This window comes from Neoarius graeffei, chromosome 2, assembly GCF_027579695.1.
Source record: "Neoarius graeffei isolate fNeoGra1 chromosome 2, fNeoGra1.pri, whole genome shotgun sequence".
NCBI classification, from domain to species: Eukaryota; Metazoa; Chordata; class Actinopteri; order Siluriformes; family Ariidae; genus Neoarius; species Neoarius graeffei.
The window spans coordinates 31642714-31893897 of record NC_083570.1 but is presented as its reverse complement, the minus strand read 5'-3'; the positions used below and the strand labels follow the sequence as shown (position 1 = coordinate 31893897).

Here is a 251184-nt window from a genome sequence, read left to right as displayed (position 1 = left end):
ATAAGTTAAAACTTAAGTCTTTCACAAGTTTGAAGTCATCCTCTGTTAGTTGGTATTGGCGTCCCCCACTTTTTATGTTTGGGGCCTCTACCACACAAAGGACATGAAGCAAAGGCACCCAACATTCATCTTTCCTGCTTTGTGGTGGCCATGAGAATGTGTTGCCTCGTCCTTGTCTCATGAAATTGACATACACATCATTTTCTTCTTCATTTCTGGTGACAATATTTCCAATGTACCATTTTCTGTCATAAACACAGGCAATATATTTGCCCGGCTGGTACATATTTGGTGCAGATTGGGACATTTGGCTTGGGGCCTGTAACTGGGACTGTAAAACTGGTGTGGTTTCAGGTCCTATGTCCACTACCGATGATGGTACCACATCAGAAGAAACCCTTCTCATCTCCAGCTGAGTGGGTGCAATTGGGCTAAGGATATCATTGCTAATATATATATATGGATAGAAAAAGTCACCACATCTTTAATTTATGAGGAAAATAGCCCATTCCCTCCAGAACTTGAAAAATATCAAGTCAACATTTTTGTCATTTTTGGCCAAATAGCTGTTTTTAGGTCCCAATAGAAAGAAAAATATGAATTTCTTGGGCATACTACTACTAAAATATGAAAATTTGTATGTCAATGTATGTAAATCTGAAATAGCTGCTAGTAGGAATTTTCCAATGTAGAGTTACAGAGTTCTGAATGTGGAAAAAAGTGAAAAATGATGAAACTGTCCATGTACAAAACAAATTATTAAAATATGAAGCAAGGGGCGTTTGTTAAAAAAAATCAAGGAGTAGTTACATCTTATATGAGAGCATCTTCACAAAAAATTAGAAGATCCTAAACCCCTAGCCACATTACCAAATAAGATGGCAAAAATGCCCTATTTTAGCCCCCTCGGAAAGGACGTAAGATGTTAAAAAAAAATTTTAAAATTCAGGAATATAATTTTCATCGCAAAATATGTTTCTGTGAACAGATAACAACCCTACAATTACTATGTAATGAGGAAAAAAATCTAACTAGTTTCATATTTCTACTAGGCCCCTTAGAGTTTTAATGAATTTTAAGCGATTTTGGCCAAAATGCCATTTTTGGCTTCCTATTATGCAAAAAGTATGTCCTTCAGAGGCTTTCTGGCAACAGATTTGAAAAGAGTGGGTATCATTCAGTAAGAATCTGCACACACAACTTTCTAGATAGCTGCAATAAAAAGTTATGGGTCTCTGAAGTTGGGGAAAGAGCCAATTTCGACATGTGGTGTTTTGACATCAATATTTCAAAGGCCTGTAGTTCCAAAACTACAACATAATTGGGGGCTAATATTTTGCATGTGTGGTACAAACATATGATTCTTGATTAGAGAATTTTTTGAGTAAAATCTGAGACGGTGATGTGGGGGAGTTCCTGAAATTTAGGTGAGTTGGCACGGAATGACCCGATAGCGGATGCGTTGTCGCACGCTCTTACCCCCTAGTGTTTAACATAACTACTGTGCTATTCCCTGTCTTGTCTGTCCTTATTGTTCCAGGGCCCAGAATGTTGGGGTATGTTAAGCCAAGGGGCTAGCTGCTATTAATTATGAATATGTAGGGTAATGGATTGAATAACCATCATAAATTATAATACTGGTGCTAATGTTAGTATTGCTAATGTGGCTATGATAATGGTGATGGTGATAATATTGGTAATGGGAATTTTGGTGGTGTTGAAAATATTAGTACGATGATGATATTGATATGTAATATTTTGTGATGTTGAATATTATGTTATTATGAAATTTGAATTTTAGTGGACCTCATAATGTATATAATATGTGAAAATGGTCAGTAGATGAATTATGTGAATACTGCTAAAGCTGGATAATTGTTTGCCTAGTTTGAAATTCTGGGGATTTTTCTTATGGGGGTGGGGGGAGGGATGTGATGGCTGCTGGGCCTTTTTTGTCATGCTTTTGTTGTGTCTGCTCCCCAATGCAAGGTGTGATTATGGGCAGGGCCGCCCCTTTCCAGCTGATTGGCTACCCCAGCGTGCAGGTGTAGCCAAGACCGATTAGAAGCAGTTCCCATGAGCTGAGAGGGGCGCTCTCTGTCTCGCTGTCTCTCTATTTCATTTTTGACTTTGGAACATGCAAGATGCACACTGCGCACTCTACGGATGTTGAAAAGTCGAGTGTCGAGAGGTCTAGGAGTAGTGGCACACGAATCCAGCCGGAAACAGAAATCCAATTTATTCCATTTTTATTTCTGCAGCACAGCAATGTAAATCCAGTGAGCCAGTGACAAAAGAAAATAAAAAAAACTAAATCTAAATTAAATGTAAGAAAATATATACATCTGGATATTTACACTATTTATAAGAAAATAAATAGGCTATGGGAAGCCAACATAACAAACAAAAGAAATAGCCAAAGGCTCACAATGTCAATTCAAGACAACTTACTCACACAGCTGAGTATTTGGAGCACAGATACACACATCTGATCATCAAGGAGCTCTCCTCTCTACTAACAATTCTCCCCATTATCAGGGCTACCTGGCACACCCCGCAGGAAGACTATACCATTACACCAAAAGCTACAGGGGTGTTTACAACCAGGATGACATAATTAAATATAATAAGTTAAAATGGTACCATAACAAAATGAATTATATTAGGCCTTCTACATAAACATATTACACATGCATATTTATCATTACAGTCATTTCATGCTTCAAACACAAAGTTACTACCCCAAGGGTGCAACCATGTGCACTCGCGAATCTACCGCGGAAATATAATGTTCTGGAATACTCAAGCGCATCTTTTAGGACTACGCGTTAATAGTGAAACCCAGGTAAGGACTACCCATTTAAAATGCTAAGCAAAACACTTGTAGATGCACTTAGACATCTCAAAACTAAGCGGTTACAATACCACATGCTGGAACATCGTTTCTAAAGCATTCATGCATAAAATGACACAGGTAGAGTACCCGCTGTTTGTGTAATGTTGTGTAGTGTTTGTGGTGTGTGTGCGAGTAACGTGTTTGCATATGAATATCACGTTTGTGTCACTAACTAATGTGTGCACCCATACGATAGAACACAAGGCGTAAAACACAATGCAAACATGATGTACTGTTTCACGCAGTAATTATTGAAGTCCATAGATAAACTATGACAGGGGCAATGAAAGTTTACATGGGAGAATAGCGTTTCAAACGTTCAATGGCGGCCGCTTAGGACGCCGTGATGACGTGCTCAGCATCCGCGGCATCACAACGGATTCCAACATCCCCCAACACCACCAATAGCTGACCGTTTCTCTGCTGACCTACTTATATTTTTGTACTTGCAATCCGGCACGTTTTGTTAAATAAACTTTATTATTATTATTATTATTATTATTATTATTATTGCCATTTGCTCGCCTCTGCCCTCCTTATTGTTCAGGCACCCTAGGCCTTTACACTAATACACTGTACATTACAATTTTGTTCCTCTTGGGGTACCCCACACACCTATGAATTTTGACATGGACAGGTGAAACTACAGTGGTGCTTGAAAGTTTGTGAACCCTTTAGAATTTTCTATATTTCTGCATAAATATGACCTAAAACATCATCAGATTTTCACACAAGTCCTAAAAGTAGATAAAGAGAATCCAGTTAAACAAATGAGACAAAAATTTTATACTTGGTCATTTATTTATTGAGGAAAATGATCCAATATTACATACAGTGGTGCTTAAAAGTTTGTGAACCCTTTAGAATTTTCTATATTTCTGCAAAAATATGGCATAAAACATCCTCAGATTTTCACACAAGTCCTAAAAGTAGATAAAGAGAACCCAGTTAAACAAATGAGACAAAAATATTATACTTGGTCATTTATTTATTGAGGAAAATGATCCAATATTACATATCTGTGAGTGGCAAAAGTATGTGAACCTTTGCTTTCAGTATCTGGTGTGACCCCCTTGTGCAGCAATAAGTGCAACTAAATGTTTCCGGTATCTGTTGATCAGTCCTGCACACCGGCTTGGAGGAATTTTAGCCCATTCCTCCGTACAGAACAGCTTCAACTCTGGGATGTTGGTGGGTTTCCTCACATGAACTGCTCACTTCAGGTCCTTCCACAACATTTTGATTGGATTAAGGTCAGGACTTTGACTTGGCCATTCCAAAACATGAACTTTGTTGTTCTTTAACCATTCTTTGGTAGAACGACTTGTGTGCTTAGGGTCGTTGTCTCGCTGCATGACCCACCTTCTCTTGAAATTCAGTTCATGGACAGATGTCCTGACATTTTCCTTTAGAATTCCCTGGTATAATTCAGAATTCATTGCTCCATCAATGATGGCAAGCCGTCCTGGCCCAGATGCAGAAAAACAAGCCCAAAACACGATACTACCACCACCATGTTTCACAGATGGGATAAGGTTGTTATGCTGGAATGCAGTGTTTTCCTTTCTCCAAACTTAACGCTTCTCATTTAAACCAAATTGTTCTATTTTGGGCTCAGCCATCCACAAAACATTTTTCCAATAGCCTTCTGGCTTGTCCATGTGATCTTTAGCAAACTGCAGACAAGCAGCAAGTTTTTTGGAGAGCAGTGGCTTTCTCCTTGCAACCCTGTCATGCACACGATTGTTGTTCAGTGTTCTCCTGATGGTGGACTCATGAACATTAACATTATCCAATGTGAGAGAGGCCTTCAGTTGCTTAGAAGTTATCCTGGGGTCCTTTGTGACCTCGCCAACTATTACACGCTTTGCTCTTGGAGTGATCTTTGTTGGTCGACCACTCCTGGGGAGGGTAACAATGGTCTTGAATTTCCTCCATTTGTACACAATCTGTCTGACTGTGGATTGGTGGAGTCCAAAGTTTTGTAACCTTTTCCAGCCTGATGAGCATCAACAATGCTTTTTCTGAGGTCCTCAGAAATCTCCTTTGTTCATGCCATGATACACTTGCACAAACATGTGTTGTGAAGATCAGACTTTGATAGATCCCTGTTCTTTAAATAAAACAGGGTGCCCACTCACACCTGATTTGTCATCCAATTGATTGAAAACACCGGACTCTAATTTCACCTTCAAATTAACTGTTAATCCTAGAGGTTCACATACTTTTGCCACTCACAGATATGTAATATTGGATCATTTTCCTCAATAAATAAATGACCAAGTATCATATTTTTGTCTAATTTGTTTAACTGGGTTCTCTTTATCTACTTTTAGGACTTGTGTGAAAATCTGAGGATGTTTTGGGTCATATTTATGAGCAATTCCAGCGTTATGGACGTGACACTTGAACTTAAAATGGCAACAAATAACCCAGTGCATGTTTTATTGTCTCCCAGTATTTAAACAGGTGTTGCATAGTTTAAGGCTGTACCATACTGGAGAGGTGATAGAACAAGAACAATTCCCATAGTACATCTAGGGCATGCCAGAAAATGCCAATAAAAGATGCGTTATGGATGTGACAGAAAAAGTATCACTTTTCTTGGGTGACTGTACATTTTTATCAAACTCTGTGAAATCGTAAACCTAATGTCGAAATGGAGATATCCATTTGATAGAGGGGTCCAAGGTGAATATTAAAAAATCTTTGTTTAAAATATTTTGTATTTCATGCAGAGTTTCGGAAGGAAAAGTCAGCGTTATGGATGTGACGAAATTCCGTTATGGATGTGACGCGTCTGAAATAGACATGGCATATGTTTAGAAAATCAGCAATTTAACCACCATAACCCTTTGAAAAACTCTCTAAATATCAGCTAAAACTATCAAAGTTATTAAATAATATTTAGGATGGCTATTGTTTTGCTGTTTTGTGGATTTTAACATACATTTCTGTGGCTTGTGGCAATAATATAGAATTGTACATGATCAAAGTTGATTTTAGCTTGGGTTTTACATTATAAGAAAGAAAGACTGACAGTGACATATTAGGTTGGTTACAAATTGGTTCAGCTTGTTCACATCTGTAAAATACAGGCCTAGGTGATATCTCTGGGAGTGGTTTTGATGTATTTCATGTTGCTTTATTTTTGCATGGTGAGGTTGACATTTACATGGAATTGCCCTTATGCAGAAATATAGAAAATTCTAAAGGGTTCACAAACTTTCAAGCACCACTGTATCTGTGAGTGGCAAAAGTATGTGAACCTTTGCTTTAAGTATCTGATGTGACCCCCTTGTGCAGCAATAACTGCAACTAAACGTTTCCGGTTACTGTTGATCAGTCCTGCACACTGGCTTGGAGGAATTTTAGCCCATTCCTCTGTACAGAACAGCTTCAACTCTGGGATGTTGGTGGGTTTCCTCACATGAACTGCTCGCTTCAGGTCCTTCCACAACATTTTGATTGGATTAAAGTCAGGACTTTGACTTGGCCATTCCAAAACATTAACTTTATTCTTCTTTAACCATTCTTTGGTAGAACGATATGTATGCTTAGGGTCGTTGTCTTGCTGCATGACCCACCTTCTCTTGAGATTCAGTTCATGGAAAGATGTCCTGACATTTTCCTTTAGAATTCGCTGGCATAATTCAGACTTCATTGTTCCATCAGTGATGGCAAGCCGTCCTGGCTCAAATGCAGCAAAACAGGCCCAAACGATGACACTACCACCACCATGTTTCACAGATGGGATAAGGTTCTTATGCTGGAATGCAGTGTTTTCCTTTCTCCAAACATAACACTTCTCATTTAAACCAAAAAGTTCTATTTTGGTCTCATCCGTCCACAAAACATTTTTCCAATAGCCTTCTGGCTTGTCCACGTGATCTTTAGCAAACTGCAGATTAGCAGCAATGTTTTTTTTGGAGAGCAGTGGCTTTCTCCTTGCAACCCTGCCGTGCACACCATTGTTGTTCAGTGTTCTCCTGATGGTGGACTCATGAACATTAACATTGGCCAATGTGAGAGAGGCCTTCAGTGGCTTAAGGCCTTTGCATGCTCTTGCGACAAGGCTTTCGCAGATAGCTTTTCGCAGACAGTTGTAATTTATCGTTGAGCGGGGAGTAATAGGCGTGCGCGATGTTATTCACCGGCACAACGCAAGGGGGCGCAAAGTCGCTAGGAGTAGTTGGTGGGTGTGGTTAGTGGATTGTTTATCCTCCGGTTACTTATAATGACTAGAACTGGAGTTGTATAGATGTACGTACTTCCTCACTTCCTCAATCAACCGCTCTTCATGCTGCTCCATCTTCGCTCGTGTTTTTAAAAATGCCGGTTGTGAAAACAAACCAAACCGGGAAAGTAGGGAAGCGGAAGTGCATGTACAGCGGATGTAGAGTGGACCAATCAGAGCCCTCTTGTCTGCGACGCTGTCTGCGAGGCTTCTGCAGTGGTCACAATTTTTGGGAGGTGCACGCAGAGCGTCTGTGAAGGTGGGGGGGCTATGCAGACACTGTCTGCGACGCTATCTGCGAGGACTGGGTTGTCAGCATAAATTGGCCTTTAGAAGTTACCCTGGGGTCCTTTGTGACCTCGCCGACTATTACACGCCTTGCTCTTGGAGTGATCTTTGTTGGTCGACCACTCCTGGGGAGGGTAACAATGGTCTTGAATTTCCTCCATTTGTACACAATCTGTCTGACTGTGGATTGGTGGAGTCCAAACTCTTTAGAGATGGTTTTATAACCTTTTCCAGCCTGATGAGCATCAACAACGCTTTTTCTGAGGTCCTCAGGAATCTCCTTTGTTTGTGCCATGATACACTTCCACAAACATGTGTTGTGAAGATCAGACTTTGATAGATCCCTGTTCTTTAAATAAAACAGGGTGCCCACTCACACCTGATTGTCATCCCATTGATTGAAAACACCTGACTCTAATTTCACCTTCAAATTAACTGTTGATCCTAGAGGTTCACATACTTTTGCCACTCATGGATATGTAATATTGGATTATTTTCCTCAGTAAATAAATGACTAAATATAATATTTTTTGTCTCATTTGTTTAACTGGGTTCTCTTTATCTACTTTTAGGACTTGTGTGAAAATCTGATGATGTTTTAGGTCATATTTATGCAGAAATATAGAAAATTCTAAAGGGTTCACAACCTTTCAAGCACCACTGTATATACTGGGCAGGAGTCTCAATGAGTGTGGAGGAGTATGTCAAAATGCACAAAACCAAAAATAAATCACTTCCTGTTGCATAGGGCCAACGCAATGTATATTGCAATTTTGTTAGTCTTGCAGCACCCCACACACCTACTAAATTTGACACGGATAGGTGAAATTATATACCGGGCAGAAGTCTCAATGACATGTGGGAGTGCTATGGAGTCCCCCGGACACACCCGAGACCAAGCCTCTATCCCTGAGTAGTGGTGGGCCAGGACTGATGTGTATACCAAATTTCATTAGTTTGAGTTTTTCGCCAATGGAGGTCCAAAATGGTCCAGGTCCAAATGGTGGCGCTATACCAGAGGGTCACTTTGGGCATGTGATCATCAGAACCAGTATGTTGTATAACCTGTGAAGTTTGAGACATCAGGCAATGCATGGTGAATTTATGACATTTCCTGTTTGCGTGGCAGAACATATCAATTTATTGTTTCGCCATATCAACATCTTGCAAGATATCGCAAATCTCTTCACAATTCAATTGTGACAATACAATATACATTACAATTTTGTTCATCTTGGGACACCCCACACACCTACCACTTTTGACACGGGTAGGTGAAACTATATACTGGGCAGGAGTCTCAATGACATATGGGGGCCCAATGGAGTCCCCTGGCCAGACCTGTGGTCAAGCCTCTATCCCAGAATCACATTGCCCATGACTGATGTGTACCAAATTTCATGAATTTTCACCCATGGGAACCACCTCAAAAATGGCAAAGTGTTGAAGGGGAAACAAAAAAAGAATAAGAATCTGTACAGAAACAATAGAGACTTGCATCTCCAGTGCTCTGGCCCTAATAATAACAAAAAATCTGTACAGAAACAATAGGGCCTTGCACCTCCGGTGCAGCGGCCTTTGGTGGACACCAGAGGCCTTGCACCGCCCATGCTTAGGCCCTAATAATAATAAGAATCAGTACAGAAACAATAGGGCCTTGCACCTCTGGTGCTTGGGCCCTAATTACCTGATGACTGCTAAATTTCCCCAAACCCCCAAATAAATGCCTATAACCACTTGGAATACCATGACAACATTGTAGCAAGAACTGAGAACACAATGACAACTGCCTAGTAACACCCAAGCAACCAACATGGGTACCATCACAACTGCCTTGCAGCACACTAACAACCACTTGGAATCCAATTGCACAACCCTAGCAACACTCTAGCAACCACCTAAAACACCATGGCAAGCACTCGGTAACACCTTAGTAACCAGTCCAGATATCATATCAAGTGTCTAGCAGTACCTTAGCAACCATCCATCCATCCATCCATCCATCCATCCATTATCTGTAGCCATGGGCGCCGCCAGGGGGGGAAAGGTTAGAACAATTCTAGGGGCCCAGCACTGCCATGGGGCCCTTTAAGGGGCTGATAATATGCTTTTAATGATTTTAATAAGACTTTTGAAATAACAACAATGTAATATTCCATTTGGTAAAATGAGCTAATTGAACAAGGTTGTCTATTTCTTGAGTTCTTCAACATATTGTCATTTAACCCTCCCCCTTTTGCGAAATGGTACGGTCCAGTTAGGTCCGTGAGAGGGACCGGAGAGGCAGGCAACTGGTCACTCAGTTTTTCCCAAAGAAAGGTAGCTATCGCTCACATGTGTGTTCAAAATATTAGCGAATGGTAAATGAACAGTATGAACGTGGTTGGATTAGCCTATCAAGAGAACACTTTTACAGTTTGTACAGTGACATTTTTCCATTTTAATAACTGAACTGACTTGTGTGATAAACAAGATGAAATATTACGTTATGCTGGTGCTAATAACTAGTGCTAATAACCAGTTTCATAACTAATGGGGTGCCCTAAATATGCACAGATTCAGCCTCAGGGGGGCCTCCGCCCTACCAAACCACTGAACCCCCCCTTTGGAGAAGGAGGTGAGCAGCAATACAACCCATACATGCTTTAGGATTTAAGTTTTTAATGAGCGAGCGCCATATACAGTTTGCTAGATTAAAGTGTTGCTAATGTAACAGACGTTGCGTTGTGTTGTTCACCAGTCTTTTTATTCTGAAGAAATGAGACACAAATACACTGCTGAGGATGGGCTGCAAACGTCCAGTGGCATTGGCGCTTACATTTCCAAACCAAACTGAAAGAGGCCAGCGGCTCGTTCCCATAACTACCTGCGCTCTTAAAGGGCCAGCGCAGAATTTCCCCACCACTACACACAATGGCAAGTGGAAAAAAATAAACCCGTTACACTAATAACGGACACCAGTCAAGTGTTTGACATGGTTACGTGTGTGGAATGTTCACACGTTCTAAACCATTGGTTTCAACCATTGGTTAATACATAAAATGTAATAGCAAAGTCACAAACTCAAGGTCCATGGGCTATCAGAAGTCAAATAATGACAATAGTGCAATTGTGACGAGGGTGGGCAAAGTTGGGGGGCCCAAAATTCTAATCTTTCATGGGGCCCAAAATTTCTGGCGGCGCCCCTGTCTGTAGCCACTTATCCTGTTCTACAGGCAGGCAAGCTGGAGCCTATCCCAGCTGACTATGTGTGAGAGGCGGGGTACACCCTGGACAAGTCACCAGGTCATTGCAGGGCTGACACAGAGACAAACAACCATTCACTCTCTCATTCACACCTATGGTCAATTTAGAGCCACCAATTAGCCTAACCTGCATGTCTTTGGACTGTGGGGGAAACCAGAGCACCCAGAGGAAACCCACACAGACACGGACGGGGAGAACATGCAAACTCTACACAGAAAGGCCCTCGTTGGCCGCTGGGCTCAAATCCAGGACCTTCTTGCTGTAAGGCGACAGTGCTAACCATGACACCACTGTGCTGCCCCTTAGCAACCACATACTGTTTTATTTATATTATGTATAATAAAAAATGTATATGTTTATGTATAATAAAAAAAATTATATAAAATTTTATAAAAATTATATATAAAAATTATATATAAAAAATTAAATATAAAAAAATTATATATAAAAATTATATAAAATTTTAGTTGACTAGCAACACCATAGCAACCACTTGCCAAACTATTGCAACTGCAGAGCAAAGTTAGCAACTAGGGTTCACTTTGCATTTTCTTCAGTAAATGCACCTTTCCAGTTATTATTAGTGATTATGCAATATGCAACACTGATCTGATCCAAATGGTATGCAATGTATATATTTCTTATTATTATTGTTTTGAATTTCAAGATGACCGTTTTCAAGATAAAAACAGAACCAATTTCAGAATATTCAGTTTGATTGGGAATAGTATGCTTGTATACAGCTTTTTGATTGGTCATGTGAGTTCTGCATAGCAACCATTTGAATTCCATTTTTTTCACCTGAAATGAACAGAGGAATAATCATTTCAATTGATTCAATTCAATTTAATTTCTTGTCAATTCAGATATAGTAAAGATAATTAAAAGCACACTGCCTCGCACACCTACACCCTAGCAACCATATGGAATACAATAGCACTCTGATTGCAACACCATAGTAACAGCCTAGCACTCTCTGTTACAACACAACAACCACTTGGAATGCCATAACCACCACAACTTAGCCACATGCTACCAACCACCTGAAATATCATAGTAACCACCTAGCCACATGCTGGGAACCACCAGGAATAACAAAGCAACCACTTTGTAACACACCAGCAACCACCTGGAATACCATAGCAACCACTTAACCACATACTAACAATGACTTGCAATATCATATCACTACCTGGAGACATACTATCAAGCACCTGGAATAACAGTATAACCATCTAGTATTTACTTGAGACAGCATAGCAATCATTTAGCAACCACATGGAATATCATGGCAACTATCTAGAATAACAGAGCAATCACAGAAATATCCTAGCAACCACCTCTAATGCTATGGCCACCTCTTAGCCACATGCTAGCAACCACCTGCAATATAATTTATAACCACCTAGCCACAACCTAGCACCCAAATGGATTATCGTAGCAACCACCTAACCACATGCAGGGAATCAACTGGATAAGTGTTTCATGGCATTTTGATTAGTGATTGCATTTTAGTTAATGAGGTACTGATTAGATGATCACCTGAACCAAATCTTATTTAACAAGGTAAAGTATAAAAACCACTGCTGTGGTCATCACTACCCTCTTGCAATAGGACCAGTCTGGATGGCAAAGAGTGCTAGTAGTACCTTAAATTTAACTGGAATACAAAACTATCTATTCATCATGCAAAAAGAGTTAAAAAGTTTTGAATGAGAAAAAGAAGAGTTCAATTCTGGCTTTACTGGCAGAGGGATACAATTGTTTCCATCCTCAAAATGTCCAAAGATGGCAGTTCATAAGAACATGGGCAAGCAGCAGACATTGGTGACAAAGTTACAGACAAGCAGAGGGCGAAAACAACTCTCCACTGACCGGGATGATCGTCAACTCCTTTGAATGTCACTCAACATCCATAGGATGACATCAAGTGACCTACAGAAAGAATGGCAAATGACAGCTGGGGTTAAGTGCACTGCAAGGACTGTTTGAAACAGGTTCCTCTGGGTGGGGCTGAAGTCATGCAAAGCTAGGAAAAAAACCCTTCATCAATGAGAGTTGTATATAGACCTCCAAATTTTGCCATTCATGTTATTGATCATATCCACAACTCCATAAAGCATGTTTTTTTTTTTTTTTTTTTAAATATCATCAAAGCGGTGATTTTAATCTTGGTGACATTGATTGCCATGCTGATGTTCCAACACCTACTAATATGAATTCTGCCTAACAAAGTAACAAATTCCTTGATTTGATTGCAGACTTTTCACTAAACCAACATGTGAAATTTACAACTAGACCTGCTTCAGGCAAGATTCTAGATCTATTACTTTCAACATTTTCAAATTCTGTCTCCAATGTCTCTACTACATCTGGCATCAGTGATCATCTTGCAGTTATTTTTGATGTAAACCTCAAGTTAACAAGATCTCCCAAAACTCCTCACAAAGTCTATGTATACACGAAAGCAAATTTTTATGGTTTAAATGATTACATGCAAAAGGCTTCCAACAGTTTTTTCATGGCCAACCCTGAGGAGAGATCTATAGATGGAAACTGGTTGATCTTCAAACAGGCACTACAAGATGGTATAAATAAATTTATTCCTCAGAGAAATCAGAAAACCCAAAGTATAAACTACCCTGAATCACCAATTATATAAAACGTAATATGCGCAAGAAGGATTGTTTATATAAGAAAGCTGTGCAAACCAAAAGTCCTGATCATTGGAATGATGTCAAGAAACAGAGAAATAAAGTATCCAAACTTGTCAAACAAGCCCATAATAATTATCTAAATGAAGTTATTGGGCTCAGCTTGTCCGAAAACTCCAAAAAGTTCGGGTCCGACATTAGGACAAGTGAATTTGAAGATATTGGTATTCCCCCTCTAAGGATGGAAACAACATTAAAATATCAAATAAAGATGAAGCAGAAACCTTGAATAACTATTTTCACTCTGTGTTCACCAAAGAAAAGTTACCTGTTCCTAAAATGGACCAGTCACCTTATTCATCAGTAGCTGATCTTCAGATTAATCCTGATGGTGTTGCCAAGCAGTTAGCAGCATTAAATCCAAGAAAAGCTTGTGGTCCTGATGAGCCTCCTGCAAGAGTTCTTAAAGAAGTTTCTAAGTCTGTTTCTCATTGGCTTTGCTATTTATTCCAACAATCTTATAACTCAAACACCATACCTTATAATTGGTTAAGAGCCACCGTCACCGCTGTCTTTAAAAAAGATAAGAAATCAAACCCTGCCAACTATGGCCCCATCTCTATTACATGTATTTGCAGTAAAGCCATGGAGCATATATTTCTCAGTCACATGGCAAAACATCTAGCAGCAAATAATATCATATATGGCAAATAATGGATTCAGGAAAGGTTTTTCCTGTGAAACTCAACTTATTACTGCGATTCATGACTGGGCTACAAGGATAAATCAGAAAAGGCAAACTGATGTGATCTTATTAGACTTTAGCAAAGCCTTTGACTCAGTTCCCCATATATGGCCACTTACTAAGTTAGACTTTTATGGTTTTAGAGGACATGCATTGAAATGGATTGAATCTTCTTATCTAATCAATCTCAATTTGTATCTGTAAATGGAATCAAGTCTTCTCCCAAAGAAGTTACATCAGGAGTGCCACAAGGATCCATTCTTGGGCCAGTCCTATTCTTGCTGTACATTAATGATATCACTTCTAACATCAAATCAAATCTACGTCTCTTCACTGATGATTGTATTGTGTATAGAGAAATTGAGTGTCGACAACCACCATATCCTCCAGCAAGATTTAAACCACCTTTCTGCATGGTCTAATACTTGCTAGTGAAACTTCAACATGTCCAAATGCTACCATCTTGGTATGACTATGAAGATATCTCCCTGTGAACATAGTTATGTACTGCTTTCTCAAACTATTCCATGTGTAAAGTCTACAACGTATCTGGGAGTTGCCATTTCAAACGACCTACGATGGAATGAAAACACTAATAATATCTGTAAAAAAGCCGATAGCACTCTAGGTTTGCTCAAACATATTTTGAGTGGCTGCACCACTGAAGTTAAGTCCCAGGCATATTTAAGTATGGTTCAACCTAAACTGGAATATGCTACCTGCACATGGAATCCATATACTAAAAAGAACATAAATAAAATTGAAAGGATTCAATGTTGTGGAGCAAGATTTGTTTATAACGACTACTCTCAGTACAGCCATGCATCACCCATGTTGGAAAATCTTGGACAGGACACCCTAGAGCGGCACGGTGGTGTAGTGGTTAGCGCTGTCGCCTCACAGCAAGAAGGTCCTGGGTTCGAGCCCCGGGGCTGGCGAGGGCCTTTCTGTGTGGAGTTTGCATGTTCTCCCCGTGTCCGCGTGGGTTTCCTCCGGGTGCTCCGGTTTCCCCCACAGTCCAAAGACATGCAGGTTAGGTTAACTGGTGACTCTAAATTGACCGTAGGTGTGAATGTGAGTGTGAATGGTTGTCTGTGTCTATGTGTCAGCCCTGTGATGACCTGGCGACTTGTCCAGGGTGTACCCCGCCTTTCGCCCGTAGTCAGCTGGGATAGGCTCCAGCTTGCCTGCGACCCTGTAGAAGGATAAAGCGGCTAGAGATAATGAGATGAGATGAGATGAGGACACCCTAGAGCAGGGTTTCCCAAAGTGTGGTGCGCGCACCCCCAGGTGTGCGCGAGCTGCCACTAGGGGGTGCGCAAGATAAAAAAATGTAATGGCGATTTTTAACTCTTCTTCTACGCCGTAACGGTTCTGCAGTAGTTTTGATGCACTTCGCAATAACTTATCTGTGCGAAGCTGGGTTCTCCGCTTTGGCAGCAATTAAAACTAAACATCGGCAAAGACTGGGAGATGTTGAGAAAGATTTGAGGCTGAGACTGTCTTCAATTACCCCAAACATCGGAGAGCTCTGTGCCAAGATGCAGGCCCATCTGTTGCATTAATATTGGTATGTATTTGGCCAAATGGCATTGATCTTGCTAAAATATATATACTGCTACTGAAAATAGGACCTATATAGCCTACTGACCCACCCACCGTCTGTCTGTCTGCAAGGGTGGCTGGTGCATAAGGGCGATTGGGCGACGCACTGCCAAAACGAAAAAAAAAAGTTTTTTTTCTTTTTTTAAAACAAACTTTCACCAGCGCTGCTCAAGGCCATTTTAATCTGTCTCTGGGTATCATTGTACAATCAGGGTGGTCTTGCTTCTAGAGTACTGCCCCTTTTGGGGCAATTTCAATCACGCTGAAAATCGCCCAAGAGTTCACTGATAGAGTCCCATGTTAATATATTTTTTTCTCCTGACTGACACTTCAATGCAATCTCTATGGGTTCGGGGGGGCTTGCCCTAACTTGCTTACGTCACTGCGAAGCGCAGCAAAGTTGCGTTCGATCCGCTCAGTTTCTGAGGTGAGATGGATGCGGACATAGACATATAAACATAGACGCCACATTCTGCGTAGAATCATACGTCATCCTCGCCGCCATATTGGATGTGGCAAAGTGGAGATTCTTCAACCGTCTCTGGTATAGCGTCTAGACAGTAGCCGAGAATAAAGATGCCTCATTCATGTGCTGCGTTTAACTGTACCAACAGGTTTACCGTCCAAACGAGATCACATGGGATTACCTTTCACAGGTGAGACTGGAAAAATACTTTTCAATACTGTTCCTTCAGTCTTCAGTTTCCCAGCTCATCTCCACTGGGTAGGTGTATAGTTATAAGCAGTAAGAATTAGATAATACAGTGCCACACTATGATGAATGTTTTTAACCTTTCTGAATGTGAAGGAATCAGTGATGTATTTTGTTTTGGTATGACGTTAGAACCTGGCCGAACTCAGTTTGGCGGTCATTCAGCTCACTTTATTCAATGAGAGTAGGTCTGTGTGGTGACTCAATAAATAAAACAGTAAATTTTTATTTTCATTCACTATTTCCAGTTTTTCCACTATTTCCATCATTTATCATATTCAGTCTTGTAGGTTGGTTATTTTGGCCTCAGGTTTTGGTAGCTTGCTACGGTATGCTGACTGATTAGCTTATCTGAGCTATCTATCGCATATCTGTCGCTAGTTTGCAGTGTACAGGGTATAGACCAGTTCACACATATCGCCGCGCATGCGCAGGGGTCAAAGGTCGAGGCCTCATCAGAGATGAAAACATGGCGGCAAACAAGCCAAACCTTAGCAAATACACCTTATGGAAGAAGGCAGAATTGCAGAGGCATATGAGAGAACGGGGATTGCCAACTACCATGGGGGTAGAAGAGTTAAGGGTGCTTGCATATGCCACAGATATTTTGAAAATCCAGCCTGTACCGTCCAGCCTGTACCAAGGAAGACAAAGAAAAATCGAGGTATGTACCCGGTGATACTGCCATGCCCACTGCAGTTTTTGACAGGTCAACGACTCATAGTTATAGTTCTATATCTGACACGGAGAAATAATATAAGTCGTGCTACCTACCAGATTACAGTCGTCTGTTTTATTGTATCAGTACTAGTATCACTTACTATACTCATCAGTCATGTACTTCAGGTACATCTGACCCTCAGCCTGCTGCCTCAACAGCTGACCTTGCTATATCAACTTTGTCCAAACCTGACTCTCCACCGAAAGGCAGGAACAAACCAGCAGCCAAAAAGACCAGGTGAAGAAAGACCCGAAAAACTGGGAAACCAGTGTATTTGTGTGGTGTGTGCCAGAAGTTGTGTAAGGACAGTGGGGACATAACAGAAAATGATGACAATAGCGTAGGATGTGATCAGTGCTATAAGTGGTATCATGGGGGGGGGCTTTGATGTTTGCTGTCTTGATAATGACTGGTTATGTTCAAATTGCTCAGATTGTTAAATTGTAATGTTACTGGTGAACTTCTCGCATGCAGGTCTTTTGTTAATACTTATCAATAGTTCATCAGAACTTCAGTGTTTTTATACCATTTAGTATTACTTTATCATGTATTAAGCTGTACTAGTAGTGTTAGTGTTTTATGTATTTAACCGTGTATTATATGTAGTAAACTGTAGTAAAAATATTACTTGCAAAATTTTTTAATTCATTAAAACAAAAATATAATTGATCAACATCTACTCCTGTTAACCAAAAGGTAGTGGAAATACGTGAAATGCATTATTCTTTGCTTAGTATATTTAATAGTAGACAAGGATGTTTCATTTTTGTGTCCATTTACTTTTCATTTTGTGAAATCTGTGAAATTTAAAAATTAAAATTGAATATAAATTACAAGGCTTCCATCATTTTGGGACTAGTAGTAGTCATTACTGGTGCAAGAACTACAAAGTCACAGAAACTTGTCAGATTTTTATTACAACCAACATTTTACATTTTAAGGCACATAAAAATCAAGATAATACTGTTGTATATGCAGACAATGATTATCGGCGAGAGTGAAAATCAAGGCAGGTCCATGAACATGAATCTGACAGCTGACAAGGTCGGGATATAAACGAACTTTTGCGTTAAACTGTGTGCTTGGATTCACATAATTTTTTCTGTATACACTCACTTAAATGTACACTACAGTCTTCTCGCATCCACTGTTCAAGCAGTCGACGTCCATTGTGGCAATCGACAACACAACAGTGTCCCCACAGTGAGCCTGTAGCCTCCGCCATTGTTGACGTGCTCTGCTTCCGCTCGTTTATGAGGCCTTAACCTTTGACCTTTCCCACAACTCCTTGCGCGTTGCCGTGTTTGTGAACTCGTCTATTTCGCACACTATTTATAACCATCACATTAAAAGTTATATGTGTTCTTTTGATGCCTGTTTGTTTCCCAAATATATACGTGTGTGTCTTAATGGGTGAATAAAAGGCATCGAATTAAATATTATTGTAGAAAGGGGCTTTATGAAGTTCAGTCCATTTACTTGCATTGGTTTACGGGGAAGATTTGCCACATCCAATATGGTGGACACTCTGACGTATCCCAGCAACGGGGCCACCAGCTCAATGCGGCGTCTATGTTTATATGTCTATGGATGCGGAAAGCAATTCAGTGCGGTCCTTAAAAGAAGTTCCATTTAGTCAGCTATCAAATCGAGCTAAATTGGCAACAAAACAAGCTGGACCCCCCTCGACCAAATCTAAACATAAAATAAATTTCGACAAGGGGGGGGAAATCATATACTCGAGGTTTTACTTCAACATCATGGTCCCAGCGCAAATCCTGGCGAGCTGGCTGCAAGGACGCCTCAGTGGTTTTCTGCTACCCCTGCTTACTTTTCCACCCTGGAGGTGGCTCCACGGACAACACTGCTTGGACAGTCACTGGAGTTTCGGACATGCATCATTTGTTGGAGAAAAAAAAAAAACAAACCATGAGTCATCAAAGATTCACACGGGCAGCTGCCTGAAATTTTCGGCTTTTGGGGGATGGAACATCGCTACACAACTGGATGAGGGCTACAGGCTAGCAGTTCACCGCCACAACGATGTGAGCAAGAACAGGCACATATTAAACCGGCTCACCCAATGCGTGAAATTTTGTGGAGTATTCGAGTTAGCTCTACGAGGCAAAGACAAAACTGAGGGCTCCAGTCACCGTGGTGTTTTTCTGGGTTTGGTTGACTATTGACTTGCTACCTAGGTCAATTTACTTCAGTCCTGTGGACATTTATGGTCCGTGTAGACATAACAGGGGAAAATTGCCCCCCCTGAAAAAAAATTCAGGAGCCGCCACTGTCTGTCTGTCTCTCTCTGGCTGCAGACTGAGCCGCAAGCGCTGCACTTCACAATCAGATGGATCCTCTTCTTTATCTGTTCCTGATATGCTCCTTAATTGTTGTATCTCTTTAAAGTGCATATGTTCATAATTATCATTGCTATTTTTTACTGTTATTATATGTTAACTTTTTTGCAAATTAAATTCATTCTCAATTCATTTTCATAACCTTGTAATGACAGGGTTGTGTTGCTAGTGTTTTAAACACGGATGAAAATCATATATTTTCCCCCTATCTGGCTGGTAGACTACATGCCTCGATGTGACCTCCCTTTGTAATGAATTTGCGCATTTACCATGTTGCAACGTTTTAAAACTGTTACATTTCAATCAAATTCTATCTAATTCAAATACGAGAGCGCATAATATGTTAATGTGATTCGATGTTCTCATTCGAGGACGACGTGCTGCCTTTGTAAGAAAGCTTTGGTGGGTTTTTTTTTCACTTTTGTGGTTTCCTGCAGGTGTGGCAAACGATGTTTGTTATCATTTTAGCATGATTAAAGATGCTGCCTTTATAAGAAAGCGTGTGTTTTTTGAAACTGGGGAACTGGGGGTGCGTCAACCTGGTTGGAGTATAGAAGGGGGTGCGCGGCCAAAAAAGTTTGGGAACCGCTGCCCTAGAGCAATGCAGATTGATGAGCCAAGCCACTATGTTCTACAAGATCCAACAAAACCTTGTTGGCATCCAGTTTCCTGATGAAGTTACCAAGTTAAACAGAACATCTAGATTATCTAACAGTTTTCCCTAGAGGCAATTGCAGTGCAATAATAACATTTACAAATGCCATTATGTTTAGAACCATAATTACTTGGAATAATATTAATTTATCATCATTACCTACTTCTGTTGATCAGTTTAGGAACCTTGTAAAATCCTCAATTAATACTATGGTTTAAATTTATACTATAAATTATGATCATCTAGATTTTATAAATTATGATTGGCTATTTATTATTGTATAATCTTGTACATTATGTCCATATATTTTATTGCATTACTGTGTTTTGTAATGTATACTTCCCACTATTTCTAGAATAATATATTCCATATATAATCATTTGTGTGTGTGTGTGTATATATATATATATATATATATATATATATATATTGTGTGTATATATATATATATATATATATATATATATATATATATACACACAATATATATATATATATATATATATATATATATATATACACACACACACACACACACACACTAATATATATATATATATATATATATATATATATATATATATATATATATGTCAAGGGTTCAAGGGTTGCGTGGTCCCCGTGGTAGTGGGGGCACTTGGGGCAGTAACCCCCAAACTGGGAGAGTGGCTCCAGCAAATCCCAGGAACAACATCTGAAGCCTCAGTCCAGAAGAGCGCAGTCCTAGGAACATCGAAGATACTGCGCAGAACCCTCAAACTCCCAGGCCTCTGGTAGAGGACCCGAGCTTGAGGATGACATGGATCCCCCCCCCCCCCCCCCCCCGGGGGTGAGAAGGAGATTTTATATATATATATATATATATATATATATAAACTTGCTTCCTTCTGCTCTGACAATGTTCCCTAACTGAAGATTGTGTTTTCCAGCAGGACAATGCTCCATGCCACACAACAAGGTCAATCCAGGTGTGGCTGGAGGATCACAAGATCAAGACCCTATCATGGCCAGTCCAATCTCCAGAACTGGACCCCATTGAAAACATCTGGAGTATGATCAAGTGGAAGATGAATGGTCACAAGGCATCAAACAAAGCTTAGCTGATTTAACTTTTGCACCAGGAGTGGCATAAAGTCACCCAAGAGCAATGTGATAGACTGGTGGAGAGCATGCCAAGACGCATGAAAGCAATGATTAAATGTCAGGGATATTCCATTGATTTCTGAATTTATCCCGAGTTCAAAACATTAGTATTGTGTTGTTTAAAATTGAATATGGTCTTGATTTCTGTGCATTATTCAAGGTCTGAAAACACTCCATCCTTTTCTTATTTTGAACAGTTGTCATTTTCTGCAATTAAATGCTCTAAGTGACAATATTTTGATATGGAATTTGGGGGAAATCTTGTCAGTAGTTTATGGAATAAAACAAAAAAATTTCATGTTCCTCAAACACATATCTATGAATAGGAAAACCAGAGAAACTGATAACTTTGCAGTGGTCTAAATTTTTTTCCTCTCAGAGCTGTATTATATTAATACCAACCATCAAACACCATTCCAGCAACCTTTGGGAATATCAAAGCAACAATTTATATCAATCACATACTATAGTTTGAGCAAATGAACAGCAGTGCAGCCTTAGAAATAGTTCATGCAAGTTTTGCAGAAAGATCAGTCACTGATCCATTTTTTTGTTGTCATTATGTCAGCTTTGGAGGGATGTCCTATCCCTGGTAATTTCACTGTGGTTCCTGATTTTAGTTACCGACTTATCAAAGTGGACTTAACACAGGTTTATACCAATAAAACTGGCACAATTCAAATATTCGTACAGATACAGGCCTCTCCATTACATATAAAATTTGGGCTCCACTCCAGCCTCTAATAAGAAAGCTTTGATTTTGGGCATCCTGTGCACCGTCAAGCTAAATAAACCTCTTTAGTTTGAGCTTACTTAAGGTTATTTTAGCATGGAATTATTCAAAAGCGGTATTAGGACTCCCTTTACCCTTTATTTCAACAGAAAACTTCGTTTACACTTGAACAGTGTCAAGAAGAATTTTGGAACAGCCAACGGTGAAGGAATTCAAGTTTCTCATCAATTTACAAACCAAACACAGCAGGACTCTGTGTTTTTCATCATACGTTAGTTAGACCAGGAGCTGAGTCAAGTTTTCCTGGGGCTTATATTTTTTAAGGGAGATTGGCATAGATATGTTGGCAAGGTTATATCTAACTTTACAAGAAATAATCACCACACACATTCAAAGTTTATGAAATCTTTATTACTGATTTTTGCACGGTTCTTTTTAAGTTTATGTAGTTCAGTTCAGTTTCTGTATCCTTATTTTTAAGTTATTATCAACACCCATAATGTCTCAGGAAACAGACACGTGCCAATTGACTTAAATATCACTAGCAAAATTAATCATCAATTTCATAAAAATATAATTTCTCACTCCTATATCTCTCCTTTAGGACCACAAAGACAAATTCCAAGCTAAATTATTATATTACAACATTCAAAATCCCAGATGACATCCCAGTCAGTTTCAACTGAAGTTTTCTATTAACCTCTTACTTTTTTTGAGGGCGAAAATACCTGGGCTACTGTATAACCTGAGTGATGGGGCTGAACGATGATACAGCGTTCGCCATGGGAACTCAACACATCATGCCGCCTGAAATGTAGTCCTTCAGTTGCTTGCAGGCTGACAGCACTTTCACTTTGGCATTTTTTACCGACCCCTTTATTACTGACACAGTCTGATATGCTAGGAAACGGTAGGGGCTCTGAGTGTGCCTCTTCTGTGGCTGTTTCGGCCCTTAAATCATCTTCAGTGCTTGAAGCAGCCCACCCAAAAAACTTTGTCAGCTTAGACTGCACCATTGTTTGGTTCATGGAAAGATAAATTACATCACCACACCAGGCCGATCAAGACGCATTGCAATTGGTCAAAAGTTTGGCGCTCATTTGGTCATTATGTGTAGTTGATTTTTATTGGTCACAAGCATGTGCTCATTGTTTACACTCTGGCTTCCCATCGTCTCTTCACTGGGGTTGGATTTCAGCAAACTGAGGGATTTGTGGAGGGATTTCTAGAAAAGATGACATGATAAAGATGACACATACATTCATCACTGTGACAACTGCTAGTAATTTTCTCTTCATCACTGATGGATCATGTTTGTCAATAACGAGTGTGACGAACACAGTCGGGAATGCTGCCTTACATGCTTTGGAAACTCTTTGCGGACCATGGCTTCAGTAGTTGTATGAGGGACCATCTTCCCCCACAGAAACACACACAAACTCACCTGAAAGTCGCCTGACAGTAACACTGTCAACCAGATTGATGATGTTATCATCAATGGCAAGTGGCGGAGATCATTCAGAGATGTCCAAGTCTACAGAGGTGCGGAAGTCTTCAGTGACCTTCTTACCATCAGGTTGAGGCTGCGGCGGACTGTCTTGCGGACACAACCCAGGAGATGTTTAGATGTCAACAGGCTGAAGTCTCCACAGGTCAACGAGCAGTTCACCATTGAGCTGAGGAACCACTTTGCAGTTCTAGCCAGAGAGGATGCGGACCCAGGCCCTAGTGCCAGATGGGAGGCCATCAAGAGGACCTTTGTGGAGACAGGAACCAACGTCTTGGGGTACAGGAAAAGGAAGGACAAGGAGTGGATATCACCAGGAACATGGCAGAAGATAGCGGAGCGGAAGGTCCTGAAAGCCAAGATGCTGGCCACCAAGTCTCCATAGTAGAGCTCAGGAGGCATACAAGGCCAAAGACAGGGAGGTCAAAAGAGGTGCTAGGAATGACAAGCAAGCCTACCTAGAAGGGCTAGCTAGGCGAGGCTGAGCAGGCAGCACAGAGAGGTGAGATGAGTGTGGTGTATAGGATTACCAGACAGCTTACTGGTACGTCATCAAACCACTCCATGCCAGTTAAGGACAAGCAAGGCAACAGAAGAATGGGAAAGCAGCAGGTATCAACTCCATCCATGCAGAGATGCTGAAAGCTGACCTAGACACCTCCAGTAAGGTCCTCACTGACGTCTTTAAGGACATCTTGTTACACCTTGTTAAGCGACCTTGGGTATTTTGAAAGGCGCTATATAAAACCAAACTATTATTATTATTATTATTATCTGGAATGAGGAAGCTGTCCCCGACGACTGGAACAGAGGCCTTGTTGTGAAGCTACCCAAGAAAGGTGACCTCCAGGCCTGTGATAACTGGCGAGGCATAACACTCCTCTCAGTCCCGTCGAAGACCATCTGTAGGGTTCTTCTTGGCAGAATTGGCAGAGCCATTGACGGTAGACTGAGACAGGAACAGGCCAGCTTCAGGAGAGGCAGAGGGTGCATTGACCAGATCTTTACGTTGAGGCACATCATCAAGCAGTGCATCGAGTGGAACACCCCTGCACACATCAACTTCTGTGAAGGAAATTTAGTGAATGAACATTCCTATTCTCTTTGTTTCTGTGTGTTGAGCTCAAGTGGCCTAGTGTACTGAGAAAAGTTGTTTTTTCCACATGCTGTAATTGCCTTTCTGTGGCCTTGGCTGGTGATAAGCAGGGTGTCTGGGTTCTCCCTAACCACGCATCCACCTGCACATCCCAGAGCATGCCAGGTGCACGCTTTAATAAAGCTTCATAGAAAATCTTGAGCCAATCATGTACAGATGCGAGCAGTAAGCGAATATCTTCAGAGTATAATAGATAACATTTCTAAGACACAACTCAGAGTGCATACTCTTGGCATCACTGAAGTAGTGTCTTCTTCTCTTCTTCTTCTTCTTCTTCTCTTTCCTTTCCTATTTTATATATCTGTTTTATATGATCTACTATAATAAATCACTGAAAAGACAACTGCTAAGTGTTCTGGAGTGTTTATTAGAAGTTTCCATTACAATTTGGCGTCTCTGGGTGGGCCCTACGCGTTTGATCCTCGGACGACAGGACACTCCCAAGGCTATGGTGCGGAGCTGAGAACTCGGACGAGAGACTAGACTGTCAGGGCTCACTGAACCAGTAAGTGATAACTTTGCATTCTTGTGTACAGAAATTAATGGAAACAGTATTTAATCCTGATATAAGAGACGGACAGAAATTTGTCCTAGTCAAGTAGGACTGCTAAGCTGTGGTACCATCAATATGTTTGCAGAAACAGATAAAACACAATTTTGAGACAATAAACTGCGAGTAGTTTATTGGGCTGTGTAAGAGAATTATCCGCCAAAGTGACGACTGGGTAACAGCTCACCTACTTGAGAGAGTGAAGTAAGGGGGTGTTTCTCGACGGATTCACGTTCAGCAATTCGTAACTGGGAAAGAATTGAAATTTGCTCCCTTTGTTCTGTGTGAACAACTGGCCCGTCGTAGGAATGGGATAGAGAGGTTCGATCACGAAGTCGCCAAGACACACTGGTGTGCATGCAAAATATTGATGAGTTAACAGAGTACTGTCCTCCTCCAAATTCTCAAACAGAGAAATAGATTTTGTACACATGCGTGAGTTGTCTTTGAGGTTGTTGTGCTAAATGATACCTACTTTTAGCTTAAGATAAATGTCAGATAAATTGTTTACTAATAAGAACATACCTAAAGGATTATTGCGTCGCATTTTTGGACATAGTCCAACCTGTTCTTCTTGTGATCCTAGTAAAAAACTCAGCCATTGTTGTCATAACCTATTGATATAACAGTGTACAATGGGGAACAGAAATGGTACGTAAGTTAGGGAAAGAAAAGAAAAAAGCAAGTAAGCCTGAGGCTACATGTGCTATAATAAGAATTGGCTGTTCCTATGACAGCCCAAACATCCAGTTTATGAAAACCTCATATGGCGAGGACTGTTTGGCACAGTTTGACATATAGGTAAAGGACTTAGGATTCCCTGAGAAGGGCAGTTTTAATCCCAGGCAGATAGAACAGTTAGAAGAAAAGTTGAAACGGAAGGAAAAAGAAGAGTCTGCAGATAATGTTAAGTTCTTAGGGGACTGGAGGGCGTTTTCTGCATGGAAAGAAGAAACACTTACAGTAAGAGAGAGTACAAAGGAGAGAAACGACAGGCAGGGCTCTCACCCTCTTCTCAGTGTTTGAAATTTCAGATGGACCCTGACCTGGAGTCTGCCCCACCACCCCGACACACACTGCCTCCTCAGCAAGGCGGAGCATCACTCCCACAAGCGCCTCACCCACAGAAAGGGGGAGAAGTCGAGACAAAGCAAAAAAACAAACAAAAAAACTGAGCCTCTGGAATCTCTCCCAGCCTACCAGCCGCCTCCAGCGTCAGCGCTTCTCCATCACACACGAGATCCGGTCTTGCATATGGCGACGGAAGACACACCCTCCTGGACCTGACCACATGCTCACCAGTGGGTCCACAAGCCCGTAACCTAAAGTCTGAAGTCCTTCATCTTCCAATTGTGGGATTGGCTGGACCGGACAGCTGATATCAAGGAAAGCATGGCTTCTCTTCCCAACGTGAGAGAGGTAGGAGGAAAGAGATTTGGTAATGAACTGTTGATGTTTTGCAAAGAATTCTGGCCAACCACCCATGAACTTCGCCGCCTACTCATGACCAAGATGGGTCATGAGCAAGGTTTCCAGAGAGTGGCCAGAAGCCGATTAGCGGATGGCAATAGTGAGTATAGAAATACCCTCACTGCTCTCTGTGCTCGTCTGATCGAAGCTTTTCCCTTGAACATAGACATTACTAAGATCAGCATGTATAAGCAAGAAGATGGTGAAGTGGTGTCAGTGTTTCTCGCTCGTCTCACTGCCGCACACGAGAAACACAGTGGCCTGACCAGGCCCGTGACCCTGGCTGCAGTGGAGGGCACTCCTGAGCCTCACCAAGATCGAGCAGTATGCTGTGCATGCAGAAAGGCTGCTGAAAGAGAAGAAGACAAAGTCAACAAAAAGAGACCAAGACCTACATGCTGCCACCCTCACTCTTCTCCAGACTGCTCAGCCTGGACAAAGAGGAAGAGGTCGAGGTAGGGGCCAAGGCAGGATGACCTGGGGTGACCCGTCCTGGAGGAAAGGCACAACCTGCTACAACTGCAATCAGAAGGGACACATTGCTTGATATTGTCTCCACAGTAGCAAACAGAGGCCCCGTGAGGAGTATAGCAAAGCAGACTGATGGGCGGACTCCGGGAATGGGCCCCACACAGAGAACAGGAGAGGTAACACACACACACACCTGATGATATACCGTACATACACAGACAGGAACATTCACATAACGTTAAAAGACATTAGTAGCAGCACCTGCATGCAACAGCAAGACTACACAAACGCCCGATACACCAGTCCAGGTAGATACACCTGAAGTTGCATTAAGTTTGTTAAAATACACAACTACTCCCTTCTCTAAACTCCCTTGTATGCCCCTCACTGTATGTGGGCATGTGTTGACTTTTTTAATAGATTCTGGAGTGGGACACTCAGTCATACAACATCGGGTACTGCCAGTAGACCCACCGCTCAGCTCAAATTCTATTCAGATGATGGGCATCTCAGGATGACCTGTAACCGAAACTTTCTCAGTCAACCTCCCGTGTAAAAGCGAGGGAGGAATAGTTACGTCCCACTCATTCCTCATCCCACATACATGTCCAGTAAATTTGTTAGCACACGATTTAATGTGCAAATTAGGAGTAAATCTCACATCCACTCCAGATGGACTAACTATTAAAGTAAGTGAAATGTGCGGTGTGCAGTATGGTCTTGGAAGCCCCCTGTATGTGTACGTCTGGAGGCTCTGCTCAGATCGACTCACACAAACTCCCAAACACCTTGTACAGCTCGCACACTTGAACACTTCATCAGTTGACACATTATATGAAAGAGGAAGATTTGCATTGCACGGCACATGTTCACCAAGGGCAAGAAGTTTGAAAAGACTTGGTTTGCAGACCCCCATGCACGTGAAAGATTGACCCTCAAAACTACATATTGGTCTAAACATTATTGCGCTGTGCAGGTCCATCTTACTCGTTGTCCAAACAGCTGCATCAGTGTTCATCGCAGTGTTCTCAAACATGTAATGCACGGCCTCGTGTCAGAGGACTCTGAGGTTGGCTACTGCCAGCATGATTTCTTTGACATCGTTAATTCCATACCCCATGTATCATTAGCAAAGCCACAAGCCGCCCATTGGAAAGACGTGGGGAAATGGCTCAAGAAGTAAGCAGCCAATGGCGATGAATGGTCCCAAACAGAGGACCCTAGTGTGTTGTTTTGCCAAAAGCTTGGGGTCTACAAACAAAGTCATGCTATGTGTGTGCATGTTAAGCGCAGCGTAATATTAAGCCACTGATGACCAGGGTCCTGGGAACCCTGGCCATAGTGGCCTGTTTGTCTCCGTTTCCACAGGCATAACTTCAGCAGAGGTGCACCCCAAATTGGTGGGAGTTCCAAATTCCATTTGGGCAAAGGGTAAACATGATGTAAGCCTAATAAAGAATGCTGAACCAGTGGTGATCACCCCCAAAATCAGATTTCAGGCCTAAACAGACCCAGTACCCACTCAAACCAGAAGCAATTGCAGGTATAAGACTAGTCTTTGATTCGTTGCTGAAGGCAGGTGTAATTGTCCCTTGCCAGGACTCTCCAGTGCGCACTCCTATTTTTCCAGTTAAGAAGGCAAGAAAACCGTCCCAGCCCAATGAGTGGAGGTTTGCCCAAGATCTGCAAACAGCCAATGCTGCGGTTGTTCCGCGTGCACCTGACGTCCCTAAAGAGCGCTCTGCAGACCACACCCACTCTGGAATTGTCTGACCCCAATAAACCATTTTGTTCAAATTGTAGATGAAAAGGGTTTCATGACCTCTGTTTTTTTGCAGAAACATGAGGATAGATTAAGACTTGTAGCCTACTTCTCCAGCAAATTGGACCCAGTGGTGGCTGGACTTCCTGTTTGCCTGTGTGCAGTTGCTGCAGCTGAAAAGGCGGTAACTGCTTCCAGAAATATTGTGGGGTACTCTAACCTCACCCTTTTGGTCCCACATGCTTTCTCCCTGCTTCTGTTGGAAAAAAGACGTCACATTTGTCAGCACAGAGATGGTTAAAGTATAACATGGTTATACTTGATATGCCTAACATCATTGCGAAACATCGTTCTGTTCTGAATCCTGCCTCTCTTCTCCCTACAGAGGACGATGGAGAACCACATGACTGTGTCGCTCTCACTAACGATTTTTGTTTCCCCAGGGCAGACTTAAAGAGCGACCCTTTGGAAAATCCAGACATGGTCCTGTATGTGGATGGTTCAGCCTCCAGAGACGGGAAAGAACAAAGTAGGTTTTGCCGTAGTCTCAGATCACGAGGTCCTCAAGGCGTCGTGTCTGTCCTCAAACCTGTCGGTGCAGGCCGCAGAGCTCTGTGCCCTTATTGAGGCATGCAAATTGGCTGCAGGGCAATCTGTCAATATTTTTACGGATAGCAGGTACGCATTTGGCATTGTGCACGATTTTGGCACCATTTGGAAACAGAAATTCTCTCACTAGCACAGGATCTCCCATTGCACATCATAAACTGGTCTCTGAGTTGTTGGATGCTATTCTACTCCCTAGAGCCATTGCTGTGTGTAAGTGTGCTGCCTATACTAACAATACTGATCTTGTGTCTGAAGGAAATGCCAGGGTGGACGCAGCAGCTAAGTGTGCAGCCTCAGCTTCCAGTTCACCCTCTAACCTTGCTTTTCCGAAGGTTTCTACCCCCTGTTTACAGCTAGTGGACCTTCAGAGCACTGCCACCCAGGACGAGAGACGAGTTTGGAAACAGGCCGGCTGTATCTTTGCAAACTTGGTCTGGGTTTGTCCCTCGGGCCATCCCTGTCTACCAAAACACATGTTCCCTTTCTATGCAAAATTGGCCCATGGGCTCACCCATGTGTCAAAAGGGGGGATGGTAGCAGAAGTAACAAAGAGATGGTTCACAAAGAGGTTTTCAAATTATGCTGCAAAATTTTGCAAGCAATGCTTGATATGTGCACAACATAATGCAGGTCAAGGTATCAAACTAACTCAAGCAGCACACCCAATACCAGACAAACCATTTGCTCATCTCCAAATGGACTTCATTGAACTGACACTTAGTGAGGGAAAATGAGTCCCTTAAAAATAAACTAAGCAAAGCTTGTGCAGAAACAGGGCTAGGATGGACAAAGGTCCTCCCTGTAGTACTCACACAAATGAGGATGCAAACTAGGCCTAAACATAGGTTAAGCCCATTTGAAATTCTGTTTGGACAAGTACCCAACACGGGGATAGGGCCAGCCCAAGGAACACTGCCGGACACCACACTGTGTGATGATGCAATGTTGAATTACTTTGCAATGCTGTCCTCTGCTTTGAAATCAGGATGAGAGATGAATGGTGGATTCCATCCACCATTGTGATGCTATCCATAAACAGGTAAAAGAAGCACTTCCCAAGCCTGCTGAGGGACCTCTGCATGATCTATAACCAGGGGATTGGATAGTGGTGAAAGACTTCCGACAAACCAAGTGGAACAAGCCACGGTGGAATAGCCCATTCCAGGTCCTGCTCACGACCCCAACGGCAGTGAAGGTCACAGGCAGAGTGACATGGATCCACGCTAGCCACTGCAGGAGGGTTCCTGAACCGGCTGAGCAGGAGGAAAAGGAAGGCCTAAGTGACCCGGCCGCTGGTAAAGCGTGTGAGGAAGAAAGGAATCACTGCATGGAACAGTGTGAGTATCACATCAAATCACGCAGGCACCCTCAATAGGGAACAGTATTTCAGTGCCTAGCCGATAGATAAGTCTTAGGGTTTCGAGTTTTCTCCAAGTCCCAGTGAGGTGGGACGAGGGCTGATAGGGCATGCCCGCCCTCTGAGCACCAACAAACGTCAAGAAGGGCAATGGTTAACTCATTAACATCACTGAGGCACTGAACAAGATGCGCAAGGTTGCTGAACAATTACGAGCAGATGAACATGGAGGAGTCGAAGATAGTTGATGGCGTTGGTTCAGTGGATGGAAGACTCTGATTCCATCCATCATTGTGATGCTATGTTTGCTCCCTGTTTTCTGTCAATTTTGTATGTCTGTGTTTCAGAGGCAGCTGACAAATATTGGTGACCAGATGGTGAAAATAGGCCCAAACGACTGGCCTGACTGGCCTCCAAACCCACACGAAGACTATAACCCACCGTTTGACGACATCAGCACAGCTGACATGAAATTAGCCCTAGCTTAAAACACTCATTTGTGGTTGTTTTTCTGTTCTATTGTTTCCTGGTCCATGTATATAGCTTGCTAGCATTAACTTAAGATATCTATGTCTTACAAAACAGCCTTAGCATTATCCTTGTACACTCAATGATGTGTTAAGTCGAATCTCTCTGGTAACTCTTACCACTGAAATTGTGTACATTTCTTTCTTTTAGCAATTATTATCCTGTAGGATAAAAAAGGGGGAGATGTGGAGGAAATTTAGTGAATGAACATTCCTATTCTTTGTGTTTCTGTGTGTTGAGCTCAAGTGGTCTAGTGTACTGAGAAAAGTTGTTTTTTCCACATGCTGTAATCACCTTTCTGTGGCCTTGGCTGGTGATAAGCAGGGTGTCTGGGTTCTCCCTAACCACGCATCCGCCTGCACATCCCAGAGCATGCCAGGTGCATGCTTTAACAAAGCTTCATAGAAAATCTTGAGCCAATCACGTACAGACGTGAGCAGTAAGCAAATATTTTCAGAGTATAATAGATAACATTTCTAAGACACAACTCAGAGTGCATACTCTTGGCATCACTGAAGTGGTATCGTCGTCTTCTCTTTCCTTTCCTATTTTATATGATCTACTATAATAAATAACTGAAAAGACAACTGCTAAGCGTTCTGAAGTGTTTATTAGAAGTTTCCATTACACTTCATAGATTTCCAGAAGGTGTTTGACAGTGTGCACTGAGAGACTCAATGGAAGATCCTGGCCTCCTATGGTGTACCCCCGAAGATGGTCACACCAATAAGGCTCTTCTACCTGGAGTTCAAGTGCAGTGTCATTGTAGATGGACGACTGGTTTCCTGTGAGGTCTGGTTTGTGACAGGGATGCATCATCTCCCCAATCACCATCAATTGGGTGATGAAGAATGCCTGTGACAAGCCCAGAGGCATCCAGTGGACCCCATTCTCCCAGCTAGAAGACCTCAACTTTGCGGATGACTTTGCTGTACTTACCCACCTCCAGCAGAAAACAGAGAGGCTGAGTGATTTCGCCACCAAGGTGGGGCTAACCATCAGCACTTCCAGGACCAAAGTCATAAGCATAAACACCAGATGTGAAATGCAGGTTGCTGTGAACGGTGCTCCTCTAGAACAGGTCAGTGACTTCACTTATTTTGGAAGTGTTAGCACAGACAATGTGGCACAGAAGGACATACAAGCTAGACTCAGCAAAGCCAGAGGTTCCTTCGCCAGACTCAAGCCAATCTGGGGATCCAGGCAGTACAGCACCACTACAAAACTCAGGCTGTACACCAGTTTTGTCAAACCAGTTTTGCTGTATGGCGCTGAGTGCTGGAGGGTGACCAAGAACGACATGAAGCTCAGCGTTTTCTACAACGGATGCCTCAGGAAAACCTGACGCATTTTCTGGCCCATGAAAGTCTCCAATACAGAGCTCTACCAGAGAACCGGCAGCCAGGACATCACCACTGAGATCAAGCGCCGCCAGATGTGATGGCTAGGACACGTCCTCAGAATGGACCAGTCACGTACTCCAAAGATCGCACTGAGGTGGACACCACCTGGAAAAAGGATGCAAGGACGCCCGAAAACCACATGAGGTGTACCATCATGCACAAACTGAAGGAGATGGGGCTCTCATGGGGTGAGACACAACATGCAGCAAACGACAGGAACAAATGAAGACGCCTTGTTGATGCCTTATGTCCCACCCGGGACGAAGAGGACTAAGTATAAGTAAGTCAGTTGCTTGCAGGCTGACAGCACTTTCACTTTGGCATTTTTTACCGACCCCTTTATTACTGACACAGTCTGATATGCTAGGAAATGGTAGGGGCTCTCAATGTGCCTCCTCTGTGGCTGTTTCGGCCCTTAAATCATTCAGTGCTTGAAGCAGCCCACCCAAAAAACTTTGTCAGCTTAGACCGCACCATTGTTTGGTTCATGGAAAGATAAATTACATCACCACACCAGGCCGATCAAGACGCATTGCAATTGGTCAAAAGTTTGGCGCTCATTTGGTTATTATGTGTAGTTGATTTTTATTGGTCACAAGCATGTGCTCATTGTTTACACTCTGGCTTCCCATCGTCTCTTCACTGGGGTTGGATTTCAGCAAACTGAGGGATTTGTGGAGGGATTTCTAGAAAAGATGACTTATGATAAAGATGACATACATTCATCACTGTGACAACTGCTAGTAATTTTCTCTTCATCACTGATGGATCATGTTTGTCAATAACGAGCGTGATGAGTGCAGTCAGGAACCCTGCCCTACATGCTTTGGAAACTCTTTGTGGACCATGGCTTCAGCAGTTGTATGAAACCAAGATGATTCTCTACAGCTGATCTTTACTTGGGTTAGAGTGTATATGAAACTAGTCCCAGTGTTGACTTTCAGACGATGGCTGAAATGACTCAGTTGACTGTCTCGGGGAGTTGTTACATTTTCTGTTGCTCCAAGGATGATTCACCCTTACCAGGATGATTCAGATGATGATGAAGTGTGGATCACTTATTAACAGACATTTCACAGTTAATGGAGGAAAAATAAAAGGAACACTTTCTATACAGTACACATATCTACTGCATACAAACAAAACATATTTCACTACAATACCCATACTATAGCACTCCAAACTGTATACTTAAAGACTTTTTAACATTTTTGACTTAAGTACATTCAAGCCACAAAGTAGGAAAACATATGGATGCCTCCCTGTACATCTATTATTAGCAACAATAGCTCCAGTACAAATAAAAAGTTTGGACACACCTAATTCAATGTTTATTTTTATTAATTAAAAGACACTTCATGTGGGCGGCACAGTGGTTAGCGCTGTCGCCTCACAGCAAGAAGGTCCTGGGTTCGAGCCCCGTGGCCGGCGAGGGCCTTTCTGTGTGGAGTTTGCATGTTCTCCCCGTGTCCGCGTGGGTTTCCTCCGGGTGCTCTGGTTTCCCCCACAGTCCAAAGACATGCAGGTTAGGTTAACTGGTGACTCTAAATTGACCATAGGTGTGAATGAGAGTGTGAATGGTTGTCTGTGTCTACGTGTCAGCCCTGTGATGACCTGGCGACTTGTCCAGGGTGTACCCCGCCTTTCGCCCGTAGTCAGCTGGGATAGGATAGCTTGCCTGCGACCCTGTAGAAGGATAAAGCGGCTAGAGATAATGAGATGAGATGAGACACTTCATGTTTTAAAATAATAGATGGGCTGTTGTTGCTCTTTACTTAGTTGAGTGGTTCTTGACATAATATAGATTACTACAGTTGTGGAATAGGGTTATTTACTGTACTTTTATTATTTACTACTTGGTGGTCTCAAATGCATTAAGAAGGCAAGAAGTTCCACTAATCTTTTTGTGAAAGTCCAAGAAAAGTCCAATAACTTTTGACAAGGCACATTTGTTAATTGAAAAGCATTCCAGGTGACTACCTCATGAAGCTGGTTAAGATGATGCCAATAGTGTGTAAAGCGTCAAGGTAAACACTGACTACTTTGAAGAATCTAAAATATGAAATTTTAAAACACTTTTTTGTTTATCACATAATTCCATATGTTAGTTCATAGTTAAAATTAATGAGCTAAAATTAGCTCATGTTTAAAGTCAGTAAAATTCTGTAAAGCTGCTTTGTGACAATGTCTATTGTTAAAAGCACTATAAAAATAAACTTGACTTGATAGTTTTGATGTCTTCCGTATTGTTCTACAATGTAGAAAATGGTCAAAATACAGAAAAAAAAAACAACCTATGAGTAGGTGTGTCCAAACTTTTGACTGGTACTGTAGCTAACAGTGATATGGATGACAATCACATCCTTAAAACAGTATATTGTACAGTGAAATGTTACAGATGTAACAAGTTATGTCTGGAAAAAAAACACTAAGAAATACCAGTATATACAGTATGTCATTTAAAATACGTAAAGAAATGTTACTTTGTTTACTGCTGATGCTGTTAGCAGCCATATTGATGTGCCATGTTCTGAATTTTTATGAGTAGAAATTTCATGCTCCGAGTTTCGCATGTTTTCTGTGCTTTTTTCCCCCCGAGTTGGAGTCTGCAGTCAAATGAAGCATTAACCCTTCATTTGACTACAAATGCACCCTTTAATGTGTTTCATAGACACTGTTGCACATTTGAGCCTTATTTTGCTTTATGAAAATTTGAACAAAGGCAATGAGTCATGTGCAGACAGCACACACTGAGTCAATATCAGCACAACCCGTACAGATTAAGCTGTATCTCAACTGTGTTGCTAATTGGGAAGACATCAGTACAATGTCGTTTTGGATCACTGTTTTCACCAAATTAAAATTTGTATTCAGTTGTTCTAGTCTATGCTGTACATCAATCAGCTGAAGATTACCCGTTTAAACAATGGCCCAAAAAGTAGGTTTCACCCATTTTGGATGTAAATACCTTCAAATTAAAAGTGAAATATTTCAACTCTAATATACTGTGGTAAACAGCTAAAATAAAATCTGTCAGTGTCCAAATAATCATGGACCTGACTATACATTAAAATCACTAAAACGTGAAGTGAAACACTGATGATCTCATTACAAAGGCACCTGCCAAGGGGTAGGATATATTAGACAGCAATAGAACAGTCAGCTCTTGAAGTTGATGTGTTGGAAGCAGGAAAAATGGGTAAGCGTAAGGATCTGAGTGACTTTGACAAGGGCCAAATTGTGATGGCTAGATCACAATTATGGTATAGGCATCTCCAAAATGACACATCTTGTGGGGTGTTCCCGGTATGCAGTGGTTAATACCTACCAAAAGTGTTCCAAGGAAGGACAACTGGTGAACCGGTGACAGGGTCATGGGTGTCGAAGGCTAGCCCATATGGTCCAATTCCATAGAAGGGCTACTGTCACAAAAACTGCTGAAAAAGTTAATGCTGGTTAAAACAGAAAGGTGTCAGCATTAACTTTTTCAACACTTTGGACTACAGTAGCTCTTCTGTGGAATTGGATCATATACAGTGGTGCTTGAAAGTTTGTGAACCCGTTAAAATTTTCTATATTTCTGCATAAATATGACCTTAAACATGATCAGATTTTAACACAAGTCCTAAAAATAGATAAAGAGAAGCCAGTTAAACAAATGAGATAAAAATATTATACTTGGTCATTTATTTATTGAGGAAAATGATCCAATATTACATATCTGTGAGTGGCAAAAGTATGTGAATCTTTGCTTTCAGTATCTGGTGTGACCCCCTTGTGCAGCAATAACTGCAACTAAACGCTTCCGGTAACTGTTAATCAGTCCTGCACACCGGCTTGGAGGAATTTTAGCCCATTCCTCCGTACAGAACAACTTCAACTCTGGGATGTTGGTGGGTTTCCTCACATGAAATGCTCACTTCAGGTCCTTCCACAACATTTCGATTGGATTAAGGTCAGGACTTTGACTTGGCCATTCCAAAACACTAACTTTATTCTTCTTTAACCATTCTTTCATAGAACAACTTGTCTGCTTAGGGTCGTTGTCTTGCTGCATGACCCACCTTCTCTTGAGATTCAGTTCATGGACAGATGTCCTGACATTTTCCTTTAGAATTCACTGGTATAATTCAGAATTCATTGTTCTATCAATGATGGCAAGCCGTCCTGGCCCAGATGCAGCAAAACAGGCCCAAACCATGATACTACCAACACCATGTTTCACAGATAGGATAAGGTTTTTATGCTGGAATGCAGTGTTTTCCTTTCTCCAAACATAACGCTTCTCATTTAAACCAAATTGTTCTATTTTGGGCTCAGCCATCCACAAAACATTTTTCCAATAGCCTTCTGGCTTGTCCACGTGATCTTTAGCAAACTGCAGATGAGCAGCAATGTTCTTTTTGGAGAGCAGTGGCTTTCTCCTTGCAACCCTGCCATGCACACCATTGTTGTTCAGTGTTCTCCTGATGGTGGACTCATGAACATTAGCCAATGTGAGAGAGGCCTTCAGTTACTTGGAAGTTACCCTGGGGTCCTTTGTGACCTTGCCGACTATTACACGCCTTGCTCTTGGAGTGATCTTTGTTGGTCGACCACTCCTGGGGAGGGTAGCAATGGTCTTGAATTTCCTCCATTTGTACACAATCTGTCTGACTGTGGATTGGCGGAGTCCAAACTCTTTAGAGATGGTTTTGTAACCTTTTCCAGCCTGATGAGCATCAACAACGCTTTTTCTGAGGTCCTCGGAAATTTCCTTTGTTCATGCCATGATACACTTCCACAAACATGTGTTGTGAAGATCAGACTTTGATAGATCCCTGTTCTTTAAATAAAACAGGGTGCCCATTCACACCTGATTGTCATCCCACTGATTGAAAACACCTGACTCTAATTTCACCTTCAAATTAACTGCTAATCCTAGAGGTTCACATACTTTTGCCACTCACAGATATGTAATATTGGATCATTTTCCTCAATAAATAAGTGACCAAGTATAATATTTTTGTCTCATTTGTTTCACTGGGTTCTCTTTATCTACTTTTAGAACTTGTGTTAAAATCTGATGATGTTTTAGGTCATATTTATGCAGAAATAGAGAAGATTCTAAAGGTTTCACAAACTTTCAAGCACCACTGTAAGCTAGCCTTCATGCCCCATGCGAATCAATGAGTCTTCGACACCTATGACCCTGTCGCCATTGTTGTTCTTTGGAACACTTTCGGTAAGTACTAGCCACTGCATACTGGGAACACCGCACAAAATGTGCCATTTTGGAGATGTTCAGACCCAGTCATCTAGCCATCACAATTTGGCCCTTGTCAAAGACACTCAGATCCTTACACTTGCCCATTTTTCCTGCTTCCAACATATCAACTTCAAGAACTGACTGTTCTCTTGCTGCCTAATATATCCCACCCCTTAACAGATGCCACTGTAATGAGATAATCACTTCACCTGCAGGGGTTTTAACATTATGGCTGATCATATAGGTACATCCTTTCAACACACTTAGTACCCTTGTTTCGTTTCCTATTCTACAACTGTATACTGAAATGATTTCTAATCCCACTAGCTGGTGTCACCCAGAACAGTCTCAGTTCATCAATATAAAAGTTCTTTTCTGTTTAAAAAAACTACACATACATCCCAGCAAAAGCACATGGAGTTGATCTTTTTAATCACATGTTGTCATTCTTTTTTTGTCATTATTAATGAGTTATATAAATGTGATAATCCATCTGGCTTATAAACACTTTATACATTTTGACTCCAGTTAGTAACATTATCAGGAATTAAAGTATATAGGTAATGCGCATTTGAGAATATCTCCAGCAAATAGCTAGCAAAGGGTCAATGAGAACCATGTAAATATCATGATTCAAGAATAAAAATTTCTACAGGACACAGAAGGAAGCAATTGCACAATTTTACACATTTACCTGCAGAGGAATACCATGTACGGGTATGGCCCTATAGCAATGTATATTCTCTGTTGTCTTTCATATCCCCCCCATTCTCTTCATCAGCATAAACTTTCAGATAAAGAGAGGGAGTTAAAGGGAAGAACTTGAATATTTGCATCAGTTTTTGGCTTGCAGTTTACTTTCATAGTGCCATTTAAGTAACTGTCTCTTTTGGGCGAGTCTTCGTGTGTGGTTCTGTGGTACTGTTTGCATTGGATACTTCTGTCCAACATGCTGGGAGCCATCTTAAGTTTATCATTGTAATCTTGCAGCAAAACAGAAGCATTTGACACTTTGCTTTTTATATGGTTATATGCTGTGTCCCCTGACTTGTGTGTTCCATCATCAATCATGCAGTCTCTGGGTGTCTGAGGTAATGTGCAGCACTGAACTGTGGAAAGCTGAGCGTGAGCTCGAACATTTACAGCATCAGGTGGAGGTTTACATGGACTGGTTAAGTGTGATTCATCAGCTCCTGAATCACCAGGTGAATGGTCCTGTGATTGATGGCGCAATTTGTGCACATGATAGCAGCCATGCTTTTTGAGACAACTAGTTCTTGGGGTTAGAGCCTGGGAACACTTGTGGAAATGGGCAGGAACACAATGGACATTGTTCACATGATGATTGGTAGTTGTGTGCATTGCATTTAGTGCGGAGAAGATGCTCTGATCTTTGTCTACATGATTACCTGTTGAAGCAAACTGTGAAGCTGGGCACGAACACTCTTTATCTTGCATGCAGCTGTGGTGATGGGTCCACTGTGTGCTCATTTCGTGCTGGGACAAAAAATGGCCACAGGTACAGCCAGTATTGTAAGAGTAATTATGAAGATATACAGGATCTCTGCTCATCATGCCATTAGAATCTGAATTTTCTATTACACGTTCAATTTTGTTTTTCAATGGACAAGAAGGATGTTGAGGAACACTTTCACTATTTAGTTGAGTACACTCATTTTGGACCTCTGTTTTTTTCATATTTCTAACAGTAGTTGCCAATGGCTCAAGTTCATAGTCTACCACTTGTCCCCTGGTATCTGACTGGTATTTGCTTGCCTGACAGGGTTTTCCTTCGCAGTATGATGATGACAAGTTAGAGGTACCAGCTTTAAAAGCATGACACTTTGCAAACAAATTAGGCATAGGAATCTGTCCGCAAGTGCCCTGTGGACCAATGCAGTGACACATGCACTGAAAGAAGAACGTAGAAAAAGCCCAACTGATACACATGATTAGCATCAGAAATGTTCCAAGCTGAGTGTAAGCCAGTACTGTAGATGGCATCATCATTGCTCCAGCAACAAAAGTGGTGAGTGCTGCCATAGCAATTGCTGAACCCATTCTGCTCAATGAAAAAACCACCTTCCCTTCCCTGTCAGGTTCTGGAGCAAGACGGTATGCTACACCATAGTGAACTGTAAAGTCCACAGAAAGCCCTACAGCCACTGATATGGTAACAGACTCTAGTATATTTAGTTCCCATCCTAAAAGCACCAATGACCCTACAGTCACAAAAATTGTTCCAGCAATAGAGATAATGGCATAAAGACTAATAATGATATTCCAGGTGGTTAAAAGCATAACACTGAAGGCCACTGCCACTGAAAGTGCCATGGCAATAAGAGTTCCATCAGATAGACTATCCTGCAGGTCATAGAATTCCAAGTTGCTGACAAACCAACCATAGCTTAATCCATCTGGAGCATTCTTTAACTCTTCCTGGATCCAGGAATCCACGTCACGGTAAAACAGATGCATTTTTTCATATGCCAAGGTGAAGTGATGCGTACTATGAAATTCAAGCACAATGGCACGGATTGTATCATTAATGTCAAATCTTGGCCCCGGTGTCTTACTGTCCAAATGATAAACATTGCTGCGATCCAGCTCCATAATAGCTCGCTTGATGCACAACTCAAAAACATCCTGTTTGTAGGGGAATGTGGACTGACTGCAACATGGGTAGACTCTAGCCTCATCACAGTCTTGGTTCTCCATCCACTGCTTAAAAGTCTCTATGAAGCAACTAGTGAAATCTTGTTCATTAGACTGGAACACGAAGCTTTGGTTCCTGAGCTTCTGACAGAAATTGAGAATCCATACTTGGCTGGCAGGGCTGGCAATGTTAAAACTTGTGTCAAGTGTCAGTTTGCCTTTATTTTTGGGGTTCATGGGATCACCACTGTCTATTGGAATAACACCCCAGATTATGGTGATGGGCATGTGAAGATCTTCTCCATGGTGGACACGTTCAAACATGAACAGTTTTTTGTATTCTGCATCATAGCGCTCAAATGGATGTGTAGAGCGAAACACTTGAAATTCTGATAGCTCCAAGGAAGGTAATTTTATTTTAGGGCTTATACAGACAATATATGCTCCAACAGCAGTTATGAACAGGAACCAAAGGAGCCAAAGGTAGCGCAGCTTGATTACAATGCACGGCAATACCTTTTCAAAGAAAATTCGGGAACACTCAGAGAGAGCAAATAGACACTTATTGGCATTCCGATGCATGCTCTTCAAAAAACTTGTGGTGTGATGTGGTGACCTGAAGCATATGAAGATGTTAAGCAGGTATCGCTCATGGAGAACCACTACAGCAGGTAACCAGGTTACCATCAGTACATAATTGACCAGGATAGCTGTGCCAGCATAGACACCAAAGCAGCGGATGGCTGTAATGTTGCTGACATAATTAGCATAGAAAGCAGCAGCTGTAGTGAAGCTGGTGACAAACATTGAAAGAGCTGCATGCTGAAGTGTGACATTTACAGTTTCAGAGAGCTCGGAATTTGGCTTGTCAATTTTTGTGTAGTTCCAGACATCACATAAAACAAAAGCATCATCTGCGCCAATTCCAACAAGAATAATTAATGCTGTAAGATTCATAAAGGGGAAGAATTCAAAGTTGAAGACAACCCGATAAAGGACATAAGAGATAATTAAGGAGCTGATGATGGCAAACATGGTCATGATGGTGATAAAAACGGACTTAGTGTATACACACATAACTACTAGGACAATCACAATTGCTATTGCAGGATACATAGTATCTGTAAGAAGGTACTCCTGGAACAAATTGTGTTTGATGCCAAACTCTATGCCAGTGATGGTGGTGATACCATCTGTGGCGTTCCAGTTCTCAAAGTTGTCCAAATAAATGTTCATCATACTTTCACCTTTCTCTGTGGGAGAAAACAACATGCTGTACTTGAGATCAGGTGGATGGAATTCAATGCTCTTTGGGTTAAGGAAATCCTTGTCCACTAAGAAATGTAGAATATGATATACAGCATTGTATTTTGTGCACTTTCGTGGGATATTGGCACACTTGAACTGGTCTTTCCTGCGGGTATTCATATCCCAACACTCTGGACCTAATGTGCCATTATAATAATACTTGGCACAGGAGCGCAGGACCTTTAAGGTAAGAGATACATCCCGTTCTGTTATCTTTTGGCAGGATGACTTGTTGGTGAGCACAGCAATGTAGTTCCCAAGGGTCCAGCTAGGACAACAATAGGCAGATGTGGCACGCTGACACAAACTCCAGTACTGTGGATGGGAGCGAACCTGAGAAGACATTAAATAAGCACTTTAAAAATCATAATCAATGCATAACAGTGCAAATTACCACCCAAAATTAAAGCTCTTATTTTCATTTATGTTGCTTTTCATAAATATTCACCAAACATATACTTTTCCACATTTTTTCGACTTACAAACTGGAACTGAAAAAATACTTCATTGGGATTATACATCACCAAAACATTTATCTGTAAATAAGTATTCACCCTTGTTGTCAATGATGTTGATTGAATATCAAAACATACATCCAAATCTTCAGTGTGAGATTTAGCCAATTATCCACAAAGACATTTCCTAACTTTTCTAAAACAATTTTTAACAAGGGTGCAATTAATTTGTGCTATAACCATAAAAACTAGACTAAATCACCAAACTTACAAAGTCAGTTTTTTTGTAAATTACAGAAGTAAATGATTTTCAAATGTTTGAAATATGAATCCAAATGTTATTCATATTACTACTTATCAACCATAGGTTTTACATTCCTGTCCAAAAATATTTGTAGTCCACATGGATTCAAGGTGGGAAAATGAAAATGCAATTCTAATCTATAAATTATATACAAAGAAAAAATGAAAAGTGGATGTATCCTACAACAGGACAGTAATCCAAAACTAAAAATGTAACAGATAAAATCAACAGAAAACCACACCAGTTTCAATACTTAATTTGAAAAAGGCTGTGTATGACACATAAAAGAATTCTAATAGATATCAAGAAGAATGGGCAACAATTGGTCAAACAACCTAACAAACTTGGAACAATTATGTCAAAGAAATTTATTGTACTTCATTGTGTCCTACTTTTGTATTATGTTAGCCAAGTACAGTGGTGCTTGAAAGTTTGTGAACCCTTTAGAATTTTCTATATTTCTGCATAAATATGACCTAAAACATCATCAGATTTTCACACAAGTCCTAAAAGTAGACTTGTGAAACAAATGAGACAAAAAATATTATACTTGGTCATTTATTTATTGAGGAAAATGATCCAATATTACATATCTGAGTGGCAAAAGTATGTGAACCTTTGCTTTCAGTATGTGGTGTGACCCCCTTGTGCAGCAGTAACTGCAACTAAACGTTTCCGGTAACTGCTCATCAGTCCTGCACACTGGCTTGGAGGAATTTTAGCCCATTCCTCCATACAGAACAGCTTCAACTCTGGGATGTTGGTGGGTTTCCTCACATGAACTGCTCGCTTCAGGTCCTTCCACAACATTTCGATTGGATTAAGGTCAGGACTTTGACTTGGCCATTCCAAAACATTAACTTTATTCTTCTTTAACCATTCTTTAGTAGAACGACTTGTGTGCTTAGGGTCATTGTCTTGCTGCATGACCCATCTTCTCTTGCGATTCAGTTCATAGACAGATGTCCTGACATTTTCCTTTAGAATTTGCTGGTATAATTCAGAATTCATTGTTCCATCGATGATGGCAAGCTGTCCTGGCCCAGATGCAGCAAAACAGGCCCAAACCATGATACTACCACCACCATGTTTCACAGATGGGATAAGGTTCTTATGCTGGAATGCAGCGTTTTCCTTTCTCCAAACATAATGCTTCTCATTTAAACCTAAAAGTTCTATTTTGGTCTCATCCATCCACAAAACATTTTCCCAATGGACCCTTTTCAGTCACGTGACCTTCGTAAACGCGACCGCCATTTTGGACATGTAGTGGACTTCGGCTCAAATCGGTTTGAATGCGAGGAAGGCGACAAACAAAAGAAAAAGGAGCGAGATGCAGAAAACTGTATTTACTAGTTTACTGTAATTATGATCTGGCAGCTATTTACACCGGATCCAGTGTAAATAGCTGCCGGAGCCAACGTCCGGCCGGGCCGCAAGTGCGTGCGCGGGCTCTGCGGCCGCCGGCTCCGGCCGCGAGCGAGCATGCGCCGGCTCCGGCCGGGCCGCGAGCGAGCGCGCTCCGGAACCTCGGACGTTGGCTCCGGCGGCTATTTACACTGGATCCAGTGTAAATAGCTGCCAGATCATAGTTACAGTAAACTAGAATGGAATGTTAACAGCAATGTAATGCCTTTTCTGGCTAATTTTATTCGTCTTACCTCCAACAAAGTGGTCACTACACAAGTGTTGGTATGCCGCTATCCATCTTCTCCGTCGGTCAGCATCTACCGGGATCCGATAAAATGATAACCCTTGCCTTGTTTGTTGATGGTTACTACATCCAGGTGCACAACAACATAGTGGCATGATGGAAGTCTTGCTGAAAATAAACACTTTCTTTGCTGCCGTTCCTCAATGCTGGCTGTGGTAAACTACTGGTAGTACATGTCCAAAATGGCGGCCGCGTTTGTCGTGACGTCACGTGAAAAGGGTCCATAGCCTTCTGGCTTGTCCACGTGATCTTTAGCAAATTGCAGATGAGCAGCAATGTTCTTTTTGGAGAGCAGTGGCTTTCTCCTTGCAACCCTGCCATGCACACCATTGTTGTTCAGTGTTCTCCTGATGGTGGACTCATGAACATTAACATTAGCCAATATGAAAGGGGCCTTCAGTTGCTTAGAAGTTACCCTGGGGTCCTTTGTGATCTCGCGGACTATTACACGCCTTGCACTTGGAGGTCCTCAGAAATCTTCTTTGTTCGTGTTATGATGCACTTACACAAACATGAACACGTGAAGATCAGACTTTGATAGATCCCTGTTCTTTATATAAAACAGGGTGCCCACTCACACCTGATTGTCATTCCACTGATTGAAAACACCTGACTCTAATTTCATCTTCAAATTAACTGCTAATCCTAGAGGTTCACATACTTCTGCCACTCACAGATACATAATAGTGGATCATTTTCCTCAATAAATAAATTACCAAGGATAATATTTTTGTCTCATTTGTTTAACTGGGTTCTCTTTATCTACTTTTAGGACTTGTGTGAAAATCTGATGATGTTTTAGGTCATATTTATGCAGAAATATAGAAAATTCTAAAGGGCTCAAACTTTCAAGCACCACTGTATAAGGAACATAAACAGGAATAATGAAACCCAAGAATTTAAAAATAACACATACCCTGGTATTGTCGAAATTGCACATGGATTTTATAGCGTGTATATTCCACAAGTTCTTCTCTTCAGCAGAGGTAAACACAATTCTCGAGTAGCTGTCACCTGTTAAGACCCAGTTGGACAATAATTACTAAATAGAATGCTAGTTACATATATGCAACTGTAGTTCTGTAAATCCCAGATAATGGCCAGGAGCCCTCAGAAACACCTGGATATCTCCTAAAGCATGTGCACATGTATGCCAAGACCTTCTAACAAAGTCAGGTATGATGAATTATTTGCAATAAAATCCAAACAAAAACATGTTGTTTCCCCCCTCCCCCCCTCCTAGGCTTGTGCAGATTCTGAGTAACAAGGAACCCGAGCAGTTATCCCAAGTTCATAAACTCATACATACAAAAATAGCTTTATATTTTGCCCCTCCAAACTGACAGGGATGATGTGAAAAACCCAGATGGATGTATGCCAACAGTACCACAAGGAAGAGGACTCACCTTAGGATTTAAACTGAGAAGAAGCAGCCTTTATTTGTCAACCGTATGACCTTATTACTATTATGAAATTCCTCCTCTGCATTTAACCCATCTGAAGCACTGAACACACACACATGCACACAAGTGAGCAATGAGCACACACAGCTATAGACCCTTTTCAGTCACGTGACCTTCGTAAACGCGACCACCATTTTGGACATGTAGCGGACTTCGGCTCGAATTGGTTTGAATGCGAGGAAGGCGACAAACGGAGAACATACAAGAAAAAGGAACGAGATGCAGAAAACACCTTCGCTATCCAGCGACATAGGGCATTTACAGGGCGAGCAGAGGGAGAAATAACAGTAACGACACATTAGCCACGCTGTACAGAAATAACGGTTTATGGCACAGACCCTTTCGGTTCTCGCTCATCTAGCTGCTACAATGACTGCTTAGACTGCAACAATAATACCTAACACACATTTAAGTATCCGTCGTAAAGACGTGAAACTCATCGAGTGACGAGTGTGTTCATTGATAAGCTAACACAATCTAAAAGTAGACATACCATCACACTGCCCTGGCGCTGTGTACAGTTTACCTTCTGTGGTTTGTGCACTCACTAGTTGCCATTACTTTCTCCAACCGTTGTTACAGATTACAGGGAACGGCCTGGATTTAAGAGACAAATACATGCTCCTCTTATTTTGAACACTTATTTGTAGGCAGTGCTTAATTTGTAAAGTGGGAGGTCCCGGAGCGCAGAGGATGAGCGGCTCCGGTGCGGAAAAAAAAGAGGAGAGGGGAGAGGGGCGCGGCGCTGCGCTTCTGGGCATGTTTTGTAATAACACTGCAAATTAAGTTCATCTGCAGATATTTTGTGGATGTCGTTTCATGAGAGAAATCACCAACAAGACAGATATCAAAATCAGACATTAACACTAAATAAACTTGCATTTTTTAATTTAATTATTATTATTTTTTTGTTACATAGTCAAAAGAGGTGTCGGATCACCGGATCCAGTGTAAATAGCTGCCGGAGCCAACGCCCGAGGTTCCGGAGCGCGCTCCGGCTTGCTCCCCCTCAAATTAAGCGCTGTTTGTAGGACACTGCCTCTGATCTGTCCTACAGTCTACCAACAGCAAAGGAACACAACACTAGCTAATAGCTACTACAGAAGAACAAAGAGGTTACAATGGGTTATTTTAGCCTATTTGGTTACACACTCGCCGCCACAGAATGTTAACAGCAATGTAATGCCTTTTCTGGCTAATTTTATTCGTCTTACCTCCAACAAAGTGGTCACTACACAAGCGCTGGTATGCTGCTATCCATCTTCTCCGTCGGTCAGCATCTACCGGGATCCGATAAAATGATAAACCTTGCCTTGTTTGTTGATGGTTACTACATCCAGGTGCACAACAATATAGTGGCATGATGGAAGTCTTGCTGAAAATAAAAACTTTCTTTGCTGCCGTTCCTCAATGCTGGCTGTGGTAAACTACTGGTAGTACACGTCCAAAATGGCGGCCGCGTTTGTCGTGACGTCACGTGAAAAGGGTCCATACTACAGCACCTGGGGAGCAGTTGGTGGTTGGGCACTTGAAGGGAAGAGAAAGTGCTGTCCATTCACTCATCTCCCCTCACATTTTTCCTTTTGGTCCCAGGAATCGAACTGACCACCCTTTGGGACCAAGGCTGCTTCTGTAACCTTCAGGCCCATGGCTGCCCCCATAAAGGGCTCATAGGTTCAACTGAGATTTGAATTCAGATCACTGGACTCAGAGTGCTAACTATTACATCATGGAACCAAGTAATGTGATGAGAGTGAGGAGAGATGACCGCCTAACACTTGCATGACTAGAAGGAGTGACGTTAACCTTCTGGAAAGAGTGCAAGGTGATACCTAAGTACAACCCCGATTCCAAAAAAGTTGGGACAAAGTACAAATTGTAAATAAAAACGGAATGCAATAATTTACAAATCTCAAAAACTGATATTGTATTCACAATAGAACATAGACAACATATCAGATGTTGAAAGTGAGACATTTTGAAATTTCATGCCAAATATTGGCTCATTTGAAATTTCATGACAGCAACACATCTCAAAAAAGTTGGGACAGGGGCAATAAGAGGCTGGAAAAGTTAAAGGTACAAAAAAGGAACAGCTGGAGGACCAAACTGCAACTCATTAGGTCATTTGGCAATAGGTCATTAACATGACTGGGTATAAAAAGTATGACTGGCTCTCAGAAGTAAAGATGGGAAGAGGATCACCAATCCCCCCAATTCTGCACCAACAAATAGTGGAGCAATATCAGAAAGGAGTTCGACAGTGTAAAATTGTAAAGAGTTTGAACATATCATCTACAGTGCATATCATCATCAAAAGATTCAGAGAATCTGGAAGAATCTCTGTGTGTAAGGGTCAAGGCCGGAAAACCATACTGGGTGCCCGTGATCTTCGGGCCTTTAGACGGCACTGCATCACATAAAGGCATGGTTCTGTATTGGAAATCACAAAATGGCTCAGGAATATTTCCAGAGAACATTATCTGTGAACACAATTCACTGTGCCATCCGCCGTTACCAGCTAAAACTCTATAGTTCAAAGAAGAAGCCGTATCTAAACATGATCCAGAAGCGCAGACGTCTTCTCTGGGCCAAGGCTCATTTAAAATGGACTGTGGCAAAGTGGAAAACTGTTCTGTGATCAGATGAATCAAAATGTGAAGTTCTTTATGGAAATCAGGGACGCTGTGTCATTCGGACTAAAGAGGAGAAGGACAACCCAAGTTATCATCAGCGCTCAGTTCAGAAGCCTACATCTCTAATGGTATGGGGTTGCATCAGTGCGTGTGGCATGGGCAGCTTACACATCTGGAAAGACACCATCAATGCTGAAAGGTACAGTGGTGCTTGAAAGTTTGTGAAACCTTTAGAATCTTCTCTATTTCTGCATAAATATGACCTAAAACATCATCAGATTTTAACACAAGTTCTAAAAGTAGATAAAGAGAACCCAGTGAAACAAATGAGACAAAAATATTATACTTGGTCACTTATTTATTGAGGAAAATGATCCAATATTACATATCTGTGAGTGGCAAAAGTATGTGAACCTCTAGGATTAATAGTTAATTTGAAGGTGAAATTAGAGTCAGGTGATTTCAATCGATGGGATGACAATCAGGTGTGAGTGGGCACCCTGTTTTATTTAAAGAACAGGGATCTATCAAAGTCTGATCTTCACAACACATGTTTGTGGAAGTGTATAATAGTACGAACAAAGGAGATTTCTGAGGACCTCAGAAACAGCATTGTTGATGCTCATCAGGCTGGAAAAGGTTACAAAACAATCTCTAAAGAGTTTGGACTCCACCAAACCACAGTCAGACAGATTGTGTACAAATGCAGGAAATTTAAGACCATTGTTACCCTCCCCAGGAGTGGTCAACCAACAAAGATCACTCCAAGAGCAAGGCGTGTAATAGTCGGCGAGGTCACAAAGAACCCCAGGGTAACTTCTAAGCAACTGAAGGCCTCTCTCACATTGGTTAATATTAATGTTCATGAGTCCACCATCAGGAGAACACTGAACAACAATGGTGTGCATCGCAGGGTTGCAAGGAGAAAGCCACTGCTCTCCAAAAAGAACATTGCTGCTCATCTGCAGTTTGCTAAATATCACATGGACAAGCCAGACAGCTATTGGAAAAATGTTTTGTGAAGGATGAGACCAAAATAGAACATTTTGGTTGAAATGAGAAGCCTCATGTTTGGAGAAAGGAAAACACTGCATTCCAGCATAAGAACCATATCCCATCTGTGAAACATGGTGGTGGTAGTATCATGGTTTGGGCCTGTTTTGCTGCATCTGGGCCAGGACAGCTTGCCATCATTGATGGAACAATGAATTCTGAATTATACCAGCAAATTCTAAAGGAAAATGTCAGGACATCTGTCCATGAAATGAATCTCAAGAGAAGGTGGGTCATGCAGCAAGACAACGACCTTAAGCACACAAGTCGTTCTACCAAAGAATAGTTAAAGAAGAAGAAAGTTAATGTTTTGGAATGGCCAAGTCAAAGTCCTGACCTTGATCCAATCCAAATGTTGTGGAAGGACCTGAAGCGAGCAGTTCATGTGAGGAAACCCACCAACATCCCAGATTTGAAGCTGTTCTGTATTGAGGAATGGGCTAAAATTCCTCCAAGCCAGTGTGCAGGACTGATCAACAGTTACCAGAAACGTTTAGTTGTAGTTATTGCTGCACAAGGGGGTCACACCAGATACTGAAAGCAAAGGTTCACATACTTTTGCCACTCACAGATATGTAATATTGGATCATTTTCCTCAATAAATAAATGACCAAGTATAATATTTTTGTCTCATTTGTTTAACTGGGTTCTCTTTATCTACTTTTAGGACTTGTGTGAAAATCTGATGATGTTTTAGGTCATTTTTATGCAGAAATATAGAAAATTCTAAAGGGTTCACAAACTTTCAAGCACCACTGTATATCCAGGTTCTAGAGCAACATATGCTCCCATCCAGATGACATCTATTTCAGGGAAGGCCTTGCATTTTCCAACATGATGATGCCAAATCACATACTGCATCAATTACAGCATCATGGCTGTGCAGAAGAAGGGTCCGGATACTGAACTGGCCAGCCTGCAGTCCAGATCTTTCACCCATAGAAAACATTTGGCGCATCATAAAACGGAAGATACGACAAAAAAGACCTAAGACAGTTGAGCAAATAGAGTAAGTAATATCCTTTCTGATATTGCTCCACTATTTGTCGGCTGTGACGGCCCTAGCGGGCTACCTGTAATTGTTCTCAGTTTCTACTACAGGTATCGCATCTGTGGGCGTGTCTTCTTAACATCTAATTGGCAGCACCGGAGTGCAGTGTTGCCTTCCTATAAGTAGCGCCCCGCTGATGTTCCCGAAGGAGGCTCCTTTTTTTTTCTCTTTCCTTTTTGGCTCGGCTTCTAACTTCCAGGCGGCTGCTCTTTTTCTATTCTCTTTATTATTGATTGTAACAGACAACATGTACTTCCCATATTACTAGCATTCAATACTCGTTTATATTACGCTGTTGACCATTGATGATCTTTCATAAATCATTTAGTCTAGTTTTGTTGTATCTATTTTTGCTTTTAAATAAATATAATTAATTGTGCGTACGTCTCCGTCCTCCTTTATTGCCAAGGTGTCCCCTAGGCCTTGACAATACGGGGGATCGTCTAAACAGCCGTAATTTCGTTGATTCGTTTTTTTTTTTTTGCAGTATGCCTGAATTGCCATTGAGTATTCTGTTTTATTTGTGTGGCTGACTGCTCGCGCAGTCTGCTTTTTGTGGGGGCGTAGGGCGTGCGTTGCACCTAGTTTGGTTATGTTTTTTTTTTGTTTGTTTTGTTTATTAATTTTCGGACCCTCGTGTAATACCATCGGTTAATTTAGGCCCTTTTTCTGTTCATGTTTAGGCTTATGAGTATCTTCCCTGGTAGGTATAGGAGACGCCTTTGGGGGTCTCATTTATTGTTTTGACCTGTGATGGTCGAACAGGGAAGGTAGGTAGAGCGATTTGTCTCGGGAGCACGTCCGGAGATTCGAGACGCTGCAGTTTTGGAGTGTCTCGTTCTCCTGGTTTTAGGTGCGTAACAACCCCCTACCGGTACCTGTCGAAGAATAGGGTCTACGTAGGTTAGTTAAATTTTTTTTTTCCGTAGCTATAATAGATGGGGTTGTATACTCATGGGTCTAATTTTGAACAGTAGGTGTAATTTGGGTGTCTGGAGGATTCTCAGGTTTTTTTTTTATTTATTATTGGGTAGAATTTGTTTGGGGCGTTATTAGTGACCATGTCAGAAATTGACATTTTTGTCGCCACTCCCACTCGGGAGGCGTTTGATGCCTTCACTAAGGACCAGCTGATCCTTCTAGCTGAGCACTATGAAGTATCCTTGAGCAGCTATGATAAAAGGAGTAAGTTGGTGGTGAAAACACTCGTTCACGAGGAACTGGTGAAAAGAGAAATTTTGCCTCCAGTTCCCTTTGATGAATTAGTTTCCAGTGCCCTAACATTCGAACAGCAGAAAGAACTCTTGTTGCTCCAGCTTGATAACAGCAAGCAACATCTGAAGAAGCAAGAGTTTCTCGCTGAAAAAGGCAGGTTGGAACGCGATATCGAGCTGGGGAAACAAGAACTTGAGCGGGAGAGATTGGCGCTTGAACGCATGCGTCTAGGTTTAATTGAAGAGGGTAAAATCGACTCTGTCGCGAGTAATTCCGACATTACGAAAAACATTTGCCTAAATTTGATGAATCCGACGTTGATACGTTTTTCAATCTCTTCGAGCGAGTGGCTAATCTGTATAATTGGAAGGATGCGACACGCTGTTTACTGTTGCAATGTACTTTAAGCGGTCGAGCAGCGCAGGTTTATTCAGCACTTGGCGCTCCTGAGAATCGTATCTACAAGTGTGTTAAAAAAGCGGTATTGAAAACGTACGAGTTGGTGCCGCAGGCATATCGCCAAAAATTCTGGGGTATGCGTAAACAATCCAGTCAAAGTTATGTGGAATTCGCAGATGAGTTGTCCATTCAATTCAAGCGTTGGTGTACGGCCACGGAGGTCGAATGCCAGGAAGATTTGTCCAATCTGATCCTGGTTGAACAATTTAAAAATTGTCTTCCCGAAGACACTGCAACTTATGTAAGCGAACATCAGGTTGCATCTGTGTCCGAAGCCACTGTTTTGGCCGACGATTATGCGCTGATCCACAAAACTAAGTTTCTGTACGCGCCAACAATCCGTAGTGACCGCACGTACAGGGGTCACCAAGTTCCGTATACAGTTGCCACTTCGCCCGTTAACCCTCGCTCTGGGTGTCCTTCGACCACCGTGGACCCCATTAAAACCTGTAACTACTGTCTTGGAGTGGGGCATTGGAAATTTGAGTGTGAGAAGTTGAAACAGAAAAATGGAAACAGATTAATGGAAACAGATTTAGATACCGCAAACCAGCCAGGGATGCAGTCCATCCTTCTGTGCTGGTGGTATCTACATCTGGTCCACCTGGTTATAAACTTGGAAATAATTTCGAATCTAGTTTCGCTCCTTTTATTTCATTTGGCTCTGTGTCACTAAGTGCCAATGGTAAAAAGATGCCGATTAAAATATTAAGAGATACTGGTTCCGTTGAGTCTTTTATTTTGCAATCGGTATTACCGTTTTCGTCCAAATCTGATTCTGGCCAATCTGTCTATGTACGTGGTATTGATATGAATGTGGTGTCTGTACCGTTACATAAAGTGCATATATCCTCAGGTTTAATCAATGGAGAAGTGTTGGTGGGAGTGCGGCCTGTGCTTCCACTACATGGTGTTTTCAATGCTTTTGGGAAATGGTTTGGCTAAATCTTTGGTGTGGGCGGAGAGTTCGCCTCTAGAAGGTGAGTTTGCTTGGGAACCTAATCTACTGCCTTTCTGCGACGAGGAGCAGATTCCCTGTGAGTCGCCAGTGTCGGTTGTAACGCGTGCTGCTGAGCGCGCTGCGGCCCAGACAGCTAGTGACAATTCCGTGTTGTCATTATTAACTGGCTTGCCCAATTCCATCTCGCGTAAGCAGTTAATGGACACACAGGCAGCAGATACTTCGTTACAACCTTTATTTGATAAAACCAACGGTAAGAGCGGGGATATTACCCATGGCTATGTAATTAAAGGGGGAGTACTTTTGCGAAAACGTCTCTCTCATAGCGGTCTTGATTCTGTGTGGCAAGTAGTGGTACCATGCTCACTGCGTAAAATTGTTTTGACAACTGCCCACGATGATGCTGGTCATATGGGTGTCAAAAAGACGTATGATCGAATCGTTCGTCATTGTTATTGGCCTCATATAAAACATGATGTGGTATCTCATGTTAAAACCTGTCACGTATGCCAGTTAACGGGAAAACCCAACCAAATGCCCAAACCTGTGCCACTCAGACCGATTACACCTGCGCTTAAACCTTTTGAACATTTAGTGATAGACTGTGTTGGCCCGTTACCCTGTTCTAAGTCTGGTTGCATATATTTGCTTACTGTCATGTGCCAAGCAACTCGGTACCCTGCCGCCTATCCATTGCGTTCTATTACAGTCAAGCCCATAGTTAAAGCCTTATCTCAGTTTATATCAATTTTTGGACTCCCTAAAATAATACAGTCAGACTGTGGTACTAACTTCACGTCTAAAACGTTTGCTCAGGTATTGCATGTACTGAAAGTAAAGCATAATAAGTCCTCTGCTAGGCATCCGCAGAGCCAAGGTGTGCTTGAAAGATTTCATCAGACGTACAAGTCTATGCTTCGAGCATACTGCGTTGAGTTAGGCAGGGACTGGGAGGATGGTCTTCCCTGGCTGCTTTTAGCGGTCAGGGAAGTGACACAGGCTAGTACTGGGTTTAGCCCTAATGAATTGGTCTTCGGACATGCTGTGAGAGGGCAGGTGTCAACACTGTTCGATGACTGTGTAACCAGTGAGTCACCCGAGTCATTGACTGATTATGTCAATGGGTTTCGAAGGCGTTTGTATCAGGCTGGTGCACTGGCTATGAAGCAGTTGAAAAAAGCACAGTTAAAAATGAAACGGGTCTATGACCGGAAAACCGAAGTCCGTTCGTTTACAACTAGGGATAAGGTGATGGTCCTTTTGCCAGTAGTTCATTCTCCCTTCCAAGCCAGGTTTGCTGGTCCTTCTGCAATTCTGCGATGTGAGAGGAATGACAATTACATAGTATCCATGCCAGACCAGAAAAGACGCACGCAATTGTGCCATGTCAACTTACTCAAGCCTTATCATGATCGTGATTGTGTTTTAAAAGTCCCAAACACTTCCAGCTCTGCCTTCAGCCCAGTGGTGGCGGCACCGGATGGGGCCAGCGCCGCTTGTCTTACTTCTTGCGTTGCACCTGCTCCAGTGGTGGCAGCACTGGAGGAGATTGCGGTCTGCAAACCCGACGATGTGGTGCTGTTGGGTAAACTCAATAACTCCGAGTCACTGGCTAATTTACCTCTGTTGTTGAGTCATTTGTCACCAGATCAGGCTTTGGAGTTGAGTGCGTTAATTAGAGAATTTCCATCGTTGTTTGCGGATACACCGTCGCAGACAAATTGGATTAGTCATGATATTGATGTTGGGGATGCTGCCCCAGTTAGGCAACATTTCTATAGAGTGTCGGGTGAGAGGCGACAACTCTTAGAAAATGAGGTGCGGTATCTGTTGGACAATGGGTTGGCTGAAAAGTCGTTTTCTAGCTGGACCAGTCCTTGTATTTTGGTTAAGAAAGCGAATGGGGGTAACCGCTTTTGCACTGACTATCGGAAGTTAAATAATGTAACAAAGCCCGATTCATTCCCACTTCCTTGTATGGAGGATTGTGTGGATGAAGTTGGTTCAGCAAAGTTTGTTACAAAAATAGACTTGTTGAAAGGGTACTGGCAGATACCGTTAACTAAGCGCGCCGGTGAAGTGTCCTCGTTTATTACACCTAGCGGCTTGTATTCATACAAAGTGATGCCATTTGGCTTGAGAAACGCAGCTGCTACGTTTCAAAGACTAATGAATCAAGTTGTAGTGAATTTGGAGGGTTGTACAGTTTACTTGGATGACGTTGTGATATTCAGTGATACCTGGGAGTCACATCTTGACCGTCTCCGTCAGTTGTTTACCTGCCTTGCCCAGGCCAACCTCACTGTCAATCTGGCGAAGTGTGAATTCGCCAGGGCGACAGTGACTTATTTGGGCAAGGTTGTTGGTCAGGGTTTTGGCCGTCCGGTGCGCGTTAAGGTCCTCGCCATAGATGCCTTTCCTCCTCCATCCAATAGGCGTGAACTTATGAGGTTCCTTGGCATGATCGGTTATTACCGGAGTTTTTGTTCCAACTTTTCCTCCATGGTAGTGCCGTTGACGGCCTTGCTGAAAAAGGGTCGTTCATTCGTTTGGACGTCTGCCTGTCAGTCTGCGTTTGAGAAGGCAAAGTCCCTTCTCACTTCTGCACCTCTTCTTGCAGCTCCTCAAATGAATAAACCGTTTAAGCTGCAAGTATACGCGAGTAAGGTCGGTGCTGGCGCTGTCTTACTGCAAGATGACGATGATGCCGTTGAACATTTTTCGAGAAAGTTCAATTCTTACCAACTAAATTACTTGATTATCGAAAAGGAAGCCCTAGCTTTGATTTGGGCTTTGCAAACATTCGAAGTATACATTGGAGGTAGTACGACACCCATTGTTGTATTTTGCGATCATAACCCACTTGTTTTTCTTAATTCCCTCCAAAACCCGAACGCACGTTTAATGCGTTGGAGTTTATTTCTCCAGCCCTATAACCTTCAGATTATTCATATTAAGGGCAAGGCTAACGTGACAGCGGACGCGCAGTCACGAGTTCCTGCCCCCTAGTGTTTGTGTGGGTAATGCATTATTCTGTTGTGTCTATTTTTCAGGGCCCGGAATTTTGGACAGCAGTTTATGGGTTGGGTAAACTCCACATTTTTGGTTGGCAATTTGGATGGGATAAATTATTGGAAAAATTGTATTGCTAAATTGTGTTTATCAGATTTGGAATTGTTATATTGAATATGCATATGGTTGTGCCCCTTTAGAAGGGTAATATGTCTGAAATGTTGGTGGTGGCACGGGTGTTGGTTATTGGGTGTTTGTTTTGTGTAGGTCTACTTTTTTTTGTTAAAAAAATGATGGTTAATGTTTTTGAATATTTAATATGTTATATTGAGTAGTGTAATTGAATTTATTGAATACTGATTTGAGTATTTGAGTTGATGTTTTTTTAACGATTTGAGCAGCAGCTGACGTTGTTCGTTAACCCTTTTTGGTCCCCACATTGTTCGTGATCCTGGAGGATCCCTTTTATGGGGGGAGGTGTGACGGCCCTAGCGGGCTACCTGTAATTGTTCTCAGTTTCCACTACAGGTATCGCATCTGTGGGCGCATCTTCTTAACATCTAATTGGCAGCACCGGAGCGCAGTGTTGCCTTCCTATAAGTAGCGCTCTGCTGACCTCCCTGAAGGAGGCTCCTTTTTTTTTCTCTTTCCTTTTTGGCTCGTCTTCTAACTTCCAGGCGGCTGTTCTTTTTCTTTTCTCTTTATTACTGATTGTAACAGACAACATGTACTTCCCATACTACTAGCATTCAATACTCGTTTATATTACGCTGTTGACCATTGATGATCTTTCATAAATCATTTAGTCTAGTTTTGTTGTATCTATTTTCACTGTTTAAATAAATATAATTGTGCGTACGTCTCCGTCCTCCTTTATTGCCAAGGTGTCCCCTAGGCCTTGACATCGGCGCAGAATTAGGGGGATTGGTGATCCTCTTCCCATCTTTACTTCTGAGAGCAAGATGCTCTTTTTATACCCAGTCATGTTAATGACCTATTGCCAATTGACCTAATGAGTTGCAATTTGGTCCTCCAGCTGTTCCTTTTTTGTACCTTTAACTTTTCCAGCCTCTTATTGCCCCTGTCCCAACTTTTTTGGGATGTGTTGCTGTCATGAAATTTCAAATGAGCCAATATTTGGCATGAAATTTCAAAATGTCTCACTTTTGACATTTGATATGTTGTCCATGTTCTATTGTGAATACAATATCAGTTTTTGAGGTTCGTAAATTATTGCATTCCGTTTTTATTTACAATTTGTACTTTGTCCCAACTTTTTTGAAATCGGGGTTGTAAATCCCATGAGGTGAAGACACTTCTTATTGAGTGATGGGTCACCAAAGATCATAAATGTGGCAGGTCAAAAAAAACAACAACAGTTAAATCAGCCAAGGCCTCTGCTTAGACAAGGCAGATCCTTGCACCTTTCACCAAACAGCTGCTCTGAGGATAAGATGGGTGTTGTCTGGTCTAAACAATACTGTATGACCTCATTACTATTATGCTCTCATTAGTATGATGTTTCCATGAAGGGACAACGGAAAGGTCCAATACGGGGTTCCTAGTGGACCATGGAGCGTGGAGATGCCTTGCTTTGTTTTGAAATGCAGTAATTAACCCATGACACTGTACAAAAAGGTCATTCATGGTGCTGTGGTGTGTTGCAATGGCAGCCACATACACATTTAGTAAAGACAGGAATTTGCTACTGTCAATACGTTCATGAAGAAAAGTCAAAATCCTGAAAATCAGGTGATGCAGTGAGTCCTGCCAGTGAGATTGGTCCTGTCAAGTGTTGCCCAAGTTGCTCCTGTGAGAAGTGAGATGTTCATCAAGGTCGTCATCTTCTTTCAGCTGCTCCCATTAGGGATCGCCGCAATGGATCTGTTCCACGTATTTGATTTGGCATTGGTTTTACGCTGGATGGCCTTCCTGACGCAAGCCTCCCCAATCTGTCTGGGCTTGGGAGCGGCACCAAGTATGCATTGGCTTGTGTAACCCCAGTTGCTGGGTATTTTACCTAATCTGCATGTCTTTGAACTGTGGGGAAAACCAGAGCACCTGGAGGAAATCCACACAGACACAGGGAGAACATGCAAACTCCACACAGAAAGGCCCTCATTCAGCTGTGAAGTTTGAACCTTCTTGCTATGAGGTGACTGTGCTAACCACCACACCCTCCCTTACAAAGGAACCAACTTCTGCTTGTACACGCAACACTCAAGCAGTGAATATCTGGGTAATATGTTTTGTCTGGTGAACATCAATAGCAGGCACATTGCGAAATGCAACATTCTTGCTCCCCCCCCAATACTGGCAACTTGCACCACAAAGTTTTGGTGTCAATCATCTGGGGCCTAACCAAATCCCCTCTTAAAGTCATCAATAGTCCTTGCACTGTGACACAGCAACTGCTGTTGCTACAAAACCAGGTGGGGATAGGTACTATAATTCAATACCTAAAAGGCACCAAACAAAAGATTTTGGTACTACAGAATACCAAAAATGTCTTAAAAATTCAGCATCAATTTCTGATTCTAGATTCCAGATGAAAAAAAAGGGGGGGAGGCAAAGAACTTTGACGTGTGAGTGAATCTTTGTTGCATGGAAAGCAAAGAGAGTGTAAATATGTTGCAGAGGTCTAGAGTCTCGCTGTACTTTGTAAATGTAGATGAGAACAGTTTCTGTTGCAATACATGCCGTAACCTCATACTTGGAAAGTCAAGTAATATGTCAAACTCATGAAGCATTTGACTAAAGACAAGATTACTGTCCAGTTTGGAGCATCTGAACAAAACATACAACTTGAACAAAGTAATGGCGAGTGAGGAAGAGAAGTGAAGGAGAATGCAAGCAGATTGAAATGGATGGAGGAGTGTCAAGAATGATTTGTGACAGAAGGGTACCAGCAAGAGTGAAAGGGAAAGTGTACAAGACAGTAGTAAGAGCAGCTACGTTGTATGGTTTGGAGACAGTGGCACTGACAAAAAGACAGGAGGCTGAACTGGAAGTAGCAGAGTTGAAGCTGAGATTTTCATTGGGAGTGAAAGTTGGACAGGATGAGAAATGCGAATATTAGAGGGACAGCACATGTGGTGCTCCAACACAGCTTGGAGACAATAGTGAGAGAGGCGAGATTGAGATGGTTTGGACATGTACAGAGGAGAGATCTGGAGTATATTGGGAAAAAGAATGCTGACGATGGCGTTGCCAGGTAGAAGGAAAAGAGGAAGACCAAAGATGAGTTTTATGGATGTGGTGAAGGAGGACACGAAAGAAAAAGATACAGAGAACGGGAGGAGATGGAGGGACATTATCCGCTGTGGCGATCCCTAACGGAAACAGCCAGAAGAAGGGCAAAGCACACAACCAAACCTAAGTCTGCTCTGTGAACATCAGATAACCACCTGGGGCGGTGTCAACATCTGGATACATGCTGAGACCTTTTGGACACTAACTTACGTGGTGACCATACTATAAAAAGGCCATCAGCAAGGGCCACTTTGCTTCAGTTATAAGTGACTGGGGACCCTGGTGGTTATCGACTCTCAAAGAAAAGGGTTACATCCATAATCTTACATTCTATTTCACCCACCCTAACCACCAGGGATGGTGTTCAACAACTGGATAACCTTTATACCGGTGGGTCATGAGAAACTGACACCCTCAGGCTGAATGGGAGGGTGTTTTATATGCTCACTGCAAAAGGCTGTCTACAATAATATTCATTCCAGCATCTGGGACCATATGGAGAGGTTTTTAAGGGGTTCCACCATATTTGCCTGAACCTGTGGGTACAGTCAGTCTGGTCAGGGGTGCTACACTTTTTTGCTGATCTATGACAATAAATCTGTCTGGGGAGAGTGTGTCTGGATGTTTCAACCACTAGCAAAACATTAGTGGAAACTGGGGTTACATTCAGCCCTGCGATGACCTTGCGACTTGTCCAGGGTGTACCCAGCCTCTCGCCCATAGTCAGCTGAGATAGGCTCCAAGCTTGCCTGGGACCCTGATGATTCAGCGACAGATGGACAGAGTTACATTCATCCTTTTGGGCCACTGCAGTTTTGTTGCCGACTACTCTGTTGCATGGGTAGAGACAGTGAATAATGTGGGAACACCTGCAATAGGCCCCCAAATCAGTCATAAGTGACCATGCCTCTTCCCAAATGAGTGTTTGGGAATCATAATAAGTGATAGTAACAAAGGTTGTGCCTGGGTAAATCTCCAGGTCTGTGGTAGCACATGGCTGTTACAATATCTGTCTGTGGCAGCGGGGGCGTGGTCAAGCACCGGTCTGTGACAGGAGGACGGAGTCAGGGAAGGTAAGTGGCAGAATCACTACACCTGAGAGCAATTAACCTGTTTGTGTGTCTTCCCAGTGACCGCGCCCTATATAAGGAGGGAGAGCGAAGGAGAGCTCTTCCTGACCCAGACACAGTGTGTGTGTGTCTGAAAAGTCCACATTGATTGCTTGACTGAAAAGTGTAGAAATAAAAACATTCTGTCAAACCTTATCTCTGTCCTGCCATCCTCTGTGCTCCACCCATCAACTCCGAACTGCCACAGTGGTGCCGAAACCCGGGATCTGGAGCACAGCAGCCTCACAGCCCCATGGAGTCCTCCCCGTTCGCGGAACTGGTCCACGCCCTCGCCACGGCCCAGCAAAGCCAGCACCAGGTGCTCCTCACCCTCCGAAAGGAGCAAGAACAGTGGTTCGAGGCCCTGGTGTTGGCCCAACAAGAAGATCGACAGGCGTTCCGGCACCTCCTCGCGTCGGCGGGGTCCACCAGCGCTCCTACCGCGGGCCCGTCTCCCCTCACCGTGACCAAGATGGGCCCGCAGGACGACCCCGACGCGTTCATCACGCTCTTCGAGCAAGTCGCTGAAGCCTCGGGGTGGCCGATGGAGCAGTGCGTGGCGCGCCTCCTCCCCCTGCTCACGGGAGAGGCACAGCTGGCCGCGCTACAGCTCCCAGCCGACCGCCGGCTGGCCTACGCGGACCTCCGCCGGGCCGTCCTCCAGCGCATGGGGCGCACCTCAGAACAGCAGCGCCAGCGCTTCCTCGCGCTGCGCTTGGAGGAAGTTGGCCGGCCGTTCGCGTTTGGCCAGCAGCTCCGGGACGCCTGCTGGCAGTGGCTGAGGGCCAACAACCGCGACGCCGAGGGAATCAATCATCGAACAGGTGGTGCTGGAACAGTTTGTCGCTCGCTTGCCAGCAGGAACTGCGGAGTGGGTCCGGTGCCACCGCCCGGCGTCGCTGGATCAGGCAGTCGAGCTGGCGGAGGACCATTTGGCGGCTGTCCCGGCGGCAGGACAGCAGATGGCATCTCTTCTCTCCCCCCCTCCTCCTGTGTCCCGTCCTCGCCCCATTCCCCCACCGCGGAGGCGGGGGCCGGCACCACCCCAGCCGGCCCCCGCACCCGCGGTGCCCTCCCGTTTCCCCCTTCTGTGTCTGTCTCTCCCCCACCTCAGGTGAGTGAGCCCCAGATCACCGGTGCAGAGGGAAAGCCCGGGCCGGTTTGCTGGCGCTGCGGGGAGCCGGGCCACCTTCAACAGCAGTGCACGGCCATGGAAGGGGGCGCGGTGGTTCGGATCCCCGACGCACCAGAGGCCGCCCTCGATCGGGCCGGAGCGTATTGCATACCGGTGAGTATCCAAGGGGATACATATCAGGCATTGGTGGATTCCGGTTGTAATCAGACCTCAATTCACCAAAGCCTGGTTCAAAACGAGGCATTGGGGGGAGCACAGGGGGTGAAGGTGTTGTGTGTGCACAGGGATGTTCACCGCTACCCTTTGGTGTCGGTCCACATTATTTTCAGAGGGGAAAAATTTATAGTGAAGGCGGCGGTTAATCCTTGCCTTACCCACTCAATAATTTAGGGGACAGATTGGCCGGGATTTGGGGAATTAATGAGTCATCTAGTGAAGAGTGGGTCCTGACATTTGACAGGGGGAGGTCCCGATGTCGCTTTGGCGGGAGCAGCTGTCACAGAGCTGTCTACGTCATCTCCACGTCAGAGTGAGGAGCCGCCGGCTCCTCCTCACTCTATTGGGGAATCCCTCGCGGATTTCCCATTAGAACAATCGCGAGACGAGACTCTGCGACATGCGTTTGACCAAGTGAGAGTAATCGATGGTCAAACGCTCCAGCCGAACGCCACCCTGTCCTTCCCCTACTTCGCAATTATGAAGGATAGGTTATACCGAGTGACGCAGGACACTCAAACTAAAGAGCGAGTCACGCAGCTTTTAATTCTGAAGAGCCACCGGGAATTGGTATTCCAGGCGGCTCACTTTAATCCCATGGCTGGACACTTAGGGCAGGATAAAACACTAGCCCGAATAATGGCCTGATTCTATTGGCCGGGGATTCGCGGCGATGTTCGTAGGTGGTGTACGGCATGCCGCGAATGCCAGTTAGTGAATCCAGCGGCCATTCCAAAAGCGCCTTTGCGCCCTCTTCCATTAATCGAGACCCCGTTTGAGAGAATTGGGATGGATCTTGTCGGGCCATTAGATCGGTCAGCACGAGGGTACCACTTTATATTAGTTCTGGTGGACTATGCAACGCGATACCCGGAAGCAGTGCCTCTGCGCAATATCTCAGCACGCAGTATTGCAGAGGCGCTCTTCCGCGTCATCTCCCGAGTTGGAATCCCGAAAGAAATTCTGACTGATCAAGGCACAACGTTTATGTCACGGACACTGCGCGAACTGTATGGGTTATTGGGGATTAAGCCGATCTGCACCATCGTGTATCACCCACAAACGGACGGTTTAGTGGAACGGTTCAACCGCACCCTCAAAAATATTATTAAAAAATTTGTAAGTGAGGACGCACGTAATTGGGATAAGTGGCTCGAGCCCTTGTTGTTCTCAGTGCGAGAGGTTCCCCAAGCCTCCACGGGGTTCTCCCCGTTCGAATTATTATATGGGCGTAAGCCGCGCGGCATCCTAGACGTGCTGCAGGAAAATTGGGAGGAGGGACCTTCACAAAGCAAAAACGAAATTCAATACGTTATGGACCTGCGCGCAAAACTCCACACGCTCACCCACCTAACTCAGGAGAATTTGTGGCAGGCCCAGGAACGGCAAGCCCACCTGTACAACAAGGGTACGCGCATTAGAGAGTTCACTCCGGGAGATAAGGTACTCGTACTGTTGCCCACGTCGAGCTCTAAATTGATCGCCAAGTGGCAAGGACCCTTTGAGGTCACACGGCGAGTCGGGGACGTCGACTATGAGGTGAGGCGAACGGACAGGGGTGGGACGCTACAGATTTACCACCTCAATCTGCTTAAACTCTGGAACGAGGAGGTCCCCGTGGCGTTGGTGTCGGTAGTTCCGGAGAAGGCGGAGCTGGGGCCGGAGGTTCAAAAAGGGGCACTGGCATCACGTACCTCTCCGGTCCCCTGTGGAGACCACCTCTCCCCGACCCAACTCACGGAGGTCGCCCAGTTGCAGACCGAGTTTTCGGATGTGTTCTCGCCCCTGCCCGGTCGCACTAACCTCATAGAGCACCACATAGACACGCCCCCGGGGGTGGTAGTGCGTAGCCGCCCTTACAGGCTACCCGAACACAAAAAAAAGGTGGTTCGGGAAGAACTTCAGACCATGCTCGAAATGGGCATCATCGAGGAGTCCCACAGTGACTGGAGCAGCCCGGTGGTCTTGGTACCCAAGGCCAACGGGTCGGTCCGGTTCTGTGTGGACTATAGAAAAGTCAACGTGGTGTCTAAATTCAACGCGTACCCAATGCCTCGTATTGACGAGCTGCTCAATCGACTAGGCACGGCTCGCTTTTATTCGACACTGGATTTAACGAAGGGATATTAGCAGATCCCCTTGACTCCACTATCCCGAGAAAAAACGGCCTTTTCCACACCGTTTGGTTTACACCAATTCGTCACACTTCTGTTTGGGCTGTTTGGGGCGCCCGCTACATTTCAGCGGCTGATGGACTGGGTCCTTCGCCCCCACGCCACCTATGCGGCCGCCTATCTTGATGACATCATTATATATAGTAATGACTGGCCGAGGCACCTTGAACACCTAAGGGCTGTCCTTAGGTCGCTGAGGTGAGCGGGTCTCACAGCCAACCCAAAGAAGTGTGCGATTGGGCGGGTGGAAGTACAGTAACTGGGCTTCCACTTGGGCAACGGGCAGGTGCGTCCCCAAATTAACAAGACCACAGTAATTGCGGCCTGCCCGAGGCCCAAGACCAAAACGGGGGTGAGACAGTTCCTGGGGCTGGCTGGCTATTATCGTAGGTTTAGACCTAATTATTCGGACGTCACCAGCCCGCTGACTGATCTCACTAAAAAGGGGGCACCAGATCCGGTCCAGTGGACGGAGCAATGCCAGCGGGCTTTTTCTGAGGTAAAGGCTGCACTGTATGGTGGGCCACTATTACACTCCCCTGACTTTTCTCTCCCTTTTATGTTGCAGACTGATGCATCGGACAGAGAGCTGGGGGCGGTTTTGTCCCAGGAGGTGGAGGGGGAGGACCGCCCTGTCCTGTACATTAGCAGGAAGCTGTCAGTGTGTGAGGGGCGCTACAGCACTATTGAGAAAGAGTGTCTGGCGATCAAGTGGGTGGTCCTCGCCCTCCGCTACTACCTGCTGGGGTGCGCTTTCACCCTCTGTTCGGACCACGCGCCCCTCCAGTGGCTCCACCGCATGGATCACCCGTTGGTATCTGGCACTCCAACCCTTCAATTTTAAGGTGGTCCACAGGCCGGGGGCGCAGATGGTCGTGGCGGACTTCCTCTCCCGTTGGGGGGGGGGGGGGGGGGAGTCAGCTGCAGGCCGGACAGCCGCCCGGCCTGAGTCGGGCGGTGGGGGTATGTGGCAGCGGGGGCATGGTCAAGCGCCGGTCTGTGACAGGAGGGCGGAGTCAAGGAAGGTAAGTGGCAGAATCACTACACCTGAGAGCAATTAACCTGTTTGTATGTCTTCCCAGTGACCGCGCCCTATATAAGGAGGGAGAGCGAGAGCGGAGGAGAGCTCTTCCTGACCCAGACGCAGTGTGTGTGTGTCTGAAAAGTCCACATTGATTGCTTGACTGAAAAGTGTAGAAATAAAAACATTCTGTCAAACCTTATCTCTGTCCTGCCATCCTCTGTGCTCCACCCACCAACTCCGAACTGCCACACTGTCTCTCTGAGATGATTAATGCTAAGATATTGAAAGCAGATCTGACACCCGTTTCCAGCCTCCAGAGGGCTCAGACATTGCCCAAACAAGCACGGGCCCTGCATTATTAGCACACTTTCCAGAACCTAATAGTGATGTCCTGAAGGAAACATGGCAATTAGTGATAACGAACTCAGAGACTGCTATGAGGCTTTGCAAACCCAAGTTTAACCCTCTGGGGTTGAGAGCTTCACTGGCGAAACATGTGAACATGGTAACAGCATGATGATCACTTTCACTCTTTCGGTTTTGGTTTCTCTTTTGCGGTGGGAACGCCCACCGTAAACAGGATAAAATCTGTTAGCTATAGTTTAGGCCATATGGAGGTAAAACTTGTTGCGAGATGGCACACAGATTTTATGTGCTTCGGATGATTCAGGACAGCAATTCAGTTTCAGGACAGCTATTCATGATTCAGGACAGCTATTCAATTCAACCTTGATAACTGTGACACTGATAAGTGTTGCTTTTTTTTTTTACTTTGACTCAATCCAGCCAAAGATCAGCTCGAGTAAGGGTAAATATTTCTTCTATTTATTATGAGCAGATCGGTTGAAGCGTGTGTGCTGTAGTGCATACACAGGAAAAATGACTGAGCAATTTTTCCAAAGTTAAAAGTATTTTGCTCAAAAATAGTTAATCTTACTATACTTTGAGTTTAGAGAGTAAATTTTGGAGTCGGAGCAAAATTACAGAGTAATTGTGTAACAGAGTAACAAAGTTGGTTGTGGCTCTGAACTGAGTACAGTAAAATAGTACAAGAGTTAATTTCAAGACACACTGAAGAGTGTCAAATACCAAAATAAAGTCAAATACCAGATAAATGAAGCTGTTGTAAAAAGCAGTTGTCCAACTGTGTTGGAATGTGTGAAAAAGCCCTTACCCATTGTGACGAACCGTTTTGATCACTTGACCTGATGGGATTAAGAGTTGGCAATGAATGAACCCTTTGTCACTAGTCAGTGCCAGCGAAATTAACCATCAACCCGTCCTTACATATTGAGGTTTTTCATCCACGTGACCAAGTCATGTGATGCATCGTTAGGCTGCCATTTTGGACGTCACGGCTCGAATCAGTTTGAATGCGAGGAAGGCGACAAACGAAAAACATAAAAGAAAAAGGAGCGAGATACAGAAAACACCTTCACTATCCAGCGACGTAGGGCATTTACAGGGCGAGCAGAGGGAGAGGTATCTGCAAAAATTGAGGTTAGCAGGCTTAGAGAACGACGTTTACCTGCTTCCACCAGGATTGTTCACTGACGTACGGAAGTACACGAAGCCCTCGTCTTTACCTGACTTCGGCCCACATGATCTGTATACCTATGTCGTTAAAAACCCATCGCCATACACAGGTATTGATCTGAAAGCATATAAGAGTTTGGATGCCTACAAATATTTTGTGTCAGGCTGGGTAACATGCCTACATCAGTGGGTCGTCCCTGGAGCCGGTGGTCGCCATCTTATTACAGCTAAGGTTTGTTCACATTTTCATTTACTTTCGGTCCTCAGGATAAACAAAATGTTATTAAATGTCATTGAAATAACTTCTTAGTCTGTTGAGACATGGCCCGTTATAAATTTGCTGTTACCAGGCAATGACAAAGAACTGTATTATTAGGGTCGTTGTCTGTGTTGTAGCAGTGTACTAGCAGCTAGCTGTTAGCACTAGCTAATGTCAACAACATAGTAGCTAGTATGTTACTGTAGCAATGTTTACGTTCAGTCATTTGGATGACTGTTAAAACCTTTCAGTCTCAAGTTTTTCCTTTACTGTATTTACTAGTTTACTGTAATTATGATCTGGCAGCTATTTACACCGGATCCAGTGTAAATAGCTGCCGGAGCGCGCTCCGGCTTGCTCCCCCTCAAATTAAGCAGCACGCTCCGGCTTGCTCCTGGAGTGCTCCGGCCGAGGTTCCGGAGCGCGCTCCGGCTTGCTCCCAGAGTGCTCCGGGAGCAAGCTGGAGCGTGCTCCGGAACCTCGGCCGGAGCACTCCGGGAGCAAGCCGAAGCGTGCTGCTTAATTTGAGGGGGAGCAAGCCGGAGCGCGCTCCGGAACCTCGGCCAGAGCACTCCGGGAGCAAGCCGGAGCGCGCTGCTTAATTTGAGGGGGAGCAAGCCGGAGCACGCTCCGGCAGCTATTTACACTGGATCCGGTGTAAATAGCTGCCGGATCATAATTACAGTAAACTAGTAAATACAGTAAAGGAAAAACTTGAGACTGAAAGGTTTTAACAGTCATCCAAATGACTGAACGTAAACATTGCTACAGTAACATACTAGCTACTATGTTGTTGACATTAGCTAGCTTGACCTTCAAAATGGCGGACACCGGGGCATCACGTGACCCTGTGACATCAGGTGAAATACCTCAATACACATACACTGGATGCGATTTGCTGGGGGGGATCATCCCCCCTCTGGTTTTTATCTCTGCTGAAAAAAAAAAAATCCTCGGGGACAACCCCGTCAATAAAACAAACAAACCAAAAAAAAAAAAGTTGACATGACAGGCATGTTGTGACACAGTTTTCTATGGTCTACATTGCACTCACTTTCAAAATGACCCGAAGTGGCAGCTTTGATGTTCACGAACGTCCCCAGCAAATAGATACATTGTAGATAATGACAATATCTTTGCGTTCTATATGGAAATTAGCATTGCTAATGAAAACGTACGAAAATGAAACACGTCCAGAGCAGTATTTCATCGTTCTTCGTTGGGCCAGCAAATAAAAAACAATCAAACCCAACATCCACACTTACCTGCAGCACAAAGGATGAACAGGAGGAGGATGCCCAGGATAAGTCCCGTAGAGAAGATGACGTTGTTCACGAGTCTGGGAACTAGGGTTGGGCGGTATTACGGTAAGAAGGTATCCCGAGGTATCCAAAAGTACCAACGGTATCGGTCTCATTACCGTCATTTAAAAAAAATATATAATATCTAAATAAATATGGAGTACATGAGGTCATAATATAAAATAATAAATTGAAGATCATCCCGAATAACTGTGTGATCGTATTTTCACTAATTCTATCAATTTCCTAAAGAAGTTCTCATCGCGTGCAGGGTTGTTTATGTCGTTACCATGGCAACCCTGCGCGACATTTGGAGTCTGACAGAAAGCTTCGCAAGAGACTGAGACCGCGGTTGAAAGATGGCAAGTCAAGATCACGAGTTAGTGGCAAAAAAAAAAAAATACAACATCGGCAGTGTGGCAGTATTTTGATTTCAAACCAAACGAAAAGGAAGAGCCAGCAATAATGTAAATGACCGCGCAAAATCGAAAAAAATCTAATATGTCCCCTAAGGCACACCATAGCCTGGGGTACTCCACTTCCACGAGATCTCTCCAATGAGTTGTGTTTTGAGTAGGTTACATGAGTAACAACAAGGTAAAATAATATAACGTATGACATTTGGGATGTGGGTAATAAACGTTTGAAATGTCATCTACTGAAGAAACGGAAGAAAACATCGTAGCGTAAACTGTTAGGTTTCTGGTGGGAATTAGCAATGCGCTTGCTATCTTTGTTGGGTGTGTTAAACCGTATGGATTTAAGTGGAATAATTGTAAGGAGTTATGTGATCAAGACAACGTTTTAAGCAAGGTAAGGTCATTTGATTATTAATTTCCCCGCCATGGCATGACGTGGGCCCATATGATTTTGCCTTGTACAGCTATCACGCATTTGAATTAGGTTCGCCTCATTTGCGCTGAAGAATATGGTTTATCGCGCAGTCTAAACGGACTTGGGTGTTGGTTGATTCTTTTTCTTTTCTTTTTTTATTTCCCATGCTTGAAAGGGTATGATCCTGCTCATCATTTACTTTTTTTGATGGAGTAGGTGAAACAGTGCTGCAAATGGCGTTTCAACGCAGACGTGTAAACGACAGTTGAATGCTATTTTCAAGATGAAGGAAGAGTTGCGTGATGCTTTGAAATATCTCTTAATCCATTCATCAATGCACAAAATTCGCTTTGCTGCTTAATCCATACCACAATGCACATAATTCGCTATGCTGCTTTTAAATAGTACATTTGAGGCATAGGCGCAGGTCTGGACAAGGTCTGCCGGTATAGGCGCACGTTACACAGTAGGCCGAAACAGAATATTTTTTTCTCGGTAATACCGTATACCCCGGGAAAACACAGACAGTTTAAAGGTATCAAAATTTGGATACCGCCCAACCCTACTGGGAACATCTTGCAGCATGCGGTTGGTGGCTGTCTAGAGCCGGCACGATTTGCTAAATGGCAAGAGGGTCGAGAGTGGCTAACTGTGTCAACTGATGGGTCAGTGAAACGTGCAGCTTGCTCTGAAGTAAAAACTTTAGGCCCCAACACAGACGAGTGCCTTCACATTGATCCGGCATTTGTGAACGGTGTTAAAACCAGCTCAGCTAAAAAGCTGAATGATAAAATTAACAAGCATGGCAAATGCCAGTCCCACGTGAAATGCCTTGAAATTCTCCAAAAGAGATGTGATGCAGCATTTGAAACTGGCAATAATGTAAGCGCAAGTCTGTGGAGGAAGAAGAATGAGGAGAGGGTACGGGCCACAGCGTACTGTATGCGCACTGCGTACATGATCTGCCAGAACGACCTGTCATTCAAAATGCTGCCACAGGTGATTGAACTACAAGAACTGAATGGGGTTGATGTAGGGTCAATACTGCACTCCGACAAAGTCTGTCGGAGTATGCTGATGTTCATCGCCCAGAAAATGGCAAGCCAATTAGTAGGGTTCATAACAAAATCACCTGCCAAATTCAGCATCCTCATCGACGAGAGCACGACCGTCTCAAATAAAACATGTCTCATAGTTTACATTCGCATTCCCTTTGATGGAGAGGTTTGCAACTTCTATCAATTAATCGAATTGGAATCATGCACAGGTTCTGCCATAAGAGACACGTTGCTGGACACCCTGGAGAGAGATGGCATCACCAAGGAAATGCTGCGCTCCTGGTTGATTGGTTTCGCAACTGACGGGGATGCCGCTATGCTGGGCCGATACATGGGAGCTGCCACTCTCCTGCGCGATGAGATTAACCCTGACCTTACTGTAATTCACTGCATGAATCACAAATTGGAACTTGCAGTCCATGATGTGGTGAAGCACACAACAGACGCAAGTCATTTTCAGATGTTTACAGATTGCCTGTATGCATTTTTCTCCCAGAGCCCCAAGCACACCCGTGAGCTTGAAATCGCCGCCTCCAATTTGGGCATGCATGCTCGCAGAATAGGCAGGGTGTTTGATGTGCGCTGGCTGTCTTCATCATGCATGTCAGTGACAGCTCTCTGGGAGAGTTATCCAGCTTTGGTGCGTCTCTTTTCTGCGCTGGCTGTGGACACCTCAAGATCCACCACAGAAAGGGCGAAGTGTCAGGGAATTCATTCCCAGATGACTCAGTGGATCTTTCTGATGGAACTAGCGCTGGTGAAAGATGCCCTGGAAACTCTGAAAGCCCTGTCTCTGTTCCTGCAGAGGAGAGATGCCACTGCCATCCAAGCCAATGCAGAGGTGGACATCGCAGTGAGGGCCCTGCGCTCCATGAAGCTCGCGGACAGCGCCAACACCAAAAGCCTGAGACAGGAACTCAACACGCACTCATTCAAGGGGGTGAATATCTGCCAGCCGAGCGACCGAGAGCAGCAGAGGGCAAGTGCGTTCCGTGACCGCTTCTTCACCTCGCTGGCAGATAACGTGGAGTGCAGGCTGGACGACAACGGTGTGCTTGCTGCGTGTGCTGTGCCCCTTAAGCTGGCCGAAGGATGAAGGCGAGCGCATTCTGTTTGGGGAAGACAAACTTGTCAGAATTCAAAAAACCCTGGCAGCTGAGGTCTCTGACACCGCTCTGCTGCTGAAAGAATTGACAGTACAAGTTCAACGGAGTCCAAGGAGAAAATCTCCTCAACTTGCTTTCTGTCGTCTCCATGCTTCCCATGTCAACAGCAGAGTGTGAACGTGGATTTAGCACCATGAATCACATCCTTACTGATGAGTGCAACAGAATGAATGTATCCACACTGAACAGCCTTCTTTTCCTCGCTGTCAATGGGCCAGACGTGCGTTCCTTTCCTGCTGAGAAATTCGCAGAAATGTGGATTAAAGAAGGGCAAAACGCGGCAGATAGCGCACCGACGGGAAAGCAGAAAAGGCCACATTAACTGCGCCATCAGAGCAAACAGTTCATTTAGTATTCATGTATTTTAGTGATTTTCGAGTCACTGTCCATTTAATCCGGAGGGAGAGAAACATCACAGCAACGCGACAAGCAATGCAAACTTTGTTGTGTGTTAGTGTTTGTGTATTTAGTCAGAGAGATAGGAAGATGAATTTACTATCTCTGGTTTAGTGTTCGTTTTCATTTAGTGTTATTCATTTGATATCATCGGATGTTATTGAGCTATTGTTACCTTAATTTTGTGACGTTTCATGATTAGAAAAAACAAAACAAAAAAACATCCCCCCTTCTGGTTTTTTGACAAATCGCACCCTGCACATACATACAATTGACAGAGAGGGAGTAGACAGGACAAGAAGACAGGGATGAAAAGAAAAAAGATACAGAGAAAATGAGGAGAGGGGAGGGAAAAAAGCAACCCCCACACTATGCTCCTGTGGAGAGTACAGTGTGGGAACATTTAAAAAAAAAAAACCTCAGCACATAAGCACAAATAACACAGTACACTTTACAACATGAAAACTCGGGACTTGGGGGGGGGGGGGGCAAGGGGGTAGGGCCAGAGGTAGAGGTAACTCGGCGCAAGCAAGCAGCCGGTTCCTGCAGCCACAACGGCGCTGGTCGCACACCCGCTTGTCACACTGGGGGTAAAAAGCGGCGACTGTGAAGAGTGGGGGAAGGAATGCAAGAGTGTCTCACTGCAGTGATCTTCAGGGAGAGTTGTTGTCCCAGCAAAGACCTTGGCCAAGGCCAGTGCTGTCTGCTTCTCATCGAGAAAATTGTGTCAATTGCGAGAAGAGAGCAGTTTATCAATTGCACGATTTTTAGTTTGGAGAGCAGTGTGGAGAGTCTCTCAAAAGTATAGACAATAGACAGACGAGACAGAGAAGCAAAAGCAGGGAAGATAAGGGAGAGGAGAGGCAGAGAAATGCGACCGCCTTCCGTGAGAGCATGGAGAGAAAGAGTGGGAGGGGTATTCACTCTCCTAATTGAATGGAATTGTTTTACTCCTCATTGAATACCCCTCCCACTGCCAACCCTTTATCCCAAAACAATAAGACATACATTTTTTGATGGCCAGTTAATTGTCTAAATCAATGGAGCAGATTCAAGTTTTTGTACTTGATACATTCCTAAAACTGAACAGAATCACCTCAATCAAAACGGTTTGTCACAATGGGTAATGTTTTTTCACACATTCCAACAGTTCTAAAACTGCTTTTAACATCTTCATTTATTGGTTATTTTTTTAAAAAGTATAATCATGACATGTATACGACATAGATATTACTGTAGCTGAACTTGTGCGGAATACAAAAAAGTCGTATGACTCTGAAACTACGACTTAGATTTGTTGAAATTGACAAAATCAGAGCGCCAGAAAATACCCTCAGACCCCAGAGGGATAAACTCAGGAATATCCCAAAGAACATCCAAATTTCTGTAGATCCTTGATGTAGTTGGTGAACTAACTGATTCCAACCACGGCTCACAGCTCACATAGTGGTAGAGTCATCAAAGGGAAACTTCGCTCTGCCTTTTTTTTTTTGTGGGACATGCACAGTGCCAACACATTGACCAGTACATGCAAGCTCAGCACTAGCATTAGAATGACAGATGATGTACACTAGGACACAGTGGCCACTCAGGATCCAACAAAAGGTGCTATTTGTTACCTGTAAGTGTTCATATGCATGTAGTCTCTGAGGCAACTGTGCATTCGAAGTGGTCATTAATTCACTTATGATCACTGAACACTTTTGTACATCAGAACAAAATTCAAGGCAAATATCTGAGAGTCAGATGCCAGTCTGACAATGGAGTTCTGAGGCTGTGGGAAAGGGCTAGGCCAAGACACTGCAGCCCCGCCTACAACAACTACTTGGGCAAAGAAATGCCACAAGCAATGAGAGAGAAACTAAAAATGTGGCAAGCAGGCTGGCATCTATGCTAGGCTAAAGGCTAATCCCTCATCACTGGTGTCAGCCTTACTATCCACACACAGCTAATGCCAAGAACACACTACATGCACTGTATAAGGCAATTGGAGAACTACAATCTGCTCACCTAGATGACTTATTCATTGTTTCTGGGGATTTCAACCATGCAAACCTGAAAGTTATGCTATCAAAATTATTCCAACATGTGGATTCTGTGACCAGAAAAGTGAACAGATAGGTTTAAAAACAACCAAAAGGACTCCATGGCAGCAGGGGCATGGCCAAGCATTGGTTTGTGAATGGAGACTGGGGCCAATGGAATGGTTGCATGTTTCCGGTTGAGAGTACGTAGTGCGCGAGTTTGCTGCCTCTTCTCCTCAGTGTTTTTCTTCTTTTTTTTTTTCTTTAATCTGTGCTTCTGATTTTTTGGCAACGTATTATCCATTTATTTCTCTTTTGGTTAATTTTGGACTCTTCTTGCTTGGTTTTGACACCGGCTTTTTGCAATCACCTGTTGCTAACCCGCCTGCGAGCCCCCGTTTTCTTTCCACCCGCTTGACTTCAGCTGTGGTGAGTGAGTTTCCACCTTTCACCACGCTGTTGTCTGTTTTATGTGCTGGTTAGTCAAATTGCTTCCCTGCACTGTACTCTGGGTGTGGAACCGCTGGTGTTTTGGCTACGTTTATGAGCGGTGTTAGGCTAAGGTGGCTTTGCACCTTACATTGGACTGTGTCTGTCCATCTGTTTTTGGATCGTGACTGTGGGTCTGGGTGTTTGGTTTTGTGATCCGGCTTTTACCCATGTTTTACACCTACTCGCCGGAGGAATTAAAAAGCCTTAGTGCGCGGCACTGCTTGGATTCCGCGGCATTTAAACTGTGCCGCTCTATTGGAATTGCGCACCGCCCTCGGTATATTCACCGCTCTCCGAGCTCTCCGACTGCTCATTATGCTTCGGAGTCTTCCATACCCATCATATGGACTCAAAATCGGATTGCCAAGGTCAACAAGAACGCTCATGGAGTTAATCACGGCGTTCTTCACTCACTTGGGAAACTGCAATGTTCTGCTGTCTCTGGATTGTCACCTGTGTTTCCTGCGAAGATTGGCCTTTTAAACTCCTGCTCCATCACCAAAAAAGCGTCACTCATTAATGACCTGATTATCCAAAAGACCCTGGACATACTTCTGCTGGTGGAAACATGGCAACAGGCTGAGGACTATTTACATTTAAATATGTCTTCTCCATCTGGATACACACATTTTTCAAAGCCCCGTCTCACAGGGAAAGGCAGAGGTCTAGCTGCAGTTTTCCGATGTGGTTTGAAACTTAAAGAGAGAGATTGTTTTTCATGATGTTACATCTTGTGAATATCTGGCTTTGAAAACCTCCACTCCCACACCGATGTTGCTGCTCTTAATCTATCGACCTCCCAAATCATCGCCATCTCTCTCTGTCTGAACTGAATGAACTGCTAACTGTAGCCTCATCTGTCTGTCCTGCTGTTATTCTTCTGGGTGACTTTAATATTCATGTTGACATTAGTTGCTCCCTTACTGAGGAGCTCTTGACTGTCTTTGAATGTTTTGGTTTAACTCAGCATGTTGACTTTCCAACACATAATCATGGTCATATACTTGACTTGCTCTGCTCTACTGGTACAAAAATTGTATCTGTATCGGGTTGTATCTGTATGTAGGTTTTACTGACCACAGGTTGATTGAGTGTCGTCTCAGTGTGCCACCTTCTAAACTTCCTCTGCGTTCTACTGTCTCTTTCCGTAATCTTTCTTCTATTGATGTGCATTCTTTCTCTGCCTCTCTCCTTTCTTCTTTTTGTAAATTTGCTGAGGTTTCCTCTCCTGATGATACAGTTGCTATTTACAATAATACTATATCTAACACACAACACTTTCGCTCCCCTTAAAACTAGACAGGTCTCTGCAAATCACACCTCTCCTTGGTTCACCTCTGAGCTTAGGGCCATGAAGGCCAAGGGAAGGCGGCTAGAGCGCCTTTATAAGAAAACTGGCCTTACTATTCATCTTTCACTCTTCTCTGAACACATCACAAAGTATAAGGATGCTCTTAATGCTGCTTGATCCTCCTACTATGCTAACATCATTAAGAGTGGCAATCACAGACCCAAAACTTTGTTTAATACAATAAATAAACTTCTTCAGCCTCCTTCCTCAACCACTCCCAGTTCTCCTGTTCAGTGTCAGGCTTTTGTGGATTTTTTCAATGATAAAATTGCCAGTATTTACCAACACTTTCATTCTGAAATTCATTCTTCTGTCCCGCTAGTAGCTCTTTCTCATAAAGCTGACTGCTGTCTCTCTGCTTTCTCTCCTGTTGATTCTTTTAAAGTATCGGAAATTATAACTAAGTCCTCGTCCTCCTCTTGTTTGTTGGACCCTGCACCCACTGCACTTCTTAAATCTTGTGTATCTGCTATCGCCCCTTATATTGCTCATTTGATTAATCAGTGTTTTGCTTTCGGCACTGTTCCCATCTCCCTCAAAATTGCTTCAGTTACACCAATACTAAAGAAACCTGGTCTAGATTCTCTTTCACTGTCAAATTACAGACCCATTTCAAATCTCCCTTTTCTAGCTAAAGTAATGGAGAGAGTTGTAGCCTCTCAGCTTCATACTTTCCTTGCTCAAAATGATCTCTATGAACCCTTTCAGTCAGGCTTTCGTAATATGCATAGCACTGAATCTGCTCTCTTGAGAGTTGTTAATGACCTCCTGCTCTCAACTGATGCTGGTCATCTCAATGTCCTTGTTCTCTTGGACCTCACAGCCGCCTTTGACACCGTACATCATGAGACACTCATTTCCAGACTATCTTCTTTTGGTATTACTGGCTTAGCTTTATCCTGGTTTCAGTCATATCTAGCAAACAGGCAACAGTTTATTTCTATTGGTGTTCATAAATCATCCACTGCTACTGTTGCTCAAGGTGTGCCTCAGGGTTCTGTCCTTGGTCCCCTTCTTTTTATATTATATGTTTCTCCTATAGGCCAGATTATTTGTAACCATGGCCTTAACTTTCATTGTTATGCTGATGATATTCAAATCTACATCACTATCACCCCTTCCATAGCCTCTGTTCAGCTGCTAAGGTCTTGCATCACTGACCTTAAGCAATGGCTGTATAAGAACTGCCTTAAACTTAATGCTGGCAAAACGGAGGTTCTATTAGTAGGTACCAAAAGACAGGTTCAGAATTTCTCCAGTTTTACTATTGATGTAGATGGTGTGTCTATTCATCCTTCCCAAGTTATAAAAAACCTTGGAGTTATCTTTGACTCCACCCTTACGTTTGAACCCCATCTTAAACTAATTACTAAGAATGCTTTCTTTCACCTCCGCAATATTGCTCGTCTCCGCCCTTTTCTTTTGGAAACTGATGCCAATATGTTGGTCAATGCATTTATTTTTTCTCGTCTTGACTATTGCAGTTCTCTCTTTTATGGTCTCCCTGCCACATTGCTCAATCGCCTGCAGTTCATCCAAAACTCAGCAGCAAGAGTCCTCACACTCACCAAGCGCACTGCTCACATCACTCCTGTTTTACAGCAACTGCATTGGTTGCCAGTTATCTCCCGGATCAAATACAAAATATTGCTGTTAACCTATAAAGCTCTTCATGGTTTCGCTCCTTCCTATCTCTGTGAGCTAATTCATTTGTACTGTCCCTCCCGCTCCCTCAGATCTTCTGTCTGTGGACTTCTGACTGTTCCTCGTTTTAAATTGGCATCTATGGGTGGCAGATCATTTAGTGTTGCTGCTCCTAAACTTTGGAATTCGTTACCATAATCGCTTCGTGACTGTTCCACACTCTCTTCCTTCAAAGCCAACTTGAAAACTTCTCTTTACCTCACACTATTCTTCCTAATTTTTTTTTTTTTGGTGGTAACTCTTTTGTAAAGCGTCCTTGGGTTTGTGAAAGGTGCTATATAAATTGAAATTATTATTATTATTAATGGAAGGTGAATGGCAAAGTCAGTACACCTGTTGTTGATTAATGTTGTGTCTGTGTGTTTTGCAGTGAGGATGGAAGGTAGAAAGGAGGTAGAGAGCAAGGAGAGAGGATCTCTCCTAACCTGAGCACATTTGTGTGTATGAGCAAACAAACAAGATTGGTAAAGCTGAAAAGCAAGCATGAAAGCAAAAATAAGTCTGTATGAACATTACTTCCCACCTGCTGTGCTTTAGTATTCCACCCACATCAGGGATTCACTACAGTGGTGCCGAAAGCCAGGATACTGAAGGGAACCACCCCATGGAGTCCTCCCCACTGAAGGATCTAATCCATGCCCTTGCCGCCACCAAACAGAGCCAGCACCAAGTGCTGACCGCCCTCCAGAAGGAGCAGGAGTAACGCTTCGAAGCCTTGCTGCTGGCCCAGCAGGAAGATCGCCAGGCATTCCGGCACCTACTTGCGTCGGCAGGGTCAAGTGCCACGGCAGTGGACCCACATGACGACCCAGAGGCATTCATCACCCTCTTCGAGCAAGTGGCTGAATCGTGGGGGTGATGCACGTCAAGCAACGCACAGTGCATCTACTCCTGTTACTGACTGGGGAAGGGCAGCTCGCCATGCAACAGGTCCCCACCAACTTGAAGTGAGCCATCCTGCAGTGTGGCGGCCACTCTCCAGAGCAACGTCACCAATGCTTCCGCATGCTGACGTTGGATGAAGTCAGCCAGCTGTTTGCATTCGGCCAACAACCCTGGGACACCTACTGGCAGTGGTGGGGGCAGTGTTGTTTTTGGCAGCCATTTTTGATTTAGTTTTAGTCTTTTGGACGAAATGCTTATTAGTTTTAGTCACATTTTAGTCAATTCTATCCTTGATAGTTTTGGTCTAGTTTTAGTCGACGAAAACTAAAAGAGTTTTAGTCCAGTTTTAGTCATTCATTTTAGTCGAAAAAATAATTACTTTAAAACATTAAATTAGGCCAATACAGAGATAGGAAATTGTAATCGAGATTGACAGGTTGTGCATAACATGCTCTCTACATAAATGCTGTCTAGTGTGCATGCTGTCTACATAAACGCTGTCTACTGTGTATGCTCTCTACATAAACGCTGTCTAGTGTGTATGCTCCATTCTTCACAGACTCGTGTTTCTGCCTCCGTTTAACATGTCGCAATGCGCTGATAGAGCACAAACATGTCATGATGAACACACAACTAGAAGATGACCACGCTGTCCGTTAATGTAAATATGATTGTGGCAGGATAGCCACAGGAGCGGAGAAGACAGAGGAGACCAAATAGTTTTCAATAAAAAGGTTTTGTTTCTTTTTTCTTTTTTACAAATGTGCAAATATTTACAGTAACAAGCGTGCATGAAAAAATATACAAAAACAAAAACTGTACAAAACGAAAATAAACAAGCATAAATAGCCAGGCTAAGTCCTCAGACCCTGAACTACTATCAAGAGCAACTTCAATTAAAGCCGCAAGCGGCCTCGACGGGCCCTCGCGCCAGCGGCCAAGGGGGGCGGGGGCATGCGTCCCCGCGAAATACCTTCCACAGCTTCTTCGGCAAGAGACATTACTCCCACAATGGCGACAAAGCACAGAATTGGACACATGGTAACAATAGGGTTTGCCATAACCAGCACCCCCAGGGGCGAAAGTGCACAAAATTTGGCGTATATGTCAGGTGAGCTATGAAGAGTTTGCGTATGAAGTTTCATGACAATTGAGTAAATAGAAGATGAGATATAGATTTTTGAAGAATAAATTTTTTGGTTTTTCCCATGTCAGTAGGTGGCGCTATGCTGTACATGAGCGACTATGAGTTGGAAAAATAAGTGTCTACAACAGCAGCGCACTATCACAAGGTAGTGGTGTGAAGGAAAAGCATTATGGAATTATTAACCAAAAACGCGTTTTGGAGCAATTGCGTCGGCCAAAAACAGCGCCCCCCCATGGACGAAAATTCCCAAAATGTGGTATACATGGCATGGGAGGTAGTAAGAGGGTGGCCGTGAAGTTTGACCAAATTTGAGGAAAGACTGGACCTTGTGCCCAAAAATAGCGCCCCCAGTGGCGAAAGTGCACAAAATTTGGCGTATATGTCAGGTGAGCTATGAAGAGTTTGCGTATGAAGTTTGATGACAATTGAGTAAATAGAAGAAGAGATATAGATTTTTGAAGAATAAATTTCTTGGTTTTTCCCATGTCAGTAGGTGGCGCTATGCTGTACATGAGCAATTATGAGTTGGAAAAATAAGTGTCTACAACAGCAACGTACTATCACAAGGAAGTGGCGTGAAGGAAAAGCATTATGGAATTATTAACCAAAAACCCGTTTTGGAGTAATTGCGACGGCCAAAAACAGCGCCCCCCATGGACGAAAATTCCCAAAATGTGGTATACATGACATGGGAGGTAGTAAGAGGGTGGCCGTGAAGTTTGACCAAATATGAGGAAAGATTGGAATTTTCGCCCAAAAATAGCGCCCCCAGTGGCGAAATATCACAGAAATTGGGTAACATGTCAGAAGGCCAATGAGTGATTTGCGTGTGAAGTATGAGCAGTTTTGAGCAATCAGAAGATTTGTTATGAATTTTTAAGCATGTAAAATTTTTCATCGAAAATTGATTGACGTATAACTTCTGAACGGTTTATCCTACGTGAAACGTATTTAGTAACTTTTGTCAGCCATGTCTGTAGATGATGTGTATCAATTTTGGTGACATTCCTATGAACGGTCTAGGAGGAGTTGCGCCGTCTTCGTGGCCATGCATTTCGCACAAAAGTGAAATTACCTCACTTCCTGTTGGGCGTGGCTAATGCATTGGCATTACATTGTTGTCCGGCTTAGTGAGATACAGATGCGTACCAAATGGCATGCGATCACTACAAACTACATGGCACCCAGGCGCCTTAATGCGGGAGGCCAAAATCACAACGACTTAGGGGGCGCTATAGAGGCCCTGAGCCCCGGCCAAGTTTGGGCTTCTGGTTCTGAGTAGCGGTGGCAATTCTCGGAACTGGTGCCAAATTTCGTGCGTTTTCGCCCATGGCAAGCGCCCCGAAAATGGCCCAACAGCGGAGAAAAATAAAGAAGAAGAAGAAGACGGAAGAAGAAGAAGACGGAAGAAGAAGAAGAAGAAGAAGACGGAAGAAGAATAATAATAGTGAACTCTTACAAGAACAATAGGGCCTTCGCCCATAGGGCTCGGGCCCTAATTAACAAGACATGTTCACTTCACCACCAACTCTGACCTACTGAGGCTCTTGGGCCCAATATAGAGCATTGCCAACTGTAGCCCCACCCACTGGATAGCCCCACTGTCAAAAATAATCAATTAACTAAACAACAACATAATTATTACCAAATAATAAATCAAATAAGAAAACATGTAACACAAAAATACATACAATAACTGACATGCACAAAAATACCTTACTGAACCCTCAAAATGGCTTTTAAGTCATTACCCCTAAAACACCCCCATCACAATGGGCTGCCCCACAAAGAACCCGGGAAACCCCTCTATTTTCCCCCCCAGTGGAACAGTCCATCTGTTTCCCCAAATGAGACATGGAACTATGTTTTGAATGCCGGTGAGTGAATTGATACCGGAGTTGTAATAACAAAAGTTTTAACCAATAAATGAAGTTTTTAACAGCCAGTGCGAATTATTTTACTTTTTGATACTAGACACAGATTATACAGATGAAGAATGAAAATGACTGTTTTAAGCGAATATTTTGATTGAGTCAGATGCACAAACAATAGCCATCTAGAAGTGCCGGTAGGCCTTTCCCTACACTCTAAAAATCAAGTTTGGCCCTGCGGAATTAATCTATGGCAAATGGTGATTATTGACAACATGAAAGAGATCTTAAACAATACATACGGTGGTGGCAATGAGAATAGCGACAGGACAGGACAGCAGTGATTTAAAAATGCCGGCAAATGGCTGCCTGCGCGCTATGTCAGCGTCACGGCTCAGCCCGTGACACTGACTGCTAAACGTGCTGCTAACGTAGCCAGGTGTGCTGCTGCTCATTTAGACATATTAAGGCACAGCAACAGGTCTGAAAAGCTACATTTCCCCCCATATGTTTCACAGTAACTCAAATATGGGTCAATCTATGACAAAGCATTCAGTTGCTGTCCCACCAATAATCCCTGCAGGACAAGTTTTACTTACAGTATGACATGTTAATTGAATTTAAGTTAGCTTAACCAAGCCAACTTTAGCATGAAGCTAGTGGTCCCATTCATTTTCGCCAGGTCACGGTGTTTTGTAAAACTTCATAGGAAATTCATCACAGACTGATTGTTGAGTGACATTAACCAAAGCTAGCAAACGTATACATGATCTGTTAACAGGACTTCTTGTAATGTTAAGTTACCGTCGCAGAAATAGCAGCATGGTGAGCCTTTAGATGCCTCTTGAGGTCGGTCGTATTCTTGCCACATAGTTTATAGCCACAGCGTGTACCTCTGCCTCCCACTACAAGGCATTCCGTTTTATTTTCTGCTGGATTATGTGTAAAATATGTCCATAAATCACCACGTCTTTTCCACCCACCAAGCCCTTGTGCTGGCATTGCCGCCGCCATGGTCCATGAACTGTGTGTGGCTGTCCCGGTGTGCACTGTGCCTGGTGGGCGTGACCAAACAAGGACAGGATGCAGGTGCATTGCTGATATTTTCAGCATTTGGCAGACAGATTGCACGCACCATTGGAGGAAACGCCATGTATTTTGATAGTCCTATAGCCAACCCACTAACATTTTCGTCTCGTCAACGAAAACAACAGATACGTCTCGTCATATTTTCGTGATCAAAGAGTTATGTTTAGCTCGTCACTGTCTCGTTTTAGTCATGAAAAAAAGGTGCGTTAACAAAATCATTTTGTCATCGTTAACGAAAACAACACTGGGTGGAGGACTGACGCCGAGGGGATTATCGACTTGGTGACACTGGAGCAGTTCATCGTCCGGCTTCCAGAAGGAACGGTGGAGTGGGTCCAGTGCTACCGCCTGGTGTTGCTGGATCAGGCCACTGAGTTGATGGAGGACCATTCGGCAGCAGTTCTGGTGGCAGGCAGACATTCTACCTCTTTTCTCTCTCTCTCTCTCTCTCTCCCCCCCTTCTCCTTCCTCCTCCCTCTCTCCTCTTCCCACCCCTGTTCTCCCACTGCGGAGGCAGGATCCAGCCCCCCCAAGCCAGCCCACCACACCTATCGTGTCTCCCTCCCATCTTCCCCTTCTGTGCCCCCCACCGCAAATATACCACCTCAACCTGTTAAAACGTTGGAATGAGGGGCCCCCCATGGTGTTGGTATCGGTAGTCTCGGAGAAGGCGGAGCCAGGGCTGGAGGTAAAAATGAAAGTAATGACTCAAACTGCTCTGATCCCCTGTGGGGTCTGCCTCTCATTGGCCCAACTCATGGAGGTTGCCCAGTTGGAAAAGGAATTTTCTGTCGTGTTCTCGCCCCTTCCTGGCCACACTCACCTCACAGAACACCACACTGAAACGCCCCTGGGGTGGTGGTGCGTAGCTGCCCATATTGTTTATCTGAACACACAAAAAAAGTGGTTTGGGACAAACTCAAGGCCATGCTCAAAATGGGCATAATCGAGGAGTCCCACAGTGACTGGAGCAGCCTGGTGGTCCTGGTTCACAAGACCGATGGTCGGTCCGGTTCTGTGTGGACTACAGAAACGTGGGGCGGCCTTGGGCTGAAGTGCCCTTGAGCAAGGTACCTAACCCCTGACTGCTCCCCGGGCGCTCTACTGTGGCTGCCCACTGCTGTGTGTGTGTGTGTGTGTGTGTGTGTGTGTGTGTGTGTGTGTGTGTGTGTGTGTGTGTGTGTTCACGGCTTCAGATGGGTTAAATGCAGAGGATGAATTTCACTGTGCTTGAAGTGTGCATGTGACAAATAAAGGTTTCTTCTTCTTTCTTCTTCTTCAACATGGTGTCTAAATTTGACGCATACCCAAAGCCTCACATTGATGAGTTGCTTGATTGATTAGGTGCTGCTTGCTTTTATTCAACACTGGACTTGACAGAGGGATATTGGCAGATCCCCTTGACTCCTCTATCCTGAGAGAAAATAGCCTTTTCCTTTCCTTAACCCACTTCCTTTTGGGTTATTTGGGGCTCCTGCTACATTCCAGCAGCTCATGGACAAGATCCTCCACCTCCATGCTGTGACTTGCCTCGATGACATTATTATATACAGCAACGATTGGTCGCGGCACCTAGAACATCTCAGGGCCATCCTAAAGTCGCTGAGGCAGGCGGGGCTCACTGCTAACCTGAAAAAGTGTGCGAGTGGGTGGGTGGAAGTACGATATCTGGGTTTCCAATTGGGTTACGGGCAGGTGTGTCCCCAAACTGATAAGACTGCAGCCAGCGATTGCAGCCTGCCCAAGGCCGAAGACCAAAAAGGAGGCGATACGGTTCCTGGGGCTAGCTGGCTACTATCGTAGGTTCATATGTAATTATTCGGATGTCACCAGCCCGCTGACTGACCTTACTAAAAAGGGAGCACCAGATCCAGTCCAGTGGATGGAGCACTGCCAACAGGCTCACCAAGGTAAAAGCTGCACTGTGTGGAGGGCCACTTCCACACTCCCCTGAATTCTCTATCCCTTTTATTTTGCAGACAGACATGCTGGACAGAGGGCTGGGGGCCATTTTATCCCAGAAGGTGGAGGGCAAGGAACATCCAGTGCTGTACATCAGTCGCAAGCTCTCAAAACGTGAAAGTACGTACAGCACCATTGAGAAGGAGTGCCTGGTCATCAAGTGGGCGGTCCTCGCCCTCTGATAGGTAGTAACCTGCTGGGGCACCCTTTCACCCTCTGTTCGGACCACTCCAACACATGAAGGATGCCAATGTGTGGACCACCAGTTGGCATCTCATCCTCCAGCTGTTTAAATTTGAGGTAGTCCACAGGCCAGGGGTGCAGATGGTGGTTGCGGACTTCCTGTCCCGTTGGGGGGGTGGGGGTCCATTGCAGACCGGACAGCTCCCTGGCCTGAGTCAGGCAGTGGGGGTATATGGCGGCGGGGGCGTGGCCAAGCATCGGTTTGTGAATGGAGACCAGGGCCAGGGAAGGCGAGTGGCAAAGTTCATACACCAGTTACTGATTATTGTGTCTGTGTTTTGCAGTGAGGATGGAAGGTAGAAAGGAGGAAGAGAGCGAGGAGAGAGGATCTCTCCCAACCCGAGCACGTGTATGAGCAAATGAACAAGATTAGTAAAGCTGAAAAGCAAGCACAAAAACGAAAATAAAAGTCTGTGTTAACATTATTTCCTGCCAGCCGTGCTTCAGTATTCCACCCACATCAGGGATTCACTACAGACTCCTACAAAACTACATCCTGCCTGTAGCTACTGCTGGTACTAATAAACCCGGGTCCACGCTTCAAACTGATGTCATGACTGGTCTCTTTATTTTCCTTGCTCGTCATGAGCACCGTGAAAACTGGCAACCAACAAAACAGACAACACATACCACACATTAATATTTAACCAAAACATACAGAAACATAAGTAAAGAAAAATACAATATAAAAGTAAGATAAATTACCGTGTACGCCTTGTACCAGCGGCAGAAGTTCATAAAGTGTCCATAAAGCGTGGCAAGTAGCCACCGCTATGCACGCCAACTCATTGAAATCCTTTACCTGGCCTTGGGCAATTCCATGTAAATGTCAACCTCACAGGAGATCCCAAATTTCAAACTAAACAAACTAAATAAATAAACAAATAAATAAATACATACATAAATAAATATTTTGATCACCTAATATGTCACTGTCAGTCTTTCTTTCTTATAATGTAAAACCCAAGCTAAAATCAACTTTGATCATGTACAATTCTATATTATTGCCACAAGCCACAGAAATGTATGCTAAAATCCACAAAACAGCAAAACAATAGCCATCTTAAATATTATTTAAGAACTTTGATAGTTTTAGCTGATATTTAGAGAGTTTTTCAAAGGGTTATGGTGGTTAAATTGCTGATTTTCTAAACATATGCCATGTCTATTTCAGACGCGTCACATCCATAACGGAATTTCGCCACATCCATAACGCTGACTTTTCCTTCCGAAACTCTGCATGAAATACAAAATATTTTAAACAAAGATTTTTTAAAATTCACCTTGGACCCCTCTATCAAATGGATATCTCCATTTCGACATTAGGTTTACAATTTCACAGAGTTTGATAAAAATGTACAGTCACCCAAGAAAAGTGATACTTTTTCTGTCACATCCATAACGCATCTTTTATTGGCATTTTCTGGCATGCCCTAGATGTACTATGGGAATTGTTCTTGTTCTATCACTTCTCCAGTATGGTACAGCCTTAAAATATGCAACACCTGTTTAAATACTGGGAGACAATAAAACATGCACTGGGTCATTTGTTGCCATTTTGAGTTCAAGTGTCACGTCCATAACGCTGGAATTGCTCCCTTAGCGCTTCCAGGTCATAAGTTAATGTTCAACTCACGTGACATACACGATTCAACCAATACAAAAGTTAAGCAAAAAGCAACCCAAAAGAAAAATATACTTAGTCAAAAACAAAACCAATTAATAATACAGACAACAAAAACAAACCCATAATCAAACAAAAGGTCCATGTTATTCACGGTTGTCACATTGACAGGCCTACCAGCACCAGTTACACTCCCACCAAAATTACCTTGAATTATCACACACAAAATGTAAAATCACAGTCAATGGTAATTTTACCCAGCATATAACTGAAACCTTTAATTCATAATCGCACTGTTCATTTAAAATCTCCACCCCCCAATGTAGAAAATGGTTAAAACACAGCAAATATTTCAGGAAAAAATTCATAACATTTACACCAGACATAGCAAACATTTCATTTAACTGAAACTCCTACAATAGAACAGGGAACCCTGCCGTCAAAAGGTTTAGAGTCACTTGCATACACCATAAAATGGCAAACTTTAACTTAGCTTTTAATTCTAGATGTTACCAGGATGACCAACTTTTGTATTGGCCGCTCAATAATGGAGGGCTTGGCAACACGCTCACCCTTTTTTCCCAACCTCCGTGAGCCCACTTGAATTACAGCTTTACGTACTAGACCATCATCACTCTCACAGACTTCCAAAACCCTAGCCAGCTTCCATTCGTTGCGAGAAACTTCCTCATCTTTTACGATTACAATGTCCCCGACCTGTATATTCTTCCTGGGAGAATGCCACCGTTGCCTTAGAGAGATGTTGGCAAGATATTCCTTCTTCCACCTGCACCAAAACTGCTCACACAGATATTGAACCTGCCTCCACCGTTTCCTTGCATAAAGATCTTCTTTCTCAAACCTGCCGGGTGGAGGAAGCGGAATAGATGACTTCATGGTAAGCAGGTGGTTTGGAGTGAGTGGTTCTAGGCTGGTGGGATCACTTAGGCCATCCACTGTGAGAGGGCGGTTGTTAACTATTGACATTGCTTCATAAAAGAATGTTCGCAGAGAAGCATCATTTAGTCGCCCAGCACATTGTGTAAGAACTGAAGTCATCACACCCCTCACTGTCCTAATCTGGCGTTCCCAGCTGCCACCAGCATGACTTGCACTAGGTGCATTTAGACAAAAATCGCACTGCTTGGTTGCCAAATAGGCGGCCACTCTCTCCTTGCTAACTTCCTTTAATGCTTTCTCCAGTTCACTTTTTGCTCCGACAAAGTTGGTTCCTTGATCTGATCGAAGATGCCTCACAACTCCTTGGATAGCTATAAAGCATCGTAAAGCATTAATGAACGCATCAGTGGTCGTATCTTCCAGCATCTCTATATGAACCGCTCTAGAGCATAGACAGGTGAATAGAAGGCCATATCGTTTTTGTACCTTACGACCTTGCTTGGTATAAAATGGACCAAAACAGTCCATGCCGCAATAGGTAAATGGTGGGGAAGGATCTGTGCGGTCAGAAGGGAGATCTGCCATTCGTTGCTGCTCTAGGGGCCCACGAGCCCTTCTACACCGGACACATCTCCTTATGTAGTGAGCTACCACATTGCTACCACCAACAATCCAATAACCATTGGCTCGAAGTTCATTGAGAGTTTGTCCTCTGCCCTGATGCTCGATTTTCTCATGGTGGTGTGTAAGTACAAGCTGTGTAACATGACTATCTCTGGGAAGGATTACTGGGTGCCTTACTTCAAAAGGTGCCATTGCTCTCCTTAATCTTCCTCCCACCCTCAATACACCATCTTGAAGGAACGGGTCCAGGTGGTACAGTGGGTTGCTACGACTGACCTTCCCACCCTCTTGGCTGAGCATACACATCTCTTCTCCAAACACTGCTCGCTGTGCAAGCTGAATGAGGGTCAATGCAGCCTTCCTTCTTTCCTCCACGCTCAAGGGCACCGGTGTCTTCAACCTCTTTGCCAACCTTTGGATTCGAGCCACAACGTTTACAGCCAGAGTCCACTTTGAGAAACGTGACAGGCATTGCAAAAAATCAGTTTCTTCTGCAACATAAGTTTTCAATACTTGGACAGCTTTGACCTCTGGGTCTCCCACCAATAACTCTGGTGTTCCTGGGCTGGCCACTATCTCTCTTTCCCACAGGAATCTGGGTCCTGTAAACCAGTTGGAATTGATCAGTTCGTCCACCTTAAGGCCTCTAGAGGCATGGTCAGCAGGGTTTTCCTCTGTGCTTATGTAGTGCCATTGCTTTGGGTCTGTGGCCTCACGGATTCTCTGTACTCGGTTTGCGACGAAGACATGAAATCTTCTCGCCTCATTATTGATATACCCAAGGACCACTTGTGAGTCTGTCCAAAAGTATTCTCTGTCAACCTTGAGGTCAAGTTCTTCCTTCAGCATGTTACTCATTGCTGCGGAAATGACTGCTGCTGTCAATTCTAAGCGAGGTATAGTGACAACTTTGGTAGGGGCGACCCTAGCTTTCCCCATAATCAAGGCACAATGAACATTGGCATCATTCAAGAGCCTGATATAAGAACACTGACCATAGCCTTGGTTGCTGGCATCAGAAAAATGGTGTAATTCAGTCCTCACAATCTTTCCAAAGTCCTGAGGTATAAAACATCTTGAGATCTGTATTTTGTGCAGGTTTGGGAAATCCTCCAGCCAGCTCTCCCACCTTGGCCTTAATTCACTTGGCAGTGGTTCATCCCAACTAATGCCCTTCTGGCACATTTCCTGCAGTATCCTCTTCCCCAAAAGGACATATGGGGCCAAGAAACCCAAAGGATCATAAATGGAGGACACAACTGAGAGGATGCCACGGCGCGTAGCGGCTTTCTCCTCAGGGGAGATTGAGAAGGAGAAGACATCATTTTCTACATCCCACCTCACTCCCAGCACATTCTGTACGGGAAGATGATCATGGTTAAGATTGACATTCTTCACATCAGCGGCACAATCAGTCACACTTATTGACTCCAGTACATTTCTGTTGTTAGAAAGGAATTTGTGGAGATGCAATTTTCCTTTAGCACATACAGCTTGAGCATCCTTCACCAACCTTATTGCCTCATCAACTGACTCCAGACTTATGAGCCCGTCATCTACATAAAAATGGTTCCTAATGAAACGGGCAGCCAATGGGTACTCCTCCTCATTCAGGCTGGCCAGCTGCTTCATAGCATAATTAGCACACCCTGGAGAAGATGATGCTCCGAACAGGTGGACCTTCATGCGATATTCTGTGGGTTCTGCATTTATGTCACCATTCTCCCACCAAAGGAAACGCAGATAGTCCCGGTCTTCTGTACGGACATGAAATCTATGGAACATTTTTTCTACGTCACACATGATGGCAATTGGGTAATTACGGAAACGACAGAGCACTCCAGTAAGCCCATTAGTGAGATCAGGCCCAGACAACAAATGATCATTCAAGGCGGTGCCTTCATACTTAGCAGAACAGTCAAAAACTACCCTTATCTTATCTGGCTTCTTAGGGTGATAGATGCCTTGATGGGGAATATACCACACGTTTCCAGCCTTTGCTTGGTTTTTTACCTTTTCTGCATCACCATCTCCAAACACTCCTTCCATAAATCTCACATAGTCACGCTTGAATTTAGAATCTCGTTCCAACTTCCTTTTAAGATGTTTCAAACGAATTAATGCAAGCTTCTTATTGTCTGGAAGATGAGGACGTGCTTTAAAAGGTAGGGGCATCTCAATGTGACCACATTCATTTTGACTGACACCTTCCTTTAAGACCTGAAGAAACTGAACATCCTCCTGTGATACGCTCCTCTCTCCCATGCGAGTATCAGCAAAGTCAAGTTCCAGGGCTCTTATGACAGAAGCTGGGGTCACTAAAGGCATTTCCTTGACCAATACGCGATGGCAAAACCCCGTCACACTCTCAGGATTAGTATTCTGCTTCACACTTCCCACAATGCTCCATCCCAAGTCTGTCTTGATCGCATAAGGCTCATAATCACCGCCTGTAACAACTTGCCGTGGTGCCAGAGCCCTAGAGCAGTCATACCGTATCAAAAGTCCAACCTCACATTCCATCAAACCGTGAATTTTGTCTGCTATGGGTGCAAGATGTTTCCACCTCTTAGCTGTCTCAGGAGTGGGAATGTGTGCTCGGTCTAGAGGGATAAAATCCCTCGTATAGGTGGGAGGTAAGAGGATGGGATAATCTGATGAAAGCCCTCGGACTTTGAGTCCACTGACCCTTTGGCTTTCCACAACCGAACCTACTCCCATCATTGTAGAGAGCTTTAATCTTACTGGTTCCTTTTCAATTTGCAGCTTTTCACATACTTCTCGATCAACGATGTATGACTGCTCTGAGTATCCAATAGGGCATAAACAAGAATCTCTGTCTCTGTATTGGTTGATGAGAGCCAGACTAGCACAATCATTGATGTACTGCTGCTTGCTTCTCCACTAACAGAACATGAAAGTGAGACTGTGTTCTCTTCAACAGGCAGAACAGCTTGTGAAGACTCGTTTGCTACAGGACGATCTTTGTGCAATGGTGTAGGGTGGCGTTTCTTACATAGCACACATGTGACTCTATTCCTGCAATCTCTGGAGATATGCCCCCTTTTGAGGCATGCAAAACACAGCTTATTGTCAAGCACAAATTTTCTTTTCTCTTCTTCTGAGCTTCCCATCAATTTCTGACATTTTTGTGTGGCATGACTTTCTCCACAAAATGCACATTTAAGTGATCCAAAGATAGGCGCCACTGTTGTCAAGAGTGAATTAAAATCTTCAGCGTCACCATCCTTGGACTTGGACGAGGAACAACCTGCTTCTGAGGAGCTCACATCTGTTGCAAAGGTATTTGCTTGTGACTGTTTTATTTCTCTAGCTGTCCTCTCCGCTGTATTTTTAATTGCATGCAATGATGACACTGGATTACACGCTATGCGTGCCTCCTTTGCAATAAATGCAGAAAACTCACTAAAGCCTGGATAGTCTTTGCTTTTGTCCAATTCTTCTGTGACGTAGCGATTCCACCTACTTGTCACCCAATCAGGGAGTTTGGTCAGCATTTTCTGGTTCTCTTCACAGTCATTCAGAACCTGAAGGCCCTTGACGTGTGGCATAGCATCGCAACAAGATTGTAAAAAGTCACTAAACTCTCTTAACTTAATATACTCTTTTGCGCCAATCTTTGCCCATCTGTTGAGTTTTTCCCTAAATGCACGGTGCACCACAAAGGAATGACCATATCGCTCATGCAGCTTCTTCCATGCTTGTTCATAGGCCTGTTCATCTTTCCTATAGAAGCTACCTTCCAAAACTGACTTTGCTTCGCCACCAATGTACTTTTGTAAATAGAACAATTTGTCTGCTGCATTGAAGCATCGTCCTTCTATAAGAGCTTTGAAGCTGGTACTCCACTCTATAAACTGCAGTGGATCCCCAGAGAATACAGAGGGTTCTGGAACGGGAAGTCGAGTTAAGGCCATTGATTCCTGCAGAGCTTGCACTAGATATGTTTCATTCTTTGCAGCTTGTCCTGTCAGGTGTGCGGCACTAGGGGGAACTGGATTGGGATTGCTCATATCACATGCTGGGCTAGGTTGCTCACTTTTTTCTCTTAAATCCTCCTCTTTGTATACTCTGAGTCTTGCTCTCATTACTTCAAGATCTCTGTGACGCTCAAGCTTTCTTAATTGCTGACGTTTGGCCTCTATATCATCCTCCATCTCTACTTCAGCTTCCTTTGCTGCCAACTGTGCGGCCGCCTCTGCTCTTTGAGCAGCAATACTCCCGGCTTCAGAAGGATGGACGGAGAGCTGGCCATGTTTTGTGACTCTAGAAGCGGTAGATCCATATATTGACCGTGCATATTCATTGTCGAGCAGCGAACGCAACCTTGCCCTCTCTGCCTCTACATCAAAGTCAATGTCCTCTTCAGTTGCTCGTACATTCATCAGTCTCAACAGGTCTGCAGTTACTGCGCTGCAAGCATCAATTCTCCTCCTAATTTCTTGACTTGGTGCAATGTTACGCCGCATGTCATCGTATAACTTTCTCATTTCAGTCTCTTGCCTCTCCATTTCATCCATCATCTCGAATAAGGTTGACCCATTGCAGTATGTCTTCAACGCAGATCTTACATCTCTGACCTTGACTTTCCATTTCTCATATGCCAACTTAAACGTTTTTTCTTTCTGAGAGAGTTCCTGCTCTTTCAATTCTTGCATTTTTGGAGTTAAGCGCCTGTCACGGGAGGACTTTCTAATTTCACTTGTCTGTGGAATGGCAGCACTAGGCTCTTTCCTTTCGGTCTCAGACTTTCCTATGCACGAGGTACATGAAAAACGTCTAACTGCATTCTTTACACTTTCACCTTCAGCTTCAATCACTTCTTTGGTTTGTCCACAAATACTACACTCATGTGCTTTTAGCACATCATCAACTGGCTCTTCAACTACAGACAAGCCATTGGCTGGAAAATATTAAAAGAAAGTGTCTATTGCATTTCCTATGTCACTTTAAAGAACCGTCATCACATTAACCAAGGTAGCATTTTTTTTTAATATGATATACGACCTGTGACACGGCAGATGAAAGAGTCCGATGAAGCAGGATACAAAGCAGGTAAGTCCTTTCTGTCCGCTAAGATGAAGACACGATGATGAATTGTCCCATAGTCCAGCCCGATGATCCACTGAAACAACGAAGATTGTCCCGTAATCCACCGAAAAGGCTCCCACACGATTAAGCGCCCAGTTGACGCGAGTTGAGCCAACTGCACACGACGGTCTGGCGTGATGGCTACCGGAGTTATCAATCCGGCCCACCACCGAGAACAAGGGTAGCAGAAACCAAAGGACGGCCCACTACGGAGTACAGCAATCCTCGGTCAGAAGGCGACGTTTTCACTGTAGCTACTGCTGGTACTAATAAACCTGGGTCCACGCTTCAAACTGATGTTATGACTGGTCTCTTTATTTTCCTTGCTCGTCATGAGCACCATGAAAACTGGCAACCAACAAAACAGACAACACATACCACACATTAATATTTAACCAAAACATACAGAAACATAAGTAAAGAAAAATACAATATAAAAGTAAGATAAATTACCGTGTACGCCTTGTACCAGCGGCAGAAGTTCATAAAGTGTCCATAAAGCGTGGCAAGTAGCCACCGCTATGCACGCCAACTCATTGAAATCCTTTACCTGGCCTTAGCGCTTCCAGGTCATAAGTTCATGTTCAACTCACGTGACATACACGATTCAACCAATACAAAAGTTAAGCAAAAAGCAACCCAAAAGAAAAATATACTTAGTCAAAAACAAAACCAATTAATAATACAGACAACAAAAACAAACCCATAATCAAACAAAAGGTCCATGTTATTCACGGTTGTCACATTGACAGGCCTACCAGCACCAGTTACACTGCCCCCACCTCAGCATCTCAGACCATGTTTCAGTCCTGCTAACACTTACACAACACTCCTCAACAAGCTAAACTAGACACAAAACACATCAGTGGGCCATCACTTTGGCCAAAAGGTAGCTACTTCTGCACTCTAGGATTGATTTAAGTGTCATATCTTTAGAAAAGCAGCTACCTAAAGTCATCTCACCATTGCACATGAATATGCAGCTACACTGACTAGCTATAATCAAGTGCATTGATGATATCACAGTCACAAACACCATCACCACTCTTGCCAACCAGTAGCCATAGTTTACAGCTGAGGTTCACAAACTGCTGAAAACCAGGAGATAAGGTATCACTAAGGATGGTGAGAATGAACTTGTCCGGTGGCATCATGTTGGCAAAGTGCAAACTCTGCTTGTCCTCAGCACACATGAAGATGTTCTCCAGAGTCAACCCGCATGAATGAAGTGCTTTAGTCACATCAGGAACAGACTCCTCACCACACTGGACCCTCTAACTGTAACTGGATCCTGGATTTCATCATAGGGAGACGTTAGTCAGTTCAGATCGGCAGCAAGACCTCCCTATACCATTACCATGAGCACTGGTGCCTCCCAGGTCTGTGTGTTCGACCTACTGCTGTTCACATTTCTGACCCTCCAGAGAGAAGGTGGACCAGTTCATAGTCTGGTGCAAGAACAACACTCAGTGCGTTTACATGCACATAGAGAGAATCGAATTTCTGTCGTTGCTCGACTGAAATCGAAGTTCAAAATGCCATGTATACACCTTAATTCGGCTGAAATTGAACCGAACTCGATTTCTCGGAATCGAGCTACACGACCTAGATTATGCGATTTCTGCCGAGCTACTTAGTGCATGTATACCCTATTGAGCTACGTATTCGAGCTACTTACTTCAGCACTGCCCCTTCCGGAAGTGACGAGTGACGAGACCACAAGGGAAACACAACAGCCTCGGTCGGCATGACAACGAATCATGACAACGGCATGAATCTTTTCTTTTTGTGGCATTGTTTGCACTGTTAAAATTTAGCTCACTTACTGTATCACCAAATACATCTGTACAGCTGTTGCATAGCTGTGAATTGTGTACATAAACAAGTCATTGTATTTGTGTGTGTGTGTATATACACACACAAATATGTCCAACATCTGAAGAATGTCAATAAAAACAAAACAATTGAACTTTTTGTGTGTAATGGACTTTAGAAAAAATATTATTGTGCAAAATAAGTTGTCTTACAAAACAGTGGTCTGCGCCAGACAGTTTGTAGCCATACAGTCTGTTAGAGCAAGCCTAACAGCTTGAACACGGAACTGCCAGTGTTGCCAGATTGGGGGATTTTAAGTGCATTTTAGCGGATTTGAACATGTTTTGGGCTGGAATACGTCAGCAGTATCTGGCAACACTATAGCTCTTCATGACGACAACCGGAAGCGTACCAACACGATGGGGCGTGTAGCGCCACGTGTGGCTTGGGTGTACAATGCACCTTGCACAATAGCCCGATTTCACTTGTGCATGTAGGATTGGATTTCTCTGGCACCCCTGCTGGGACCCTTTGCTCGATTACCGACAGTAGCTCGATTTGGACGTGCATGTAAACGTACTGAATGTCTCTCTGAATGCTGACCTCGGGAAGTCCTGTCCTGATCACTCCTTCCTGTGCATAAATTGCTCCACAGTGAAGTCATCAAGTTCCTTGACATTCACATCGTGGAAGACCTCACCTGGACAACCAACACCAGCTGCAGATGTAACATCAGATGTAAACTGATTGCAAGGGATTTGCATACAAGTATTAAAAATGATGCTTATATCTGTAATTATGCTAGGTTGTCCGATTCCTTTTGAGCCTGTGAAAATGCAGGAACTATGTAAAAATGGCTGTAATTCCTAAGGAGTTGATACAATATTTTTGTTCAACACAAACACAAAGCTGAACTGTAGACTTTCAATCCCTTCTTGATAGCTTCATTCCAAATACATTGTGGTGGTGTAAAGAGGCAAAGTTATGAAAATTGTGTTTCTGTCCAAAATATTTATAGACCTGATTGAGGACTTTGTATGACTTGACTAGAAGTATGGACTTTATGATTGGGTCCCAATCAAGCACCCTTTTCTGGCTTACTACCCCAGCATGATACCCCGGAGGACCCAGCCTTGCCAAGGGATACCTTCCTCAGTTGCTTGCAAGGCAAGTGCCACTAAGCTAACTCTCAGCTAACTGATGCTAATATGAAGCAAACACAAATAAAGCTAAATTTGAAACTAATGTAAAACGAACACAAAGCAAAATACGAAGCTCGCAGCAGATTTTGAGGACAGGTTTACCTGTAGCTCTGACTGAATAACAGTAGTTTTGCAGATAGCTTGTAAAAGCTCATAGAGAGAAATGTAGAAAAAGAAGTGTTCCAGGAAAAATGTTCATAATATGCAAGTGCACTAACTGAGACAGAAAGGAATCACAGGACGTTATTCCAGCTTTGAAGGATAGGTCACTTGTAACTGTGTACACAAGATGCTATGCTGGTGGCTCCTTATCATATAAATGTAGTCTGATGCACACAAGTGAGAAGAAAAAAAGTGGGTGTAGGGTGGCATTATTTATTGCAAATACTGTATCATATATCAACAAGTCTTGGTATGCATGCACACAAATAGATGCCATCCAGGTGTTTTATACTAGCTCTGGCATTTAGGAAAGTCAAAATAATATTGCATTTCATTTGGTGCCAAATTACATAGTCTTTAAAATCTTTACCTGGAACATCACAGAAGAAACTGTCTTTACTGAAGTCCCATTCTGCTTCTCTCTTATCTCTTTCAGAGTGATCATCTGACCACCTGTCTTCTTGATGACTAGAGCCATAAAATAAAATCAAAATCACAAAAGGCAAAGCATTTACACATACTTATGCATCAATATAATGGAAAAAAGCTAGTTATTGTTAATGGAAAATGTTAATAATTAATATGGGATACACAGATAAACTGGATATAATTTTGGTTTAATAATTAAAATGATCCATGTTTGCTCTGTTGTGTTTAACTAGGTCCTGTTAATTTATGATTAAAATTTCACCATACTTGTTACTAACCACACCCCCATGTATTTTAATTGAAGTTCCAGAGTAACTTATAGTAAATTACTCAGAGTCAATTACAGTAAACATTGCAAAAGCTTTTAATATTCCAAAATATTTTAAAATGTTGCTGTTAATATAGCTAATGATAATGAAATAAGAGATAATGGCCACAGTACAGCTAATGAAACTAGAATATCAGCGACACAGTAGCTCACATGGCTGTACCATGAGAAACCAGACTCATTTATAATTAGCTCAGTTGTTCTTCATGAGAATAATTAGAACAATTAGATCTTCCAAACAAAACAATCAGAATCAAAATCCATTGAAAACTGAGGGAGTAGCAGTGATTTTCCTCAAAGTTTGTTAATTGGCCTAATTAACAACTTGTTAAAGGGAAAGTCACAAAACCAGGGAGTAACTTTTGTGTAGACTGATTAGAGCTTCCAAACAAAACAATCAGAATCAAAATCCACTGAAAACTCAGGGAGGAGTAGCAGCAATTTTTGTGAAACGTGGCCCTATGGACGGACAGACGACAAATGCCGCATGATTGCAACAGCTCATTGCCCTACAACCGGGGAGCTAAAAACGTATCCAGACTCTCCACTTGCATGTCTCTGCTCTTCTATGGACCTGTTCTTGCTAGCATGTTAGTTAGACAAAATGTCTCTTTCTACTTTAAAAAAGTGAAAAGTTGACACCGAAAACAAGCAATTCAACAGTGAATGGACGGAGAAGTTTCTGCAGATCTATGCCCTGGTAAACTACTCCACTTTCCCACACTGTGCACACCAGGTCTACAAATTACATAGGTGATGACAGGATTCAAAGATGCATTGAGAACCAATTTCGCCATTAGATTTGATCATTTCAGTATTCCCATTGAAATGATGTGATTTGTGAAGGACCCTTTCTGTGTGAATGTTGGAGAGTTTGCAGTGAAAGCAAAGTAGCTGGTAATATCATTAAATGATGCGTCTTTACAAATCAAACTCACTGACATTCAGTCATCAGATGACCTGCAACAGTAATTACAGCTGGCAAGTTCCGAAAAGTTTTGGACTCATGAAGTCAGTCACAAGAAATTCCCTCATTCAAGGGGTCTTGCTCTTTTTATCCTCACAATGTTTGGCAGTACTTACACATGCAAATCATCATTCTTACACATGAATGCCATTAAAACTAATAATCGCACATCCTTCACTGCCCAGAATCTGCACCACTGTATGCGTATTGCCATGAGCACGTATACACCTGACTTTACTGCTCTTGCTAAATCCAAAAAAAAAAAAGTAATTTCTCTCATTAGATGGCAAATGTTGGCTGATTTTTGAAATGTCGGCTGATTTTTGAAGTGTCTGATGCAATTTCAATAGACTTACTTTGCCTTGATAAAACGCTGTACTGATATGTTGTCATATAATTCCCCACAGGAAAACACTGCTTCTTACAACAGTTTTATCTTTACCTTTCAGAAACAAATCAGCTTTTACAGTGAGCTTAATCTCTGTCTCTTTTTTTCTCCTGAAGGGGTTTTAGAAGAAACAAGTCAGAATTCAGTAAGCTCTGGCCAATGTCTCATAACGTTACTTCTTAATTTAAACTCCTAAGAAATAATATATTGTCAAAGCCCAATTAAGTCCAATTTAAGTTCAAACAGATCAGAATTCAGTAAGATCTTATTTATTTCTGTGAGACAAAGACAAGACTGTTGTAAGCAGTAATATTTCCCTTATTTTCCTCTGGGTCATACCATACTATGCAAGTGTCTGTGTTTTTTGTTGGTACAGTTGTGTGCAATTAAGTCTTAGTTAAATGAGTGAAATTCTAAATGTGATCTGGCTCACCTGGACTGATTTCCTAACATGCCATTTGAACGTAGAAAGGCTTGGACCTTGGTCTCAAAACAATACAATGTACTGATGTTATGCAGTTACAAAATACAATATATTTTCCTATGTTGTACTTTACTGTCTGTTACTGTGATTACTCGTATTTCAAGCAGTACTTCTCAGACATTTCTGGACTATCTGAGAAACTCAGGAGGATCTTCTACAAACACAACATCCCTGTACACTTCAGACCCAGTAACACTCAGAGGCAGAAATTGGTCCACCCTAAAGACAGGATACCCAGACATAAACAGGACAATGCAGTGTATGCAATTCAGTGCAGTGAGGAATGCACAGACCTGTACATTGGGGAAACAAAACAACTGCTTCGTGGCTCAAGACAGGAGAGCCAGTCCCTCAGGCCAGGATTCTGCAGTCTATCTTCATCTCAGTAACAAAGAACACTCATTTCAGGACTGCAACGTACGCATTCTAGCCAGAGAAGACTGGTGGTTTGAAAGAGGAGTAAAAGAAGCCATCTTCATCAACCTGGAATGACAATCACTGAACAGAGGAGGTGGTCTAAGGCTACATCCACACAACAACGGCAACGAGATTTAAAAAAAAAAAAAATATATATATATATATATATATATATATATATATATATATATATATAAAACATCCACATGGGCAACGGATCAGTAAAATATCAGGTACATATGGCAACGCAACGCTTGCTGAAAACGAGGCAATACACATGCCACACCTCTAGGGGCGCTGTAAGACGGTCCCATTGAAGACACCAGAACAATAGAAGTAAGGACGCGTGTGCATAAACTATTATGCGCGAGACTTCATATTAGCCACAGTCAGAAAAATCTGTTCGTAAAATTACGTTATAATGACCAAATACAATGAAAAGTATTTTTCCAGTCTCACCTGTGAAAGGTAATCCCATGTGATCTCGTTTGGACGGCAAACCTGTTGGTACAGTTAAACGCAGCACATGAATGAGGCATCTTTATTCTCCGCTTTGCCCCATCCAATATGGCGGCGAGGATGACACATGATTCTACGCGGAAGGCGGCATCTTTAATGGTCCGGAATAAATTGAATGCTACACGTTGATGGATTTTGTTCTTCTACGCCCTTTTTGAGGAATGTATTGTAGGACTTAAACCAACATCTGAAGAGGTGAGATCGCTCCTTTTTTTCCCCATTTTCGCTGGCGGGATTGACTCTGCCCTAAGGGCTATTCTCTCTCTCTCTCTCTCTCTCTCTCACTTTGCACCATTACACAATAAATATTCACAGTGAAAATATTTTGTAAGCGCGTTTCATGAACCAAGTTATAGGATTTGTTGACAACTCGCATCGAGTTCATTACACTTCTACCCGGCATGAAGCACATGTGGTTGTGACATCATCGTAAACAAATCCGTTCTACTCATCCAGACGACTTCGCAATGGCGCCGTTACCAGATCTTTCCACTCTGGAACCCATTCTCAAAAGATTTCGTTTTGGGGCACCCAAAACGCCGGTGCCGTGTGGACGCCAGGCTGAAATGATAAACAATTTTATCAGATTCACCTGAATCCGTTGCCGTGTGGACAGGGCCTGAGGCACCACTTATCAGCCACCTACAATGCAGTCCTTGGCACACTTCCCAGAAAAGTGAATACACATCCACATCAAGACTCAGCTGACTTCAATGACTCACATGATGGCAGAGAGAGCCAACAACCTACAGATCACCCTAATGACCCTCTAGGCTGCTAACACCGTTCACACCCTGCCTCCAGTGACCCTAACACCTGCAGGATGACAGTGTCAACGACTCATGTGACCTCAACGACTGCCCTTAGGTTTGCTTTTGGTCCACTAGAGGATAAATACCTGGAACGCCCCACTAGTCAGACAGAACTGAAGAAGCCTTTCGGATGAGAGGTGAAACATCTTCAAGAAATTCAAGCAAGTCCAATTGCCTTTTGTAGCGCCTACGGTTTACGATGACCTGGATGACTGAGACCCTTCACAGACATATTCTGAAACCAAGTGCTAAAAACTAAAACTAAGCATAAATGACTTACCAATGTTAAATATCTTGCACAATAAAGTCAAGAAGAACATTATAATTAACAATATATTTTTTAGATTACTTTCTCTATTTTGGTGTTTTCTGTTCTACAGAAAATTTGAGCCAACCTTTTTCTATTTTTATCAATAAGTAGTTAAAAGGTAAAAGGCCACATCATTAAAAAAAATCACTACAGATACTGTAAATCTGAATTGGTAAATATTAATCCATATATTTCTTATCCGTTACGACTAACATTACTGGAACAAACTGGGTTAAAAACAAAGGTAAAGCTCAACTTCCAGTTAATTGAAGCCAGAGTTCAAGACCTGCATTAGTAAACAGAGGGTTGAGTTTACCAGGAAAACCATAAAGGGACGTTTTCCCCCGGACAGTGTTTAAAACGAACCAGAAGTAGGTCTTAAATCAAGAACAGCTCATAAGACTGTGAAAGTGGAGTTCTGAAAAACTTTATACTGGTTACTTTCAGACTATTAATTCGTGAATTAAATGAGACGTTTGCTCCTTAATAGAAATAACAGTTTGTTTCAGTTCAGTGATTAGTTTGTGTTATAGATATTGTAGATGTCGGAACTCCATTAATGCAATGGCGTGTCAGATTGTCAAGTTTGTAATAAAGTTATGGAGCCCCTAAAGAGACATGGGTAAATTTTTTTTGAAAATTTCTCAGGTGCATGAGAAAGTATCTGGTGTGTACGTCATCCATTTGTTCATTTAGGATACCTTCTGGTACATTTTGCATTCTCGCATATATCCCCTCTGTACGATCATTCTCCTCTCAAACAGTTCATCTTATCTATGGAGTTCATGCTTCTCTCGGTTTCTCATGAGCATGAGATTTCCAAAACAACCCCCCCCCTTTTTTAAAACCCATATCCCTTTTGGTGTTCTGTATAAAGGTGATAGTTCCTAATCAAATAATATAATAAAAATAAAAAAGTTCCTAATATAAAGTTGACCTGTTCCTAATCAGAGTGCAAGCAGAGGGCACACGTATAAGAACTTTCAGTAACACACAGACTTTGCAAAGTCAGATGCTCTGTACCCTGCATCTGGTGCCCTTGTATTTTGTATTGCTTTTCTGGTTTTGACCCCATTTGTGTTTTTGTACTGTGAGTATTGTATTACCTCTAATATCCTGTCTGTGCCTCACTCAATCACTGCCTGTTTGTCAACTCTGATTTTATCTACATTTTAGATCTGTTTGCTAGTGTGTTTTCAGTAAAACTCTTCTTGTGATTGTCTGTCTATCGCCCTTACATGACAGAAACTGTCAGCTGTCCAAGCTAACAGACTAATAAAACTGTTTTAACAAACTTTATATGAAGTTGTCATGAATATTTTCCATAAAATGATTCCACATTTTTTAAAAAGCAAATAAAAAAATAAATGTTGGATTAAAAACCCATCTATCTTATGTAAATAAGTTATAAATTTTGTTGTCCGGTAGTCTAGTGTTTGAGATACGTTGCCTTGCACTTATGATCGGGTTCCCTGTGGTGGTACAAGTTCATTGTATGGACGTCCTATGGTCAAGCCATCAAAAATCAAGTCAATGCAATCTCTGAAGTATGGGGCTCCACTGCACTAACAAAAACATGGTGCAAGCTGTGTCTAAACATGGGTGTGATTTGCGTTTTAAATATGTGACTACATCTAATCTACAACAACTTCCATCCATCCATTATCTGTAACCACTTATCCTGTGTAGGGTTGCAGGCAAGATGGAGCCTATCCCAGCTGACTATGGGCAAGAGGCAGGGTACACCCTGGAAAAGTTGCCAGGTCATCACAGGGCTGACACATAGACAAACAACCATACACACACCTACGGTCAATTTTTTTTTTTTTTTTTAGACCCACCAATTAGCTTAACCTGTATGTCTTTGGACCATGGGGGAAACTGGAGCACCCAGAGGAAACCCATGCAGACACAGGGAGAACATGCAAACTCCATACAGAAAGCCCCCCCCCCGTCAGCCACTGGGCTCGAACCCAGAACCTTCTTGCTGTGAGGCGACAGTGCTCACCACTACACCACCGTGCCACCCTACAACAACTTTTAATAGTATTTTTTGTCCCTCTTTTGACCTCGTGTTACCAACCACATCCCTGCCTAGCCGCTCGCTCCAAGTTAAGGAATAGGCGCATCCACGCCCCTTTGTTTTCCTCCCAACCACTGGAACTGTCTATGTTAATAGGGTTACCATTACCCTTGTGCATGCCATCCATGCCCTGAATGCGAGCTATACAAAATGACAACTCAATGAGCTTGACTAGCAGACACAGACTTCAGTCCCAAGTTTGTTCTGACCCAATCTAATCATGCCACTAACCGTAAACATTCAGGCCTTTTGCTGACTGATAGACAGAACAAAAAGCCCATGAACTGCTTTAAGGATCTCTCCAAACATAATTTTACACTGCAAAAAAATATGACTGCAAGTTAAAAGATCTTGAATAATGTTAAAGTAATAGAGACACCTAAATAAATTCACTCTTCCCTATGACTCCATGAAAATAAAAATAGTTATGATAATTTTCACCCACAATGCAATTGCGAATAATAAGCCTTTGATAAGTGTGTGTGTGTGTGTGTGGGGGGGGGGGGGGGGGGATCAAAGTGGCACGATCGAGTAGATGGGAACTGTGCCGCCTTGTTGTGACATCGATTGGGGAATCTCTTGAAACCAGAAGAGTGCGCATAGCGTCCGAAGCCAGAACTTTTAAACATCATTTTCCATCACTACCAAAGGAATACAGACAAACCCAGTCACTTAATAACATGGCAGTTTATTTAGAAATATTATGGTATTGATACAGTATTCTTTTGTGGTACTTTACAATACTGAAAAGGTTTTAAAGTAATACTGACGCCTAAATAATTTCACTCTTCTCTATGACTCCATGAAAATAAAGCAGACAGATGGCGCACTTTATTGTATACGTATTCCATTACTCCAGAGTGCTGAAAATGCTTGAAAACAATGCCAAACACAGATTTGAACAGTGGGTAGGTACTCTCAGTTAGCTGGGAAAATATTTTATTTTAGCCTTCAGGTAATAAAATAAGTAGAGTAGATCTACACTAGCACTGTTCTGGTACACTGGCTGAAGTCTAGCGGCTACTGTCCACTACAATTGTCTACAATAAGTGACTTATCTCTGTGCCACACTGTGCTTTTGGGAGGTTGGTAGTCAGTAGGCAATTGGAACAAAAACAATTACTTGGCCTGAATTACAACTTATTGACAGGAATTTCTACAACCCCGATTCCAAAAAAGTTGGGACAAAGTACAAATTGTAAATAAAACGGAATGCAATAATTTACAAATCTCAAAAACTCATATTGTATTCACAGTAGAACATAGACAACATATCAAATGTCGAAAGTGAGACATTTTGAAATTTCATGCCAAATATATTGGCTCATTTGAAATTTCATGACAGCAACACATCTCAAAGTTGGGACAGGGGCAATAAGAGGCTGGAAAAGTTAAAGGTACAAAAAAGGAACAGCTGGAGGACCAAATTGCAACTCATTAGGTCAATTGGCAATAGGTCATTAACATGACTGGGTATAAAAAGAGCATCTTGGAGTGGCAGCGGCTCTCAGAAGTAAAGATGGGAAGAGGATCACCAATCCCCCTAATTCTGCGCCGACAAATAGTGGAGCAATAGCAGAAAGGAGTTCGACAGTGTAAAATTGCAAAGAGTTTGAACATATCATCTACAGTGCATAATATCATCAAAAGGATTCTGGAAGAATCTCTGTGCGTAAGGGTCAAGGCCGGAAAACCATACTGGGTGCTCGTGATCTTTGAGCCCTTAGACGGCACTGCATCACATACAGGCATGCTTCTGTATTGGAAATCACAAAATGGGCTCATGAATATTTCCAGAGAACATTATCTGTGAACACAATTCACCGTGCCATCCGCCGTTGCCAGCTAAAACTCTATAGTTCAAAGAAGAAGCCGTATCTAAACATAATCCAGAAGCGCAGACGTCTTCTCTGAGCCAAGGCTCATTTAAAATGGACTGTGACAAAGTGGAAAACTGTTCTGTGGTCAGATGAATCAAAATTTGAAGTTCTTTATGGAAATCAGGGACGCCGTGTCATTCGGATTAAAGAGGAGAAGGACCCAAGTTGTTATCAGCGCTCAGTTCAGAAGCCTGCATCTCTGATGGTATGGGGTTGCATTAGTGCGTGTGGCATGGGCAGCTTACACATCTGGAAAGACATCATCAATGCTGAAAGGTATATCCAGGTTCTAGAGCAACATATCCTCCCATCCAGACGACGTCTCTTTCAGGGAAGACCTTGCATTTTCCAACATGACGATGCCAAACCACATACTGCATTAATTACAGCATCATGGCTGCGTAGAAGAAGGGTCCGAGTACTGAACTGGCTAGCCTGCAGTCCAGATCTTTTACCCATAGAAAACATTTGGCGCATCATAAAACGGAAGATACGACAATAAAGACCTAAGACAGTTGAGCAACTAGAATCCTACATTAGACAAGAATGGGTTAACATTCCTATCCCTAAACTTGAGCAACTTGTCTCCTCAGTCCCCAGACATTTACAGACTGTTGTAAAGCGAAAAGGGGATGTCTCACAGTGGTAAACATGACCTTGTCCCAACTTTGAGATGTGCTGTTGTCATGATATTTAAAATCACCTAATTTTTCTCTTTAAATTATACATTTTCTCAGTTTAAAGATTTGAAATGTCATCTATGTTCTATTCTGAATAAAATATGGAATTCTGAAACTTCCACATCATTGCATTCCGTTTTTATTTACAATTTGTACTTTGTCCCAACTTTTTTGGAATCGGGGCTGTATTATACTGTGGCAGTGGGGGCGTGGTCAAGCGCCGGTCTGTGACAGGAGGGCGGAGTCAGGGAAGGTAAGTGACAATCACTTCACCTGAGAGCAATTAACCTGTGTTTGTGTGTCTTCCCAGCAACCACGCCCTATATAAGGAGAGGGAGAGCAGAGGAAGTGAGCTCTCTCCTGCACCAGACGACTTGTGTGTGTGTGTGTGTCTGGGAGTGTGTGTTTAAACCTGAAAAGGAACACAATAAAGAGTTTTTGTGAACTCAGTTCTGTCCTGCCGTACTTCTGTGCTCCACCCACCTGCTCTGACCTCTACAGTGGTGCTGAAACCTGGGAACTGGAGCACAGCAGCCTCTCAGCCCCATGGAGTCCTCCCCGTTTGCTGACCTGGTCCACGCCCTTGCCACGGCCCAGCAAAGCCAGCACCAGGCGCTACTCACCCTCCGAAAGGAGCAAGAAGAGCGGTTTGAGGCCCTGGTGTTGGCCCAACAAGAAGATCGACAGGCGTTCCGGCATCTCCTCGCGTCGGCGGGGTCCACCAGCGCTCCTGCCGCGGGCCCGTCTCCCCTCACTGTCACCAAGATGGGCCCGCAGGATGACCCCGAGGCATTCATCACGCTCTTTGAGCAAGTCGCCGAAGCCTCGGGGTGGCCGATGGAGCAGCGCGCGGAGCGCCTCCTCCCCCTGCTCACGGGAGAAGCACAGCTGGCCGCGCTACAGCTCCCCGCCGACCGCCGGCTGGCCTACGCGGACCTCCGCCGGGCCGTCCTCCAGCGCGTGGGGCGCACTCCAGAACAGCAGCGCCAGCGCTTCTGCGCGCTACGCTTGGAGGAAGTCGGCCGGCCATTCGTGTTTGGCCAGCAGCTCCGGGACGCCTGCTGGCGGTGGCTGGGGGCCAACAACCGCGACGCCGAAGGAATCCTCGACCAGGTGGCGCTGGAACAGTTCGTCGCTCGCTTGCCAGCAGGAACGGCGGAGTGGGTCCGGTGCCACCGCCCGGCGTCGTTGGATCAAGCAGTCGAGCTGGCAGAGGACCATTTGGCGGCTGTCCCGGCGGCAGGACAGCAGATGACATCATCTCTTCTCTCCTCTTCTCTCTCTCTCTCTCCCCCTCCTCCTGTGTCCCGTCCTCGCCCCATTCCCCCACCGCGGAGGCGGGGGCCGGCTCCTCCCCAGCCGGCCCGCCGCACCCGCGGTGCCCTCCCGTTTCTCCCTTCTGTGTCTGTCTCTCCCCCACTTCAGGTGAGTGAGCCCCAGATCACCGGTGCAGAGGGAAAGCCCGGGCCGGTTTGCTGGCGCTGCGGGGAGCCGGATCACCTTCAACAGCAGTGCACAGCAATGGAAGAGGGCGCGGTGGTTCGGATCCCCGACGCGCCAGAGGCCGCCCTCGATCGGGCCGGAGCGTATCGCATACTGGTGAGTATCCAAGGGGCTACATATCAGGCGTTGGTGGATTCTGGTTGTAATCAGACCTCAATTCGCCAAAGCCTGGTTCAAAATGAGGCATTGGGGGGAGCACAAGGGGTGAAGGTTTTGTGTGTGCACGGGGATGTTCACCGCTACCCTTTGGTGTCGGTCCACATTATTTTCAGAGGGGAAAAATTTATAGTGAAGGCGGCGGTTAATCCCCGCCTTATCCACTCTTTAATTTTGGGGACGGATTGGCCGGGATTTCGGGGTTTAATGACGCGCCTAGTAGAGAGTGGGTCCTGCCATTTGACAGGGGGAGGTCCCGGTGTCGCTTTGGCGGGAGCAGCTGTCACAGAGCCGTCTACGTCATCTCCGCGTCAGAGTGAGGAGCCGCCGGCTCCTCCTCTCTCTATTGGGGAATCCCTCGCGGATTTCCCATTAGAGCAGTCGCGAGACGAGACTCTGCGACATGCGTTTGACCAAGTGAGAGTAATCGATGGTCAAACGCTCCAGCCGAACGCCACCGCGTCCTTCCCCTACTTCGCGATTTTGAAGGATAGGTTATACCGAGTGACGCAGGACACTCAAACTAAAGAGCGAGTCACGCAGCTTTTGATTCCAAAGCGCCGCCGGGAATTGGTATTCCAGGCGGCTCACTTTAATCCCATGGCTGGACACTTGGGGCAGGATAAAACACTAGCCCGAATAATGGCCCGATTCTATTGGCCAGGGATTCGCGGCGATGTCCGTAGGTGGTGTACGGCATGCCGCGAATGCCAGTTAGTAAATCCAGCGGCCATTCCAAAAGCGCCTTTGCGCCCTCTACCGTTAATCGAGACCCCGTTTGAGAGAATTGGGATGGATCTCGTCAGGCCATTAGATCGGTCATCACGAGGGTATCGCTTTATATTAGTTCTGGTGGACTATGCAACGCGATACCCGGAAGCAGTGCCTCTGCGCAATATCTCAGCACGCAGTATTGCAGAGGCGCTCTTCCGCGTCATCTCCCGAGTTGGAATCCCGAAAGAGATTCTGACTGACCAAGGCACTACGTTTATGTCACGAACACTGCGCGAACTGTATGGGTTATTGGGGATTAAGCCGATCCGCACCAGCGTATATCACCCACAAACGGACGGTTTAGTGGAACGGTTCAACCGCACCCTCAAAAATATTATTAAGAAATTCGTAAGTGAGGACGCACGTAATTGGGATAAGTGGCTCGAACCCTTGCTGTTCTCAGTGCGAGAGGTTCCCCAAGCCTCCACGGGGTTCTCCCCGTTCGAATTATTATATGGGCGTAAGCCGCGCGGCATCCTGGACGTGCTGCGGGAAAATTGGGAGGAGGGACCTTCACAAAGTAAGAACGAAATTCAGTACGTTATGGACCTGCGCGCAAAACTCCACACGCTCACCCACCTAACTCAGGAGAATTTGCGGCAGGCCCAGGAACAGCAAGCCCGCCTGTACAACAAGGGTACGCGCCTTAGAGAGTTCACACCGGGAGATAAAGTACTCGTACTGTTGCCCACGTCGAGCTCCAAATTGATCGCCAAGTGGCAAGGGCCCTTTGAGGTCACACGGCGAGTCGGGGACGTCGACTATGAGGTGAGGCGAACAGACAGGGGTGGGGCGCTACAGATCTACCACCTCAATCTGCTAAAACTCTGGAACGAGGAGGTCCCCGTGGCGTTGGTGTCGGCAGTTCCGGAGAAGGCGGAGCTGGGGCCGGAGGTTCAAAAAGGGACATTGACATCACGTACCTCTCCGGTCCCCTGTGGAGACCACCTCTCCCCGACCCAACTCACGGAGGTCGCCCAGTTGCAGGCCGAGTTTTCGGATGTGTTCTCGCCCCTGCCCGGTCGCACTAACCTCATAGAACACCACATAGAGACGCCCCCGGGGGTGGTAGTGCGTAGCCGCCCTTACAGGCTACCTGAACACAAAAAAAAGGTGGTTCGGGAAGAACTTCAGGCCATGCTCGAAATGGGCATCGTCGAGGAGTCCCACAGTGACTGGAGCAGCCCGGTGGTCTTGGTTCCCAAGGCCGACGGCTCGGTCCGGTTCTGTGTGGACTATAGAAAAGTCAACGCGGTGTCTAAATTCGACGCGTACCCAATGCCTCGTATTGATGAGCTGCTCGATCGACTAGACACGGCTCGCTTTTACTCGACACTGGATTTGACGAAGGGATATTGGCAGATCCCCTTGACTCCATTATCCCGGGAGAAAACGGCCTTTTCCACACCGTTCGGCTTACACCAGTTCGTCACACTTCCGTTTGGGCTGTTTGGGGCGCCCGCTACGTTTCAGCGGCTGATGGACAGGGTCCTCCGGCCCCACGCCACCTATGCGGCCGCGTACTTAGATGATATTATCATTTATAGTAATGACTGGCAGCGGCACCTGCAACACCTGAGGGCCGTCCTTAGGTCGCTGAGGCGGGCGGGACTCACTGCCAACCCAAAGAAGTGTGCGATTGGGCGGGTGGAAGTACGGTATCTGGGCTTCCACTTGGGCAACGGGCAGGTGCGTCCCCAAATTAATAAGACAGCAGCGATTGCGGCCTGCCCGAGGCCCAAGACCAAAAAGGGGGTGAGACAGTTCCTGGGGCTGGCTGGCTACTATACCTATAGGTTTATACCTAATTATTCGGATGTCACCAGCCCGCTGACTGACCTCACTAAAAAGGGGGCGCCAGATCCGGTCCAGTGGACGGAGCAGTGTCAGCGGGCTTTCTCTGAGGTAAAGGCGGCACTGTGTGGGGGGCCACTTTTACACTCCCCTGACATCTCTCTCCCTTTTACGTTACAGACGGATGCGTCGGACAGAGGGCTGGGGGCCGTTTTGTCCCAGCAGGTGGAGGGGGAGGACCGCCCAGTCCTGTACATCAGTTGGAAGCTGTCAGTGCGTGAGGGGCGCTACAGCACGATTGAGAAGGAGTGTCTGGCGATCAAGTGGGCGGTCCTCGCCCTCCGTTACTACCTGCTGGGGCGCTCTTTCACCCTCTGTTCGGACCACGCGCCCCTCCAGTGGCTCCACCGCATGAAGGATGCCAACGCGCGGATCACCCGTTGGTATCTGGCACTCCAACCCTTCAACTTCAAGGTGGTCCACAGGCCGGGGGCGCAGATGGTCGTGGCGGACTTCCTCTCCCGTCAAGGGGGGGGGGGGGGGGGGGAGTCGGCTGCAGGCCGGACAGGCGCCCGGCCTGAGTCGGGCGGTGGGGGTATGTGGCAGTGGGGGCGTGGTCAAGCGCCGGTCTGTGACAGGAGGGCGGAGTCAGGGAAGGTAAGTGACAATCACTTCACCTGAGAGCAATTAACCTGTGTTTGTGTCTTCCCAGCAACCACGCCCTATATAAGGAGAGGGAGAGCAGAGGAAGTGAGCTCTCTCCTGCACCAGACGACTTGTGTGTGTGTGTGTCTGGGAGTGTGTGTTTAAACCTGAAAAGGAACACAATAAAGAGTTTTTGTGAACTCAGTTCTGTCCTGCCGTACTTCTGTGCTCCACCCACCTGCTCTGACCTCTCATCTCATCTCATTATCTCTAGCCGCTTTATCCTTCTACAGGGTCGCAGGCAAGCTGGAGCCTATCCCAGCTGACTACGGGCGAAAGGCGGGGTACACCCTGGACAAGTCGCCAGGTCATCACAGGGCTGACACATAGACACAGACAACCATTCACACTCACATTCACACCTACGGTCAATTTAGAGTCACCAGTTAACCTAACCTGCATGTCTTTGGACTGTGGGGGAAACCGGAGCACCCGGAGGAAACCCACGCGGACACGGGGAGAACATGCAAACTCCGCACAGAAAGGCCCTCGCCGGCCCCGGGGCTCGAACCCAGGACCTTCTTGCTGTGAGGCGACAGCGCTAACCACTACACCACCGTGCCGCCCCTTGCTCTGACCTCTACATATACCAATTACATCAGCAAAAGATTTTAACAACAGTTGGTATTGGTAATTATTAATGTAAACAAAAACAGGTGGTCTGTTACAATCATCCCTCTACCATGTCCACTTGTCAGCTTGCAGAGATTTGAGTGGCAGTCACTCACCTCACTGTGGTTGTCAGTGTGACTGTCCTGGTATGGCTCAAACCAGGAGGGCTCTATTTCGAGCCCTACATTCTCCCTCTACTCCTCTTCTCCGACCTTCTCTTCCCCAACTAACTCCTCTTCATCCCCATCATACAAGACATACGCCGTGTCCAGAATCACTCACTATATAGTGGACTATACAGAGAGTTTGCCATTTTGTAGCGCTGTCCAAATGTATAGAGAGAATTATTATACCCTATATAGTGAACTCATAGTATCCCACAATGCATCATGAAAAGTAGCGTACAACCGATGGTCACTAACCAAGCAATATATACCATCATGCATTGCGGTCACTGAAAGAAAAGTTGTAAAAGCTGTTTCATAAGGACCGTTAAGTATTTAAGATAGAGTATAGCAGTAGTTTGTTTATCCTTATGACAACGGGCATGAGACAATTTTATAAGTTGTGGCACAAAAATGGTAATATTGTACTGTGTTTGGGTGAATGGAGGGAGGAAGATAGATACATAGAATAAGACAGGTAAAATACAAGAATAAAAGTTATAGTGCAGAGCGAGGAATTAATCAAAAGCCTCAAATTTGATTTAATATAAGGCAGTGGCAAATAAAATATTCAGCCTTGATTTCAAAGAACTGAAAGATGCAGCAGACACAAAGTACTTTGTATTTATTAAATGTGGGAAATATGTTTAGCATAATGTATTTATCACAAAAATATATGCACATATTTATTATTTTGAAAACCCACCAACTGACTGATCTGGTACGTTTTAATTGTGCAATAGTAATGACGTAAATAATAGCGTGGCGGAGTAGTGTCCCAAAAATGTTTTTTTTTCTTCATTTTACCAATGAGCTCACTATAATCGTCCTCGACATAGAATTCCTTAGATAGTGAGTAGGGAGTAGTGAATGAGAGTGATTTCAGACACAGCTCATAGCTGATGTTCTGTCATGAAAACATGTTCTGTAGGCATGCCTTCCAGGCAGGGGTTCACCGATCTACATAATTTCTAGTTTGGGCCATTCTCAGCAGAAGAGAAGGAAATTCCAGGCATTGCTTCGTGATGGGAGGTTTAAAGGTCATAGGCAATGGTCGGAGGCAAAATGTAGAATATCAACTTTATTGTCTAGAAGAGTGACCCAAAAAGTGAATTCTATCTTCCTGGTGTCTAATTTGCACCCTAAAATTGAATAAAATGGTTAAAATATACTGTTTTGCCCAATTTCTGAAGGTTTGTTTGCATCTCACTTATGTGCACTTTCATCACCAGGGGACCGTCGTCATTTAAGCCAAACAGACTGGGAGCAGCCCTGTGTTTACTTGCAAACCAAGCACACGTGTACGGACTGTGGTCGTGAGAGGTTGTGTAAAACGTCTGAAAGCGATAGCGATTTTGAAGTAGGAACTCTCCAAATTAAATATTGAGAGGTGAAACCATATATGTATGAACCTATGGCCGTTGCGAAGCAATCGGTGAATGTGGCTCACTGGTTTGACCGTGCAGCCTCGGAATCGGACAGCGACTCGGCCGACTCTGATCACGGTGACCCTGGACCTCAACAAGACTCGCGCCCAAACGATTTATCCTGGTAATTATGATAAATTCCTACTTTTGTCATAATACTAAATAAGAGCTCTTTTGAAGGATAATTAAACCGCCCTCTCTAGTGGACATAGGTAATGATTACTGGACAGTGCGTCGGTAGGCCACATTAGCCTGCCATCCATGGCATTATACTATTTATAGCCTACTCTAAGCAAGGAAATATCCCTTTGTCTCATTTCCACAATGATTGTACAGGATCCCTCAGGACTCTTGACTTGTTAATTGCAAGCAAAAGTAAAAACGTTTACCTCCAATCTTCTCCTTTTTGTTTGAGCATTGCTGGACCGTTTCTTCTTTGACTGCTTGATTTTGTTTCACGTGCACAATCCACTCTCTCTGCCTTGTCTCCTCTTCCGGAAAAAAACAACCCTCTGGCTTCACGCACACAATCCACGCTCTCTGCCTCGTCTCCTCTTTTGGAGAAAGCCAACCCATTCGCTCTGCCTCTTCTCCTTTTTCGGAAAAAGCCAACCCTCTCGCTCCGCCTCTTCTCCTCTTTTGGAAAAAGCCGACCCTCTCGCTCCGCCTCTTCTCCTCTTTCGGAAAAAGCCAACCCACTCGCTCCGCCTCTTCTCCTCTCTCGGAAAAAGGTAAAAACTTCTTCCTGAACCGGTCCCGTTGTTACAGTTCACTGCACAACAATAAGGCATGGTTTTTCTTTGGAAATTCCTGAATGCACGTCTGCAATCAAGCTGAATGGCAATGTAAATAAACGGAAGTGGACTCAACTCAAGCGGTTTGTTTGGCTTAAATGATGTCACGTGCCGAGTGGTCACGAAAATAGCTGAACAGAAATTTGCCATGATCCGTGCTAACTTATTTTAATTATTACTTATTAACAATACTTCTTGGGACCAGAAGAAAATTACAGAGGTTTTTTTTTTTAACATATAAAGTTTCAAATGTGCATAAAATTAAAACCATTGCCTATGAGCTTTAAATGTTCTTTTGTTGAGTTTTCATTGCCACACCTTGCAATTACATCAAAAACTGAAAGTGTGTGTTGAAATCTATAAAATGACACTGATTCGTTGAACCTGTTTGTGTCACCATCACTTTAAACTTACAAATATGTAGTATTTTTCTCTTGTAAGATTATAAGAAACCAAATTATCTGATTGTTAAACCATAGACAAGACAGTTTTACCAATTTCAAGCTTAGTCTACTGCACTATTGGCAGATTATTTTGATGATTTTAAGCATTAATTTTGAGAAAGAAGCAAAATTAGCTGCTAATAGAATAAGAAAATTTAAACCCTGAAATATATAGAAATGGGTTTAATCATCATACATTTGGTTTCTGATAATAAATAACAGATAAAATGGGCTACATTCAAAGATGTTTTCACTCGTTACTTTTTTTTTTTTTGCAGTGTAGGGCTAAAGCCACACACTATGGCTTACACCCTTCAGCGGAGCCTCCTGACAGCCTAAGGTCTGAGCTGACTTCATGGTACTCAAACAAGGAACACTATTGTTGTGCATACTGTATGACACAAATAGGTAATTCTTTGGTGATTTCCCAGTAGCTCCTCACTGACCAATCAGGTGAAATTGGTCCCTCCACCATGGTGGTTGATTAAAACCTTGCTTCTGACATCAGGGCACAAATCAAGGTAGACCAGCCACAGCACAAATAGGTTACCAAGCACCAAACCAACTCTCTCAGGCCCTGTCAATGTCCCTATTCCTCATCAGAGCCATAACATGGAATCATGTGGTGCCCCCACCTTGAAAGAATCCCATGCAGCCCATTCCCAGGACACATCACAGCTGAAAACACTGAACAACTACATCAGATCAGTGGATAATGCCGGCTATGTCACAGAGATACAAATGCCAATACAAGGTTTTACCCTTCAGACAATCTCTAGCTCCATGGGTGTTTTCAAGAAGCACGCAGGCTGCCCTATCACCTCTGATAACAGTGACTGTTCTTCCACCAGACAGCAGACCATTCAGATCATTGACAGCCTCTTCACATACATCCTGAAGCTCAGTCTCACAGAAGCGAGCGCTTCTGTGAGACTGAGCTCCAAGGTCACACAATTTTTTTGGTATAGAGCTGGATTCAGTGAGTATAGTAGCCAAGCTTGCACCACGGAGTGTGGCATATATTACAAGATATGAGTATGCCACAATATACAATTTCTGCACCTGTTGAGGTTGTTGGGATTGTTAACTGCAATCACAGCAGTGGCTCCCTTAATCAACGGACACACTTCTCTGCGAAATGGGCATGGACCCTGATCTGCAGGAGAATCCTCTCATATAAAGCGCTAGTCTTTTTGAAGTGGCAGCTGGATAGTGGCATCTCCTCATGCTCCCCCCAGAGCCCAGCATGTAACTTTCCCCTCATACTTGAGACCCTTAAAGACCTCTCTATATGAATGCATACGACATGTTAATCTGAAATGGGTGTAACTGAGACAGCCTTTTTACTGGCAATCACCTCAGCAAAAAGGATGAAGTAACTACATATTTTGGCAGTAAGCTTGCCTTGCATGTGCTGGTGGCCAAATAAGTCCACTCATCTTGTTAGCCAACTGTGCTAGCCAAGGAAGGAATAAACAAAGTATTCCCAAGTACTCTGAAGTAAACCACACTCTAGGCATGTTTAACTTAACCAAGCTATGGAAGCTTAAGTTGGCCTACAGGCTTCTAGAGTTAGCTAGCTGGCAAAAAAACAAAAAACAAAAAAAAAACAAAACACTGTTTAACTTGACTTCTCAATAAAATGTAGGGAAACTTCAGGGGGAAAAAAGTTGATGTGTGCCACAGAGTGGAACACTTCAGTTTAATGGGGTGGAGGAGGAAATTCTGCAGTTTCTTCCATTTCAGCACAGTGACGCAGGGCAAAAAAAAAAAAAAAGGCTTGCATCACTGCATAATGCCACTGTCCACAAAGAACAAGACTCTGAACTGACCAGTTGTTCACTGATGTAACAAAAAATGTTGATTTCTTAGGTGAGGACAAACTCAAAGCCCTTTAATAGTACTTTATGTCTGAAAATACAGTGCAATTGCATAAATATTCTTATATATAAAAATAAGTTTGTAATGTTATAACCTGGAACTGAAAAGGAATTTGTTGGTATTATGTCATTACACAAAACAGCCCAATTTCTAATATTACAAATAAAGCATAAAAGTTGTGATTCACTTGTTATCTAAAGAAACCGCTTCATGGAGACAAAATAGCTATCAAAATTAGTCCAGGACAAAATTCTGAAAAAGTATCAAAGATGGCTTGATTATTAGCTCATCCAGCCGACAGGTCGATGAGCTTATGCCATCATGTGCTGTCCGTCGTAGTCCACATTTCACGAAAATCACTACTTCTCTCTCAATTCTTCACTGATTTTTATTCTTTCTGGCAGGAAAGTGCTGCCTGGGGTGCATACAGCTTCTACCCAAATTTGCTTAATTGCCATTAATAATGAAGATATGGAGTAATTGAGCCCTAATTAGCAGTTTCCACACAAATCACTTATCCCTCAATTCTCTATCAAATTTGATTCTTTCTGGCATGAAGGTAGGGGTACCTAGGGTGCATATAACTTCTAAAAAATGCAGCGGCGAGGGTTCTCACACGAACAAAAAGAACAGAGCACATTACCCCAATTCTAAGGTCCCTTCACTGGCTTCCAGTAAGTTACAGAATTGACTTTAAAGTATTGCTGCTGGTGTATAAATCTCTAAATGGCACAGGGCCCAATTACCTCTCTGATATGTTGCAGCGGCCTAACCCAATCAGATCTACCAGATCGCAACAGAAAAATTTACTATTAAAACCAGTTGTTAAAACAAAGTGTGGTGAAGCAGCTTTTAGCTACTATGCAGTACAGCTATGGAACCAACTGCCAGAGGACATTAAAAATGCTCCTGCTGTTGGCAGCTTCAAATCTAGGTTAAAGACCAAGCTGTTTTCAGATGCTTTCTGTTAAATAATTAATATTTTTACATTTTTTATAATCTTTACTTTCTCTGCATGTTTTAAATTTACTTTAATTTTATTCTATTTTATTCCGCTGGTTTCTTTTTCTTTTTCTCCTTTTTTCTTTTTGGCATTTTATTATTTTATTTCTACTATTGTTTAATTCTTATTATTTTCTTTTAATTCTTTTAATTAATTGTTTTAGATTAAAAATAAAATTATTTTATGTAATTTTATTTCTCTATTGTTTACTGTTTTTGTTTCTGTAAAGCACACTGAACTGCCATTGTGTATGAAATGTGCTATATAAATAAACTTGCCTTGCCCAGATTTGCTTAACTGTGCCAACTACTACTAGATATACTATTTGGATATTTAACGTTTATTCCATGAAATCGAGTCGTCCATGAGCTGATAGCTAACGAGGCACGTAGTGTCGAGTTGACTATAAGCCTTGTATGACGAGACTGAGTGGAATAACTGTTTTATTCTAGCCACATTCACTGGATTTGTATCTTCTGCAAATTCAATAAATAAAACCTTAATACAAAACGTTCAACAAAATAATTTCCGCTTAGAATGTAAACAAACCAGTGAAATGACAGTAGCAATTTGTGAAAAATGCTATAATAATAATAATTATTATTATTATTATTGAAGAAAAAATAAATACGTTCTTACCATCAAATACTTTTATACCATATTTTGTTGCTTTTTAAATTTTTTTTTTATTTTTGGGGTTTTGTTTTCAAGTAGTTTTTATTTTGTCCTCAGTTGGTTCAGCAACACGTTCCACCATTTTCTTTTTCTCTAATCATGGCATACAAGCTGATATCTTACTAGTTGAGCAGCCAATCAGAGCATGTGACTGCTCATATCCAGTGAATGTGGATAGAATAAATAGGGATATTTTGGTGTAAATTCATGGACAAGACTGATGTCAGACATGTAAAAAAATATTTGAGCTGGACTGGTTGAGAGTACTGTGTGGAGTTTGTATGCTCTCCGTGTCTGCGTGGGTTTCCTCTGGGTGCACTGGTTTCCCCCACAGTCCAACGACATGCAGGTTAGGTTAATTGGTAGTTCTCAATTGACCGTAGGTGTGAATTTGAGCATGAATGGTTGTTTGTCTCCATGTGTCAGCCCTGCGATGATCTGGTGACTTGTCAAGGGTGTACCGCCCCTCTTGCCCATAGTCAGCTAGGATAAGCTCCAGCTTGCCTGCAACCCTGCACAGGATAAGCGGTTATGGATGATGGATGGATGGATGGAGAGTAGAAATGTGCAAGTTAGCCCACTTCAGATCATTCCTTCTGAACTAGATGGGGTGAGAGTGAGCTATGCTGTCACTGACAGTCTCATTTTAAAAAAATCCCAAATTTGAATAATTTCATAGTGCACCATTAAATTAAATTATTTAAAAATGTAAAGAATATAGTACAGCATCAACTCAGCCTAGAGGAGGTTATCCACTAAAAGTCAGTGACCAGGTAAGGAGGGTATTATTCAGAGACGCAGACAAGTGCTCAAGTCCGAACGGTCTTTAGTTGGGCTTTATGAAAGAGCAGCAAGAAGAAAGCCGTTATTTAAAATAATAATAATAAAGCCAAACATGGTGGTGGAGGAATCATGTGGTGAGGATACTTTGCAGTAGGGACTGGGAAACTGGTCAGGGTTGTGGACAAATCTAATGAAGACAAATTAGTGTAATTTAAGAAGGAAATGTGTTCCAATTTGCAAGAGAATGACACTGGGGTAGAGGTTCACTTTCCACTTGGACAATGGCCCTAAACACACTTTCAAAGCTACCCTGGAAGGGCTCCAAACCAATAAGTTAATGTTAGAACTGCCTAGTCAAAGCCCAAAACTCCACTCAATTTGACAAAACTTGAGCAATTTTGCCAAAAAGAATATCAAGAATATCTTGGATAAGAATATCAAGATCCAGATATGCAAAGATGAGACACATAACCCAAAAGACTTGGTGCTATAATTGGAGCCAAAGGTGGTTCTACCAAGCACTCAGGCAGGTAGGTGAATACTTGTGTAACCAACACGTTTATGTTTTATTTTCTGCTACTTCAAATGTTAAACAAAAAGCTAAGTCAAGTAAATTAAATGCATTTCAAATCTAGGTTGTAATATAAAATACTGTATATAGGGTTTAAACTTGTACATATATTACAACCCCGATTCCAAAAAAGTTGGGACAACGTAGAAATTGTAAATAAAAATGGAATGCAATGATGTGGAAGTTTCAAAGTTCCATATTTTATTCAGAATAGAACATAGATGACATATCAAATGTTTAAACTGAGAAAATGTATCATTTAAAAAGAAAAATTAGGTGATTTTTAAATTTCATGACAACAACACATCTCAAAGTTGGGACAAGGCCATGTTTACCACTGAGACATCCCCTTTTCTCTTTACAACAGTCTGTAAACGTCTGGGGACTGAGGAGACAAGTTGCTCAAGTTTAGGGATAGGAATGTTAACCCATTCTTGTCTAATGTAGGATTCTAGTTGCTCAACTGTTTTAGGTCTTTTTTGTCGTATCTTCCGTTTTATGATGCAACTAATGTTTTCTATGGGTGAAAGATCTGGACTGCAGGCTGGCCAGTTCAGTACCTGGACCCTTCTTCTACGCAGCCATGATGTTGTAATTGATGCAGTATGTGATTTGGCATTGTCATGTTGGAAAATGCAAGGTCTTCCCTGAAAGAGACGTCGTCTGGATGGGAGCATATGTTGCTCTTAGGGATGGCGAAAACTAAAAAAAATCTTGACCGACCACCGAGCCTTATTAGCCGGTTAAAGTCGGTTAACCTATGAGTTTAAACAGGGATGCAAACGGCGCGCCTTTTTCACGGCTCGTGCAGATCCGATTTTTTTTTAGGGGGGGCGTTGGAGCATCTGAATAATTTCATCAGAGTAAATTCTGTATTAAAATTACTACATAAGCAAATGCCATTACAGTCCATGAAAAAGCCGTGAAAAAGTCGGCATCTGCGCCTTTAGTTTGTGTGGAGAGATATGATCTGCTATAACATGCATTGTTGGCTACAAACCGAAACATACTTTCAGAATGCACTGGCCAAGGCAGGACTAAACTCGATGTGCCTTCTAATAATAATTAAAAAAAAAAAAAACAGAATAGTAATTTGTAAGCTAAAAAGCCTGTGTCTACACTTTTTTCTTTCGCCGAGTGGCAGCGGGAGGGCAGGACATGACTGAATGGGTGTTTCTGATTGGTCAGCTGTCTTTAACTGGGGGGGAGGGCGGGACATGACTGAATGGGTGTTTCTGATTTGTCAGCTGTCGTCCTTACACCGCATGGCATGCCCAAGCGTTTACAACACAGAATTCCAGGTTCTCCGCTCCAAAATCGGCAGCTTCAAAACGATTGATTTTTTTTTTTTCACCGACAACCAAAAAAATTAACCGGTTGATGTTGATTCGGTCAACCACCGGTCAAACGGACATCGGTTAACATCCCTAGTTGCTCTATAACCTAGATATACCTTTCAGCATTGGTGTCTTTCCAGATGTGTAAGCTGCCCATGCCACACGCACTAATGCAACCCCATACCATCAGAGATGCAGGCTTCTGAACTGAGCGCTGATAACAACTTGGGTCATCCTTCTCCTCTTTAGTCCGAATGACACGGCATCCCTGATTTCCATAAAGAACTTCAAATTTTGATTCGTCTGACCACAGAACAGTTTTCCACTTTGCCACAGTCCATTTTAAATTAGCCTTGGCTCAGAGAAGACGTCTGCGCTTCTGGATCATGTTTAGATACGGCTTCTTCTTTGAACTACAGAGTTTTAGCTGGCAACGGCGGCTGGCACGGTGAATTGTGTTCACAGAAAATGTTCTCTGGAAATATTCCTGAGCCCATTTTGTGATTTCCAATACAGAAGCATGCCTGTATGTGATGCAGTGCCGTCTAAGGGCCCGAAGATCACGGGCACCCAGTATGGTTTTCCGGCCTTGACCCTTACGCACAGATTCTTCCAGATTCTCTGAATCTTTTGATGATATTATGCACTGTAGATGATATGTTCAAACTCTTTGCAATTTTACACTGTCGAACTCCTTTCTGATATTGCTCCACTATTTGTCGGCGCAGAATTAGGGGGATTGGTGATCCTCTTCCCAGCTTTACTTCTGAGAGCCGCTGCCACTCCAAGATGCTCTTTTTATAGACCCTTTTCAGTCACGTGACCTTCGTAAACGCGACCACCATTTTGGACATGTAGCGGACTTCGGCTCGAATTGGTTTGAATGCGAGGAAGGCGACAAACGGAGAACATACAAGAAAAAGGAGCGAGATACAGAAAACACCTTCGCTATCCAGCGACGTAGGGCATTTACAGGGCGAGCAGAGGGAGAAATAACAACAGTAACGACACATTAGCAACGCCGTACAGAAATAACGGTTTATGGCACAGACCCTTTCGGTTCTCGCTCATCTAGCTGCTACAATGACTGCTTAGACTGCAACAATAATACCTAACACACATTTAAGTATCCGTCGTAAAGACGTGAAACTCGTCGAGTGACGAGTGTGTTCATTGATCAGCTAACACAATCTAAAAGTAGACATACCATCACACTGCCCTGGCGCTGTGTACAGTTTACCTTCTATGGTTTGTGCACTCACTATTTGCCATTACTTTCTCCAACCGTTGTTACAGATTACAGGGAACGGCCTGGATTTAAGAGACAAATACATGCTCCTATTGTTTTGAACACTTATTTGTAGGCAGTGCTTAATTTGTAAAGTGGGAGGTCCCGGAGCGCAGAGGATGAGCGGCTCCGGTGCGGAAAAAGGGGGGGGGGGGCAGCGCTGTGCTTCTGGGCATGTTTTGTAATAACACTGCAAATTAAGTTCATCTGCAGATATTTTGTGGATGTCGTTTCATGAGAGAAATCACCAACAAGACAGATATCAAAATCAGACATTAACACTAAATAAACTTGCATTTATTTATTTAATTATTTGTTTGTTTTTTGTTACATAGTCAAAAGAGGTGTCGGATCACCGGATCCAGTGTAAATAGCTGCCGGAGCCAACGCCCGAGGTTCCGGAGCGCGCTCCAGCTTGCTCCCCCTCAAATTAAGCGCTGTTTGTAGGACACTGCCTCTGATCTGTCCTACAGTCTACCAACAGCAAAGGAACACAACGCTAGCTAATGTCGTTAGCTAATAGCTACTACAGAAGAACAAAGAGGTTACAATGGGTTATTTTAGCCTATTTGGTTACACACTCGCCGCCACAGAATGTTAACAGCAATGTAATGCCTTTTCTGGCTAATTTTATTCGTCTTACCTCCAACAAAGTGGTCACTACACAAGTGCTGGTATGCCGAGGGCTGCCAATCTTTCCTGTTTATGGCCGCTATCCATCTTCTCCGTCGGGATCCAATAAAATGATAAACCTTGCCTTGTTTGTTGATGGTTACTACATCCAGGTGCACAACAATATAGTGGCATGATGGAAGTCTTGCTGAAAATAAACACTTTCTTTGCTGCCGTTCCTCAATGTTGGCTGTGGTAAACTACTGGTAGTACACATCCAAAATGGCGGCCGCGTTTGTCATGACGTCATGTGAAAAGGGTCCATACCCAGTCATGTTAATGACCTATTGCCAATTGACCTAATGCGTTGCAATTTGGTCCTCCAGCTGTTCCTTTTTTGTACCTTTAACTTTTCCAGCCTCTTATGGCCCTTTTCCACTACCCTTTTTCAGCTCACTTCAGCCTGACATGGCTCGCGTTTCGACTACCTCAGAACAGAACGACTCAGCTCGCTTCAGCCCTGCTTAGCACCCAAAACTCGCACGGTTTTGGAGTGGGGCTGAAGCGAGCCCAACCGAGCCGAGTGGGGCTAGGGGCGTGAGGAGACACTCCCCTGTGCACTGATTGGTGAGGAGGAGTGTCCTCACATGCCCACACACGCCCCGCGAGCACGCTGGGATCTGTAAACACCGTAAACGCGGAAGAAGAATTACGAATTACGAGAATTATGAAGCCTTATGCGCCTCGCCTCATCTATATGCTCTTGCCAGTATCTGTTGGCGTTGTCGGTCACAACAAGCCACAGCACCAAGACCAGCAACACTAACGACTCCATGTTTATTGTTTACTATCCGGGTCGTGAGACTACCACTTAAAAGATCACTGATCTCACTGTTTGCGCCGCCTAACACCACCACGTGACGTCCACCCACTTTCGCCAACTCCACCCAATGTGTCCACCCACTTCCAGCCAGCACGGTTCAGCGCGGTTGTAGTCGAAATGCAACTCCAACAGCTCAACTCAGCTCGACTCAGCCCAACTCAGCACGGCACGGCTCAGCCCAACTCAGCCGCGTTGGTAGTGGAAAAGCGGCATTATTGCCCCTGTCCCAACTTTTTTGAGATGTGTTGCTGTCATGAAATTTCAAATGAGCCAATATTTGGCATGAAATTTCAAAATGTCTCACTTTCGATATTTGATATGTTGTCTATGTTCTATTGTGAATACAATATGAGTTTTTGAGATTTGTAAATTATTGCATTCTGTTTTTATTTACAATTTGTATTTTGTCCCAACTTTTTTGGAATCGGGGTTGTACAAGGAAACCACTGTTCTAATGAAATTGACTAATTACAAGACCTTGCATATGATCATAAAAATATTGACAACTCCAATGGCATTTTCAAAATGTAAATATAAAATCATCCTACTTATAATTTAAACAGTTTTCATAACACATTAAAAAAAAAAAAAACTCAATTTTATTTCTGAAATTCCTAAAAGTAAAAAGTGTCTTTTGTTTTGCCAGGTTAGCAAATAATCAAAGAATTCTAACACTGTCATTGAACAAATTAAAATTGTGTGCCTTCGTTTCATTTTGACTATCTGAGATGCAATATGTTGATTTTAACCTAAAATGCAAACATTTCCTTGTCTATAAAGCATAAGCTACTATGATCAATCGTGTGGTACAGATAGTACAATACAAAAGTGTTAGACAATCGTTAAAGAATCTAAAGCTTGAAATATATAGATAGAATTATAGAGACAGTGTTACCTTTTGGCCTGTTCATCTGCATATTTAAAGGGGTAGTTGGCCAATGTGGCTTTGTAGCCTGTATTTTTCACCATGTTGTTCCATGTGACAAGTCTCTGACCTATAGTAGTGCCCCTCGGTTCAAAGCCCTATGAAAATAAACAAAATACTATATTACAAAATTATATTTAGAGAATAATGACAGTATTAGCTACACATGTTTGAAAACTTTACTCTTTAGCCAAAGCTATTATTAATTTTTTTTGTCACTTTTTCATTTTCTTTCTTTTGTATGTACAAATAGTTACATACATTTTTTTTTATCCATGTTCAAAAAAAACCAAAGCTAATCTTTTCATAAATGCACTTAGAATATTGTACTTCGAAAACCTGGGGTAATTCCATCCTTTCCAGGTACAACTCTGCACTGGTCTCATCACATTTAGCCCCATCCGGATACACCCCTTTGTAATTTTTAGTCACATTATGCACTTCCCAAATGAAGAAATCAGAAGATTGTGATCTTGCAGGTGATTTAAAGGGACTATTATAAATCATAGCTACAATTCATATTTGCCACATACTGTGTAACTTTCAGTTTTCGAGAAATAAATAAACAAGCACTTCTGTTACTGATAGCTCCTTAACAATATAATGTTCAATGTTAGCAAGTAAATAATCAATCATAAATAGTCCAGTAATGTTCTATGTATTCAAAACCCAAATGCATATACATATAATATGAGCATGTGTGATGCAAACACCTGAGTTCATATGAAAAAGAACTCAGTGGAAGCTCACTGTCCTGTGTTAAAGACAAGTTTTATCCCAGAGATGTGTTTAAAAAAAATTCAAATGACAGACGTCCTCAGTGAAAATATCCCATCTGGATAAGGCTTATGAAATAAATAATTAAACACACACACACACACACACACAGTGTGTATATACACACACAAAAATATATATAAAATGTATTATTTATTTATTATTTTTATTTTTTACAACCAGCAAATTGCATCAGCAGGGCTAAAAAAATTAACTTCAGTGCTTGGTTGCCACTCATACCCCTTTTCCACCAAATCAGTTCCAGGGCTGGTTCGGGGCCAGTGCTGGTTCACAACTCGTTCAACTTGCGAGCCAGCTGAGAACCAGTTTGCTTTTCCATAGCTCGGGGTGCTAAGGGGAGCCACGTCATTACGTCGCTGTACACGTCAGTTACATCGCTGTATACATCAGTTATGTCGCTGCATTTGCATAAACCTTGGCACGAACATCGAAGCAACAACAACATGGAGAAGAAGAAGAAGCAACAACAACAATAATGGATGACTTCGCGTTTGTACAGCTGCTGCTTCTCGTCACTTAAAAATGGCGACCTTTTGCGGTCTTGCTATTGTTGTCGGTCTTAACAACTCCGCCCCCCCCACTGACGTAAGCGGTTCTTTCCTCTGGCCCAGCAAAGAGTTGGTGCTAGCCTGGAACCAGTTTTTCTGGCCCCAGAGCCAGTTCTTTGTCAGTGGAAACAGAAAACCTGGTTCCAAACTAAGCACTGGCCCCGAACCAGCCCTGGAACTGCTTTGGTGGAAAAGGGGCATCAGACCAGTATCCCTGAATTCTTAGTAGCCCAGGCCAAAATAAAGTGGTCCTGAAATTTCTTCTAGTCACACACAAATAAATAAATAAATAAATAAATAAAATATTTTTACTTGAATAACACCCCATGGTGTTTAACTTACGCCCCCAGAAATGGATCAATTAACGACATTAATTCCATGTAATTGTTGTTTAGATATTGTACATTATTCAAACATTACATGACATTGGTCATTTAGCTGATGTTTTTATTCAAAGTGACTAAGTGCATGTAGCCTAGGTAGCCAAGAGAATCCAAGAGCGACCAGTGAAGTAAACAAATAGCCTACAAATACCATCCAATATCTGGAATGATCAGGGTAGTTAAGAAGTTGAAGAAGCTTGGACAAATACATAGACAAGGGATTATTTAAGTATGATATGTTTATTGTTTCCAAAGTTTGACAGCATTTGCATCTGCATTAAAATGGTTAGCCTATGCTTCTCTCTCCTAGCTTCTGTTTCTTGAGCCTATACAAGAGACATTGCGGTACAGTAGGCTAGTAGAGTTCTATCAGACTAGAACTAGGTGCTTATGGTTAATATGATTATAGTTATGGTATTTGGCAGACGCTTTTGTCCAAAGCGACTTACAATATATAAACACTACATTATTAGCAAACCAATACAATAATATAAAACGCTCTACTCTGACATAGCCTACCCTCCAGATGATAGCTGCTGCATGACTGCAGGATTTCCCTTTTTTGCTCTGGCTAGGCTCAACCTCAACCTTTAAGCAAACAAACTCACCCTCTCTTTTACACATAATTTTGCCAATTTTATTACTGTGTTGATAATTTTATGCCTCTGTGCTTTTGTAGTTCCTTAGCTCCTCGCCATCAACGCCCTCACTAAGAATAAAATAATTGACAATGTCAACATAGCTGACATCAGGCCACAACTTCATGTCGTCTATGCATTCCATGAGGGTAGACGGATGGGGCACTTTGATCATATTATCCTTAGAGCACTCAGAAAATCGGGCTTGTGTAACCATCTTTTAGTCATCTTTGATCTTACCTACCTAGCAGTTAGCATTAGCTACAAACATCAACACAGTGGAGCGGAAGAAAGACACTGGCTTCCACTATGACACAGCAATGAATCATGGGAAAGGTCAGAGTGCAGGAAAGTTGTGGATATCATGGAATGATCTGAAAACTCATGAACGGCTTTGAATTTTGCACTTTAGAACAAAACTTTTACTAGAATTCATGAACTTAGAGTTGAGGAAAGGAAAGCAAAGAAAAGAAAAGTACTCCAAGGAAGGAACATTTTATTTAATTTTTATTTTAATTTTTTCGTACTTCTCAAATCGTAGTTGCCCTTTGGGCGATCAAACCTCAACTTTTAGTTGCCCTGGTCAGTTTTTAATCGCCACTGGTGACTGCGTGACTGCCAAGTTTCAACCCTGCATCAGATATTGAGATTTTTAGCACGTATTAGGGCTGTTGAAAGTTTATTCTAAGAAAATAAAAAACCCTCAGAATTTCCAGGCTTGTCACAGGAAAAAACATCTATACTACCAGAGACTATAGTCACAAAGTTGCTAAAAATAAAAAAAACCCTCAGAATTTCCAAGATTAAGTAATCAGAAATTTATGTAATGATGCTGATGACGTTGCTCTAACTTTGCAAAGTAAAGCAATCTGGCTCCTTGGCAAAAACACTATTTTTCCAAGTTTTTTTCCCCCTTCATAAATTTGTGACTTTTTAAATTCCAGAATTTCTAAGTTTCCTTCTCGCAAATTTGTGACGACTTAATCTTGGAATTTGAGATTTTTTCTTGCAAATTTATCACTTTTTATCTTAGAAATTCTGAAGTTCTTTCTCAGAATATTACCCCACACCTGAGCTTGTTTTTTTTTTTTTAAACCTACAATGGCCCTAATATGCAGTCACACCTCATGTAAATGCAACCAAGTGAAACATTTCTTTAGGCTACAGTCACACTACAGCTCGCGATGCTTTGCGATGGCTTACTGATGAAATTGAGGCGTTTTGGTGGTAATGCTTCCTCAAGCTTTGGAAGTATTTGCCGCTTAGTTTCCCGATGAAAACATCACCACCAAATTTCAATGCATGCATTGAAAATTTTTGCAACGTTTTTGGCCACTCACGAGGTGGAGACACACCGAGAAACATCTTGCAAAACTCGGAGAACATTCGCCGTACATCACACAATAGGTGGCGATGCTACCAATTTTTCCATCACTAAGTATTCACAAACCCATCGTGAGCTGTAATGTGACTGTAGCCTTAAGGCCAATTTATGCTGACAACCCAGTCCTTGCAGATAGCGTCACAGACAGTGTCTGCGTAGCCCCCCCACCTTCGCAGACGCTCTGCGCGCACCTCCCAAAAATTGTGACCACCGCAGAAGCGCCGCAGACAAGAGGGCTCCGATTGGTCCACTCTACATCCGCTGTACACGCACTTCCGCTTCCCTACTTTCCCGGTTTGTTTTGTTTTCACGACTGGCATTTTTAAAAACACGAGCGAAGATGGAGCAGCATGAAGAGCGGTTGATTGAGGAAGTACGTACATCTATACAACTCCAGTTCTAGTCATTATAAAAAAAAAAAAAAAAAGTTCTAGTCATTATAAGTAACCGGAGGATAAACACTCCACTAACCACACCCACCAACTACTCCTAGCGACTTCACGCCCCCTTGCGTTGTGCCGGTGAATAACATTGCGCACGCCTTTACTCCCCGCTCAACAATAAATTACAACTGTCTGCGAAAAGCTATCTGCGAAAGCCTTGTCACAAGAGCATGCAGAGGCCCTTAGTCTTCATTTGAAGACAACCAGTTACTGATTTGTCCCAACAGCCAAGAGGTCAATAAAACAGCAAAAGTTGCAGGAATGTTACAGAATTTCTCCCCCCCCCCATAGTAACTGACCTGACTTCTACCTGATCATTCAGACTCTGTGTCCAATCAAATGTGTAAAACTGCATCTAATTGTGAGTGATAGTAGGTGTACCGCTTTTTTTTTTTTAAACATTGTGATGTGATGCTCTGTTAATCAGTGTGGCTTTTTCAAGTAAATGGAAGGCAGAAGTAGTAGTAGAGTGCACATGAACCATGACTTACCTTATTTTACTGATTTCTGCAAGCAACATATCACTAGAAGTATGTAGAAAATAGACCACACAATGGAGAAAACACTAATACAGCACACAATAACTTGAGAAGCTCTGCTATGTTAAAACACATTTTTCTAGCACTCTTCACACGTTGGTTATGAGGGAAGCCATGGCTTAAAGGTCAGAGAAGTAGCTTTGGGAAAAGGTCGGCAGTTCGATTACCTGAACTAGCAGGAATGGTTGAAGTGCCCTTGAGCAAGGCACCTAACCCCCAACTGCTTCCCGGGCTGCTCTGGGTATGTTGTACGTTGCTCTGGATAAGAGCGTCGGCTAAATGCCTGTAATGTTAAGTACCGTTGCAGGGAAAACACCAGTGCCGATCGGTATCTGATCTGACATACTCTACCAAGTCTGATTAGTCAGAAAATAGAACTTGTAGCTTATAGATAAGGAATAAAAATGACAGAGGTGCATTACTGAAAAATGATCAACCATGAGGTGGTGTAAAGTTGGCCTAATGCCACGTCATTCAAGTTAATCCTTCATTAGCCTCTTTCTTTTTCCTCTCTCTTTAATATAATAAGAAAAAAAATCTATTTTTCTTTGTGTTGCCAGTGGCTTTAAATGAAGCCAGTCTTTACTGGCTTCATTTAAAGCCACTGGCAAGACAAAGAAATCTAGATATTTTTTCTTATTATGAGGGTGACAAGGAAATGAATAAGCCAACCAAGTGGCCTCTGAGGAAATAAAAAGCCAAACCCTCCTGCTGTAAAAGGAGAAACCTACATGGCAGGATCCAGTTAGTAGAGAGTAACTTGAGTTGAGAATTATTGCTTCATGGCCATAATTAATCAATGTCATAGGACCAACCCATAATGGTGGTCACACCATTGATCTAATACTAACATTCAAGTTAAATGTAGAAAATATAGTCATACTTCCACAGTCTGAAGTTCTCAGATCATTATCTCATCTCATTCAAAATATGTCTGAGTAACAATATATGCACCTCACCACGCTACTGTATTAAACGTACATTTACATCAACCACTGCACAGAGCTTTATAAATTATCTCCCAGAGTTATCAGCTTTGATTGGGTCACTGTCAGCCCCTGCAGAACTTGATCAGGCAACTGAATGCTTAGAGTCAATGTTCTGCCATACTTTAGATAATGTAGCTCCTCTCAAAAGGAAAATGGTAAGAGACAAAAAAAATTAGCACCCTGGTATAGACACTCGCACTTTAAAACAGACCACTCAAAAATTGGAACATAAATGGCGTCAAACAAAATTGATAGCGTTCAAATTAGCGTGGAAGGAGAGCTGCCTGAAGTATAGAAAATCTCTTAGTGCTGCGAGATCAACATATCTCTCCTCCCTAACAGAAGATAAAAATAATCCTAGATTCCTATTTAATACTGTAGCAAAATTAACCAGGAATAAAGTCCACTATAGACACATGCACACCTGCAATATGTAGTAGCAACGACTTCATACATTTTTTTAATGATAAAATTGAGAATATCCGACAATGTAAGTGACCCTATAGTTAACAATATAACTATCAGATCAGCAATTAGAATGTTTTACTCTCCTTAGAGAAATTGAATTACTTTCATTAATCTCCGCATCAAAAGCCTCAACTTGTGTACTAGATCAGGGTTTCTCAAACTTCTTTGCTCTGGGGCCCAGTAATGTTAGGCCTTGGTGCTACAAGGCCCTGCATAGGCCTACGCCTCTGTGCATCCCCCTGAACCCCCCCCCCCCACACACACACACACACATCGTGTGCGCCTCCATAGATAGATAGATAGATACATACATACATAGTTTATTATTATTATTATTATTATTATTATTTATTTTTTTGTTAGTAGTACTTGTTACAAGTAGCAGGCTTATACCAGCATAACAATATTTTGGCTAAATAAGACCTAACAGGAGTGCATTGGCAGAATTGTAGAAAATTGCCAAATGACCAGTAACTGTCCAAAGATATCCCATAATAATAATAATTATTATTAATAATAATAATAATAATAATAATAATAATATTATTATTATTATTAATTATTTTTTATTATTAGGCCTATTATTATTATTGCTTAGGCCTAAACTGTTATTGAACAAGGGAAACTAACAGAAGTGCTTTGGCTTTAAGATTATTGCCAAATTACATAAATATACTGATATGTAGGCCCAATAATTTGACTATTATTATTATTATTATTATTATTAACCTATTATTACCATTTGCGTAAGAACCATTAAACCAATAATTTTTTTTTTTACTTTTGTATTTTAGATTTTTTTTTTTTAACTACACCTTCAAACTTGAAGCACTGCCAAACAGTGCCTCAATAACATACACACATTTATAAAAAGGTCGACCAGAAAACATGGGACCTCAAACCGAGAAACCTAAAGACCCACTGTAGCCCTAATACTGACTGATTACACAGGCCCAGTATCAAGAAGGGAGAACTGAACGTAGGCTACGTGCTGACTTTTAACCTCAAATGACAGGCCCAGTCACCCACAGAGATTTGGTAAAAGAAAAATCAACATTCTAATGCGAAGGATGTGCCTGCTTTCTTGCCACTAACAGGTCGAAACGAGGAAGACGGGGTGACAAGGCCACTCGGAGCGTGTTTTCTGAGTTGAGCCTGTTTCAATATTTTGTCTTTGTGGCTGTCAAATGTGAAAATGCGGTCTCTCAGAGGTATGTTGAATGGAAAGGCAGTGAAAGTGTTTTCACTGCCATCTCACTCAGCTAGGGATATTCATCGCAGCATGATGGCCAGAATTCAGACAGAGAAAGTCGACCAAATCTCGACTGCAGACCAGCATCGCACGAAAGCTCCAGAAGTTTATCCTGTACCACAGGTGGCAGAGCGCTCATTTCTGGGTTGGTGAACGGATCTTTTATCCATTGCTTTTCTGCAAGATGGGATTTTGAGGGGAAGTATGAATCAAAATGACGTAGTGTTTTGGTAAGGTGTTGCGCGATCACTGCCGGCACCTGCCCCAAATCCACACCTTCATCAGCCAGAGACGACAGACAGCCAAACATGTCAAACACACCTCTATTAACTCTGTTGGTCCAGACTGAGAGCTTCTTTTTGAAAGCCATGATTTTATCATTGGCTTGAAAAATGTCACACGCTTGGCCTTGGATCGACAGGTTTAGCATATTGAAATGGTCCAGGATGTCAGAAAAATAAGCTACCTTTATAAGCCAAGACTGATCTTGCAGGTGATCGGCAAGATTGGACTGTTTATCTGTCAAGAATGCCTCAACCTCATGCCTCAACTGGTACACACTGTTCACCACTTTACCCCGTGACAGCCAACGAACTTCAGAGTGCAAGAGCAGATGAACATGATCTGCACCCATCTCATCACACAGAGCTGTAAATAGACAGGAATTTGTCGGATTGGCCTTAATGAAGTTCACTATTTTGATCACTTGATTTAAAACTTCACAGAGCTTCATGGACAGGCGTTTAGAAGCAAGTACCTCTCGATGAATAACACAGTGCGTTGCCTGCACTGATAGTGAAACAGCTTTTACCCGAGCAACAACTCCGTTGTGCCTGCCGGTCATAGCCGCTGCCCCATCTGTGCAGACACCAACGCAATGCCCCCATATCAACCCATGCCCAGAGATGTACCCATCAAGCATACGGAATATTTCTCCAGCGGTTGTGGAAGCACCTTACAAAACAAAAAATCCTCATGAAACCAGCCCTCATGAGCATATCTGATGTAGACCAGAAGCATAGCCAAGTTAGAGAGATCCGTGGTCTCATCCAATTGAATGGCAAACCAGTCAGATGACTTCGCCCTTTCTAAAATTTGCATTTCGATGTCTGCCGCCATATCAATTTGACGACAGACCCTGTCATTTGACAGAGGAATTTCTTTTATTTTGGCTGCAGCAGCCGGACCCAACACCTCACTACAAGCAGTAACAATTAATGGCATAATTAGCTTCTCCCCAATTGTGAAGGGTGCTTGACATTTGGAAATGTGGTGTGAAATCATGGATGATGCCTTTGTTAGCTTTTCATTCTCGGTCAAATTACTTTTCAACACTTTAGTTTTGGTGGCCAATTCATCACGTTTTCTTCTGAAAAAAATCCTCCAATTTATCCTTGAGATGTGAACGTTTAGTTTCCAAATGCCGGCGTAATTTGGATGGCTTCATAGCTTCATTGCTTAGCATGGTTTGGCAGATAACACAGATTGGTTTCAGGGGACAACTATCACTTGAAATAAAGCCGAATTGTATGTATGAAGGGTCGTAATTGCGAGTGAATGGGCAATATTTTTTTGCCTCTGGCTCATGTGTATCTGCACTGTCAGATGGGCGCTTTCCAAAGAAAGAGTCAAGAGTAGCTTGCTTTGAACATGTCATGACATTGCTCTCATAAAGCGTGTGCGCGCGAATGACTGGACTTGGGACAGAATGAATGAATAAGTGCAAGTGTGCAACCTTGTGCGGGCGGGAACGCTTAACATTCTAGAATGGGGGAGGCGGGACTTGCGCTACGTGACAAAAGCACTGAGAGCAGAGCCAGCCAATCGCTCTTCTACATAATCTGATTGATAGTGACCAGTAGTTTGAAATTATAATACTGACTACTAGTGCAGAGGCAGGCTTGCGGACCGACGGCAATCTTCTCATGGACCGGTACCGGTCCACGGCCCATAGATTGAGAAACACCGCACTAGATCCCTTATCTACACGTCTATTCAAACAGATAATACCTGAAGTAATTGAACCACTCCTAAAAATAATAAATTATTCTCTTACGATTGGCTATGTACCCAAATCCTTTAAACTAGCAGTTATCAAACCCCTGATTAAAAAACCTGACCTTGATCCCTGTCAGTTGTCCAATTATCAGCCAATATCAAACCTCCCCTTTATCTCCAAGATCTTTGAAAAAGCTGTGGCACAGCAGTTATGCTCATATTTACATAGGAATAACATCCATGAAATATATCAGTCAGGATTTAGACCTCATCATAGCACAGAGACAGCTCTGGTTAAAGTAGTAAACAACCTACTGTTGGCGTTTGAGCAGGGCTGTCTTGCTGCTTGTGTGGCTTGACCTTAGTGCAACATTTGATACCATTGATCATTCCATTCTTCTGGATAGACTAGAAAATGTTGTGGGAGTTAAGGGAATGGCCCTCTCCTGGCTCAGCTCTTATTTAACTGACTGCTATCAGTATGTTGATGTAAATGGTGATTTTTCTAGACATACTGAGGTAAAGTTTGGTGTTCCACAAGGTTCTGTCTTGGATCCACTGCTTTTTATATATAAAAATGTATGTATATGTTACCTCTGGGTGATATTATTCATAAACATTGTATTAGTTTCCACTGTTATGCTGATGACACACAGTTGTATGTTTCTGCAAAACCTGATGAGAGACACCAGCTTAATAGAATTGAGGAATGTATGAAGGACATTAGACACTGGATGCTTATTAATTTCCTTCTGCTTAACTCTGATAAGACTAAAGTACTTGTACTCAGACCACATGCAGCTAGAAGTAAGTTTTCTGATTACACAGTAACTCTGGATGGCCTTTCTGTTTCTTCACATGCAGCAGTAAAAGACCTCGGAGTAATTATTGACCCCAGTCTTTCATTCGAAACTCACATTGATAACATTACCCGGATAGCTTTCTTTCATCTCAGAAATACTGCTAAGATAAGAAATTTAATGTTACTACATGACGCAGAAAAACTAGTTCATGCTTTTGCTACCTCCAGGTTGGATTATTGTAATGCCTTACTGTCTGAATGTTTCAATAAGTGCATAAACAAGCTCCAGTTAGTTCAAAATGCAGCAGTAAGAGTCCTTACTAGAACTAGAAAATATGACCACATCACCCCTGTTGTAAATTATTGAGGCTAATATTAGACAAGCAGTCATTATATTTTGTTGTAGAAATTATGTAAATGAATGTTAGTTAAATTTTGATTGATTTGTTTTATTTACGTGAACAGGAAGTGCTTTTATTTTGAAGCCCGATTTAAGGAAATGCTTGTGTGCATTGACGTTTTTTTTTTTAGGAAATGAATCTCCGAAGTAAAAGATGCCGATGTGGGTTGTTTGTATTGCCCAATTATATTTTTCCTCTTTGTAATGCTGCAGCATTGTGTTCAGTAAAAGTTCACAAAGACAATTACGTCGTGTTCATTAATTGAAGCTTCCGTGACACTACATTTTGGTGCCGAAACCCGGGAATATTTTTTTTTTTCCTCACTTTGAGCTTTACTGAAGTGGGAAGCTAATGCTAGCTGGATGCAGAAATGACGGAGCACATGGAAAGGATGAAGAAGAAGCGGGGGACAATCCGCGCCTCAACAACAAAGCTGTTGACTCGCATTGAGGAGGAGGTGAGCAAGGATGTACCCGACTGTGATAAACTCCGTGAAATGCTGTCAGTACTGTCAACAAAGGAGGAAAGTTTAATAGACTTGGACAAAGGCATTGAGGACGAAACGGCCACTGACGAACTGGAGACGGAAGTTGCAAACACTCAGGAGTACCAGGACCGCATTCTCACGTGGAAGGCTCGCGCCACCAGACTGATTCAGAAGGCACGTGACCCAGTGAGTGTGCGGGTGAGCGATGCAAGTATCAACTCAGTCAAATCGCCAGGTACACAGACTGTTAAACTGCCCAAGCTAATCATAGAGAAATACAGTGGAGAAATAAGCCAGTGGCAAGAATTCTGGTCTCAATATGAAACAGCAATTCATAACAATGATGCCCTGTCTAAGAGAGAAAAGTTCATTTACCTGAAGTCCTACTTGACTGGAGCAGCAGCAAGAGCTGTAGCAGGACTTACTATGACTGATGGAAATTATGATGCAGCAGTGGAATTGCTTGAGAGCCGTTTTGGAAGAAAGGATATTGTAATCAGTGCACACATGTCAAAACTGTTGAACCTGGCTCCAGTGAAGAGATCAGCAGATGTAGTAGCTCTCAGACACCTCTATGATGAATGTGAAATACAAATTCGCAGTCTAGAATCATTAGGAGTTCATAGTGACACATATGGCTGTTTGTTATGCCCAGTGCTATTACAACTTATACCTGAAGACATCGCATTGGCTTACACCCGCCAGACAGACTCCAGTGGTGAATGGAAGGTGTTTGAACTCATCCGTTTCCTGCAAAATGAAGTCCAAAGCAGAGAGAGAGCACTACAGCTTACAAGACCAGGTATCACACAAAGGGACATTCAGACCAATAACAGATCGCTTGGCAAAGCAGCTCCTTTCTGTGAGAACAAACCAAAGAAGTGGAGTGTACCTTCAGCAACGGCACTGCACACAGCTAGTAATGCCCCTCAGACCTGTGTGTATTGTGACAGTGAGAACCACAAACCAGAACATTGTCCAGATAAGTCTGTGTCTGCTCGCAAGGAGAAACTGAGGAAGATGGGAAGATGTTATGTTTGCCTTGGCCCAAAACACACAGCCAAATTTTGCAGAGCTAAAGGTGTTATATGTGCTCTGTGTGGTCGCAGACATCATCAGTCAGTTTGTGAGCTAAATGAAGCTAAGACAGACACTAGCAATAACAATACAGAGACTGTTGTATCATCGGTGTCCAGTACAGTAAAACTGAAAGCTGACATCCGGAACACAGTGTTGCTCCAAACTGTGAAGGCATGGGCAGGTGGTCCAGCAGGGAAAAAGATCGTGCGCTGCCTGTTAGACGGAGGGAGTCAGAGAAGCTTCATTCGTGAGGATGTGGCAAAGGCACTAAGATTACCAGTGGTAAGACAGGAGACACTAAATCTACATACCTTTGGATCCACCACACCTGCAACAGTACAGCGCAACGTCGTGAAGGTGTGGATGGAAAATGTGTGGGATTCACAGCAAAGAATCGAGATTGAAGCTGTGGAAACCCCCCAAGTGTGCAGTGCTGTGATAAAGGTCCCTGGCAAACCCTTACAAGAAGAGATGGAGAGAAAGGGTCTACAACTAGCTGATTTCTCACTAGATGGCTGTGATGATCCAGAACTCTCAGTGTTAATAGGCGGAGACTTCTACTGGAAGGTTGTGTCAGGCAAGGTCCAGAGATTGACTAATTCATTAGTGGCCATAGAGAGCAGCTTTGGGTGGGCTTTGCAAGGACCAGTATCAACATCCAGTGTAACTGATGCGACCTGTATGCACATCAGTCTAGAAGAGGACACTCAGATTGTGAAACAGTTGCATGCCTTTTGGGAGGTGGAGTCTCTGGGCATTGTCCACGAGAAAGCTAGGAGCCCAGAAGAAGCAGAGGCACTCCAGAACTTTGAACAGACAGTAACACATAACAATGGCCGCTACCAAGTGGAGTTACCATGGCGACCTGATAAACCAGATCTCCCAGACAACTTCAGGGTCGCAAAGGGAAGGTTTGAAGGCCTCAAGAGGAGACTAAAGACGGACACGACCCTGTACACAAGGTACAGCGACGTCATTAAAGATTACCTGCAACAAGGCATCTGTGAGGATGTACCAGCTAACACTTTAAAACAAGAAAATCCAGAGTCTGTAAAATATTACATGCCACATCATGCTGTTCTTCGAGAAGATAAGATAACTACTAAACTGAGGGTGGTTTTTGATGCATCATCACATGAAGATGGTAGCCCCTCACTCAATGACTGTTTACTGACTGGGCCAAATCTCAACCCTAATTTACTAGATGTGCTGATCAAGTTCAGACTTCACCAGATAGCCTTTACTGCTGATATTACCAAAGCCTTCTTGCAGATAGCTTTAGCAGAGAAAGATAAAGATGCTGTGAGGTTCCTGTGGCTGCAGGGGCCCCCAACCAAAGACAGTGAAAATGATCTGCGCATCTTGAGAATGAGCAGAGTAGTATTTGGAGTGTCACCCAGCCCTTTCTTGTTAGCTGCAACAATCAGAAAACATATCAAGCAGTATGAAACAGAGCAGCCCAAGACAGTGGAGGCGCTGAGGGAGTGTCTTTATGTAGATGATTTCATTGCCAGCGCAAGTAATGTGGATGAAGCACTTTCAGTCACTACAAAGGCAAAAGAGATTCTGTCCCATGCTGGCATGAACCTATGCAAATGGATAACTAATTCACCAGAACTGAGAGCTAAGTGGACAGAAGGTGGAATGGAGCACACAACAGAAACAGCCACTTGTGGAAATGTACTGAAGGTGTTGGGACTAGTATGGAGATCAGAGAAGGATGACTTTGTGTTTGACCTAAAGGGACTGCTAGACATTATGAAAGGCAAGGAAAACACAAAGAGAAATGTACTACAGACATCAGCTCGTGTCTTTGACCCAATCGGGTTTCTCACCCCCTTCACCATCAGAGCCAAGTGCCTGTTCCAGGAACTGTGGGAGAGGGGAGTTGGTTGGGATGATCAGCTGCCTTCAGACCTGGCTGAAAAATGGGACCGGTGGTGTGCAGAGTTGCCGCAGCTCCACCAGCTGGACATACCAAGATGGTACCAAATAGACATTAACCCAGACTCACAGACTGTCAAGCTACACGTTTTCTGTGATGCCAGCGAAAGGGCGTACAGTGCTGTTGCCTATTTGCAAGGAGAGAACAAAGAAAAGGAGATTGTGACAAGTTTTGTGGCATCCAAGTCAAAGGTAGCCCCCTTAAAGAAAATGACATTACCACGCTTGGAACTTATGGGAGCACTGATTGGAGCAAGGCTAGGTAATAATCTTCTCAAGCCACTCAACATGAAAATAAATCAGTTAAACATGTGGACAGACTCAATGATTGTTCTTCACTGGATACGCAGCACAGCACAAAGGTGGAAGCCGTTTGTGGCCAACAGAGTGGCTGAGATACAAGGTCTCACAAATCCTGAACTGTGGTCTCACTGCAATGGCAAAAACAATCCTGCTGACTTGCCCACCAGAGGGCAGAGTGTAGAGAACCTCCTGCAAAGCCAGTTATGGTGGAGTGGACCCATCTCACTGTCATCTGCAGAAGAAGTAGAAAGCATTGATGAGGACTGCATTGCAGATGAGGTAAGCAGGGAGCTTAGGTCTAAGTTTCAGACAGTAGTACAGCTTAGCACCGTTGAGCAGGCTGAGCCATTGTTAGACCTAGGAAAATACAGCAGGTTGAAAACAGTACTGAGAATAACTGCATGGGTGCGAAGGTTCATAACTAATGCCCGCTCCTCTCCAAGAACTCAAGGAGAGTTAACTACTGAGGAGCTCACTGCAGCAGAAGTGTACTGGGTAAAAGTGACACAAAACCAGAGTTTCAGTCAAGAAATCTGTCAGCTGAAGTCTGGAAGAGATATCAAGAAAGACTCAAAAATCAGAGACTTGAAGCCGTTTTTTGATGAAAATGGCCTTGTTAGTGTGGGAGGCAGGCTACAGCACACTGATTTCAGCTTCAGGGAGCAGCACCCATGGGTGCTGCCTGCAAATCACAAATTCTCTGAGTTGCTAGCTCAGGACTGTCATGAGAGAGTGATGCACTCTGGGATTAGAGACACTCTGGTGCAAATGAGGGAAAGATACTGGGTTTTGAGGGGGAGACAGCTGGTCAAGCAAGTGGTAGCACATTGTCACATCTGCAGGAGACTTAAGCTTAAGCCAGTGCAGCAAGTTACAGCTCCATTACCAAGAGACAAAGTCACAGAGTCCCCACCCTTTGAAGTAACTGGGGTAGATTTTGCAGGGCCGCTCTATGTTAAATGTAGTGGTCAGCCTAAGAAGGCATACATTGCACTATTTACTTGTGCTGTTACCAGAGCAGTGCATTTAGAGCTAGTTTCAGATCAGACTACTGAAAACTTTCTGTTAGCCTTAAGAAGATTTATTGCAAGGCGAGGGCTGTGTAAAGTTATTTACTCAGACAATGCTAAAACGTTCAAAAGAGCAGACCAAGACCTGAAGGAGCTGTGGAGGTCATTCAGAAAATCAGAGCTCACTGACTTTTTCACGGACAAGGGGATCACCTGGAAGTTTATTGTGGAGAGAGCTGCTTGGTGGGGCGGCTTCTGGGAAAGACTTGTGAGATCTGTAAAAACATGTTTGAAGAGGGTCCTAGGGAAAGCTTCACTCACCTTTGAGGAGCTGACAACCATGCTTGCAGAGGTAGAGGCTGTGCTGAATTCCCGGCCTCTCTCCTATGTCCATAATGACGCATCAGAGCCCCAGCCGCTTTCACCCTCACATTTCCTGGTTGGGAAAAGACTCACCTCTCTGCCACCACAGACTATGATATCTTCATCTAAGGCAACTAATGTAAGCAGAGAGGACATGGGCAAGAGATGGAGGTACCGGCAGAGGCTGTTAACCAGCCTTTGGAACAGCTGGCGGAAGGACTACTTGATGGACTTAAAATCAGCTCACCAGTGTGACACACCCATACCCACCATGCTGAAGGTGGGAGATGTCATACTGATTGGAGAGGACAATATGCCCAGGCAAACCTGGAAAATGGGCAGGATTGTTGAGTTGTTTTCAGGCAGAGATGGACTTGTTCGTTCCTGCACTGTTCGTACATCTACAGGCAGTCTGTTGCGGAGACCTATTCAGTTGATATATCCATTAGAGATAAGTTAGGTAATAAGTGAATCGATATGAACACCTGTTCATCGGGCGGGAGGATGTTGTAAATTATTGAGGCTAATATTAGACAAGCAGTCATTATATTTTGTTGTAGAAATTATGTAAATGAATGTTAGTTAAATTTTGATTGATTTGTTTTATTTACGTGAACAGGAAGTGCTTTTATTTTGAAGCCCGATTTAAGGAAATGCTTGTGTGCATTGACGTTTTTTTTTTTAGGAAATGAATCTCCGAAGTAAAAGATGCCGATGTGGGTTGTTTGTATTGCCCAATTATATTTTTCCTCTTTGTAATGCTGCAGCATTGTGTTCAGTAAAAGTTCACAAAGACAATTACGTCGTGTTCATTAATTGAAGCTTCCGTGACACTACAACCCCTGTCTTGCCTACACTGCATTGGCTCTCAATCAAATTTCGTATTGATTATAAAATACTACTATTGACCTTTAAACCACTGAATGGTCTCGCTCCACAGTACCTGAGTAAACTTCTGCTCCTCTGTGACCCGCCACGCCTACTTAGATCAAAAGGTGCAGGCTATCTGCTGGTACCTCGTATAGTGAAGGCTACATCAGGTGGCAGAGCCTTTTCTTACAAAGCCCCACAGTTATGGAACAGCCTTCCAAGTAATGTTCGGGAATCAGACACAGACTCAGCGTTTAAATCTAGGCTGAAAACATATTTGTTTAGTCAAGCCTTTTGTTAATGGTGTTTATGAGGTAAAGGAGTAGATCTGGAGGGTCCTCAGACATAGTGTGTTTTGGTAAACTGGGATGTATGGATGCTGTCAGTCCCCCACTCACTTGCTCACTCGAGTTCGTTGACGGTGTAGTGGCTGGCTGCTTTATGTCCCGGGGCTCCCTGATGCCTGTGTTACCTTCTGGCTCTCCCCTTTTAGTTATGCTGTCATAGTTAGTTTTGCCGGAGTCCCTGCTTGTACTCAGTACAATATGTATACTGTTCCTACTTATTCAGGTGACACTGCCTATACCATATCTAACAACCTGTGTTTTCTCCCCCCAATCTGTCCCTCTGAGTTACATGTCAGTCCTGGGATCGAGATGCTGACCTCTTCTGCTCCTCAGACCTGCCTGATCCATCCTGGTGCCCTGTGTCTGGTTGGAGTCTCATCGCATCACTTCTGTGGAGGACAGCCCCATGTGGACAGTTGAAAGTCACACTTGGAGGATGCTCTGGACACTTACAGTAATGCTTTTATGGCTGAAGCCATAAAAGCATTACTGTAAGTGATATGATGAATTACTCTTCATATCAATGAAGAGTTTATAACATCAACAAAACTGACTTCATGTTAAAACTGTTAATGCTATAGTCATGTTGTCTGTTGTTGTCCAAATGAGGATGGGTTCCCTTTTGAGTCTGGTTCCTCTCGAGGTTTCTTCCTCATGTCGTCTGAGGGAGTTTTTCCTTGCCACCATCGCCACAGGCTTGCTCATTGGGGATAGATTAGGGATAAAATTAGCTCATGTTTTAAGTCGTTCAAATTCTGTAAAGCTGCTTTGCGACAAATAAACATAAGCGCTATACAAATAAACTTGACTTGACAACACCATGGACTTCATGGTGTCCATGAGCGAGAGCACATCTGGTTTAAATCTTCAAATCTATAAGCATTAATCTTCCAGTTTAGTTTCCTGGTTTCCAAATGAGTCAAAATACAATCCTATGAGGTGAATTAAGGCTTTCATGATGCCAGCTGTACTGAGAGGAAAAACAGAAATGCAAATGTCTTACCAGTAAAGGATCTGAGAAGTCAGGCAAGTCTGGCACAAGGACACCGACTAAAGTGCAGACCACAATGAGTATAGTACACACCCCAAGGACCACCACAGGCCAGTCAGCAATGAGCTCTGCATAACTGTATACAAAGAGAAGCTTTATTTATTACATGCCATTACAAGATAAATAAATGGTAACCCTTAAATTTAATTTCAGCACTGAATCGTTGGTACATTTGGTACATTATGATAGCTGGTTTTGTACTCTAATGTGGTCTAGCCAATCTCTGGTCTCTGGAAACAGTGATCTGAGGGTTGCTTCAATAATACGTTAAATAAACAAATATATTGATTTGCGTTTTGCAAAAACTGAGAAAGTTATAATTCATGCAACTAATCCACAGTTCAGCAGAACTGGTCTTTGGATTTGTCTGAAGAAGTCCAGAATTGAGTGAAGCATTCAAACTGAGTGTAAAAAATGTCCTATGAAATAGACATTGGGCAGATTTTTACCCACATCTAATAACAAATAAGACAAGCAGAGCCAGAACAGAACATGGAAAGAGGATGACATTAACTGGAGCATGAATAGTCATATACAAGTTGAGATGGACAAGAAAAATCCAAGAGGAGCGCTTACCTTTTGGGGACTCGAAAAGGTCTTACAGGGCTACAGAACAAGAAAGACATTAAATTTATATGTTAGAGTTACAGCAACAGACAAGCAAATTCCTACTGGCTGCAGCTTCAGTTAATATTCAAGTTTGCATTTTTGCAGACGTCCTTATTTATAAAACTGAGCAGTTGAGGGTTTAGGATCTTGCTCAAGACCCCCAGCAGTGAGCTTCCATTGGCCCTCATGAATACATTTTCCTTTATTCTACTGAATTGTACACCCAGGATAATCAAGTGACAGCCAGGATTCTCCGTCACTCTGTACCATCTCCAACCTGGTATTTTTAAACCCTGGCAGTTACAGTGCCTTGCAAAAGCATTCATCCCCCTTGGTGTTTGTCCTGTTTTGTTGCATTACAAGCTGGAATTAAAATGGATTTTTTTTTTTTTTTGGGGGGGGGGGGGGGGGGGAGGGGGGGAGCACCATTTGATTTATACAACATGCCTACCACTTTAAAGGTGCACATTTTTTTTAATTGAGACACAAACAATAATTAAAATGAAAAAACAAAACAAAAATCTGCAGTGTGCATAAGTATTCACCCCCTTTCATATGAAACCCTTAAATAAGAGCTGGTCCAACCAATTCACTTCATAAGTCATATAATTAGTTGATTAAGATCTACCTGTGTACAAAGTGTCACATAATCTGTCACATGATGTCTGTATAAATCAACCTGTACTGGAAGGACCCTGACTCTGCTACACTACTAAGCAAGCAACATGAAAGCCAAGGCGCACTCTAAAACAGGTCAGAGACAAAGTTGTGGAGAAGTATAGATCAGGGTTGGGTCATAAAAAATATCCCAAACTTTGAATATCCCAGGGAGCACCATTAAATCCATTATAGCACAATGGAAAGAATATGGCACCACTACAAACCTGATGAGAGAAGGCCGCCCACCAAAACTTACAGACCGGGCAAGGACAGCATTAATCAGAGATGCAACAAAGACACCAACAAGAATGCTGAGGGAGCTGCAAAAGATCCACAGTGGAGATGGGAGTATCTGTCCATAGGACCACTTTAAGCCATACACTCCACAGAGTGGGGTTTTATGGAAAGGAAAAAAAAAAAAACCATTGGAGAAAACTCATTGCTTTAAAAAAAATATAAAATAAATAAATAAATAAATAAAAATCACATTTGGAGTTTGCTCAACAGCATGTGGCAGACTCCCCAAACACATGGAAGAAGATCCTCTAGTCAAATGAGACAAAAATTTAACTTTTTGGCCATCATGGGAAATGCCATGTGTGGCGCAAACCCTAAGAACACCACCCCTACAATGAAGCATGGTGGTAGCAGCATCATGCTGTGGGGATGCTTTTCATCTGCAGGGACAGGAAAGCTGGTCAGGACTGAAGGAAAGATGGATGGCACTGAATACAGTGCAATTCTGGAGGGAAAACCTGTTTGAGTCAGCCAGAAGTTTGAGACTGGGACGAAGGTTCATGGTCTAGTAGGACAATGACCCTAAACATACTGCTAAAGCTACACGAGAGTTGTTTAAAAGGAATACGTAAGAAATACGTAATCCAAATTTCTCGACCAATCAGCATGCACAATTTCCTATAATCCCCTCCATATTTATACGAAAGCATTTACTTAACAGCATATTAATCTGCCTACTATTAGAAACTGGGAAAAGGGCCTCTTTTAGAGCAGCACAACTGTTCAAATTACAGGCCTAACACTGGAAGGTAACTAACCATCACAGCCACTCTGTCATACATGTAAGCAAATCAGGACCTTACATTAACAGATGGACTAAAAGATGATTAGTGTAGCAGCAACACAGATACCAGAGTCTGTGTCTCAGTAAAATAACAATGATTATTACCTGCCTAAAGTTAGAAATTCTACTGGTTGAATTAGAAGTGGTGAAAATTTAATTACATCCACCATTAGTAATAATAAAAATTAACAAGAGTGCTCTGAGAGCACAATATCCCCCGCTGGCAACTATGCCATAACTTTGGTAAAATGCGAATGAATTGAACAAAATTGCAATATGCACATTACCGACATATAACAAAGAATTCTGTCAAGTTTCGTGAAATTCCTCAAAAAATGGTGGGAGGAGTTGATTTCAAAAGGTGAGTACCCTTTCTGGGACGGACGGACGGATGTGTGTACTACTAACATAATGCCTTTTGCCAAGTTTCATGAAATTCCTCCAAAAATTGATTTCAGAAGGAAAGCACACTCATGAAATTGTCAAAGCATAATTTTGTTAATCAAGGGCTGTAACTCTGGTAAAATGTGACCGAATTGAATGAAACTACAATATGCGTAGTAACGACATATAACGCAGAATCCTGACAAGTTTTGTGAAACCCCTCCAAAAATTGAGAGAGGACTTGATTTCAGAAGGTGAACACCCTTCCTGGAATGGATGGACGGAAATTGGCATGACTTAATCCCCCTTCGGGCCTCTCGGCCAGCGGGGGATAAAAATTGAGAGAGAAGTTGATTTCAGAAGGAAAACACACTCTCATGAAATCGTCAAAGTTAATTTTGTTAATCAAGGGCTGCAACTCTGGTAAAATGCGACCAAATTGAACAAAATTACAATATGCGGTACTACAGACATAACAATGCCTCTTGTCAAGTTTCATGAAATTCCTCCAAAAATTGTGAGAGGAGTTGATTTCAAAAGGTGAGCACCCTTCCCGGGACGGATGGACAGACAGATGGAAATCACCACGACATAATCCCCCATTCGGGCCTTTCGGCCAGCAGGGGATACAAAGCTAAACAAATAAAGAACTGATTTTTCAATTATCCCCCCCAAAAAAATCAACTTTACATTTATTTACGTACAGCATATTACAGAATGGCCTGTAATAGAGCTCAGATAATGGTGCTCAATTAAATTTTTTGGTGCTCTATAACTTTTTTTTGTAATTATGATTGGAAGTCACAGAAAATTGACTGAAATTATGCACAAAAATAATCGTGGCTCATTTATCATGTAATAGTGATGAATGCTATTAGCGCGTCCTTAAAAAACTATCATGTGTGCTTATTTTGGTACTCTGTGTACAATGGAAAAATAGCACGTCAAATCACAATAAAGCTCCTCTTCCTGAGCGCTTAAAAGCTCTCTTAAACATCTCCCTAAGCCTTCAAACAGACAATTTCTCAGGACTCTATGAAATGAACATTCAAATGAGGGTTTATAACCTTCTAGCCTATTCTTGGAGACTGATAATCTCCTTCAATTACTTGGATACTGTCCTGTGCATGTTAGGGATGTCATGCAATGAACTTGCTGTGTATATAAACAACAAATGGTGTAATCCGAATTATGTGACCATTAAGGAACAAACCTGCAATAAGGACATTGAACTCTTGGCATTGAACTCCTACATGCCGAGAGAGTTTACTACGGTTATCGCCATTTTTGTTTGCATCCCTCCATCTGCCCATGTGTAGACAGCTTGCGACGTGATGCACGCTACCATTGCGAGACTTCAAGCAAAATACCTGGACTCATGTTTTTATCAGGTGATTTTAACCACGTCTCCCTATCCAACACACTCCCACGTTTAAACAGTATGTTGACTGTCCCACCAGGGAAGATAAAACACTTGATCTATTTTATGCAAATATTAAAGATGCTTACAATTGCTCTGCCCTGCCACCTCTCAGGCGATCAGACCATAGTCTAGTCTATCTCTCCCCCACTTACACCCCTGTTGTAAAGAAAATGCCTGTCACTATCAAAACTCTGAAGTGCTGGTCTGATGAATCCACCAAATTCATCAGTGCTGCCTAGAAACAACCGACTGGGATGGTTTCTGTGTGTTCTTTGGTGATGATATTGATGGACTGACTGACTGCCTTACTGAGTACATCAGGTTTTGCACTGATGTCAATATACCCAGCAGAGAGATTCGGTGTTATCCCAACAATAAACCTTGGGTAACCACCAACCTAAAAGCACTGCTTAACCTGAAGAAAAAGGCTTTCAGGGAAGGTGACAAGATTAAAACTAAGGAAATACAAAAGGAACTGAAGGTGAAAATTAAGGAGGGGAAACAGGCCTACAGTCAGCAACTGGAACTACAGCTGCAGCATGAAGGGGTGAAGCAGGTCTGGTCTGGAATGAGAAAAATCACTGGTCTTGAGAGGGGCGGGGGGGGGGGGGGGATCACTGCCTGATGGAGACCGTGACCTTGCCAATGACCTAAATTTGTTTTTTAAACTGATTTGACTGTCCTGCTCCCTCTTTCCCCTCTCGTAACACTCCCTCCCCCTTCCTCCCCTTCCCTCCCACCCTGCCACCAGTTGCCCCCTCCTCCTCCACCACCGGCTGCCCCCTCCTCTCCCCTCCCACCTCGCCACCAGCTGCACCCCTAATAGTCCACCCATTCCAGGTTAAGAGGAAACTGGACAGACTGAAGCAGGGGAAAGCGGCTGGGTCTGATGGGATAAGCCCCCAGACTTTTAAAATCCTGCTCCACTCAGCTGTGTGAAATCCTTGCTTACTTGTTCAACCTGAGTTTGCAGCAGCAGAGGATTCCCACCGTGTGGAAGACATCATGTCTGGTCCCTGTCCCCAAAAAGAAACATCCGACTAGCCCTGAGGACTATAGACCCATCGCTCTAACTTCTCACATCATGAAAACATTTGAGAAATTGGTTCTGTCCCACATCAGGCCCAAAGTAAAAACATTCACCGATCCCTTACAGTTCACTTACCAACCCAACATTGGTGTTGATGATGCCCTCATTTACATGCTTCAGAGGGTCCACGCTCATCTCGACACGTCAGATGCAGCTATAAGAATAATGTTTTTCAACTTCTCAAGTGCCTTCAACACAATTCAACCGGAGCTGTTGGGTGAGAAGCTGAGGAGGATGCAGGTGGAGGCGGAGCTTGTTTCCTGGGTGGTGGACTATCTTACTGCCAGACCTCAATACATGCGGCTCCCAAACTGTGTTTCGGAGACTGTCCTGTGCAGCACAGGGGCCCCACAGGGAACTGTCTTGTCACCTATTTTGTTTACCCTGTAAACATCTGACTTTCAATGCAGCTTGAACACCTGTTTTCTTCAGAAATTTTCTGATGACTCTGCTGTTGTGGGCTACATTAAGGGAAGTTGTGAGGGGGAATACAGGGGCATAATAAGGGATTTTGTGGACTGGAGCAAGGGCAACCACCTGAGGCTAAACACCTCAAAGACCAAAGAAATGGTCTTTGATTTTAGGAGGAAGAGGCCCAAACCTGACCCTGTCTTCATACTAGGAACTGAGGTGGAGCAGGTCCCCAGCTACAAATACCTTGGGGTACAGCTGGATAACAAGTTGGACTGGTCCAGCCACACAGAGGCAGTCGACAAGAAGGGGCAAAACAGACAATATTTAAGACCATTGTGCTATTTTAATATCTGTAAACCACTGCTGTGCACCTTCTATAACACTGTGGTGGCCAGTGCTTTGTTTTTTGGTGTCGGTGCTCACACATCAGACAGAAACAGAGTCAATAAACTGATTAAAAAGGCTAGCACCACAATTGGTGCCCCTCAGGACTGGGCTGAGCAGGTGACTGAAGTGAGGATGCTAAGAAAGATGAATGCAATAGTGAATAATGACTTGCACCCACTTCATGCCCTGGAGGTGTTTCGGGAGAGCACCTTCAGTGGCAGGCTGATCCCACCAAGATGCAAGACTGAACGCTAGAGAAGGTCTTTCTTGCCAGATGCCATCAAGCTCTTCAATGTGCAATAAACTCCAGTACTTTAGCATTCCAGCACTTAATACCCCAGATTTTTACTCTAGTGTTATGTTTAATTATTGTAGTTCTAACCAGAAATACTATTTTTAGCTTAATTTTTTAAATTCTGTATTTTTAAATTTTAGTATCTCTAAGTTTGTGAACTTTATGTAGATAGATTTTTTTTATTTTTATTATTTATTTATTCCTATCCTAAGTATGGTTGATGCTGCTGTAACTTGTAATTTCCTGCAAAGGATCATCTATCTATCTATCTATCTATCTATCTATCTATCTATCTATCTATCTATCTATCTATCTATCTATATTTAAAAACACTTGGAAAAATAAATAAATTTTTCATTGATTTACAAATTCTAACAAATCAATAATTTGTAAAGCACAACTTTCAGGTAAACTTTTTATCTTTTACTTAATGAGACTGAGAAAGCAAGCTCAAGCTAACTATGTTTCAAAGCAGTGTTATACAACAGTTAGTTCCGGTTCACAGAGATGTTTCACTGTGTGCGTCACTCCATTAGTCTGTGTTCACCATGCAAAATTCCACTTCCTAGTTCAAAACCATTACCACAGTAGTGTTAGCGACATCAGCGGACATGGCAAACGATACAATTTCCATGAATTTAAAATATAAAAGCTCGTCAGATGAAGATGAAAAGGAAGCAGGGATGCCAATTTCACAGGAAGCACCTTTAACAGGAATGTACATATCAATGTGTGCTAGCTAGCTGTCAACCTATAAAGTAAGTGTGGCTTCTTTGGGATCTACTTCTGCAACTGAAGCAAAAATAAACAAAACATTTGGCCATATTGTGTCAGAAATGTTAGAGAACTATATCCAGTTAGGACAAAAAAATTATTCAGAAGGAAATGTGAATAAAATACAATACTACAAAATGGTAAAACTATTAGAGATTGATTACGAAAACTAAATACTTTAACTGGTCTTTTAGATAACTGGTTATCAAAAAGTGTGGTCCGGTGACTCCCAGAGAATGAATAAATGAAAATGTTTCTAGAACAGATTGAAAAGTTTACATTAAAGGAAGGTGTGGCAGCAGGGGCGTGGCCTAGCATCGGTTTGTGAATGGAGGGCGGGGCCAGGTGAAGGTGAGTGGCAAAGTTAATGCACCTGTTGTTAATTAAATGTTGTGTGTGTTGCTGCAGTGACAGAGGATAAAAAAGGAGGGAGAGAGCAGAGAGAGGGGAGCTCTCCGACCAGTACACGTGCATGTGACTGTGTGAGCAGCGAGCAAGCGAGTGAAGCTGAAAAGAAACAAGAGAAGGGAAAATAAAGTGTGTGAGAACATCAGCTCCTGTACTCCACCCACATTAGGGACGTATTACAGAAGGTTAATCTCATTATCTACTTTCAGACATTCACAATTCAAGAATTTCACAATTGGCCTCTGCAAATGCCTGGAAAACAATGAAGGAAACCTAGTTACAGAAAAGAAAAATGAAATTTATAAAGAGCATTTTAAATAAACTGCCTTATTTCCTCTTCTGAATTCCATCAACCTTAGAATCTTAGGTCAAGGCACTTTAGGGTAGTTGAAGTGGTGGCTAGAACCAAGCGCTTTAATGACTTTATTACCATCTGCCACCAAAACTGCTTACTGGATAGGTCATAAGATATAAATGTAGATTAATATCACCTGACTTGAATTTCCCCCATTTATAATATTTAATAATTACAACCCCAATTCCAAAAAACATTGGGACACTGTCAAACTATTTGTGTATGTAAAACAGAATGTGAAGATTTGCGAATCCATCCATTATCCGTAACGGCTTATCCTGTGCAAGGCTCCAGCTTGCCTGTGACCCATCCCAGCTGACTATGAGCGAGAGGCGGGGTACACCCTGGACAAGTCACCAGATCATCGCAGGGCTGACACAGAGACAAACCACCATTCACACCTACGGTCAATTTAGAGCCACCAATTAGCCTAACCTGCATATCTATGGACTGTAGGGGAAACCGGAGCAGCCGGAGGAAACCCATGCAGACACATGGTGAGGAGACCATCATACGGCACGTGAGATTAGCTTGGCCTTTAGGGGTACCAGCAGCAAACAAACAGGCTAAACCGACTGTCTGCTAGCTGCACAGAGTAGTCAATCAGGTTCCACTATATGGAGCTTGTGTCTGTTCCCCGAGCTAAACAAAAAATTAGAAATACTCAGAGTTTGTTCTAGTAACCTAATTAATATAAAATTGGATCATGCTGACTGTACAGCTACTGCCAGCACCTTTGATCTAAACATAGAACTCTTAAATATTAGATCTCTTACATCTAAAGCACTAATTGTTAATGAACTTATAACTGATCAGAAGTTTGATGTACTGTGTTTAACAGAAACATGGATGAAGCCAAATGAATATATAGCATTAATCGAAGCTAGTCCTCCTGGATACAGTTATATACACCAGCCTCATCTAACTGGCATGAGTGGCGGTGTCGCTGTTAGTTATAATGATTATCTAGGTGTAACACAAAAACCTGGCTATAAATGTAATATGTTTGAAGTTCTTCACACTAATATGATGTATGTAGCTTTGAAAAATAAGTCTACCCAGTGAGTTCTGTTACTTATTATTGACAGGCCCTCGGGGCCATATTCTGAGTTTCTTTCTGAATTTGCGGCTTTCATCTCAGACCTTGTTATTTCCTTACACAAAGCTTTAGTTGTCTGAGATTTTAATATTCACTTTGATAACCCAGAAGATCCTCTGAAAACAGCCTTTGTGTCCATTTTAGATTCAGTAGGGGTTAATCAGAAGGACCTACCCATAATGGTGATCCAATACTAACATTCGGGCTAAATATAGAAAATATAGTCACACTTCCACAGTCTGAAGTTCTCAGATCATTATCTCATCTTATTAAAAATATGTCTGGAGCAATATGCACCGCACCACGCTACTGTATTAAACGTACATTCACAAACTACTGCACAGAGTTTTATAGGTAATCTCCCAGAGTTATCAACTTTGACTGGATCACCGTCAACCCCCACAGAACTTGATCAGGCAACTGAATGCTTAGAGTAAGCGTTTCACTATACTTTACATAATGTAGCTTCACTTAAAAGAAAAATGATTAGAGAGAAAAAATTAGCACCCTGGTATAATGATGGACACTTGCACTTTAAAACAGACCACTCAAAAATTAGAACGTAAATGGTGTCAAACAAAATTGGTAGCGTTCAAATTAGCATGGAAGGAGAGCTTCCTGAAGTACAGAAAAGCTCTTAGTGCTGCTAGATCAACATATCTCTCCTCCCTAATAGAAGATAACAAAAATAATCCTATTTAATACTGTAGCAAAATTAACCAGGAAAAAGACCACTATAGACACATGCACACCTGCAAACAGGAACGCACTTCCTGTTTCCTGAGTTGTTCGCGCCAAGTCCTTTTTCCCGCGAGTGCCGGCGTTAATTACTAATCCTTTTTTAACTTTTTTTCTATAAATAAATTTCCAGTATCCTCTTCATTTTTATTATACTGTCGCTTTCATTTTTGTACTTTTCACTTTCGCTTTCCTTTTTCCGTTTTTTTTCCCAGTTTTTTTTCTCTTTCTTTTTTCGGAAGAACGCCGAGACCGGAAGCTTTCTTTTTCTCTCCTCCTGTGTAAAGTCCACAAGCGGAGGCCATCTGATCTGCTTTAATATCAACAGATCTTCATTTAAGGTACGTGAATCTTTTCATCATGGCACACCTTCAGCCTGTTCAGTGTGCTGAGTGCAGGATGTTTAGTCATTCTTCCTCCGTCACTAGCGATAGCTCTATTAGCTTTACTTGTGATAAGTGCAGATTAGTTAGCTCTCTGACGGAGAAGATTTCAGTGCTAGAAGCGCGTGTCCAGGCTTTAGAGCAGGTTAGTGAGCGTGAGAACAGTGTAGTTTCTGTTAGGGAAAGTCTGGATGCCCTAGGTGGAGTTAGCAATCCCCCAACTCCGGCATTAGAGCCCTTACAGCGGGGCGAATGGGTGACGGCTCGGCGGCATAAGCGTAGAGCCAAAGCTACCGCTGAGGCTCGCCCACGGGAGCACCACTCCTCTCCGCGTCACGTGTCGAACAGGTTTGCTCTCCTTAGTGATGCACCCACTGAGAAACCTGAAAGAGCTCTGGTTATAGGGGACTCTATCATACGGCACGTGAAATTAGCTCAGCCTTTAGGGGCACCAGCAGCTTTAGTCAGGTGTATACCGGGAGCCAGGGCGCCGGACATAGCAGGTAATCTTAGGGTCCTAGGCAAGCACAGGTTCTCAAAGATAGTTATCCATGCAGGAGCTAATGATATACGCCTTCGTCAGTCTGAGGTTACTAAGAGTAACTTTGTAGAGGTGTTTAAATTAGCGAAGGCGATGTCCGATGCTGTAGTATGCTCTGGCCCCATCCCAATGCGGCGTGGCGATGTAGCTTACAGCAGGTTATGGTCGCTGAACTGCTGGCTGTCCAGGTGGTGCTCTGAAAACAGTGTGGGCTTTATAGATAATTGGGCTAATTTTGAGGGCACTGCAGGCCTGTTAGGGCGGGACGGTATCCATCCCACTCGGGAAGGTGCTGCTCTCATTTCCTGCAGCATAGGTCATAGTCTCAGAACAGGCCTAGTTAATTTCTGACAATCCAGAGCCAAGGCCAGGGAGCAGACGAACAGGCTAAACCGACTGTCTGCTAGCTGCACAGAGTCGTCACTCAGGGCCCACTACATCGAGACTGTGTCTGTTCCCCGAGCTCAACAAAAAGGTAGAAATTTTCAGAGAGTTTGTTCCAGTAACCTAATCAATATAAAATTAGATCAGACTGACTGTACAGCTGCTGCCAGCACCTTTGATCTAAAGGTGGGGCTATTAAATATTAGATCTCTTACATCTAAAGCGCTAATGATTAATGAACTCATTACTGATCAGGAGTTTAATGTACTGTGTTTAACAGAAACATGGATTAAGCCAAATGAATATATAGCATTAAATGAAGCGAGTCCTCCTGGATACAGTTATATACACCAGCCTCGTCTAACTGGCAGAGGAGGAGGCGTCGCGGTTATTTATAACGATTATCTAGGTGTAACACACAAACCTGGTTATAAATTTAATACATTTGAAGTTCTTCATACTCATATAATGTATGTAGCCTCGAAAAATAAGTCTACCCAGTTAATTCCATTGCTTATTATTTACAGGCCCCCGGGGCCATATTCTGAGTTTCTTTCTGAATTTGCAGATTTTATTTCAGATTTGGTTATTTCCTTAGACAAAGCTTTAGTTGTCGGAGATTTTAATATTCACTTCGATGACCCAGAAGACCCTTTAAAAACAGCGTTTGTGTCCATCTTAGATTCAGTCGGGATTAAGCAGAATGTCATAGGACCGACCCATAATGGTGGTCACACCCTTGATCTAATACTAACATTCAGATTAAACGTAGACAATATAGTCATACTTCCACAGTCTGAAGTTATCTCAGATCATTGTCTCATCTCATTCAAAACATGTCTGAGTAATAAATATATGCACCTCACCACGCTACTGTATTAAACGTACTTTCACGTCAACTACTGCACAGAGCTTTATAAATGATCTCCCAGAGCTGTCAACTTTGATTGGGTCACTGTCAGCCCCTGCAGAACTTGATCAGGCAACTGAATGCTTAGAGTCAACATTCCGCCATACTTTAGATAATGTAGCTCCTCTAAAAAGGAAAATGGTCAGAGACAAAAAATTAGCACCCTGGTATAATGATGACACTCGCACATTAAAACAGACCACTCGAAAATTGGAACGTAAATGGCGTCAAACAAAATTGGTAGTGTTCAAATTAGCTTGGAAGGAGAGCTTCCTAAAGTATAGAAAAGCTCTTAGTGCTGCGAGATCAACATATTTCTCCTCCCTAATAGAAGATAACAAAAATAATCCTAGATTCCTATTTAATACTGTAGCAAAATTAACCAGGAATAAGTCCACTATCAACACATGCACACCTGCAGTATGTAGTAGCAACGACTTCATGAATTTTTTTAATGACAAAATTGAGAATATCCGACAAAAAATTCAAACTACTAATTTAAGGTTAGAGAATGAAAGTGATCTTGTAGTTAACAATATAACTGTATCAGTTCATCAGTTAGAATGTTTTACTCCCCTAAAAGAAACTGAATTACTTTCATTAATCTCTACATCAAAAGCCTCAACTTGCGTACTAGATCCCTTACCGACACATCTATTCAAACAGATAATGCCTGGAGTAATTGAACCGCTTCTAAAAATAATAAATTATTCTCTTATGATTGGCTATGTACCCAAATCCTTTAAACTAGCAGTTATCAAACCCCTGATTAAAAAAACCTGACCTTGATCCCTGTCAGCTGTCCAATTATCGGCCAATATCAAACCTCCCCTTTATCTCCAAGATCCTTGAAAAAGCTGTGGCACAGCAGTTATGCTCATATTTACATAGGAATAACATCCATGAAATGTATCAGTCAGGATTTAGACCTCATCATAGCACAGAGACAGCACTGGTTAAAGTAGTAAACGACCTACTGTTGGCGTCTGATCAGGGCTGTGTCTCGCTACTTGTGTTGCTTGACCTTAGTGCAGCATTTGATACCATTGATCATTCCATTCTTCTGGATAGACTAGAAAATGTTGTGGGAGTTAAGGGAATGGCCCTCTCCTGGCTCAGGTCTTATCTAACTGATCGTTATCAGTATGTTGATATAAATGGTGATATTTCTAGACGTACCGAGGTAAAGTTTGGTGTTCCACAAGGTTCTGTCTTGGGTCCACTGCTTTTTTCTCTATATATGTTACCTCTGGGCGATATTATTCGTAAACATTGTATTAGTTTCCACTGTTATGCTGATGACACACAGTTGTATGTCTCTGCAAAACCTGATGAGAGACACCAGCTTAATAAAATTGAGGAATGTGTTAAGGACATTAGACACTGGATGCTTATAAATTTCCTTCTGCTTAACTCTGACAAGACTGAAGTACTTGTGCTAGGACCACATACAGCTAGAAGTAAGTTTTCTGATTACACAGTAACTCTGGATCGCCTTTCTGTTTCTTCACGTGCAGCAGTAAAAGACCTCGGAGTGATTATTGACCCCAGTCTTTCATTCGAAACTCACATTGATAACATCACCCGGATAGCTTTCTTTCATCTCAGAAATATTGCAAAGATAAGAAATTTAATGTCATTGCATGATGCAGAAAAACTAGTCCATGCTTTCGTTACCTCCAGGTTGGATTATTGTAATGCCTTACTGTCTGGATGTTCAAATAAGTGCATAAACAAGCTCCAGTTAGTTCAAAATGCCGCAGCAAGAGTCCTTACTAGAACTAGAAAATATGACCACATCACGCCTGTCTTATCCACACTGCATTGGCTCCCAATCAAATTTCGTATTGATTATAAAATACTACTATTGACCTTTAAAGCACTAAATGGTCTCGCACCACAGTACCTGAGTGAACTTCTGCTCCTCTATGACCCGCCACGCCTACTTAGATCAAAAGGTGCAGGCTATCTGCTGGTACCTCGTATAGTGAAGGCTACATCAGGGGGCAGAGCCTTTTCTTACAAAGCCCCACTGTTATGGAACAGCCTTCCAAGTAATGTTCGGGAATCAGACACAGTCTCAGCATTTAAGTCTAGGCTGAAAACATATCTGTTTAGTCAAGCCTTTTGTTAATGGTGTTTATGAGGTAAAGGAGTAGATCTGGAGGGTCCTCAGACATAGTGTTTTGGTAAACTGGGATGTATGGATGCTGTCAGTCCCCACTCGCTTGCTCACTCGAGTTTGTTGACGGTGTAGTGGCTGGCTGCTTTATGTCCCGGGGCTCCCTCATGCCTGTGTTACCTTCTGGCTCTCTCCTTTTAGTTATGCTGTCATAGTTAGTTGCCGGAGTCCCTGCTTGTACTCGGTGCAATATGTATACTGTTCCTACTTATTCAGGTGACATTGGGCATACCTAACCACCTGTGTTTTCTTTCTCTCCCCCCCACCCCAAATCTGTCCCTCTGAGTTACATGGAGTCAAGAGGAAGTCTTTTGGTGGAGACGGTGGGGACCTCGACTGGCTATCGTAGCCTGCAGGGAATCGGCCGTCAGACATTCTGTCGCATGTCCCAGACCCGGTGAAATGTAACTGAATTGTCTTGCCCAGGCCTAAGGGTCCCATCTGCATCTCATCATTGCTGAGGAGTGTGCTCCCATCACCCAATCAAGCATCCAGCCAGAGCAGGTCATGATATATTTTTTACCATATTAACATGCCATTGTGTGTTATGCCTGATGTAAAGACTCTCGTCTCTGCGAGCCTACCACACAGATTTAATACTTGTCATTTGTAGGGCATACCTAACAACATGTTTTCTTTCTTTCTCTCTCTCCCCCCCCATCTGTCCCTCTGAGTTACATGTTGATCCTGGGATTGAGATGCTGGCCTCTTCTGCCCCTCGGACCTGCTTGATCCATCCTGGTGCCCTGTGTCTGGTCGGAGTTTTATCGCCCCACTCCTGTGAAGGACGGCCCCATGAGGACAGTTGAGGGTTATATCTGTTAAAACTGTTAATATTATAGTCAGGCTGTCTGTTGTTGCCCAAATGAGGATGGGTTCCCTTTTGAGTCTGGTTCCTCTCGAGGTTTCTTCCTCATGTCGTCTGAGGGAGTTTTTCCTTGCCACCGTCGCCACAGGCTTGCTCATTGGGGATAGATTAGGGATAAAATTAGCTCATGTTTTAAGTCGTTCAAATTCTGTAAAGCTGCTTTGTGACAATGTTTATTGTTAAAAGCGCTGTACAAATAAACTTGATTTGATTTGATATGTAGTAGCAACAACTTCATGAATTTCAGTGGCAAGATTTAAAATATCCAACAAAAAGTTCAAAATACTAATTTAAGGCCAGACAATTTAAGCAACCATGTAGTTAATATGTATCAGATTAGCAATTAGAATATTTTACTCCCCTTCGAGAAATGAAACTAATTTCATTAATCTCCACATCAAAATCTTCAACTTGCGTACTAGATCCCTTACCTACACGAGTCTTCAAACATAATACCAGAAGCAATTGAACAGCTTCTAAAAATAATACATTCTTCCATTAGAATTGGCTATGGATCCAAATCCTTTAAACTAGCAGTTATCATGTTTTGTTTTTTATTTATTTAAAACAATCAATTACAAAAGTTTAAAAGGTTAAAAAAAAGCAAAAAAAAAAAACAACAACAACAACAAATAAATCACACTATCCCATATATACCTTAACCCCCCCACCACACACACAGACATAGGGAGCTCAAGTATTAAATAATGGAGTTAGCTAGAGATTTACACCCTGTGCAAAATTAATGTAAAATCTGACTGACATTCAAAGAGGGATTCGGCAGAAGATTTCATGAATGCTGAACCCTCTTTATTGCAGCGGCCATTCATAAACCAATCAGCAGCAAATACCAACAAAATCAACAGTCAAGCCTACCTCATTGCTGCAGCCATTTATGGACCAATTCAGCAACATATACCATCTAGTCTAAGGCTATCATAAAGGAATTCCAAACTTTTTTGAAATGTGAGGGTTGGTTTTGAATTTTTTTTTTTTTTTTGGTGCCTTTGAATCGAGAATTAATGAAAAGGGAACGCAACATTAATCATGTATTGAAATTATTATTGCAAGAATGATTATAGTTACTGTATGACTATAGCTACAACTGAAATGTGCCGATTCTGTTAGTGTTTGTAATTACTGTACCATCCAGTATTAGATAAAATTAAAATAAAATCTCACAATATTGTTTGAAAGTCTAGAGCAAGATATTTTGTTATTTTACAAATAACACTTCAGATATTGTTTTAACAATAATAAGCATCACTGTATAAATGACAGTGTGCAAATATCTGTAACTACATGTCCTTGGGGTTGTTGAGACATGGAGGGGCAAGAATACCATCTAGCCCACAGTTAAAGCGCTGATGACACGTTTTTGACATCTTTGGCGATGTTTTATAACATAAAAAGTAATTCCCGATGATCCATATATTAATTCACGAAGGTGCCTATTTTACAAGTTATGATAAAAAAAACGCGGCTATTTGGGCAAATTTGACAGGGCTGCAGCACCCAGGAGACGGAGGAGTAGGAGGAGCTATATGACGTCAGCGAAAGAACCTTCCTCCTAACTTACCAGTTTATTGTTGATGCAACAGGTGTTCAGTTTGTCATTATATATATTAGTTATTATGCCTTCGCGTTGTGTTGCCGGCTTTTGCTCCAAAACCTACAAGGATGGGGTAAGTTTATTCAAGTTTCCCAGAGATCCCGAGCTGCATGCGAAGTGGGTGAAGCAAGTCAGGCGCACTCGTGACAAGTGGGAGCCCTCACCAATATCCGTCCTGTGCTCTGAACACTTCGATTTAGATTGTTTTGACACCCTTCCCAGCTTAAAAGAATCTCTTGGGTGTTCAGTTCATCACAAACGTGTGTTACTACCATCAGCAGTGCCTACACAGTGTTGCCAGATTGGGATTTTTCCCGCCCAGTTGAGCAGTTTCAAGTGCATTTTGGTGGGTTTTGAACATATTTTGGGCTGGAAAACGTCAGCAGTATCTGCTGCCAGATACTGCTGAAGTTTTCCAGCCCAAAATATGTTCAAAACCCACCAAAATGCACTTGAAACCGCTCAACTGGGCGGGAAAAATCCCAATCTGGCAACACTGCCAGTATTCCGGAGGGGGTCTACTCGTAGCTATGCCGGATCCAAAGACAGTCCTCCTGTCAGAACATGTGTTGTGAAACGACATAAGATAAAGGTACGTAGAGCTACAGATTGTACATGATAATCATAAATGTAATCATAAAGTCGGCGTGATATCAGTCATGTATTTGCTTGTGAAAGCTTGCGGCTTTCATGTAACTGCCGCCTAGCAACGAGAGGCAAAGGGTAAAGAGGGTAGGCTATCATAGATTCTATTCGGAAGAGATCAACACAATTCTAGACTCCCAGAAGAGGAAGAGCTAGCACTAGAGAGTTCACCGGTGTTTTCATGCGCCATTTCCATTGAGTAGAACCAGAGTAGAACCATAGGATGTCTATGAGTAGAACAGCCAGTGAACCGCAGCGTGTTCTCCCGCTGACGTCACAACATGGCCGCGAGCCACGGACCCAGTTTTCTTGCGCTGTGCAATTAAAAGTTGGATATTTGCGTAACAACAGCTTCTTTTCACGTAATTATAACAGAAATCTAACATGTTTGCCATGTTGTATAGTTTATTTAAGAAATTGCATATGCCGCTTTTCCACTACAAACGCGGCTGAGTTGGGCTGAGCCGTGCTGAGTTGGGCTGAGCGGGGCTGTTGGAGTTGCATTTCGACTACAACCGCGCTGAACCGTGCTGGCTGGAAGTGGGTGGACACATTGGGTGGAGTTAGCGAAAGTGGGTGGACGTCACGTGATGTCGTTAAGCAGCGCAAACAGTGACATCAGTGAGCTTTTAAGCGGTAGTCTCACGACCCGGATAGTAAACAATAAACATGGAGGACATGGAGTCGTTAGTGTTACTGGTCTTGGTGCTGTGGCTTGTAGTCACCGACAACGCCAACAGATACTGGCAAGAGCGTATAGATGAGGCGAGGTGCATAAGGCTTCAGAAATTCTCGTAATTCGTAATTCTTCTCCTTCCGGGTTTGCGGTGTTTACAGATCCCAGCGTGCTCGCGGGGCGTGTGTGGGCATGTGAGGACACTCCTCCTCACCAATCAGTGCACAGGGGAGTGTCTGCTCACGCCCCCAGCCTCACTCGGCTCGCTTTGGCTCGCTTCAGCCCCACTCCAAAACGGTGCGAGTTTTAGGGGCTAAGCAGGGCTGAAGCGAGCTGAGTCGTGCTGGTTTTTGGTAGTCGAAACGCGAGCCGTGTCGGGCTGAAGTGAGCTGAAGCAAGCTGAAGTGAGCTGAAAAAGGGTAGTGGAAAAGGGCCAATAGAGTCATGTTCGTGTCATCAGCCCTTTAAGGTCAGAGCCCTTTGAGAGTAAATGCTTTGGCTTTCGCAACATTCTGTTCCCAAAAGCTGATGTCGGAAGAAAGTCTTTACACAAAGAAGGTTTTCTTGCTTCTGTAGTTTTTTTTTTTTTTTTAAACTGTTCTTCCGTTTCGGAACTTTTTTGGGGAAAAGAAGGTATATTCCAACATGTAGCTAATGCTAACGCTAGGCCACAAATCTGTACCATCACTCCAGTCATTTTGAGGAATTTTGTACGGATCATAACCGCTAATAAACTCAAATTTCCATGTATATCTTCTTTCTGACTAAGATTGTCCAAGTAATCTGGTAGTAGAGCTTTTTTTTTAAGCTGTAGTTTCCTTCGGACATTAATGCATTTCCTGTGAAAAGATACGAGCTGCAGTACGGTACTTTAGACTGTGTAGACAATTTCCGGATGTGGGTGGAGCACAGAAGTACAGCAGGCAGTTGTTTGCTTCAGAGTTATTTTTTATTTCTGCTTTTCAACACAAACACACACTCATACACACAGACTTATCAAGTTCTCGGCGCCGATCTCCCCTCCTCTCTCTCCATTTATAGGGCACCGTCACTGTAAGAGACACACAAACACGTTAATTGACAACAGGTGTAGTGATTCGACCATTCACCTTCCCTGACTCCACCCTCCATTCACAGACCGACGCTCGGCCACGCCCCTGCTGCCACATACCCCCACCGCCCGACTCAGGCTGGGGAGCCTGACGGACAGGAAGTCCGCCACCACCATCTGCGCCCCTGGCCTGTGGACCACCTCAAATTTGAATGGCTGGAGGACAAAATACCAATGGGTGATCTGCGCGTTGGCATCCTTCATGCGGTGGAGCCACTGGAGGGGCGCGTGGTCCAAACAGAGGGTGAAAGGGTGTCCCAGTAGGTAGTACCGGAGGGCAAGGACCACCCACTTGATGGCTAGGCACTCTATCATGCTGTACCTGCCATCCCGCATTGACAGCTTCCAGATAATGTACAGCACAGGACACTCCTCCCCCTCCACCTTTTGGGACAGAACAGCCCCCAGCCCTCTGTCCGATGTGTCTGTCTGTAAAATAAAGGGGAGAGAAAAGTCAGGTGAGTATAACAGTGGGCCCCACACACAGTGCAGCCTTTACCCTAGAGAAAGCCTGTTGGCACTGCTCCGTCCACTGGACCGGATCTGGTGATCCCTTTTTAGTGAGATCAGTCAGCGGGCTGGTGACATCCGAATAATTAGGCATGAACCTACGATAGTAGCCAGCCAGCCCCAGGAACTCTCTCACCCCCCCTTTTTGGTCTTGGGCCTTGGGCAGACCGCAATCGCTGCTGTCTAATTAATTTGGGGACACACCTGCCCATGGCCTAAGTGGAAACCCAGATACCGTACTTCCACCCGCCCAATTGCACACTTCTTTGGGTTAACTATGAGACCCGCATGCCTCAGCGACTTTAGGACGGCCCTAAGGTGTTCGAGGTGCCGCGGCCAGTCATTGCTATAGATGATATCATCGAGATACACAGCTGCGTAGGTGGTGTGGGGCCAGAGAACCCTGTCCATGAGCCACTGGAATGTTGCTGGAGCCCCAAATAACCCAAAAGGAAGTGTGATGAATTGGTGCAAGCCAAATGGTGTGGAAAAGGCCGTTTTCTCTCAGGACAGAGAAGTCAAGGGGATCTGCCAATATCCCTTCGTTAAATCCAGTGTCAAATAAAAATGAGCAGTGCCTAATCGATCGAGCAACTCGTCAGTGTGAGGCATTGGGTATGCGTCAAATTTAGACACTGCGTTGACTTTTCTATAGTCCACACAGAACCAGACTAACCCATTGGTCTTGGGGACCAGGACCACTGGGCTGCTCCAGTCACTGTGGGACTCCTCAATTATGCCCATTTCGAGCATGGCCTCGAGTTCATCCCGGACCACCTTTTTTGTGTGTGTGTGTGTTCGGGCAGGCGGTAAGGGCGGCTGCGCACTACCACCCCCGGGGGTGTCTCAATGTGGTGTTCTATGAGGTACGTGCGGCCAGGCAGGGGCGAAAACACGTCAGAAAATTCTTTATGCAACTGGGCTACCTTCGTGAGTTGGGCTGGGTAGAGGTGGTCTCTACAAGGGACCGGAATGGTTGGCGATGTCAATTTTCTTTTTTGAACCTCCAGCCCCAGCTCCGCCTTCTCCGGGATTACCAACACCAACGCCACAGGGACCTCCTCATTCCAACGTTTTCATAGATTGAGGTGGTAAATTTGCAATGGCCCACCCCTATCCATTCACCTCACCTCATAGTCGACGTCCCCGACTCGCCATGTGACCTCGAAGGGCCCTTGCCACTTGGTGAACAATTTGGAGCTCGACATGGGCAATAATACGAGTACTTTGTCTCTCGGTGTGAACTCTACGGCACGTGCCCGTCATACAATCGGATTTGACGTTCTTGCGCCTGCCGCAAATTCTCCTGGGTTAAGTGTGTGGAGTTTGGCGCGTAGGTCGAGAATGCATTGAATTTCATTCTTACTAGATGAAGGTCCCTCCTCCCAATTTTCACATAGCACATCCAAAATGCCATGTGGCTTACGCCCATATAATAATTAAAATGGTGAAAAACCTGTGGAGGCTTGCGGGACCTCTCGCACTGCAAATAATGGGCTCGAGCCACTTATCCCAATTACGTGCATCTTCGCTTATGAACTTCCGAATTATGTTTTTGAGAGTTCGATTAAAACATTCCACTAAGCCATCAGTTTGTGGGTGATAGACGCTGGGGCGGATAGGCTTAATCCCCAGTAACCCATACAGTTCACACAGTGTGTGTGACAAATGTAGTGGCTTGGTTTGTCAGGATTTCTTTCGGAATCCTGACCCGGGAGATAATGCGGAAGAGCGCTTCTGCAATACTGCGTGTTGAGATATTGCGGAGAGGCACTACTTCCAGATATTGCGTTGCATAGTCCACCAGAACTAAAATAAAGCGATATCCCCGTGCTGACCGATCTAATGGCCCAACGAGATCCATCCCAATTCTTTCAAAAGGGGTCTCAATTAAAGGGAGAGAGTGCAAAGGCACTTTTGAAGTGGCGGCGGGATTTACTAATTGGCATTCGCAGCACGCTGCACACCACCGACGGCCATCCCCGCGAATCCCTGGCCAATAGAACCGGGCCATTATTCGGGCTAGCGTTTTATCCTGCCCTAAGTGTCCGGCCATGGGATTAAAGTGAGTCACCTGGAATACAAGTTCCCTACGGCTCTTTGGGATTAATAACTTATCTTTTGCCAGTCTGAGTGTCCTGCGTCACTCGGTATAACCTATCCTTAATAATAGAAAAAGTAGAGGAAGGCTGGCGTCACATTTGGCTGGAGAATTTGACCATCGATTACCCTCACTTGGTCAAATGCATGCCACAGAGTCCCATCTCACGACTGCTCTAACGGGAACTCCTCAAGGGAATCCCAGAGAGAGGGAGGAGGGGCGGGGTGCTCCTCACTCTGCGTATCGCCCTGACACGGTGCTGACGTAGACAGCTCTGTGACAGCTTCTCCCGCCAATGCTATTCCGGGGTCTTCCCCGGACGGATTACTGCAGGACCCACTCCTTACTATGTGTGTGTGTCATTAACTCCTTAAAACCCGGCCAATCAGTCCCCAAAATCAGCGAGTGGGTGAGACAAGGGTTAACCGCCGCCTTTACACTATACTTTTTACCCTGAAATAGAATGCGGATGGACACTAAAGGGTAGTTGTGAACATCCCCGTGCACACACACACACACACACACCACCACTTGTGCTCTCCCCAGTGCCTCACCTTGCACCAGGCTTTGGTGGATTGAGGTCTGGTTACAACCGGAATCCACCAAAACCTGGTACGTATTCCCTTGGACACTTACCGGTATATGATACGCTCCGGCTTGATTGAGGGTGGTTTCTGGCGTGTCGGGGACCCGGACCACCGTGCCCACCTCCATCGCGGAGCACTGATTTTGGAGATGTCCCGGCTCCCCGCAGCGCCAGCACACTGGCCCAGGCTCTCCCTCTGCACCGGTGTTACGGACATCACTCACCTGAGGGGGAGAAGACACAGACAAGGAAGGGGAAAATGGGAGGACACCACGGGTGCCCCAGGCCAGCTGGGGGGGGAGCCGGCCCCTGCCTCCATGGTGGGTGAACGGGGTGAGGACGGGAAGCAGAGGGAGAAGGAGAGAGAGAGGAGAAGAGGAAACATGTCTTCCTGCCGTCGGTACTGCCACCATGTGGTCCTCTGCCAGCTCGATAGCTTGATCCAGCGACGCCGGGCAATGACACTGGACCCACTCTGCCGTTCCTTCTGGAAGTTGCGTGATGAATTGTTCCAGTGTCACCAGGTCGATAACTCCCTCTGCGTTGCGGTCGTCTGCCCTCAGCCACCGCCAGGAGGCGTCCCGGAGTTGTTACCGGAACGCGAACGGCGTCCTCCAACTGCAGCGAGTGGAAGCGCTGCCGCTGTTGCTCCAGAGAGCGGCCAGTATGCTGGAGGATGGCTCTTCAGAGGTCCGTGTACACAAGCCAGCTGTCGGGGGGGGAGCTGCAGCATGGCAAGCTGCACCTCGCCTGTCAGTAGGGGGAGGAGGCGCGCTGCGTGCTGTTCAACCGGCCAACCCCACGCCTCCGCTGCTTGCTCAAAGAGCGCGAGGAAGGCTTCTGGATCGTAGCGCGGACCCATCTTTGTTAGGGTGGGGTGGGGAGGGTCCGCTCCGGTGGCGTTCGCGGACCCCGCCGATGCAAGTAGGTGCCAGAACGCCTGGCGGTCTTCTTGTTGGGCCAGCACCAAGGCTTCGAACCGTTGTTCTTGCTCCTTTCGGAGGGCGATCAGTGCATGATGCTGGTTCTGCTGTGGCGAGGGCATGGATAAGGTCTTTGAACGGTGAGGACTCCATGGGGCTGTTCCCTTCTGCACTCCCGGGTTTCAGCACCACTGTAGACAATTTCCAGATGTGGATGAGCACAGAAGTACGGCAGGCAGTTGTATGCTTCAGAGTTTTTATTTCTGCTTTTCAGCATAAACACACACTCATACACACAGACTATTATCAAGTTCTCGGCGCCGATCTCCCCTCCTCTCTGCATTTATAGGGCACGGTCACTATAAGACACACAAAAACACGTTAATTGACAACAGGTGTAGTGATATGACCACTCACCTTCCCTGACTCTGCCCCCCAGTCACAGACCAAAGGTCAGCCACACCCCCGCTGCCACAGACTGGTTCCCTGCTCTCTTAGCACCTGTGTGCCTGTGTTGCTTAGGTTGCCAGCACTAACTTTTGTTGTCCGATCGGACGATTACCATTAAAGGTTTACTCGTCCTTGCACGGACTTTAGTTGTCTCGGACGATCGGACATGAGGTTTTTTGAGCATTGGTTGTAAATAAAGCAGATCATCATCTGCATATAAACTAATTTTCCTGATAGGTTTTAAGAGTTTGAATTCCCTTGATGTTATTTTGATGAATTGCAGCAGCCAAGGGTTCAATAAACAAGGTAAAAAGGGATGGAGACAATGGACACCCTTGCTGGGTTCCTCTATACAGTCTGGAACTCTGATGCTAATCCATCAGAGACCACTGTGGCCATTGATGAGCTATACCAGCCCTCTCAATATATTTCTGAGAAAGGGGTAAGTAAGAAAGAGTAGTAGGCAGAGGTTAAGCCAGGGATCCCAGCAGTAATTGAAAAAAAAAAGGAATGTAAGAAACTACCAGCATGAGTCAAGGGGGCTGCAAGCCCTTTGCGGGGTGCAGGGGCAGCGCCCCTGCTGGGGGTACAGGGGGCTTTGCCCCCTGAAGCTGTTGAGATTTTAACATTTAAAGATGCTATAGAACACATTTTTTACATAGATTTAACATAGAAAAGCAACAGAATTTAACAATAATGTGTATATATTTGATGCTATATTTTGTAATCTATGACATAAGTGGCAAAATTTTTTTATAAAAATTAGACGAAAATGTAGCTTTGAAGAATATACTTGCCTAAATATTCCACTGATTTTGTTATAACAAATCGTATCCATAGTTCATCTTATTTGTTTATTTTTTTGTTTCGAGTTAATGTCAATACTAGTCTAATATAAGCCACATTCATTTTTCAAAAATCATGAATATGAGCAGAAATCAATGATTCAGTAATATTAGATATATACATATGTACAGCAAATATTAGAGATTTGATTTAAACCTTTCTCTTTTTGAAAGGTTTCACTGCAGAGGAATTTAATGCTCTTTTCTGGGGTGCATTCTGTGATCTTTCCTCCAGTTTTCTCTGCTTTTGTTTCTCTGATCTTTCCTTCTGCTTTTTCTGATGTTCCTGCAGTGCTCTTTTGGATAGTTTCTTGGGTACTCTGTTCACATGAGCTTTTGTTTCAAGTTCTGTATTCACCACATTCATTAATCTCTTCTTGGATTCAACTTCCTCTCTGGCTAAGCGCAACTACGCTTTCCACGACATATTGAATTAAGTTCAACGCATTAGAAACAACGGAGTTAAAACACATTTTCTAGCAAATGGGTGCAGCCATATTGTTTTCTCGTTCTATCGCATACAGTCTCACGGTATTTACATCAATTTAACTTCCGAGTGTTCCCGAATGTCAATGAGAACAAATGAAGCAGACGAAAACATCGCTAAACAAGCAAACCAAATCAGAAAGTATTCTGCTGGTCATTTTACTTAAACATATTTTTAACGGATATACAAGAGATTTAAAAAAAAAACACTTTGGCTAGAAAAATAGTGGAATTCCGCTAAAAATAGCGGACGTCTGGGATCCATGTTAAGCGTAAGCTGAGCGGCGGCTGCATTAGCCGCCGCCGCGATGTATAAAAAAGAGGGGGGTCCGGGGGTCCTCCCCCAGAAAATTTTGAAAATGTAGATGTTAAATGGTGAATTCTGAGTGATCCTCAATGCAAAATTGTATTTTTATGAAGTATAAATTATGAAGTAAAAACTTATGACTTTCAATTCTTTGAAAAACCACTGTGAATAGCCGGCAATGGAGCGTTTGTAGGCGGCAAAATTGCCGGAAGTTATTGAGAGGACTGCTATACAGAATTCTAATCCACTGAGTGAAGGATTCTCCAAAGCCGAATTTATTTAGTGTTCCAAATAGAAAATTCCAGTTTACCCTGTCAAATGCCTTCTCTGCATCCAGACACACAATTTTAGTTTTCAAGCTGTTTTGTTTAGATAAACAGATTAAGTTAAATAAACTACACATATTGTTTGATGAGTGCCTTCCTTTAATGAATCCAGTTTGACCTGGATGAATAAGTGATGGAATTGTTTTCCAATCTACAGTGCCTTGCAAAAGTATTCATACCCCTTGAACTTTTTCACATTTTTCCACCCTACAACCATGAACTTAAAAGTTTTTTTTATTAAGATTTTATGTGATAGACCAACACAGAGCTGTGAAGTGAATTGTGAAGTGAAACGAAAATGATAAATGGTCTTCAAAAATTTAAACAAATAAAAATCTGAAAAATGTGGTGTGCATTAGTATTCAGCCCCCTGTACTCTGATGCCTCTAAATACAATCCAGTGCAATCAATTGCCTTCAGAAGTCATCTAATTAGTTAAGAATGTCCTACTGTTTGTAATTTACTCTCAGCATAAATACACTTGTTCTGTGAAGGCCTCAGTGGTTTGTTAGAGAACACTGAAGAACAAACAGCATCATGGAGACCAAAGAACTCACCAGACAGGTCAGGGATAAAGTTCTGGAGAAGTTTAAAGCAGGGTTAGGTTATAAAAAAATATCCCAAGCTCTGAACATCTCAAGAAGCACTGTTCAATCCATCATTCAAAAATGGAAAAAGTATGGCACAACTGCAAACCTACCAAGACATGGCCATCCACCTAAACTGACAGAGCAAGCAAGGACAGCACTGGTCAGAGAAGCAGCCAAAAGGCCCATGATCACTCTGGAGGAGCTGCAGAAATCCACAGCTCAGGTGGGAGAATCTATGCACAGGACAACTATAAGTCATACACTCCACAAATCTGGCCTTTTTGGAAGAGTGGCAAGAAGAAAGCCATTGTTGAAAGACAGGCATAAGAAGCCATGTAGCGGACACAGCAAACATGTGGAAGAAGGTGCTTTGGTCAGATGAGACCAAAGTTGAACTTTTTGGCCTAAATGCAAAGCGCTATGTGTGGCGGAAAACTAACACTGCTCATCACCCTGCACATACCATCCCCACTGTGAAACATGGTGGTGGCAGCATCATGCTATGGGGATACTTTTCTTCAGCAGGGACAAGGAAGCTGGTCAGAGTTGATGGGAAGATAGATAGAGCTAAATACAGGGCAATCCTGGAAGAAAACCTGTTGGAGGCTGCAAAAGAGATTCACCTTCCAGTAAGACAATGACCCTAAACATACAGCCAGAGTTACAATGGAATGGTTAGATCAAAGAATATTCATGTGTTAGAATGACCCAGTCAAAGTCCAGACCTAAATCCCATTGAGCATCTGTGGCAAGACTTGAAAATTGCTGTTCACAGACGCTCTCCATCCAATCTGGCTGAGCTTGAGCTATTTTGCAAAGAAGAAATGGGCAAAAATTTCAGTGTCTAGATGTGCAAAGCTGGTAGAGACATACCACAAAAGACTTGCAGCTATAATTGCAGCAAAAGGTGGCTCTACAAAGTATTGACGCAAGGGGGGCTGAATACTAATGCACATCACATTTTTCAGATTTTTATTTGTTTAAAATTTTGAAGACCGTTTAACATTTTCGTTTCACTTCACAATTATGTGCTACTCTGTGTTGGTCGATCACATAAAATCTCAATAAAAAACTTTTAAGTTTGTGGCTGTAAGGTGGAAAAATGTGAAAAAGTTCAAGGGATATGAATACTTTTGCAAGGCACTGTAGCAGGTAGTGCTTTACTAATGATTTTTAAGTCCGAATTAATCAATGATAGTGGACGGTAGCTAGAGCAAAGCACTGGGTCTTTATCAGGTTTTCGTTAAAGGAAAATGAGGGCTGTATTCATGTGTTGTGGGATTGTTGAGTTATGGTTCATATACAGAACCATTCCAAAGAACAGTGGTGAGACTGTACCCCAAAAAAGTGTTTATATAATTCGGCTAGGAAACCATCAGGAACAGAAGCTTTATTATTCGGCATCTTAATGAACTTTACATAGCACTCAATAAGTGTTAATGGTGCATCTAAATCATCAGCTTGTTCCTTATTGAGCCAGGGTAAATTATGTTACTGAGGAAGGAATTAATATCTATTAAATTGGATTCATTATCAGGGGTGTAAAATTTTGGTGTAAAATTCACAAAATGGGCTAGCCATCATGCACCATGCAAATTCACAAAATGTGTCATTTATCTCTTTTGGAGTTTCCATCATTGAACTCGCCGAGTTCTTTATTGCCGGTATAAATAATTTCTCTTTATTACATTTGAGTTGGTTCACCAGGTATTTTCCCCATTTGTTATTGTGTTCAAAATGCTTGTATCTGAGTCTTTGTATTAAGAGTGGAGTTGTTTTTCTTTTTTTTTGTTGATGATACTGTTAAGTTGTAATTTAGTGTCAGAGTTCTTCATGGGCTTCAGGAGTAGGATTCCTGGCACAAATGTCGCTCAGTGTCTTTTTTTTTTTTTTGTCGAATGATATTTTTCCTCTCAATACTATCTTAGCTGTTTCCCATAATACAGTGGGTGAAATTTCTGGGGAATCATTTATTTCCATGAAAGCTGTCCATTCTTTTACCAAAAAAAAATTAATTCAGAATCTTTGAGCAGAGAAGTATTACATCTCCATCTGCTAATGGATTGTTTGGGTTGTTTAATATTTAAGTTAAATGATATGGTCACTGACTACTACTGTATGCATTTTGGTATCTGAAATGTTGAAGTCTAACTGATTTGCATGGTGCACAAAGGCTAGCCCATATGGTCCAATTCCACAGAAGAGCTACTGTAGCACAAACTGCTGAAAAAGTTAATGGTGGCTAAAACAGAAAGGTGTCGGACTGAAAAATAATCCAATCCCTGAGCATGAAAAAAGTGATGCTAAAGAATATTTAACCTTGACATTTGCATCATTTACTGCACTAGAAGCATCTGGGTTTATGATTTTATGATGTTAGATGTAAAATAGTGTTGATCAAATCGAGGTAATAGTCATCATTTCTGGCCACAAAGAACTCCAGCGGGCTGCTGTCTGTCAGGGCCAAAAGCGGTGGTATTTCAACAGAAGTGCATTTTTTATGCTCATTTGTATGCAAGGTCATGTGAAAATTAGGGCTGTCGAAGTTAACGCGACAACGCGATCTCAATTTATCGTGATTAAAAAAAAATAGTGCTGTTAACGCAAATTCTAATTTGGCCTTGCGAGTCACCCATAGTTCCTGTTGAGGCTTGTCGCGTGCTGCTTCAATAAAAGTGTGAGTGATGGAGAAAGGTCTGTTAAACGGGAAGTTTCATTTCAAAAGTAGAGTGTGATCGAGTTGGTTTTGGTATGCACTTTGCAGTTCTAAAATACTTTTGCAAAGTGAGATTTCAGTATGCTGTAGCACTGTGATATGATACTAAATGTCTTTATTGAAGTCCAACTGCAATTTATTTTTGTTTGCACAGTACTGTGAAGTCCTATAGGCTGTGACTGAATACAACTCCAGCACAACTGAAGTTTTATTTCATTTTTATTTTCTTTTGTCACGTCTGAACTGAGACACAGTAGTATGTGACTACATGTTTTATATTTGAGACTACAGCTCCCTAATCCATCACAAAATCCAATTTTGTGGTTTGTATGTTCAGTACTGCCTAGTATGTGAGTGAATAAACTCCCTTACCATTTTCTCTTGTCCCAGCAGTTTTTAACAAGTACTTTTAGCATAAAATGTGTTCACCATTTTAATTGTAACATTTCACTTTAGAATTTCACATAGATTTTAAAAAATGCGATTAACTATATGAAATTGAGATTAATCGCGATTAAATTTTTTAATCGTTTGACAGCCCTAGTGAAAATATCTGACTAGGTAAATTCTGACAACAGATTGTGTAAGGAAGAAAGCTGCAATGTTTATTTAAAATTTTTTTTTTTGTGTGTGTGTGTGTGTGTGTGTGTGTGTGTGTGTGTGTGTGTGTGAGAGAGAGAGAGAGTGTGAGTGAGTGAGTGAGTGAGTGAGTGAGAGAGAGAGAGAGAGAGAGAGAGAGATGGGAAGATGTTTGTTGCCTCTGGTCTTGACCTTAGATTTCTTACACCTTTTATTGGGAGTCTTTCACTTTCTTTAAGTGCAATCAATGCAGGACCTGATCCATCTTGATTGAGTTTATAATCTTGTCATAATAACATTATGATACTGTTGCTCAATATGTCGCTTACAATACATTCAGCTGCTGTTTGAAAATGAGGTTGTGATAGAAAAACACCCTTCAGATGAACAGAACTGCTTTTCTAAAAATACACTTGAACAGACTTCCGAGTCATGCTTTCTTTTTTACAGACAGAACAAAATGCTTAGTGAATCTGAAGAGTAGTTTAGCTATAAATTTCCCATGATTAAAAAATGTGTGTATTCTGATCTGATTTCAAGTGCTATGTCAGTTATGTGGTTCTTCATGAGAAGTATGTAATTTGGCTCATCACAGGTGATTTTGTTGCTTTCCCATTATATGTATGCATCTTAGTAAAACTATGAAGTTGTGACCAACTTGTTCAATAACGTCTGTATGTACATATTCATAGGTTTTGATCTGTGGGCACTGAAGGAGGTTGAATAGACAAAAGTATGATCTAGGAACATAGACCTCTGGCGCCCAAGAGATTCTGCCTCATGGATTGATCTGGGAGCAAACAGTAACTGACACAGAAACAGCTGCTCAGAGATCTCAGTTTATTGTAGGACAAACATGAGTATATATTCACATTCAAGAGTGTGCTATAGCTATGTGATTGGATAATGATTTAAGAAGCTGAGGTGTGTGTGTGTGTGTGTGTGTGTGTGTGTGTGTGTGTGTGTGTGTGTGTAAAAAAAATGGGTGATGAAGCATTACTGGTTTGGACTACACTATGTACCATTATATCAACCATCAGGATCATGATCTTATGAAAGAAGACAGACATTACTGGTCAACATGACCTTCATTAAGCAGAGAGCAGAATGTGTAAGCAAAGATAAATCTCAAGAATTTAACTACCCAAAACAAGTAACAATCATAACAGCTTGTTCCAGTTTCAAGCATACCAAACATATATTTCTATCACATATATTGTGTGATAAAAATATCTATAGATATCTCCAGGATACAGAGCTGAAAATCTTCTAAACATTACCATCAAGATTAAGAGTTTTCACCTAGGCACTGTCTGAGCATAAGTGCAAGGTTTACTTTCATTTATAACATGTAGGATTTCTTTGTTATACTCTATAACCACATTAATGGTAGCTTGCATTCAAAATACATGTTTGACTTTAGGGTTGGTTTTTAGAATAAATTATTTCAGAGAAAGCCAAGACTGCATTTGTAAATAATCTTGTGCATGTTGAACAGGGGGTGCCAATGACTGATCCTTGAGTGACATCTTGTGTGACGGAGCAGTAGAGCAGGGAACTGCTGCTTTGGAAAGGCATAAAGAGATTTTTGGTAGATGAGAGAAAGCCACTCTTTTTAGCAGTTTGTAAAGAAATTCAAGACTAGAAATTGGACTGTTATTAGATATTCATTGGGATCAGTGCTAGTACAGTAAACTTGTTTGCCATCATTTTTTTGAAGGTGTGAAAGAAAAAAAAAAAAATCCCCAAAACCCCATACAAAACAAACAAACCCCCACACCCTTGATTACATTCTGACATTTGGCATAAATATAGAACATTTTTTAAATGAAATTATTTAAAAATGTTTTAATCATATCTGAACATGCCTCACTCCTGAATTGATCACATTGGCAACTGTGCCCAGCTTTATTGGAAATTTCCCAGATTTATCACCTTTGTCCTACAAACAAAACAGAACTCCGTCGTGTGACTAAAAGCTAGGAGGCAAAGTTTCACTTCATGCTTGATAGTGTTTAAGCATTTAAAAAAAAATAATAATGAGGAAAACAACTAGCATCATGGTACTGTATAATGATTATCACACCTATTCCAAATGGAAGGAAAGCGTTCTTGTTTATATATTATATAGTACACACACACACACACACCATACAATAACAGTTATTCCACAAAATCAAGTCGTACATGAGCCATGTACGATGAGATTGAGTGGAATAACTGTTTTATTATATCCACATTCACTGGATTTTGAATAACAGAACATTTTATTTTTGCAAATTTGATAAATATTTTATACCTGGCCTCGCCCGTGGGCACCAGTTAGCCCGCCAGGAGCCTGGAAGGCGCCCACGATGGATGTTCTAAAAATAGCCAGTGACTACTGCACTGTTCAAATCATATTTGGTAATCTTTAAAAATAATTTTTTAAAATTGTTTTCATGTTTTAAGACGCCTTGAAGTTTAATCCAGAAATATATTCTAAAAATCCCCCTAACATTTTTTATATTAAAATAGAAGCCTAATGTAGATAATTTTCTTTGCTGGGTCAAAGTTTAGCCGACTATGCCACCACGCCAACTCCCCTTTGCGTTCAGTCCTCAGTCATTAGCCCGCCAATGGATAGTGATCAACACAGTGCGATAAGTCGTAAATTTTCTGTAAAAGGTAGTTTTGTAATAAAAGTATTTAAAGGTGATGTCAGAAAGCAAGAAAAAGAAGACTTTCTCCCATTCATCCTGAAAGTGGCAAGAGTTCTTCTTTACTCAAGTTGGTGAACGTTGTGTGTGTGATCTGTGGAGCTGCCGTAGCCTTGGCTAAGAGATACAATGTGGAGAGACGACATTTTTCTACATGTCACAGAACGTTTGATGCTAGCTACCCTCCAGGCTGCGCATTACGTGCTCAAAAGACTTGTGACCTCAAGGCAGCTTTGGGCAGACAACAGTCTTTTTTCACCAAGCCGGCAAAGCAATCAAAAGCAGCTACAGAAGCTTCCTTCAGAGCAGCACACTACCTGGCTAAGCACAAAAAGGCATTTTCGGACAGAGAGGTGGTCAAAGGGGTGATGTCAGTGGTTGCAGACACTTTGTTTAAAGATCACAAGAATGAGAAGGAGATCCTCACGGTCATCGTGGATGTTCAGCTAAGTGCCAACACCATTGCCAGGAGAGTATCAGCAATGTCCACTAACTTGGTGGAACAGCTGAATGGTGACATGAGTACATGCAGGTACTTTAGCATCCAATATGACAAGTCAATGGATAAAACCAGCACGGTGCAGCTGATGGTCTTTGTCAGAATGGTGTTCAGTGATTTCACTGTGAAGAGGAGATGCTTACTTTGCTGCCCCTGAAAACCACAACAAGGGCTGTTGACATCCATGAGGCCATAAAGAGCTATTTTACAGAGAAAAACATCCCACTTCAAAAGTTGGTATTGATAACTACCGATGACGCCGTCGCGATGACTGGCCGTCATTCTGGTCTTATTGCGTGCTGCAGAAGCAATCCTGCAATTAGGGGCATTATGCCCCTGTCAGGGTTTCCCACGGCAGACAGATCCTAGGTGACAGGCCAGAGCAAGAGCAGTTCACCAAAACCCTTATGGAGAAACCATCAAGGACCGTGACATTGCCCGGTATGGCGCAGCCGGGGCCCCACCCTGGAGCCAGGCCTGGAGTTGGGGCTCGTATGCAAGCGCTTGGTGGCCGGGCCTTTGCCCATGGGGCCCGGCCGGGCTCAGCCCGAAGAGGTGACGTGGGCCTGACCTCCTGTGGGTTCACCACCCACAGAGGTAGCAGTAGGGGACTGGTGCAGTGTGGATTGGGTGGCAGTCGAAGGCAGGGGCCTCGACGACCTGATCCCCGGACACAGCGGCTAGCTGTTGGGACATGGAATGGTCACTTCACGGGGGGGGGGGGGGGGGGGGGGGGGGGAGCCTGAGCTTGTGCGGGAGGTTGAGAGGTACCGGCTAGAGATAGTCGGGCTCACCTCCACGCACAGCTTGGGCTCTGGAACCCAGCTCCTCGAGAGGGGCTGGACTCTCCACTTCTCTGGAGTCGCCCATGGTGAGCAGCGGCGGGCTGGTGTGGGCTTGCTTATAGCTCCCCAGCTCAGCCGCCATGTGTTGGAGTTTACCCCAGTGAACAAGAGGGTCGCCTCTCTGCGCCTTCGGATTGGGGAGAGGGCTCTTGCTGTTGTTTGTGCCTACGGGCCGAATAGCAGTATAGAGTATCCGGCCTTCTTGGAGTCCCTGGGAGAGGTACTGAGGGGTGCTCAGACTGGGGACTCCATTGTGTTACTGGGGGACTTCAATGCTCACGTGGGCGACGACAGTGACACCTGGAGGGGCGTGGTTGGGAGGAACGGCCTCCCCGATCTGAACCCGAGTGGTGTTTTGTTATTGGACTTCTGTGCTAGTCACAGTTTGTCCATAATTAACACCATGTTCGAGCATAGGGGTGTCCATAAGTGCACGTGGCACCAGGACACCTTAGGTCGGAGGTCAATGATAGACTTTGTCGTCGTTTCATCTGATCTCCGGCCCTATGTCTTGGACACTCGGGTGAAGAGAGGGGCTGAGCTGTCAACTGATCACCACCTGGTGGTGAGTTGGATCCACTGGCGGAGGAGGAAGCTGGACAGACCTGGCAGGCCCAAACGTATGGTGAGGGTCTGCTGGGAATGTCTGGCCGAGCACTCTGTTGGGGAGGTCTTTAACTCCCACCTCCGGGAGAGCTTTTCCCAGCTTCTGAGGGAGGCGGGGGACATTGAGTCCGAGTGGACCATATTCTCTACCTCCATTGTGGACGCAGCTGTTCGGAGCTGTGGCCTCAAGGTCTCCGGTGCCTGTCGTGGCGGCAATCCCCGAACCCGGTGGTGGACACCGGAAGTAAGGGATGCTGTCAAGCTGAAGGAGTCCTATCGGGCCATGTTGACCTCTGGGACCCCTGAGGCAGCTGACTGGTATCAGCAGGTCAGGCGTGCTGCAGCTCGGGCAGTTGCGGAGGCAAAAACTCGGAACTGGGAGGAGTTCGGGGAGGCCATGGAGAAGGACATTAGGTTGACCTTGAAGAAATTCTGGCAAACCGTCCGGCGCCTCAGGAGGGGGAAGCAGTACTCTGCCAACACTGTTTACAGTGCGGGTGGGGAGCTGTTGACCTCGACTGGGGACATTGTCGGGCGGTGGAAGGAATACTTTGAGGATCTCCTCAATCCCACCGTCATGTCTTCCATTGAGGAGACTGAGGCTGATGACTAGGAGGTGGACTTGTCCATTACCCAAGCCGAAGTCACTGAGGTGGTTTGCAAGCTCCTCAGTGGCAAGGCACCGGGGGTGGATGAGATCTGCCCTGAGTATCTCAAGTCTCTGGATGTTGTGGGGCTGTCTTGGTTGACACGCCTCTGCAACATCGCGTGGCGCTCGGGGACAGTGCCTCTGGAGTGGCAGACTGGGGTGGTGGTCCCTCTTTTTAAGAAAGGGGACCGGAGAGTGTGCTCCAATTATAGGGGAATCACACTTCTCAGCCTCCCAGGGAAAGTTTACTCTAGGGTACTGGAGAGGAGAATTCGACCAATAGTCGAACCTCAGATCCAGGAGGAGCAATGCGGTTTTCGTCCTGGTCGCGGAACACTGGACCAGCTCTATACCCTTCATAGGGTGCTCGAGGGTTCATGGGAGTTTGCCCACATGTGCTTTGTGGATCTGGAGAAGGCATTCGACCGTGTCCCCCGTAGTATTCTGTGGGGGGTGCTTTGGGAGTATGGGGTTCGGGGCTCTTTGCTAAGGGCTGTCCGGTCCCTGTACGAACGGAGCAGGAGTCTGGTTCGCATTGCCGGCAGTAAGTCAGACCTGTTCCCAGTGCATGTTGGACTCCGGCAGGGCTGCCCTTTGTCCCCGGTTCTGTTCATAATTTTTATGGACAGAATTTCTAGGCGCAGCCAGGGGCCGGAAGGAATCCTGTTTGGGAACCACAGGATTTCATCTCTGCTTTTTGTGGATGATGTTGTCCTGCTGGCTTCTTTAAACCAGGACCTCCAGCATGCACTGGGGCGGTTTGCAGTCGAGTGTGAAGCAGCTGGGATGAGAATCAGCACCTCCAAGTCCGAGGCCATGGTTCTCGACCGGAAAAGGGTGGCTTGCCCTCTCCAGGTTGGTGGAGAAGTCCTGCCTCAAGTGGAAGAGTTTAAGTATCTCGGGATCTTGTTCACAAGTGAGGGAAGGATGGAGCGTGAGATCGACAGGCGGATCGGTGCAGCCTCCGGAGTGATGCGGTCGCTTTACCGGTCTGTCGTGGTGAAGAAGGAGCTGAGCCAAAAGGCGAAGCTCTCAATTTACCAGTCGATCTATGTTCCGACTCTCACCTATGGTCATGAGCTTTGGGTAATGACCGAAAGAACAAGATCGCGGATACAAGCGGCCGAAATGAGTTTCCTTCGCAGGGTGGCTGGGCGCTCCCTTAGAGATAGGGTGAGAAGCACAGTCACTCAGGAGGAGCTCGGAGTAGAGCCGCTGCTCCTCCACATCGAGAGGAACCAGCTGAGGTGGCTTGGGCATCTTTTTCGGATGCCTCCTGGACGCCTCCCTGGGGAGGTGTTCCAGGCATGTCCCCCGGGGAGGAGGCCCCGGGGAAGACCCAGGACACGCTGGAGGGACTATGTCTCTTGGCTGGCCTGGGAACGCCTCGGTGTTCTTCCCGAGGAGCTGACCGAGGTGTCTGGGGAGAGGGAAGTTTGGGCTTCCATGCTTAGACTGCTGCCTCCGCGACCCGGTCCCGGATAAAGCGGAAGACGACGAGACGAGACTATCCCTCCATATAGTTTCTCATCCTTCGGGTAGCCCTCAGTCCCAGAAAAGTTGGAGACCCTTGCTTTATACAAAACAGACAAAACTATTTCTGACTTAAAATGTAAACAAACCAGCGAAGTGACAGTAGCAATTTGTGAAAAATGCTATAATAATAATAATAATAATACGTTTTTAAGAAAAAAAAAAAAAAAAAGACACGTTCTTACCATCAAATACTTTTATTGCTTTTTTTGTATTTTTAGGAGTTTTGTTTTCAAGTAGAGTTTTTATTTCGCCTTTGGTTGGTTCAGCAACACGTTCCGCAATTTTGTTTTACTCTCTTCACGGTATATGAGCTGATATCCTAGTAGTAGAAGAATAGCCGATCAGAGCGTGTGATTGCTCATATCCAGTGAATATGGATAGAATAATATATATTGCTTGTGTTGGGTGACTAATGATGTAAGGCACATTCCTCTGACAGTAAAATGTATTGAATTCTTGGTTGAGATTCTGAAGTTATTAGATGGTCGTCTCCCAAAGTGAAAGAGCAAAGCAGATGCTATACACTCACTGTCCACTTTAATAGGAACACCTGTAGTCATCTAAATCAACCAACCATGTGGCATAAATACGCAAGTGTACAAGTGTTCCAATTAAAGTGGACAGCGAGTGGTTGATGAAGCAGGTGGGTATATTAACGAAGGTGTTAACATGCCTCTCTCATTCATCGGATGCTTATCTTAAAAAATTAAACAGAGAACAAGAACAGGAAGAACTATCACACAGCTTAAGTAAACCAAAAAGCCATTACCTGAATGTTGTCATGTTTGGTTGGTTCTGAAAACACTCCTGCCATTGGTGCTGCATGCAGAAACTAGGTGTCCCCTGCACACAGCAGGAGCCCATGTGGAGGGCCCTTCTTGAGTGCAAAGACCCCTGGTTCCCATTACAGCACTCAGGCTCTTGAAAAGGGCAACAGGCAGAAGAATGATGTGGAAAAGATGTGGGCAACAGTGACGGAGAGTTGAACTGTGACAAATACGCTGAGGATTGAGATGTGGAGGACAATGATGGTTGGATAGAGCAATTCTGCTTGATGCTATTTTGGGTTGGTGGATCCAATTTAGACATTGTTCTCACTTTCTGCTCTATATTCTCATTTGTCTCCAGTGTAGGCTCAGCAGCAGAGCTGGCAGGCTCACTTGGCATAGTAGCAATCATGGTTTGAGGGACTCCACCATTATTGAGTGGCAGAAGGTTAATTGAAGCCTCAGTCAGAGCCATAGGGCTTCCACCATTCTCCTGAAAAGAAACAATGAGAAAAATCACTTGGCATTATATGGTTTAGTTTTAAATGATAAATTAGGACTAGCATTTCATTTCTGAGAACTCACACTATGTTAAACAGGGTGCGCTTGTGTTAATTCTAAATCCACGCCTGTCCAATTGTACGCTTGGACAATATTTGCGAAACAGATAAAACAGTAGATGAGATAAGTCCTGCTGTTATATCAAGGAAATGGATGAGAAGCTTTAAATCCAACCTTTTAATTGAAAAAAAAAAACATTCAAAGAAAAACAAATCCCTCAAGATATTATATTCTTCAACAAAAAACACGTGGCAATATTACTGGCACCCCTGCATAATACTTTGAACAACCTCCCTTTGCCAGTAAAACAGCACTGAGTCTTCTCCTATAAGGTTGGAGAATACAGAACAGGGTAACAGACCATTCCTCTTTACACAATCTCTCCAGATCATCTAGGGTCCAAGGCTCACCCTTGTGCACTCCCCTCTTCAGCTCACCACATAGCTGATTGGGATTCAAGAGAGCTTTATTGTCAAATATATCTATATGCAATACACAGTGCATTGAAATACTGTTTCCCTTCAGGCTGCTCATGGTGCATTTATGGTGGAAATCAAAGTATATAAATAACTCTACAGTGGTGCTTGAAAGTTTGTGAACCCTTTAGAATTTTCTATATTTCTGCATAAATATGACCTAAAACATCATCGGATTTTCACACAAGTCCTAAAAGTAGATAAAGAGAACCCAGTTAAACAAATGAGACAAAATTAGTATACTTGGTCATTTATTTATTGAAGAAAATGATCCAATATTACATATCTGTGAGTGGCAAAACTATGTGAACCTTTGCTTTCAGTATCTGGTGTGACCCCCTTGTGTAGCAATAACTGCAACTAAACATTTCCAGTAACTGTTGATCAGTCCTGCACACCAGCTTGGAGGAATTTTAGCCCATTCCTCCGTACAGAACAGCTTCAACTCTGGGATGTTGGTGGGTTTCCTCACGTGAACTGCTCACTTCAGGTCCTTTCACAACATTTCAATTGGATTAAGGTCAGGACTTTGACTTGGCCATTCCAAAACATTAACTTTATTCTTCTTTATCCATTCTTTGGTAGAACAACTTGTGTGCTTAAGGTCGTTGTCTTGCTGCACGACCCACCTTCTCTTGAGATTCAGTTCATGGACAGATGTCCTGATGTTTTCCTTTAGAATTCACTGGTATAATTCAGAATTCATGGTTCCATCAATGATGGCAAGTCATCCTGGCCCAGATGCAGCAAAACAGGCCCAAACCATGATACTACCACCATCATGTTTTACAGATGGGATAAGGTTCTTATGCTGTAATGCAGTGTTTTCCTTTCTCCAAACATAACACTTCTCATTTAAACCAAAAAGTTCTATTTCGAGGTATTCCATTGTAGATTTTGAGGTGTGTTTTGGATCATCATCTTATTGTAGGACCCATCCTCTTTTTAACTTCAACTTTTTTACAGATGGTGTGATGTTTGCTTCCAGAATTTGCTGGTATTTATTCGAATGCATGCTTCCCTGAATGAAATGTGCCCTGTGTCACTGGCTGCAACACAACCCCAAAGCATGATCGATCCAAACCCATGCTTCAGAGTTGGAGAGGTGTTCTTTTCCTGGAATTTGGCACCCTTTTTTCTCCAAACATTCCTTTGCACAATGTGGCCAAAAAGTTCTATTTTTATTTCATTAGTCCACAGGACTTGTTTCTAAAATGCATCAGGCTTATTTAGATGTTCATTTGCAAACTTCAGACGTTGAATTTTGTGGCTAGGATGCAGGAAAGGTTTTCTTCTGATGACTCTTCCACGAAGGTCATATTTGTTCAGGTATCACTGCATAGTAGAACAGTGCACCACCACTCCAGGGTCTGCTAAATCTTTCTGAAGGTCTTTTGCAGTCAAACAGGGGTTTTTATTTGCCTTTCTAGCAATCCAACAAGCAGTTCTTTCAGAAAGTTTTCATCTTCCAGACCTCACCTTGAGCTCCACTGTTTCTGTTAACTGCCATTTCTTAATAACATTACAATCTGAGGAAACAGCTACCTGAAAAACACTTTGCCACGTTCTTGTAGCCTTCTCCTGTTTTGGAAGCATCAATTATTTTATTATTCAGAATGCGAGGGAGTTGCTTAGATTCCATGGCTGTTGATTTTAGGGACAAGTTTGAGGAGTCAGAGAATTTATACAGCTTTGAAATTTGCATCATCTGACCTTTCCTAATGAAGAATTTGAACAAGCCACAGCTTAATAAGCTAATTAAGGTCTGGAACCTTGGTAAAAGTTACCTGAGAACTCAAATATATTGGGGTGCCCAAACTTTTGCATGGTGTTCCTTTTCTTTTTTCACTCTCCAATTGTACAAAAAAAAAAAAATTACACGAATCTTGCAGAAAACGCTGCAAAGAAATGTGTCGTCTTTACCTTTATGCCTTTTGGTGATCAGTTCATCTTCTGCTCACTTAACTATTCACAGTAACAGACGTTTTCAGTAAGGGTGCCCAAACTTTTGCATGCCACTGTACTTCGGTACCTTCTGCCAGATGGCAGGAGGGAGTACAGTGCATGTGATGGGTGGGACTTGTCCTGTACTATGCTGTTGACACAGCAGAGGATGTGCTTCTTATAGAGTTGGGAAATGGGTAGAAGAGGGACCCCAAATGATCCTGTCTGTTATCCTCAGTAGCCGTTGCAGGGACTTTTGTTCAGTGGCATTGCAGTTCCTGAACCAGACAGTGATGTAACGGCAGAGAACCCTCTCAATAGTCCCTCGGCAGAAGGATGGGAGGAGCCCTTCCTGAGCTTTCGTAGAAAGTGTAGATGCTGTTGAGCTTTCTTGGTGATGATAGTGGTGTTCAGGGTCCAGGAGAGGTTGTCTTCCATGTGCATTCTCAGGAACTTCACACTGCTTATTGTTTCAACAGTGGAGGTGTTGATGTGCAGTGGACAGCAGGATTCTTTCTGAAGTCAGTCAACAAGTCTCTTTTTAGTCTTCTTGACATTAAGAGTCAGATTATTGTCCAGATACCATTCCACCAGGTGTTTGATAATCACGGTTATTGATGAGACCCACTACTGTTGTATCGTCTGCAAACTTGATGTAATTTGAGCTGTGCTGGGCAGCACAGTTGTGCATCAGCAGAGTAAACAACAGGGGACTGAGCACACAGCCTTGGGGGTACACCTGTGCCCAGTTTGAGGACCCTGGAGGTGTTGTGTCCTACAGAGACAGACTGGGGTCTGTCAGTCAGGAAGTCCAGGATCCAATTACAAGGAGTTCATGCCTAGCAGGTCTACCTTCTGTGGGTTGACTGCATGGAATACTGAACTGAAGTCAATAAACAGCATTCTCACATACAGTTAGGTCCATAAATATTTGGACAGAGACAACATTTTTCTAATTTTGGTTCTGTACATTACCACAACGAATTTTGAACAAAACAATTCAGATGCAATTGAAGTTCAGACTTTCAGCTTTAATTCAGTGGGTTGAACAAAATGATTGCATACAAATGTGAGGAACTAAAGCATTTTTTAAACACAATCCCTTCATTTCAGGGGTTCAAAAGTAATTGGACAAATTAAATAATTGTAAATAAAATGCTCATTTCTAATACTTGGTTGAAAACCCTTTGTTGGCAATGACTGCCTGAAGTCTTGAACTCATGGACATCACCAGACGCTGTTTTTCCTCCTTTTTAATGCTCTGCCAGGCCTTTACTGCAGCGGTTTTCAGTTGCTGTTTGTTTGTGGGCCTTTCTGTCTGAAGTTTAGTCTTTAACAAGTGAAATGCATGCTCAATTGGGTTGAGATCAGGTGACTGACTTGGCCATTCAAGAATATTCCACTTCTTTGCTTTAATAAACTCCTGGGTTGCTTTGGCTTTATGTTCTGGGTCATTGTCCATCTGTATTATGAAACGCTGACCAATCAGTTTGGCTGCATTTGGCTGGATTTAAGCACACAGTACGTCTCTGAATACCTCAGAATTCATCCAGCTGCTTCTGTCCTGGGTCACATCATCAGTAAACACTAGTGACCCAGTGCCACTGGCAGCCATGCATGCCCAAGCCATCACACTGCCTCCGCAGTGTTTTACAGATGATGTGGTATCCTTTGGATCATGAGCTGTACCATGCCTTCGCCATACTTTTTTCTTTTCATCATTCTGGTAGAGGTTGATCTTGGTTTCATCTGTCCAAAGAATGTTCTTCCAGAACTGTGCTGGCTTTTTTTTAAGATATGTTTTTTAGCAAAGTCCAATCTAGCCTTTTTATTCTTGAGGCTTATGAGTGGCTTGCACCATGCAGTGAACCCTCTGTATTTACTTTCATGCAGTCTTCTCTTTATGGTAGATTTGGATATTGATATGCCTACCTCCTGGAGTGTTGTTCACTTGGTTGGCTGTTGTGAAGGGGTTTCTCTTCACCATGGAAATTATTCTGTGATCATCCACCACTGTTAACTTCTGTTGGTGTCCAGGTCTATTTGCATTGATGAGTTCACCAGGGCTTTCTTTCTTTCTCAGGATGTACCAAATTGTAGATTTTGCCACTCCTAATATTGTAGCAATTTCTCGGATGGGTTTTTTCTGTTTTCGCAGCTTAAGGATGGCTTGTTTCACCTGCATGGAGAGCTCTGGAGAGTGTTGTTCACTTGGTTGGCTGTTGTGAAGGGGTTTCTCTTCACCATGGAAATTATTCTGCGATCATCCACCACTGTTAACTTCTGTTGGTGTCCAGGTCTATAATGGATGACTTCCTGCTTCCTGAGTTGTTCGCGCCGAGTCCTTTTTCCCGCGAGTGCCGGCGTTAATTACTAATCCTTTTTTAACTTTTTTTCTACAAATAAATTTCCAGTATCCTCTTCATTTTTATTGTACTGTCGCTTTCATTTTTGTACTTTTCACTTTCCTTTTTCCGGTTTTTTTCTCTTTCTTTTTTCGGAAGAACGCCGAGACCGGAAGCTTTCTTTTTCTCTCCTCCTGTGTAAAGTCCACAAGCGGAGGCCATCCACATCTGATCTGCTTTAATATCAACAGATCTTCATTTAAGGTACGTGAATCTTTTCATCATGGCACACCTTCAGCCTGTTCAGTGTGCTGAGTGCAGGATGTTTAGTCATTCTTCCTCCGTCGCTAGCGATAGCTCTATTAGCTTTACTTGTGATAAGTGCAGATTAGTTAGCTCTCTGACGGAGAAGATTGCAGTGCTAGAAGCGCATGTCCAGGCTTTAGAGCAGGTTAGTGAGCGTGAGAACAGTGTAGTTTCTGTTAGGGAAAGTCTGGACGCCCTAGGTGGAGTTAGTAATCCCCCAACTCCGGCATTAGAGCCCTTACAGCAGGGCAAATGGGTGACGGCTCGGCGGCATAAGCGTAGAGCCAAAGCTACCGCTGAGGCTCGCCCACGGGAGCACCACTCCTCTCCGCGTCACGTGTCGAACAGGTTTGCTCTCCTTAGTGATGCACCCACTGAGAAACCTGAAAGAGCTCTGGTTATAGGGGACTATCATACGGCACGTGAAATTAGCTCAGCCTTTAGGGGCACCAGCAGCTTTAGTCAGGTGTATACCGGGAGCCAGGGCGCCGGACATAGCAGGTAATCTTAGGGTCCTAGGCAAGCACAGGTTCTCAAAGATAGTTATCCATGCAGGAGCTAATGATATACGCCTTCGTCAGTCTGAGGTTACTAAGAGTAACTTTGTAGAGGTGTTTAAATTAGCGAAGGCGATGTCCGATGCTGTAGTATGCTCTGGCCCCATCCAAATGCGGCGTGGCGATGTAGCTTACAGCAGGTTATGGTCGCTGAACTGCTGGCTGTCCAGGTGGTGCTCTGAAAACAGTGTGGGCTTTATAGATAATTGGGCTAATTTTGAGGGCACTGCTGGCCTGTTAGGGCGGGACGGTATCCATCCCACTCAGGAAGGGGCTGCTTTCATTTCCTGCAGCATAGGTCATAGTCTCAGAACAGGCTTAGTTAATTTCTGACAATCCAGAGCCAAGGCCAGGGAGCAGACGAACAGGCTAAACCGACTGTCTGCTAGCTGCACAGAGTCGTCACTCAGGGCCCACTACATTGAGACTGTGTCTGTTCCCCGAGCTCAACAAAAAGGTAGAAATTTTCAGAGAGTTTGTTCCAGTAACCTAATCAAGATAAAATTATATCAGACTGACTGTACAGCTGCTGCCAGCACCTTTGATCTAAAGGTGGGGCTATTAAATATGAGATCTCTTACATCTAAAGTGCTAATGGTTAATGAACTCATTACTGATCAGGAGTTTAATGTACTGTGTTTAACAGAAACATGGATTAAGCCAAATGAATATATAGCATTAAATGAAGCGAGTCCTCCTGGATACAGTTATATACACCAGCCTTGTCTAACTGGCAGAGGAAGAGGCGTCGCGGTTATTTATAACGATTATCTAGGTGTAACACACAAACCTGGTTATAAATTTAATACATTTGAAGTTCTTCATACTCAATGTATGTAGCCTCGAAAAATAAGTCTACCCAGTTAATTCCATTGCTTATTATTTACAGGCCCCCGGGGCCATATTCTGAGTTTCTTTCTGAATTTGCAGATTTTATCTTAGATCTGGTTATTTCCTTAGACAAAGCTTTAGTTGTCTGAGATTTTAATATTCACTTCGATAACCCAGAAGACCCTTTAAAAACAGCGTTTGTGTCCATCTTAGATTCAGTCGGGATTAAGCAGAATGTCATAGGACCGACCCATAATGGTGGTCACACCCTTGATCTAATACTAACATTCAAATTAAACGTAGACAATATAGTCATACTTCCACAGTCTGAAGTTCTCAGATCATTGTCTCATCTCATTCAAAATATGTCTGAGTAATAATATATGCACCTCACCACGCTACTGTATTAAACATACTTTCACGTCAACTACTGCACAGAGCTTTATAAATGATCTCCCAGAGCTGTCAACTTTGATTGGGTCACTGTCAGCCCCTGCAGAACTTGATCAGGCAACTGAATGCTTAGAGTCAACATTCCGCCATACTTTAGATAATGTAGCTCCTCTAAAAAAGAAAATGGTCAGAGACAAAAAATTAGCACCCTGGTATAATGATGACACTCACACATTAAAACAGACCACTCGAAAATTGGAACGTAAATGGCGTCAAACAAAATTGGTAGTGTTCAAATTAGCTTGGAAGGAGAGCTTCCTGAAGTATAGAAAAGCTCTTAGTGCTGCGAGAGCAACATATTTCTCCTCCCTAATAGAAGATAACAAAAATAATCCTAGATTCCTATTTAATACTGTAGCAAAATTAACCAGGAATAAGTCCACTATCAACACATGCACACCTGCAGTATGTAGTAGCAACGACTTCATGAATTTTTTTAATGACAAAATTGAGAATATCCGACAAAAAATTCAAACTACTAATTTAAGGTTAGACAATGAAAGTGACCTTGTAGTTAACAATATAAGTGTATCAGATCATCAGTTAGAATGTTTTACTCCCCTAAAAGAAACTGAATTACTTTCATTAATCTCTACATCAAAAGCCTCAACTTGCGTACTAGATCCCTTACCGACACATCTATTCAAACAGATAATGCCTGGAGTAATTGAACCGCTTCTAAAAATAATAAATTCTTCTCTTATGATTGGCTATGTACCCAAATCCTTTAAACTAGCAGTTATCAAACCCCTGATTAAAAAACCTGACCTTGATCCCTGTCAGCTGTCCAATTATCGGCCAATATCAAACCTCCCCTTTATCTCCAAGATAAAAAGCTGTGGCACAGCAGTTATGCTCATATTTACATAGGAATAACATCCATGAAATGCATCAGTCAGGATTTAGACCTCATCATAGCACAGAGACAGCACTGGTTAAAGTAGTAAACGACCTACTGTTGGCGTCTGATCAGGGCTGTGTCTCGCTACTTGTGTTGCTTGACCTTAGTGCAGCATTTGATACCATTGATCATTCCATTCTTCTGGATAGACTAGAAAATGTTGTGGGAGTTAAGGGAATGGCCCTCTCCTGGCTCAGGTCTTATCTAACTGATCGTTATCAGTATGTTGATATAAATGGTGATATTTCTAGACGTACCGAGGTAAAGTTTGGTGTTCCACAAGGTTCTGTCTTGGGTCCACTGCTTTTTTCTCTATACATGTTACCTCTGGGCGATATTATTCGTAAACATTGTATTAGTTTCCACTGTTATGCTGATGACACACAGTTGTATGTCTCTGCAAAACCTGATTAGAGACACCAGCTTAATAGAATTGAGGAATGTGTTAAGGACATTAGACACTGGATGCTTATTAATTTCCTTCTGCTTAACTCTGACAAGACTGAAGTACTTGTGCTAGGACCACATACAGCTAGAAGTAAGTTTTCTGATTACACAGTAACTCTGGATGGCCTTTCTGTTTCTTCACGTGCAGCAGTAAAAGACCTCGGAGTGATTATTGACCCCAGTCTTTCATTCGAAACTCACATTGATAACATCACCCGGATAGCTTTCTTTCATCTCAGAAATATTGCAAAGATAAGAAATTTAATGTCATTGCATGATGCAGAAAAACTAGTCCATGCTTTCGTTACCTCCAGGTTGGATTATTGTAATGCCTTACTGTCTGGATGTTCCAATAAGTGCATAAACAAGCTCCAGTTAGTTCAAAATGCAGCAGCAAGAGTCCTTACTAGAACTAGAAAATATGACCACATCACGCCTGTCTTATCCACACTGCATTGGCTCCCAATCAAATTTCGTATTGATTATAAAATACTACTATTGACCTTTAAAGCACTAAATGGTCTCGCACCACAGTACCTGAGTGAACTTCTGCTCCTCTATGACCCGCCACGCCTACTTCGATCAAAAGGTGCAGGCTATCTGCTGGTACCTCGTATAGTGAAGGCTACATCAGGGGGCAGAGCCTTTTCTTACAAAGCCCCACAGTTATGGAACAGCCTTCCAAGTAATGTTCGGGAATCAGACACAGTCTCAGCATTTAAGTCTAGGCTGAAAACATATCTGTTTAGTCAAGCCTTTTGTTAATGGTGTTTATGAGGTAAAGGAGTAGATCTGGAGGGTCCTCAGACATAGAGTGTTTTGGTAAACTGGGATGTATGGATGCTGTCAGTCCCCACTCGCTTGCTCACTCGAGTTTGTTGACGGTGTAGTGGCTGGCTGCTTTATGTCCCGGGGCTCCCTCATGCCGGTGTTACCTTCTGGCTCTCTCCTTTTAGTTATGCTGTCATAGTTAGTTGCCGGAGTCCCTGCTTGTACTCAGTGCAATATGTATACTGTTCCTACTTATTCAGGTGACATTGGGCATACCTAACCACCTGTGTTTTCTTTCCCTCACCCCCACCCCAAATCTGTCCCTCTGAGTTACATGGAGTCAACAGGAAATCTTTTGGTGGAGACGGTGGAGACCTTGACTGGCTATCGTAGCCTGCAGGGAATCGGCCGTCAGACTTTCTGTCGCATGTCCCAGACCCGGTGAAATGTAACTGAATTGTCTTGGCCAGCCCTAAGGGTCCCATCTGCATCTCATCATTGCTGAGGAGTGTGCTCCCATCACCCAATCAAGCATCCAGCCAGAGCAGTCATGATATATTTTACCATATTAACATGCCATTGTTGTGTATTATGCCTGATGTAAAGACTCTCATCTCTGCGAGCCTACCACACAGATTTAATACTTGTTATTTTTAGGGCATACCTAACAATGTGTTTTCTTTCTCTCTCTCTTCCCCCCCCCATCTGTCCCTCTGAGTTACATGTTGATCCTGGGATTGAGATGCTGGCCTCTTCTGCCCCTCGGACCTGCTTGATCCGTCCTGGTGCCCTGTGTCTGGTCGGAGTTTTGTCGCCCCGCTCCTATGGAGGACGGCCCCATGGGGACAGTTGAGGGTTATAACTGTTAATATTATAGTCAGGCTGTCTGTTGTTGCCCAAATGAGGATGGGTTCCCTTTTGAGTCTGGTTCCTCTCGAGGTTTCTTCCTCATGTCGTCTGAGGGAGTTTTTCCTTGCCACCGTCGCCACAGGCTTGCTCATTGGGGATAGATTAGGGATAAAATTAGCTCATGTTTTAAGTCGTTCAAATTCTGTAAAGCTGCTTTGCGACAATGTTTATTGTTAAAAGCGCTGTACAAATAAACTTGATTTGACTCTTTTGACCGCATGTTTTCTTCACAGCAAACTCTTCCAAATGCAAGCACCACACCTCAAATCAACTCCAGGCCTTTTATCTGCTTAATTGAGAATGACATAATGAAGGAATTGCCCACACCTGCCCATGAAATAGCCTTTGAGTCAATTGTCCAATTACTTTTGGTCCCTTTAAAAACAGGGTGGCACATGTTAAAGGAACAGTCCACCGTACTTCCATAATGAAATATGCTCTTATCTGAATTGAGACGAGCTGCTCCGTACCTCTCCGAGCTTTGCGCGACCTCCCAGTCAGTCAGACGCAGTCAGACGCGCTGTCACTCCTGTTAGCAATGTAGCTAGGCTCAGCATGGCCAATGGTATTTTTTGGGGCTGTAGTTAGATGCGACCAAACTCTTCCACGTTTTTCCTGTTTACATAGGTTTATATGACCAGTGATATGAAACAAGTTCAGTTACACAAATTGAAACGTAGCGATTTTCTATGCTATGGAAAGTCCGCACTATAATGACAGGCGTACTAACACCTTCTGCGCGCTTCGGCAGCGCATTGATACGGAGCTCAGATATCAATGCGCTGCCGAAGCGCGCAGAAGGTGTTAGTACGCCTGTCATTATAGTGCGGACTTTCCATAGCATAGAAAATCGCTACGTTTCAATTTGTGTAACTGAACTTTTTTCATATCACTGGTCATATAAACCTATGTAAACAGGAAAAACGTGGAAGAGTTTGGTCGCATCTAACTACAGCCCCCAAAAATACCATTGGCCATGCTGAGCCTAGCTACATTGCTAACAGGAGTGACAGTGCGTCTGACTGACTGGGAGGTCGCGCAAAGCTCGGAGAGGTACGGAGCAGCTCGTCTCAATTCAGATAAGAGCATATTTCATTATGGAAGTACGGTGGACTGTTCCTTTAAGGAGCTGAAACTCTTAAACCCTTCATCCAATTTTAATATGGATACCCTCAAATGAAAGCTGAAAGTCTGGACTTTATGTCCATGTCCATTATATAACTATAACTTGAATATGTTTCAGTAAACAGGTAAAAAAAAAAATTGTGTCAGTGTCCAAATATATATGGACCTAACTGTAACTGTCCTTTTTGTCCAGGTGTGAGAAGGTCAGTTGAAATGGCATTGTCGATCATGCAGTTTCGGCAGTAAGCAGACGGTAGGGAGTCTAATTTCTGTGGCAATTCTGCTTTCATGTGTCTCAATACCAGCCTCTCGAAGCACTTCATGATGATGGGCGTGAGTGCTACAGGGCACTCAGACATTTTCTACAGACATTTCAAACTTAAAGGGATGCAGTCTCTGCAAGAAAAAAAAAGTACAAAAATCACACCATTATTGAAACCCAGTGTGGCCACTGCAACCTAGCAACCTGCCATCTTGGTATTCTTTCCAGGTCAAGAGACTGAGATGGCCACTGATTAGCTTGATTTTGTGGTCATCTAATAATGTGTGTGTAGATCTGGACATATGCTTTGGATCATTGTCCTGTTGGAAAGATCCAATGACGACCCAATTTTAGTTTCTTGGCAGAGGCAGCCAGATTTTGATTTAAAATATCCTGGTATTTCATGGAGTCCATGATGCCATGTACGCTAACAAGGTTTCCAGCGCAGTTGGAGGAAAAACAGGCCCAAAACATCACAGAACTTCCACCATATTTTACAGTTGATAGTGTTCTTTTTATTATAGCCATCCTGCTTTTTATGCCAAACCCACCTTGAGTGTTTATTGCCAAAAAGCTCAATTTTTATTACATCAGATCATAGAACATGGTTCCGATTAAAGTTGCAGTAGCATTTCACAAACTTCAGGTGCTTATATTTGTCATTAACTGACATAAAAGGCTTTTTTTCTGGCAAACCTTCCAAGTAGCCTGTTAGCATGGAGCCAGCATCTGATGGTGGTTCTGGAGAATTGGAAATGCCAAAATTTTTTCTTGTAATTCACCAAACAGTGATCCTTGGGGATTTTTTTTTTGCTTCTCTTACCATCCTTCTCGCTGTACGTGAGGGCAAAATAAACTTGGGTCCTCTTCCAGGCAAGTTTGTAACAGTTCCAGTTGGTGTCCACTTTTTTATTATTGCCCTCACAGTAGAAATGGACATTTTCAGGCGAGTAGCTTTTTTATAATCATTCCCTGACTTATGAAGGTCAGCACACTTCTCCCTCATTTCGCTTGTGGTGTTCTCTTATGTTTTCCATGTTGATTGATGACTAAGGGAATTTGGCCTCTGCACAACCTCATATTTGTACCCCAGTTAATCAGAAAGTCATGGATTACAGCTGGAATGCTCCTACACACTCCATCCATCGTCTGTAGCCACTTATCCTATTCTACAGGGTCGCAGGCCAAGCTGGAGCCTATCCCAGCTGATGATGGGCAAAAGGTGGGATACACCCTGGACAAGTTCCCAGGTTATCGCAGGGCTGACAGAGAGACAACCATTCACACCTACAGTCAATTTAGAGCCACCAGTTAACCTAACCTGCATGTTTTTGGACTATGGGGGAAACCGGAGCACCTGGAGGAAACCCACGCAGACACGGGAGAACATGCAAACTCCACACAGAAAGTCGAACCCAGGACCTTTTTGCTGTGAGGCGACAGCGCTAACCACTACACCACCCCCTACACACTCCAATCAACTCAAAAATGAACAAGTTAAATGGGAAATATGCTTCAGGTGCATTACATTGTGTTCACTATAATTTCCAGGAGTGCCAATAATTGTGGCACGTGTTTTTGTTGAAAATAACTGTTTCTTGAAGAGGGATATCTCATATCATCTCTAGCCACTTTATCCTTCTACAGGGTCGCAGGCAAGCTGGAGCCTATCCCAGCTGACTATGGGCGAAAGGCGGGGTACATCCTGGACAAGTCGCCAGGTCAGAAGAGGGATATTTTTGAAAAAAAAAATATGACAACGCAAACACTCCCAAGATCAGGGCAAGCCGAGTGCTCAGGTAAGAAGGGCAATTGGTATTAAACCGTCCAGAAGTCCAGCTACAACACTGAAGGGGATACTGTGTGAGAGACGAGAACCTGTGCAGACCTCAACATAATCAGCGGCTCTTTACAGTTCAGGCCTCTATGGCAGAGATGCCTACCCCAAATTTTGAATTTCAGTATTCTTGAAAACATTTTTCAGTATTTTGGAATGACTTTCAGTAACATTAATTTATGCGCATTACCATTATAAAGAGGTGTATATACCAACATGTTTAACATTTAATTTATTAAAAAGTACTGTTTTGTGTGAATTGAATAAACAAAACACGAGCAGCCATCTTAACTGAATTTCCACTCAACAAATTTCTAGAGCATACAATTTCTCACATTTTTCTAAATACAATAGTGTTCCCTGTTTGCAGACATTACGGCTGACTACCAGTCATTGGTATTGAATGTAACTCCTCAAAAGTATTATATTATATTGCCTGGCAAAATGTTCTACCTGTTAACGGATTCTAATAAAATTAAAAAAAAAAAAAATGTCTTATTTCATGCCAAAGAGAGTCCGACATTGTTATCTTAATGTCCCAATATATAAATACTAAAAGCATAATGCTTCAGAAGAGACATTGAATAAAATGACATTTATAATTGTATTTAAAACAGCGGAATGATCAATTTTTTGCCACAATCCCAACAACACTAATCATAAAATTCTGTTTTTGATCATACTACATGTACATTTGTACTTGCAACACTGAAAAGACTTTGAATTAAAGAAGTACAGCCAGTGTTTGATATTTCAGTGAATAAAAATCATACATGTAAAAAGAAACTGAATAAGTTTAACTCACATTTCATGGCACTAATTGCCAAGTTCAACTCCAAGCATAGGTCAACCATCACTGCTTCAGCACGTGTTACGTTCCGTGTCTTTTCATCCACAGATTTCGTAAAAAACTGCTGGATACCCCCAGATTTACTTTCCACCTGACTCGCCATTTCAGCATACTCCATATGTTTTTTGGAGTTGACATGCCGCCTGCAGTCATCGCGACCACCATGAGTGATGTTAATGTCAGTTCTACACAGTTTGCAGTGCGCATATCCATTGCCCTTTTGACTGGGTGTAATGCACGGCCATTCTACCGTATATCGTGGGAGGAAGACCTGAGACCTGTGTTTCACTTGTCCCGATACTGAGCGTTTCATTTCCACTATTGAGAAGCAGCACCATGCGTGTGTGATGTTGAGTGAAAACAGCGCGAACAAATGTGCGGTATCTGCGCATGTCACACACAGCATGTGCGGTTGTCGTAAAAATAAATAGCCGTGAATCACGCATGGATTGAAAAAGTCGCTTGGACATTTAAAAACAACTCACTGGAATTTAAGACTTTATAATAATTCCATACAGAATAACACTGTTTGCCGTAACATCGTATTTACGTAACTTTTCCGTACAAAATACGGCCAATCCGTACTAGTAGGCATCTCTGCTATGGCCAGAAGGAAGCCAGTTCTGAGGAAGGGCATGTCAAAAAATTCAGAGATTTTGTAAAAAAGTTTTTCTGGTCTAATGAGACTCAAGTTGAGCCATTTGATGCAATGTCAAAGCATAATGTTTGGCACAAACCAAATACAACCCAACACAAGGGGATAAAATGGCCCCCCAAAAAGCATAGTACCTTATGCTGGATGTTTGACAATGGTTTGGATATAGAAGCAGTATATAGTTTAATAGTTTCAGCATCTGCAAACTGTGGCAAACAGCAATTACAACTAAGGCAGCAGCACGACTAACTTCAGTTTAGCATGTTCTCCCCATATTCACATGGGTTTCCTCCAGGTTCTCCCCATGCAGCTAGGCAGTCTGGCTACACTAAATTGCCCCTTGGTGTGAATGACTGCCTAAAAGGGTGTGTTGTCTGCATGTCTGAAACCATAGTCTACAAAGAGTTTACAAAACATTTGCTGTACCATGGAACACCGTGAAGGTCTTCATCAACTAGTGGAGAAAATGGGGCACCACAGTGACATTACCAAGAACAGGTTGTCCCTCCAAAATTGAAAGAAAAAAAACCACCATATCAGGGAGGCTATCAAGAGACCTACAGCAACATTAAAAGGAGCTGCAGTAATATCTGGCAAGTACTGGTCATGTGGCAAAAGGTGTTACAATCTGATTAGAATTTTGTGGGCATAAATCTAAAAGATATGTTTGGGGCAAAAACAAAAACACGCAGGCCTCTGGTAAGCAGCTGAAGATAAAGAATAATGCCACTTTGCAGCATGATAAAGCATAAGTCAACAAAGGAATGGCGTCGGATGAAGATCAATATTTTGGAATGGCCCAGTCAGAGCCGAGATCTAAATCCCATTTAAAAAAACAAAACAACAACAAAAAAAAAACAGTACTTGAAGACAGCAATGTATAGGAAATCCCCTCACGAGCTTGCAGGAAGCAGGTTCTATGACTATAGAGATGTAAATATTAGTTCATTATTTGGACTTCACGGATACACAAAGCTAGGATACTTTGTATCAAAAAATGGAAAAAGGAGGACACGAACTGATACAAATTGAAATTACATACTTGCCAACCCCAAGAGAATGAAATGCAGTACATCAGATTGTGTGACACAGTTGCTGCATTCTAGGGGGGTCCGGGGGCATGCTCCCCCAGAGAGTTTTTTGGGAGAAAAAAGCAGTATAAAACAATGCACTCCTCTGCATTCTCAGTGCCATATTTGAAGAAAACTGATCGGAAAATCAGACCAATATACTTCACAAAATACATGCGTCTCACTTTGCCTCGATGCTTTGATGCTGGATGATCCGACCACCAAGTCGCCTTGAACTTGTCGTAGCGAATCTTTCCCCTCCCCCACCCCCAGAGTTTTCATTGTTCATGATCACAAGTGTGTGTTTGCTTTTTACACTTACTAATGTGATTAGTTGTAACGTGAGCTCATTGCTGATTGGGTAGAGCCATAACAAGAGCCAATAGAATTATGTAATAGAGTGATACAATTTAGATTCAATATCATCTTGCAATTCCATTTGTTCTCAGCTTTAATTAAGATGACTATTTGATGCTATATACTTGTATACCCTGTGCAGAAAATAGCTGAAATGAGGTCAGAAGAGCAAATCCAAGGTGTTCACTGATTTTTTTTTTTTGGTAATGCGGTATTCATCTATGAAAAGCGGTAGACTACTGCACGAATCGTTAGAGTTGGCAAGTACGTGACCGCATCTAGAATTTTTTTTTTTTTTTAAAAGAGGACACTTGTTCAGAAGGGACCAGTAGAGTCCAGTAACCTAATCAATATAAAATTAGATCATACTGACTGTACAGCTGCTGCCAGCACCTTTGATCTAAAGGTGGGGCTATTAAATATTAGATCTCTTACATCTAAAGCGCAAATGGCTAATGAACTCATTACTGATCAGGAGTTTAATGTACTTTGTTTAACTGAAACATAGATTAAGCCAAATGAATATATAGCATTAAATGAAGCGAGTCCTCCTGGATACAGTTATATACACCAGCCTCATCTAACTGGCAGAGGAGGAGGCGTTGCGGTTATTTATAATGATTATCTAGGTGTAACACAAAAACCTGGTTATAAATTTAATACATTTGAAGTTCTTCATAATGTATGTAGCCTCGAAAAATAAGTCTACCCAATTAATTTCGTTACTTATTATTTACAGGCCCCCGGGGCCATATTCTGAGTTTCTTTCTGAATTTGCAGATTTTCTCTCAGACCTGGTTATTTCCTTAGACAAAGCTTTAGTTGTCTGAGATTTTAATATTCACTTCGATAACCCAGAAGATCCTTTGAAAACAGCGTTTGTGTCTATCTTAGATTCAGTAGGGATTAATCAGAATGTCACAGGACCGACCCATAATGGTGGTCACACCCTCGATCTAATACTAACATTCGGGTTAAACGTAGAAAATAGTCATACTTCCACAGTCTGAAGTTCTCAGATCATTATCTCATCTCATTCAAAATATGTCTGAGTAATAATACATGCACCTCACCATGCTACTGTATTAAACATACATTCACGTCAACTACTGCACAGAGCTTTACAAATGATCTCCCAGAGTTATCAACTTTGACTGGGTCACTGTCAGCCCCTGCAGAACTTGATCAGGCAACTGAATGCTTAGAGTCAACATTCCACCATACCTTAGATAATGTAGCTCCTCTTAAAAGGAAAATGGTCAGAGACAAAAAAAAATTAGCACCCTGGTATAATGATGACACTCACACTTTAAAACAGACCACTCGAAAACTGGAACGTAAATTGCGTCAAACAAAATTGGTAGTGTTCAAATTAGAGTGGAAGGAGAGCTTCCTGAAGTACAGAAAAGCTCTTGGTGCTGCTAGATCAACATCTCTCCTCCCTAATAGAAGATAACAAAAATAATCCTAGATCCCTATTTAATACTGTAGCTAAATTAACCAGGAATAAGTCCACTATAGACACATGCACACCTGCAGTATGTAGTAGCATCGATTTCATGAATTTTTTTAATGACAAAATTGAGAATATCCGACAAAAAATTCAAACTATTAATTTAAGGTCAGACAATGTAAGTGACCCTGTAGTTAACAATATAACTATCAGATCATCAATTAGAATGTTTTATTCCCCTAAAAGAAACTGAATTACTTTCATTAATCTCGGCATCAAAGGCCTCAACTTGTGTACTAGATCCCTTACCTACACGTCTATTCAAAGAGATAATACCTGAAGTAATTGAACTGCTTCTAAAAATAATAAATTCTTCTCTTACGATTAGCTATGTACCCAAATCCTTTAAACTAGCAGTTATCAAACCCCTGATTAAAAACCTGACCTTGATCCCTGTCAGCTGTCCAATTATCAGCCAATGGAGCACTTGCATGTGACGTCACATCCGCTCCAGATTGTAGACAAACGCCATCTTGGCGGTCAAGCGCCATATTTCCGCCGCCTTTCCGACGCTGACTTTCATTTTTTTTTTGCCGAAATATTCAAAAATTACCATGCCACAATGCCGGATACTTGCATGGCATATAAATGCCACAACAGGAGAGGTCAGAAAACAGGAAGAAAGTTTCATAGGCTGCCACAAGGCATGGGTACCGACTGGAAGGAGCGATCACTGGCACCTGTGCAGTGACCATTTCATCTCAGGTTCGTCATGTATTTATTTCAGTATATCCATGTGGTTATTTGCAGCATAAGTTTATGACTTGCTCTAATAAAAAAATTCCGGGAAGTGGGAGCCTGAGAAAAGAGGGTTGGGGCGGGGGGGTGGATTGGGTCTTTAGCGGTGTGGTATGAAAAAAAAACAGTAAAGAACTTATAAGAATTTACCACTGTCTTAGTAGTAAATCCTTATAAATATAAGGATCAATCCTTATAAGGACTTATAAATAAATATATGCCATGTATGATTTACTCCTGAAAGTGGCGCTTTTTGCATTATCCTCATACAGATTTCAGTATTGCTAATTAAGGTAAAAACTAAGGAAATTAAACTGGACAAATACGTTTTTATTTCATTAAGCAGGTTTACCATATATACAGTAATAGTGATAGACTACTGATACTTGATCTAACTGATAATATAAAATATTCAACCATAATCGGCTGGTCAGTGCTATGCTAGATACTACTGATATATCTAGCATCAGTTAAGTGACTTACCCGGCCAATGACGATAGCTTTTTTCTTCTTTACAAGATGCCACATCTTAGGGGGGCTGACAAATCCTGAATTTCTGTAGAGATAACTCTCCAGAGATTTATAAGCATGCAGTGCTTCACCACTGAACAGCGAAGGAAAGTTGATGAGGTAATTCTACACGTCCGGGTATTCCACCTCCGGCAGTTCAAGATCCACTGACACGGTCGTGAAAACTCCGTCCGGAAAGCCATAAGGGTCACAAATCTGTAGACCGTTTATTTTAGACATATATCTAATTATCTGTGCATTAGAAAAATGAGCCGTGTAGTCCATCGGTTGAAAGTGATCCATTCTGTACACGAGTGCAGCAGTATTCAGCTGTGTTGTTGCCCGACAAGATGGCATCTGTGTACTTTCCGGTCACGTGACTGCAAGATCTCTATATCAAACCTCCCCTTTATCTCCAAGATCCTTGAAAAAGCTGTAGCACAGCAGTTATGCTTATATTTACATAGGAATAACATCCATGAAATGTATCAGTCAGGATTTAGACCTCATCATAGCACAGAGACAGCTCTGGTTAAAGTAGTAAATAACCTGCTGCTGGCATCTGATCAGGGCTGTTTCTCGCTGCTTGTTTTGCTTGACCTTAGTGCAGCATTTGATACCATTGATCATTCCATTCTTCTGGATAGACTAGAAAATGTTGTGGGAGTTAAGGGAATGGCCCTCTCCTGGCTCAGCTCTTATTTAACTGATCGCTATCAGTATGTTGATATAAATGATGATATTTCTAGACGTACTGAGGTAAAGTTTGGTGTTCCACAAGGTTCTGTCTTGGGTCCACTGCTTTTTTCTTTATATACATTACCTCTGGGTGATATTATTCGTCAACACTGTATTAGTTCCACTGTTATGCTGATGACACACAGTTGTATGTTTCTGCAAAACCTGATGAGAGACACCAGCTTAATAGAACTGAGGAATGTGTGAAGGACATTAGACACTGGATGCTTATTAACTTCCTTCTGCTTAACTCTGACAAGATTGAAGTACTTGTACTCGGACCACATGCAGCTAGAAGTAAGTTTTCTGATTCCACAGTAACTCTGGATGGCCTTTCTGTTTCTTCACATGCAGCAGTAAAAGTCCTCGGAGTGATTATTGACCCCAGTCTTTCATTCGAAACTCACATTGATAACATCACCTGGATAGCTTTCTTTCATCTCAGAAATATTGCTAAGATAAGAAATGTAATGTTACTACATGACGCGGAAAAACTAGTTCATGCTTTTGTTACCTCCAGGTTGGATTATTGTAATGCCTTACTGTCTGAATGTTTCAATAAGTGCATAAACAAGCTCCAGTTAGTTCAAAATGCAGCAGCAAGAGTCCTTACTAGAACTAGAAAATATGACCACATCACTCCTGTCTTATCCACACTGCATTGGTTCCCAATCAAATTACGTATCGATTATAAAGTACAGGTAGTCGTCGACTTATGACCTATGCGACTTTACGACCGTCAGGTTATGACTGGCAAGTGTTTCCCAGCTGAGCTAGCTGAGCGTACGACAGTTTCCGCCCCAGCTCCCGGCAGCGCCTCCTGCCGCATACAACAGTTTCCACCTCAGCTCCAGGCACATGCACAGTCTCTCTCGCACTCCCTTGCGCACTCCGTCATACAGTTTCTGCCCCAGCTCCCGGCAGCTCCTCTCGCCACATACAACAGTTTCCGCCCCAGCTCCAGGCACATGCGCAGTCTCTCTCGCACTCCCTTGCGCACTCCATCATACAGTTTCTGCCCCAGCTCCTGGTTTATGAAACAAGCAAATGCTCCCGCCAGCCCGAGCGCTGCAACAGCTGATGACGTAGACGACCCACAGCCAAGCACCAGTGATGCCAGCAGTCACTAAATTTTGTATTTTGCTATGTTTTACATTTGTATTTTGGTACGTTTCAAACTAAAATGTTTTTATTTTTCACACCTGTATTTCGTATTTTTTGTTTTGCACATATTAAACGAATTGTACTGTACGCAGTGTAGTATGCAGTGTTTGACTTAAACCAAATAATGAGCCACGGTAATGAAATAAGAAAATGTTGATAAAATAAGACTTTAAGATGATTACAATATCATTACACATCACAACATACTTACGTTCATTTAATATAGGCCGACTTACGACCAGATCGGTTTACGACCGGTCAGTCGTAACCAAACGCAGTCGTAAGTCGATGACTACCTGTACTACTATTGACCTTTAAAAGCACTGAATGGTCTCGCACCACAGTACCCGAGTGAACTTCTGCTCCTCTATGACCTGCCACGCCTACTTAGATCAAAAGGTGCAGGCTATCTGCTGGCACCTCGTATAGTGAAGGCTACATCAAGTGGCAGAGCCTTTTCTTACAAAGCCCCACAGTTATGGAACAGCCTTCCAGGTAGTGTTCGGGAGTCAGACACAGTCTCAGTGTTTAAGTCTAGGCTGAAAACATATCTGTTTAGTCAAGCCTTTTGTTCATGGTGTTTATGAGGTAAAGGAGTAGATCTGGAGGGTCCTCAGACAGAGTGTTTTGGTAAACTGGGATGTATGGATGCTGTCAGTCCCCACTCACTTGCGTTTGTTGATGGTGTAGTGGCTGGCTGCTTTATGTCTCGGGGCTCCCTCGTGCCTGTGTTACCTTCTGGCTCTCCCCTTTTAGTTATGCTGTCATAGTTAGTTGCCGGAGTCCCTGCTTGTACTCAGTCCAATATGTATACTGTTCCTACTTATTCAGGTGACATTGGGCATACCCAACAACCCGTGTTCCCCCCCCCGCCCCGCATATCTGTCCCTCTGAGTTACTTGTCAGTCCTGGGATCGAGATGCTGACCTCTTCTGCTCCTTGGACCTTCCTGATCCATCCTAGTGCCCTGTGTCTGGTTGGAGTCTCATCGCATCACTCATGTGGAAGGCGGCCCCATGTGGACAGTTGGGGGTCACGCCTGGAGGACGCTCTGGACAGTGGTACTTTTGTGGCTGGGGACTGCAGTTGACTTGCTAACTTTAGGACTGCAGTTGTCATGAATGGTTTTGCACTCGGGTTTGTCGGTGGGAGGGTTTATAGTATCAACGAAGCTGACTTTATGTTAGGACTGTTAAATGTTAGTCATGTTGTCTGTTGTTGCCCGGATGGGGATGGGTCCCCTTTTGAGTCTGGTTCCTCTCGAGGTTTCATGTCGTCTGAGGGAGTTTTTCCTTGCCACCATCGCCACAGGCTTGCTCATTGGGGATAGATTAGGGATAAAATTAGCTCATATTTTAAGTCGTTCAAATTCTGTAAAGCTGCTTTGCGACAATGTTTATTGTTAAAAGCGCTATACAAATACACTTGACTTGACTTTGGGAAGGTATGTCCTCCTGCATCTGTCCAGGAATGCCCTTGCTGTTCTTAGCACCTTGATCTACATACTGATTCCTCAATAATGCTCAGTGTTGATGATGTGATGTGATGTGATGATATGAAACAAAAGGCACAAATTACCATATATACAGATATCCTTCATTTTCACTGGAGTTATAGAAGTGTTCACAAGATTTTACAGCATAATCAGCATGACACTGAGAAGCATGATGCTTAGTATGAAATACCATGAGCACCTACGAACTTTTTTGCTGATGTGGTCAGGCTTCAAAGCAGACATCTTAGCAGCTTTTTAGCCTTAAATCATACAGCTGTACTGAATGGGATTACTTGCACCATAATTATAGAGATGACTGTAGCAGCAGCAGTAAGACAGCACTCCAAGTACTGGTTTTAAAAGCATTTCTATATACATAGGTTTTAAGAACTTTCTTGAAACTAAAGTGACAAGGTGTATTTTTGAGCTCTTCTACAGGGTCTGCAACACAGCCTGTTACTCATCTGCTACTGAGTAATCTGCTGGCCTGCCAGACCTGCCAACTGTTACATATTTGGCATAGGAGCTCTGCAAAAACACTGGTGTGTGTTAGTATTTAGAGAGTTAATGGGTTAATGTTAAGGTGCACTGCATTATGGGTCTTGCTGTTTGGCACTGCGAGTCTTCATGAGCTGCAGAGAGAGAGACTGCGTCTCTCACAAGCCTGAACATTTTTCTTATGTTTTGTCTGTGGAAGTAAAAACGAGTGGAATAAACGCCACCCATTTAGCAGTGCACTGCTCTGCTGCTCTCAGAGAACAAGGGATCCTTCTGACCCTGGTGTGGAGGCAAAAATAAGGAAAGGTAACAAACACTCAAAAGTACAACAAAAGAGCAGCCTTTACCTTCATAATAAAGCAGGAGATGAGTCTCTTATCGCAGAGAATACACCTCCCCTATTCTGTTTAAGCCTGAAATTATGGAAATGTTTTTCCTTTTTTTTGGGGGGGGGGGGGGGGGGGGGGGTTCTGTGCAATTAAATCATTTATTATTATTTATTAATATTCTGAAATGGAAAATAGTGACCAAGAACAGAAAATTAATATCGCACAAATCTACTTCCAACATTTTAACTAAAAGCCTTGGGCCCAAAGGGTCACCGGTTCGTTTGCTATGCCTTCTGATGATCTCACTAAATCTACTGTCGTATGTCCCAATGAAACATACCAGTTCGGTTACAGGAAACAAACCCTCTTAGAACACCGCTCAACTAAGCAAATTAGTAGACCAGAACTAACTATTGTACAATTAGAGTCACCATTTGCAAGGACTGTCATAACATCATTTTAAAACACACTAAGATATTCAGCTGCTCAAAAGCCAGTCCCCCCAGGATTTCGCGGGCCATTTTGTGATTGTTGCGGGCTAAAATGTCTGATGTTGCAGGGGTTTTTCCAAAAAATTGCGATGAAAGTTGCGGTGTTTTTTAGGTTTTTGTTGCAATTACATTGCGGGAGGAAGTGAAAGCTGCGAGAAATTGTTGCGATTTTCTCTTTTTGTGATTAAAATTGAGTGATATGTTAAATATTAAGTTATTACTGAAAAACTATTGATTAAAAAAACAAAAAGACACTGAGAAATGGTCCTATAAACAACTTTACCAATATAAAAGATTACCAGGACTACAAAAATGCAGAAAAATAGGCTTTACTTATCCAAATGCACCTGTTGGTTCAAAAGTTAAAGTGCATAGAACCTCACAGCACAACATGAAGTTACCTTAAAATATAATATAAATGCCTCAGCTTTCATGTAAGAAAAAAAACTATTAATACTAGTACTGTGTGCAGGCAATCTCTCCTGAAGACTAAATTAAACAATAATTATAAACTAATAAAATAAATGACTCAGGCTTCATAGAAGAAAAAAAAAACAATTTGAACAGAATCTCACAGTATGATGTTGAAGCTGCCTCAACAATGGAAAATAAAATACCATTTTGGCAAAAATGTTGGCATCCATTAATTTCTTGTATTAAGTAAAAAAATAATGGAAAGTGCACACAGTCCTTCACTGTAAACATAACACTTTCAGTAATAGAATTTAAGCCTATGTAAACACTGACGCGCACATGCTACTTCTCTTGAACGTATACACGGAAGTAAGGCGGAAGGTAGTTTGTCGACGTCACCTCAAGACAACGCCAACGATTGGTCAAATTTGCAGGAAAGTTGCGGTGATTGGATATAATTGCAACACCACCCTGAATTCGCGGGGATTGGTTGAATTTGCGTTGATGTTGCAAATCGCAACATCGCGAAATCCTGGAGGGTCTGAAAAGCTGGATTACAGCTCTTTAATACAAATACACAGGTGATCATAAGAAATCGTGCGCACTGATAATCCGATTTTCTTGACCAATTTCTCGATAATGACTTCAAGCAACTTGGCAAAATGGCAGCCAATTGTTTTGTCACCATAAGTGAGGAAGAATTACAAATTATGAAAAAAAATGCTGTTTGTAAAAGCACTAAAGATGCTATGAAGTTTGGTCTAAACTATTCAAAGGTAAAGTGGAACTGTGATTTATCTATTTCAAAACAAAAGTATTTTATGTGACTCGACATAGATAAGTGACAAGTCTGTGCACACGCCTTTATTACATTAGCATGCTGCTTTTGAAGTCTGAAAACTTATTTATTTTTAAAAACAAATCGCCTGTATATTTATACTAAAACAATTATCCGCCTCAGGCTCAATGAATATCGATAATAATAATTATTTGGTGTAAATAATAATAATTATTATTTTGGCCATTTTGATTGGCTGAGCAAACTGCAAATAACTGCCTACAAATAAAGGTCTGCTCATGTGCAGTTACATGGCTCAAATTCTTCTATCATTTGACCCGTTCTACAAACTTTATAATCAGTATTTTTAAAAAATTTGAATGATAAAACAATTACTGAACTCAGTTTTCACAAAATATGGTGATTTGTTAGTGTCTGCCTTCGGCATGGATAAATTAACTGTTTGCTGGTTAGCGCTGTCGCCTCACAGCAAGAAGGTCCGGGTTCGAGCCCCATGGCCGGCAAAGGCCTTTCTGTGCAGAGTTTGCATGTTCTCCCCGTGTCCGTGTGGGTTTCCTCCGGGTGCTCTGGTTTCCCCCACAGTCCAAAGACATGCAGGTTAGGTTAACTGGTGACTCTAAATTGACCGTAGGTGTGAGTGTGAATGGTTGTCTGTGTCTATGTGTCAGCCCTGTGATGACCTGGCGACTTGTCCAGGGTGTACCCCGCCTTTTGCCCGTAGTCAGCTGGGATAGGCTCCAGCTTGCCACGAACAAAATCACGATAATTCTGGGCAGCACGTGGTGTAAGTGGTTAGCACAGTCACCTCACAGCAAGAAGGTTCTGGGTTCAAGCCCAGCAACCAACGGGGGCCTTTCTGTGTGGAGTTTGCATGTTCTCCCCATGTCAACGTGGATTTCTTCCGGGTGCTCTGGTTTCCCCCACAGTTCAAAAGACATGCAGTGAGGTTAATATGGGATGGCCTTGGGCTGAGGTGCCCTTGAGCAAGGCACCTAAAGGCCTCTGCATGCTCTTGCAACAAGGCTTTCGCAGACAGTTGTAATTTATCGTTGAGCGGGGAGTAATAGGCGTGCGCGATGTTATTCACCGCTACAACGCAAGGGGGCGCGAAGTCGCGAAATCGCTAGGAGTAGTTGGTGGGTGTGGTTAGTGGAGTGTTTATCCTCCGGTTACTTATAATGACTAGAACTGGAGTCGTATAGATGTACGTACTTTCTCACTTCCTCGATCAACCGCTCTTCGTGCTGCTCCATCTTCGCTCGTGTTTTTAAAAATTGCGGTCGTGAAAACAAACCACACCGGGAAAGTAGGGAAGCGGAAGTGCGTGTACAGCGGATGTAGAGTGGACCAATCAGAGCCCTCTTGTCTGCGACGCTGTCTGCGAGGCTTCTGCGGTGGTCACAATTTTTGGGAGGTGCGCGCAGAGCGTCTGCGAAGGTGGGGGGGCTACGCAGACGCTATCTGCGACACCGTCTGCGAGGACTGCGTTGTCAGCATAAATTGGCCTTAACTCCCAACTGCTCCACGGGCGCCATGAGCATGGCTGCCCACTACTCTGGGTATGTGTGTGTTCACTGCTTCAGATGGGTTAAATGCAGAGAAGAATTTCACAAGTGTGTGATCAATAAAGTTGTGCTTACTTTCTTTCAACCTCGTCCAACAATTTATCATCATTCACCGATATTCGCCCGACTTTGAAGAATAATTGTTAAACATGATGCAACTTCTCTGGCAATGATTCATAAGGAGTTATCAGGAAGTGGCCGTGCGTTGGGGGCGTGGCTATAAAACGACTGACAAGATGCTAATTGAAAATGTAAACAAACGTTCCGGACAGGATGTCAGGTTTCGAAAGTGGGTTCCCCCCAGCTAAGGGAATACATTTGTTCTCTCATATACTCTCTATTACTTTTTATCATTTCCATACAGTTTTCTATATTATATGTAGAAGGAAGACGTGAAAAATATTGACTACTGCTCCTTTAAAGCGCCATCTCAGCAGAATAAAAACCTTGTGTGGTATGTTAACTTGAAAAAGAAACAAGTGGAAACACGTCAGAAAGTTGAAAAGACTAAAGCACAAAAAGATGCACATTGTGGGAGTGGGTTGTGTTTTTACAGGTTACACATTGGATTTCTTAAACGCAAGGACTGAGCCATATGAAGAAAATATATATTTCTCTGTCTCTCTCTCTTCCAATTGGAATATTTACCTTCCATGAGTCGACAAACTTTCACCACAAAAACTGCAGGCGCTTCACACAGTCCTCGGCTTTCTTTCTCCTTTAAAATGTAGCGGGTTTCACTGTAGCGGGTTTCACTGTAGCATTAAGCTTGAAAATCTTCTCTGATCACATTTATCAACACTTCCTCAGAACAATGACGAGTACGACAAGGACTCAAGACGATTCATAAATCGTTACCTGGATCTTTGTTGCCAGAAATAATCACAGTTGAAGTGGTTGTTGTTGATGATGATGGTAGTGCTTTCCTTTTCTGTCCACCTTCCCGGTGAGCTCCACAAGAAGTAGTAATTTTTTTAAAAAAAGGAAAAGATTTCGGTTATTTTCTCGCATTAAAAAGCCACTCTGTGCTAATGTTGCTGAGAGGGACTCAGATTGAGAACACGTAGGCCTGACCACATTCCCCACTGCCCTGTGATTGGCTCAATACAGCAGCTGTATTTTCACGCTGCTCCACACGGGAAAGTTTCCATTCCCATCCACTGGAGGAGTGACCGTGGTTACCTTGCGACGCCCTCTTCCTTCCTTCCTCACTCACTCTCTTTCTTTCTCAAGTCTACTCTGCAGTCCTCCCCTCCTCCTGGAACAGGGAGACACAGGAGAAGCAGCTAATCACAGGCACAGCTCTGACTGGGTGCAGACCTCTGTGATCCCGCCTCCTCAAGCACATTCCCATTGGCTTCAGAACGCTGTAGCAGGATGACGTCAAGTGATCTGAGGATGTGAAAATCAGGAAGTGGTCTCGGATCCACGGGTTTATTTGTAGTTGTGTTTTTCTGTGCTGTAGAGCATGTCTGTCTTCAAAAGTAATTAAATTAAAAATACTCTAAAGAGCAGTAAACTGTGATAAATGAAACTAAGTGGATATTTAGTGAGATGATGGTTTGCTTAAAAAAATGAGTGCAGTTTTGTAAGGAGGTGAGCTGTAGGTTTTACTGAGCATCTTACAGAAGCAGCCACAGTTCTACCGGATACTTTTTTCTTTCTCAGTTTTATTTATGCTTAAACACAAATAGAAACAATGACAAACTCGAAGTAGTATCATTCAAGTACAGTCTGTCCAAAATCAATTACTTTGCACACAAAGTCTTTTTTTTTTTTTAGATAAGCATCATGCTCATCTACATTCTTTTCTACCACAATTGCTGGGTTTCAGTCACATGACTTTTCTTAGCGTTTTTACCGGAAGTGAAATAGTTGGTGGTCTAAACGGCTGCAGTAGTGCAAACAACTAGCGATAACTTATTAGAGTACGCTCGTAATCTAGAAGCCACTGCTGACTTAGATATCTTGTTCATCTCATTATCTCTAGCTGCTTTATCCTGTTCTACAGGGACGCAGGCAAGCTGGAGCCTATCCCAGCTGACTACGGGCAAAAGGCGGGGTACACCCTGGACAAGTCGCCAGGTCATCACAGGGCTGACACATAGACACAGACAACCATTCACACTCACATTCACACCTACGGTTAATTTAGAGTCACCAGTTAACCTAACCTGCATGTCTTTGGACTGTGGGGGAAACCGGAGGAAACCCACGGGGAGAACATGCAAACTCCACACAGAAAGGCCCTCGCCGGCCACGGGGCTCGAACCCGGACCTTCTTGCTGTGAGGCGACAGCACTAACCACTACACCACCATGCCACCCCGACTTTAGATATATTCAGAAAATTGCTATGTGCAATGGAGTAGACCCCTACAGTCTGGGAAAGAAGGATTTGTCATACGATCTCAAAAACTACCTTTCAGTCGAGTTCCCCGACATTTCGAACTATCTGGTGTTGCAGACGTCCTTCTACACCACAAAACAGATGAAAGCGTGGAAAAGTATGGAGGCTTACAACTTTTTTGTATGTGGCTGGGTAAAGGACCTCGGTATCAAGTCGCTGCCAAATGAATCCTGTATTGTTTTTGCCTGTGTAAGTTTTATGTTCATGTCTTTACAACAAAGCACTGCAAGTTGAAATGTAAACAAACAACAATTCACTTGATTCTCACTTGTGTTCGTGCTTATCTCTCAGGTAAATCATTCACAAAAATCATCAGAAACCCCTTTAAAGACCTGGATCTTAGTTAAACAAGATGGAAAAGTGATCACGGCGCATTGTAACTGTATGGCTGGGTAAGAATTTTATCGCGACCTTCATACATATGGACTTTGTGAGGAGTGAGAAGTAAACAAAGAAACAGCCGGTGACTTTAGCACTTCATGACTAAAAAAGTACCGTAAAATAATGACACATAGCAAGAAAGTACTTGGAAAACACTAGCGACATAGCTGAGAGGGATATACAAACCTTTCATGAAGTGATCACTGCAAACTCGAGCATGCTTCGACTCGGCTCCCTTCAATTTCAGTGAGAGGTTCAAAAGCCACCTTTCTCGATGTCTTTTTGTGAAATCCTGTGTTCATTCACCCTTTTTTTATTTTATTTTTTATTAGTTCACAGGGAACCCTGAAGAAACTTTTCAGTTTCACGGTTTGATCAATTCAAACAACGCAAGTGTAAGGCATTTTTAATGCCAGCAACACACCTTCTCCGTACAAGCGCTTTGTCAACTGCGCTTTGGTAGACCACCAGCTAAAGTTTTGAATAACTAATGAGGCGGGTGTGATGTCATGTGAAACCCAGCAATAGATAAAAGACAAATGCATTGTCATGCAAATACACACACGCGCGATATTTGGCATTATATTCATGCCTGGGGCAACCCCACAACACCAGCAAAACTTGCCAGCTCTCAGAAAACTTATTCTTACATTTGTAGTGTTGCAATTTCATGTTAATTATTTTGCCTGCTATGGCGTAAACGAGGGAGGTATTGTTTTCGGTCAGGTTTCTTTGTTTTTTGTTTTTTGTAAACGATATTATGGGAAAATGGCTGGATCAATCTTCATGAAACTTTCAGGATAGATGGGTATTGGTCTGAAATAGAACCTCCAACATTTTAAGGGTCATCCGGTCAAGGTCACCAAAAAGGTCAAAATCATTTTTGTTGTGTCTACTGCCTGGTATAGAGGCGCTAGCCACTATGTCATCGTGCTTTAAGAATGTAAGTGTAACGATCGCACACTGCGCATACGCATACACATGTTCCGAGTGTATCCAATTCAGTTCACCATTTGAAATAAATGGACAAGACCAAAGAAATCACTTTCAGATTATGTTTATTACAGAGGGAAGGTGCATTCCACTGAGCTCTAGCGCCGGGCCATTTCTGGGAAATAAGAGTTTCGGTCATGACAACAGCATATGTCAGCCTTGGTTTGGAGGTTTCAGTTTCAAAAACTGTAAGAGGTAAGAGTACAACCCCGATTCCAAAAAAGTTGGGACAAAGTACAAATTGTAAATAAAAACGGAATGCAATGATGTGGAAGTTTCAAAATTCCATATTTTATTCAGAATAGAACATAGATGACATATCAAATGTTTAAACTGAGAAAATGTATCATTTAAAGAGAAAAATTAGGTGATTTTAAATTTCATGACAACAACACATCTCCAAAAAGTTGGGACAAGGCCATGTTTACCACTGTGAGACATCCCCTTTTCTCTTTACAACAGTCTGTAAACGTCTGGGGACTGAGGAGACAAGTTGCTCAAGTTTAGGCATAGGAATGTTAACCCATTCTTGTCTAATGTAGGATTCTAGTTGCTCAAATGTCTTAGGTCTTTTTTGTCGTATCTTCCGTTTTATGATGCGCCAAATGTTTTCTATGGGTGAAAGATCTGGACTGCAGGCTGGCCAGTTCAGTACCCGGACCCTTCTTCTACGCAGCCATGATGCTGTAATTGATGCAGTATGTGGTTTGGCATTGTCATGTTGGAAAATGCAAGGTCTTCTCTGAAAGAGATGTCGTCTGGATGGGAGCATATGTTGCTCTAGAACCTGGATATACCTTTCAGCATTGATGGTGTCTTTCCAGATGTGTAAGCTGCCCATGCCACACACACTAATGCAACCCCATACCATCAGAGATGCAGGCTTCTGAACTGAGCGCTGATAACAACTTGGGTCATCCTTCTCCTCTTTAGTCCGAATGACACGGCATCCCTGATTTCCATAAAGAACTTCAAATTTTGATTCGTCTGACCACAGAACAGTTTTCCACTTTGCCACAGTCCATTTTAAATGAGCTTTGGCCCAGAGAAGACGTCTGCGCTTCTGGATCATGTTTAGGATACGGCTTCTTCTTTGAACTATAGAGTTTTAGCTGGCAACGGCGGATGGCACGGTGAATTGTGTTCACAAATAATGTTTTCTGGAAGTATTCCTGAGCCCATTTTGTGATTTCCAATACAGAAGCATGCCTGTATGTGATGCAGTGCCGTCTAAGGGCCCGAAGACCACGGGCACCCAGTATGGTTTTCCGGCCTTGACCCTTATGCACAGAGATTCTTCCAAATTCTCTGAATCTTTTGATGATATTATGCACTGTAGATGATGATATGTTCAAACTCTTTGCAATTTTACACTATCAAACTCCTTTCTGATATTGCTCCACTATTTGTCGGTGCAAAATTAGAGGGATTGGTGATCCTCTTCCCATCTTTACTTCTGAGAGCCGCTGCCACTCCAAGATGCTCTTTTTATACCCAGTCATGTTAATGACCTATTGCCAATTGACCTAATGAGTTGCAATTTGGTCCTCCAGCTGTTCTTTTTTTGTACCTTTAACTTTTCCAGCCTCTTATTGCCCCTGTCCCAACTTTTGTGAAATGTGTTGCTGTCATGAAATTTCAAATGAGGTAACATTTGGCATGAAATTTCAAAATGTCTCACTTTCGACATTTGATATGTTGTCTATGTTCTATTGTGAATACAATATCAGTTTTTGAGATTTGTAAATTATTGCATTCCGTTTTTATTTACAATTTGTATTTTGTCCCAACTTTTTTGGAATCGGGGTTGTCGAATAATATAAAGTACTGACACTTGGTATATTTTACTTTTGTGATTTTTTTAAATTGTTCATTTTTGGATTATGCTTCATTTTTGTGGCTACTGCCTCAGAGTAAATATATATGCTATTGTGGCAGCGGGGGCATGGTCAAGCACCGGTCTGTGACAGGAGGGCAGAGTCAGGGAAGGTGAGTGGCAGAATCACTACACCTGAGAGCAATTAACCTGTGTTTGTGTGTCTTCCCAGTGACCGCGCCCTATATAAGGAGGGAGAGCAGACAGCAGAGGAGCAACCCTGAACGAGACACTCGTCATGTGTGTGTGTCTGTTTGAATTGTTAGACTGAAAAGTGTGACAATGAACGCTAAGTTGGACCTGATCTCTGTCCTGCCGTCCTCTGTGCTCCACCCACCAGTATTGAACTACTACAGTGGTGCCGAAACCTGGGATCTGGAGCACAGCAGCCTCACAGCCCCATGGAGTCCTCCCCGTTCGCTGAACTGGTCCACGCCCTCGCCACGGCCCAGCAAAGCCAGCACCAGGCGCTACTCACCCTCCGAAAGGAGCAGGAACAGCGGTTCGAGGCCCTGGTGTTGGCCCAGCAAGAAGATCGACAGGCGTTCCGGCACCTCCTCGCGTCGGCGGGGTCCACCAGCGCTCCTACCGCGGGCTCGTCTCCCCTCACCGTAACCAGGATGGGCCCGCAGGACGACCCCGAGGCGTTCATCACAGTCTTTGAGCAAGTCGCCGAAGCCTCGGGGTAGCCGATGGAGCAGCGCGTGGGGCGCCTCCTCCCCCTGCTCACGGGAGAAGCACAGCTGGCCGCGCTACAGCTCCCCGCCAACCGCCGGCTGGCCTACGCGGACCTCCGCCGGGCCGTCCTCCAGCGCGTGGGGCGCACACCAGAACAGCAGCGCCAGCGCTTCCGCGCGCTGTGCTTGGGGGAAGTCGGCCGGCCGTTCGCGTTTGGCCAGCAGCTCCGGGACACCTGCTGGCGGTGGTTGAGGGCTGACAACCGCGACGCCAAAGGAATCATTGACCAGGTGGCACTGGAACAGTTCGTCGCTCGCTTGCCAGCAGGAACCGCGGAGTGGGTCCGGTGCCACCGCCCGGCGTCGCTGGATCAGGCAGTCAAGCTAGCGGAGGACCATTTGGCGGCTGTCCCGGCGGCAGGACAGCAGATGGCATCTTCTCTTCTCTCCTCTTCTCTCTCTCTCTCCCCCTCCTCCTGTGTCCCGTCCTCGCCCCATTCCCCCACCGCGGAGGCGGGGGCCGGCACCACCCCAGCCGGCCCGCCGCACCCGCGGTGCCCTCCTGTTTCTCCCTTCTGTGTCTGTCTCTCCCCCATCTCAGGTGAGTGAGCCCCAGATCACCGGTGCAGAGGGAAAGCCCGGGCCGGTTTGCTGGCGCTGCGGGGAGCCGGGCCACATTCAACAGCAGTGCACGACAATGGAAGTGGGCGCGGTGGGTCGGATCCCCGACGCGCCAGAGGCCGCCCTCGATCGGGCCGGAGCGTATCGCATACCGGTGAGTATCCAAGGGGCTACATATCAGGCATTGGTGGATTCTGGTTGTAATCAGACCTCAATTCGCCAAAGCCTGGTTCAAAACGAGGCATTGGGGGGAGCACAAGGGGTGAAGGTGTTGTGTGTGCATGGGGATGTTCACCGCTACCCTTTGGTGTCGGTCCACATTATTTTCAGAGGGGAAAAATTCATTGTGAAGGCGGCGGTTAATCCTCGCCTTACCCACTCTTTAATTTTGGGGACTGATTGGCCGGGATTTCGGGGTTTAATGATGCCTAGTAAAGAGTGGGTCCTGCCATTTGACAGGGGGAGGTCCTGGTGTCGCTTTGTCGGGAGCAGCTGTCGCAGAGCCGTCTACATCATCTCCGCGTCAGAGTGAGGAGCCGTCGGCTCCTCCTCTCTCTATTGGGGAATCCCTCGCAGATTTCCCATTAGAGCAGTCGCGAGATGAGACTCTGCGGCATGCATTTGACCAAGTGAGAGTAATCAATGGTCAAACGCTCCAGCCGAACGCCACCCCGTCCTTCCCCTACTTTGCGATTATGAAGGATAGGTTATACCAAGTGATGCAGGACACTCAGACTAAAGAGCGAGTCATGCAGCTTTTAATTCCAAAGAGCCGCCGGGAATTGGTATTCCCGGCGGCTCACTTTAATCCCATGGCTGGACACTTAGGCCAGGATAAAACACTAGCCCGAATGATGGCCCGATTCTATTGGCCGGGGATTCGCGGCGATGTCCGTAGGTGGTGTACGGCATGCCACGAATGCCAGTTAGTAAATCCAGCGGCCATTCCAAAAGCGCCTTTGCGCCCTCTACCGTTAATCGAGACCCCGTTCAAAAGAATTGGGATGGATCTCATCGGGCCATTAGATCGGTCAACACGAGGGTACCGCTTTATATTAGTTCTAGTGGACTATGCAACGCGATACCCGGAAGCAGTGCCTCTTCGCAATATCTCAGCACGCAGTATTGCGGAGGCACTCTTCCGCATCATCTCCCGAGTTGGAATCCCGAAAGAGATTCTGACTGATCAAGGCACCTCGTTTATGTCACGAACACTGAACGAACTGTATGGGTTATTAGGTATTAAGCCGATCCGCTCCAGCGTGTATCACCCACAAACGGACGGTTTAGTGGAACGGTTTAATCGCACCCTTAAAAACATAATTAAAAAATTTGTAAGTGGGGACGCGCGTAACTGGGATAAATGGCTCGAACCCTTGCTCTTTGCAGTGCGAGAGGTCCCCCAAGCCTCCACGGGGTTCTCCCCGTTTGAATTATTATATGGGCGTAAGCCGCGCGGCATTTTAGATGTGCTGCGAGAAAATTGGGAGGAGGGACCTTCACCAAGCAAAAATGAAATTCAATACGTTATTGACCTGCGCGCAAAACTCCACACACTCACACACCTAACCCAGGAGAATTTGCGGCAGGCCCAAGAACGGCAAACCCGCCTGTACGACAAGGGTACGCGCCTTAGAGAGTTCACACCGGGAGAGAAAGTACTCGTACTGTTGCCCACATCGAGCTCTAAATTAGTTGCCAAGTGGCAAGGACCCTTTGAGGTCACCCGGCGAGTCGGGGACGTCGACTATGAGGTGAAGCGAACGGACAGGGGTGGGGCGCTACAGATTTACCACTGCAACCTACTCAAACTCTGGAATGAGGAGGTCCCAGTGGCGTTGGTGTCGGTGGTTCCAGAGAAGGCGGAGCTGGGGCTGGAGGTTCAAAAAGGAACATTAGCATCACGTCCCTCTCCGGTCCCCTGTGGAGACCACCTCTCCCCGACCCAACTCGCGGAGGTTGCCCAGTTGCAGACCGAGTTTTCGGACGTGTTCTTGCCCCTGCCCGGTCGCACTAACCTCATAGAGCACCACATAGAGAAGCCCTCGGGGGTGGTAGTGCGTAGCCGCCCTTACAGGCTACCCGAACACAAAAAAAAGGTGGTTCGGGAAGAACTTCAGACCATGCTCGAAATGGGCATCGTCGAGGAGTCCCACAGTGACTGGAGCAGCCCGGTGGTCTTGGTACCCAAGGCCGACGGGTCGGTCCGGTTTTGTGTGGACTATAGAAAAGTCAACGCGGTGTCTAAATTCGACGTGTACCCAATGCCTCGTATTGATGAGTTGCTCGATCGACTAGGCACGGCTCGCTTTTATTCGACACTGGATTTGACGAAGGGATATTGGCAGATCCCCTTGACTCCACTATCCCGAGAAAAAACGGCCTTTTCCACACCGTTTGGGTTACACCAATTCGTCACACTTCCGTTTGGGCTGTTTGGGGCGCCCGCTACGTTTCAGCGGCTGATGGACCGGGTCCTCCGCCCCCACGCCACCTATGCGGCTGCCTATCTTGATGACATCATCATTTATAGTAATGACTGGCTGAGGCACCTGGAACACCTCAGGGCCGTCCTTAGGTCGCTGAGGCGAGCGGGTCTCACAGCCAACCCAAAGAAGTGTGCGATTGGGCGGGTGGAAGTACAGTATCTGGGCTTCCACTTGGGCAACGGGCAGGTGCGTCCCCAAATTAATAAGACAGCAGCGATTGCGACTTGCCCGAGGCCCAAGACCAAAAAGGGGGTGAGACAGTTCCTGGGGCTGGCTGGCTATTATCGTAGGTTTATACCTAATTATTCGGACGTCACCAGCCCACTGACTGATCTCACTAAAAAGGGGGCACCAGATCCGGTCCAGTGGACGGAGCAATGCCAGCGGGCTTTCTCTGAGGTAAAGGCTGTACTGTGTGGGGGGCCACTATTACACTCCCCTGACTTTTCTCTCCCTTTTGTGTTGCAGACCGACGCGTCGGACAGAGGGCTGGGGGCGGTTTTGTCCCAGGAGGTGGAGGGGGAGGACCGCCCCGTCCTGTACATTAGCAGGAAGCTGTCAGTGCGTGAGGGGCGCTACAGCACAATCGAAAAAGAGTGTCTAGCGATCAAGTGGGCGGTCCTCGCCCTCCGTTACTACCTGCTGGGGCGCCCTTTCACCCTCTGTTCGGACCGCACGCCCCTCCAGTGGCTCCACCGCATGAAGGATGCCAACGCGCGGATCACCCGTTGGTATCTGGCACTCCAGCCCTTCAATTTCAAGGTGGTCCACAGGCCGGGGGCGCAGATGGTCGTGGCGGACTTCCTCTCCCGTCGGGGGGGGGGAGTTGGCTGCAGGCCGGATGGCTGCCCGGCCTGAGTTGGGCGGTGGGGGTATGTGGCAGCGGGGGCGTGGTCAAGCGCCGGTCTGTGACAGGAGGGCGGAGTCAGGGAAGGTGAGTGGCAGAATCACTACACCTGAGAGCAATTAACCTGTGTTTGTGTGTCTTCCCAGTGACCGCGCCCTATATAAGGAGGGAGAGCAGACAGCAGAGGAGCAACCCTGAACGAGACACTCGTCATGTGTGTGTGTGTCTGTTTGAATTGTTAGACTGAAAAGTGTGACAATAAACGCTAAGTTGGACCTGATCTTTGTCCTGCCGTCCTCTGTGCTCCACCCACCAGTATTGAACTACTACAGCTATATTTACTGTATGAACATGGTATCAGAATACAATTTTATTTATAAGCAGTAGCCACATGTACCCATAGGGTACCTATTTTTTTCACAATATCTTCCTTCGTATTCATCATAAGTGCTCCTGGGCGAGGTTTGTTTTGCCTGGCAACACTTTTTTTTTTTTTTTTAGTTCTGCAGAGGTACAACGTAGCCCAACATACTAATGTCAGATAGTTCACTGATAGCAGATGCCACAGAAATCACCTCAGACATATTGCGTCTTGCCTTTTTTAAATTCAACGACATCAGACTTACACAGGTTTGAACATTTTGGCTGAATTTTATATTTTAGAAAAGAAAGTAGGGACAATAGTCTGGAAACAGAAATATTTTTCCATACTCTATTTTCCTTTTTCCATACTTATCCTGACCTGGAAATTATCTATCCATCCATTATCTGCCTGGTCACCTGGATCTCCAGCTACCTCACCGACAGGCTGCAGTACATCAGGCTGAAGGACATCACGTCTGACACTGTGATTAGCAGCACCGGAGCACCCCAGGGCACGGTGCTGGCCCCTCTTCTCTTCACCCTGTACACTGCGGACTTCTGCTACAACTCGGAGCTGTGTCACATTCAGAAATTTGCCGATGACACAGCCATTGTTGGGTGTATCAGTGACGACAGAGAGGAGGAGTATAGGAGCCTGGTGAGGGACTTTGCTGTGTGGTGCAACAGGAACCATCTGCAGCTCAACACCTCGAAGACCAAGGAGCTGGTCATTGACTTTGGGAGGTCCAGACCAAGGTCACGACCAGTTCTGATCGAGGGAGTCGAGGTGGAGGCTGTGGATTCCTACAAGTACCTCGGGCTGTGGCTGGACAACAAGCTGAACTGGACTTGCAACACCAATCACTTATACAGGAAGGGACAGAGCAGGCTATACTTCCTGAGGAGGCTGCGGTCCTTTAACATCTGCAGGAAACTCCTGTGGATGTTCTATCAGTCTGTGGTCGCCAGTGTCCTGTTTTATACCGTGGTGTGCTGGGGGGGCAGAACATCCAAGAAGGACACATCCAGGCTGGACAAACTGATCAGGCAGGCCGGCTCTGTGGTCGGCATGAAGCTGGACTCTCTGGTGACGGTGGCAGAGAAGAGGACTATGGACAAACTACTGAACATCATGGACGATGCCAGTCACCCTCTGCACACTGTCATCAGCAACCAGAGGAGCCTGTTCAGTGACAGAATACTCCTTCCCAAGTGCAGGATGAACAGACTTAAAAACTCCTTTGTCCCTCACGCCATCAGACTGTACAACTCCTCTCTGGGGAGGAGGAGGGGTAACAGGAGGACAGAGAACGGGAAGGAGCAGTAGCCTAGCCTAACAATAAGCAATACTGGACAATGTGCAATATAATGTGCAATATTTCTCCTGCTGGCCCCCTCCCCCCCCCTCTCTTCCCCATATCTTATTCTTTTTATATTTGTATATGTAAATACTTAATTTAATTTAATTTATCTAGAAGTTTTTTCTCTATTTTCTATTCTCTGTTTATCCTGTAATGATGCTGCTGGAACCTTAATTTCCCTGAGGGAACCCTCCCAAAGGGATCAATAAAGTTCTATCTAATCTAATCTGTAGCTGCTTATCCTGTACAGGGTCACAGGCAAGCTGGAGCCTATCCCAGCTGACTATGGGCAAGAGGCAGGGTCAAGCCCGGCGCCATGGGGGGGCGAAAGGGGGCGTCGCCCCCTCGTGGCTACAGCCCCGCCCCCTCAACGGAGACTCAGATCACTTAATTGTTTTCTTATGAAAATATAATGTATTATAGACGTATTAATAATTTGCATTTTCAAATATGAAATATTAAGTGGTTGCGCATTGCACAAAAATACATTTCACATAAATCACTACTAAAACTGGCACGGTAGAACAAATCTGATTGGTTGTTATGATTCTTACGTTGCAATCGTAGAATTCAACTGTATTAAGGTAGGATTATTTCAAAAAGCCTGAATTTAATATTAACCCTGTTTTAGACATATGTATCAATCCTAACTACTGGGGACTAGTTATTGTGGGTGTATGTGTGAAATGCTGACACAGCCGCGCACACACAGACCTGTGATAAGGACAAGGGTCGTGCGGGCGGGGGTTTTACATGTACACTTACAAGTGCACTGTCTCTGCAATATCCTGCAATATGCAGTCAGTTTACGGGAGTAGTCTTTCCCCTTCCGAATTAAACGAATTCAATCACAATATTGTGAATCCATTTTCTTTCTTTGTAGGCAAGTTTATCTCCGTTTATGTTGGTGTATGTGTTCATATATGGTCCGCTTTGTGCGCAAATAGCGTAAGAATATGTGTCGTTGACGTCACCCCCCCATGCAGCGGGGGTGAAAATTCATCACTTCAGAGTGTTTTGTCCCCTACACGCCTAAACTGGGATCGCGGATTAAGTGGTTAGCGTTGGCTCGGTGCGAGTCAGGAAGGCTATTACTGGTGCAGCCGCGGGGTCTGTTGATTTTTTTAAAATTATGATTTTGGCCGCCGAGCCAAGTACCTTAGACTTGCATTGACGTTTTGTTTTCATGCCGCGGAGCTATTTGTATGTATTTTAAATGTAAAGGACTTGCCTGTAGGTTTGTGTGTGTTGTTTTATGTTTGGCATCTTTCCGGTTGTGACGCGTGTCTGTGAGAAAATCGGAGGGGAGGGTTAACAGGTGGGCACAGGAGCTGATAAAGCGCAACTGCCCTGGTAATATGTCACATGGTTTTCCCGGACTAAAGCAACCTTCGGGGCTGTGGTTTTGTGGTTGGCGCAGTTAATTGTTTGAAACACGTTGTCAGACCGCCATCACTACTACACACTATATGAAAAAATATTTGCCCCCTTGCGATTTCTAATTGCCCCCTTAGTAAACTGTTCCTGGCGCCGGGCCTGGGCAGGGTACACCCTGGACAAGTCACCAGGTCATCGCAGAGCTAACACAGAGAGACAAACAACCATTCACACCTACGATCACTTTAGAGCCACCAATTAGCCTAACCTGCATGTCTTTGGGGGAAACCAGAGCACACCCACGCAGACATGAGAGAATATGCAAACTCCACACAGAAAGGCCCTTGTCAGCCACTGGGCTTGAACCCAGGACCTTCTTGCTGTGAGGCGGCAGTGCTAACCACTACACCACTGTGCTGTCCTGACCTGGAAATTACTAAAATCAAATTCCATACTTTTCCATACTGTATAGGAACCCTGAGAAATCGATTAATTATTCTGATAAATTTGGGTACTTTTTGTTTGTGTGTATGTCTATATAATAAAAAGAAAATCACACGTTAGTTTGAAGATACGAAGTTTATCTTCTCATGTTGAAAAACTTGCATTTTTCATATGAAATTCATCGCGGATCTGAGTGACATATTTCCTGATATTTCACTCCAATGACATCACTCCCAGTGTTTTCCTGCTGACTAGACATGTGTTGTCAAAATGGCGAACTGATTCAAAATTAAAGGTGCCGACTGCAAAGTTATCTGAAATGAATTCTTTTTAAAATTGTGCATGGCATTTTCCTGTTTCTCGCAAGAACAATATCATGCGGATGAGATGTGATCATTTTGATGTGCTGAGGGTTGTTTTCCTCCGTTTTGGGACAGTTTTCGAACCTCTTGAGGTAAACAGTATGACCCTACAGAAACAGCCGAATGCAAGGAGATTTAACTAATTTGCATAACTATGGAACTGCATCACACCAAGATGACGATGCATGGGAAACATCGTGACAATTCAAAATGTATTTTATACAAGCAGATCGCATTACATCCAAAAGCTGAAACATGCAAGCATCACAGATCCATATAATTTATGCACAAAATGTACAGTATTTATTTATTCTGCTCACTGCACTCTCTCTCTCTCTCTCTCTCTCTCTCTCTCTCTCTCTCTCTCTCTCCGTGCACGCACTGTTCGTGCTGTACGCACATGTTTGCTACTTCAGATTGGGTTGAATGCAGAGGAGGAATTTTGCTATGCTTGAGTGTACATGTGACAAAAATAAAGACTTCTTAATTTACCCACACACACATATTTATTCCACTTGAAAAGTGTTCCGCAAACAAGCTCCTGGATTTGGGATAGTACGAAATCCTGAACTATTTAGTATTTGGGACTTCTAAATATAGTGGATATAAAAAGTGTACACACCCCGTTAAAATGATAGGTTTTTCTGATGTAAAAAAATGAGACCACGATAAATAATTTCAAACTTTTTCCCACCTTTAATGTGACCTATAACCTGTACAATTCAATTGAAACACAAATAAATCTATTAGGGGGAAAAACATAAAAAATAAAAAATGTACAATAAGCTGGTTGCATAAGTATGCACACCCTTAAACTAATACTTTGTTGAAGCACCTTTTGATTTAATTACAGCATTCAGTCTTTTTAGACTTGGCAATATTTGCCCACTCCTCCTTGTAAAAGCACTCCAAATCTGTCAGATTGCAAGGGTATCACTTGTGCACAGCCCTCTTCAGGTCACCCCACAGATTTTCAATTGGATTTAGGTCTGGGCTCTGGCTAGGCCATTCCAAAACTTTTCTGGAGTCACTGTCATGCTGAAAGATGAAATTCCTCTTCATCTTCAGCTTTCTAGCAGACACCTGAAGGTTTTGGGCAAAAATTGACTGGTATTTAGAACTGTTCATAATTCCCTCCACCTTGACTAAAGCCCCTGTTCCAGCTGAAGAAAAACAACCCCAAGATGTGATGCTGCCACCACCACACTTTATTGTGAGTATGATGTTCTTTTGGTGATGCGCAGTGTTGTTTTTGGGTCAAACATACCTTTTGGAATTGTGACCAAAAAGTTCAACCTTGGTTTCATCAGACTATAACACATTTTCCCACATGCTTGTGGGAGAGTTGATGGTTTTTTTTTTGCAAAATTTAGCTGGGCCTGGATGTTTTTCTTTGACCCTACCCTATAGTCCAGACATATGGAGAATATGGGAGATTGTTGTCACATGTAGTACACAATCAGTACTTGCCAGAAATTCCTGCAGTTCCTTCAGTGTTGCTGTAGGCCTCTTGGCAGCCTCCCTGATCAGTTTTCGTCTTGTCTTTTCATCAGTTTTGGAGGGACGTCCAGTTCTTGGTAATGTCACTGTTGTCCCATATTTTCTCTACTTCTTGATGGCTGTCTTCACTGTGCTCCATGGTATACAGTGGTGCTTGAAAGTTTGTGAACCCTTTAGAATTTTCTATATTTCTGCATAAATATGACCTAAAACATCATCAGATTTTCACACAAGTCCTAAAAGTAGATAAAGAGAATCCAATTAAACAAATGAGAAAAAATATACTTGGTCATTTACAACCCCAATTCCAAAAAAGGTGGGACACTGTGTAAAACATAAATAATAACAGAATGTGAAGATTTGAAAGACATGGAAAACCTATAGTATAAAGACAATATATCAAATGTTGAAACTGAGAAATGTTGTTGTTTCTTGAAAAATATATGCTCATTTTGAATTTGATGTCAGCAACATATTTCAAAAAAGTTGGGACGGGGCAACAAAAGACTGACAAAATTGTGTAATGCTAAAAAAAACCCCGAATTCGGTTAACTGGCAACAGGTCAGTAACATGATTGGGTATAAAAAGTGCATCTCAGAGAGACTCAGTCTCTCAGTAGTAAAGATGGGGAGGGGTTCACCACTCTGTGAAAGACTGCATGGGCAAACAGTGCAACAATTTAAGAATAACGTTCCTCAATGTAAAATTGCAAAGAATTTGGGGATCACATCATCTGTGGTACATAATATCATTGAAAGGTTGAGAGAATATGGAGAAATCTCTGTATGCAAGAAACAAGGCTGAAAACTGACATTGGATGACTGTGATCTTCAGGCCCTCAGTTGACACTGTATTAAAAGCAGACGTGTCTGTAATGGAAATCACTGTATGGGCTCAGGAACACTTCAGAAAACCATCATCTGTGAAAACAGTTCATTACTGCATCCACAAATGCAGGTTAAAACCATATATACACAATATCCAGAAACACTGTCACCTTCTCTGGGCCCAAGCTCTTTTATGATGGACTGAGGCGAAGTGGAAAATTGTCCAAAGGTCTGACGAATCAAAATTAGAAATTATTTTTAGAAATCCTAGACATCATGTCCTCCAGGCTAAAGAGGAGAGGGACCATCTGGCTTGTTATCAGTGCACAGTTCAAAAGCCAGCATCTGTGATAGTATGAAGGTGCATTAGTGCACATGACATGGGTAGCTTGTACATCTGGGAAGGTTTCATTAATGCTGAATGATATATACATGTTTCAAAGCAATATGCTGCCATTCAGACAAAATATTTTTCGGGGAAGGCCTTCCTTCTTTCAGCAAGACAATGCCAAACTGTTTTCTGCACATATTAAAACTGCATGGCTCCATAGTAAAAGAGTCCAGGTGCTAAACTGGCCTGCCTGCAGTCCAGATCTGTCTCCCATTTAAAACATTTGGCACAATATGAAGCGCAAAATACAACAAAGGAGACCCCAAACTTGAGCAACTGAAACTGTATATCAGGCAAGAATGGGACATTTGTCTTTCAAAACTACAGCAGTTGGTCTCCTCAGTTCCCAAATGTTTACAGAGTGTTGTTAAAAGTAGAGGTGATGCAACACAGTGGTAAACATGGCCCTGTCCCAATTTTTTTTTAAATGTGTTGCTGGTATTAAATTCAAAATGAGCATATATTTTTCAAAAAACAATAACATTTCTCAGTTCCAACATCTGATATGTTGTTGTTGTACTATTTTCAGTGAAATAAAGGATTTCCATGATTTGCAAATTATCGCATTCTGTTTTTATTTACAGCTTACACAACGTCCCAACTTTTTTTGGAATTGGGGTCGTATTTATTGAGGAAAATGATCCAATATTGCATATCTGTGAGTGGCAAAAGTATGTGAACCTTTGCTTTCAGTATCTGGTGTGACCCCCTTGTGCAGCAATAAGTGCAACTAAACGTTTACGGTAACTGTTGATCAGTCCTGCACACTGGCTTGGAGGAATTTTAGCCCATTTCTCCACACAGAACAGCTTCAACTCTGGGATGTTGGTGGGTTTCCTCACATGAACTGCTCACTTCAGGTCCTTCCACAACATTTCGATTGAATTAAGGTCAGGACTTTGATTTGGCCATTCCAAAACATTAATTTTATTCTTCCTTAACCATTCTTTGGTAGAATGACTTGTGTGCTTAGGGTCGCTGTCTTGCTGCATGACCCACCTTCTCTTGAGATTCAGTTCATGGACAGATGTCCTGACATTTTCCTTTAGAATTCTTTGGTATAATTCAGAATTCATTGGTCCTTCAATGATGGCAATCCATCCTGGCTCAGATGCAGCAAAACAGGCCCAAACCATGATACTACCACCACCATGTTTCACAGATGGGATAAGTTTCTTATGCTGGAATGCGGTGTTTTCCTTTCTCCAAACATAACGCTTCTCATTTAAACCAAAAAGTTCTATTTTGGTCTCATCTGTCCACAAAACATTTTTCCAATAGCCTTCTGGCTTGTCCACATGATCTTTAGCAAACTGCAGACGAGCAGCAATGTTCTTTTTGGAGAGCAGTGGCTTTCTCTTTGCAGCCCTGCCATGCACACCATTGTTTTTCAGTGTTCTCCTGATGGTGGACTCATGAACATTAACATTAGCCAATGGGAGAGAGGCCTTCAGTTGCTTAGAAGTTACCCTGGGGTCCTTTGTGACCTCACCGACTATCAAACACCTTGCTCTTGGAGTGATCTTTGTTGATCGATCACTCCTGGGGAGGGTAACAATGGTCTTGAATTTCCTTCATTTGTGCACAGTCTGTCTGACTGTGGATTGGTGGAGTCCAAACTCTTTAGAGATGGTTTTGTAACCTTTTCCAGCCTGATGAGCATCAACAACGCTTTTTCTGAGGTCCTCAGAAATCTTCTTTGTTTATGCAGTGATACACTTCCACAAACATGTGTTGTGAAGATCAGACCCCTGTTCTTTAAATAAAAAAGGGTGCCCACTCATACTTGATTGTCATCGCATTGATTGAAAACACCTGACTCTTATTTCACCTTCAAATTAACTGCTAATCCTAGAGGTTCACATACTTTTGCTACTGTGCTAACCACTACACCACTGTGCCGCCCGTATGTAATAGTGGATCATTTTCCTCAATAAATACATGACCAAGTACAAATATTTTTTTCTCATTTGTTTAGCTGGGTTCTCTTTATCTACTTTAAAGGAACAGTCCACTGTACTTCCATAATGAAATATGTTCTTCTCTGAATTGAGACGAGCTGATCCGTACCTCTCCGAGCTTTGCGCGACCTCCCAGTCAGTCAGACGTGCTGTCACTCCTGTTAGCAATGTAGCTAGGCTCAGCATGGCCAATGGTATTTTTTGGGGCTGTAGTTAGATGCGACCAAACTCTTCCGCGTTTTTCCTGTTTACATAGGTTTATATGACCAGTGACATGAAACAAAGTTCAGTTACACAAATTGAAACGTGGTGATTTTCTATGCTATGGAAAGTCCACACTATAATGACAGGCGTACCTCACTGAGTGAAGGTATCAATGCTCTGTCGAAGCGCGCAGAAGGTGTTAGTACGCCTGTCATAGTGCGGACTTTCCATAGCATAGAAAATCGCCACGTTTCAATTTGTGTAACTGAACTTTGTTTCATGTCACTGGTCATATAAACCTATGTAAACAGGAAAAACGTGGAAGAGTTTGGTCGCATCTAACTACAGCCCCAAAAAATACCATTGGCCATGCTGAGCCTAGCTACATTGCTAACAGGAGAGACAGCGCGTCTGACTGACTGGGAGGTCGCGCAAAGCTCGGAGAGGTATGGATCAGCTCATCTCAATTCAGAGAAGAACATATTTCATTATGGAAGTACGGTGGACTGTTCCTTTAAGGACTTGTATGAAAATCTGATGACGTTTTAGGTCATATTTATGCAGAAATATAGAAAATTCTAAAGGGTTCACAAACTTTCAAGCACCACTGTATCTAATGCTGTGGAAATTTTTTGTACCCTTCTCCTGACTGATACCTTTCAACAATGAGATCCCTTTGATGCTTTGTAAGCTCTCTGCGAACTGTGGCTTTTCATGGAGGATGCAACTGAGTAAATGTCTGAACTTTGTTTGGGGTTAATCAGAGTAATTTTCACTGATGGCAAGTGTGTACCCAAAAAGACGGAATGCTGTAATTAAAACAAAAGGTGCTTCAATAAAGTATTAGTTTAAGGGTGTGCATACTTATGCAACCAGCTTATTGTACATTTTTTTATGTTTTTCCCCCTAACATATTTGTTTGTTCTTCAATTGAATTGTACAGGTTCTAGGTCACATTAAAGGTGGGAAAAGTTTTGAAATTATTTATCGTGGTCTCATTTTTTTTTACATCAGAAAAACCTATCATTTTAATGGGGTCTGTACACTTTCTATATCCACTGTACACTGAAGGTGCTAAAGTCTTACATAAATACAGATGTCTATTAATATTTTGAGGCCGGTTTTGTGCATGCCAAAATGTTATGCCACATTGAACAAGCCATACTGCAGTCACCACCATGCGACCAGACATTGTCCTTGTATCTGAATCCACCAAGCAAGCACGGGCACAGATAGAGGGTGGGACGGGTGGGATTCATCCCACCCAGATTTAAATTCACCTCGTTCGGTCCCCCCCACTTATAGGGAGGAAAAAACATCTATGCTGTCTTTCTTTGCATAAGGCAAACCTCACAGAAAAATCAAAAGACTAATTACCATTCGGTTTATTGAGGTGCACAGCAGTACATACCGGTACATAGTTGCAACAACTCACATAAAACAAAACAAAGACTGATATTCGGTTGGTTGAGCTGCGCAGACTGCACAGGTTGCGAGCTCGAGCTTGGTTGCTATGGTTACCCACAACAAGTTTGACAGGCATATCGGGGACAGCTCCTAGTTCAGGACCCCAACACAGCATGATGAAGGGTGCCAAACTGAAAAGGCAGAAAACGATTGCATCGTTTTTTGAAAAAACAATGACTGTAAGTAAACTGTGCCTTACTTTATCATATCACCTTGCAATTTTTTGATAGTCTGTTCAAAGTAATGTCGTAGTGAAAGTAAAATCGTACGGAGTAGAGATGCCTTTCTGGTAGCCTCCTTCTTTCGGTGGTAGCCTGTAGATACAGTGCTCAGAAGGCAGTTTTAATGTTTAATCTGGCGTTCCCTGCCATAATTTCAGCGAGCATATTGTTTCATAAGGAAACTTTCCGAAGAGTTGTTGACTGACTGCCGCTCACGCAACACACAGGCATAGTTAGAAAGTCAGGATGCACTGGTTTACACTTTACACATACACATGTAGCCCAGCCTCTCGCTATGTATATTCCTCGCACAACACATGTTGGGGGTGGGGGTGGGGTTGGTTTGCTGGCAGCTTTGTCCCCCCCAGTTCAAAAAACGTATCTGCGCCCCTGCAAGCAAGTTGTGCTGCTGGACCTAACAGTCCCATGGGAAGATCGCTTGGAAGATGCCTTTGAAACGAATCTATCCAAGTACATGGAACTAATAAGCAATTGTCAGCAGTCAGGATGGAGAGCCAGGTGCCTCCCAGTGGAAGTCGGCCGTAGGGGATTTGTGGCCCGTTCTCTAGCCAGGGCCTTTTGTAGTTTGGGTATTGAAGGCGAGAGGAAAAGGACCATTGAAGCACCATCGAAGTGGCTGAGAGAGCCTCAAGATGGCTGTGGCTAAAAAGAGGAGAGCCATGGAGACAGAGTAGTTAGAGCTGTCTGGACACATGCTGGGGTCTGATGAACCCCAGTGGGGTCACCTGGAGGAGAGTGTATGATGTTGAAAGACCTGAAACACCTGATGATCCCAGGAACATCACTGATGATGTGTCCAGACTAAGGCATCAGCAGATGTATGTTAACAACTTTCAATCTGAGGCAACAGTGACAGCCAGGAAAGACTGGATGACAACCATAAAAAGTGTGGTGACTACTGGAGAGACAGTGACAGCTCGGAGAGATGGCAACAGGGGCAGAATTGGCGAACACCCCGATCTATGTCCTCCGTGAAGAGGACTCCCAACAAAACTATGATGAACCTAATGGGAAGATACCCCCAGGGGAGCCTAAGATGGGGGGAGGATGAGCACCCCAGTCAGATGGATACAATGGCAGCAGACTTAGGCAACGAACAAATGATTATGAGCAAGCAGTGAGTATGTGGCAAAGTCTGCAAGAAAGATCACAGCTTGACGCTCCACCAACTGAGGATGAGGTATCTGGTGGAAGCAGGAACAGCACAAAGCACAGGTTTCCCACCTGGTGAGACACAGGAGGAGCCAGGCCCAGAGTCACCCCATAGTGCCCAGAACCTCCAGGTGATACAAACCAACCCCTCCAGCATGAAGTTGAACAGGAGGCAGGAGGCAGCATAAAGTTGAAATGGCCTGCAGCAAACATGATGACACTGTGGAAACAGTTTGATGATGATGTTGACCAAATTCTAGAGGCAATGGGAAAGGGAAAGGCTGAGAGGAAGCTACAAGCCATGACCACCATCATTGTCAGCATTGCCATTGAACAGTTTGGAGAGGAGGAAAAGAAAGGCCTTGGAACACCATACACAAAGAACCATAGAGCGGTGAGGATTCCCAACATTAGGCAGGAGATGAAAGCACTGAAGATTCAGTACAAAAAAGCAGGAAAGGAGGAGCGCATTGGCTTGGCCCAGCTGATGTGTATCTTCCGTAAGAAGATCAGGGTCCTCCGCCAGACCGGGTGGCATTATAGACAGTGGCGTGAAAGGGCCCAGAAACATGTAGCCTTCATCTCAATCCCCTTCAAGTTCACCAAAGAGCTGCTAGAGCAAAAGTGCAGTGGGAAGCTGGTCTGCTTACAGGAAGAAATAGACCAACATCTGAGCTAGACATACAGCTTGGTTTTTACAATAGTAAAGAAACAGGAAGAGAACACAACAGCAGAATAACATGCATAACAAGTGTTGCCAGGCAAAACAAACCTCACCCGGGAGCACTGATGCTGAATATGAAGGAAGGTATCGCGAAAAAAAATAGGTACCCTATGGGTACATGTGGCTACTGCTTATAAATAAAATTGTTTTCTGATACCATGTGCATACAGTAAATATAAAATGAACAATTTAAAAATCATAGAAGTAAAATATACCAAGTGTCTATACTTTATATTATTCTACTCTTACTTCTTATGGTTTTCGAAACTGAAACCTCAGAACCGAGGCTGACATACCCACACTGTTGCCATGACCGAAACTCTTATTTCCCGGAAATGGCCAGGTGTAGCAGGCCAAATTAACCCCTGCCCAGATTAAACCCGGGTATAGTTTGGCCCAGGCCAGAGCATACCCCGGGGGATAAACTGTCATAGGCCAAACTATACCCAAGGTGTAAAATAGCCCAGGCCAGACTATACCCCTCCAGGCCAGAATATACCCCTCTGTGTAAAGAGGATTTGATTGTATTTACACAGTATATATACTCACTTTTTAACCCGGAGGGAACCGAACGGTTTCCTGTTTCCAAGTGATTAAAGTTTTTCTCATTTTGTGCACATGCCATCGTTTGTAAACTGAAACCTTTGTAAACTAGAAAAGCACTTGGAGAGTGCAGACCTCCGCCAAGAATCCTTTAAAAAAATCTGGGATCCAGAAGGTGATCCAGATCACCGCCAAAATTTAATGGATTGTTACTTGTGCCCAGTCACACCTCTGGAAAAAATTTCAGAGCAATCCATTCATAACTTTTTCCGTAATGTTGCTAACAGACAAACAAACAAACCAACAAACCAATGCTACCGGAGGTAATTACAGTTAGGAAAGTCTATTTTTACTAGGGCCCTAGCTAGTGAGATGCCAACGTTTAAATCCAGAGATCATGGCCACAGCGAATCTACTGAGTTATCCACTCAAAAGTCGGTGACTCCATGGATTGGTTGACTTATCCCGCAAGCTTCAATCTGCAGTCAACAACAGAACATGCACTTTATCTTGAAAACAAGCATGATCATTTTGATATTGTTATCAGTGTTTAACTTTGAGCATTTATATTGTAGCTAGAACTTGCCAGTCTTTGAAGTTGAAGTTTCAGTTCGTTATGAGTTTTATTATATTATGATTAGTCAAATTAATTGAACATTATGTTACAATTGCATTATAATGTTTTGGATATGTGCTTTTATTTTAATGTGTAAACACTACTGAGAAGTGTGGCAGTAATCTTTGTGGAAGTTTAATATTTTTAGTGATTAAAGTTTTTCTGGTTGAAGTAATAAAAGTCTGTGTAAAGAATTTTAAGATTTAGGTCAGTTAGCTTTCTCACTTAACTTACCTGACAAAACTGAATTCTCAAAAAATTTTTTGAAAAATTAAGTAATTCTTGTGTATATTGCTCAATGCTACTGATATCATGGGGGTATAATTTGGCCTGGGGGGTATGAATTGGCCTCGGCTATAACATACCCCAGAGTATAAATTGGCTTAGGCCATAACATACCCAGGGTATAATCTAGCCTAGGCCACTTTAACCCCAGGTATAATCCGGACTGGGGGTATACTATGACCTGTTACACTGGCACTAGAACTCAGTGAAATGCACTTTCCCTCTGTCTCATCTCATCTCATCTCATTATCTCTAGCCGCTTTATCCTTCTACAGGGTCGCATAAACATGTCTGAAAGCGATTTCTTTAGTCTAGTCCATTTATTTCGAATGGTGAACTGAACTGTATACACTCACTGACCATTTTAATTGGAACATGTGTATGCACATGCGCAGTGCGCTATCGTTACACTTACATTCTAACAGCATGATGGCATAGTGGCTAGTACCTGTATATGAGGCAGTAGACACAACAAAATCGATTTTGACCTTTTTGGTGACCTTGACCAGATGACCCTCAAAATGTTAGCGGTTCTATTTGAGACCAATGCCCATCTATCCTGAAAGTTTCATGAAGATTGATCCAGCCATTTTCCCATAATATTGTTTACAAAAAACAAAGAAACCCGACCGAAAACAATACCTCGCCCCACTTACTCCATAGCGGGTGAGGTAATAACACAATAGTACAGTAATTAAAAAGGAATTTACTAAGCCAGTCATCAAATTCAGTGAACAGTCAAGACCCAAAACAGCTTTTGCTAAAACCAGACAGAAGCTCAAAATCAGACAAAACAGGCCAGCAAAGGGTGAGAAGGAAGTATAGACTCAAAGATAATAAAATGGAAACCACTGGGAAAAATCTAAACACATTCGAAATAAATGGACTAGATTAAAGAAATTGCTTTCAGACATGTTTATGCTTATTACAGAGGGAAAGTGCGTTCCACTGAGCTCTAGTGCCAGGTCATTTCTGGGAAATTAGAGTTTCGGTCATGGCGACAGTGTGTGTATGTGAGCCTCGGTTCAGAGGTTTTAGTTTCGAAAACTGTAAAATATGGATTAATGAGTGGTGACAGGCAGGCAGATGGGGGGAATCCAGAAACAGAGAAATCAGATGATTTGGGCTGGTGCAGGATGAACAGCAAGATACTAGATGGGATTTGGACTGACAGAGGAGAACAGCAGGATAGCAAGCATGTGAAAAGCGAGTCAAGGTGGATTGGCTGTTTTCAGGCCATGAGGCAGATGACGAACCCCCCACACAGGGAGTGGCTTTGATGTTGTCCAAGACAGCCCAGAGAGCTCTCATCAGGTGGGAGGCCCATGGTCCACACATCATCACAGCTTCTTTTAAAACCAAGAAGAGGAGGCTCAACATTAACATGTGTTGTGCTCCTACAAATGACCGTGATGAAGAGAGCAAAGAGCAGTTTTATAGCAGACTGCAGACCGTCATAGAGACTTGCCCAGTAAATGACCTCACCATTGTCATGAAAGAGCTCAACGCCAAGACTGGCAATGACAGCAAGGGATTTGAGGAGGTCATGGGGCAGCATGGTCTAGGAGAGATGAATGACAACAAGGAGAGATTCACAGACCTATGCGCCACAAGCAACCTTGTCATTGGTGGAATTATTTTTGCTCACAGATGAATTCACAAGGTGACCTGAGTATCACCAGACCTCGCCAGTGAGAACCAGATCCATGTGCATATCTCAAAGAAGTTCTGAAGATCGCTCTAGGATATGCACCTCAAGATCTGAAAAGGAAACAAGTTAAATGATATTGTTATGGGATATGGGTATGATTATAGCATGTAATTATTTGACAATGCTACAGTAAAAGCACTAGTAATTTATCACAGAGCTACCTGGGTGTAGATCATTTACTATGTTGTGATTGGTTCGGTTTGAGCAATTACAGCCACCATACTTGTAGTCAATAAGCTGTGCATGCGTATACTGGAGAGAGTAGTGGGTGTGTGCGTATGTATGTTTTGAACTACTGCCATGTGTACCTCATCGCATCCTCAGTGTTACAGTTAATAAACCTGAGTTATGGTCAAACTTCAAGCTTGTCATCATTCCAGTAAGCTTCCAACATGGTGTCAGAAGTATTTTCTCCGGAGTTATCACGGACTTTACTAGTTTGACCGGGATTTTTTTTTTTCGAAGCGACGACAACAGAGCCAGCTCAGTGGGCCAAGTAAACACCACACATGGCGGATGGATTCCGGAGACCCGACCCACTCGTCTTTGACGGTAACATCGGCGAAAACTGGTGGATTTTTGAACAAGAGTATGACATTTTCATCGCGGCGGCACACTCTGACAAGCCAGCCCGCACTTGAGCATACATCCTCCTCAATCTGGCGGGATCGGAGGCCATTGAACGTGAAAGGTCTTTCGTGGATGCGGCTGCAGCAAGGGAGCCCGGCGAGAACGGACAGATCCTAGTTCTGGTGGAGTCTAAAGAGGATCCTGAATGCCTGAAGAGGAAATTTTGGGAGATATGTAACCCTCAGACTAATGTTACCATGGAAAGAGACAAGTTCAACACACGAAATCAGAAAGCTGGTGAGACAGTGGAATCATATGTCAGTGATTTAAGGATTAAAGCAAAAAGTTGTAACTTTGGAGAGCTTTGTGAGGAACTTATCAGAGACAGACTAGTCTGTGGCATTAACAATGATCATCTGAGAAAGGTGTTATTGAGAGACAGTGACTACGTTTACATGCACATCCAAATCGAGCTGCTGTTGGTAATCGAGCTGAAGGTCCCAGCAGGGTGCCAGAGAAATCCAATCCTACATGCACACAATGAAATCGGGCTATTGTGTGAGGTGCATTGTGCACCCGAGCCACAGGTGGCGCAACACACCCCATCGTGTTGGTACACTTCTGGTTGTCGTCATGAAGAAGAGCTATTCAAGAGTGTAAACAAAGTTATCAGTTCCGTGTTCTCCATTGCGCGTTTTTCTCCCGTCCATGAATTTTAATATATTCAACTCCTTAAGCTGAATGAGCATGAACTCTGTCTCCTCATTGCTCCAGAAGTGCACGTTTCTGCTTGCCTGTGGCAGTGGGGGCGTGGTCAAGTGCCGGTCTGTGACAGGAGGGCGGAGCCAGGGAAGGTGAGTGGCAGAATCACTTCACCTAACGGTAATTAACCTGTGTTTGTGTGTCTTCCCAGTAACCGCGCCCTATTTAAGGAGGCAGAGGGAGAGCAGAGGGGACAGCTCATCCCAGGACTAGAACACAGCGCGCGTGTGTGTGTGTGTGTGTGTGTTTTTCTCTCAAGAATAAAGTAGGCTGTTAAACTGAAAAGTCTGACAATAAAAAGCCTATTAGTACCAGAAGCTTTGTCCTGCCGTCCTCTGTGCTCCACCCACACTTCAGAGAGCTCTACATCGCCATTTTCTCTTCTTTGTTTGTTCCTCCTGACCTCTTCTGCTGCTCGCTACTACTGTTGTCATGCCGACCGAGGCTGTTGTGTTTCCCGCTTGTGGTCTTGTCACTCGTCACTTCCGGAAGTAGCTCGACAACTAGCTCGATAGGGTATACATGCACAAAGTAGCTCGGCAGAAATCGCATAAACTAGGTCGTGTAGCTCGATTCCGAGAAATCAAGTTCGGTTCAATTTCAGCCGAATTAAGGTGTATACATGGCATTTTGAACTTCGATTTCAGTCGAGCAACGGCAGAAATTCGATTCTCTCTATGTGCATGTAAACGTAGTGAGTGATTTAACATTAGCCAAGGCTATATCTATCTGTCAGATCCATGAGGTGACTGAAGTGCATAATAAAACGCTAGCTTTACCACAGCATTCAGCTACAAATGTGGATGCAGTCCAGCCGAGGTACATGAGGAAACCAAAGCAAGACATGAAAATGAAAAGCCAGTCAGAAAACAAAACAAAGGATATTGCTAACTGTTACAACTGTGGAGGTGGCCATGCAGCCAAGAAAGACAAGTGCCCAGCTTTCAGCCAACAGTGTCATGCCTGTAAAAAATGGAATCACTTCAAAAAATGTTGCAAGTCCAAACTACAAACCTACAGCAGGCGAAGACCACGAAGGGCCGTTCATCAGCTAGAACCTGACTATGCTGATAGTGCAGATGACACTTTTTATGTTGATGGTGTAACGCTAATGACCGTTGATTCAACTGATGGACAAATAGAAAAAAATGACGAAGCTTTTGTCTCTGTGCAAGTTAATGGCACTACAGTTGAAATGAAGGTAGACACAGGTGCTAAGTGTAACGTTTTGCCAGAGCAGACACTAGAGCAACTGAAGCTCGCAGAACAAGTAAGAGCATGCATCACATCCACAAACCTTGTTGCATACAGTGGGAGCAAAATCGAAACTGTGGGTGCCACTTGGTTGTCCTTCCAAGTGCCACTTGGAAGGACAACCATACACATTACCATTCTACATTGTTAAAGAGGACATTCTGCCATTGTTAGGGCTGCGTGGATGCAGACAGATGGGACTTGTTTCATTCAGCAAAGATGTACACCAACTATGCCCTACTGATGATGATTTCTCTCATCAGATTCAGACAGAATACAGTGATCTCTTCACAGATGAGCTTGGAAAGCTAGCTGTAACCTATTCCATGACACTTGACCCCAGTGTGAGACCTGTTGTTCGTCCTGCACATCGTATTCCTGTAGCTATTCAGGACAGAGTGAAGGCTGAGTTGGACAGGATGCAGGAACTGGGTGTCATCACTCCTGTCTCAGAGCCAACTGATTGGGTGTCATCTATGGTTGCCACCAACAAAAAAGACAAACAGGAAATCAGGATATGCATCAATCCCAGAGATCTGAACACTGCTTTAAAGAGGCCACATCACCCTATGCGTACTGTGGAAGAGGTGGCCACACGCATGTCGAATGCAACTGTATTTTCAGTTTTGGATGCAAAGAACTCTTTCTGGCAGATTTCTCTCGACCACAAATCTTCAATGCTGACCACTTTTAGCACTTCTTTTGGTCGTTACAGGTTCCTGAGAATGCCATTTGGACTTAACTCAGCAAGCGAGGTGTTCCAATGCTCCATGGAACAAGTCTTTGATGGTTATCCCTGTGCCATCATAGTCGACGACATAATCGTTGGAGGTAAAAATGTGGAAGAACATGACGCCAACTTGAGAAGAGTGCTGAACCGTGCCAGAGAGGTAAACCTGAGGCTTAATCCTCTCAAATGCAGATTCAGGCTTAACCAGGTCAGCTACGTAGGCCATGTTTTCACAAGTGAAGGCCTCAAAGCAGACCCAACCAAAACAAAAGCAGTCAGTGAAATGCCAGTGCCAGCAGATGTCCCAGCTTTGCAAAGGTTTCTGGGGATGGCTAACTACCTTGGAAAGTTCATTCCGAACTTCAGTCAGCTGACAGCTCCACTACGTCAACTCACACACAAAGACACTGTATGGACTTGGCATGAACAGCAGCAAAATGCTTTTGAAGCACTAAAGAAGCATATGTCCTGCCCACCAGTTTTGTCTTACTATGATGTCAGCAAGCCTGTGACACTTACCTGCGATGCTTCTCAGTTTGGACTTGGTGCAGCATGTTTGCAGGGAGACAAGCCTGTAGCCTATGCTTCATGCACACTAACTGACACAGAAACCAGGTATGCCTAAATTGAAAAAGAACTGTTGGCGGTCGTTTTTGCATGTTCAAAATTCAATGATTATATCTACGGAAAGCAGGTGACCATTGAAACAGACCACCAGCCTCTTGTCACTATACTGAAAAAGCCTATCCATGCAGCACCAGCAAGACTGCAACGGATGATGTTAAGACTTCAGAAGTACAGCATCACTCTTGAATACAAGTGCGGAAAAGAAATGCACCTGGCTGACACTCTGTCTCGAGCTCCTAGAAGTTCCACAGTTCCACAACCTGATGAGGAGGACAGCTTTGATGTGATGACAGTCAGCTACATGGGCGATTGCTCTAAGACAACGAGGGAGGCTCAGCCTCCTCTAAAAATGACGAACATCGTGTAGGATGAATTGCGCTAGGCTTATGTTATAGCCGACCTTATAACATTGCTATTTCAGATCCAGAATCATAGAAATATATGTGCTCAACCCAACTACAGTGCGAAATCATTCCGTTATAACTTTCCCCAGTTAGCCTAATGTGTGCGTGAGTTTTTCCCCCTCGTGACAGCATGATGCAGCCCAGCCTCAGTGGACTTCAATGGCATTTGGGAGCTATGCGCTTTTCAATCTCAAAATGCAAGACGATTATTGGACAAATACTGTGAAAACGCCTGCCCACAGAGTCCCACAGACTCCCAGCCTCAGTGGACTTCAATGGCATTTGGGAGCTATGCGCTTTTCAATATCAAAATGCAAGACGGTTATTGAACAAATACTGCGAAAACGGACTCCCAGCCTCACAGTGGGAGGGACATGGCAAAGCTTTCCGCGAGGAGACTGGTGATTGGTGAAAGCGGCTGGATATTTTCTTTGATTGACAGCTCGTTTCAAATATAGACAGGCAGCGGTGAATTTCAGTTCAATCCCATGCGGATTCGCAAGTGCTGTGGTGTATTGTAAGAGATCAGCTTACATTTCGATTTCATTCATTACATACGGTTTCTACCAGCTTTTTTAGTTTGTATATATTTTCATTGTAAATAAAGTGTAAATATAGTGTTGTCAAGTTTGCTATCTTAGTTCCAGAAATTTTGTTTATTTGAGTGACTGAACTTGAACTTGAGGGGGCTAGTCAGCTAGCAAGAAAGCTGCGCACGGATGCCAAGCATTGCTGATTTAATTTTGGCGAAGCCATTTGCCAGTCTTCCTTTCGAGGAAAAAATTAAAATTAAAGAGCAGGATAGACCAACACCTCAAATTGACTTGGTGAAAAAGGTAGGGAATAATACTCGTTCCTTTCAGCTCTCCTGGTACGAGAAAGTGAATTGGCTAACAGCAAGTGACCCACATCAACAACAGTAAATAGGCTACTTTAGTAATATGTCATGGATGGACCAAAAATATAGAATCTATTTAAAATGTTTATGCTGAGTATATTATATTGGAATATATATTTTTCTGGATATGAATTAAACACAGCTACAATTTGGAAAACATTTTTAAACAAAAACACAGCCGAGAACATTTCACACTACAGACCTGGATTAAAAGTGAAGGGTTATCAAAATTGTCAATAAAACATTTCTCAGTCAAAATAAGTAAAATATAGGGAAAGTGTCATTGAATGAAATGTGTGGCACCCAGCTCTATGTTTGGCTCCCCAAGGTCAGTGCTTGTGCCTATTCCAGAACACTCTGCTGTTACTGCTGAGGCTCCTGACACAGAGCTGCTTTCAATAATGATCAACTTTTAAACAACATGCCACAATTTTAAAATATAAAATGTTAAAATATACCCCCCAACACCACCATCATGTATATTGGACAGTAGGCTAATGGGCCAAAAAAACCCTGTTATTTCACAGTTTGTGACCCTGCCAACAATCAGCCAGATCAGAGGCAAGAGTATGGGCAAAATTGATGTGTTTTTTCTTTTTTCTTTTAAAATCTGGAAATATCGTAACCGACCAGCCTCCCCTGTTTGAAAGACTACCAGCCACCACTGGTCACCTACATATCCTCTTCTCGCCTTGAGGAGTTAAAGAGACACACAACAGATGACACAACTCTTCAGACACTCAGCACGTTCATCAGACATGAATGGCCAAGGAAACAATGCAATCTTCCACATGCCATTCGTCCCTATTTCCCTTTCAGAGATGAGCTCACTATCAAAGATGGAGTCATCATGAAAGGTCACAAGGCAGTCATTCCTGTGTCACTACAAAAGGAGTACATCAGCATCATGCACAGAGGGCATCCGGGTGCTGAAGCTACTAGACGGAGAGCAAGAGGCATAGCTTTCTGGCCGACTATGACAGACGACATAAACAAAGAGACTGAGTCATGTTCTGTGTGTAACAGTACAAAATCACACCAACAGAAAGAACCGCTCCAGCTACATCCAGTTCCAGACCTGCCTTGGTCAATTGTGGCAACAGACATCTTTGAATGGCACAGTCAGCAGTACTTAGTGCTAGTGGACTCATATTCAGGCTGGTATGAGATTGACCTGCTTCATGATGCAACTTCTGCAACAGTTATCACAAAACTTAAGAGACATTTTTCAGTTCATGGAGCACCACACACTCTCCTATCAGATAATGGTAGACAGTTCACTAGCCAGCGCTTTAAAGATTTTGCCACACAATGGGACTTCACTCATGTTACCAGCAGCCCAGAGTATCCCCAGTCTAATGGGTTAGCTGAGAGAGCTGTGTGCAGTGCTAAACATCTCATGGAGAAATCTCACAGAGACGGAACTGATGTTTTTCTCAATCTCCTGAATCTCAGAAACGTACCACATGATGCCAAGCTAGGTTCTCCTGCACAAAGACTGATGTCCAGGCAGACACGTGGTGCTTTTCCAGTCTCAAGGAGGCTGCTTGAACGACATGTGTTTAAGCCATGGGAAGTAAAAACGCAGCTTACTAACAAGAGACTGTCGCAAAAGTTATGCTATGACAGATCAAGCCGTCCACTTCAACCTTTGATGGTAGGACAGACTGTCAGGCTGCAAACCCCACAAGGCTACAACCGAACAGGTGTGGTGAAGGAGATTTGCAAGAAGCCCAGGTCCTACCTCATTCACACAGAAGGAAAGCAGTACAGAAGGAATCGTCGACACATATTGCCTGTATCCGAGCCTGTTCCAGCACAGTTTAATCTTAGTGATGCTGACCACCTGGATAGTGGACTTGGATCAAAAGACAACAATACTGGACAAAGACTTGAAACAATGGAAACTGAACAGCTCCATAATGAAATACCTGTAGCTAAGCTGCTTTCAAACACAACTGAAAATCTGTACAAGACACGCTCAGGTCATGTTAGCAAACCAAATCTTAAGTACAGAGACTGAGTTCATTTGTCAGTTAAACATGCATAGCACATTGTTCAGATTAGTTCAGAATGTGTGATGAACCAACATTCAGGTGCTGTGCTTGAATTTATGTTTAAAGTACATTTACTTGTTGTGGTCTCCATTTCATGCTGGTTAGTTGTGGTTGACATTTATGTTGTTTACATCTCAGCAGGGTGTTTATGAGTCTCATAATGGCATGATTTTTTCACCTTCATATGGCTGTCATTGGATCACATCTGCTAAATGTTGATAATGACATAACCCCTGTTATGTCTGTTGTTTAGCTAGATAGTTTATTAAGGTTATGCAGCATGAGCTAAGGAAAGGGGATGTAGATCATTCACTATGTTGTGATTGGTTCAGTTTGAGCAATTACAGCCACCATACTTGTAGTCAATAAGCTGCGCATGCGTATACTGGAGAGAGTAGTGGGTGTGTGCGTATGCATGCTTTGAACTACTGCCATGTGTACCTCATCGCATCCTCAGTGTTACAGTTAATAAACCTGAGTTATCGTTAAACTTCAAGCTTGTCATCATTCCAATAAGCTTCCAACACTGGGGATGTGTACTACAACAGTCTGGTGGCGTTGGTTGATAACAATTTGATTATTACTAGTGAATTATCACAGAAGTACCTGAGGATATGTAGTGCCAGAGTCTGGTGGAGTTGGCTGATAACGATTTATTAGGTTTTGATCTATGAGTACCAAAGGAGGTTGAATTGACACGGTGTAATCTAGGAATGTAGACCTCCTGCTACCTAACAGATTTTGCCTCATGGATTGATCTGGGAGCAAACAGTCACTGACACAGACACAGCTGTTCAGAGATGTTCCTCGGTTTAGTGTAGGACAAACATGAGTACATATTCACATTCAAGGGTGTGTTGTAGCTATGTGATTGGATGATGATGATTTAAGAAGCTGAGTTGTCTGTGTCTGACAGGGTAACATAAATGTTACCCTGTCAGACACGCATTACATCACTGGTTTAGACTACACTACTTTATGAAAGAACAGAGACGCTATGTACCATTACATCACCCATGAGGATCATAATCTTATGAAAGAAGAAAGACATTACTGGTCAAAAGAACCTTAATTAAGCAGAGAACAGAATGTGCAAGCAAAGATAAATCTCAAGGATTTAACTAACCAAAATAAGTAGCAATCAGAACAGCCTGTTCCACTTTCAAGCATGCCAAACACATATTTCTATCATGATTTGATTTTGATTTTTCATTAATTTTTAAAATATTGTTCTCTCTAGCAGCATATGAGTATTATGAATGAATTTAACGTGATTATTAGAAAATACCATGGTAAAAGTAGTAGTAATTTATCACGGAGGTACCTTGGGATGTGTACCAACAGTATGGTAGAATTGGCTGCTAACAATTTGGTTATGATTTTTTGAATATCACCCTCTATAGCAACATATATGTATTACATATGACTTTACCATGTAATTATTAGAAAATGCCACAGTAAAAATCTCATTCATCTCATTATCTCTAGCCGCTTTATCCTGTTCTACAGGGTCGCAGGCAAGCTGGAGCCTATCCCAGCTGACTACGGGCGAAAGGCGGGGTACACCCTGGACAAGTCGCCAGGTCATCACAGGGCTGACACATAGACACAGACAACCATTCACACCTACGGTCAATTTAGAGTCACCAGTTAACCTAACCTGCATGTCTTTGGACTGTGGGGGAAACTGGAGCACCCGGAGGAAACCCACGCGGACAACATGCAAACTCTGCACAGAAAGGCCCTCGCCGGCCACGGGGCTCGAACCCGGACCTTCTTGCTGTGAGGCGACAGCGCTAACCACTACACCACTGTGCCGCCCACAGTAAAAATACTAGTGAATTATCATAGAAGTACCTTTGGATGTGTCGTACCTGAGTCTGGTGGAGTTGGCTGATAACCATTTGATGATGATTTTTAATTAATTTTTTAAATATCTGCCTCTATAGCAATATATGTGTATTGCATATGAATTTAACATGTGATTATTAGAAAATGCCAGATTAAAAAATACTAGTGAATCACCACAGAAGTACTTGGGGATGTGTAATAAATCTGGTGAAGACAGCTAATAACCATTTGATTAGGCTTTTTAAGAATTTCATGACTGTGCTTCTCCGAAGTGTAGATGGCATGACCACAGTTTTTATTTATGGGATAATTAGTCATCAAGATCTTGTTTTACAGCAAATAATCATAAGCAAATTAATCGAACCGATTTCCACAAAACACTGACTGTGGCAAACAAAGGGAAAGTGTATGTGCAATGTTTCTACAATTTCTGCTGTAACAAGAACTACAAACATATTATAATATTCAGTTCTGAATGCCTTTTGTGTAGGTGGACTAAAGCAGATTTTACTGCTTGTGTGAAAATCATACACTGTAAATAAAACTGGCTTACAGTGTCCCAATATCTGTGAACAACTCCCTGGGCAGTTCCCTGATATTAGTAAATGACTCCTTAGGTAATTCTCTGATATTTGTAAACGACTACTCAGGTGATTCACTGATTTTTAATAAGCGACTCCTTAAGTGATTCACGGATAGTTGTAAATAACTCCTTTGGTGGTTCCCTGATATTAGGGCCCGTTTACACGAGGACGCTGTCAGGTAAAAACGACTAAATATTTTATCGGAAGTGCCTTTCGTCTACACGGGGACGGCGTTTCCGAGGCTGAAAAATGGAAAAAATTTAAAACGCCTTCCAGAGTGGATAAGTTAAAAACAGCCCCCGTTGCATATCCGTCTAAACTACCCAATACGCGAAACTCTGCTCAGATCTGCTCACGTCGGGTACGCGTTTACGTCATACATATGTCATATACTGTACATGCCAGCCCGGTGTAGGTACACAGCCCGTCCTTTTAAGAAACTACATTTCCCATCAGCCCACTTCCGCATTGACCTGCGTCATGTGGGGGCGGGATCACCAAAATCACATCCTACAGGAAAGTATAAGCAACAGAACACGCTTCCGCTTCCTTCTCTTTTGGCGCCGTGATTCCAACGGACACAGAGAGAAAATCGCTCGCTCTGCCGGGCAAATCAAAAAGACGTCTTTTTCTTTCTTTCTTGCAAGATCCACGAGTTAGCGCGATTTCTTTGTTTACCACTGGCCACGGTAGATTCTAAGATCTCGTGATTTTAAACTCAGCTCGAGTTACAACCGGTTTTTCATTTGTTCCTTATAAGTACGTACAACACTGCAATCAAGGCAGTTATTTTAAAGTTAAGAAGTGATTGAATCCTTTTTAACTCAAAAGCTGTGCACAGTATTTAATCAGAGACTTTCTTTTCATCACGAGCGACCGTTGCCGGATCAAGAATTCTCTGCTTTCCACAGACGTGCTCCATGGGCCTCTGTGAAACTCAACTTCTCCAAGTACTTCCCTGTGACTCACGTGCTTCACAACGGTGAAAAACTCCAAAGTCTCGGGACATCTTCTCATAATTTTGCGTAGAAGCGAGATATTAAGTAAGACTTGGCAAATTTTGGGCATAATTAAAGCTAGTCTTAGGAATTTGCTTTTATTGAAATAGTGTGAATTTAAACCCAGGTTTATTTGTTACACTGTTAAACACGCAGCGTGTTGATTTATTTTGTTCTATGTTCTCTCAATTGTTTAATAGATAGGCTGTGCATGCTTCTCTTTACTCCTACTAACATATTTAGTTCTCTTATTATGCATCTTGACCGCATCAAGATTTCAGTGGATTTAGTAGTGTTATGAGCTAGCATTCCTTTGTCTGCTTAGCAACACAAAGCTAATCTAGGCCTCCACCACGTGGAGTTAGCTACACAGGCTAATCTAGGCCTACACAAACACGTGGCCACTCACAATTCCTTTAGCTAGCTCCCCTTTGTCTTAGCTTAGCCACACGAGGCTAATCTAGGCCTACACAAACACGTGGCCACTCACAAATTCCTTTAGCTAGCTCCCCTTTGTCTTAGCTTAGCCACACGAGGTTAATCTAGGCCTACCCAAACACGTGGTCAACTCCTCCCCCACAAACACACGTGGAGTTAGCTACAAAGCTAACCCTCTTGTAGGCCACACCCACACAAGGCCTCTCATACACACACACCCACACACACACACACCTCACTGTTTGTATATATTTCAATCTGCTATTATCCATTTTTATTTTTGTTATAATAAATTCATTTATTATTGAAACTGTGTGTTTTATTTGTGTTCCAATATCTTTGAAGTCCCCAATCTCCCAACGAATTCAGAAAGGTGCATATAAGTTATGTAATATGGTAAGTGATCATAATAATTTGGAATATACCATAATTTGGCTGCTTGGTAATTTATTATTAAGCACCAAAATTAACGGTATGAGTCACTTTGAATGATTCACTTTGAATTATTCACTTGAATGATTCACTTTGAATGATTCAATTTAAACGATTCAAATGAGACTGATTCAATTGAATTATTAACCTTCAGATTTAATGAGACTGATTTAATGAGATTGATCACTCAATTACCCAAATGCACCCACACCGGGAAGTAAGAAAGTAAGTAAAAAAGTAAGAGCATGTCTGATTACATCGATCCAACGGACCTTCAAGCTGCTCTGGCAGCTTTAATAAACGTCCAGGAGTCCTTCGAACATCTATACCGAATCTGCACATATACCGTTAATGAACAGAGGCGGGTCTAGTATGCTCTTACTTTTTTACTTACTTTCTTACTTACCATAGCCAGAGTAATCAAAGTTTTTGCGGCGCAGATGTGCAGATCAGACAAGACGGAAGACGTTGTGCATGCGTGCAGACATAGCGGAGGTCTTTCACAGCACCACCTAGCCACCTGGCATGCACATCCAATTGAATTCCACACATTTATGCATCACCGTATAGACGCAGATTTCCTCCTTGAAAACGGTCGTGTAGACGCGGAAAAAAGTGAGAACGAAAACTGACTTTTGCATTTTTGTTTCAGACCGTCCCCGTGTAAAGTGAGCCTTAGTAAATGACTCGTGGTGTGATTCTCTGATATTGTAAATGACACCTTAGGTGATTCACTGATTATTTGTAAATGACTCCTTAGTCACTTACACTGATATTTTTAAGTGACTCCTCAGGTGATTCTCTGACACTTGTAAATGACTCCTCAAGCAATTCACTTGTATTGTGTATCTGTTATGTATCTTAAATGAGTTTCAGAGGTATAGTACCTGCACTTTCCCTGGTGACTGAAGGTACAAAGATGACCCCTTGAGGGTCTGACCCCCAGTGATGAGTGTTTGTATCCAGAAGTGTATGATTTAGTTCCTATCATCTCAGGGTGTACAGGGAAAGCATTGACATTAGTGTGAACATGAATCCTTAACACAGAGATGTGAGTTTCCTGAAGGAACAATACACAAGAGGCAACACACACACACACACACACACACACACACACACACACACACACACACACACACACACACACACACACACACATGTCTGTCCCCCTCTGTTGAGTCACATGTCGATCCTGAGACAACCAGTGGTGCTGACCTCTTCTGCTGTCTGGAAATACCTGATCCATCCTGATGCCCTACGTCTGGCTGGAGTCTCATCACATTGCCCCTGTGGAGGATGGCCCTAAATGGACAGTCGAAAGTCACACTTGGAAGATGGTTCTGGACACTTACAGTAATGCATTTATGGCTGAGGACTACAGTTGACATGCTAACTTTAGGCCTGCAGTTGTCATGAATAGTTTTGCTCTCGAGTCTCCATCAATGAATAGTTTATAACTTTAACAAAACAGACTTCATGTTAAAACTATACTGATTTTCCTGGTTACACAGTTATACTTTTTGACTATATAGGACACAGTTATAGAAGCAAATTATTTATAATCATACTGTTATCACCCAAATGAAGATGGGTTCCTTTTTGAGTCTGGTTCCTCTCAAGGTTTCTTCCTTGTGTCATCTGAGGGAGTTTTTCCTTACCACCGTTGCCACAGGCTTGCACAGGGATACAATTAGCTCATGTTTAAAGTCTTTAATTTTCTGTAAAACTGCTTTGTGACAATGTCTGTTGTTAAAAGTGCTATACAAATAAACGACTTCACACACACACACACACACACACACACACACACACACACACACACACACACACACACACACACACACAGCAGCTTTTTTGTACTCTTTAATTTGATTTATATGATTTTCCTGTTTGCAGGCAGAGCAGGATTGGCAGGAGATACAGCAGCAGTCAAGATCGTGAAGCTTTCGAAGAAGAACCAGGAAATCTCAGTGGAGATGGAGAGAAAGCCAAGTGCAAACAGATGAATGATAGAGTGATAGAGCTGGAAAGAAAGGTAAATTCTTCCCTGACTTCTTGAGTGGAGGAGTCGAAGAGAGATGGGAAATGTATCAGTCCAACTATATCCCATGATGACAAAGAAATCTCGTGTGTGTGTGTGTGTGTGTGTGTGTGTGTGTGTGTGTGTGTGTGTGTGTGTGTAGCTGCAAGATATAGTAGTATTCAGTAATGTAGTGAAAACAGACCACAAGCTGGACCTGAGTAGCCCACAGCAAGAGGTACTGCATCACTACTGTAATCGAATCAGTTATATTTGTTATGACTCTTTGAACCATTCACTTACTTCTGTAAGTGACTCAGTGAATGGTTCACTTAGATTTGTAAATGACTCCTCAAGTAATTTATTTACTTTTGTAAATGACTCCTTGGGTGTTTCATGTATGTATGACTCCTTGAGCAAATTAACTCACAGTACATTTTTTTTTGTTGCAGTTTTGGTTGTGTTTATTATGTAGTTATAGAGTACCGTGTGTGTGTGTGTGTGTGTGTGTGTGTGTGTGTGTGTGTGTGTGTAGCTGCAAGATATAGTAGTATTCAGTAATGTAGTGAAAACAGACCACAAGCTGGACCTGAGTAGCCCACAGCAAGAGGTACTGCATCACTACTGTAATCGAATCAGTTATATTTGTTATGACTCTTTGAACCATTCACTTACTTCTGTAAGTGACTCAGTGAATGGTTCACTTAGATTTGTAAATGACTCCTCAAGTAATTTATTTACTTTTGTAAATGACTCCTTGGGTGTTTCATGTATGTATGACTCCTTGAGCAAATTAACTCACAGTACATTTTTTTTTGTTGCAGTTTTGGTTGTGTTTATTATGTAGTTATAGAGTACCGTGTGTGTGTGTGTGTGTGTGTGTGTGTGTGTGTGTGTGTGTGTGTGTGTGTGTTTAGGCCACTCAGCTGGTGAAGTCTCTACAAGAGAAACTGAACACAGCCCAGTTTAAAATGAGTGAATACTGCAGCCAGATTCAGGCTGTCAAACAGGAGCTGAAGGTTGCACACAAGGTCAGCATCAGGGCCCGTTTACACGAGGACGCTGTTGGGTAAAAACGACTAAATATTTTATCGGAAGTGCCTTTCGTCTACACGGGGACGGCGTTTTCGAGGCTGAAAAACGGAAAAATTTGAAAACGCCTTCCAGAGTGGATAAGTTAAAAACAGCCCCCGTTGCATATCCGTCTAAACTACCCAATACGCGAAACTCTGCTCGGATCTGCTCACGTCGGATACGCGTTTACGTCATAGTAAGAGCATGTGTGGCAGCGGGAGCGTGGTCAAGCGCCGGTCTGTGACAGGAGGGTGGAGTCAGGGAAGGTACTGTAAGTGGCAGAATCACTACACCTGATGTCAATTAACCTGTGTTTGTGTGTCTTCCCAGTGACCGCGCCCTATTTAAAGAGGGAGAGCAGAGACGATCATCCCCAAGCTAGACGCTGGTTGCGTGTGTGTCTGTTGGTTTAAAAATCTTGTTAGACTGAAAAGTGTGGCAATAAAACCTATTTGTAAACCTGATCTCTGTCCTGCTGTCCTCTGTGCTCCACCCACTCATATAGAACGGCTACAGCATGTCTGATTACATCGATCCAATGGACCTTCAAGCTGCTCTGGCAACCTCACGAGTAGCCATAGGCAGAGTAGTCAAAGTTTTCGCGGCGCAGATGTGCAGATCAGACAAGACGGAAGACGTTGCGCATGCGTGCAGACATAGCTGAGGTCTTTCACAGCACCACTAAGCCGCCTGGCATGCACATCCAATTGAATTCCACACATTTATGCGTCACCGTATAGACGCAGATTTCCTCCTTGAAAACGGTCGTGTAGACGCGGAAAAAAGTGAGAACGAAAACGGACTTTTGTGTTTTTGTTTCAGACCGTCCCCGTGTAAAGTGGGCCTCAATCTGAACACTCAACAGATGAATTCGGAAACACTGTCCGATGACTAAATATAGACTTCCCTTGTTAATGTCATTAATGCCATACTGTTAATCTAATTATTAACGTCAGTAGGTGTGTGTGTGTGTGTGTGTGTGTGTAAAGGGGATTGATCAGGAGCTGATATACTGCTACACTCATTTTTATCTGACAGTGACGCCCAGTGTGCAAACAAGGAACTGCAGCTTTTACAATTTTGTCAATAGACATGTGGAATTAACGTGCATCACGGTGGATCGCAGACAGAAAACACTACCTGTGGGCGGTATGGTGGTGTAGTGGTTAGCACTGTCGCCTCACAGCAAGAAGGTCCTGGGTTCGAGCCCAGCGGCCGGCGAGGGCCTTTCTGTGTGGAGTTTGCATGTTCTCCCCGTGTCTGCGTGGGTTTCCGCCGGATACTCCGGTTTCCCCCACAGTCCAAAGACATGCAGGTTAGGCTAATTGGTGGCTCTAAACTGACCATAGGTGTGAATGTAAGTCTGAATGGTTGTTTGTCTCTGTGTCAGCCCTGCAATAACCTGGCGACTTGTCCAGGGTGTACTCTGCCTCTCGCCCATAGTCAGCTGGGATAGGCTCCAGCTTGTCTGCGACCCTGTAGGACAGGATAAGCGGCTACAGATAATGGATGGATGGATGGATGGATGGAAAACACTACCTCAGGTAGCCTTTGAGAAAGGCAACCTGAGGTAGTGTTTGAGGTCAACCAATCAAAGCATGTGCCATAAATAACTCTGCGTACTATGTCACACTGCAGGAAAACCGAACTTAGAACATCTCAGGTTTGAATTTTTAAAAATAGTGAAAGTGCAAATAAAAATACAAATACATTTCATAGATAATTTATGTATTGATTAAACAATATCAAAAACTGTTTTAGGTAGTATTTCATGTGACAATGTGTTGATGTTCAGATAAAATGTTTGATGATAATTACAACCCCGATTCCAAAAAAGTTGGGACAAAGTACAAATTGTAAATAAAAACGGAATGCAATGATGTGGAAGTTTCAAAATTCCATATTTTATTCAGAACAGAACATAGATGACATATCAAATGTTTAAACTGAGAAAATGTATCATTTAAAGAGAAAAATTAGGTGATTTTAAATTTCATGACAACAACAAATCTCAAAAAAGTTGGGACAAGGCCATGTTTACCACTGTGAGACATCCCCTTTTCTCTTTACAACAGTCTGTAAACGTCTGGGGACTGAGGAGACAAGTTGCTCAAGTTTAGGGATACGAATGTTAACCCATTCTTGTCTAATGTAGGATTCTAGTTGCTCAACTGTCTTAGGTCTTTTTTGTCATATCTTCCGTTTTATGATGCGCCAAATGTTTTCTATGGGTGAAAGATCTGGACTGCAGGCTGGCCAGTTCAGTACCCGGACCCTTCTTCTACGCAGCCATGATGCTGTAATTGATGCAGTATGTGGTTTGGCATTGTCATGTTGGAAAATGCAAGGTCTTCCCTGAAAGAGACGTCGTCTGGATGGGAGCATATGTTGCTCTAGAACCTGGATATACCTTTCAGCATTGATGGTGTCTTTCCAGATGTGTAAGCTGCCCATGCCACACGCACTAATGCAACCCCATACCATCAGAGATGCAGGCTTCTGAACTGAGCGCTGATAACAACTTGGGTCGTCCTTCTCCTCTTTAGTCTGAATGACACGGCATCCCTGATTTCCATAAAGAACTTCAAATTTTGATTCGTCTGACCACAGAACAGTTTTCCACTTTGCCACAGTCCATTTTAAATGAGCCTTGGCCCAGAGAAGACGTCTGCGCTTCTGGATCATGTTTAGATACGGCTTCTTCTTTGAACTATAGAGTTTTAGCTGGCAACGGTGGATGGCATGGTGAATTGTGTTCACAGATAATGTTCTCTGGAAATATTCCTGAGCCCATTTTGTGATTTCCAATACAGAAGCATGCCTGTATGTGATGCAGTGCCGTCTAAAGGCCTGAAGATCATGGGCACCCAGTATGGTTTTCCGGCCTTGACCCTTACACACAGAGATTCTTCCAGATTCTCTGAATCTTTTCCATATTCCATCTCTGAATATTTTCCAAAAATATTATGCACTGTAGATGATGATATGTTCAAACTCTTTGCAATTTTACACTGTTGAACTCCTTTCTGATATTGCTCCACTATTTGTCGGTGCAGAATTAGGGGGATTGGTGATCCTCTTCCCATCTTTACTTCTGAGAGCCGCTGCTACTCCAAGATGCTCTTTTTATACCCAGTCATGTTAATGACCTATTGCCAATTGACCTAATGAGTTGCAATTTGGTCCTCCAACTGTTCCTTTTTTGTACCTTTAACTTTTCCAGCCTCTTATTGCCCCTGTCCCAACATTTTTGAGATGTGTTGCTGTCATGAAATTTCAAATGAGCCAATATTTGGCATGAAATTTCAAAATGTCTCACTTTCGACATTTGATATGTTGTCTATGTTCTATTGTGAATACAATATCAGTTTTTGAGATTTGTAAATTATTGCATTCCGTTTTTATTTACAATTTGTACTTTGTCCCAACTTTTTTGGAATCGGGGTTGTATATATCTATATGTTTTTCTCTTAATTCAATTTTATAATCATGTACTATATACATAGATGTTTAGCAAGATAGGCTACTGATTTGGGTAGAGCTTACAAGTTCTTAAACCCCCAAAAATGGAAAAATAAGGCTGTTGCTCTTGTTACAGTAAACTGGATATACAAAATAACTGTAGGTCTCTTATATTTAAATATACCCTTGATTTATCGAAGCTTGCTCAACATGGCTCCCAGCAGCATTGAGGGGGAAAAAAAACTTAGATAACTGAACCATAATATAATGTTTCATCTCTCTCTCTCTCTCTCTCTCTCTCTTTCTGTGTGTGTGTTTGTGTGTGTGTGTGAGACAGGTTCTGAGCAGTGAGGTTGGGGAGGATGTGTGTATTCAGCAGATCCTCAGTTCTCCAGGAAGCTGGAGAGGAAGAGTGCAGCAGATCCTGGTCCTGCAGACCCGAGTGAGTGTGACTGACACACACACACACACACACACACACACACACACACACACACACACACACACCTCATTCCCATACTCAAACCTGATTGGCTTTTATACTAGTGCATCACAAAGAATTAAAATATCATGAAAAAGTTTTTTTTTCATAATTTGATTCAGAAAGGTAAGCTTTCATATACAGTATTCTATATTCATTACACATAAAGTGAAATATTTCAAGCCTTTTTTGTCTTAATTTTGATGATTATTGCTTATAGCTCATGAAAATCAGAAATCCAGTGTCTCAAATTATTAGAATATTTCTTAAGATCAATCAAAAAAGGATTTATCAAACAGAAATGTCCAACTTCTGAAAAGTATGTTCATATCTACACTCAATACTTGGTTGTGGCTCCTTTACCACAAATTATTGCATCAATGTAGCGTGGCATGGAGGCGATCAGCCTGTGGCACTGCTGAGGTGTTATTGAAGCCCAGGTTGCTTTCATAGTGGCCTTCAGCTTGTCTGTATTTTTGGGTTGGATGTTTCTCATTTTCTTGACAGTACCCCATAGATTGTCTGTGGGCTTCAGGTCAGGTGAGTTGGCTGGGCAATTAAGCACAGTAATATCATGGTCAGCAAACCATTTGGGAGTAGTTTTGGCACTGTGGGCATGTGCTAAGTCCTGCTGGAAAAGGAAATTGGAATCTCTATAAAGCTTGTCAGCAGATGGAAGCATGAAGTGCTCCAAAATCTCCTGGTAGATGGCTGTGTTGACTTTGGACTTGATAAAACACAGTGGACCAACACCAGCAGATGGTTTGGCACCCTCAATCATCACAGACTGCAGAAATTTGGAAATCAAGGTCCTAGAATCTGGAAGAAGAGTGGAGAGGCACAGAATCCAAGGTGTTTGAAGTCCAATGTGAACACCTTGGATTCTGTGCCTCTCCACTCTTCCTCCAGATTCTAGGACCTTGATTTCCAAATGAAATGCAAAATTTACTTTAATCTGAAAAGAGGACTTTGGACTGCTGAGCAACAGTTCAGTTTTTTTCTCTCAGCCCAGGTAAGACGCTTC

At 43.2% G+C, this 251184-nt stretch overlaps 1 protein-coding gene and 1 long non-coding RNA gene across 8 annotated transcripts; one reads left to right on the top strand and one right to left on the bottom strand.

Annotated features, from left to right (window-relative positions):
• Positions 1-21432: 21432 nt before the first annotated feature.
• Positions 21433-31992, top strand: LOC132881535 (uncharacterized). Its single transcript, XR_009654057.1, has 2 exons — positions 21433-30857; positions 31225-31992. It is a non-coding gene; the product is annotated as an uncharacterized LOC132881535 (long non-coding RNA).
• A 6494-nt stretch (positions 31993-38486) lies between these two features.
• On the bottom strand, positions 38487-206993 carry disp1 (dispatched homolog 1 (Drosophila)). Of its 7 annotated transcripts, none has more exons than XM_060914088.1 (8): positions 206553-206993; positions 178786-179276; positions 142311-142340; positions 141687-141810; positions 123607-123734; positions 96380-96477; positions 45409-45506; positions 38487-42352 (listed from the first exon to the last, which is right to left on the bottom strand). In XM_060914088.1, the coding sequence occupies exons 2-8, from the start codon at positions 179256-179258 to the stop codon at positions 38834-38836; spliced, it is 4470 nt and encodes a 1489-aa protein (XP_060770071.1). In that variant the 5' UTR covers positions 179259-179276; positions 206553-206993; the 3' UTR covers positions 38487-38833. The 7 variants fall into 7 exon arrangements, with proteins under 7 accessions (XP_060770071.1, XP_060770072.1, XP_060770073.1 ...); XM_060914089.1 differs by lacking the exon at positions 206553-206993 and adding an exon at positions 206343-206536; XM_060914090.1 differs by lacking the exons at positions 123607-123734; positions 141687-141810; positions 142311-142340.
• Between the last annotated feature and the right edge of the window lie 44191 nt (positions 206994-251184).

Excerpts from the sequence above, each read along its gene's own strand:
- disp1 (XM_060914088.1), bottom strand. The coding sequence starts at position 179,258 with ATGGCTCTGACTGAGGCTTCAATTAACCTTCTGCCACTCAATAATGGT. Across the intron at positions 45,507-96,379 it reads TTTCTTCTGTGATGTTCCAG|GTGACAGCTACTCGAGAATT; the intron begins GTAAAGATTTTA and ends GGGTCTTAACAG. Across the intron at positions 42,353-45,408 it reads GCAATTTCGACAATACCAGG|GTTCGCTCCCATCCACAGTA; the intron begins GTATGTGTTATT and ends ATGTCTTCTCAG.